At 49.1% G+C, this 288,358-nt stretch overlaps 2 protein-coding genes across 7 annotated transcripts; one reads left to right on the forward strand and one right to left on the reverse strand.

Annotated features, from left to right (window-relative positions):
- Positions 1-6,043: 6,043 nt before the first annotated feature.
- Positions 6,044-161,773, reverse strand: LOC138521742 (RING finger protein 225-like). 6 transcript variants are annotated; one of them, XR_011283110.1, is made up of 3 exons: positions 160,793-161,773; positions 7,640-10,477; positions 6,044-7,194 (listed from the first exon to the last, which is right to left on the reverse strand). XR_011283110.1 is itself a non-coding variant. In XM_069634789.1 (2 exons), exon 2 carries the CDS (start codon positions 10,452-10,454, stop codon positions 9,492-9,494), a length of 963 nt encoding a protein of 320 aa, XP_069490890.1. In that variant the 5' UTR covers positions 10,455-10,474; positions 160,793-161,773; the 3' UTR covers positions 7,157-9,491. The 6 variants fall into 6 exon arrangements, 5 of the variants coding, with proteins under 5 accessions (XP_069490890.1, XP_069490889.1, XP_069490893.1 ...); XM_069634789.1 differs by having other exon boundaries at positions 7,157-10,474; XM_069634788.1 differs by having other exon boundaries at positions 7,157-10,477.
- LOC138520498 (uncharacterized) lies at positions 75,365-77,278 on the forward strand. The gene has a single exon (XM_069632857.1). The coding sequence runs from the start codon at positions 75,365-75,367 to the stop codon at positions 77,276-77,278; it is 1,914 nt and encodes a 637-aa protein (XP_069488958.1).
- Positions 161,774-288,358: the final 126,585 nt, after the last annotated feature.

The following is a 288,358-nucleotide window of genomic DNA, read 5'->3' on the forward strand; positions in this document are numbered from 1 at the left end:
GTTCTGATGCATCTGTTCCTTTGGGGGTAACATTGGGTTTAACCCATACCCGACTCTCGAACTTAGCTCGATCAGCCTTTCTATTCTGAAGTCGGTGTTCTAACTGGACCACTAAGTCTATATATTCTGCGCAATCCTGAGGTGGGTTCACAACTTGAGCCAAAACATCTTTGAGTTCTCCCCAAAGCCCAGGATGAAATAATGTAATTCGTTTCTCCTCAGGCCATCCGGTTTCCACCACCAACCTATTGAAGGTTGCGATATAGGTTAGCAGATCCTGATTACCCTGTCGAAGGGATAAAAGTTTGTTATCCAGGGCCTGTCCCTGTGAATGTCTGGCGAACAGTCTTTCCATGCTTCTTTGAAAACCCTGAAAATCCCGAAGAAGAGGATCATGCTGGTTGACTGGTGGAATTGACCAGTCAGCTGCGCTGCCACTAAGATATGATAGTACAAAGGCTACTTTGGCTTGGTCATTTGGAAAAGCTCCAGGTCTGCATAAAAAGTGCAAGCGGCATTGATTCATAAACACTGCAAACCTTTTTGGGTCCCCAGCAAAGCATTTGGGTGGAGCTAAAGGAATAGCCCCTGGTAGGATTACTTGCACAGGATTGCTCAATGAAACAGGAGCTGGGTTTCCCCCGAGTCCAGGTAGGGGTGTTTGCCCAGCTTGATTTTGCAGCAGTTGTCTAGCAAGATCATCTGTGCGTTCCTTTGACACAATCAGTTCTCTCCCAATGGCATTAATCTCTTGGCGCGCAGAGTGCATTTCCACCCTAAATTCCCCTAATAACTGGGCTAGTTGGTCTGTTTCGGAGGTTTCCATAACGCCCGGATGGGAACTTGTAGATAGGCTTCGTGTTCTGTTACGCTCACCTGGCTCCCACAGTGGCGTCGATCGGACCCGGACAGCTGCGACCTCCTCCAACGTTAAGAGATGACAGACTGGACTGGACCGCCTAATCTCATCTGCTTGACCCGTAGAAATATTCTCCTGCAAGTGGAGAAAGGGATTTAGCCTCCCGTGGATTTTAGTAATGGCACCCCACTGTTCTCCCCACTAATCACCACCGATATTCACTTTCAGTAAGCTCACCTTATGTTTGTAAATGATGAGCTCTCCATCCTGCGTGGAATGCAGGGGCGCGTAGATACCAGTTACTTCACTGGTTTGAGGGCTTTGGAAGAGTTCCGGATGAGTATTGACTCCGAGGTTCCAGGCGAGAACCCGTAAGTATAAAGTTCAAAGAGTTCAATATGTCCGATGTTCACTCTTGTGCATTCCTTTTTTGTGTTGCAGCTGGATCCAAGGGAAGATTGACTTGTGGCAGCTGAGGGTGTTCAGGTAAGAGTCTGTATTACCCAACACTGTCAGGCAAAAGATGCGTGTGTTTAAATTGCTGGTTTCTCTCTCCTTACAGGTGCGGCGTAAGAAGTTGTGGTTTGTTACAGAAAAATGCCTCCGGTTGTTAATCAGGTAAATCTATGGTGGAGAGGTTGTATTTGTTGGCTCTCTCGGCTCACCTTATGTTTCTTTTGTCCCCTAGATGGTGGAATTCGGCTGAGAAAATGATGGAGCCTGCGCCGGATCGAAAAATGCTGTGAGTACTGGTGAGTATGGCGCGGCGCTGCAGCTGGCGATGCGACGCGTGTAGAATAATGTCCTTTTCAAGTTTGAAGACGTGATGGATCCGGAATTCAGGTAAGGATTGAAATAATATCTGTTTTCTAACCTTTCCTTTTTCTTTCTTCTATTGCTAGGAGCTCTGGATTCGAGACGGGCGTGGCTGAAGACTGGATGCTGACTGCAGGCACGGTGAGCGTTACGCTGCTGGATGCAGAATAACACGAAGCATGTGCTGCTGTTCGGGCGTGGTTTAAATAGCCTCCAAAGTAGTTCCAGGTAAGAAGTCCCTAGAACCACACCCGAGTAAAAAATAGTGCCTGTAGTAAAATAGTCCCATCCAGGCCTCACGTTGGCTTGGATTCATTTGCAGCATGGTCTGCATGAGGTAAGTAAAGTCTATGAGCCTGGCGCCTGTGGCGCCAGGACTGATTTCTATTATGAGCCTGGCACCTAAGGCGCCAGGACTGAACCCAGACAGCCCCCAGCCGGGGCTGCTGGGGTTTTATTAAATACCTGGATGCCTGCTCCCGGGGCTGATGGGCTTGATCCGGATGCCCGGGGGTAGGCATCATGACACCCGGAGGGAGTTAGAGGTAGAGGAGCGATACATACATAATACAACATAACATAACAAAGGCAGGGTTCATCACAACCTCCTTCCCATATACAGGGGCTCTCATGGCTTATATTTTGTGATCTCAGTGTGATGGCTTTTGCTCTCCTGGACATGCAGTTTTTCTCTTGAGGAGAGTGCCCTTGATCTGAGCCCCAATACCACACCACAGCATGTGCTTTTCTGCTTCAGTGAATCTCTCTCCCACCTCCTTCCTCGTGGCTTCCTCCTTCCTCGTGTCTATTCTCTGGGTTAAGGTCCTGCCTAGTTTCTTAACTTATCTGATGCCTCAGCCTGCATGTGTTTCAAAGCTTGTCATGTGTTATCTGGTTTTCATTTGAATTTACTTACAAGTCTTTTGCAAAGCCCCATCCCATTTCTTTTGTTCTTGTCTATCTACCCCCTGGCCCCATCGGTTCTTTTTGTGATGACATTGACCCTCTTCTTTCTCACATTCTCTCTACGTCTACCCCTTCAAAATTGCTGGGGGATTTCAATCGCTATCTTTCGTCTATACACTCTACTCTTTGTTTTCGTTCTATCCTGGACTCTTATTTATTTTCTCCTCTTGCTACTCTTCCATCTCATATCTCTGGTTTGTGCCTTGATCTGATCTTCATTTCATCCTTTTCAGCTTCCTCTGTGTCTTCTCTCCCAGTCTATCTCTGACCACTTTCTTCTATCTAAATCACTGTCACCCCACGTCCCTGTATGTGCTTCTGCTGTTTCTTCCATTTCCTCCTTTTCTCGAGGTGATCTACATAATTTTAACTCTTCACTCTTTATCTCCTCTTGCACTTCTGTTCTTCCTTCTCTGTCTTCTCTTACATCTGACGAGGTTACATCCTCCATCTCCTCATCTCTTTCTTCCTCTCTTGCTTTATACACTATCACCTTCTCATTCAACCTGAAAACAGTTGCAACCTTGGCTCTCCCCCATCTTTGCTCCATGCGCCATTTTCTCTGTCGCCTCAAACGATGTTGACTAAAGACTAAATCAACCTCTGATCACTCATCTCATTTTTCCTACCATGCTCTCTACGACGACTGTCTACTCTCTGTCAAACGTCTCTACTTTTCTGATCTTTTGTATACTCAGTCTGCCCAACCTAGGCGTCTTTTTCAAATTCTTGCTCGACTTCTTTCTCCTCCTACTCTCGACCACTCTGTTAATTCTACTTTATCTATTCTGACTTTGCTCAATTTTTCTCATCTAAAGTAACTTCTCTTTGTAACAATGTTAAAGCTTCCATCTCATTTGAAGTTGCAACGCCCTCTATTCTTGCTTCAGGCACCTCTATTGCTAGTTTTCAACCCATCTCGTATAATGATGTTTCCCTTCTACTAGCTAAAGCTCACCCTACAGCATCTCCCACTGACCCGATCCCTTCTGCACTTATTCTTAAGGTTTATCCTTTACTAGTACCTTATCTTACTTCTTTTTTCAACATCTGTCGCTCTATGTCTACCTTTCCCACGCCTTTCAAGCATGATTCCATTATTCCAATCCTGAAAAAACCTACTGCTGATCCAGTAATCTCAATTTTTCACCCAATTTCTCTATTACCCAAACTCTCTAAACTACTGGAACAGCTGGTTTATTCTCAAGTATCTACATGTGTCTCCAATTCTTCTATTTTCCCACAATTGCAATCTAGTTTTCATCCTCTTCATTCTACAGAAACTGCTTTTCTCTCTGCATGATATTCCAAACATTCATATTTTCTCATCCTCTTTGATCTATCTGCTGCATTTCACACTGTCGACCTCTCTCTACTATCGGCGTCACTTTCTTCTTTTGCTATTACAGTTTCTGTTCTTTCTTGGTTCCAATCATATTTATCTCAAAGGACGTTTTCGGTTTCCTGGGCTGGCAAGTCATCTAAATCTTTTCGGCTTGCTCATTTGTGCCTCATGGGTCCGTTTTGGGCCCTTTTCTATTTTCTCTCTACACTTCCCCTCTCTCTTGCAGCTGTTATTTCTTCCTTTGGTTTGGCACATCACTTTTATGCAGATGACATGCAGCTTTTTCTCTCTTTCTCCTCTTTTTCTTCTGAAATACACAACACTCTTTCCACCTGTCTAGTGGCTATCAAATCCTGAATTTCCTCTCACTTTCTTACGCTTAATGCTGGGAAAACAGAGGTTCTCTTTTACCCATGGCTAACACTCTCATCTCTCCCTCTCCCCCTTCCTCCATCTCTTTTCCTCTATCACATCTTCCAATCTCACTCAGTGTTACGCCACTTACATGGGGGTCGAGGCAATCCTTCTGCTTTCAGCGTGCCTCATCCTGGTGGATTTATCAGCGCTTTCGCCTGGGGGGGGTCCTTGGACTTCCATGGCCCCAGGAGCTTCCGGGTTTCCCGTTCGTGCAAGTCTGCGCATGTGCAGGTGGCCGTGTCCCGCCATCCGCGCATGTGCAGTGCACAGGGCACTCGGTCTGAGGCGGACTTGCGGTCCAAGCCTCACTTTGGGTATACCAACACCTGGGAACTGCATGGCTTGCGATCCAAGCCTCTCGGGTGTTGGAGGCCCTTTATAAGGGGCCAAGGCACTTGAACAAACCGCGTCTCAACACGGTTTGTTCTCAGATCGTGTCCTCGCCGGAACTCCCTGTGCTCCAGTTCCTTGCCTCCTGGCGTGCCTCCAGTTTCCCTCCTTCCTGTTACCTTCCCCTGGATGTCCTGACCTTGAGACTCTGCCTCCTTGTTCCTTGCTCCTGGGATGGAGGTCCTCCTGATCTTTTGGTTCCTATTTGCCCTGGGGTGGTCCCCCATTCCGGTTCCCTTCAGTGGGTTGGTCTTGCTTCCTCTGTTCCTGAGTTCTCCTTGCCTTGCTTTCCTTCGCCTGCCTCTTGTCCTGCCTTGGTACTCTGCCTTTTGGACTCATTGGCTCTCAAATACACATCTATTGCTTGAAGTTCTGCTGTCATTTGGATCCAGCTGTTTTCAGAGGGACTACCAACTCGAATCAGGAAACGCTTCCCCTGTCAGTGCTTTCACTGTCCTGACGTCACGTAAATCAGGGGAGAGTGCACCCGTGGCGCTGGGAGTTGGTTCACCTCCAACACGGTTCTCATTCCGGGTGGAAGTTGGACCAGTTCCCCACACCATTCATTCAATCTCCACTGGACCTCCAGACAGTCTGGCTGCTTCTCTGAGGTCATCAACTGGACAAACAGGTAGTCAGTGCCCTCGAGACACTTTTCTTAATACTCAGGGCCCAAAATCTTGGCCTCTATTTTGACTCTAGTCTTTCCTTCTCTCACCACATTTATTTAACCTTGCGCACCTGTTGCTTTCACCTACACAACATTTGTAAAGCCCGTCCATTCCTTACCTCTCGAGAGTTTAAACTTCTAATTTCTACTGTTGTACCTTGTTCTCATCTTGCACCTCTCTAATCTGTACTTAATTCTTTCATTCCTCTTGTCTTCTCTCTTTCCGAGATTCTATCTCGTCTTCTCTTGCCACTCTTGGCTGGTTACCCTTTCATACTCAAATGAAATTGTATTTTCTTTGTCTTGTTTTTAAATCCCTCTATGGACTTGCCCCGAGATATCTCTCTGCTCTGATATCTTTCTATACTCCTTTTCGTTCTCTTCGTTCTTCTTCCCAGTTTTTGCTGGTGGCACCTCGCCCTCCTTGTGGCCAATCCCGTTTTTGTTATTTTAAACTTCTAGCCCTTCTCTGCTGGAAATTCTCTTCCCTACTCTCTTTGCTCTATTGTTGTCTATTCTTTCTTATGTGGTTCTCTAACGTCTTATTTGCTGCAACACTCTTGATTGATTGCTTTCTGAATTTTTGTTTATTCATTTTTATTGGACTGCTTTAGTTCTCTGTACAGTGCTTTGGTTTAAGGCGCTTTATAAAACACAAATAAAATACAAAAATACAAATACATGTTCCTGCCATTCACCCTTGCAGATAGTTGACGAGTGTCCGACGAGGTCTACATTAAGATTGGATGGACGCAGTGGACTTAGGAGTCTCACTGAACCCGCTGCACTTTCCCTTGTGGAATCCATGCCGCTTTGCCCAATGTTCCTTGAAGATGATGGTATGTTAGTTCATTTTTATTTTTGGACAGTAGGTTATGATTAAGCGCCACCTGTAAGCCAAAACTATTGCATTTGAGTATCGCTGGGAGGGAGGTGACATGTCATGGGGGACACGCAGCTTGTGGATGGTGTTTAGTTAGTAACACCTCCATTGACTGTCCATTGCCATGCTAATCCCTATGGCCATTCCCACACGATACTGCCCCTACGCCCCCTAAACACACCCCCCCGGAACCTCTTTGAGCCATTTTTGCCAAGCACTGACATCAAGCTTTGATCTTCCGGTGTGATGTCTAAGTAGTGTGCTGAGTTTTAATGACTTAATTGCAGATGTATCTGCACTACTGCTGTAATAAAAACGTTCTTAACCAAGTGTGCCTTCAGCCACTTAATTTATATCTGTTTCTTGCACTGGAGGCCTGTTAAAATAAATCTGCGTAATCCAGCAGGTGAGGCATTGGGGTCAATTCTTCCCATGTATTTAATCCCTGCCTTCCACTGGAAGCCAACACATGAACTGCCTGCAATGGGGGTGTGTCTTGTAATAAACTTTAGTTTTAATAAATGTGTGCATTGCTACTGTTTTTCTTACCTGGGTGGAGGGGGGTCTTCTTGCGGTCTTTCAGCCAGCCTAGGTGCTTGTCGAAGGAGGAATCCACCATACGGTGGTAACTGTGTGCAGGAAACCACCACACTTGCAGCTGGGGCTCCCACTTGACCCCCTAGTCCACTCCTAGGCTTTGCTTTTACCTTAGTTTTACTTCGGTCCATTTTATTCAATTGAAGTGAAGTGGTCTCCCACCCACAGATCGCCCCTTCAGCCACACAGGGGAAACAATCAACCAACCCAGAGTTTCAGGTACATTTTTATTCCGAACAGGGGGGACTTCCCTGGTTTCCCGAGATCCCCTCCCTCCCGCCACATTCACTTTTTGCAGAGCTCACAGAAGTATTACATCCTATAGCCAGTGCCGATGTGAAGAGTCCCACACGAAGGACGGAGGGTGAGTGGGAGGAGCTATGCTATATTATGACACTTTGATACTGGGCCAAATCACTGTAGTAGTTTCAGAGGGTCTCTTTAGGCCGGCACTATGCATAGTGTGTCCCTCTTAGGCCGGTGCTATCTGGAACTGCTCCCCTGCCCCCATATCCTGCTATGCAGAGGGGGCCACTTTCTACCATATGTTGTGTTGAATGTACCAGTCTTCGTCTGCTACTAAGGCGAGTGTGACCCCCTTATGCTGATGTCACACCGCGGGATTCTCTGTGCTCTCAGGGCAATGGCGGGACCCTCCAGGAGTCCGGTGTTTAAATCCCTCCCTTCCTTACCTGCAGTTGTAGTCCATCCTTGATTGTTGCAGAATTATTAGAGGTCTGCAACCTTTGGCTCTCCAGATGTTTTGGACTACAACTACCATCAGCCCTAGCCAGCACAGTCAATGGTGACGGGAGCATCGGGAGCTGCTAGCGGGAGAATAGTCAAGATATGGAGAATGTGATGCATGGAAGGGAAGGAGTGGGTTTCCTTGAAGCCCACCGGCTGCAAGTTCAATCCTCTATAGGCTGTCGGGGAGACTTGCAGCTGTTGATTGAATTTAGGGTGAAGGTAGAATCAAAGGTGTGGCCCGACCCTAGACAAACGTGCCCAGATGAGAGACTGGGGCCCGAAACCCTTCACAACAATGCAAACTTTTAAACCACTGATTATTCAGGACCAGATATCCTCCCCAAAACATGAGCCCGTAAGTTCCTGGAGATAATACAATTACGACTTATGGTGGGGAGTTCTGCCCCGATTGCCCAAAGCCAGAGGTGCTTCGTGGACACCTGATTAGCCTCTCCAGCTTCTACGCCACTCGACAGGTCCTTGAATTCTAGTAGATGAGCCCCCACCCGCCAGAAAGAGACCTTCTTCCATGAGAGAATAATAATTTAACAGATTCTGGGACATATTCCTTAATACCGAACAATATATACTTTACCCCTACAAAGTGATCCTTTATGTCTTGTGCAAAACCTTGCATATTCTGGGGCATTACCCCTTTTACCCCATACCTACCCCAGCAAGATACATACTTGACCCCTTTTCAGATACCGACATTGCTATCATGTTAGAAGATGAGTCCTTGACACAGTGCAATAAATCTTTCACATCTTAGAATATGAGCCCTGATATCAGGATACATATCTTTCCCATCTCACAAAATAAATTCTTGGCTCCATGATACTAATCTTTTGCACATCAGAAACTGGGTCCTTGGCACAACTGCACAAATCTTGCACCCTGCAGAAGAAGCGTATTTGGCACAACATTTACATGGACATACAGATTACTCATTGACGCGGAGCTAGAAATTGTGTCCGTTCTGATGATGGGTCCTTGAAAGTGACATTCATTGTTCACATCTTGAACGATTTACTCATGAGGCTCTAATATTAGTCTTTCACATCTTAGAAAAGCAGCGCTGGGCTACAGAGGAGGATTATTTAATCAATGTTTTAAGGTTTTTTCTATTTCACTGAAAGTGAATCCTTCATTTCCGTTGAAACCATCAGTCCACAGCAATGTGCATTTCACTTCCGAGAAGATGGATCCCTTGCTTTTGAGCAGGAGATTCCCGGAGGACGGAGACTGTGGCCCTGGACATTGAATGCATGACTGATGAACACTTGTTTACCAACCCACTCAGAAGACCCAAATGTTCAGGAAGATGCACCATTGACCCGTTGAGAAATATCCAACACCTCTCTGTGGAGTAGTCCCCCGCGTACCAGAAGATGAACCATTTAACACTGGACACAAGTCTTACACCCCAAGACAATTCATTATTTATTCCCGGAGATGAGTCCATTGCTACTTGGAAAATGTACTTTGTGTGCCTTTAGAAAGTATGTTGTACATCAACACCTGATTCCGACAGAGGAATTGATTGATTTCTCTCTCGGATTACACATTCCATTATTAGGAGAGGTGGATAATGTATCACTGCAGATGAGCCCTTCACCATTCAAAAGTTGAATCCGTTTTCAAAAGACATTGATCCGGTGCCCCTTCTCACGTAGTCGTGGCCCTGGTGAGGGGGCTCCTCTTCCCTGAAGGAGAGTTAATGTTTGAACACTGATCTGTGTTCCCCACACTGTTTGTCTCTCTTCCTTCCTGCTCCGGAAGACCTGGCCCCGGCCCTTCAGCGGGTCACAGTGCGGTTGCTTGTACTTAGGGTTTGTGCAAAAACACTGTTATTGGGGGTGTTTGAGATGGGAATGGTGCTCGGAGGCCCGTTTCCTGAGGATGAGGAGTTGGAGGAGGTGGATGAGTTGGAAGGGACGATGAAGAAGATGTAGACGCCCACCATAACCACGGCCACCGTGAGCAGGATGGCGATGGCCACCGTGGCATAGAAGAGACAGCTGCCGCGTCCGAAGCTGGGCGGGACACGGACGCGGGGCGGCGGGCGGCCTACGTCCAGGCTCAGACTGACCGTACTGAGCTGCAGGGGCTTGGGCAGTGGGCTTTGCGGAGAGGGCAGATTCTTTACATAGAGTAGTCCCTTCTTACGGCTAAAACGTACAGAGCGTGTCGGTCGCAGTTCCTGGGGTAACTGCTCCAGGATGTCCTGGTTGTTATCTAGAGCCGGCAGGCCTCGGCGGGCTGGTAACCGAGTGGTGTCACGACAGATGGGGCAGTTCAGAGAGGTGACCATCTCAGAGGAGACATTGATGCGGGCCAGGCACTCCAAGCAGAACGTGTGGCCACAGCGCAGCAGCTTAGGGAGCTTAAAGACGCCATCATAAGCCGTGAAGCAGATGATACATTCGGCGTCGCCGTCATTGCTGTCCGTGTCATTGGCGGGTTGACGAGGCTGCTCCACTGCCTGTTCTTCATCTGCTGGCGGCTGCGGTTGCTCATTGGCGGGCGGTTGAGGCTGCTCCTCTGCCTCTTGAACACCCGATGATTGTTGATGCTGATGCTGCTGCTCGGCGTGTTCAATAGAGGCCTCATCAGTGTGCTGCAATGCCTGTTCATCATCATTCTGCTGCTGCTCTTGCTGCTGGTCTGCCTGATGTTCCTGCTGTGGTTCCGCAGCCTGTGGCAAGACCTCTTCTGCTGCCATGGTTTCTGCTGCTGGACATGGGTACAGAAGCACCATCTGAGGCAGTCTGTCTATCACTGCTGAAGGAAAGAGAGAGAGAGTCAGGCGGGAACATGGTTTAGACACATATGATATGATATGGCATTTATAACACGCCTGTACACAAGTGTTTCTATGCGTGACAAGACACGGAGGGGGGAACAAGGGAGGAGAAAATAACAATCTTACTAGGCCTTGTGTCATTCAGATCATGCAAGTGCAAGGAAGAGATAAGAGGAGAAGTGCCAGAGTGGAGGGGGAAGTGCAGTTAACTCACAAGTGCAGCCAGCGGGTAGCTCATAAGTGCAGAGAGAAGGGACTCTAGGGTTGCAGATACAGACCCTTAAGTGCTGGGGTGCTCAGAGGCAGTGCAAGGGCAACTGGACATGCAGTGGGTGACCAGGTGACCAGTGCGCGGAGCAGTCAGGTGCATCAGCAGGGGAGAGGAAGAGAGAAAGCGGAAGCAAAAAGGAAGGTCTTGAGTTGCTTCCGGAACCGGAAGTGGTTCTGCTCAAGTTTGAGAGAGGCAGGGAGGCTGTTCCAGAGGGAGGCCCCAGCCCAGGAGACATATCTGCCCCCAAACTCTCTGCTTGAAGAAGCATCTGACCCTCAGAGAGTTGGAGGTGGATGAGCAGAGAGCTCGAGAAGGAAGATGTTTTGGAAGAGAAAGTTAGAGGTAAAGCAGTTGCATGCCCCAGAAAGTCTTGTGGACAATGCAGAGGGTCTTGAAGTTGATCCTTGTAGCCACGGGGAGCCAGTGATGAGATTTCAGAGCTGCAGCAATACGATCCCTGGGCTTGAGGCCAAGGACAAGTCTTGCAATCCTGTTCTGGACAAGTTGTAAATGTCAAAGAGTAGAGGCAGGAAGATTTAGAAAGAGGCTGTTTCAATAGTCCAGCCTACAGAGCACCAGAGCTCTGGAAACAGTGAGCTTCTGGGGGAAAGTGAGAAAAGGAAGAATACCTCTGACGAGGTGCAGCTGATAGTTTGACTTCTTAGAGACGTCAGAGATGGGAGGAGAGAAGGAGAGGGTTTGTTATGTTATGTTAGGTGTATTTATTAAGCACACGTTCGCCAAAGGCATCATGGCGCTGAGGAGAGAGGTCAGTAAACATGACAACCATAATCCTATAACAAATACGTTTTTAATGCCTTTCTGAAGGCAAGGTGGTTTTCAAAATTTTTCAAATACATCGGCAGGCCATTCCAGCGCCGGGGTGCGGCAACAGAGAAAGCACACACAACACAGCGTGAGCGCTGAAACACAGGGATGATAAGTAAGCCAGCTGTTGCCGAACGCAGAGAACTCATCAGAAGGTAACGCGTTAATTTAGCGCACAGATATTCTGCCCCTTTGGCATGCAGAGCACGATGTGGAGTCGAAGATGACACCAAGGTTCTAAGACTCACAGGAAGGAGCAGGAAGAGGGACCAGACCCCAGTTTGACCTGAGAAGGTCAGTCGGTGAGAAAGGAGGTCAACCAGGCCAAGGCTCAATCAGTAATGCCAAGGTTTTCCCGGAGGCGAATGAGCAGGATGGCATGGTTGACCGTGTCAAAAGCAGAGGATAGATAAAGGAGAATGAGGACAGAAGGGAGATTAGAGTCAAGGTTGGAGAGCACGTCTTGACAGGTGTTCAGGAGAGCAGTTTCCATGCTTCTGGCAGCTCTGAAGCCAGACTGGTGGTCATGGAGGCAACCAACAGATTCAGTGTGAAGGTTAAACTGGGAGATGGACAGCTTTTGCAAGAGTTTGCCCAGGAAAGGAGTGGTGGAGATCAGGCGATAGTTAGCTGCAGAGGAAGGATCGGCCGAGGGCTTCTTTAGAAAGGAGTGCACAAGAGAGTGCTTAAGGGGAGGGGTAACATAGGTATATAGAGACAGATTCTCAGGCCAGAGAAGTGCATACTAATGGGGTGTGACAGTAGAACACCTTGCTCTGCCTTGAGCTAAAAGGGGGTGTTAGACTCCCGCACCCTAGGGCTGTAGTAAAGGTTTCCAAAGACCCCGACAGAGAAGGCGTCTCTGCCTATTTTATTTACCCTGCCTAAAAACCTTTACTCTAACCTAACATTTTCTTCACGTTTCAAGACTTTTTAGAGTCATTTAAGAATGTCAGAGAGTTTTGGGGTTACATTCATAAGAACATAATGGAGATGTGTCAAAATTAATTTGTATCAGGGAGACTCCTTGAGGTTCAGGGAGACCCAAATCCTGCTGCAGCCACTCAATACTGAGAAAAAGGCTACAGGTTACTGTAGCTGCTTGCGGATTTAATATTTCCTGGGATATTCCCATAGAGAACATTTAAAAAGCCCTTTTGTAGCCCCATGCTCAGCATTCTGTATGGAAACCCACTGCGATGTTTGTATTGTTTTTGTAACACAGTTCTTTTATTGAAACCCTTGAGAAAGTGCATTAATATGGCTTTCAAACTCTGCTGTAGGGGGTGAGGACATGGCCGCAGCCTGAGCCTAGATAGGCCTGTCACTCCTCTGGGAGGGCTGGGGGTTGTTACTGGCTATGCCCCCTTTATCCCCCCTCCACAGGGTGGGGGAAAGCCATTCATACCCCAGGGTTTATCCGGCATGCAAATGGTTTATTTTTTTCCCTCAGATTGCGCAGCCAATCTCCCGAGAAAAAAAGAAAAGATGTCCGCCGCCATATGGAAAGGGACTAAGTCTCTTTTTCATTTCTATTGTGTCCGGGAGCGGGAGGAGCACCGGGACTGAGGCAGGTAAGTGGGGACAGAGGAAGGGGTGCGGAAGGGGTATGGTTTGTTTGGGGGGTGGAGAGGCAACAGGCAGAGGCTCCCTGTTGCCTCCCCACATAAAAAAAACAAGATGGCGCAACCCGGAGCAGGGCGTTGGGTGGCTGGAAACTGCAGGTGGAGACTGTGTATTCTCGCCCGCTGTTCCAGCCACCTGAGCGCCCTACCCCAGGTGCGAATGCTCATTTAGGGCTTATTATCATCTCGGGCCATACTTCTATTAGCAGAAGTCTCCATCTTGGATTGCAGGTAGAGGAACCCCTTTGCAATATAGTGAAGGCTAAGATTCTGCCTACTCAAGCCTTTGGAAATTGCCTAAATAAGGGGAAACAATAAAGGCACATTGTAATAAAACCGGTACAAACCATAAGTTTATCAGTTCCCTTCAATATATTACCAAGAAGCGCAGACAATTCTAAAAGTCTCCCATGTAAATGTTATTTTATTGTTTTTGTATACTGCGCCAGTCCTCGCCATAGTGGCCTTAGAGTGGCGATGCGTGTCTGTAAAGTGGCATATTGTGCCCCTGCCGGGGGCCTCGAGACCTTCATCCAAATCAGGGGTCTGCAATATGCATTATGCAGTTCCTCAGAGGTTTTGGACTACGGAATTGAACCCTCACCATTAACAGTGCTGGCAATGGCGGATGGGAGCTGTAGTTCTAAACGTCTGGCGAGCAGTGGTAGAAGTGTACCGAATAAAGTAGTGGAACTGTGGTCTCGGCAGGCGAGAGGGGAGGCGGAAGCATAGTGCAACATGTGACAAGTGTTGCGGCCGGGGCCTTGCAATAGTCTAGCTGACTAGTAACTGAGGCTCCTATTACAACGTTACACCTGCACAGGGACATGAATGGACAAATCCTCTGTATCGAACGGTGATTATGGTCGTAAAAAGAAGAGGAATGGTAAACGGAGCAAAACAAAGTAGTGGAACACCGTTCCCGCTCACTTCAATCACTGCCAGTGGCGAGCCAAAGGTCGCCGACCCCGGAGCTAAATGAAAAGGTTCACACCTCAATCAGACAAATCGTAAACTTCAATGAAATCAACAGAACGACCGTTTTTGGAGACGGGAACTCCATGGCTAATGTGAAAATCACATGCCACAAAATGGCAACACATTATTGAAATGAGGGAAAAAGATGTGCCACTTAAGGATCTGTCCTCTGGAACTCCACCCAATTCTTTAGGCAAGGTTTTGAATCTCCGGCTCAGGAGGATGCCGAAACCCCAGCCGTCTGGCCAACGTTTCGCCGAACTTTCTCTCCCTTCTCTCCCTTCTCCAGTCCACTTGCTAGACACCAGCGAATCTTCTCAGATATCCTGCACCTTACCAAGGCCCAAAATAGAATCAAAATTAAATTAAATTCCATGGTGTAAATGGATAGCCTGAAACCGCGGAGATGATAAAAGTGCTTGGGTGTGGATTCAGATTTATAAAAGAGTGATTTCCAAAGGAAGTTCTTCCTTGGAAATGGGGCGCTCTGTTTGGCCATGGGCTTCTGTTGGGTGGCCGTTACGGAAGTGCTACAGGGATGGTAGTGGAGCTACCGACGGAGCAGGTGTTTGGCGGGTCTACCAAGGTACCCCGGATTATAAAACTGGGGGGTCGGCAGTACCCGGGGGCCACCAAGGATGAACGTTCCACCCAAGGTACTGTGCTACTGTATAAAATACCAAGCCTAATGCTGGCGCCCACCCCGCCCTGTTGTACAGCGCTCCGCTGCTCTCTCTCGCGAGCAAAGGTTGCGTTATAAGCAATCAAATGTAAAGAAATAAACATGGTTCAAGGTCTTTCTGCCGGTGTTTGAATGCGGGCAGTAAAAATACCAGCTGTGGTAGTCCCGTTTACCCTCATTCCATACAGGGGGCTTAAGGGTCAGGTGTGAGAAAGTGGAGGGAGGTGTAAAGGGGGCATTACGCTGCTGGGATAATCAGATAGACCTGGAGAAGGAACAGGAAATACTCAGCCGGCTCTTCTGCCACTGGCTTTCCAGTGCCAGCATATTAACATCCGTGAAGCTCGATCTTTCTTAACTTTTGACGCTACTTTATTTTTGATTTCTTCATACATTTTTTCTCGACTTTTCTATTGTTCGGTTTCTCTATTTGGTCTTCCTCTCTCTCATCTTGACCCATTGAAATCAATGTTCAATGCGGCCATTCGTCTTCTTTCACCACCTGATGCTATTATTCCCACACTTTCTGCTCTTGGTTCGGTCTCCTTTCATTCTCGTCTTAACATTTTCTGTGCTTGGTTTTTAAATCTCTTTACGGTCTTGCACCAATCTATATTTCTTCTCTGGTTTCTTTTTATATTCCAACTCGTTCTCTTTGATCCCAGTCTCAATTTCTACTGGTAGTACCTCGTTCTCCGTGTGCTAAATCCTGTTTCCGTTCTTTCTCTCGCTTAGCTCCCTCCCATTGGAACTCGCTTCCACTATCTGTCTGCTCCATCTCTTCATATTCTCTTTTTCGTTCCTCACCAAAGACTCATCTTCTCGAATCTGATTTACAAATCTAGTGTTTTGTCTTCATTTTACTGTACTGTTTTATAAACTATGTACAGCGCTTTGGCTTAAAGCTCTTTATAAATCCCAAATAAAATACAAAAATATTCACTTAGCTTCAGGCTGGAAATGTCTTTTTTCCAGAAACAGATGGCAACTTCCAAAAGAACACTAGTGACTTTGATAAGAGCCGAGCTGGCAATGATTGCTTCCTGTGACAACATGGCTTACTGGCTGCCCCTCCGTCGTGTGAATACGTGGAAACATCCTGCGTCCTGTGGGCGACTTCTGCAGGCTTCCCCTCTCCGATTTACTTACTGTCTTTGGACACGTTATGTGATTGCTTTTTGCCCTGAAGAATGCCTAGGCATGAAAATTGGCGGACGCATAGGCCGAAACTTAAGTCAGTGATAACTTTTACTGTGAAGTTAAAGCGCTTAATTGGTTTTGGGAGGCATTATGGGAATGCAGTAATTTCAACACGGCAATAAACACCTCAGATTAGGAATATTATTATAACTGTTAAACTAGGGGCATGTTAACTGAGTTAAGTTAGGATTATAGCGCTCCACTATGTGTCTAAAATGTTTCCTTTTTTTTTCTTCGTATTGATCATTCCACCCATTTCATTTTTTTGTGAAATATATTCCACTAGGGATTGACTGGTTTGGATAAAATTGGATTTATGGTGCTCCCTAAATTTGAATAAATATATAGCTGTCTAAACAATGTTTAATCTACTTTATTGTTAAATATGTTTTTCTAAAGCAATAAATCGTACGTATTTTTATTCATTTTTTCGATTTTAATGTTGTTTGATCACTTGCCCGATTTGGATATTTGGACAGGGTAGAGCCCGCCCCCTGCCCGAACCCCATAAACGAGGCCTTGGCGAATTTGATGGAAACCCAGCTACCTTATTTTCTGGTCTGAAAACTCTTTTCGACAATTTGGGAAGTATTGGTTATATACCGTATCCTTGGAAACAGGAATTGGAACCGCCAACGATGAACTCTATTTCTGACCCAGCTGCTGGGTACATTGTTGCTGCTCCAAAAATGTTGTTTCTTCTTGCAGCCGGCGATCTAGAAATGAAGCACCAGCGGCGGGATCTGTTCGGAGCCTGGCGTAGACAACAGTAGACAACAGTTGGCGGGAATCTGCTAATTTCATGAATTAACGTTGTTCTTTATGCTGGGATAGTAGCTACGGAATGTGAGGATTGTATAAGGAATATTAAGGTTTCTATACGTTTATTTTTGTTATGATGTCTCTATTACATAGGCGTAGCTGGGATTGTCCAACAAGTGGGGCCTGAAGCTAATGTAGTTGGGCCCACCGCAGTGCCACACCTGTAAATGCCCACACAGTGCTGCTGAGAGGGCATATATAGATTTTAGGTGGGCCTTGTCCGCTCCGGCCCCACCCTGTCTAGGCCTCTGCTCTAATATGCTTCATGTGATGGTAAAGATGAGGATTTGTTGCTTTCATCATGTCGGAGTCGGGGGGTCGGAGGGGGGACACATCCCGGCGGCCGAGACAGTGTCTTTCCGTGAAATCTGGGAGACACCAAAGTAATGAGACGAAGATTTGACTAACATTTGTACTCGTCACCCACACATACTCTGGTTTCAAGGCCTTAATTTAGAAGCTCTCGTTGCAATCTTGGAGAAAAATAAGATGAAAATATTCAAGGATCCGTTCATTTTGCACAAACTTTTTCTTACTGTTGACATTCAACGCGAATCTCTGATCGGCTCTTTGGTGCATTTCGTAACCGGCATATGATGGTTTCCGCATTTTCTGTCCCATAACGCCACCATTTTGTAACCCTCGTCTGAAGACTCCAGTTCCTCTAAATGCAGGAAAGGGGGCTTGACATAGTGGAGTGGGATCATCGTGCTGTTGATTTTGACATGAACTGGATTTGCAGAAAGACGTCCATTAGATGGAATTGTATTTCCCTATTCAACGTTCGTTACCAATTATTTGGAAAATGTGTTTGGAACCCTGAGGACTCAACGTCGGAGGGCTTTTGGGAACGTATTTTAAATGCACGTGTAAAATGCACGTGAAATGCCTGTATGTATCGCTGCTATAGATTTTTTAAAGAATTGTTTTAACAGAGTATTGCAGGGTATTTGATAATCATGTTGTATATGGTTTTGTTTTAATATGTGTGTGAAAAGTTTCTATTAACCCCTTAAGTACCAAGGACGAGTATGCTCGTCCTTTTTGCACCGACCTGCATAATAGCCTGGCACTTAACTGTGACACAATGTGCTTGTTATTCCAGATTGTCACCTTACGACTACAGTGACCAAACCCACGCTCCCTGTATGGCGCATGTTGCGTGCCCCGTGGCTGGCGTGCTGGCTCGGACTGGCCTACAGCTCAATAGGCTCATAGCCGAACCAAAAAACGCATAATGCTGGTGTGGTTGAGTTTTTGGGGTCAAGGTGGGCCCATTTTTGGACCAAATGCGGGCCACTTTGATAAGTTACTTTACTACGCGACTGGTAGTTTTGACCAGTGTTGTTGAATAAATACTGTTTAAAATGCACAATGTGCATCACATTTTATCAAAAAAAAGCTCCTCCTTGGTTATTATTCAAACAGTATCACAAAAGGAATGAATAGCCATTTACAACGGTGGGCCACTTTTTCATTGGTGCCCGAGACAGTTTTCTGGCCCAGTCCGATCCTGCTGGCGAGAACGGAGAAATGGAGATGGCGCCTCTGCATGAGCTGAACCACTTACCAGCCCCCCCCCTTTTTGCTGCAATGTCTGTTGCAGGACTACTGCCTGCTGGGATTCCCCTTGCCAGGCCCTGTGCCGGGGGAGTGGGGTCCCTCTTGAGCTCTCTGCAAAACCATTTCCCCTCAGTGGAGCAATTAGAGGGGACTGGGGGGGCCAGGGCCCCCCTGTGAAAGCCTGTGCCCCCCTTGTGCCCCCCCACCTAAGACGAGCAGTGACCATGTTCTCCCCCTACTTTTGTCTGTGCCCCCCTACTTTTGTCTTTGGCCCCCTCTGTGCCCCTCCTAAATTTGATTCCTGACGATGCCACTGGCAGGCCCACCTGCTAGTAGGGGACTGTGTACTGTGCTGGTATATACTAGCTGGTCATAGTTCCCTTTTCAGCCTGGAGGAAGGGAGTACCACCATCTGCCCATTTGTCCCTTACTACATTTATTTGGCAATTGCCCGATGGTGTCAGTGAGGGCTTAGCATCATGCTTCCACGCTACCTGACAAAGACCCCCCAATCAGGGCTTTTGGGGCTAAGGCTAGCCGTAGCCGAGCAGCGGCAGTCTCCCAAAGCTGGTTTCCAGCCAGGGCTCTGCCCCGCACCCTCACTACTGATTGACCCTGGAATCACTTTGCGCACAGGCTCTGCAAATCATCATCTGGCGAAAGCGTGGAGTGCAGCCTTTGCTTTGTTTTCCATTGTGAACAAAGTTGATCAAAAATGCGTAAGGCAACCACCAGAAAGGTTAAGACAAACCTGCAAAACTGTTCCATTCGAGAATATCGAAATCTAAGAAGAATAGCCTCTGATTCTGACGAAATTGGCAGTACCATTATAGGGGAAAAGCTCCTAGATGCTGAAAAGGAGGGGCATCAAGGGTAAAAAAAAAAATGGATAAACTATTGAGAGCCTCTTCTCAGAGTAACACGCCACTATTACTAACATGGTCTGCGCGATTATCGGAGGAGATGTCCGAGGAACGATGGTCTCATTTATGCAGTAACAGAGCCCTCACATCTCTGAATTTAGGCGAAAGAACAAGACACGTCATGAGTGTGAATAGAATCGATTGGACTCCAGAATGTCTCTTTAGGCGGGTCGCACGGATACCGATAAATTCTGGGGGTGCAGCCACAGAGCAGGTACACTGCAGCACATGCTTTGGCACTGTAGCACGGTGAGGAACTTCTGGGGTGAGCTTTTCATGACTTTTAATAGAGTCCTGAGGAATTCACACGACTATGACTTTGGGGCCTTTGTTTTGGGTGAAGATACCTTAACTCATGATCTGGCAAATGCTCAGAATACAATGGTTGCTCTGGGGGGCAATGACAGCAAAGAGGTTGAGTCTAAGGAATTGGAAGTCGATGGTTTGTCCATAAATTGATACTTGGGTGGAGGAAATGTGCAAGGTCTCACTTATGGAAAAGGGTCCTCTTGAGAAGTCAGAGAAAACATGAAAAGTTTGATGAAATTTGGGAAAGATTCATGCAAGTGTTCTAATATGTGTGATATCTTGAGAAGGCGGGCGAGTGGATACTTTGGTGGGGGGGGGGTTCTGTATGTACAATGCCATTTGTTACTTGCATCTGCCTATTTTGTACATATGTACATTTTTTTTTAATGCGTAACACGCCCAAAGGTGTGTTCGTCCCTGACTAGGGCTTGTCACAACGGAAATGAAAAATTCTTCTGAAGTAGCAGCAAAGCCAGACATAGCAAACCTCTCTCAGCCTTCAAGGTTACTCCTCTAAGCCTCCGGGAAGATCTTAATTGGGGTGCAGGGGGGTGGGGGGTACACGATGAAGAGGGCAGTGGCTTTGCTCCATGTATACATTTCTTTTCTGAGATTGAAATACCAGCTTTTCCCACTTAGTTTCATAATTAACACTTGGCCCATTGTGAAATGGTTGTGCGCACAATACCTACAGTGTACTTCCAAGCAGAGACGTCACTAGGGAGTGGGTGGGGGAGGCTATAACCCCGGGTCTTTTGGTTGTAGGCCCAGATAGAAGCTCAGGGGCTACAACCAAGAGGCTAGCTACCCCCCAGTCCCAACAGTCCCGTCATTTGCATAGCCCCGGGTCTTTTCCAGACCTAGCGACACCCCTGCCTCCAAGGCAGTGCATGGTTGCACATACTGGTACCGCAACAAATGACATTGTACTCGTTAGCAATTACATGTGGTTAGAATGATCTAACATTTATCAATTCAGACCAATAAAAAGCAAAAACACATGCTTCCTTCAGCCAGCAGACTACAGTGACATTTGCAGCCCTAATGGCAGAGGCTGAGGGAAGAAAGGGAGCAGGCACACAGGACTGCAAATGTAGCACAATCTAAAGGGCCTGCACTTGAAAGGGAACTAATACGTTGCGGTGACTGGGATGCTTGAGCGGCACGCTTTTTTGGAAAACATGGGAAGTAGTGATATTATGTTCCAACATCTTCTATTACTCTTCGACCTGGGGCTATACCAACCAATGCACAGACCTCATTCAGGGGCAGTGACTGGACAGTGAGGTTTGCTTTCACATAGCTCTCAACTCACAAGCTTTTGGCGAGTGTCACCCGCCTTGTAAACAGCTGACTTACCCGCCAAGCCTCCTGCACGCCCATTCGTTTCAATGTGCCTCTCATCCGCCAAAAATAACATCGGGTGTTTTCACCCGCCTTTGTGACACAAATGGTTGAGAGCTATCCTTTCATCCAGAAACTGGCAAACCCCGAAAAGGCAGACAAATTATCAACAGTGGCGTCGCTAGGGGAACTGGGGGGGCCAGGGCCCTCCCTGTGAAACCCTGTGCCCCCCCATGCACCCCCCTACCTAAGACGAGCAGTGACCATGTTCTCCCCTTACTTTTGTCTGTGTCCCCCTACTTTTGTCTTTGGCCCCCTCTGTGCCCCTCCTATATTTGATTCCTGGCAACGCCACTGATTATCAAGTTCTAAAATCTCCCTCTCCCCATCCCAGCTCCCTGCTTGGAACCCCTGGCCCCCTCTATACAGCGTTAATTTGCTTCCCAGCTGGGTTTCACACTTTACAAATCCCACCTATGCATACCTAGAAGTGCTCCTTTACGTTGGACGACGGAAAAGGCACCCTTGCAATCTAAAAACGGAGCCATATTCTGTAAGAGCCAGAGCCACACATGACTGTGCATTAGACGTGCACGTGGGGTACGTGCATCCTTTGCCGCACACACTTGTTTTTATTTAAGAAAGGGGAACGCGAAATGAATTGTTCTTTAAGTTTGTCCTCACAGTGTACCCGTTGATTCCTTGAGGCTGGGCGGTGTGTAACATAGGGATGCAGTTGTTCTGTTTGCTCTATAGATGGCAGCAGAGTACTGTGGATTTGTTTGCCAGACAAAGGGCGCGTTTCAATTCATGTCACGCGAACGCTTGGGGGGGCGGGGGGGGGCAGCACTGCCTGTGAAGGAGCGGAACCCATGGTAAACGCATGGTTCCTTGGCCGAGGCTGACGAGATAGAGTCGACCCGACAGGGCCGTACAAAACCGCAGCGAAGACGGAACACACGCATATAGCGGAGAAATAAAGCGAGTGATCGCGAAAGAGGCAACACGAGGCTCAAAAATCAGTTCTACGGGCTGGCTGCGTCGGACTGGGGCATACCATTGGCTAGGGCACTAATGAAAAAGAGGCCACAGTTACAAAAGGCAATTCAGTCCTTTTGTGACCGTCTGTTTGAATAGTTCCCAAGGGGGAGTTATTTGATCAAATGTAATGCAAATTGCGCAATTTAAAGAATATTTTTTCAACAACAATGGCCTAAATCACTTGCTGCACACTGAAGTATCTCATCAAAATAGCCCACACTGGCCTACTACTTTGACCCAAAAAAGTTGCCCACGCTAGCATTTTGCTTTTTTGGTTCGGGCATTGTCCTACTGCAACGGTGCACATGTCTCGTTTTCTAAGGGTGATTTTTCCACAGGCACAGCTGGTGCACCTGTTTTCTATTCCTACTGTTGTATGTCAGGCAGGTATCGTTGATTGCAGGAAATAAGTCAATATAATCGTCAGGGACGGGTGCATGCAATGAATCAGGAACGGAGGCACTGTGGTGCTAACAGGTTTCTTTATTTTTTCGAACTGCCGCCCGAGGCGGTAACCCCGCCTCTTGCACCACGTGGGGCGCAGCCCACTCAACCGTAATAGATAGAGGACTGTTCCACTGAATATGTGATAACAATGAAGGTAGGACATTACATCTCCCCCCTTCTTAAACAAACACTTCACCGGCATTCAATTGGATTCTTCAATCCATCTAATGGGTCTGCGAATGACCCTCTTGGATGGGCTGCGCACCGGTGGGGCTGATCTTACCGGTGTGCTGTCGCTTTCACTGCCACTGTCATCCGCGTCTCTTCCCTCTTCATGATATTCAGAGTCTGTGTCCGATGAGTCGTCTATCGATGCTGTTGAGGTGTTGACGGTGGTGTCAGTGCTGTTGAAAGTCTTGAAAAAGGATGAATTTCTGGTGATTGTGCCATTTGGGCTAGCGGCGGTTATCATCGACCCTTGGATGTGGGTCACTATCATGGGATCTGGCTTCAAAGCAGGCATGTCCTTCGTGACCCGCTTTTGTCGTACTAGTACTTGGTCGCCAATACAGATAGTGTTAGGTCGGGCACGTCTTCGGGCATCTGTGTATGTCTTAATCTTGTCCTTACTTTCTTGATCTTTGCTTCTGGCCTTCTTTATGTATGTGGACTCATCCTTCCTTCGCACATGGTGGGGAAGTCTTGTTTTGATGACACGCCCGAACATAAGCATTGATGGGCATTCACCAGTTGAGCTATGCGGTGTGTTCCGATACTCTCGTAGTAAGGTACAGATGGCTTGCATGAATGATCCATTTGTGATGGAGCAGATTTGTAGAGTGCGTTTGAGGTTTCCCATGAAACGTTCTACCATTCCATTTGCCTGTGGCCACAGTGGTGTGACTTTGTGGTGTTGAAAACCTAGATGTTCTGCGAACATGGCAAAATCATGGCTCGTGAAGGGAGGTCCGTTGTCCGATTTGACTCTGGATGGGATGCCATAGTCAGCAAACGTTTTGTCCAGCGCAGGTATAACGGACTGTGCACTGGTCCAGTGAACCAGATGTACTTCTGGGAATCGTGACATTTCATCAATGATCACCAGCACGTATTTACCGTTTGCCAGCGGCCCAAACATATCTACGGCCACTTCATCCCACACTTGCAGCGGCATCTCCGATGTTTTGAGTGGCTCGGGAAACGTGCGCGGTGCCACCGCCTGACATGCTAGGCATTTCCGTAGTAGCTGTTCTACCCGCTCGTCTATGGATGGGAACCATACCTTTGTTCTCAGTTGCCTCTTGGTCGACACTATTCCTCTGTGTCCTGCATGGGTGATGTCTAGTACCTGATCTTGCAGGGTTTTCGGGATGACTATTCTGTTTTCTTTTAGTAGTAGGCCTTCAGGTGATGTGGATAGAGTATGACGGACGAGTTTGAATGTGCAAAGAGGTTTTCATAATCCGGTGCCGGAGCACGAAAGTCCTGCCAGTCGTCAGTCCTTGACTCCAGGACTTCAGCCGCCTAATTTACTGCACTGGAGCCGTTCACGAAGCACGCGGCACAACATTGACTTCAAGTAAGAGGCCCTGACCCGCAAGCAGCTTTTAATGCAGACAATAAGCTGCCAACCCACGTGTTACGTGTGCCGCGTATCACACGTGGTGACCTGCTGAATGATTACGCGTATGCCGCTACGCAGCCAAAGAACCGCTATCAAGCCCAGCACGCGCGAAATCGCATCGCGCTTTACTGACATTTCGCCGCAGACCTACTTTCAAGCTCAGCACGCGCGAAGCTTCGTCGCGCTCTCCAAACCTCCACAGCAACACCAGCATCAAGGGCCAACCACGTGTGCGAACTTCACATAGCACGCGGTTCGCTGGAAACGACACGGCAAGACGCCAGGACGTTCCCCTGCGCATAATATACTTCAATCCCAATAGACTTCATTGCTGAATTGCGCTAACAGCGAACAGACAAGGCATCGCTGGCAGTAGACAGAAAGCGAACATGTCTGAAGACAACCCGTATAGTGGTATCCTAAGCCCCTCCTCCAGTTCCACGCCCCGTCAAGCCACTCACAAAGATGACTGTGGCTCAGAATCGATACAACTACTGGCTGTGCCACCATTTGACATGTCAGACACAAGCAGCCTTGCCCCCACATGGGCCAGATGGCTCAAAGAGCTGCATGTCTACATAGATGCATCAGGGGTAAGGGAGGAGCGCCGACTTAGAGGAATCCTACTCCACTCTCTAGGACCAGTAGTACGAGACATCGTCTTTGAAATGCCTGAATCTACCACAGACACTTTCCAAGGTATCATTGATGCTTTAAATGCTTATTTCGCACCTTTGCGAAATGTCGACTATGAACGACACATTTTCCACACCTCCACACAGGACAGCAGCGAAAATATGGACAGCTTTGTAATGCGTCTCAGAAAAAGAGCGAAATATTGTGATTTTGACAGATATTCAACGGAAGAAGCAATAAAGTCCCAAACCATTGCCGGCTGCGCATCTCAAGAATTCAGGAAGAAATTGTTGCAAAAAAGCAGGACATTAGAAGAGATACTACAACTCGCTCGAGCGGACGCTGCCCTCATGCAACAGACTGAATCACTGGATAACATCAAGATCACACAGTCCGCCTCCACGGCATCAATATGCCCCATCAGAACATCCAAAGAAGCACCACGTCCCACTGAACAAAAGAAATGTTATAGGTGCGGTTTCAAGTATCCACATGTCGGTCCATGTCCTGCCATAGGACACAACTGTGACAAGTGCGGAGGTGAAAACCACTTTTAATCTGTATGCAGAAACATAAATTTCTTCCAACCAACTGAAATGCACAGGGACACGAGGAGGTCAGACCGATTTTCAACAAGAGAAAGCCCGAGATCTCGCAGGAGACAGTCACCCACAGTATCCAGACACCAATCTCAAAGCTCATCCCGTGACACGCCACGGGAGGGGAGAAGGCGGGAAGAAAGAAGAGAACACGCAAGCAGGAGACATTCCAGACAGAAGATCAGACACCTAGAAAGTTCGCCCCTCAGAAGGCGAGACTCGCACTCATCCTCATCCAGTGGGGATAGGAAAAGGGGATACGTGCATGCCATTGGAAACAGCATAGCCACAGAATACAGTCCCACGTTGCTACTACAAATAAACGGGCAAAATAGAGAATTCCTGATTGACACAGGGGCAACAGTTAATGTCATAAATGATGAGACCTATAAACGACTCAACCACAAGAAGTCACTGAAGGAATCAGACACATTAATATATTCATATGGCTCCAACACGCCTCTCAATTGTCAAGGGATGTTTATGGCACACTGTCAGTACAAAGACAAGAGTCAGAAGATCAAAATATACGTCATAAAAGGGGACGTACCAGGTGGCAGCATCCTGAGTTTCAAGTCTGCGATTCAAATGGGACTCATTCAAATCATGTATCAAATAATGTCGGCTTACACGACCAGCCCCAAAGACATGATAAAACAAATGTTTCCCTCCCTGTTCAAGGGGTTGGGCAAACTAAAGGACAAACAAGTAAAATTACACATCAATCCCCAAATAACCCCGACAGCGCAACAATACAGAGGTATACCATTAAACATACAAAGACACGTGGAGGACGAGATCCAGTCATTATTACAGCAGGACATCATAGAGCTAGCATCGGGACCAACCCCCTGGGTGTCTCCCATTGTACCCGTGCCGAAGAAAGACAACAAGGACAGCATTCGCATTTGCGTGGACATGAGGGCCCCCAACGTAGCCATAGAGCGGGAACGACATTTGGCTCCAAGAATGACTGATATGATGCATCTACTGCATGGGTCCAAAGTGTATTCCAAGCTAGACTTGAATAAGGGATACCATCAGCTAGAACTACACCCTACTTCAAGATATATTACCACCTTCTCAACGCACGTAGGTCTGTTCAGATACAAAAGACTCAGCTTTGGAGTATCCTCGGCTGCCGAAATATTCCAAAATGAAATATATCAAGTGATAAAACACATTCCCAACTGTCTAAACTACTCAGACGATATTTTGATTTTCGGCATCACACAAGAGAGCCATGATGACACACTGAGGAGAGTCTGCATGGCGCTGGAGAATGCCCACCTCACACTCAACCCGGACAAATGCGAAATCAGCAAATCCACTCTCAAATTCTTTGGACACATCTTCTCAAAAGATGGCCTGAAACCAGACCCGGAAAAGGTTCAGGCACTAGTTGAGACTCCCACACCCACGTCAGTTTCAGCAGTACGCTCCTTCCTGGGAATGGCGAGCTACTGCACCCGATATATACAAGATTTCGCCTCAGTAAGCACGCCTCTTCGACTCCTAACCGGGAAACATCAAGAATTCCAGTGGTCGAATACCTGTGAAGAAGCATTTCAAGAAATCAAGAAAAGAATCGCAACAGCCTCCTGCATGGCTTATTACGACCCTGACTTCGACACGGAACTCACAGTAGATGCGAGCCCAGTTGGACTAGGAGCAATCCTGGCACAATCCAGGCGTGGTGCACCACCTGACTCGCCAAGAAGAATCGTAGCCTACGCCAGCCGCAGCCTCTCCAAGACAGAATGCTCATACTCCCAACCCGAAAAGGAGAGCTTAGCGGTAGTGTGGGCGTACGAGCACTATCATCTATTTCTGTATGGACGGCCATTCACCATAATCACGGATCACCAGGCTCTCACCACCATCTATGGGAAGCCGACTGCGAGAATGCCACCACCAATTGCCAGATGGGGTCTAAGGCTACAAGAGTACTCATTCAAGATAATACATCGACCGGGCAAAGACAACAACCCCGCCGACTTCGTATCACGTTACCCGCTCCCAGCTCAAGATGAACGCCAATCACACAAAGCAAACCAATATCTAAGATACCTGATCAGCAGTGCGCTACCCAAATACATCACCACGGCACAACTGCTGGAAGCAACCCAAAAGGACGGACTACTCCAGATAGTACAATCTTGCCTAAAATCGAACCAATGGCAGATCAGAACAAAAGGGGCATCTTCCTTGTCCACGGAAGAGGAACAACACTTTCGCACATTCAAACTCGTCCGTCATACTCTATCCACATCACCTGAACGCCTACTACTAAAAGAAAACAGAATAGTCATCCCGAAAACCCTGCAAGATCAGGTACTAGACATCGCCCATGCAGGACACAGAGGAATAGTGTCGACCAAGAGGTAACTGAGAACAAAGGTATGGTTCCCATCCATAGACGAGCGGGTAGAACAGCTACTACGGAAATGCCTAGCATGTCAGGCGGTGGCACCGCGCACGTTTCCCGAGCCACTCAAAACATCGGAGATGCCGCTGCAAGTGTGGGATGAAGTGGCCGTAGATATGTTTGGGCCGCTGGCAAACGGTAAATACGTGCTGGTGATCATTGATGAAATGTCACGATTCCCAGAAGTACATCTGGTTCACTCGACCAGTGCACAGTCCGTTATACCTGCGCTGGACAAAACGTTTGCTGACTATGGCATCCCATCCTCGTCGCCATTGTTGTATGTCAGGCAGGTATCGTTGATTGCAGGAAATAAGTCAATATAATCGTCAGGGACGGGTGCTTGCAATGAATCAGGAACGGAGGCACTGTGGTGCTAACAGGTTTCTTTATTTTTTCGAACTGCCGCCCGAGGCGGTAACCCCGCCTCTCGCACCACGTGGGGCGCAGCCCACTCAACTGTAATAGATAGAGGACTGTTCCTCTGAATATGTGATAACAATGAAGGTAGGACATTACACCTACCTCTCCATGTTCCAGTCGTTGTTGTACATGTCCAGTTGCGCGCCGTTTCATTTTCATGGACGCAGAGACATTTCGAGCGATGTAACGACGTCGGTCTCCCCACCCTCCACTGCTGAATGCCAGACCGCATTGTAGACACATTGGGACTGGTTTATAAAGCGTTTTTCAATGGGGGAAAATCGCATTTAAAAATATTTTGAGAATCAGGCCCATTGTATTGCGACATTTAAAAAAAAAACGAGTTATGATATGATAGGTTATTTACAACGCGCCCAGAGGTTTCTAAGCGTGGACCCGGGTATCGGATCTGTGGTGTTCCATGTCATCGTGCTTCCAAGGCGAGCACTTTGCCCCTGGGCTATCCTCCCGAGGCGGCGCCTAGGATTCGAAGAACGACTCAAACACTGGATCGCAGGGCAACCAATCCAGCGGTCTGGCTCTCCTGCTCTCCCGCCAGGACCAGGTCTAGGATTTCTATGGCCCTTTGTGGCAAAAGACATGTAGGCCAACTTATTTGCATATTCATTACCATCCCAGGCAGTGAAGGGAGTATTTGCTACTGCGGTGCATCTTGGGACATTACATTGCAAGAAACTGCAATGAGTAAGCCAGGAGACAAATAACTTTGTGATGTGTGGTCTGTGAATGTTTACAAGTATTATTATTATAATAATACGTGAAGCAACACTGTAGGCTATTAAACCATGAGTGAGGCTTTCTCATTGTGTTTACTGCAAACGGATGCCCGTCTAGTGACTCTCAGTTTGTGCTGATAAGGCATAGTGGGAGAAAATAGTTTTGGCCAGATCTGGCCCATTATTTCAGTGTTAAAGCCGGGATTTGAGCCCAATCTGCAATTTAGGCACTTGACCAAATAGCTTCTCAGTTGTAATTGGTGCAAGTGCGTTAATGTTTGTTTTTTATGTCCCAAAGTAATATCCAGTTTTGTAGAGATGAGTTGAAAAGTACACAAATCACAAAACAAACCAAACTGACAAATATATAATATATATATATATATATAGATATATATATGGAAAAAACAAGGAAAGGTGCGCACTCCAATTCTCTGCATGACCTTCCAGGCCACTGGTGTACTCCTCCGACCGGTTTCTGTGCCAATACACGTCATCAGGGAGGCTGGGTGGACTTGCAGCTCACCGCAGGTGCAGGTGATAAAAATCTGCTGCAAGGGCTACTGGTAGATGTAGTCATCTGGTCAGCAGAGAAAACGCTCACGCCCAATCCCACAGTGGAGAAAGGAGGGGGTGGAGCCTCAAGTGAGGCACTCCAAAGCCGGGCATATATAACCCTGGTGCGGCACCTTGGCAGGTCTTCTTGGCCTGGAAGGTCATGCAGAGAATTGGAGTGCGCACCTTTCCTTGTTTTTCCATTTTTCGCAGGACCTTGAGGGGTGGAATCCTCAGGGCCTGACAGGGTGCCGCACCAGGGTTATATATGCCCGGCTTTGGAGTGCCTCACTTGAGGCTACACTCCCCCCCTTTCTCCACTGTGGGATTGGGCGTGAGCGTTTTCTCTGCTGACCAGATGACTACATCTACCAGTAGCCCTTGCAGCAGATTTTTATCACCTGCACCTGCGGTGAGCTGCAAGTCCACCCAGCCTCCCTGACGACGTGTATTGGCACAGAAACCGGTCGGAGGAGTACACCAGTGGCCTGGAAGGTCATGCAGAGAATTGGAGTGCGCACCTTTCCTTGTTTTTCCATATATATATATATATATATATATATATATATATATATATATATATATATATATATATATATATATATATATACACAATTCTAGAAACATGTAAGTCATCAATTACCAGAAGGCAAAGGGCAAATATGAAAGCCTACAAAAAAATAATCGCCTCTGTAGTTTTCAATTGTACTTTCAAGATTCCCCATCTGCACCCTCTTCCCCATGTGTTACCAACTCCTCCTGCGTTGTATTCTGTTTCCCCCGGAAGCTACCATGTTAAAGTATCTTAACCTTTTGTTCTTAAAGGGGAACGGTGTTGTATTTGAGCAGTGAGCTAACTCTGTTTTCCTTCTACTGGCTAATAAGCCAATTGAAGATTTGGAGCTCAACCCAAATAAGGTTAAGATAGTCCATTTCGAAACAGATTGGGTCAGTAACAGAGCGAAGCTTGTGGGTTACAAGATATTCGATCACTTCACATTGGATATCCAACCATATAATGCACCTCAGCAATGTTTGAGCAGACATGCCTCCCCTTGCCTTAGAACATGTGGGTCACATCTTAAACTGAACTTGTTTCTAACCACTGATGTGGTAGGGGGCAGAACAGGCCTACCACAAGTTGAACGTATCTGCCGCTGATGTGGGGCGGAAGTCGAAACTGTGAAGCATTTATTTGTCGATTGGAAGTCTTTATCGGGGCTCCGGGAGGAGGGTTTTAAAGGTTATTTTATGACACGCCTGTTTTTATCATGGCATTATATATGGTATAATGTGTCAAACGAGCTCAACAGACTTGGCTTGGGCACAGTACAGGGGGGGTGGGCACAAGTTGGGGTGGTGGGGGTGCGGGGTGGGGGGACATGGGGAAACTGTTTTTTCTGTAAACCTGAATAAAAATTGAAGTTTAAAAAAAAAAAAAACGAGCTCAATGATATACTGTTAATCAATGCACAGCATTTCTTCAAGCTGCCTTTACCTTTGTATGATATTTCTTTGATCCACCTGTTTTTATTACGTGATGCACTGTTTTCAGAATGTGTGAAAAGTTTGATGTTAACTAAGTCACACAATAAATAAATCAAATAGATGACTCTGCTAACAACCAAGCCTTCCTCTCTGCCAGCCCAATCCTCCAAACCCTTCAGGAGATCCCAGCCACCCCTTCAACCTGCATTTCAATGGGGCCTTCACAATGGACCACAACAAGATGTACACCCTGTGTACATCATCCAGACCCAAGAGAAACCATCAACCAAGCAGATCTGCGTTCCATCCTTTAAAAGAGCGAAAGCAGGAGGCACCAGCTTCCAACACCTAGCACCTGGAACGCCCTCCCCACTGCTCTCAGAAATGAAAAATCATATACTGTCTTCCGCAAAATGCTGAAAGCTAATCTGTTCAACTAACCTGTCAATGCTCAAACGGCCTGTATGCATATTTCAACCCAATGTTCCACTGTAACCACGGAACGTGCACACCCTGTCCACATTCCTGGTATTGTTGACCAAATGATGTATGTATTAAACTGCAATCTGTAAGCCTTCTGTGACAAGCGCCACGATGCCCCAGGGCCGCTGTGCGCTATATCAATTTAAATAAATAAATAAAAAATAAATAAATAAACAAAGTGAGCCCGATTCGGTCTCCTTGTTAGCAATACATTTCCTGTGGTAATGCAAAGAATGGCAGAGCCCACAACTTGCAAACAATCGCCCAGTTAGCAAGAAACCTACCATGTAAATACCTCACGCACATCATCAGCTAACTGGACACTAGCCACACACCTTATTTCATACCAAAACACAACCACCGCTGCCCTCACACTGCACAACACAAGCTCACAGATATACTCTGCCGCTCGGACAAGTGACTGGACAGCCTTTGCACTGTCTCTTAACATAGTAATTGCTACGTCATTACGAATGCAATGCATGGTATGTTTCACTCTATGCTCTTCCGGAAACCCAATTAGGTGCAGTAATGCACTACCGCATGGACACTCATTTGTAAGTAACCACACCCATGGCAGTTTATAGCTCTACAAATACCAGCTAACACAACACTACTTAAAGGCTGACAAAAAAAGAAACTGTGTTGTAAGGTCACCTACGTATAGTTATTGTTTAACAGGCAGCTGAAGTTTGTAATTATATATGATGTGAGGGGCTGTGAAGTTCCAGATAAAAAAGCAAACGTGTCTGTCCGGGCCTAACAAACAGTCCACACTGAAATACACTAGACAGTTTAAAAACACAATGTGGGTGAGGTTATTTTCCTTTTCAGTTTAATTGTCATGAGAAAAGGCACTGTTTTGGTTAACTTTCTGTAACTGTGTGCTAGCTTTCAGATGCGCCCATCGGTTCTCATCACCCAAACATTCACACTTAAAGGGGAACTTGTCCCAGATATCGTTCACTCTAATGAACCGGCACCGAGGTGTCAACTGCTATTCACCACTAAGTACGTTATTTCCATTCCAACCGATAACAGATGCAGATGTATGTGCTAAAAAAGGTATTTCCAGGGCCCCGGTGCCGGGTGCCGGGGCAGAGGTGTCTGAGACAGAATCCGCCTCATCAGAGTTCTGGTGGTGAGCAGGTCCATGCCTTGCACCAGCCCTTTCTAATCACCCATCATTCACACCTACTAAGGGGCATGCCAAACACTAAAGCCACCCCCCACCCACCAATTTCCCATTAATAATGCTTAAACGAGGGTAGCTGCGGATGCAGAAATATGTGGCTGCGCCAAAGTTCTTTTATGTCCCAGGCAGGCTACTGAAAAAAACAACAAAAGCTGGCGTCTGTGAGATAGCTCAGCAGGATGTGACATAAGTACCTTCACTGCAGGACCCAGGTTCGATTCCCCCCTTGGAAGCAGCAGAAAACAAAAGTGCACTTTGCCCCCCGTCCAGTAACGGTACGCTGCGAGACAAAAAATATTTAAACAATGGCTTATGTTTTAAAAAAGCAGATGAATGTCTTACCCTTTAATGCCTTCCCACTTCGCTCTCTGTATGCACTGCAGGATGCGCATGAAGGATGCCGAGACAGGGCGCAGCACCAAAGTAGCAAGTCTCCCACAGTCCAACCGCACTTCCTCGGCCTGCCACTAAATTTGTGCCAGGCCCTTGCAAGCCCTCAAATCTTCCTGTAGGTCAGTGGTCGAAGTGAGCGGGAGCGGTCTGGAGCGGTGCTCCTCTACTTTTTTTAATTAAGTTTTACAGCTCCTATACTTTCATTTTAAAAAGAAAAAAGAAACCGTTCCGGAACGGTTTCGTTTTGAAACTTGCACTTTTAGTGCACTGCACTGAACATTCCCTTAAACAGCAGGCAAATGTGTTTGGGGGTTTGTATTGTGTGTGGCAGGCTAGCAGGGAACATAGTTTTACTACTTCTTTTCTTGCACTTCGACCATTGCTGTAGGTCATTAGCTGGAGGGAGCTTGTGTTTGTTTACTATTGTCAACGCAATGGCCCTCATTACGACCCTGGCGGAAAGGGCTTTACGCCGGCGTAAACCATGGCGCCCCTTTCCGCCTGAGTACGAGTTCCCGTAGCGCCATGGTGATTTTTACGCCTGCTTTTTGCAGGCGGAAAAATCCATGGCGCTACGGGACCTGTTGTTAATTACGCCACCGTAATTTACGGTGGCGTAATTAACGCCTTCCCCACTCCCATTATACCCTATGGGGCAAAAATGGGAATGGGGAAGGGTAAATGGGGATTGGGGACTTACCGCCCCGCCAAGGTCGGAATGGGGCGGTAAGTCCGCCAACCACCATGGCGGAGTTGGCAGTTTAGCGCCATGGACCATGGTGCAAATAGCACCATGGATCTCCGCCAAGGTCGTAATGAGGGCCAATGAACTTTAAAGACACACTGTAGTGCTATAACTTCCATAAGACTGATGTGTCTTCAGACTTGAGCTCTATAACTTTCATAAGACTAAGGTGTGTCTTTCACGCCAGTCTTATGAAAGTTATAACACCAAGCTTATTGGCAAGGGACTTGTGCGGTCTTGTGGTTAACTGTTTCCTCTCACAGCCATCCATGCCGTGTTTTCTGGATACCCCTCATTAATATTCATGAGATACATTTGCATACAATGTTTCTAAATCTATGCACATTTTTCCTTGTGTATATTAACGATGGATATACTGAAAACTGCTCAGGATTCTGTCCCGTGAGGCCCAGAGTTGGACAACCTAGAAGCTTGTTCCAAGATCGACACATGTTTCGGGCTTTGCCAAGGCATGTGACAATGCTGCACTGCTTTACTGAATATTAGATGAGCAAACATGCAGGGATTTAAAGAAGAAGAAACTACGTGCACATGTGTTGAACAGGTAATTGAACCATTCCTTTAAGATTTAGAAGATATAATTATGAAATCATCGACTAAAATTACACCGTGATGAACTAGAGAGAAACATAATTTAAAATATATAAATCTCCAGAAACAATGCAAAACTCAAAACATGCATATACGCAGAGGGCATGGACTGCAACCATGCATGAGCCTTTATCCACAGAAAGTGGACTGCAACCATGCCTGAGCGTATACCCAGAGGGTGTGGGCTGCAACCATGCCTGAGCGTATACCCACAGGGTGTGGGCTGCAGCCATGCCTGAGCGTATACCCAGAGGGCATGGACTGCAACCATGCCTGAGCGTATACCCACAGGGTGTGGACTGCAACCATGCATGAGCCTTTATCAACAGAAAGTGGACTGCAACCATGCCTGAGCGTATACGCATGGGGTGTGGGCTGCAACCATGCCTGAGCGTATACCCAGAGGGTGTGGGCTGCAACCATGCCTGAGCGTATACCCATAGGGTGTGGGCTGCAACCATGCCTGAGCGTATACCCACAGGATGTGGACTGCAACCATGCATGAGCCTTTATCAACAGAAAGTGGACTGCAACCATGCCTGAGCCTATACCCAGAGGGTGTGAGCTGCAACCATGCCTGAGCGTATACCCAGAGGGCATGGACTGCAACCATGCCTGAGCGTATACCCAGAGGGTGTGGGCTGCAACCATACCTGAGCGTATACCGAGAGGGCATGGACTGCAACCATGCCTGAGCGTATACCCAGAGGGTGTGGGCTGCAACCATGCCAGAGCGTATACCCACAGGGTGTGGGCTGCAACCATACCTGAGCGTATACCGAGAGGGCATGGACTGCAACCATACCTGAGCGTATACCGAGAGGGCATGGACTGCAACCATGCCTGAGCGTATACCCAGAGGGTTTGGGCTGCAACCATGCCAGAGCGTATACCCACAGGGTGTGGGCTGCAACCATGCCTGAGCGTATACCCAGAGGGCATGGACTGCAACCATGCCTGAGCGTATACCCAGAGGGTGTGGCTGCAACCATGCCTGAGCGTATACCTAGAGGGCATGGACTGCAACCATGCCTGAGCGTATACCCAGAGGGTGTGGGCTGCAACCATGCCTGAGCGTATACCCAGAGGGTGTGGGCTGCAACCATGCCTGAGCCTTTATCCACAGAAAGTGGACTGAAACCATGCCTGAGCGTATACCCACAGGGTGTGGGCTGCAACCATGCCTGAGCGTATACCCAGAGGGCATGGACTGCAACCATGCCTGAGCGTATACCCAGAGGGCATGGACTGCAACCATGCATGAGCCTTTATCCACAGAAAGTGGACTGCAACCATGCCTGAGTGTATACCCAGAGGGTGTGGGCTGCAACCATGCCTGAGCATATACCCACACGGTGTGGGCTGCAGCCATGCCTGAGCGTATACCCAGAGGGCATGGACTGCAACCATGCATGAGCCTTTATCCACAGAAAGTGGACTGCAACCATGCCTGAGCGTATACTCAGAGGGTGTGGGCTGCAACCATGCCTGAGCGTATACCCACAGGGTGTGGGCTGCAACCATGCCTGAGTGTATACCCATAGGGTGTGGGCTGCAACCATGCCTGAGCGTATACCCACAGGGTGTGGACTGCAACCATGCATGAGCCTTTATCAACAGAAAGTGGACTGCAACCATGCCTGAGCGTATACCCAGAGGGTGTGGGCTGCAACCATGCCTGAGCCTATACCCAGAGGGTGTGGACTGCAACCATGCATGAGCCTTTATCCACAGAAAGTGAACTGCAACCATGCCTGAGCGTATACCCACAGGGTGTGGGCTGCAACCATGCCTGAGCGTATACCCAGAGGGCATGGACTGCAACCATGCCTGAGCGTATACCCAGAGGGTGTGGGCTGCAACCATACCTGAGCGTATACCGAGAGGGCATGGACTGCAACCATGCCTGAGCGTATACCCAGAGGGTTTGGGCTGCAACCATGCCAGAGCGTATACCCACAGGGTGTGGGCTGCAACCATGCCTGAGCGTATACCCAGAGGGCATGGACTGCAACCATGCCTGAGCGTATACCCAGAGGGTGTGGGCTGCAACCATGCCTGAGCGTATACCCAGAGGGCATGGACTGCAACCATGCCTGAGCGTATACCCAGAGGGTGTGGGCTGCAACCATGCCTGAGCGTATACCCAGAGGGTGTGGGCTGCAACCATGCCTGAGCCTTTATCCACAGAAAGTGGACTGCAACCATGCCTGAGCGTATACCCACAAGTTGTGGGCTGCAACCATGCCTAAGCGTATACCCAGAGGGCATGGACTGCAACCATGCCTGAGCGTATACCCAGAGGGCATGGACTGCAACCATGCATGAGCCTTTATCCACAGAAAGTGGACTGCAACCATGCCTGAGCGTATACCCAGAGGGTGTGGGCTGCAACCATGCCTGAGCGTATACCCAGAGGGCATGGACTGCAACCATGCCTGAGCGTATACCCAGAGGGTGTGGGCTGCAACCATGCCTGAGCCTTTATCCACAGAAAGTGGACTGCAACCATGCCTGAGCGTATACCCACAGGGTGTGGACTGCAACCATGCATGAGCCTTTATCAACAGAAAGTGGACTGCAACCATGCCTGAGCCTATACCCAGAGGGTGTGGACTGCAACCATGCAGGAGCCTTTATCCACAGAAAGTGAACTGCAACCATGCCTGAGCGTATACCCACAGGGTGTGGGCTGCAACCATGCCTGAGCGTATACCCAGAGGGCATGGACTGCAACCATGCCTGAGCGTATACCCAGAGGGTGTGGGCTGCAACCATACCTGAGCGTATACCGAGAGGGCATGGACTGCAACCATGCCTGAGCGTATACCCAGAGGGTTTGGGCTGCAACCATGCCAGGTCGTATACCCACAGGGTGTGGGCTGCAACCATGCCTGAGCGTATACCCAGAGGGCATGGACTGCAACCATGCATGAGCGTATACCCAGAGGGTGTGGCTGCAACCATGCCTGAGCGTATACCTAGAGGGCATGGACTGCAACCATGCCTGAGCGTATACCCAGAGGGTGTGGGCTGCAACCATGCCTGAGCGTATACCCAGAGGGTGTGGGCTGCAACCATGCCTGAGCCTTTATCCACAGAAAGTGGACTGCAGCCATGCCTGAGCGTATACCCACAGGGTGTGGGCTGCAACCATGCCTGAGCGTATACCCAGAGGGCATGGACTGCAACCATGCCTGAGCGTATACCCAGAGGGCATGGACTGCAACCATGCATGAGCCTTTATCCACAGAAAGTGGACTGCAACCATGCCTGAGCGTATACCCAGAGGGTGTGGGCTGCAACCATGCCTGAGCGTATACCCACACGGTGTGGGCTGCAGCCATGCCTGAGCGTATACCCAGAGGGCATGGACTGCAACCATGCATGAGCCTTTATCCACAGAAAGTGGACTGCAACCATGCCTGAGCGTATACTCAGAGGGTGTGGGCTGCAACCATGCCTGAGCGTATACCCACAGGGTGTGGGCTGCAACCATGCCTGAGCCTTTATCCACAGGACGTGGACTGCAACCATGCCTGAGTGTATGCCCACAGGGCGTGGACTGCAACCATCTCGGAGCATATACCCACAGGGCATGGACTGCAACCATGCCTGAGTGTATACCGATAGGTTGTTGGCTGCAAACATGCCTGAGCATATACCCAAAGGGTGCGGGCCGCAACCATGTCTGAGCTTATACCCACAAGGCATGGACTGCAACCATGCCTCAGAGTATACCCACAGGGCACAGACAGCAACCACCCACAGGGCACAGACTGCAACCATGCCTGAGAGTATACCCATAGGGTACGGACTGCAATCACCCACAGGGCACGGACTGCAACCATGCCTGAGAGTATACCCACAGAGCACGGACTGCAACCACCCACAGGGCACGGACTGCAACCATGCCTGAGAGTATACCCAGAGGGCCAGACTGCAACCATGCCTGAGAGTATACTCACAGAGCACGGACTGCAACCACCCACAGGGCATGGCTGCAACCATGCCTGAGAGTATACCCACAGGACACGGACTGCAACCACCCACAGGACACGGACTGCAACCACCCACAGGGCATGGACTGCAACCATGCCTGAGAGTATACCCACAGGGTACGGACTGCAACCATGCCTGAGAGTATACCCACAGGGTACGGACTGCAACCATGCCCGAGTGTATACCCACAATGCACGGACTGCAATCATGCATGAGCGTACACCCACAGGGTGTGGGCTGCAATCATGCATGAGTGTATACCCAGAGGGTGTGGGCTGCAGCCATGCCTGAGTGTATACCCACAGGGTGTGGGCTGCAGCCATGCCTGAGTGTATACCCACAGGGTGTGGGCTGCAGCCATGCCTGAGTGTATACCCACAGGGCACGAACTGCAATCATGCCTGAGCATATACCCACAGGGCACGAACTGCAATCATGCCTGAGCGTATACCCACAGGGCACGAACTGCAACCATGCCCGAGTGTATACCCACAATGCACGGACTGCAATCATGCATGAGCGTACACCCACAGGGTGTGGGCTGCAATCATGCATGAGTGTATACCCACAGGGTGTGGGCTGCAGCCATGCCTGAGTGTATACCCACAGGGCATGGACCGCGGCCATGCCTGAGTGTATACCCACAGGGTGTGGGCTGCAGCCATGCCTGAGAGTATACCCACAGGGAATTGACTGCAGCCATGCCTGAGTGTATAGCCACAGGGTGTGGACTGCAGCCATGCCTGAGAGTATAACCACAGGGCGTGGACTGCAGCCATGCCTGAGTGTATACCCACAGGGTGTGGGCTGCAGCCATGCCTGAGAGTATACCCACAGGGCGTGGACTGCAGCCATGCCTGAGTGTATACCCACAGGGTGTGGGCTGCAGCCATGCCTGAGTGTATACCCACAGGGTGTGGGCTGCAGCCATGCCTGAGTGTATACCCACAGGGCACGAACTGCAATCATGCCTGAGCGTATACCCACAGGGCACGAACTGAAATCATGCCTTAGCGGCCATACCTGTGACACAGCACTCCTGCTGACAGCACATGGATGGCATGGCCCATGATTAATGCACCCCCCCCAACAGGGTGCTGCTCTCCACAGTCCCCAGAAGGTACCCCCGCCGGCCTGGCTTTATTAGTGCACGGAGGTTCTGGTCTGTAGCGACCCTCCCTGCCGAGCAGCCCAGCTCATAAGGCCCAGACTCATCACCTATAGTAGCTTTGATGTCCCGGGTAATGCTATATGTGAAAGATTATGGACCTCGACCAATCCTAGCATATCAAATCCGCACTATGACGGCGGTCCGAGCACGGCCCTGTCGGCGCACCCCAACATTCATTGCAGCATGGGCGGCTGGGTTTAGAGAAGGGCCCGCCCAACCTTCGCACCATTTCCGGAGGGAAGCGGAAGGACGAGCCCCCTCGGAAGAACCAATCCCAGTGCAGCTGGAGTCGCAACGGCGGCGCAGCCGCTCCTGGTACCTGGGCACTTTGCGTGCACCGTGTCCTGGGTGTCACACATCACCGAGTGAGGAGGAGCTGGCACACAGCGTGCTCCCGCTTGCGCTGCCCAGTGCCCATGACACCATTTTGTTAGTGTTACATGTGGCCCACTGTGCATTCAATGTCGTCTAGATGTGCCCTGGTGCTCCTTTACGCATATTCCCAAACACACCGTCATTGGCACATGGGTACAGTTGCATGGCACAAGCTGGCTGATTTAGGCAAAAGTAGCTCCTGGTAGTTGCTGAGGTCCAGCTAACAAAGCCTCTAGGCGCTGCATAGCTGGCAGTAATGCTGATCCCTACAGCCACTGGAACAATTTACCTAAGGGAAGTTTGTCATCGTGGTTTCAAGCCGCTGTGAATAACCACTGTTCCTACAACGCTCTTAATGTTATCAACCTCGAGAGGATAAGCGCTCGAGTCAGTCAGTCTAGCCTCAAGGCGCTATTCAGGTCCATTTCATTACAGAATGTCACACTGCAGCCGGGGGGGGGTGGTCTTAGACAACCAATGACAGGTGCATTGGCCACTGTTAAAAATCATGGGTGACGTTTGAAGCAGTGGGAACTGCATCGAGAATCGGGATGTCTATTGGAACTTAAATACTGACTGCAGTCACTCTAATGTCACAGGTCTTGCAAAGCGTGACCTGCTGTATGCGCGGCTTCTTGGCGCGACATGCCGCACGAGAAATGGAAGGGTTGGAGTTAGTGGGTTAAAGAGTGAGAGGCAAGATGCTAAGATCATGAGTTGGGCTGTAGCCCTTAAATGCGGCGGTAAACCGAGTTACCGCCGCATTTAAGGGTCCACCCAATCGCGAGTCTGGGGGTAAACATGCCGGAAAAGTGGCAATTTTTGGCACAATTGGGGACTAACAGCGCCCAACCCCTGATAAGGCAGTGTTAGGCGGAAACCTGTGCAGTTCCCTCTGGGACCACTGCAAAAGATTTAGGACTACAGGCGTTTGGCGGTGAACCCACTTGGTAGCAGTCTGTACCACACAGATTCACTTGGTAGCTGTGGCTGAGCAGTCAGACTTCCCTCAAGAAGAGTTGAGCAGTATGTGGAGTATACAAAAAAGGGCAGTTTTTCACAGCAAGGCAAGCAAACACGCAACGAGGCTTAGTGTAAAGATATTAAGGTATTTATTTATAACGAAACATCTATGGAAAACACTATGGCAAATTCACGGCAAACAAATCAAACACAATTACTCTACGAAGCAGAAAACGATCAATCCCCCTAGCAATATTTTGACAAGTCTAGGTTCTACCGGTATCACTTATTTTCAGACAGAGGTGTATACCTCAATCTAGATGACACTCTAATATTAGTTAGGACGGGCGAGAAAAAGATAGGCAGGTTATGAAATCAACACAGTTCAATCCTTCACAGATAAAATGCAAGGCACGAAGGCAAGAATCACAATAGATCGTAAAGTTCAGAGGCCAGGCCCACTCGGAGAGAGGCAAGGCGCGATGTCCCAAAAAGTCTCTAGTGGAGATGCATTCAAGTCTTTGTAGCAAATGTTATCGGCAGATTGAACCAGTTCAGAACAACAAACGAGAAAAGCTTGGAGGCGACCCAACGGAACGGAGAGGATTAAGACACCTCACTCGAACCGATCGAAAGGGAAGCCAGGCGGACACGGTACCTTGTTGTGGAGGGCGGCTACGGCGAGGGCAGTTGTTTCTGGTGGTGGATGCACGTCGGGTCTTTGCCAAGAGTAGAGATGATCTCGTCATCGAAGAAAAGCGAAGTCCGGTGCACCACCAGGGAAGAGACCAGCCACGGGGTGCTCTGTCACAAGGCACCACCTTTTGGTCGCGGTACAGGGGTAGTGGCTATCCGGTTGCCGAGGTGCTCTACACGGGCAATTCGACCACTGCGTCCTGAGGCAAATAAAAAGCAAAGGGGACTGGTTGTTCCCACCAGTCAGGGGAAGAGACTCTCCGGCAGGGAGATCTCCTCTGTCGTCGGGAAGTGGTGAGTCGGTTCCGCAGGGCTCCACCGGAGGTGTCGTCGTGCAGGTCGGCTCAGCGTTACCCTCGTCGGATTCTTAGGTGCTGTGGCGACTTCTGAAGATCCAGTCCCAAAAGCCCTGCTTTTATGCAGAAAACCCCCATTCATTCAGCCTAGCTGTCAATCAACACATACTAAGTGGTGAGCGGGGAGGCTCACCACTTGGGCCAATCACTCCAGAGTGCGACCGGAGTTGGCAAGGCAACTCGGTCCAGGGTGCCTAAACCCCCTCCACACCCCTGTGGTAACCCAGACAGAATGGCACCACTTTGGAGGGTCTCTGTACAGAGGCCCGCCAAAAGTGGAACAAAGGGCTCAACCTTTGGTTTAGGAGTCACAGAGACGAACACAGACGCCATTTTACAAACCGAGTTCTGGCAGAAAATACCATCCGATAAACTTATTTAAGACAAGTAGACCGGTGGTACGTTAGAGATTAACGAGAAAAAGTATCAATCTCCAACAATGGGACGAATCCCATAGGGTTATGTTCGGGGTCGGACATAACAAGTAGTTTCCACTGCCACCAGCCAAAACTCGACGAGGGGGGACGGGACAGTGCCCCCTCGAGTAACAGATCCAGGAGTAATCGAATTACCCCTACTAGTACGTCCACAATAAGATGGTTTGTACTAGTTCTGTTAGTAAATTTAGGTCTAGTAAAGCCAATGGTGACTTTACATGCCCGGGGAGACAGTAGTCAGTCCCCGGGTATGGAGTCCATGGTGGGGGTCCGCTAGGACGCCCCAGTGTTACGGCACGTAGGGTGCGGTGTAACACACATAGAAAAACATATGAGACCCTATGGAGTAAAAGACCCCATAGCCCATCGAACACATTGACATTTCAAAGGAATTACACACATACATGTCCAAGAGTGGGAGAAAAAGAGTCTCACTCTTGGCAGGATGGAAAAAACAAACTCCAGAAATCCAGCAAAGCTGCTGGGGGACTCACTAGGTTAGGAAATTCAGCCTAAACAGAGAATTCTCCCTAACAGGCAGTAATACCGCCGACGGGTGGGCGCTAATGCTAATAAAGTTGGGGCGGTATCCCAGTCGGAATACCGCCCAACTCATGATCAGGCCCTCATTGCGCATGAAAATCAGAAGCACCTGTGCTCTCTGTATATTACTAAAAGTCTAAGGGCCTGATTCATGGAATTTTTTTGCACGGTGCAAAGTGACTTTTCACCACTTTTGCACACATGCAAAGTTGCTTAGAACTGCAAAAAATACACTTTGCAACGGCCCTGGGTGAGTTGGGGTACGCACGTGGGTGGTGTCCCAGCGGTGGTGGTCCCCTCTGGGGGCACAGAGAAGCCGGGGAAAGTGGTGGCAAGTAGGGCGAGTAGGTGGACAACGTGCAGAGTTTGGTGGAGCTCAAGGACCGAAAGGCTAGAGCGAGCCCATGGCTTCATCCCCCACGCAACACTTTCCAATTACTACGTTTTCAATGGACAGATGTATTGTGGGAGCTGGAGCGATTGAGAAGAGAGAACAGACATTGAGGACATTGAATTAAACATACCGTTCCTTAGATTTCCAAAAGAAAAGTCCGGGTCTGGAAAAAGGATAGCGGCTAGAAGCCAGCTGTCTCCATTGGGCACCCCAATGAAGATGGCAAGTCGTCCCCGGCTGTGTATTTGCTCCTGGGCCGGTGAACGGAGCCACCTGCGTGCGACTCCTCGGGCTGCTTTCCAGGCGGCCAGTGGCGCGCAGAGGCGGAACGCCTGCGTAATGAGAGCGAGGAATGCGGCCCGGCGGGTCCGGAACCGGCTGCGCGAGGCCCGGCATCCAGGCGGGAGCGTGCAGGTCATTGATTCAGGTCGAGCGGGTGACGCCATAGCATTTATTTCAGTGACGTGCTCGCTCAGAGATGTAAACTTCGGTGCTCATGTATGTTGCAGGTCTGGCGGATTGGTGAGATATTTCGGTAAACGGGGCGGTATGCTTTTAATGACTCATGGGATTTTCCACCATTTTTTACGTCCGGTCCATTACCGCCAGCATGTTTATGCTGGAGGTAGTGCTGTGAATTCCTATGGAAAACTTGGAATTACCACTCGGTGAAAGCTGGCAGATTCTACAAGAACCTTTTGTAAATGCCTCCCGCAATTGTTAATTGCGGGTGGCATTTACACGTATCCACCAAAGCAGTGGAAAAGTGAAGTGTAAAGGCGATTTTGCCTGTGTTTTACCTGTCACTTTCCCACTTTGTTGGTGAAAATACTTTGAGCCCGATTCATGCAATAGTGCTCAGCAATCCCACAAGGCCTGCACAATGAGAATGCCTGTGCGCGCGCCTGTGCGCAGACGTTTTTCTGCGCGCTCTCCATATTCATGGAATCGTTTGCGCAAAGTAACCGTGTGCACAAGTCGCGGCCGGAACACCCCTGACACGCCCCACGCAAAGCAAAAACAGCCAGAAACACCTACCTTTGCGTGCTCCCCAGGCGCAAATACATGCACCCTCAAAACAGTGCGTGGGGTCCCCAACAAGCAGGCCTGCATCTGCGGGTTCCTGCTTGGGGTCCCCATAAGTGTTACCATCTCCCCGACAACATTAGTACGGTTTATCTTAACTCGGGTAAAACTCAGAAAATCTGTGTGCAAACCTCTGTAAACCGTTCCTGCACCTTGCTACACTGCGTACACTCACCCCTAAGTTAGATGGAAACCCCGGCTGCATACATGAACCCGTAAGCGTCTGTACGCCTGCCTTCGGGTGGCAGAGAGTATGACGGCTTTGCAGGTGATCCAAATGAATAATATAATGAGGAGGTCCCAGGATGGGAACGGGGGTGTCCGTGTGACATGGAGTCATAGCCTGTACCCCTGGGGCAGTGTGTCGGATCCAGCCTGTATCCCTGGGGCAGTGTGCCGGATCCAGCCTGTACCCCTGGGGCAGTGTGCCAGACCCAGCATGCACCCCAGGGGCAGTGTGCCAGATCCATCATGCACCCCAGGGGCAGTGTGCCGGACCAAGCATGCACCCCAGGGGAAGTGTGCAAGATCCAGCTTGTACTCCAGGGGCAGTGTGCCGGATCCATCTTGTACTCCAGGGGAAGTGTGCCAGATTCAGCCTGCACCCCAGGGGCAGTGTGCCGGATACGGTACCCCACTGTCAGTGTGTCAGTGTGCATGCACCCACTGTCAGTCTGCAAGATCCAGCTTGTACTCCAGGGGCAGTGTGCCGGATCCAGCCTGCACCTCAGAGGCAGTGTGCCAGATCCAGCCTGCACCTCTGGGGCAGTGTGCAGGATCCAGCCTGCAACCTCTGGGGCAATGTGCAGGATCCAGCCTGTACCCCTGTGGCAGTGTGCCAGATCCATCAAGCACCCCAGGGGCAGTGTGCTGGACCCAGCATGCACCCCAGTGGCAGTGGGCCAGATCCACCATGCACCCCAGGGGCAGGGGGCCGGATCCAGCCTGCACCCCAGGGCAGTGTGCCGGATACGGCACTCCACTGCCATTGTGTCAGTGTGCATGCACCCACTGTCAGTCTGCAAGATCCAGCTTGTACTCCAGGGGCAGTGTGCCGGACCCATCTTGTACTCCAGGGGCAGCGTGCCAGATCCAGCCTGCACCCAAGGGGCAGTGTGCCGGATACAGCACCCCACTGTCAGTGTGTCAGTGTGCATGCACCCACTGTCAGTCTGCAAGATCCAGCTTGTACTCCAGGGGCAGTGTGCCGGACCCATCTTGTACTCCAGGGGCAGCGTGCCAGATCCAGCCTGCACCCAAGGGGCAGTGTGCCGGATACAGCACCCCACTGTCAGTGTGTCAGTGTGCATGCACCCACTGTCAGTCTGCAAGATCCAGCTTGTACTCCAGGGGCAGTGTGCCGGATCCACTTTGACCTAAAAAAAATGGTTGCATACCACCATGTTAGGCTGCACTGTTGGCAAGAGCAAGAACCTCACCTCAGAGAGGAAAGAGCCCCTCCTATCGGTTGTATCCTGCCTGCACTGCGGAGCTTGCAACGCCCACTTGAAAGGTATCTGTGTAGCTACCGGTTTCACCACCTAGCCACCAGCTCATTGTTCCTCATTACGAGTTTGGCAGCATTAGAAGCGGTAATACCGCCGAGCGGAATGACTGTTCCCGCCAGTGGTAATCCTCTGCCTGAGTATGGGTATTTGTTACTTCCAATTCTGAAGGTGGCCGTGTGTCCAGACGGAATGCAAAGAGCCCTCCAGTGTCCCCATTCCATGCCCGGGAAAGCCACACTGTGCCAGCTGGAATTCTGGGATTCATAGTCCTGAATTTAAAATGGAAAAGACAAAACTACAAGTTCAGAGAATTCCAAGAAGGAGGGCCTTTCTCACGCATGGACTTGGGAAATTTAAAAGCTCCGAGGGCAAGGTAGGAAGTTGAAAATAAAAACCTAGCTGGAAAGTAATTACAGTTAAAAGTATGTTTTGCCAAAAATGCATCTAGTAGGGGGTTCTAGATTGAGAGGGGGTGTTCCATAGCAGTGGGCAGACGTTTTCAGGGAGACATAACCGGGCGTTCAGTTCAGCGTGACATATCCCTTGAAACCAGTGTCTCTGGGCCCTCCTTATGCTCGTGTCTATATAGAAGGTCGCCCTGATTTGGGGGTGTGGGCAGTGGGTCGAGGACAGGGGTGCAATAAAACCTACTTTTCAGTGTGAGGCCATGCTGGTGATGGGAGGGGTCATTTTAGAAAACTGGGTGGGACAAACCTGGAGGCCTGCCCCCTCTATTCAATCCCAAGGGTTGTCCTGTGTGGGGCCTAGGTAAGCGCAATGTGCCAGTGAGAACAGCCAAGTGATTGGATTTAAAGATAACATACACAATTCGTTACATGCCAATTTTTATATCTAAAGCCCAGGCATCGGATCAGGCATCCCCCCTTTAAGGAAAAGCGACCACCAGGGACAAGACGGTGGTATAATGTGTCACTACCCTTCCTTCTCCCACCCCCCTTACTCCTACCCTCTCAGGGACGTCATTTTATCAAAATTCCAAGTGTAGCGGAAGTGACATCACACGACCCTTGACCTCTGATGACATTACAGGAAGTGACATAATTTGACCACACCCTGCAGTGATATTGCAGGAAGCGATGGAACACGACCTTTCACCCCTTGACAAAACATGAAGTGGCAACACATAGCATTGTTCCTAAGTACACTACAAAAAATATGGTTACGATATCACTATAATGTGATGTACATTTCATACAAGAATGGATCACCCTATGTATCGTTAGGATCAGTGTGTATAGACCCATATTACCAAATTACTGTGAATGCATGGCAAAATGATAATGATGTGGTATTATATAGCACTTATGCTTAAGCACTTTATATAGAAAAAAATATACACCCAATATCACAGAACCTGTGTTGGTACTCATTTATCGACCTCAGAAGGATGAAAGGCTGAGTTGAGGTGTTCAAGAACAGCCTAAATCAGTGACTCACCCCCAGAAGTGTGCCTGAAATACACCTTTAATGAGTCTAGAAATTATTGTGTAGAATTCCAGAAAGACACATTATTTGGTTTCCTATTCTTTCTTATTTAGGGTCAGTGCTGAAAGTGTTAGAATTGTGGCACCCCTGTTCTTTTTTTTTCTTTTTTTTTAAAGAGGCCTGAACAAGAAAGACAGCCACTTCAGAAGTAAAGAGCCACATGGAGCTGGCCACAGCCCAGGAGCTTTAAAAAAAAGACTTTCATTTTTATCTTTTTTTTAGAGGTAGCAAGGGAGATCTCAGAGGTCGCAGTTGCGACCTCTGGCGACCCCTAAATGACGTCCCTTACCCTCTACCCGCCAAAATCCGCTCCTCAGCTGCGCATTACACACAAGCACACGCACACGCATGCACACAACTTTCACTCACGCATTGCAACATACCATTCACTCGTGCCACTATTCCCTGCGCACTCACTCGCTCACTCACACGCGCAGCCCGTGCACCATTCTTCATGCACTCCTTCACATGCACACTACATCATACACATTCCATGCACACGTGCATACATGTATATGGAGCTCACATACAACAATGCTTCCCTCCCCTCGCTGCTTGACGAAGCACAAGTGCGCACACTCAGTCCCCTCCCCTCGCATGCGGAAGAACACACATGTTGCTATATGTTTGCTCGCACCCGTGGCTTTTGATTTTTGTTAGGCAGACAGGTGAGGGAAGCCTTTCCTGCAACTACCAGCTTTTAAGTTTTGCTGCGTTTGTGAGAATCCATTTTTGTGCACGAGCACACTATTGGCCTGATTCAGAGCGTGTTTTCGAGTGGACTTTTTGCATTATAAAACGCCTCTATGAATTGGGCCCGGACATTTTAACGCCACCAGTTTCAGGAAAGACTTCCCTCCTCTTTGCTTACCAAAAAGCAAGTGCGCGCTTCAGCAGCCCCCCAACCCCTCCCATGGATGTCATGCGTTCTTTCACACGCACTTGCTAGAGGTGGGGGAAGGCTCGAAAGCCACACATTTCAGGAAAGACCTCCCTCCCCTTTCCGCATAACAAAAAGAAAGCGTGGAACCCCCGCCTCTCAACTCACATTTCGGGGGTGGGGGGCTGGTCGGGGATACCTGCCCTGCTCCTGAAGGGGGTCCGTGATTACACGCCTTGTTGCCAGAACAACCCACCCACCCAGACCGGAGGCGATTTCCCCCTCACCCCCTCGAGTGACTTCACAAGGGATACCCGGCCGAGACAGTCCAGGAAGACCCGCGAGAGACGGCAGGGTGAGGGCACCCCGAGACCAGCCAAGTGTGATGCAAAGACCTCAGACCCGTTTGGGAGCTGGTGGCGGAGAGCCGTGTGCGCGTGCCGCGCATCACACCCCAGCTCCCTAGTCCACTGCACAGGTGTGACTTGCATCACTCGCTGAGTGATGCACGGCGCTCTTATCACAGGCTATCAGTCACGTATCGAGTGCTACCGAGCCAGTCTGCAGAGGAGCACAGGAGCGCACCTGTCACTGTCGGGGCATTCCAACACACCTGTGCAATGCCCGGGTGGGGGCGGGACCCATAAGGCGAGCAGCGCCCACGGCCAATGCACTACTGACACCTGCACACAGCTCTGCCTATGCACCTCGGTTCAGAGAGCAGACAACCACTCAATGCAACGCTGGGGACAACGAGCAGCCCTGCCACTGCTGCTCAGCCCTGCCCAGCAGAAGGCCTTGCTATGCCAGTGCTGAGACCTACACACAGCTGCGCCAAAGCGCCTCAATCCTGCCCGGCAGAAGGCCTTGCTATGCCAGTGCTGAGACCTACACACAGCTGCGCCAAAGCGCCTCAATCCTGCCCAGCAGAAGGCCTTGCTATGCCAGTGCTGAGACCTACACACAGCTGCGCCAAAGCGCCTCAATCCTGAGCGGCAGAAGGCCTTGCTATGCCAGTGCTGAGACCTACACACAGCTGCGCCAAAGCGCCTCAATCCTGAGCGGCCAAAGGCCTTGCTGGACCAGTGCCGAGACCTACACACAGCTGCGCCAAGGCACCTCAATCCTGAGCGGCAGAAGGCCTTGCTATGCCAGTGCTGAGACCTACCACAGCTGCGCCAAAGAGCCTCAATCCTGAGCGGCCGAAGGCCTTGCTGCACCAGTGCCGAGATCTATCAGAGCTGCGCCAAAGCGCCTCAATCCTGAGCGGCAGAAGGCCTTGCTATGCCAGTGCCGAGACCTACACACAGCTGCGCCAAAGCGCCTCAATCCTGAGCGGCAGAAGGCCTTGCTATGCCAATGCCGAGACCTACACACAGCTGCGCCTAACAGAGCTGTGCCAAAGTGCCTCAATCCTGAGCGGCAGAAGCCTTTGCTGCACCAGTGCCGAGACCTACCACCGCTGCGCCAAAGCACCTCAATCCTGCCCTGCAGAAGCCGTTACTGCATCAATGCCGAGACCTACCACAGCTGTACCAAAGCACTTCAATCCTGAGCGGCAGAAGCCCTTGCTGCACCAGTGCCGAGACCTATCAGAGCTGCGCCAAAGCGCCTCAATCCTGAGCGGCAGAAGGCCTTGCTATGCCAATGCCGAGACCTACACACAGCTGCGCCTACCAGAGCTGTGCCAAAGTGCCTCAATCCTGAGCGGCAGAAGCCCTTGCTGCACCAGTGCCGAGACCTACCACCGCTGCGCCAAAGCGCCTCAATCCTGCCCTGCAGAAGCCGTTACTGCATCAGTGCCGAGACCTACCACAGCTGTACCAAAGCGCTTCAATCCTGAGTGGCAGAAGCCCTTGCTGCACCAGTGCCGAGACCTACCACAGCTGCGCCAAAGCGGCTCAATCCTGAGCGGCAGAAGCTCAATCCCCGAACTACAGCACCCCATGCTCTTCTACTACTGAGACCCACATACATCTCTGCCAGTGCACCCCAATCCCGAACTACAGCACCCCATGCCCTTCTACTACGGAGACCCACATACAGTTCTGTCAGTACACCCCAATCCCGAACTACAGCACCCCGTGCCCTTCTACTAATGTTATGTTATGTTAGCGGTAGTTGTATTGCGCACCGTCACCAACAGAATTGGTCCTCAGGCGCTTTGGCGGATCTGTAAACAGGAAGGGTGGGTAGGGTTAGTCCGGAAGAGGGGAGAAGGAGAGTGGGAGAAGTGGTGTGCTGTTGGCAGCTTCAGCTCGGTATACACCGAGTGCTGGCCTTTGGTGCTAGTATCGGATCGGGCGAAGGCCTCGAGTGCTGTTGGTGAAGTTTATGTGCTGTTGGTGCCGTGTGGTAAAGTGCGTGCGGATTGCTGGGAGAGAGATGGTTGTGTGGTTTTGTGTGGGTTTAAGTATGCAGAAGATTGAGGGTTGGGTTAGTGGGATCAGTATCCTGATTTAGGTACTTATGGTTCTGTCAGAGTTGTATACATGTTGGTTGGGATGTCGCTGGTTCATCGTGGGCCGACTCGCTTTGGTGGAGTTGCGCTGATCCAACTGTATCCTATTGAGTGTGATTTGGATTGGTGGGTGCGTCTGAACCTGATCTTCAGGTGTGGGACCGGGTGGGTGATATCTATTCTCAGGTGATCTAGTGTGATCTTGGTTGGTTGAGGCTTTGAATGGTTGAGGGTCGGGGTTGTGTTGATGTGTTGTCCTAGTCGATCCGTCTTGGTGAGCTTGTGTATTCAGACATTCGTATCCTTCTGTCCTGACTGGTTCTTTGGTTTCTGTGGGGTGAACATCCTCAGGACTGTTGTTTAGTTGTAGTTTGTGTGGTGGGGCATTGTTTCCTGCTTTGTATTGGTGGACCGTGTGTAGTGATGAACATTCTGTTTCTCACCCATTGCATTGGGGCCCATGGTGCAGTGCTTCCTTTCCCTCTCTATGTTTTGTCCTTAGGGCTGTTGGGGAAGGTAATAGTTAAGGTCATGGTTCTCTTGATGATTCGTTATAGTCTTTCTGTTTTAGTTTGCTATGTTTACTGTCTTTGGTCGTATTGCGACTGTCTCCCGTTTTGTCCTTTGGTATGTCGTGGCATATTTACCTCGGCTTTTCCCATTGATTGATCAGTGTGTATCGCGGTCGCTCTACGCTCATTGATGTTTTTAGTTATCTCGGTGCCCCTGTGGCCAGACTTTCTAGTTATGACGTGAAGAGCCATGTTTTGAGTAATTTCCTGAATCATAGGTGGTTTCTTTTGTTACGTATGTACTTTGGAAGGTCATTCCAGGTTTTCGGGGCTAGGTGAGAGAAGGAGGATCCTCATAGTTTTCTTTTGTTGTAGGGCTTCGGTTCCAGGCGACCCCCATACAGCTCCGTCGGTGCACCCCAAATCCGAACTACAGCACCCTGTGCCCTTCTACTACTGCGACCCACATACAGCTCTGTCAGTGCAGCCCAATCCAGAACTACAGAACCCCATGATCTTCTACTACTGAGACCCACATAGATCTCTGCCAGTGCACCCCAATCCCGAACTACAGTACCCCATGATCTTCTTCTACTGAGACCCACATGCATCTCTGCCAGTGCACCCCAATCCCAAACAACAGCACCCCATGCTCTTCTACTAATGAGACCGCCATAAAGCTCTGTCAGTGCACCCCAAAACCGAACTACAGCACCCCGTGCCCTTCTTCTACTGCGACCCACATACAGCTCTGTTAGTGCACCCCACTCCCGAACTACAGCACCCTTTGCCCTTCTACTACGGAGACCCACATCCAGCTCTGTCAATGCACCCCAGTCCTCAAGTACAGCACCCCGTGCCCTTCTACTACTGCGGCACACACACAGTTCTGTCAACGCACCCCAATTCCGAACGACAACTCCCCATTCTATTCTAGTGCTGAGGTCAACATACAGCTCTGCCAAAGCACCTCGAGTGCGAGCCGGGAACAAGCCCTTTACAGTGCTTAGGCAGACAAACTCCTCTGACATGGGACGAGTGGCATTGCCAGGAATCAAATCTAGGAGGGTCGCAGAGGGGGCAAAGACAAAAGTGGTGGGGGGGCGCTTATGAAAGAGACTGTGTAAGGTCACATGCAATCCTGCAGAGAGGCGTTTGTGCACACCAACTACCCACCCCGCACTGCACCTCGCATCCCATCAGAATGCAGGCACGAAACCATTCAGTGACTAATGGCCCATCATTGCGTCACATTCTATTTGGAGGGGCTGGTCCTGGCTGCAGAGGGAACTGAACTGTTTTGTTTGTTGTGCTTATGAGTCAAGCCGAGTGCTTATGAAGACTTATGACAGCCTCCATTCTTTCTTAAGAGGAGAGAAGGCAGCCAGGCTGCAGTCAGCAAGGTGCAGGAGTGCGCCCCCCCCCAGGCCTCCTCCCGGACCCACCCTAGCGACGTCACTGCATAGGCCCCAATCCTGACCTCTAGTATCCCATGCTTTAAGACCTTGGGGGTCATTACGACCCAGACGCTAATTGCGCCAACTTTACCACCATGGTGTAAACTACGTTTACACCATGGTGGATGGCGGATTTACCGCCCCATTCCAAGGTGAGTGGGGCGGTAAATCCCCATTTTCCCTTCCCCATTCCCATTTTTGCCCCATAGGGCATAATGGGAGTGGGGAAGGCGCTAATTACGCCACCGTAAATTACTGTGGCGTAATTAGCATCATGGCAGGTTAGCGCCATGGATTTTAACGGCTGCTAAGAGCAGCCGTTAAAATCAGAATAGGCGTTAAGGGTTAACGACGGCGTTAACCCTTAACGCCTGGGTCGTAATGAGGCCCCTTGACATTCTAAAATATTTAGGGCCTGATTTAAAAGGCATTTTTCAATGGGATTTTCCCATTCAAAAAGCCTTTTGTAAATCGGGCCCTTAATGGGAATAATGCCCGGTTTTGCTTTGCTTAATGTGCTAAAGGTGGCAAAACAGAAACCATGTCCCTAGAAACTTTGCACCTTACATGTTTCCCAATCCCCGAATCTAACCTGAAATACTACTGCCCTTTGTTGGCCCAAACTATCCATTATTTGCAATGCTCCTTCATTTTGCAAACTCATAATACACCTGCATCAAACATCGCCACAGGTGTCAGACAACTCTGAACCCCTCCTTTTGTTGAAAATTCTATGTTTTTTCTGGAAAACCATATTGCAAATGATTGCCCTGGCGCATTTTCTTAAGTTCTAAAATGTGTAATGTCCTTCGTCCTCGGAGGATCGCTCAGGGGCAACGTGCTCACCTTGGAAGTAAGACGATACGATGCAACAAAGGTTCGAACCCCAGGTCCGCGCTTAGAAACCTCTGGGTATTAAGCGTGTTATAAATAACCTCTCATAAAGCGCACTTAGGGCCTGGTTCCCAGACTCGCTTTGGAATGGCGCGATTCTCCAACTCTTGCAGAAGACGTGGGCCCCACTCGTTAAGCTGCTCAGGAAGTGCCATGGCCATCGGGCGACCCACAATGCCAGCCACTTACATTAAGCGCGCTCCTGCATTTCTGAAACCTTTATTTGGAGCAGTGGCTTGTTTGGAAACACTTTTCTGTGGCTTCACAGGTCTGCAACCTTTGGCTCTCCAGATGTTTTGGACTACAATTCCAAGGATCCTTTGCCGTTGACTATATTGCTAAGGATGATGTGGGCTGTTGTCCAAAACACCTGGAAGGCCAACGCTGGCAAATTCCTGCGTTATGTGAATAGCAAGTACCCTATCCACGTTATGGCTTTTAGTGAACTATGAATCACATCAGCAGGTGTGGTTAAGGGGTGTTTCATGAGGCGCAATCCGTGAGTTGCAACCCCACAAGTGGGCCGCTTAGAGAGACTGCACACTTGGGCCAGACTATCCTTCATTTGCACTAGTGCTAAACATCTAGCACATTCTTAGATAATACACAATTATCGCAATAATGAGCGCAGCCTATGCCCTCTCCCACTATACAGGACTGTGAAGCCGAACAACATCGAAGCATATGGTACGTATACCTCACACTACGTCTGTGGATACGGGCCGCAGGCACGGCCAAACATCCATGCACTGTAGAATGCAGCTATCGCTATGCTCATCCGGTCTAGCAGCGCATATAGCCATCCAGACTGAAACACCTCATGTGCCTCAACACCTCTGCCACTAGCATACAGCAACTACCAACAAAAAGAAATTCGGTATAGCTGGGCACACATCGACTCTCTTAACAATAGCCCTCTATCGCAAAGCACCAACCGCACCAGCGTCCACCCACATGCGGTTACCAGACATTTGGTCGAAAAAAATTGGTCGACCAGACAAATGGTCGAACCAATTTGGTCGAAAAGCAAATGGTCGAATTTTGTACTTTTTTTCTTTTCACCCCCTTTTTTTTTTGTTTGGGGGGGGGTCCCCCCAACCCCCTTTTTTTTTCTAGAAACCCCTTTTTTTTAAAAACGAAAACCCGAAAAATATATATATATAAATAAAAAAAAGAATTCAACCATTTGGTTTTCCACCAAATTGCGTCAACCAAATGTCTTTCGACCAGTTTTCATTCGACCAAATGTCTGGACACCCCCACACGCCTGACCTTTCTGGGCTACTTAGCCAGCCAACAAAGTCTTAGACCGGCAAAAATGCACACATACATCTCCTAATCTAAAACTCGTTGAACCTCCAGTACGTTGACTATGGTCACCGAGGGCGTTCCAACCACAAAGCGCATTGAGGCCATACAAATGGGTAGAGAGCGCTATATAAATAACCATATACAATACAGTACAATAATGGAGCAAGCAGGTTTGGTCACAATCTGTATTATCTAACAAAGTTTGCACTAGCGGAAAAATAAATCTGATCGTTACTTTGTGCAATGTTTGAAGAACAGTATAAAAAGAAAGTGTTTACTACAATTTTTCCTCATGTTACGCAGAAAAGTTTGCACATAAAACAGTCTGCTTCATTTTTGCCCTAGTGAAATCAGTTTCGGGCTAAACCTGCTTGCACTAGTTTGCATTTTCAAAGCAGCAAAAATGCAGCTAAATTCCTTTGCTTTATTTTTAGTGCAAACTATCCCCAAAACTAGCCAGTGACATTCCACGGCCCTGGAATTCCCAATCTGTACATTCTTCCCATTAAGCCTGATTTTATGGCGATGGGGGGGCTTGAATGCCACTTAAGAAGCCCTGCACCTGGGCACTTGTCGCACATGCCATGGTTGCAACTCTTGAAAACTATCCTGCAATGTCTGAGACCTTTTGTGGCCCAATCGCTTGTGTTGGGAGACTGGGTGAGATGGGGGAAAAGCAAAGATGGGTGCGCACGCTAAGGGCCTGATTCATCAAATGTTCAGCCCTGGTGCAAAGTGACTTTGCACTGGTGCAAAGTGACTTTGCACTGCTAACCTACACCCTGCTTCACAGAGCAGAATTGTGCGCACTTGTTTTCAACTCCCAAAACAACCTGTAACTTTCATTGTATTTGTACCTTTATGGGCTGACTTAATGCTGCTTACTATTAAGGATAATTTGGTGACTTCAATCAGGATTATGCAACTTCCAAGCACTGTAATAATCAGTGTCACTATTATTACCTTTTAGGCAGAGTTTGTATGCAGTACCCTCTGGGACCACTACACACAACTAGGACTACAGGTGTAAGCAAAACCAACCTTTGGTATAAGTCTGTAACACACCGGTTTTGGTAACGAACTGAGCAGCCAGGCTTATCTCAAGAGGGACTGTGAGCTTGTAAGGGTGTTACATAAATGTCTACAATCACATGTATTCAGATAAGACACTTAAACTCAAGGTTTCTTGGTAAAACACTTATTAATTTATTACACAATCATTTATAAAGCATTCACTATTTGAGGCACCGAATATCACACAAAGATTATACTACAGTACTGATTACTAAGCAGTTGAGGTCCCTTGAAGTAGGAGCAAAATAGCATGGAAGTAGGAGCAAAAGGGCATAAGTTTATACAGCGAACATCACAGTTACTCTAAAACAGTGCAACAGTGCAAATAGTTTGAGTTCACCAGAGGAGTTGATTCAATGCGATAGGTAGGCCAAAGTCAATGGGCTAGTGTCTTGTATAAGTAAAAAGGGTTCTGGTATTTAAAACAGAAAAGTCTTTGCCGGTGGTCGGTCGAAAAACCGAAAAAAAATATCGAATTACAAAAATCTCAAAAAAAAAAATCTTGAATTATCTATTTATTTATTTATATGTATTTGTGGGTTCAGGTAAGTATAAAAAAAGGGTAAAATAAAAAAACAATGAAAAAAAGGGGGTTGGGGGAACCCCCCATTTCGAAATAAAAACGTATTAAAAAAAAATTCTTTTTTTTCGAGATTTTCAATTCGATATTTTTTTTTTCAAGATTTTTTTATTCGGTTTTTTGACTATAAACCGTCTTTGCCACGGTTCTTAGAAGTAGTTAACGGAAGAAAGTTTTGTATGTCGGGTCACAAGCTGACTAGGTCTGCAAGTTGCCAAAGTTGTACGCACTTTCGCAGTGAGAGGTAAATTCTCTCGGTCGGGTTTTCACAGTACCTTATATTGAAGAAAAAGATGCAGCTGAAGACTTCTGTTCTTAGCAGTTCCTGCATATCTTGTTGTTCCTGAGCCTCAGTGGGGACAAGAGGGAGGACATCAGGGGACTCCTGCACTGCACTGGGACTGGACACAAAGCTAGGAAAATTGGCAAATCTTCGAATCCGTTTGCTGTTCTTCAAGCACACAAACTGGTGTCCTTCCCCCTGGTTAATCCTAACTACTCTGAGAATGGTATCCAAGTGGCTTACGAGTTGATTGGTCCTACCAACTCAAAGGAAGAAGTCGTGCTTGAAGGGCTTCTCTGTCGAGGTGAACTTGGCAATTCGGACCTGCAGCCGGGCTCCACCGGGCAAACCAACGATCCACTAGTTGCATCAGCCGTCCTCTTCCAGCTCGTCTACGGTTCTTTCGTTCCAGTGGTTGACTCTGCTTTCTAGTCCAAGAGACTTGCCTTTTAAACAGTTTTCTCCCATTCATTCCAGCCTAGCTGCCAATCACCAACCAGGGTGGCTGTCCTTGCCGGACAGTCAGCCAGCCAATCATGCTAGAGTGCATTTGGGTCTCCTAGGAGACTAAGCACAGGGAGTTTCGGGCACCTCCCTCACTTCCTGCCAACCCCAGACACTCAGGCGCCAGAGGCGGTCCTTAGTGCTGAAGCCTGCCAAAGGCGTAGAAACAAAGGGACTAAACCTAGTTTGCCGTGCAGAGAAAAACACTAGAAGTACCTTTCCAAAACGAAATGGTGAAAAAAGAAGACCGGGACCTGTTTAAACAAAGGGGTCTCAGGCGCCATCTTAAAAAAACATGGTTCCCGTGATTTTTAGCTACCGGTGTTCGCTGTCGGAAGAATCATGGTAGTTCATTGTAAAACCACTGCCACCAGCCATTTTGAAAGGAAAGGGTAGCATTTGACTGCAACATGGGTTTCTAGACATAGGGAATACTAGGTAACCCCTCCAGCACTCTATTGTAAGAAAGTATGTGCTGGGTCTAGGAATTTAAAAAGACTAGTAAAGTCAATTTAACTTTACATTCTCTGGGAAACAGTAGTTTATCCCAGAGAAGGTATTTAAACCTTGGGACAGCCTAAAAGACAACCCTGTGTCACTGCACTGAAGGTGCTGTGTAACACACATGGAAAGATGATGCCTATGGAGCTGTCTAAGACTCCATAATCAGAGAACACAAGTGTAAAAGACACATCAAAATACATGGGAGAGTGGGAAAAGGGTCTCACTCTCTCCAGGTAAAAAAATCAAGTCCTCAAAATCCAGCAAAGTTGCTGGGAGTCTCTAAGGTGAAGGGAATTAGCATATTTATGAGAATTCTCCCTAACATTACCCATTTGTGATACTTAGTTGATCAACCTGCGGAGGGGCTGATGAAGCACAGAGTCAGCGGCCTGCCATGTCGAGCCCGCGTCATATGGAATTGCATTTTCCTAAGGCAAGCATGTAACACCTGAGTTGTCTTAATGTGTCAAAAAGGGACACAATATATATATTGTGCCTAGAACCCCTATACGTTTCATGCCGTTACTGCCCCACTTACAGGGTGCCTGAGGCGCCTTAATATTATTATTACTTTTAACGTGCAGCACTCCCATCGGCCTCAATGCGTGCATAGAAGACAAACAATCCAGTGGGAGGGAGCCAGACTCCAGAATCAGGAAGCCACATGGGAAGGAGGCCTGCTAGTCCTTGGAGTTAAATATGTCTTTTTTTGTATGGCCTTCCTAAAGCTGGAGCAGCATTCCAATTGGTAATTGGTTATTTATAACACGCTTAGTACGCAGAGGTTTCTAAGCCTAGACCCAGGGATTAAAGCTGTGTTGCTCCGCGTCGTCATGCTTCCAAGGTGAGCACGTTGCCCCTGATCTATCCTCCCGAGAAATGAAATGGAGCATATAGTAGATGCAAGAGAATTCCACAAACCTGGCGCGCAAGTATCACAGCTTGTGCCTCCAAAGTTTTTCAGTTTAAACCAATGGGGAGAACATTTATTGTTGCCAATGGAGCAAAGAGTTCTTGTGGCAGGAGCCCTGTGCAGACGTTTCGATAGATAGCCAGGTGCGTTGCCATCAAGACGTTTATGAGTGAGGGAGAGAATTCTGTGTGATATCCGGCGATGGATAGGCAGCCGGTGAAGAGATCTTCTAGCCTTGGTGACATGATCAGTCCTGCTAAGTCCCCATAGAGCTCCGTTTTGGGCCACCGGCAAGATTTTCAGATTGGTTTTCGAAGTGCCCATCAATAAGCTGTTACAGTAATCGATTTTTGAATTAAGGGACATGCCACGAAAGACACATCGGTTCTAGACAAGTATGGTTTGATTTGTCTAAGCAGTTTGGTGGTGTAAGCACAAGAGGTTTTAACATGTGCAGTGTGTTTTTTTATTGTGAGACACGAGTCAAGATTGACTCATATGGTTTTCACAGATGAGGTAACTGGTATAACACAGTTGGCGATTTTAAACTGCCCATAATTAACATCAAGTTTTCTCATACGTTTGGCCGAGCCCACAATCATCAGTTCTGTTTTGTTCTTATTAAGTAAGAGGGAGTTGGTAGCCATCCAATCTTGAATCGTGCTATATATATATGGTTGATGTTGGTAGGTTCCAGACTGTGGTTCCAAGTCAACTCAAAGACCAGCTGGGTGTCGTCGGCGTAGTTGGTATATTTGACTCCGACACTGTCCAATAAATCAGAAAGGGGACGGGAGTAAATGTTAAAAAGGGTGGGGGAAAGACAGCCACCCTGGGGAACACCACAAGCCAGTAGCTTGGGTGGGTGGTGCCTTAGAGCTGCCGACAGCTACCCTTGCAGTCCGAGAGCCAAGGAAGGAGGCCATCCAGGATATGGAACACTCTGAACAATTTGCAGTCTCCTTTAACCTCTCAAGCAGCATCGAATGATCAACTAGATCGAATGCTGCCGAGAGGTGGTCAAGAAGCATAAGCATAGCAAGCTGGTCACTGTCAACAATCTCCACCAAGTTAGCCCTTAGGTTTAGCATGGCGGCCTTGGTGCCATGCAGTACACAAAACCCTGATTGTCGAGCCCTGAGCAACCAATTATTGTCGATGTATTCCTGAAGTTCGGGTATGCAGTCCAATCAAGTATTTTTAAGAGGAAAGGGACATTTGTGATAGGACGAAAAATATTACCCATAACCTCCGGCTCAAGAGTCTCCTTCTTAAGTATGATATGATATGATAGTTTATTTATATAGCGCCTATACACAATGTGTTTCAAAGCTTTTCAAGGCAAGGGAGGGAACAAGGGAAATACAACGACATTCATACAGGCCATGAACAATAAGGATGTTAAATTAACTATGGTACTCGGCCTGACAACATTTCAGATAGTGCAAGAGCTAAGACACAGAAAAGCAAGGGAGAGGGGAGGGGGAAGGAAATGGAAACAGACAGGCGACTACTGTACTAGGCCTGACGACATTTCTGGTAGAGCCGGAGGAAAACAAAAGGTGAGGGAGAGGGGTGCAGAAAGGGAGGGGAGGAACAAAACAAGCGACTATCGTACTAGGCCTGACAATGTTTCAGATAGTGCTGGAGGGAGGGGGGGCAGTAAGGGGATGGGGGACCGACAGACGAGGTTGCTATCATACTAGGTCCTGGGACAATTCTGATAAAGTAAGTGCATAGAAGAAAGTAAGCGGAGGAGGGGAGGAGATTGTACAGGAGTTATCCATACGTCCTTTAAACATGATGGAACCACCGAAGAAAGAAAGGAAGAATTAACAGTGATGGTGATAAGTGGCGCTAGGCATCCTATTGAGGCCTTGATAATATTGGCAGGGCCGGTGTTACCGGCACAAGTAGAGGGTTTCAGCCCCTGCACGATATTAATAATCTTATCTTCCGAGACTTGATGCGATTGAAATTCAGATGGTACAGAAGAATGTGAAATGGGAACATTACTATCAGGCAGGGAAGAGTAGGAAGGCCTGGCAAGCCTTTTTTTTAGAAAAAACTCAGCTTTTATTAACTTTCCTTAAACATAGACATTGATAAAAGAGACCCCAAAGGGGCCCCAGTATCACCTCATCAAATTCCCCAACCACCCCAGAACAATTGTAATGAAAACACTGCTCCTGGCAGACCCCCAACAACCAAATGAAGAAGAGGAAATAAAAACAAAGATAAGTAAGTAAAATAATGAATTAAAAAATATGGGAAAGGCATGACAAGACACAACACAAAAGGGCATAACCAAAGTAGACTCACTAGGGATGAGTCGCGCCCCGGCCCAACTCCCCCAGAGTACTCAGAAAGCCCATAGCCCTGGAAGGGGTACCTCACGTACAGGGTCGCTAGACCCCCATTACGCATCCTGGAAGCCTAGGGCCCCTGATCCGGGGTGGTATTCCCACTTACATCCTCCTGCGACCCCCGTCTGCCTCGGAATACGGCACCCCCCGTTCCCCTCTGTCTCTCGTCCTCTCCCATCCCGGTCTTTCCCCAGATCCAGTAATGAGAATAAACCCTTGCACTTCACGCTTGACTGATGTAGTCACCCAGTGATTTCAGAAATATAGTCCATAAAATGAGTGTCTCAGAGTCTTGAGTCAATCGCCAGTTTATTTTCTGGTAGTAACTTGAGCAAAGAACAGCCAACAAGTTTTTCGACTAAAAGTCTTTCTCAAGGCCAAAACGATTATTTTTGATTTATCAGAGTCAGTAATCAAAGCGTCCTGTCCACTGGTACCTCTGATGGTATTGATGCAACATAAATCCATCCGTCTCCTTAGTTGGAAATGAAGTTTTGAGAGCTGCATCTCCTCAGAGGTATTCTTCCTTTCCTCTCCTTCCCCCAGAAGCTCACTGTCTCCAGAGCTCTGGTTCTCTCTAGGCTGGACTATTGCAACAGCCTCTTTCTAAATCTGCCTGCCTCTACTCTCCGTCTTCTGCAACTCATCCAGAACAGGACTGCAAGACTTGTCCTCGGCCTAAAGCCCAGGGATCGTATCTCTCCAGGACTGAAATCTCTGCACTGGCTCCGAGTGGCTGCGAGGATTCAGTTCAAAACCATCTGCATTGTCCACAAGGCCTTCTGGGGCCTGGGGCCGCAATACCTTCAACTCTCTCTTCCTAAATATTTTCCTTCTCGAGCTCTTCGCTCATCCACCTCCAACTACCTCAGGGTCAGCCGCTTCTCCAAGCAACGAGTTGGTGGTAGATCTCTCTCCGATGCAGGGGCCTCCCTCTGGAACAGCCTTCCTGCCTCCTTGAAACTTGAGGAGAACCATCTCCGGTTCCGGAAGCACCTCAAAACCTTCCTCTTTGCTTCTGCCTTCTCTCTTCCTCTTCCTCTCCCCTGCTGATTTCCTGGCTGAATCTGATACTGCACTGGTTACCTGGCCACCTTCTGATCTCGGGCCCAAGCCCCCTCCCTGCCAGTTGCACACCTGCATTGCCTTCCTGGCAACCCCCGCACTTGGGGACTGTTTCTGTATCCCTACAGTCCCACTACCAGCACTGGACAACTGATATCTGCATTTACCCGTGCACCTGCTACCTGTAGGCCTTACTTTTACTTATTGTTATTTATTCCTTTATCCCATGTACTACACTGCCCCCCCTCGCACTTACCCACTTCCCCTTCCCATGCACTTGTGCAATCTGAATGAAACCTGGCCTAGTAGGATGGTTGTCTGTCTTCCCTCTGTTCCCTCTCCCTTGCCTCATCACGCCTTGAAACACTTGTGTATAGGTGCGTTATAAATGCCATATCATATCATATCATATCACATATCATATCATATCATAACAAAACTTCAACAAAACTTAATTTCCTAAACTCCTCCGACATGTGCTCTAGCATAACTCATAGCTTGCAGTACAAGGCACATTCCAGGAACCCAAGCCCCCATGTCTCTTGGGAAAACAGAGAGTCTCCTGCCCAGTCCTTAGCCTACCCTTCTGCCAGATGAATCTAAAACCCATAATCGCCACCTCCTTCAGAAACCGCTCTGGGGGGATGGTCAGGATCATCTGAAGAGGAAGAATAGTATCCGTGGGAGCACATTCATCTTAACCACGGTCATCCTCGCCGTCCATGACAGGGTCATATTTGACCACCGTTTCAGGTCCTTCCTCACCTCCACTATCAGTGGGTCACAGTTCAACCGGGGCAAGAGCGCCAAGTTGGAAGGAATCCCCACCCCGAAGTAGATTATCAAGCATGAAACCCTTGTAAACTCGGACCCATCCCCTCCCCTCCTGCACCCCCCCCTGACACTGAGAGGACTGGGAATAATTGATCTTCACTCCCGCCCACTTCCCGTACTCTCTGAACACCCCCAGCAATGTCATAAGTGAACCCTCCTCGTCCGCTAGATAGTGCAGGATATCATCTGCCAACAGGTATACCTTGAATTCCACCCCATCCACGTCTATACCCTTAATCCCCCCCGGACACCCTTATCGCTGCCACCAGTGGCTCAATTACAAGGGTGAAGAGGAGAGGGGAGAGCAGTCACCCCTGCCACGTTCGCCTGGATAGCGAAAACTCCTCTGATGTTACCCTGTTGACATATAACCGTACCTCTATACAAGGCCAACACCCTCTGGAGATAGCCCCACTCCACCCTGTTGAACGCTTTCTCCAAATCAAGCGAAATGAGGCACCCCGGGATATCCCCTTTTTCAGCCCAGTAAATGAGATTAAGTTACATTATCTGCCCACTGCCTGCCCCTGACAAACCCCACCTGGTCCCCGATAACCAGTGAGGGGAGGAGCCTGTCCAGTCTATTCCCCAGGAGTTTCGCCAAGATCTTCATGTCATTATTGAGCAGGGGAATGGGCCTATACGAAGCACACTTAGTAGGGTCTTTCCCTTCTTTGGGGATGACTGAGAGCACCGCCCTTGAGCATACTATTCAACACCCTAGCCGCTATTAGGGCGTAAACATCTTATAAAAGCGCATTGTAAAGCCATCCGCCTCCCAGCCCCACCGACTTATCGCTTTTCACCCCCTTAATTGTGGCTATGACCTCCCCCTTCCTCCTCTGAGATTGGGCCATCCAAGTCATTGGCTTCCGCCACCAGGAGCCCGGGCAACTCCACCCCCTTCAAGTACGACATTACCTCCTTTGGGGAGCCTTTTGTTTCCGAGCTATAGAGGGTGGCATAGAAGTCTGCAAAGTGTTGTGCTATACCCTTGTTGGTCCGGGTCACCCTCCCCTCCCGTCCCTGCATGTGCCACAATTAGATGGAATTGTGAATGATTGCATGCCCCGCTCTTGGATGAAATTGTAAATGGTAGCATGTGCCACACTTGGATAGAATTACAAACGGTATCATATGCAACACTTAGACTGAACTTCGATCGATAGCATGTCCATCACTTGGTTAGAAATATAAATGATAGCATGTGCAGCATCTAGATGGAATTATGATTGATAGCACGTCCCACTCTTAGACGGAATTGCGAATGACAGCATATCCCTCACTTAGATGTAATCCTAAATGATAATATGTGCAACACTTGGATGGATTTGGAAATGATGACATGTGCCTCACCTAGATAGAACTATGATTGGGAGCATTTCCCTCTCTTAGTTACAATTGTAAATGATTGCATGTGCCACACTTGGATGAAATTGTGAATGACAGCATGTGCCACACTTGGATGGAATTGTGAAGGATAGCATATGCCACCCATGGATATAATTATGATTGGTAGCATACCTCTGACTTAGTTAGAATTATGAATGATAGCATATCCCGCACTAGAATAGGTCAAATGAATAGAGTTAATAGAATGTATCCCCTATATATGCGGTATATATCCTATATATATTTGTTGTCAACACCTTGCGGGGGCCGGAGAGTGGGAGAGGCGTGTTACGGGTGGGGTGGATGTTACGGATGGTGCGGATGAGGCAGACGGTGCAGATGTTGCGGACGGTGCAGATGTTATGAATGGTGCAGATGTTACGGATGGTGCGGATGTTACGGACGGTGCAGATGTTACCGATGGTGCGAATATCACTGAATGTACCCCAATTGTGCCACAGTGCCGAGTTTCACAGCTTGATAGTGCCCAAATAGCATCAAGTCTAGAAGGTATTTTAACCATCACTGAGTGTGCCCTAATAGCGTCAATGTGTCTAAGTTGAATTTAGAAGGTATTCCCAGCATCATTGAGTGTGCCTGATAGCGTCACTGTGTTAAAGTTGAACTTAGAAAGTGTGCCTAATAGCGTCACTGTGTTAAATTCTGACTTTAGAAAGTGTGCCCAACAACATTGAGCAAGGGTCATCATTGAATGTACCCCAACTATTTCACTGTGCCGAGATTAACTACTAGACCGTATACCCAAATAGCATTGAGTGTACCCTATCTGTTTGACCGTGTTGAGTCTCACTTCTAGATAGTACGCCCAAAATCACTGAAGATACCCCAACTGTTTCACTGTGTTGAGGTTCACATGTTGACAGCGTGCCCAAATATCATTGAGTGAGCCCTAACTGTCTCACTGTGTTGTGTTTCGATGCTACCTAATATCTGTATGGCCTATATATGCCATGTACCAGTATCCCCTTAGGTATCTGTATCCCATATATACCACTATCCATCTTGTCGCTATATATATATGTATGTGGCTATGTTCGTCCCCACTGTCCTGCTCACTGATATCCACCATATCACACCACTATGCTTACTCTCTGCTATACACCATCATTCAACTAGAACACAGCTATACCATGATGATTCGGCCTAGCTGTTCTCATACGAACACAACCCCACAAACACCTCATCATCCTAATAAGACACAGCTAGCTGAGCACATTCCGGCTACCTAGGCATTCCTCAGGCCTAACGCAGCCAGAACCCAATCTAGGGGCCTCATTACGGGGTAGGAGGTAGCCATGGTGCTATTAGCACCATGGCTACCCTCTTACCGCATTCCGGGTCCTGGTGCCCGAAATAGGGACTTACCAGGTCATTCCAACCTTGGAGGACCCGGTAAGTCCCCATTCCGGGAACCATTCCCCATTCCCATTCGAGCCCCCATAGGGCTCAATGGGAATGGGGATGGAGCTAATAACGGTACCACAATTTGCGGTACTGTTATCAGCTCTGAAGTCCCTTAACGGGTCCCTTCCATAACGCCTGGTAAAACCAGGCGTTAAGGAAGGAACCCACAAAGGGACCTCGGAATAGGGTGGTAAGGGATTACCGGCACCAGTGTCCTTACCGGTGCCGGTTATCCCTTACCACCTACCTCGTAATGAGGCCCCTAGGTGTCCACCCACCAAACTGAACACATCCAACTGATTTCATCAGCACCACACCTATCGCTAAGAAGCAGCTATCATCCAACAACCACACCAGCTGCACACATATCCGATGCACCCACGCACCATAGAACACACTTTACTGACTTGAACTGCGGTTCCCGAGGGAGTTCAACCTACCAGCGCTTTGAGGTCATACCAATGATACATAAGGCGCTATACAAATGCCAAGTAACATAACATAACATAACATTCACCGTTCTAGGCTTTGTTTGCGCTCTCAACCTCCACACCAACGGCCTATCTGCACTTTCTCCCTTCTCATAGTAGGTTTGTTTGAGCCTTTTCAGTGCCCAATCCATCTTATAGGCTAGTAGTGCCTGCAGCTCCACTCTACATGCTTTGAGTTCTTTCAGCCTCCCTGGCCTCACCCCATTTCCACGTCCCGCCTCCGGGGCCATATCCAGTCAATTCTGTCCCGGATCTTTTTTTCTTTTTCCCCCTGTTGTTTTTTAGTTCTTAATGCCATCTCTAGTCAGACCCCTCTCAAAGTGGCTTTAACCCCCTCCCACACAATATCGGTAGGGACCTCCTCCCTATCGTTGAATTGAAGGCATTTTTTTACCTTCTGAAGTAGCACTTGACCCACCTCCTTTTCCTTGAGAAGGTAATCGTTTAGTTTAGTTTAGTTTATTATTTGTAAAGCGCACCAAACCTGAAGGCATCTGGGCGCTAGCTTACATAAATAGTTACAGGTACATACAACAAAGAACAAGGACCTGTCTTAATGACCATGTTACATATTGATCACTTGGCCTTGGTCAGATGTTACATAATGACACTGAATGATACAGGTGCATAAGGAGAGGAGAGGAAGGACATGGCTTGATGACCGGGTTACAGATTGATCAAGAAGTCACGTAGTGGTTGAAAAGAGATACAATGGAAAATACAATAATGCATAGGGGTGAGGCAGTGTTATAAAGTAGGTGGTGGCAGGTCGAGAGGTTACTGCGTAGGTGGACTGCTTGTGGAGTCTGGGCTGTGGTGTTGTCCGAGCTGGGAGAAGAGCCAGGGAAGCTGGATCCTACTGCCGTTTTTAATTTGTATTTGGGGATATTGAGGCAGTTGAGGTAGTGGGATCTCATGGGTCTGTCAGAATGGTGCCTGGTGAATTTGTCAGATAAGTATTTCAGGGCTGTGTCTGCGAGGCATTTATGAGTGATGACTAACGTGTGTAGCGTGATTCTGTCACAGATTGGTAGCCAGTGTGCGTGCTGTCTGATGGCTAAGATATGCTTGGAGCAGGGGTTGTTCATGCTGATCTAAGGGTGTTATTTTGTAGAACCTGAAGTCTGTTTTGGTCCCTTGCTGAGGTGCCCAATAGTAGGGTGTTACAGTATTCCAGCTTCGACGGTATCAGGGCTCTTGCTAGTGTGAGGCAGCTGTTAGTAGATAAGTAGGGTTTGCAGGCATTTATCAATTTGTTGATATTTGCTGTGGCTGAGGCTGTGGTGGTAGCTTGTTTTCTGTGGGCGAGGGTGGAATCTAGGTAGACACCCAGCATTTTGACCTCATTGGCAACTTTGATGATATTTCCATCAATGTTAAAGGTTTTGTAACGTGCGTCCAGATTGTTTAGCCTGGCTGGGGAGCCGGTGATCAATAGTTTGGTCTTATCGTTGTTAAGACGTAGGCTGTGGGCTGCCATCGAAGCCTGGATTTCAAGGTAAACATCATTGATCAATTTGGAATCTTTATCATAGCAGCCAGTGAGCGTGATGAGGATCTGGGTGTCATCTGCATAATTAGTTACAAAACCAACACCCCTGTCCGGACCTTCTATCCTTCACTCCCACCTCCGCTAACACCAAATCGTGGTCTGACCACATCACTGCCACCATTGCTGTCTTCTTAAGCCCAGGTGGTGTATTTACATCGACCAGTAGCCAATCAATCCTTGAGAAGGATTGGCGGCCCACCGAAAAAAAGATGACAGGTGCCTGTTTATCCATACTGCCTCCCCTCCCTGCTTCTGCTCCCCAAACATCAACCAGACCCAGGCGATCATTGCTGTCCCGAAATGTACAAGACTCCCCTTTCCCCTGACCTCCTCCCTCCCCCAGTGGACTCAACCTGTCAAGCGCAGGGTCCAAGACAATGATGAAGTCACCCCCTATCAGCCCACAGCCTCCCAAAAGGTCCCTTGCCCCGTAATGGGGCAGTAAATTGATACCAGCGTCACCTTAATACCTTGCATCAATCCCTTCACAAAAATAAATTGCCCCTTCGCGTCTCGCTCGATGTCCATCTTCTGAAATCTACACCCCCTTCCCAACAGAATAGCGACTCCTGCCCTCTTACCCTCCACCCCCGAGGAGAAATAGGATTCCATTGCTCATTCTCTCCTCCCCCCTGACAAAGTGGGTCTCTTGTACACACAGGACCCCCATTCCCTGTCTCCTAAACTCACTCATCAGCAAGGACCTCTTATAGGGTGAGTTAAGGCCCCAGAATTTTAGGGAACCCACTGTTACCACTATATTTTCACTCCCCACCCCTGAGCTTCTTGAATTTCACTCGGCCCATTCCCTCTTCACCCCAGTCTTTCTCCCCGGACCCGTGCTGGCTGCCGTACCAGGCCATCCACCAGATGACAAACGGGATGACAACAAGACAACTGCATACAGAAACAAACCCCTTCCCCTGCCCCAAAATAATCCCTGCCCACCCTTTGAACTCCCAACCTCCCACCTTACCCCCCAATGAGGCGTCTGAGTTCTCCCACCCCCCAACAGTGTAAAGAACTGAACCACCAGGAACTCCCCTCCACTTACCCCACTTCCGACTCCATAACTCCAACTAAACTAAACTGTACCTCCTGCAAGCAGAGCCCACTGCCCCCCCTTCTCCCAGCAACGTATGATTTGGGCAATTAACTCCCAATACACCTACAACCCCCCAACCATTGAGTGCACCACCTCTGCGCCCCACACTCCAACATACTGCAAAGCCCCCCCTCAACCAGTGCCTTCCAGACCTTGGCATGTTGAACTCCACATTTGAGCCCCCCTATTATAGCCAAGGTAGAACCTGGGTTGTTGGATAACCACAAGTCCCACTATTCCCTCCAACTAACCTACTCCACACACCCCAAGTCACTACCTGAGGGGGTTCAGACCTGGGAGTCTTCTTTTCCCCAGTCACCACCCCCTACCTTCCAAGAGAGAACCCCATGCCCCACTGGGGAGCATCAAGAGAGTACCAGTGAACAACCAAGAAACAGTCACAGTCCACTGGGGCCTGGCTCCCCTCAGAGCACCTTCGATCTCGGTGAAGGGTGTTCAGTCTATGGAATTTGCGGGCACCATGGACCCTCCTTTGACTACCCTGCTTCACACAGGTGTCCCCCAGAATGTTATCTTGAAGCAAATGCTCCCTCGTGGGACCCTCATTAACTTGCAGCTCCCCCATAACCCTTTGGATGTCATCCTCTGTGACAAGCTGATACTTCATCCCCTCCCACTCAAAAATAAGGCCAAAGGGATTACCCCATCTGTATCGCACCCTCTTATCCCTTAACCAACGAGTCAGGGATGCACAATTCTTGCGTCTCACCAGCGTGTAACTCGAAAGGTCCCGATATAATGCCACCTTTTATCCTTCAAAATGAAATGAGCCCATGCCTCGCGCGTTATTCAGTATCCGAGGCTCGCCGTGTAATAATGAAATTTCATCAGCACTGAGCGCAGGCCCTTACCACCTCCACCCGCTCTGTGTGCTTGATCCAGTACCACAGGGGCTCCCTCCTTTGAATACAGGACAACAGCCTGGATTGCTTGAACCTTTGCCACCAAACCGGTCGGGGATTACCCTTCCGTCTCCCTGATCCCGAAAAAGCAAAGGTTACACCTCCTCTCCCTGTTCTCAATATCATCAATTTTAAGGCACAACTCTTCCTCCCTTCGTTTCACCTCCGAGAGGTGCGTGTCCACGTGGGTATCCATGACCCCCACAGATGATTGGTAGGACTCCAGCCCCTCCAGTCTCTCCTCAATATTCTCCACCTTTCCGGAGAGTTCTGCTGCCTTGGTGCCTATGTCAGTGTGCATATCTCTTATCTCTTGCAGGGTCACCTGGATGCTACTCTTGATAGCGCTGATGTCCGTATCAGGGGCCCCCAAGGAGAGACCCCTCCCGGAGTGGCCATGGATTCCTTTCCTAAGTAATGAAGGCCTTCCAGGGCATGTGTCCAGCTCATCCAATCTTCCAGGTCTCACACTCTTCTTGTGTACTTCCTCCACTCCACCGCCGTGCCTCACTGCCACTGCCCCACTGTTCAGGACCCCGGCACTAACTGTCATCCAGCCCCATGGCACCTCCAAAGCTTGCATTCACCGCCTCAGATGGGGGCCCTCTGGCCTCTCCTCATCTCATCCGGGCTCCCCCGACTCCGCTGACGGGCCGATGGTGGTCCTCCCATAGACCCTTAGATCTTGTGGGTGGTCTCAGGAGTCATCCCTTATGGGTCCCCACAACCGTTCCTCATGGGAATAGGGGGAGAGGGCGTTCGCAGAGCTTCCCTTTCAGGCATCCATCTTGCCAGCGACCCCTGGTGGTCTCCTCCAGTTATGCCCTTTTGACGGATCTTAATAACAGCCTGATGCAGCTCAATGTTCCTTGAAAATTCTTTCTGGATGTTTACGCATCAGGAATCGCTCTTTTCTTCCAAGCCACCTACACCTTTTTTGCCCTCCAATTCTTTGAGGATGGAGTGCAATTCTCTCGGACTAGATTTAGCACAAGCTATCCTTATATTATAGTTGTTCCTTTTAGCAGAAAGAATGGCATTTCTGTAACTAGCCGCCGCAAGCCGATAGGTGGACAGGGTTTCCTGACAGGGATCTTTCATCCAAAATCTTTCACATAATCTTTTGATTTTCCTATGCTTGCTGACATCGGCAGTAAGCCGCGTCTTGCATAGAGCTTCGCTCTTGACAATTTTGACGATGAAAGTAATGTCACAAAATTGAGGGACTAAGACATTTATGTCATCGAATAAAGCCCTGTTAGAAAGCATAGGTTGAGCACGATTAGCAAAACCCTCAGGAGGGGCCGTTCTAAGGTGTATCACCCTTGATTCCAGTCTGGGATAGGTGTTAGCTTTACTGCGAATAGCAGGAAAGGGAAGAACAAAGGAGATCAAGTTATGGTCCATGGACGTGGAGTACTAACAAGGGAGGTAACGGAAAGATTATGGGTTAACACCCAGTTGAGAACAGTACCTTCTCTTTGGGTGGGGCCATCCAAAAGTTGGATAGACCCCATTGCCTGAAGAGAGGAGAAGAGTAGTGTCACGGCATCCTGGTCGGTGTTGTTGTGCGCCCAAAGATTAAAATCACCAAGTATGGTCCTATAAGTGGTTGACCTGAGGAAGTCCCCTATCAACGTCAGAAATTGCTCCGCAAAGATGGGGGCGCCCAGTGGGGGTCGATATGCAGCCAGAAGGCAGATAGTAGTGTTGTGATCAACGCTTAACGTAATCAGGGAGTGCTCACAGTTATCTATAGGGGTGCAATCGAGGACATGCACATTTAGGGAGTCTCTCAAAATGAAGGCAACACCCCCGCCTCTAGTATCAATTCGTTCGGCTCTAATAATGCTAAAACCAGTAGGCGTGGCTAACAAGGCGGCATGCTTGCTCGTGTCTGTTAGCCATGTTTCAGTAAGACAGAGTATGTCTAAGTACGGTGTGGTCATGAAATCAGCAACCTCTGTGGCATGTGCGACTAACGAGTGTGTGTTCGCAAGGGCGCATTTCAGATTGTTACCGTCAGCCCGGCCGAAATGCGGCCGGGGAGATATAGTATCCGGTTTAATAAGGTGATGTACTGGGGGTAGACGGAGCGGAGGGAGTAGGGGATTTACCTCACCGTTTCTCAATGAAAACACCCCACCGCGCATTAGCCGGAATCCTAAACCATGCACCTGGGCTCCTTGAACACATCCTGCTTCCACCTCCGCCTCCCAATCCTTCCGCTTCTGCGGGGGCCGAGTGAATACCCCTGTGGGGCAAGGGAGGGCTAATCTTGCTTAAGGCCAGATAAGTCACACAAAGTGCACGCCAGGGGCCACTAGGCCAAACGTTGCCCTGACGCAAAAACGCATTGTAAATGGATCTTTTTTGAAGTAGGGCAATTTCCATGCCAAACTGCACTTGTCATGATGCAATGGTTTTCTAATATGCCCCAGTGTTTGTAAAAATAGGGCAAACGTTGCACTAGTGCTAATACCGTGCAAACTTACACTTGCAGCGGTGCAAAGTTTCTGTAGTCTGGCCCCTGGTGTTTCAAAGCCGTTAAAGAAATCCTAAAAGCACTCCTTCTTTTAGTGACGCCACCTGCACAATATTTCCCCTGAGCACTGGGTGCTCAGTGTGCCCAAGGATGCCAACCCGTAAAGCAATAAGGGTACTCAGGAGCTCTGGTTCTCATCACACCTCTATCTCTGTGCTTAGCCTGGGGTCTTTCTCCTTGCCTGAGAGATACTGAGACAGGGTTCTGCCACTCAGGGACCACCCTAATGTAAGAATCTGGGATTGTAATCTGGCTGGCTCTGATTCAAGCAGCCTCTTCGTCACCAGATTCTGAAATGCTCTGAGTTTTGTTCCTGGAAATCAGTGAGGCTTCCTCTAGCCAAGGACTAGGTGCATGCCCACAGCCTCACTTTGTGCCCTGGTTCTGTGGCAGTGCAGGTGTGTGTGGTGTGCAGAGTATCACAGGAAATGGTTCTAGTCGTTCAAAGAACAGCAGCCAACAGAGGGGGGCTGGAAACCTAAATGAACACGTGAGAAAAGCCTCTGAACTTTCCTGGTCAGTCACACAATAGCCCCCTAAAATTGTGGAGGCCTCTTTCCGTGGACTGCCTGCAGCACCGCTGGTTATTTCAGCACTAGCGCCAACACCCACTGGCTTTCCCTCAAGTGTGAGATTGCTTGTCCGATTCTTGGAGGAATGGGAGCTTTGCCCCCCTGGAGGGGATGTTGGGGGCCAGGGACGGTGTCGGGGCATTTCCACCTCCTCACATGAAAGGGTCCTCGAGCCTCAGCGGGGCCCCCAGCAACTGCCCCCATATTGCCAGTCAGCAGTCTAATAACACATCAATATAGTCCTTATGTTCTGGGGCTTACAGTGTGAGCTTTGCAGCACTCACCTTACAAGCTGCGTTTGCTGGAGCGCATTCGGCCGGTCACTTCCATTGGGGAAAACAGAAGTGTTATCACCTAGTTGCCTTGCAACACAGTTTCCTCCACATCAGTCACTTGCTTACAAAGAAGAATTCATAGCTATTCAGCTGGCTTTCCATGTTTCAGCTCCCTGCTGGCCGCCGTCTGGTGATAATTGGCGGCTATTAACCTTATCTTTATCTCCATTATAATGTATGCCCCGCATGGGTGCCTCAGACTGCTTTCCACTCTAAGCAAGGGGAGGCCCCCAACATCATGTTGAAACAGACCCCCTACACATATTCAGCCTGGCCTGTTTGGGGCACACAGATTACCCAACGGAGCCACGGACTGCTGCAGTGTGGTAAATGGTAGTACGGGCAGCCGCAATGCCCAGAATCTGCAGTCATGGCAGAGTGACCCTAAAGCGATGTCTTCTTTAGGGTCTGCACTTTTCCTGCTGCTACCCCCCTACCGGTGGTCTCTCGCACTGCCCTGCCTCTTTTGAGGGTCTGCTTTGCTGGGCTCAGTCTTGCACTGGCATCCGGGGATATGCACGTTGGGGTCCTGTGTGGGCTTGTGTATTCCCCAGCTCCATCTCTTGGGCCCTGTCCGCCAGGCGCTGCCCTCATGACTAGTTTTGGATGTTCAACTCGGGGACCCTCGTAAAACCCCCCTTGGTTTTCTTTACATTCTTTTTACCCAGAGCCGCTGTCTTCTAGTTTCTGTATTTTTCATGTTCCTTTCCTTACATTCGTACCCCCTTCTGTGTCATATTGCTTTTTCAGCTCCGGGGAAAAACAAGCATTGGCAATGGCAACAGTTTGGGCTTTTGTGTAGGCATGGAAAGGGCATTTGCCAGGCACTGCCGTAGTGGTATTAACTGGCCATCAATGGTAGAAGCTGCAAAATGGTGACATATAATAGCAGTACCTGGCAAATGCCTAAAACGTATGCACAAGTCAAAACTCTTGGTCTTTGCCAATGCTTGCTTTTAACACGACTTCCCTGAAGGATACACTTGGTGCTTATAAATGGAGTGGCTGAAGGCAGACCTGGTCAATATTTATATTACACCAGTAACAGAGTTTACAGCTTCAATTAAGTCATTAACTCTCAGAAGACTGCTCTGAAAATACACTGGCAGGTGCTTCCAGCCAAAGTTTGATGGTAATGACATGATATGATGAGTCATTTCTAACGCACCTGTACACACGTGTTTCTAGATGGCAAAAGACAATGGAGGGAAGACAGAGGGAGGACAAAACAAACTATCTTGCTAGGCCTTGTGTCATTCAGATTGTGCAAGTGCAGTAACACAAAGTGCAGGGGGGAGGGAGATGAGGGAAGTCCAAGGGAGAGGGAAGGGGGAAGTGCAAGCAGGGCAGCGTGTCTCTGAGAACCTGCATGGAGGCAGGGGATTGAAGGGTTACAGTTACAGCCCCTAAGTGCGCGGTAGGCCGGAGGCAGTGCAGGGGCGACTGGTCATGGAGGAGCCAGGTACCCAGTGGGACTCTGAGGGTAGCCAGACAACCAGTCAGCGCAGCAGGCAGGGAGGTCAGCAGGGGCGATTGGTCATGGAGGAGCCAGGTACCCAGTGGGACTCTGAGGGTAGCCAGACAACCAGTCAGCGCAGCAGGCAGGGAGGTCAGCAGGGGCGATTGGTCATGAAGGAGCCAGGTACCCAGTGGGACTCTGAGGGTAGCCAGACAACCAGTCAGCGCAGCAGGCAGGGAGGTCAGCAGGGGCGATTGGTCATTGAGGAGCCAGGTACCCAGTGGGACTCTGAGGGTAGCCAGACAACCAGTCAGCGCAGCAGGCAGGGAGGTCAGCAGGGGCGATTGGTCATGGAGGAGCCAGGTACCCAGTGGGACTCTGAGGGTAGCCAGACAACCAGTCAGCGCAGCAGGCAGGGAGGTCAGCAGGGGGGATTGGTCATGGAGGAGCCAGGTACCCAGTGGGACTCTGAGGGTAGTCAGACAACCAGTCAGCGCAGCAGGCAGGGAGGTCAGCAGGGGCGATTGGTCATTGAGGAGCCAGGTACCCAGTGGGACTCTGAGGGTTTCCCGGCCACCGATCAGCACAGCAGGCAGGGAGGTCAGCAGGGGCGATTGGTCATTGAGGAGCCAGGTACCCAGTGGGACTCTGAGGGTAGCCAGACAACCAGTCAGCGCAGCAGGCAGGGAGGTCAGCAGGGGCGATCGGCCATTGAGGAGCCAAGTACCCAGTGGGACTCTGAGGGTAGCCAGACAACCAGTCAGCGCAGCAGGCAGGGAGGTCAGCAGGGGCGATTAGCCATTGAGGAGCCAGGTACCCAGTGGGACTCTGAGGGTAGCCAGACAACCAGTCAGCGCAGCAGGCAGGGAGGTCAGCAGGGGCGATTGGCCATTGAGGAGCCAGGTACCCAGTGGGACTCTGAGGGTAGCCAGACAACCAGTCAGCGCAGCAGGCAGGGAGGTCAGCAGGGGCGATTGGCCATTGAGGAGCCAGGTACCCAGTGGGACTCTGAGGGTAGCCAGACAACCAGTCAGCGCAGCAGACAGGGAGGTCAGCAGGGGCGATTGGTCATTGAGGAGCCAGGTACCCAGTGGGACTCTGAGGGTAGCCAGACAACCAGTCAGCGCAGCAGGCAGGGAGGTCAGCAGGGGCGATTGGCCATTGAGGAGCCAGGTACCCAGTGGGACTCTGAGGGTAGCCAGACAACCAGTCAGCGCAGCAGGCAGGGAGGTCAGCAGGGGCGATTGGCCATTGAGGAGCCAGGTACCCAGTGGGACTCTGAGGGTAGCCAGACAACCAGTCAGCGCAGCAGGCAGGGAGGTCAGCAGGGGCGATTGGTCATTGAGGAGCCAGGTACCCAGTGGGACTCTGAGGGTAGCCAGACAACCAGTCAGCGCAGCAGGCAGGGAGGTCAGCAGGGGCGATTGGTCATTGAGGAGCCAGGTACCCAGTGGGACTCTGAGGGTAGCCAGACAACCAGTCAGCGCAGCAGGCAGGGAGGTCAGCAGGGGCGATTGGTCATTGAGGAGCCAGGTACCCAGTGGGACTCTGAGGGTAGCCAGACAACCAGTCAGCGCAGCAGGCAGGGAGGTCAGCAGGGGCGACTGGTCATTGAGGAGCCAGGTACCCAGTGGGACTCTGAGGGTAGCCAGGCAACCAGTCAGCGCAGCAGGCAGGGAGGTCAGCAGGGGCGACAGGTCATTGAGGAGCCAGGTACCCAGTGGGACTCTGAGGGTAGCCAGACAACCAGTCAGCGCAGCAGGCAGGGAGGTCAGCAGGGGCGATTGGTCATTGAGGAGCCAGGTACCCAGTGGGACTCTGAGGGTAGCCAGACAACCAGTCAGCGCAGCAGGCAGGGAGGTCAGCAGGTGCGATTGGTCATTGAGGAGCCAGGTACCCAGTGGGACTCTGAGGGTAGCCAGACAACCAGTCAGCGCAGCAGGCAGGGAGGTCAGCAGGGGCGACTGGTCATTGAGGAGCCAGGTACCCAGTGGGACTCTGAGGGTAGCCAGACAACCAGTCAGCGCAGCAGGCAGGGAGGTCAGCAGGGGCGACTGGTCATTGAGGAGCCAGGTACCCAGTGGGACTCTGAGGGTAGCCAGACAACCAGTCAGCGCAGCAGGCAGGGAGGTCAGCAGGGGCGACTGGTCATTGAGGAGCCAGGTACCCAGTGGGACTCTGAGGGTAGCCAGACAACCAGTCAGCGCAGCAGGCAGGGAGGTCAGCAGGGGCGACTGGTCATTGAGGAGCCAGGTACCCAGTGGGACTCTGAGGGTAGCCAGACAACCAGTCAGCGCAGCAGGCAGGGAGGTCAGCAGGGGCGACTGGTCATTGAGGAGCCTGATACACAGTGAGACTCTGAGGGTTTCCCGGCCACCGATCAGCAGAGGAGATAGAGAGAGAAAGTAGAGGAGGAAATGGAAGGTCTTGAGCTGCTTCCAGAACTGCAGATGGTCCGGCTCAAATCTGAGAGGGGCCGGGAGGCCATTCCAAAGTGAGGCACCTGCAGGGGAGAGAGATCTACCCCCACTCTATGCCTGGAGAAGCGTCTGACTCTCAGAGTTTGAGGGTGGCTGAGCGAAGGGCTTGAGAAGGAAGGTGTTTAGGAAGAGAAAGTTGGATGTAGTGCGGGCCCCGGCCCCAGAAGGCCTTGTGGTCTATGCAGAGGTTCTTGAAGTTAATCCTTACAGCCACTGGGAGCCAGTGCAGAGATTTCAGGCTGGAAAGATACGGTCCTTGGGCATGAGGCCAAGGACAAGTCTTGCATTCCTGTTCTGGATTAGTTGCCGAGGGTGGAGAGTAGAGGAAGGCAGATTGAGAAAGAGGATGTTGCAGTAGTCCAGTCTAGAGAGAACCAGGGCTCTGGAGACAGTGAGCTTCTGGGGGAAAGTGAGGAAAGGTAGAATACCTCTGAGAAGGTGCAGCTGGAAGTGTGACTTCTTGGCAACGTCTGTGATGTGAGGAGAGAAGGAGAGAGTGGAGTCGAAAATGATACTAAGGTTTTTTTGCCTCACAGGAAGGTGAAGGAAGAGGGCCCAAGGAGGGTGGCTAGAGTGAGAGAGGGAAAGAGGGAGCAGGGGTCCCAATGAGAAGGATCTCAGTCTTACTGGCATTAGGGCAGAGATCGTTGGAGGCACACCATTCCTGAATATCGGATATACAGTCAGAAATGAGCTAGAGAGGAGAAGAGGCTGAGGGGAGCCTGGAGGAAAGCAGAGTGTCATCCGCATAACACTGTAAGTTAGAGGAGAAGGTAGAGATTAGGTGGGCCAAAGAGGCCAAGTAGAGATTGAAGAGCCCGGGTGAGAGGTAATGCTTGATAAAGCTAGCTTAAAGAGACCCAAGTAAAAGGTGTTTTGGGTCAGGAAGTGGGTGGCAATGGCCATGGGCAGTCAATGGGTGGGCAAATAACTAAACAACACCTTCAAGCTGTGCTTCTCTCCTCCTGTGCCATTTCTCCCTAGCTGTACTCTCACGCAATAGTTTAAAGGAGGCCCCAGAAAATAGCTCAAACTGATGGAATTAAAATACATACAAAGGTCATGAATGTGCTCTCCCAGTACTGAAACCCATGCCAGCTCCACCAATGCACCTCACTCCGGCGCACCCTCTTTGATGCACGCGCTTGGCCTACAACACAGCTCTGCCAATGCGCCTCAACGCAGTGCACCAGCAACCCCAGAAGGGGATGGTGAGTGCGGTAAAGGAGATCTATCCATAGTACCATTCCAGTGCTGGGAGCCTCCAGAATCCTGGCCTGCAGACCACTCAGCAATTTATTTATTTTTAAAGCGCTCACACAGCCCGTGGGCATCGAGGCGCTGTTACAGGAATTGTTCGTTTTTTTTTGTTGTCTTAGTTGCTTATTTATAACGCACTTAAACACCCAGAGGTTTCTAAGCGCGGACCTTAGATCGAACCTGTGTTGCTTCGTGTTGTCTTGCTTCCAAGGCGCGCACTTTGCCGCTAAGCTATCCTTCCGGGACCAATTCACATCTGTCTACCCCCAGGTCCCCCCTCTGGCTTCTTAGCCCTACCAAACAACCTCACCGCCAAACCCCAGACCTCAGGTGTGTTGCTAGGCCGATAAAAGATCTGGCGATCCCTTGCACTACAAGAGAGAGAGACAGCCATCAGCGCCAAGAAGCCGTGCACAGCACAGGGACTTAGTAACATTGAATAATGGGTCCCAGTTGCTTCAACAAAGTCAATTACATCGCGGTAATTTTCTTCGTTGCAAACACTTCGAATTACTTCGAAATGTGTACATGCTTTTAAGGGGTAGAACGGAGGTTTGGGGGCGTGGGGTGAGGGTTGGATTGAAGGAGAAAGGGGAAGGGGGGAGGAAACACCCAAATAAAAAAAAATCGAAAAAAAACATTCGAAAGGATTTCAACGAAGTCAATTACCGCGACATAATGGACTTGTTGTAATAAAGCAGAACCACAGCAGCCCAGAGAAGAACCCCTGTGTCCACTGAACCTGCCGGACTGTGACCCTCCCAGAGCCTTAGGGCGCTCCACTCCCACCACCAGATCGCCCAGGATGCAACCGTGTAGCCACCCCTCTCAAAATGTGGCACTCAACACTTATCTCGCGTTTCTCTTGAAGCTCTAAATGAAGAAATGAACACACGTGGAATTGCAGTGCAGGGACCCACGTACAGCTCTGCCAATGCACCTCCATCCTGGCCAACAGCGCCCCTTCTATTGAGAGAATCAGACCTTGGCACAGCCCTGAACGTGTCCCTTAAGCCTTACCTGAAGCCAACGCTGCCAGCCCCTTTATTACCCGTGGTTATCCTGTCAATGCACCCCGATTGCGACCGGAGCAGATCACCTCCCGCCGCCGGCTGCTTCGTCCCACTCCCGGCCCGAGTGACTCGCATCTGAGGCAGTGTCAGCACCAGTGGCTCCCTCCCAGGGCCTTGCCTCTCCCCCCGCAGCTCTGTACACAATGGCACCTTCCCCGAGCCAGGGAGTGCCAGGGGGCGATGCCGCCTCAAGGTACCTCTGCCATTGACTTAAAACCATGTCACCTTCCAGGAAAGGGGCGGGAGGGGGGAGAGCAGTGGAGGGAAGTGCAATAGGAGGGCAGAGGGAAGAGCAGCACAGCGGGTCCGACATCTCCAGGTCGGCAGAGCGGGATCTGCAGAATGGCGACAAAATACCGAAAGCACGGCATCAAAACATCGCCAGCCGGGCGGAACGACCAGGAAACATTGACGGAACGTCGAGAGAACATGGACAGATCAGCAGCTGCAGAATGACGAAACGTGGCGAGTATGACGACAAAACACCGAATGCACCGCAGCAAAACACCGCCAGCCGCTGACAAAACACCGAATGCACCGCAGCAAAACACCGCCAGCCACCGACAAAACACTGAATGCACCGCAGCAAAACCCCCCCAACCACTGCCAAAACACCAAATGCACCGCAGCAAAACACCGCCGGCCGCTGGAAAAACACTGAATACACCGCAGCAAAACACCACCAGCTGCTGGCAAAACACTGAATGCACCGCAGCAAAACACCGCCAGCCACCGACAAAACACTGAATGCACCGCAGCAAAACCCCCCCAACCACTGCCAAAACACCAAATGCACCGCAGCAAAACACCGCCGGCCGCTGGAAAAACACTGAATACACCGCAGCAAAACACCGCCAGCTGCTGACAAAACACCGAATGCACCGCAGCAAAACACCGCCAGCCACCGACAAAACACTGAATGCACCGCAGCAAAACCCCCCCAGCCACTGCAAAAACACCAAATGCACCGCAGCAAAACACCGCCGGCCGCTGGAAAAACACTGAATACACCGCAGCAAAACACCGCCAGCTGCTGGCAAAACACTGAATGCGCCGCAGCAAAACATCGCCAGCTGCCTACAAAACACTGAATGCGCCGCAGTGAAACATCGCCAGCCGCCTACAAAACACTGATGCGCCGCAGTGAAACATCGCCAGCTGCCTACAAAACACTGAATGCGCCGCAGTGAAACATCGCCAGCCGCCTACAAAACACTGATGCGCCGCAGTGAAACATCGCCAGCCGCCTACAAAACACTGAATGCGCCGCTGTGAAACATCGCCAGCTGCCTACAAAACACTGATGCGCCGCAGTGAAACATCGCCAGCCGCCTACAAAACACTGAATGCGCCGCAGTGAAACATCGCCAGCCGCCTACAAAACACTGAATGCGCCGCAGTGAAACATCGCCAGCCGCCTACAAAACACTGAATGCGCCGCAGTGAAACATCGCCAGCCGCCTACAAAACACTGAATGCGCCGCAGTGAAACATCGCCAGCCGCCTACAAAACACTGAATGCGCCGCAGTGAAACATCGCCAGCCGCCTACAAAACACTGAATGCGCCGCAGTGAAACATCGCCAGCCGCCTACAAAACACTGAATGCGCCGCAGTGAAACATCGCCAGCCGCCTACAAAACACTGAATGCGCCGCAGTGAAACATCGCCAGCCGCCTACAAAACACTGAATGCGCCGCAGTGAAACATCGCCAGCCGCCTACAAAACACTGATGCGCCGCAGTGAAACATCGCCAGCCGCCTACAAAACACTGAATGCGCCGCAGTGAAACATCGCCAGCCGCCTACAAAACACTGAATGCGCCGCAGTGAAACACCGCCAGCGGCTGGCAAAACACTGAATGCGCCGCAGTGAAACATCGCCAGCCGCCTACAAAACACTGATGCGCCGCAGTGAAACACCGCCAGCGGCCTACAAAACACTGAATGCGCCGCAGTGAAACATCGCCAGCCGCCTACAAAACACTGATGCGCCGCAGTGAAACACCGCCAGCGGCCTACAAAACACTGAATGCGCCGCAGTGAAACATCGCCAGCCGCCTACAAAACACTGATGCGCCGCAGTGAAACACCGCCAGCGGCCTACAAAACACTGAATGCGCCGCAGTGAAACATCGCCAGCCGCCTACAAAACACTGAATGCGCCGCAGTGAAACATCGCCAGCCGCCTACAAAACACTGATGCGCCGCAGTGAAACATCGCCAGCCGCCTACAAAACACTGATGCGCCGCAGTGAAACACCGCCAGCCGCCTACAAAACACTGATGCGCCGCAGTGAAACACCGCCAGCGGCCTACAAAACACTGAATGCGCCGCAGTGAAACATCGCCAGCCGCCTACAAAACACTGAATGCGCCGCAGTGAAACATCGCCAGCCGCCTACAAAACACTGATGCGCCGCAGTGAAACATCGCCAGCCGCCTACAAAACACTGATGCGCCGCAGTGAAACATCGCCAGCCGCCTACAAAACACTGATGCGCCGCAGTGAAACATCGCCAGCCGCCTACAAAACACTGATGCGCCGCAGTGAAACACCGCCAGCGGCTGGCAAAACACTGAATGCGCCGCAGTGAAACATCGCCAGCCGCCTACAAAACACTGAATGCGCCGCAGTGAAACATCGCCAGCCGCCTACAAAACACTGATGCGCCGCAGTGAAACACCGCCAGCGGCTGGCAAAACACTGATGCGCCGCAGTGAAACACCGCCAGCGGCCTACAAAACACTGATGCGCCGCAGTGAAACACCGCCAGCGGCTGGCAAAACACTGAATGCGCCGCAGTGAAACATCGCCAGCCGCCTACAAAACACTGAATGCGCCGCAGTGAAACATCGCCAGCCGCCTACAAAACACTGATGCGCCGCAGTGAAACATCGCCAGCCGCCTACAAAACACTGATGCGCCGCAGTGAAACATCGCCAGCCGCCTACAAAACACTGATGCGCCGCAGTGAAACATCGCCAGCCGCCTACAAAACACTGATGCGCCGCAGTGAAACACCGCCAGCGGCTGGCAAAACACTGAATGCGCCGCAGTGAAACATCGCCAGCCGCCTACAAAACACTGAATGCGCCGCAGTGAAACATCGCCAGCCGCCTACAAAACACTGATGCGCCGCAGTGAAACATCGCCAGCCGCCTACAAAACACTGATGCGCCGCAGTGAAACACCGCCAGCGGCTGGCAAAACACTGAATGCGCCGCAGTGAAACATCGCCAGCCGCCTACAAAACACTGAATGCGCCGCAGTGAAACATCGCCAGCCGCCTACAAAACACTGATGCGCCGCAGTGAAACATCGCCAGCCGCCTACAAAACACTGAATACACCGCAGCAAAACACCACCAGCGGCTGGCAAAACATTGAATGCACCGCAGTGAAACATCGCCAGCCGCCTACAAAACACTGATGCGCCAGCCGGGCTGGACGGCCATGAAACATTGACAGAAAGTTGATGATCGTGTAAAGAACGTCGAGAAAACATGGACAGAGCAGCAGCTGCAGAATTACGAAACGGGGAAACTATGGCGTCAAAACATCGAACGAGGCGCATTAGACAGGACGAGGACTGTGAAAACACTGCCAGCAGGGCCGACCCTAGGATTTCCACAACCCCCTCGCTTGCATCTAAAGTGACCTCGCAGATAATGACATCACAGAATACATCTTTGATGCTCGTGGGGTTATGAATAAGCCAAGGTATAAACGCACGTTCAATTGTCCAATTTATGTCCAATATATGAGCGCTCACTGCCGCTAAATACGGGCCAATATCATGAGTGAGGCCTTCTTTGGAGTAGTGGGAAGTTTGAGTTGAATCACGTGCAGGGCCTTCTAATGCTGGAGGTAAGGTATAGTGAGATAAACTGATTTGCCCAGGATCACACACTTTGATTAAGTGAAAAAGCTGGGATTTGAGACCCGTCTGGAACTCAGACACTTGAACATATCTTCCCAGCTGTAGTTGGTAGAAATACTGTTTGGAAATAACACATGACTGTGTGATGCATCGAAAATAACTTGTGCTTGTGTTTTCCTAACTGAAGTAAACTGCTGTTTTTGGTTGATTTTTATAGTGTACATATTATCCAAACTAGCAATGAGCTTTCAGTTCAGAAGCTACAGATGAGGATTGCATTGACTGTCTGAAGAAATGGATCTCCAAATGTTTATTTTTTATTTTAAACTATGAGTTACATACCTAAAGAGTGGTCTGTGCTGTGACTGCAGGTTCTAACGACCTAGTGGCCGGGGGTTGGTTGTGCTCGAGGGCAGACAGAGGAAAATGCGCCTACGGTGACCTACCACTGGATTACCTATAATGCGATTGAAGCGGAACAAATGTACCCGGGTGGTCTTGAGGCAGCGAGCGTAAGCAATTTCGGAGGTCTTAAATGGGAACAAAACCAACACATGGCCAGGACCGAGAAAACAACCTCTCCAGTCTCCAGGTCAGAAACCTCTCCTTCCACATCCCTGGAGCTGGATGTTCCATGCTATAATATCCCCGCAAAAATATCGCCATATTTTTTGCAGCGATATTGAGTCATGGACCCTGCGGGGGACACCCCCGCCTTATTTTTAAATGTGCGGGGGACACCCCCACAACCCCTGCTCCCACAAATGATCCCCCCCAAAATATTGCCTATGGCGAGACAAACAACCATATGTACGGCAATATTTTTGGCTGGGATAATATGTAGGGATACCGACCTGGAAAATCATCCTGACCCACTTGCCCTCTCATCCTTTCCCCTTCTTAACCCCCACGTTTGTCTTTCACCAATACACTATTTTTTAGACATGACTTGAAAAGTACATGTCATGATGAATTACTTAAGCAAGTACATAAATCCTTAGAGCAATGCGTTAAGCAAAAAGGGTGCGTACAATGGACACAGTATTTTCTTCCACCTTGAATGGAAGACTACAAATACCAGCATGCAATTCATCCTGGGCCTAAAAAATATGTCTTACTTATCTGAGGTAGCCCCACAAATCATTAGCCAACTGGGATCATGAGGAAACAAAACTATAACACAAAAAGAAGATCCTAAGGACCCAATTAATGGAAAAGTGCACAGAGATCCCGCAAAGGCTGTGCGCCGAGAGCACCTCTGCGCACCCACGCAAAGCAAAAAGAGCCAGATACAACTAGCTTTGTGTGCCCCTCAGACACAAACAGATGCACCCTTGAAACAGAGTGTGGGGTCCACCACAACCAGGTCAGCACCCTGGGGACATTGCGCAGACTCCCTCGTAACTATTACTGGCACCCCGACAACATGCGTGCACATATCCGTAACCCTGGTAAAACTCAGATAAATCTGTGTGCAAACCCCTGTAAACTGTTCATGCACCGCGCTACACTGTATACGCTCACGGCTACGTTAGTTCCGAACTCCATATCCGTGCACGCACCTCTAAATCCAACATGCGATCTCAAGCGCAGAGGTGATTCCTATGCGCAAGTGTCTGTATGCCTGCCTTTGCGTGGCGGATAGATTGAGGGCTTGGAGTGGGCCTTTCCACCAACGAGAGCTCTTATTGTCAGGTCCATGTATACACTTTGTTCCATGCATTTGTGGGCATGCGTTGGACTGCCTGTGGCCCGTCCCTCGTAATGCCCACATTTTCCCATGTTGTTCCCCATTTTCCGTGTTCCGCCCCCTACTCTGGCCTCTGCCCGGGGCATGCCCATGCTCTACGAGGTGTCTCGCGCAGGGCGATCGACTGCTCGCAGGGACATGCCGAGCTTGCGCGAAGTCCCTGCAAAGTATGAACAATATTCCATGAATCGTCCCTAAATCTTAGTCGTGCTAATATTGATAACCATTTGAAATACATTTATCATGAATGGCGTCTATTAAATATATTTATAAATCAATTAGAATGTATTATTATTTTTTGTTTCCTGGGAAAATCGTTAAAGTGCAAGTGTCCAAAAAGAGTTAACAAACATTACATCTCAATACAAAACAATTCATATATTCATATATATATCTCCAGTGACATAATCCATAGAAAAACCCACACACCATACAAAAAAACATTAACAATACATATTGAAAAATATCACATATGGTCTACAGATCAATGTAAACTGGACACAGATGAATTCTATAAGATGTGTCCATCCCAATTGAAAATGGCAGAGAAAAGAAATGTCTCTGTGTGTTTGTGTGCACATAACAAATGTTGCTGTGAGTTACATTCTTGAATTCGTTATCTTCCAACTCGAGTTTCGGCTATGAGGAATCCACATTTTCTATGCCTAGCCTTCCTCAGGGCAAATCATACAAGGTCACATGGAAGCATGTTCGGAACAGATCTGGTCATCAGTAAGATACTTTTTAGTGACGAAGCGTCTTTAATATGGATTGAACTGTCCCCACAGGGGAATTTCCCTGGACCGGCGCCAATAGCTTGTCTTAGGCAACAACAGGTAGGGGAGTGGGCATTAGACACCTCAACCTGCTTGTGAGTGCCAGGCCCAAATATTGGTGGAAATCACTGGGACACCAGCGGTTCTGTTCCGATGATCCAGGAACATGCCAGCATTTCGGCTCTGAGTCGAAAATAAAGAGCCTGTTGGTTTTGTAAATGTGGTTTCAAGACATAAAAACTCACAACAAAAGATGGTGTTGGACAAGACAACCTGGTCGTTTTTCATGCTTTGACAAAGGCATACTTCGAATACAAAAAAACGAAAACTTTTTGCTGTTCCAAATAACCATTTATGAAAATAAGGGTGATGGTGTAAAACTTGTTTTGTGAGACAAATTTCAATTGTCTTGAAAGAAGGCACAGATTTGGGTAGAATAAAATGCCATTAGGGGAGTTCTTATCACAAAAGGTTAAAACTGCAGGCCTTGTCGAAAACAATGGCAGCTCAGCCTAACCATCACTTTCAAATAGCTTCCTCTTTCAATGCTCAGCCTTAACACAGTGAGTGTTCAGTAGTGTAGTATTTGAAAGGCCCCAGTGGGAGCTGCTGCACCATTTGCGGGGTACCAAGGAGGTGAAGGGGATTTGTCCCCAGAACCACACTGGGGACGGGTGGGGGTCAGTGGCTAAAACCACTGCCCCAGGGACAGGCAGGAAAAAGGCTCATATCAGGAAACAGCACAGCCCTTCCGGAAACACTCTGTACTAGTTGGTAGCCCTGTGCATGTTGGTGCTTGAGGGGCCCACATGAGCGCGGGTCCTTGGGTGAAGACACAGACCACCCATGCCAAGGGGCCGAACCTGATTCACAGAACGACAAAAGATCGACAGAGCAATGATAAAATATCCATGAGTGACCCTGATGGAGCATAATGACGAAAGGTTGATGGCGCGATGCAGAGCCGTCATTACGGGGGCTGGGAGGGCAATAGCGCCAGATCTTTTGGTTGTAGATGAAGCTCAGGGGCTAAAACCAGAAGGCTAGCTGGCCCCGAGTCTCGACAGTCCTGACATTAGCGTAGCCCCGGATAGAAGCTCAGGGGCTACAACCAGAAGGCTAACTAGCCCCGAGTCCCGACAGTCCCGACATTAGCGTAGCCCCGGATAGAAGCTCAGGGGCTACAACCAGAAGGCTAGCTAGCCCCGAGTCCCGACAGTCCCGACATTAGCGTAGCCCCGGATAGAAGCTCAGGGGCTACAACCAAAAGGCTAGCTAGCCCCGAGTCTCGACAGTCCCGACATTAGCGTAGCCCCGGATAGAAGCTCAGGGGCTACAACCAAAAGGCTAGCTAGCCCCGAGTCTCGACAGTCCCGACATTAGCGTAGCCCCGGATAGAAGCTCAGGGGCTACAACCAAAAGGCTAGCTAGCCCCGAGTCTCGACAGTCCCGACATTAGCGTAGCCCAGATAGAAGCTCAGGGGCTACAACCAAAAGGCTAGCTAGCCCCGAGTCTCGACAGTCCCGACATTAGCGTAGCCCCGGATAGAAGCTCAGGGGCTACAACCAGAAGGCTAGCTAGCCCCGAGTCTCGACAGTCCCGACATTAGCGTAGCCCCGGATAGAAGCTCAGGGGCTACAACCAAAAGGCTAGCTAGCCCCGAGTCTTGACAGTCGCAACATCAGTGTAGCCGCAGGTCTTTTCCAGATTTAGCAACACAGCTGGTGTGATAACAATGGCCGAAATGTACCGAAAAAAAGTAGTGGAACTGTGACCCCGGTGGGGGACGCGGTAGGCAGGAGGGGTGAAACGTGCAACACATTTTTCAAGGGTGGCAGTGGTCATGGCGTGGACGTGACACTCCAGCCCCACCGCATCGTTAGGTGGGATGTCCCGCGTTGGGGCCGCATCCCAAGGGGAAGTGACGTTGGGTATAGGGAGGTGGGCACAGGGTCGAGGGCAGTTCCTGTTTGAACGTTGAATAAAGAAGACATATTTATCTGACTTCCCAGACTGCCGTGTATTTTTGGTGTGGTCACGACTGTGATCGCCACTGTGCTTGGTGGTGTCAGGTGTTGGGCAGTCCCCACACGCCTGGCTTCGACATAGGCGACAAAGGGTTCCAAAGTCACGTGCATTGTGGCACACGCACGCCTGCTTGCAGGCCGCAAGTGGATGCCATGGGGCATGACCACCCACCGCGCACCTCCTCGCTATAAGCCCATTTTCCCCTCCGGCACAGGGAGGACAGCATCCAGGCCCCGAGAACCGGCAAGGAGATAAGGGAAGCACCCCTCGTCCCCCCGCAATTCCAGAGGCCGCACTAGGCCCGCAGAGGTCGGCGGAGGCATGCCAGCCTCCTCAGAAGGGGAGAGGAGCAACATTTTTCCCCCGCCACACGTGGAGAGCAGCACGTGGGCCCCCAACAATGCTCCATGAGAGGTGTACTGCACAGTGTGCCAAGTGAAGTGCAACATTTCGATGCAGCCTCATCCCCAGGAAAGGGGACGCACAACTCGAGGCAGAGACTGACCACAAGCGTCATACAACGGCGCAGGGCCCTGGTACAAGGACAAAGTTTGGGGCAGCCAGAAGGACGTCGGAACCTACACAGTGAGTAAGCGAACACGAAGGACAAAAAGACCACACACCACAGACCAGAGAGGGGTCATGTGCACTGCACACCATGTCGGATCAGGAGGTTTCCTCCGCTTGGCCGACGGCGCGCCGGGTGGTGCTGCGGGACACCCAAACACATCTGGAGGCGTTGCACAAGTGCTACATCTTCCCCACACTTTTGACCTGCGGGATACCAGCAACTTGGGGCCTCAATGGGCAACATGGCTGAGAGACTTCAAATTCTATGTGGGAGCCATTGGACTCACGGACGACACACAACTAAAGAACATGCTGTCCATGGCAGTGGGACCTGCGGTGTGGGACATCGCCGGGGAACTACTCGACCTGGACCTAGCATCATACTGCAACCTGCAGGGCAAACTATTGGAATACTTCGCCCCCCACACACACATAGACTGTGAGAGGCACATCTTTCATACAACACGTCAGGAGAAAGGGGAGTCCCTCAACAACTAAGTCATGAGGCTTCACATCAAGCTAAAGTACAGCGAATTCCACCGATACTCGAACGAAGAGGCCTTGCGGTCGCAAGTGATCGCAGGCTGCGAGTCGCAAGCATTCAGAAAGCAGCTACTGCAGAAGCAGCACTACGTAGAAGACATCCTAGCGTTGGTTCGGATGGAAGCGGCTGTAGAGCCCCAGCTGGACAGCCTAGGGAACATCACTATACAACACAAACCGGCAGATGCAGACGCGGTTAACAAGCTGTCCACGACGCCGAATCAAACAGGCAGATGGTCAGAAGCCACTTGCTTCTGCTGCAGCTATGAGTATCCTCATACGGGCGAGTGCCCTGCCCTGGGGCAACAGGGCACCGCATGCGGGGAGATGACCACTTCTGGGCAGTCTGCAAAAACGCCCTGTCCAACACGCCTGGTAGACAGAGACTCCAGGAATGAAGGAGAAGCTCCAGGGCAAGCCCTCCAGGCAGTCGGCCAGAAGGGGAGCCAAGGAGCCAGAGGAGAGAAGAACGTGAACGCCGCACTACGTACACCCAAGAAGACTGCCAAGCTCCTGAGGGGTGTAGGCGCACTGGCAGAAGAAGATTCGTCTGAATCATAGAAAAGAGATCCCCGTCAAGCAGTGAATCCCTGTCATTGGGAGACCACCACCGCAAGAAAGGCTACATGTGGGCTCTAAATAACAGCACTGCCACGCAACACAGCCCCATACTCATGCTGTACATCAACAACACCCTGTTGGAGTTCCTCATCGACAAAGGGGCAATGGTCAATATCACTAGTGAAGAGGCATATAATGCCCTCGCCTAGCCTCCAAAACTCAAACAGGCGATGATTGACATTTACCCACATGGGTGGACTAAGCCACTACCCTGCAAGGGCATGATAACTGCCTGGTGCACTCACAAGATGTACGCTGAAAAGATACCACTGCACATTCTAAAGACGGAGGCCAAGAGTGGCTGCATACTCAGCTTCAGGATGGCGGTCCACACGGGGCTGATGCACATCTTATACCAGCTGATGGCACACAAGTGCTTTACCATCTCAAACGATGTAGAGGTGGCATTCCCCAAGTTGTTCAAAAGACTGGGAAAACTAAAACACAGGAAGATACAACTGCAAATCAATACTGAAGTCCGGCCAGTGGCCCAACACTACTGGGGCATACCCGTGAATATTCATAGGCAGGTGGAAGAGGAGCTGGATAAACTCCTACAACAACAGGTAATCGAGCCATTCACCAGTTCTACCCTGTGGGTATCGCCCATAGTCCCAGTGCCCAAGAAGTCACCAGATGGATCTATAGGTTTGTGCATGGACATGCGGAGAGCCAAAAAAGCAATTGAGTGGGAACGCCATCAAGCACCAAGGATCACTGATATGATCCACCTGTTCCACAGAGCGAAGGTATTTTCCAAGCTGGACCTCACGAAAGGGTATTTCCAGAATCTCGGTACATCACTACCTTCCAATACAAAAGACTCAGTTTCGGCATTTCCTCAGCTGCTGAAATATTTCAGGAGGAGATCCACAAAGTCATAAGACATGTGCCCAACTGCCTCAACTATTCAGATGGCGTGCTGGTGTTCGGAAAATCTTAAGAAGACCACGATGTGGCCCTGCACAGAGTGTGCGCAGCGCTCGAGGCCGCTGGCCTCACCCTCAACAAGTCCAAGTGCGAATTTGGCAAAGGGTCGCTTCGGTTCTTCGGGCATATCTTTTCAGAAAAGGTCATGCGTCCTGACCCAGACAAAGTGGCGGCTCTCAACACAGCCCAACCCCCTCAGAACACGTCCGAGCTACGTTCATTTCTGGGTCTGGCGAGCTATTGCTCCAGATATCTGAGGACTATGCCAGAGTAAGCCATCCGCTTCGACTACTTACCCAAAAAGACCAGCCGTTCGAGTGGTCCAGCGACTGTCAGAGTCCGTTCGAGACAAGTCATAACAATATCATCCGGGCCAAAGACATGGTATATTTCGACACACAGAGGAAGACGGAAGTAATCGTAGATGCCAACCTGGTGGGGCTCGGTGCAATCTTGACGCAGAAAGACCCCACCGACCCGTCCAGCATATTCATCGTCGCCTACGACAGCAGGGGCCTCACAGCCACGGAGGCAAAGGCGTACTCTCAGGCAGAGAAGGAGGGCTTGGCTGTGGTGTGGGCCTGCAAATACTTCCACCTCTTCCTCTACGGAAAAACATTTACGGATGTCACAGACCATCAAGCCCTCCTGACAATTTATGGGTACCCCAAGGCCCGGATGCCTCCCAGGATCACCAGATGGGGTTTGTGTCTATAAGACTACAAATTCGACATTCAACACCGTCCAGGCAAGAAGGACAATCTGGCTGATTACCTCTCCCACTACCCAACAGGCCCGGCTTTCATTGGATCCTCCATCGCGGATGCCTACATTAACTATGTGGTGCACCACCTGCAACCGCTCCCTGTAGACTGGGCCGACCTAATAGCCGCATCTGGACAGGACAAGGCTCTCAGCATCGTCACACACTGCATGAAATCGGAAAAGCCTGCTTTCCTCAAACATCAAGCCAGGAATGAGGCAGAGGCCGTGAGAGATGACATCTGGTGTCTGGACCTGGTGAAGGACACTGCATGAAATCGGAAAAGCCTGCTTTCCTCAAACATCGAGCCAGGAATGAGACAGAGGCCATGAGAGTTGACATCTGGTGTCTGAACCTGGTGAAGGACAAGCTGCCCATCGTGGATGATCACATTGTCCTCAAAAGCTGCAAGGTAGTCATCCCAGAGGCCCTATGGGAGAAGATAATTGGGCTGGCACATGAAGGTCACCTGGGGTGGTGTCAATGTAGCGCCTTCTTTGGCAAAAAGTGTTGTTCCCCAAGATGCACACCATGGTGGAGGAAATAGTAGGGGGATGTCCCACCTGCGCACAAGTAGCACACCGCCACCACACCCGAATCTGCTACAAATGACTCCACTCCCTGCAATCATCTGGGACGAGCTAGCAGTGGATTTCTTAGGCCCTCTTCAAATGGCACCTACGTTCTCGTGGTAATAGATGAACACTCTCGCTTCCCAGGAGCCCCAGCTGGTTGAGAGCACATCGGCTACATGCGTGATCCCAGCGCTGGATCGCATGCTATCAGCTGATGGAATTCCACAAGTTATCAAGTCAGACAACGGCCCGCCATTCACTAGCCAAGATTTTCAAAACTTTGCGAAGTACATGGGGTTTCAGCATAGGAAGGTGACCATGCAATGGCCGCAAGCCAACGGCACTGTTGAGACGTTCGTGGCAAGCATCAAGAGGACTCTGCAAATAGCCTACATCATTAACAAACTTTTCGAACAAGCCCTCTATCAGCTGCTAAAGGAATAGCGTCACACACCTCATAGTATGACAGGAGTTTGTCTGGCGGACCTAATGTTTCGGCGTCCCATCAAAACGAGGTTATCAGAAGGACCCACCCAGACCTCGCCTACATCACTTGAACAGCAAGCAAGAGACAGAGATCAGGTAGAGAAAAGCAAGATGAAGGACAGAGCAGATACCCGCAGGCGGGCTCAGGACTGCACGATTGAACTGGGAGAGCATGTGCTTGTATGTTAAACAAAGGGTCAAAAGGAGGACGCCACTTCCGCCCTTGGCCAACTGGTGGTGACGCAGAAGCAAGGCACCATGATCACAGCCGGTGGGGAGGGACTAACATCTGTGACCAGAAACTTGTCTCACTTCAAGAAAGTTGGGACTTCCCCGGCCCTCAGATACGAAGGGGCAAATGACAGCATTGAGGAAAGACATTCCGACGAGCCTTATATCAGAGATGGGGAGTCATCAGAAGAGGATGCCAGCGGTGAAGGAGAGGACCCACCCCGCCGGTAATTCACCGGACTCCAAGATCTCAGAGATGTTGCATGTAGCCCCCGAGGCTGATTGAGGAAATGGGCTGATAAGGGGGTACGACCTATCGTCTTAAAAAGGGGCAAGATGTCATGGCGTGGACGTGACACTCCATCTCCACCGCATCGTTAGGTGGAATGGCCTGTGTTGGGGCTGCATCCCAGGGGGAAGTGACGTTGGGGCTAGGGAGGTGGGCGGAGGGCACAACGGCAGTTGCTGTTTGAACCTCGAATAAAGAAGACGTGTTTATCTGACTTCCCCGACTGCCGTGCCTTTTTGGTGCGGTCACGACTGTGTGTGGTCACGACTGTGACCTCCATTGTGTTTGGTGGTGCCAGGTTTTGGGCAGTCCCCACACAACAGGGCTTCGACAGCAGCCATGCTGGTTGACAGCCAATTCGAGTTGAAAAAGCTTTCAGTTCAGATGTAAGAACTATTGGGTGGTAAAATAGAAAAGCATGCTTTAACTTCAAATAGAACAGTTCTGGATAGGCTAAAATGGTTGCAAAAAGTAGTGGAACTGTTAACAGTAAAAAATAAAAGTGGCGGTACTCCGCTCCCAACCATTCCCGCTCACTTCGACCACTGGATGAGAACGCATTGGTAGAGAGACAACGAAATATCGACAGTGTGACAATAAAGTACAGGTAGACTGCAGGTGCAATATTGATAGGAAAAATTAGAATCAAGGACAGAATGACGTGTAGAAAAAGAGTGTGACAGGAGAGGAACGTGACCAACAGAAGGAAATTGACATGGCGATGACATGAAATCAACAGCGCATCATTCACATAACAATAGACAGTCCCACCAGATGAACAGAACCACAGAGCATAGACACAGTGTAGACGCACTGTCCTCAACAGAATGATTGAGCCACCGCCTCAGAAAAACACACATTTCTACTGAACAACATCAACTATCACGCTGCCAAATCCATGTATACTTTGATATCCACAGAGCCGTATTATTCATAGTGCCACGTCGATATCCACCGAGCCCCGTCGAAATCCACGGGGCCACACCAATATCCAAAGGTCCACATAAACATTTATAGGGTCACATCACCATCCACGAGGATCCCAATATCTGCTTAGCCACATCAATGACCACAGGGTCACTTTGGTCTCCACTGGACTACATTCCATGTTCGCAGGGATGCCTCAATAGCCACAGAGCCACATCACCGTCCACTGGGCCACATCATTATCCAGAGTGCAGTATCATTATCCGTTGAGCCACATTTACATCCACTGTGCCACAACTATATCCACAGAGCCACGTTGACATCCATGGGGCCATATTAATCTCCACTGGACCACATCAGTATCCAGGGTGCAGTATCAGTATCCACCAAGCCACAGCAGCATCCATAGAGCCAGCCAAATATCCGCCGAAACACGGCAACAGCCATATTGCCACATTGATATCAACACAGCCAAATGAACACCCATAGGGCTACATCAATATCCACAGAGACACATTAGCATCCATAGCTCTACATCAAAATCCACCAGGCCACATCAACATCCACATCTATAGTGCCCAGTGCTTTAAGTGGGCCGGGGCTAGCTGGGGCCAAAAACAGATGCTGAGCTGGGGCCCTGCCGGGTGTCAACCCTGACTAGCCCCAGCCATGCCGACCCCATATGCAGCTCATTTAACTGAGCAGTTCTGCATGGTTAAAGGGCTGCCTGCAGGTGTCAGCACTATGGATTAGAAAAAGAAAGGCATTGCTCTTTATCAAATCTGAAGTGCTGGCACTTGCAGTCAGCCCTTTAACCACACAGTGTTGCTCGGTTAAAGGGATTCCTGTTGGGTCTTTACTAAGAAACAAAAGAAGGAGCCGGGCAACCCAGCCCCCTCCTGTTTCTGAGTTAAGAGCTGACACGCAGCAGGCAACCCTTTCACTCAAGGAGCTGCATGTTTACAGGGTTGCCTGTGGGGTGTTGGAGGCACAGAAGGAGCGCTGGGACACATTCAGCTCAGGAAATGGGGCAGCACAAGATGGAGCAGTGCTCTAGCAAGACTTTTCTTGGCAGAGCGCTGGCGTGTCCCTAGACCCAAGGGCCTGCCAATGACACTCACGGATCTGCTCTGAAGCTGTGCTATCGCACAGACATGCAACCCACGCTTCAACAAGCACAGAGCTTTCAGAAGACTCTGCAGCGCTGCCAAGTCTTCTGTAAGCAGTCCAGTGGTTGAAGTGTACAGAAAGAAGTAGTGGAACTATGTACCCTGCTGGCCTGGCCCCGCTTCCCACAAATCGCATCACCACGACCCCTCCCACATGCAATACAAACCCCCAAACACACCTGTTGTTTAAGGGAATGTTCAGCACAGTGCACTGAAATGAAAGTTTAAACTTCTTCCTATACTTGTATTAGAAAAGAAAACCATTCCGGAATGGTTTCTATTTAAATGTAAAGTATCGGAACAGTAAAATATTGTGTTTAAATTAGAAGACCACGGCTTCCACCCACTGCAGCTGTCTGCGTGTTGAAGTGCGGGTTGCTCTTGCATGTGATAACCCGGCTTTAGGACAGGTTACACGCAGCAGCAACTCAACGTTTCAACAAGCAGACACTATCAGTATACTCAGCATGGGAAACTGAATACAGAAACAGCCAAAGCGATACATACTAGTACTTCTGTCCAAACTAGTAGATATGCCCTGCAAAGTACAGCCGTTTTTTCTTAGGTTGAGTAGTATGACCAATCAAAACTGCAGAGCTTAACTTCCATTATTCGTGTTTCTTACTGAATCATTATAAGACATGTTTCAAATTTAAAATTGTGGACATTCTTATGTTCCCATAATGTTTTTTGCTCTTATGCAAATCACCAGGATTGGGTTATATGAAAAGATACTGTATAGCATGACCTGACCTGGAACTACACCCCTCAGCCCTGCTCGCTCCACCCCATGACCCCGCCCCTCCAATGGTGAGAGGGGTTCTCCCAGTACATTTTTGTCAATAACCAGCACTTGTGCGCACTGGTGTCACACTTCTGGTGCACCCAGCCTCTCCTTTGGTTTCTTCATCACAGGCTCAGAGCCCATGATTTGGCACAAAACGGAGGGACTGGGCACACTAAAGGTAATAATGCCAGTGCACCCAGCACTCCTATTCTTAACAGCCCCCCCTTAGAAGAAGGGGGGCTCTCATTAGGGGGCAAGGCCTAAGTACACCTGTGCATAGACCATTCCCCCTAACAAGGGGCCCCCTCGATTTAGCATCCCACTTAAAGCACTGATAGTGCCACGTCAATGTCCACTAAGCCCCACTACATCAATATCCATCGAGCCACATCAACATCTATTGGGCCGCAGCATTAGCCACTGAGCCACATCAATATCATTCATAGTGCCAGATTGATATCCACAGAGGCACATACAAATCCATGGGGCCACATTTGTATCTACAGAGGCACATTTACAGTGGCATATCAATATCTATTGAGACACATCAACATCCATAGTGCACATGATATCCACCAAGCCACATCGATATCCATAGTGCACATGATATCCACCAAGACACATCAATATCCATAGTGCACATGATATCCACCAAGCCACATCGATATCCATAGTGCACATGATATCCATAGTGCACATGATATCCACCAACCACATCGATATCCATAGTGCACATGATATCCACCAAGCACACATTGATATCCATAGTGCACATGATATCCACCAAGCCACATCGATATCCATAGTGCACATGATATCCTCCAAACACACATCAATATCCATAGTGCACATGATATCCAGCAAGCCACATCGATATCCATGGGGCCACATCTATAACCACCAACCTACTCTCACAAATATGCAGTCACAATTTGCATCTCTTCCATATTATTGTCAACACTCTTCTGACTCTTAAGGATATTTGTATATCCTTGCATCACGCACAGAGAGGACCCGCAAAAAATCCTTCTCTTGTCACGCACCCACCCTATGGAACATGATCCCAGTATCGTCCCAGAAAGCCCTCACAATTCTCGAAGTTTGGAAATCTTTCAAAACGTGGCTTTTCAACAGCACCTGGCCCAGCCCTAATTCCAATGGACGCACAGATTGATGCACAGACCGCTACTCGCAGTACTGCAGAGATTCCAGCCCAAAAGCCAGTACCAGTGTCTCACAAACACATAAGCCTGACATCAGACTTGTCCCCATGCTCCTACAATTCAGAAAAGAACTCAAGACCCACCTCTTCAAGGAATCTCGCCTCCTCATAGGCCATCACGTCACCCCTCACACCACCTGACTCGCTAGACGCCCTCTGTCCCTCTCCTCCCCGCCAGCCTGAACAGCTGTACCCCTCCTCTGTGTCCCTCTATATCCTACCCCCGCTGTATATCTGTTCTGTTGTTACCACTGAAAAACTCTCTGTTATGCATCTGTAGTGTTGTACACCTCTGTAAAGCGCTCTGTTGTGTATCTGTATCATTGTATACCTCAGTAAAGTGCTCCGTTGCTTCTTGAAGCTAGATACGCGCTCAATAAATACTATAATAATATCATATGATTGGCTATTTAAACCAGAGGTTTCTAAGCGCAGACCCAGGGATCAAACCTGTGGTGCTCCGTATTGTCTTACTTCCAAGGCAAGCATGTTGCCCCCAAGCTATCCTCCCCAGAGGGATAATAATAACGCATCAGGAAAAGCACTAATGTGCGACTGATGGTGGCAGGTAACAGATTGCATTAGATGGTTTCCTATTGGAATGCAGCCGGGTGGGAAAGACGTGTGGCTGTGTATGTTAAAGCTGTATTAAGGCACTTGAACTTATTAAAGCAGTGGGCTGTTTCCAGCCACACTGCATGTGGAAGGATGCATTATCCTCAAAGAATGCAAAAAAGAAGGGGGTGGGCTGTAGTGTGGAACACTCCCAACGCTTTGCTCTAATGTATGATGAATTGGTTGTTTAGCAGCAAGGTCGCGTTTAGTTGGAGGTTGTGCCCTAACTTCCCTTTGTAAAGAGTAAAAGGCAGAGTCCCTAATCCATGCGCTTCTTTAGGAAGAATGAATACTCACACAGTTTGGGTGATAACCACTTTTTTTTAAAAACATTTTTATTTTTGTAAATCAGACATGTGGTCCTATGTGGTCAGCCGACACCTGTGTCGACCTCTAGGGTCCTTTTCAAGGCTAGGTTTTCAGAACAATGTGAGCCCACTCTGAGCAGCATACGTGGACCGACAGAGCACAATTAGCCCATCAGGACTTCAAATCAGCCCAGACCCACACAGGGCTACTAATTAAGATCACACACTACAACCTATACAGAACTGGACAGGCCAGGACTCATCAGGCATTATTCTGAAAACACTATCAATCAAACACCTAATAGATATCTGCAACACTGCACCCCTTATGGATATAACTAACCAGTGCACATGACCATAACCCCACAGTAACCTCATACGACCCACACACCCAACATAAAACACTAGCACACATCCGAGGCACTGAGTCCTACCCTTACAGTTACAACAAGCAGGGTCTCTTAAGGAACTCCCACATGCAAGACAACACACACAGATGCCAGTTTCTCCTGGTTATGAACATAGCCTATCATCCTATCCTTACTAACGCACCCTGCCCTCTTCTCTTGCAGAGCCACGTGAGTGCCTGCAGACTGCCCTTGGGTGGTAGCGGTGCGTGGTATAAATCAACATAACATAACATTAGATGGAGAAATAACAGCAAATACGGAAAGAGAGAATAATTGAAGAAAGCGCAATAGTAAATGGCCAACAACAGACCCACGTGGCCACCAAAGCAAGAAGATCTGGAATTGGATGAGCCTTCGGCCCAGGAAATGGAGTAAGACAGGAGACATGGCAACCCTGAACCGCCAAGAGAAGATTTAGAGTTGCAAGGATTTTTACCAGCAAGTTCTCGAGAACTATTGTACTCAGCCAAGGGAAGTATCCTATGGAAGCATCGAATAACTGCTCTGTAACAATTGCTTTACCTATAGCCACAGAAACTGCAACTCTAACAGGAACTGCGGTGCCTAGCTGATAGCTTTTGCTGACACTTTGACCTGTTTTGAAGAAAAGCTTCTGTGCAAGCCTCTAAGTGCTAAAATCAGTTAAAGCACTGCTAGCTAATAGACGCTCCCACACAACTCACCTGCGAGTCCCTGCTCTGCTGACTCTGGGGCTCCGAGTTGTACAGTTGCTCAGGCAAACGCCAGCTGCTTTGCAGCGTGTGTTAAACTACTCTTTAATACAGCTCACGTGAGTAGAAGGCTGTTTCAGCCTCTGCCATTGGCTGAAAGACATATTGGGACTTCAACTCCCAGAAGCACCAACATCCCTCTTAAAGGAACGCCAGGCGCTTCAGCGCCAGCGCTTCTGGGCCAAGCCGGTCTTGCGCCGGTCCTCGCCGTCCACGGCGTCCGGTGCACACCACGCTGCCCAGGAACCACAGCTAATTAAAAACAACCATGGGGCAACTATCCTTTGATATAACTGCTACCATCTTGCGCAACTACCAAAACACAAAGCTCGCCAAAGCCGCCTGTGACTCAATCCTCGAAAGAATTAGTCCTGACAAGAATATTACTGCCACAGAATCGCTGGCAATTAAGAGACATGAAAAAAGAACATCACAGACCTTCATCAATAAGAAAGTGCCCTCCCATCCTCCCCCAGATCTAAAGATCTGTCTTCTCAATACATGCTCCCTCAACAAACACGCCATCAGCGTTCATGATAAGATATCTGTGGAAAATATCGATATCATGTGTATCACCGAAACCTGGCTAAAAGAGCCGTTGGCCCCACCGGTGACCTAGCGGTCCCCGATGGCTACACCATATACTACACCAACATAGAATCAGGACAAGGGGGTGGTGTGGCAGTTATTGCCAAAGACACCATTCAACTGTTCCCGACTAAAATACAATGCAATGGTACTGAAACCCTCCACCTTAAACACCTCCAAACCAATAATAGTAGCCTCAACTTAATTGTTGTTTACAGACCACCTACCTCCATGCCCAACTTTAATGAAGAAATAATACACCAACTCAACATGATCAAAGGACCCAACACCGCCACTCTACTCCTAGGAGATCTCAATCGGTGGCGGGGAGACCCCAAAGACAAAGAGGCCATTAAACTGGAGAAACTCTTGAATAACATAGACTATCAAGTGATGAACACCGATCCCACCATGGACAATAGTCATCTACTAGATTGGGTTGTTACCAACAACCTTTTATCCCAAGAATATAAAACTGACCCTTGTATATGGTCGGACCACTACAGTGTGACCTTCCATATCCCCCCACTCAAAAACCCAAACTTCCCAACCTCCCTGTTAAAAAAACACTGCGGAATTATTAAAAACATCAGCAAGCAGCACCTGATGCAATGTCTAGACACATTTGAAACACAGGGAAATAATGAAGACACATGCAAGGCCACCCTCTCCAATTTACTTAGCCACCTACAGGCCCTAGTGGACCTAAAAGCTCCACTCCTAACCAAAACCTCTAGGCCCAAGGACAAAAAACATGAGTGGTTCACAGAGGAACTCCTCGAACAGAAAAAACTCAAAAGAAAAAGGGAAAGTGAGTGGAAAAAAGAACCCACATTGGACAAGAAAACGCTTTGGAAAATCAATGAGAAAACCTATAAAGAAATGATAATTGAGGCAAAAAAGAGCTACTATGACAAACAGATCTCAGTGGCAGCCAACTCCACCAGCAAACTCTTCAATATATTGAAATCTATTGATAAACCAAAAGGCATCACCCCCACCTTCTCGCCCACCCAAGAAGAATGTGACGCAGATAGAATTTTTGAACAAAATTGATAAGGCCAGGAATATTATAGCCAAATCCCAAGCAGCTACCAAGTCACCCACTCAAGACTTACCAGAGGAACTTACTCACCAGACGACCCAATTTAGGTTCAAGCCCATTACTGCCAACGACATGATAAAAGCCCTGGCATCCATGAAACCCACCACTTGCACCGAAAACATACTCCCGGCCAGCATCATCTTAGACCACCCTGACATCTTTGCACCAGCCTTAACCAAAGTGATAAACTCATCTTTCCGCGATCAAATTGTGCCTAAAAGTATAAAAATGGTAACAGTCACACCCCCTTGTTAAAAAAACGAATCTAGACCAAAGGGACCCAAACAACCTAAGGCCCATAACCAATTGCAACTTTATACTTAAAATAATGGACAAGATTGCCACCACACAGCTCCAAGAACACGTAGAAAGCTAAGAACTCCTCCGCCACCAACAGTCTGGCTTTCAACCAGTGCATAGCACAGAAACGGCTATGCTGGATCTACAGACCAAGATGCTCAACATCATTAATCGGGGGAAAGCCAGCTTGCTCGTACTCTTGGACCTGAGTGCTGCCTTCGACCTATTAGATCACAACTTACTTAAGACAGTTCTAAAAAAAAAACAGCAAACTGCTCATATGAAGCAATAAGCTGGGTCATGTCTTTCCTACAAAACAGAACATCTAGAGTTCACTGGGCAAATCTATTCTCTATAGAAAAAGAAATCGCCGGTGGAGTCCCACAAGGTGCCAGCATGTCCCCAATCCTGTTTAACCTCTACCTTAGGTTTCTATGCATAGTCCTCGACAACATCAACACGTTCTTTACCAATTACGCTGACGACACTCAGCTGGTAATTGAACTAAGTGGAGACCATCAAAAGGACAACAAAAAGCTAAGCCTAGTTTACAACGCGGTAGAGCAATGGATGGACCAAAATTGGATGTGCCTAAACGGCAACAAAACAGAGCTTATGGTCTTTGGCTGCAATCTTGTCAGATCTAAGCTCCATCCTGCATACAACACCTTCACCATCAAAAACACCTAAATTAAGGTCCTAAACAAGGTTAAAATCTTGGGGATGACGCTAGAAGCATCCCTTGGATCAGATGCCCAAACCCTTTACGTTAAAAAAACGTGCTCATACCACCTGCGCCTACTAAAAGCCATAAGACCCTACTTATCTGAGGAAAATAGCGCCACGGTCGCAAGAGCTACCATCTTATCTCGCATAGACTATGGCAATGCCCTAATTCTAGGAGCTAATAAAAACTGCTACCACAGCTATCAAGTTCTGCAAAACAATGCAGTGAGAATCATTGAGCAAAAACCTAGGAATCAGCACATCAGGAAAGCCAGGAAGGAACTTCACTGGCTAAAAATTGAAGAGAGAGTCCAATTTAAATCCTTCACGCTCACGCATAGATGTATTTTTGGCAAAGCCCCTGCATACCTGAAAACCAAAATCATTCCATACAAACCTACGAGAGAGCTAAGATCAGCCGAACAAGGTCTGATAGTGGTAGCTCCCTTCAGACTTAAAAACGGGGCAGGTAAATCCTTCCCTATAACCGCAGCAGGCCTTTGGACCAACATCCCTGGCCAGTTAAGGATGGAAGCCAATTACCAACGCTTTCGCAAACAACTGAAAACCCACATCTTCAAGTAATACATATACTACAACCTGCCCACCTACCTATGCAGCCCTAATGTCTCGTGTTACATGTTTTATTGTCTTACTTTTTGTATTTGTGTTCTTGTCTGTGCGCCTCTGCGCCCCGAAGCTCGAGAGCTACCGGCGCAATACAAATAAATAAATAAATAAATAAATAAATAAATAATAGGACATGCGGGTCTAGGAAAAATATCTGTTTGTCTAATCAACATTCTACAGTGTATGCTACGATGACAAGAAAGAAAAGTAGTATTGCTTTAGCAGATAAACTCACAGCTTAGTAGGCCTCTACATAATCACAATTCCTGCACCCAGAGTACCCTAGCAGACCCTTTCCCTGAAACCAGAGCTCTGCTCTCTATTTTCACCGTAGGTAGTGAAAAGGCATTCCATCTAGTCGATTGGTCAGCCTTACGTTGTGGATTACAGCAGTTTCCACCACTGCCCGACTGATTCACATGAAAGTCCTTTCCACCCCATCTCAAAGCATGATAAAAGTATGCCGGCAAGGTGACTCAGTTGCTTAAGCTCCCGTTACAGCGATGTCTGTTCCAGCTGAATGCCCCAGATATGTATCATGGCAGGAAAATAGAAAGTGGAGCTTTGGTTTCAGGGAAAAAATCTGGCTGGGTACTGCGGGTGCAGGCATTGTGATTTTGGATACTCAGCCGTCCATCCAACTGATGGTCATCAAACGAGCACGTCTGGGTGATGACACCGATTGCTAACGCTCCAGGAGGAAATTTCCGTTTGCCGTTTGCAACATTGAACTTGACAAGTGTATTACCAAGTCAAGATAGTTCCTCATAGTTGAGCATCTCATTTGGCACTAGATACGGAATCCCACTTTCAATGCTACCACTTCCGCTATATCTATTTGAACCAATCTCCGGACATCTACACTAAAAATAATAAAATACAATACTGTCTGTATAAAGGACTGTGTATTAAAGTAGCTCTGTGTGCAGGGGCTAGGTGGACCAGTTCCACACATCCAGGAGCAATAAGCAATACCGCTGGTAGAATCCAGCTATATTTTCACACACAAACAGCAGAGGCAAATTGCACTTAATGACTCAAGGCTGAAGCCCTCACCAATGCAGGCGGGCTGAGAGGGAGGTTTTAAATCCTGTGAAAGACAAGGTGATCACTGCCTGGTGGTTTTGGAAGTAAGATGTGTGCATCATCTGGAAGAGATGGTTTACAAAATGTGGAGAAATCTCTTCAGCTGTCGAGGGATCATCGATTAGACCAGCTCTGAAAAAGTGTAATCTCTGTCTCTTAGTAAGATCTATTGCTGTAAATCAGTGGAGAATCTGGTTGCACTGGGTTTGTACCTCTCCCCCAACAGGGTGCATTTTCTGTCCCACACCTTATGCAGTCAGCTTCCATTCAGGCTTTCGGACGAAGCTATCGCTGCTGCCTGCGTGGCACCGAGTGAGTCCTTGTTTGGTGTGTCTGCACTTTGCGTCACTGTGAACCAGACCTGAGCTTTAGTTGGGGCAGAGCTCCCTGGGGCACAGCTCCGTTTGGGCCCTATAATTGCCCTTGTGCCAGGGCACTGGCGGGATCCATGGCCTGATCTCTCTGCATGTTAAAAGTCCATGAAAAATAGTGGCAATACCGCTCTTTGCCAGTAGATGTCAATATCGCTATATGGTTAGCAACACATTAGCAGTTTCATAAATTATGAGTTAGATTCATATATTTTTAGGTGTCAGCAGCATGATGTTAAGCCTTATGTGATGATCAGCGCTATGCATATTGCGAATATCAAATACCTTCCTCACAATCGATTCAATGGTAAAATCAAAGTCACTATTTGATCCTGTGGGTGGAGAGATACCATTAATTATTACTTTTACAGAAGTCCCGAGCTAAGGAGATCTTCCAAAAGGTGCTGCTTGCGCCCATAGAGGTAAGTGGAGGGGAAGGCGCGATTTAGCTCCATTATTTTTGTCTGTAAAAACATAGCTTGGTACTTACCGGCTTGTGGTTAAGGGGAAGTAGACCCCAAGAGTTCTGGGGTTTGAGCCAGGGCTCCCTCAGATGCTAGGAAACTCGTGTTAGTTGACAATTGCAGACACACCGATCGACTTATAAGCTGTGAGGGGAATGCATTTAGAAAGCACCTTCATAGCTTTGAATATTCTGGTTTATAATTAATGGGGCAGTGAAAGCAAGTACAGGGTTTTAAGGGGGCAGAGGCTAGCCGAACTCCGGAAGTTTCCCCAAAAACTTCTGCTGAGCTTGGGCTACCCCACTACCTGCTAATAAGCAGCCAACGCTGTCCATGTGTCAGGGACTCTTGCTAATTGATAAATGCACCACCGTGCATTCACAAACTGCGAGAGCAGCGCATTTGGAGAAATTAGAAGTTGTCTTCTGCTGAGGCAGAACACCCAAGCCTCACCGAGAAAGGCTTGTGCTATCCAACTTAGGGCCTGATTCATAGAAAGTGCGCATAGACCCCGCAATGTTCACGCAGCGAGAAGGACTTTGAGTGCTCCCTCGCGCACGAGGCCCCTTTGCCCGATCCGCGTATTCATGGAATCCTTCCTGCTAAGAAACCGTATGCACAAGTTGCGGCCGGAATGCCCTTGACACGCCTCCTGCAAAGCAAATGTGCCGTCCTGGGGCGCAAACTCATGCTCACCGGTAATCCTGCGTGGGGTCCCCCATAACTAATCCAACACCCCGGCTAAACTGCGTATGGTCCCGCGCAACTGTTCACAGCACCCCAACAACATGCGCACCATCATCTGTAATGTAAGTAATTTCCTGGTCAATCTGAGTGCAAACCCCCGTAAACCGCGCCTGCACCACTCTAATCTGCGTACACAAACCCCTGACTGCAATCAGCACCCCGGCAGCATGCACGCGCCCCTAACTTCCTGATCAGACCTTACCTCTGCGCAGCGATTCCTTTGCGCATGGGGCCTTGCGCACAGGAGCTTTGCGTGCTGATTCCCCCAATGAGAAGTTGCGTGGTCAGATCCATGAATACTCTTGGTTTCTCATAGTGCTGGACATGCAATCTACGTGCGCGGGCTGTTCGCTCGATACACCCACGTTACGTCTTCTTCCTCATTCTGCCTGGATTATGAGTATTGTAAATTTATTATGCATGCTCCACCTCCAATTTAATTCTCTGCGCAGGCCCGTCGCACACTCTGTGAGGAGTCTCGCACCAGGCGCTCGACTGCTCACAGAGGCGTGCCAGACCTGTGCGAAGTCCCTGCAAAGTACGAAAAGTCCTGCAAAGTCTATTCCATGAATCGACGGAGGGGGTTTCGTGTACGGTGTGGCACAGACAGTCCCTATTTACCACAAAAATAATTCCATGAATCAGACAATTAGTATATATTGTTCGTGGTCCAACTTACTATATATTGTTCATGGTTTCCAGGCATTTTACTGTTATGGTGAGTGCTGTTACAAATTAAATGTGCACCAAGCCCATTGTGCAGTACTTGCTCAGAACGTTTCCATGCTTCAGTAGCAATCGCAAGCAATATCAAATAGAAACGATCTGTGGTCATTCTTATGCTCCTAAAATGCTATTTGTGTTTATGCAAAGCAGCTAGCAACCCGTATTGGTGCTGTTTGCTCTCATCCCCTTCCTTATGGATGATCTATTTACAGAATGAACTGAATCGTTTATATGCTCAATGAGACAGTGATTTATAGACGCCTATTTATTTACAAACTAAGCCAAAAAGAGATGAATTTACAGTATGCAGACTTTATACAAATAAGTCTGCATTAGAGGCAATTACTGTCATGTTGGGGAAAGGCCCTTATAGGTGTGTCCTTACAGGAGCAAATGTTGGCATTTTGGGGAAAAACTATCGCATATGTGTCTTTAAAATGTCAAATTCTGGCATTTTGGGGGCAAAACCATCTCAGTTGCCCTTACAGGGGCAAATGCTGGCAATATTTGGGCAACAGTATCATGAGTGTGTTTTTACAGTGGCAATAGTGGGATTATTTATGGTCTACACTCTATATCGATAAACTATTCCAAACAAGAGGGTAACATCTAGTCATTTGCCTGCATGCGTATTTCCTTTTTATTTCTGTGCGTAGTTGCTGGTTTCTATATTCCCTCTTTTTTTGCGCTGACATACCCTCCGGTGTTAGACAGGGTCCGATTCATGGAAAAGTGCCAGAGATCCCGCAAAGCCCACACGCCTATAACGAATCGGCACGAGCCTGCACGCAAATGTTTTTCTGCGTGCTGTGCATATTCATGGAATTATTTGTGCAATGTAAACGTAGTGCTGTGCATATTCATGGAATTATTTGTGCAATGTAAACGTACACGCAAGTCGCGGCCAGAATTCCCCCGCCACGTCCCCACCCAAAGCAAAAACAGCCAGAACAGCTACCTTTGCCTGCTCCTGCCTGCTGAATTCCGCCCCCTACCTGTTCTCTGTGCAAGCCACACCCACGCTCTGCATGGTTTCTCACGCAAGGCATTCGTCCTCTCGCAGTGACGGGCCGAACCTGCGTGAAGTCCCCACAAAGTACGAAAAAGTACCACGCAGTCGAGTCCATGAATTGACTAGCGGGATCTCGCGTGTGTTTTGGCACGCAAAGTCCCTATTTTCTGTGCAGATATTTCCATCACTCGGGCCCTTAGCCCTACCAACGCCGAATGATAATAAATACCTAGCAATTAAAAAAGAAAACTATGGTTTAAAGAACTTATTAAGCATACTAGTGGCATTGCCCCTTTTATTTAATACCCTGAAAGGAAAATATAGAGAGTACATTGTTTTATTTAAAAAACAAAAATTATTACACTGGAGTCTTGCCATTGAAATTATTGGATAAAATTAACTGGTACAGGAGAGTACTGGATTTCCTCCAAAACAGCCAAAGTATTTGAACCTGTCTGACCCTATTTTGATTTTATTAGGCTTTTATATTTAAATATTTTCTTCGATGTTTTGGCTGCTGATTAATTGCATTAAATGTAAGATACCTTTTTGACGTCGATTCTGCTCCCTTTCAAGCCTGGTGCAAAAATTCCTCGGTGCCGGTTAGGCGACTCCTTTGGATGCACAAGTCGCGTCTTTGTACATTTTGCTTGGCTACTTGCGATTCTTCGGCTGCGGCCAGTGGCCGAAGTGAGCGGGAACGGTCGGGAGCGGAGTTCCACTACTTTACTGTTAACAGCTCCCCTACTTTCCGCAACCATTTTCACCATTCCAGAACTGTTCTTTGGGGAGTTAAATGCCACTTCTCCACTTTACCATCGGAGTCCAGCAGAGTCCCTGTTTGCCCAGAGACTCTCCGTGTGTGTATCCTGTGAGGAGCTGCAGCGACCCATGTGGAGTCCGCTTTCTAGCTCCAGTGTTCTCATTCAAATATACCTTTGCCGCGCGGAGCGCGGCGCGGAGTCCGGCAGAGTCCCAGTTTGCCCAGTTCGCCTGGGGGCGATCGGGGGCGAGCGCTGGAGATGGTCGCCACTCCGAAGGCCTGCCTTTCGAGTGGGCCGCAGACGCGCCATAAGACGCTGCAGCAGCGTCGGATGTTAAATCCATGGACTGCCCTGCCGGTAACTTCTGCTGCTGTTGCTGTTGCAAGTCAAAAGCCACAAGGTAAGCTTGATGTCTGCGCGAAGTCTGTGGGGACCTCTGGCTAGGGCTACGCCTCAAACCACCGCCCAAGTGCACCATGACGACTCCATCGTTCACCTTGAGCCTACTGTTACGCCAGGTCGAGCTGACATTTTTGATCCTATTCCTGTTTCTATCACTAATCCAGCAGGCACGACACCCTCCCAATCTACACCAAGACCGCTGGTTTTGCTATCCTTTACTGACCTTGCACCGATTCAGACACCGCCAGATGACTGTGTAGTGGCGGATGTTCCGTATGCTGCGAAATTCCCTCCTCCTGAATTCTATTTCTCCCCCTTTGATCTTACGGACGCAGAAATCATAAGCGCCACAGCGGCTACTCAGGAAAAAACCAACGAAGTAGGAACACCGTTGGTACTTCCTATCCTCTTAACCGACCAGGGGGGTGTTGATGCTTGCGCACGCTCAGCGATACATGCAAATGATGAGCCGGATAGTTCTATTACCGCAGCTGACTCAAGTAACGCGCCGGCCGCGCAGCTTGTTTCCAGTAATGGCGCGACAGATCAGATCTCCCTCTTTTCAAGCAATAGAACGCTTGATTCCCAAAAAAACTTGCTGCCGACAACAAGGCCAGTGGAAAACGACGACTTGTTCGAGGCACCAAAGGACTCGAAATTACCAGCATGGAAGTCCAGTGAATTAAGCACTACTATCAAAGCGCACAAGATGCAGTGTGCTGTAGCCTCAGCTTTGCCTTCTCAGAGCCTTGGTTGCATGCCTGAGAAGGCAGTATTGGCCCTTTCTGCGTCCAAAGTTGATAAGCACGTCCAACATCGGCCATAAACCGGGCCACTTGATGAGATTTCAGTCCAACAGCACTTGCTTAATGATCGACCGAATTCTAATCCTCGGACGCCGTAGATGGGCCAGAAACATTTAGCGCATCCGATTACAACCTTGTTGGCTACATCCACATTGATACCTCAAACAACGCCGTGCTCTGGCCTTCAAGAAAAAGGCAAACCTCTGTACTCATCGTGTACAGCGAAACAGCGAGAAGGTAGTAGCTCTTTACAAAGCTCAAATTTTTCAGCATTAACAACCACTCCATCAAAAGCTTCCACGTCCAGCTTCGAGCCCTCAACTGCTCCAACTCCAGTTAAAGATGGTCAGAAAACACCAAATTCAAAAATCAATCTATCTGTGGGTGCTGCAATACAGCTGCACAATAATGTGCTAGCGGCGTCATCACAAGCCATGATCCCGTTTGTCAAGCTGTATGAGTCGTTGAATGAAACAATCAGAGATCAAGGGGCTATGCTACTGAATCTTTCATCTAAACTGGACCAAATTGATTCTTTTACCTAGTTCATCCAGCAAGATGTGCAAGCAGGAAAAGACGCAAGCCCACACTGGCATTCTCGTCTAAACGACCTTGTCACCTTACAACAAGAGAGACATGACCTCCAGCTAAAATGTCTTTTGGAGGTCCTGACTGAGATTGCGCCCCTACTCAACTCAGGTCATAGTTCAACCCAGTCTAAAGCTGACAAGCACAGCCTTGTCCCACCGTTGAACGCTTTCTCTAGGTCGCAGGCAGAGAAGCAAGGTGGTGCTTCTTCTGTCTCAGTGACATCTCAAAACGATTGCACTATTGTCCCGCTGGTGGCAAGTCAAAACGATTGCCACTCAGCTGCAGTCAGTGCACCCCACAGCTTGGTTGGGGCTGACCAGCATGTTTCGTCGAACGCTATGTCAGCAGTAGCGGTTGCAGAACCGCCATCTGAAGCTACATGGAGATCATCAACTGCCGCAACACAAGCTGATATTCAGGCAAGTGCTCCACCCATAGCTGGCATCTTCATAGGACCTGCAAAGAATGACATAGCTGGCTGCTCTACACAATCAAATGCTGCTAGCACAAAATCCAAGCTCATAGTTCAAGCCAAAACTGTGAGGCAAACTACTATGACTAAAAAAGTAAAACCGGCAGCTCACACATCCACGAAAAGGTTCATCAGAAACTTGACTACTCCCCCGCGGTTGGGGCTTTTCAAGCGCAACATTGAGGATGTGAATGGTCCTATAGTAACTCAAACCAGTGCATTGATGCCGCCCCTGAAACAAGGTGCCAAGCGTCGTCGTTTAAACTCAGACGACAGTTCCTCAGTCATATCAGTGAAATCGGACTTGCTGGATTTATGCGATCTGTCTACTTATTCAAACTCTAACGATGATGAAATATCGCATGGTGCCAGTGAAGAAAATCTGTCCGAGAGGCAGAGGTTTCCGAAAGCTACTCATTTAAGACAATGTCGCTCACCACATTGTCGCTCGCAAGCAGTGCATAGTCGCCGTCCAATCATTTCTCACAAGGATGACTCAAACTCCATGGCTGCTACATCTAGTCTAAATCCAACTTACCACAAATCAACGCAACCAGCAAACTCGTCCCACATGGAGGTCTCAAGCTCCACACTTACAGCGACAAAACAACTATAAGTGCAAATTGAGACTACAAAACATCCACAAAGAAGAAAATGAGCTGAACTTGAATCGAGCAAACGTTTTACGCTTATTTAAACATATTCCACCTCTGCGGCTGATAAACTCGGATGACATTAAAATCATTGAATATGTGAATGAACGTTGCTCTGATGCTGTGCTGTTACACATCGACGCTGCAGGAGTACGAAATACGCTACTTAAAGCAGCCGAGGATCTATTGCTGTTTGTTTTCGATATTTCGGTTGAACCAGAAAAGCAATCCTGGAGCACCAATTCCAATCAGCCGGCTTCTAGTTCGGCCGACTTTAACCCAGCAGAGGTGAGAACTCTACGTCACAGTATGGTCTCTGAGGGGAAATCAGGTGACTCAAGTGCCCGAAAGAAAAAAAAAGCTAGTCACCAGAGAAATCAGAATCAGGACTAGCCATGACTATGCCACCAGGACGCCACCTCTTCCATCATCTCGTGGAATACTCGAGGGTTCCATCATCTGTTCCAGGAGTTCGAGGTCCCCTTGGATGAAGTTTTCGCTATTTGTCTGCAAGAGACCTGGTTGAGCGATGCACCAATGAGAGACGGCTTTGCTACACTGATTAATCCTGCCATCAAAAACAAACAAGGGCGCCCGAGTGCAGGACTAATCACCATGATACGGCTGTCTCAAAACTGGTCTAGTCCAAGTTGCTCCAACCCAAACCCATATGTCCAAGGATCTATCATGCACTCACCGACTGAAAACTCAAATATCGTTTATTCCCTGTTATTGATAAATTGTTATTGGAACCCAGCGAAAATACAGGAATCTGTCTTCATCTCTGCAATTAGTGCTCTAATGGATGATGCAATGCTGAAATATCACAATCTGTCAATCATCTACTGTGGAGACTTAAACGGGTCTTGGTTTAAGTGTGATCCACATTCTAACATCTACTGCCAACTTGCTCATGATGAACTAGGTGCGAAAGAGCATTGTTGGTCAAATCTAATGGAGACGCATAACTGTGTGATGTTGAATGGTAGGGTGCGAGGTGACATGCCGGCTCAACGGACATGGCATCGCAATTCAATGCACAGTATCATTGATTACTTCTGGGTGTCCAGGAATTTTGAAGAAAAGACCAGCTCTCTTCATTCCATAATTTCGACAAAGAGCGATCACAGGGTACTAAAACTAGATTGCCTACTCCCAGCGCCCAAATCTGCACTCTGATACTCGGCGCCAGTAGAGGCACACCCAAGTGGCAATCGTTTAAGATTGAAAATTAAGAAGATATGCTCCTTAACGGAAAATCTGATAAACCTGCCAATTGGTGTCGATTATACGCCGCTCTTATCAATACATAAAACAACAAACAACGTGGTACCCAGCCAGCTTACAAATCACAATCATTGGTTCAGGAAAGTGATGGATGTAAAAAAAAAGAGCTAAGAAGCGTCATCCGCAGTCTAAAAAAACAAAAAAGTCTCCTGGAAAATCGTGCGCGATGAAGTCAAAACACGAAGAGCAATCTATAGAAATTGGATTAGATCCCAGAGACTCATCGTCGAGCAGGATTGTGCTGAACTCATGATGAAGCTGTTGGTCACCAAGAATACATGAGATACCTGGAAAATCCTGAATATGGGTCCGTCAATAAGTACAAACTTAACGCAAAATACGATCCCTGGTGACATCTGGTGTAAGCACTTCACGGCAGTCTTTAACAGTCAGTTTAAGGTGCAGATGTTACCTCCTGAAGTAAACCAAGTGCCGTGGGATGTAGAAATGTCGCATATTGAAATTGTGGATGCCATCAAGACGCTCAAAAACTCGCGTGCTGCTGGTCCAGATATGATTAGCAATGTGATGCTAAAAAAAAATCCACAAATCTGGGCCCCTTTCATTGAGCTCCTTTTTCAAAACATTGCCAGTGCACACAGAGTGCCTGAGTCTTGGCTCACTGCAATTGTGATTCCGATTCACAAGAAGGGCAGTTGGGATGCTTCTGAAAACTATAGGCCCATTGCCCTCTTAGACTGCATTGGCAAACTTTTTGGATCCAATCTGAGAGTGAAACTGGCATCTTGGGTGAAAAAAGCAGGAATTCTTGATGTCCGCCAAACAGGGTTCTCCAAGGGTACAGGAGTGGACGTAAATCTCTCTATATTAACAGCTCTGAAACTCGAAGGCCCTAAAACAAAAAACCAAATTGCATCTAGCCTTCATTGACATGAAGCAAGCGTTTGATGGCATTAATCGTGAACTGCTTTGGACAAAATTAATCAAATGGAATTGTCCTGAAAATATTCTCACCCCAATTATGGCTCTTCACGCGAACACTTCATTTCACGTTCGCCTTAGCAAGAACGGAGCTTTATCTGACAGCATCTCCACTACAAGAGGAGTGAAGCAAGGTTGTCCGCTTGCCGCCGACTTGTTCAAATTATTTTTGGCAGATCTCCCGAATCATCTCGAACAGGCGCACTGTTTTCCCCCGAGAGTAAATATGTCTCCTGTGCGCTATATTGCATATGCAGATGATCTGGTATTGATCGACAAAACACAGATCGGCCTACAACGGCTCTTAAACTGTCTTTCTGATTACCTAACTATTAATGAACTAGTAATCAATCCAGACAAAACGAAAATCCTATCAATAGGTTCTAAAACCAGCAAAAAAGATTGTGCATTTATTTGGGCCGTTGGCGGCCAGCGACTAACTTCAATCAATTCGATCCGTTATCTGGGTGTCCAGTTTAACAATTCACTCTGTGAAGAGCAGTGGCTAAATGTTCTAAAACTGAAAGCAGCAAGATTGGCGCTCCAAGCGGCAAAGCTTAATAATAACTTTGGAAAATGTTCCCTAACTCCAGTACTAACGTTCTACCTTCAAAAGGTAGTTCCTATTCTAACATTCGGCGCAGAAGCCGGTTGGAACATTAGTGAGCAAAAATGGAACCAACTAGAGGGGCTTTTCTGGAGACGTGTTCTGAATCTTCCGGACTGTGTTTCAATCATTCTGATACGCCACGAACTATCGTTAAACTCTCTCTTCACCCATATGATCTGGAAGTCCATACTGCTGTGGCGGAAAATAAAAAACGTGAGTGGGGCGCCAGCCTATAAAATATTTACTCTTACTGGTGATTTAAACACCAGTTGCATGTTAGACCAATGGCACAAAAAAGTTCAAGACTGGATCGTGGCCGCAGAAATTAATAACTTTGATCTATTTTCTCGTCCCAAACTTGAAAAAAGAAAATTTGAAGCATGGTCATGGATCGTCAATGTTGAAAAACGGACAACAATGGCAACCTCTCAATGGCTAGGCAATGTACAAAAAAAACTCAACTGCCAAGCCCAATATCTGACTCAATGCTATACCCGCCTCTATCGTGAACAATTCCTACGTTTCCGTTTAAACACCTTGGACTCGAAGGAAATTCTATATCAAAGGAAACATCCCACTGTAAATAATAATCTATGTCGCTTCTGTGCTGCTGCAGTGGAATCACTGAAGCATTTAATTCTAAATTGCTCAGCGTTATGTGACCATCACTCTGCCTACCTAGGCGAATTTGCCTCTTTGGATGGGGATATGGCGACATGGTGGCTCCTGATTTCCTCTGGACAAAACAACAAACACGTTTGCGCCATTGTAAACCGTCTAACAGCGCTTCTAAAGTTTCCATTCGACTACAAAGATAATCCCATCGTGTAGTCTCAGTAGCCCATAGAGATGCCGGTAATCTATGGTGCCTGCTGTATAGAAATGATGTGACAATGCTCTGAAACAAAAGTTTTTTCTGTTTGTTAAAACTGTAGTTTTTCAATAAAAAAAAAAATGAAAATAAAAGATGTCAGTTTCAACTGAACTGAGATCTGTCTGAACTCAATTGGCTGCCAGCTGGCATGACTGCAACCCTTGAATAATGTGTAGCACACTGCTCCTTTCCTTCCTGCTCTATCCCCCCCAGAATCACAGTTCCACTACTTTTTGCGACTCTTCTATCACTGGCTGCGACTACTTGGTCTCTCCCCCTGAATATTGCTGTGTGACTATCTAGGACCACGCCCACTTAAAGCACTGGACCAGACACTGCTCCTCTGGCATTGGAGGAGCCTTATAGCAACATCAGGAGGGCCACATGACGAGTAACCTCAAGGGTCGCTCCTTCCCCTCTGTTGGTCATTCATGGCCTTGCTCTCACCACTATCACTGCTTCTACTTGTGTGCTATGTTGCGATGTAACTAGGGTCTATACCGCGTGCCGCTGCCCTTTCCATGGTCTCCAGGCGCTCTGGCGGATCCGAAAGAGAGAGAAGAGTGGGTTAGGTGAGTGGCGATGGCACTCAATCTCACCTGTGCGGTGCTTGGGAGAGGGATCCATTCTCTACCGGGCAAAGGGTCTGCTGGCTTTAACGAGGCAGGCGCACCCCAAGAGCCTTCACCACATAACTGCTGGAGTGGGCGGAGCCTACAATGATTCCTTATGGAAATTCAAGACATTCTCACCCTTAGCACTTAAGGGGTTAAATACCTGCTGGCACAGCAATTAAATACATTCGCTTTGCATTTACTCTGAGGGTAAAAATTCCTATAAGAGGAATAATAAAGACCTGGGATGGATTCTTGGACTCTGCACTGGGGTTGGATGCTCAAGTGGCGCTGTTGCCAAGCCCTCACAGTCGCCTCCACTGACGTGTCTTTGTCCTTTCCAAGGCATAACCTGGGGACGTTGCTGCTGAAACAATGCAATCCCATACATACAATCACATAGTAAAGCAGCCTGGCTGGAACAGCTCATTGAGGAAGGATTGGCTATTTAATGAAGCCACCATCCCACCCCAAATGGTTTCAAAAGCACCCCCCTCTGCTCTATGTTTGGCACTACTCCCCTATGTTCATCGGTGAACGACCAGAGTACACGGCTGCCAAACCCCCACTCACGAGCCCCGTACAGGCCACCACCATTATGAAATGCATCTCCTTTTGTTCTTGGCAATAATTTATTATGAAAAATGAAATTTCATTTTATGAACTACTAGTGCATTTTCAGACAAACTAGAAACCACTGGCGAACTTCGTTTTAGTTTAGATAACTAGTTGTCGCTGGCCCGCTGATCCAAAAATTGGATCTACCCATTACTGGTTGAAAATGGATTTTAGAAGAAAAGAGCAACACTTTGGCCGCCAAATGTAATGTCCATGTGTCAGTGGTTGGACAAGAAAGATCTATTCATCGAGTCACTTGTTTTTGGTGAAAGTTAATTTATTTGAGTATATTCACAATAAAAAAGAGTCATTGAAAGAATAATTGGTAGTGAATGGTCCTAGATTGCTTGATCCTCTACACGTGTGTCTCCAGCAATGTTAATGCTGGTTCATCAGGAAGAGTTTGAAGGACAGTTTTTATGCTTTAACTGCAGTATCAATTGTGCTTGATTGCAAGTTTCATTTTGATTCTGGGTTTTTCAAATTTAAAACTTAAAGTTGATGAAAAAACAACAAAAGGGGAAAAAAGAGAAAACAGGTGAAACTCAGTAAGGGAAAAAAGTGTGGATTAAAAAAAAAACAGACATGGAGGATGGGATTATAATTATAAAACCATGAGTGCTGTACAGGGTGAGTTTAACCCAACTTTACATTATTGTTCCAAAGAAAACGCATTGCCTATAAAAACTGCAATAAGCCTTAAAGCGGTCAATCCCTTTTTCCTTAATCCAACTTCTTTATGCATCATTATGAAGGACCTCATACCAGCACTGGTATGTTTTAATAACGGCTTTGTGTAAAAACACGCATTGGACACTCAGACGGCACCAAGCCTCATTGCTTTTAAATTCGGGAACGTTTCAGGTATAGTCATCAAGTACCTAACATTAGCACTGAATGTCGCAACAATGCTTTGTGCAAATATGCCTATACATGCACCATTGCCATCATATGTACAGCATTTCCTGTACTATTTTTATCATCTCATGTGCCATGTCTTTTTTCACATATCATATGAAATAACAATGTCACCATATGTACAGCACTCATTGTTTTATTATTAGAATCCCATCTTCCATGTCTGTTTTATTTTGTTTTTTAAAAATCCACATTCATTTATTTTAGTAGCTGCACAAATAAAGACAGAACTGTGGCGATCGGGTGTTTTGGCCATTAGCACCCCGGGTTACCAAATCAGCAACCCAAGGTAAAAACGTTTTCCTTCCTTCAACAGGACACTGCTTGCATCCCGTTGAACGAAGGAAAATCCTTTCCCAAGATGGCCGCCGTGGAAAGGAAAAGCGGGTCTCTGTACAGAGCCCCTCTTCCTTTTTCATGGCGGCCATCCACAGCGCCCAGGACAGAGGGGAGCAGCTGCAGACAGCGGGAAGTGCCGCCGCTGCCAAAAGGTAAGTGGAGGGAGGAGGGGGGTATCTTTTTTTTTTTTTAAATGGCAGATTGCAGTATGGCTGCAGCCTGCGTGTTCCGTAGAACGCGGACTGAGATCAGAGATTTCAGCCCATATTCTGCAGAATCTGATTAGCTGCGCCCCGAACCCGTGTACTAATGTGCAATTTTATACTCCCCTAATTAGTAGATCACAACCATCCCATAGTAGTATAAGAGGGTATCTGTGACATCACAATGGACAGTTTCTTTAATCCTGTCCTTGCTACATACCTGAGGCCTAATAGGTCCCAATGCCCATTCCTGCCATGCAGCCTATATCTCCTGGAGGCCCATTCCCTGTAAGGCCCATTCCTAGCCTGAGGCCCATATCTGCCCTTGTCCCGCCCAGGCGCAGAAGCAAACTAGCCTTGATGCCTGCCCTGCCTTGGGGCCTATCCCTGCTGCAAGTCCCATCCCTGTTCCATGACCTAGATGCATACCTATTCTGATACCCAGCCTTGTTAAAAGGCCCATTTTGATTCTGAGTTGCAACCGTATTCCATGGCCCATCCTGTCCGAGGCCTATCCCTTCACCTCACTATGGGCGAAGGTAGAGATCTATGTAAAATTCTACTCCATCTGCAACTTTACATTTGAATTCATTTTCAATATATCGCCATTTTGTTTAACCCCTTAAATACTGAGCTATATGCATTTCTATGCAAATAGGACACGCATACTCGTTCTTAGCACTAAACAGCAAGCATGTGTACATTTTTCACTTTTCTTTGTTCCATTATTAAAGGGACTAACATACCCTCAAAAAGTGCCTCATACGTATATGAAGTCACCTTTGAATTGTTTCACCTGCGTAAAGCTTTTAAACTGGGCTTGTGCTTTATATGGAACTGAACTGCTCGGTGACGTTTAACATCTTTGAATGTTCTGTTGGATGTACACTGTCCAGCAGGGTAGGAAACCGGTGATGTTTGTCTTGCTGAGTATCAATCGTCCCCTAGGCCCAAACACCCCAGAGTGAGGCTATCCCAGCAGTCCCCCAGAAGCGCTTCAGAGACTCGCACACGCGAGACTGTGTCGGCAGCGCAAAGTCACTTTTCAGCAGTGCAAAGAATTCCATGAATCTGGCCCTAAAAGTTTCACTTACTATGAACTCCTTGCAGAAGCAGCCCAAGCCTCACATCCCATGGGAAAGCTGGCCAAATGCTCTGATTTACGGACATTTCTCTGTTAGGGTGATTATTGAGACAAGAGAAAAGAGCGGAGAGGCCGATTTGCATGACTTGCTCGGAAGGGTTTCACGCTGAGGCACTATCCCAGACATATTTCAAATGTAAAATATGCTCATTCTTTTGTTCCCAAAATGCTCTTTGCTTTTATGCAAATCACAAAGCCTGGGTTCCTTGAAGAAAGAGGGTGCTGTTCGCCTTGAGCAGCAGCTCAGTCCCTCAGACCCCTATGTGGCACACACATTTCTGGTTGGATTTTTGTCATTTCAGTTGTTGAGCAAAGCACTTTAATCTACAGCGATTTAGAAAGCTGTCTTTCATGCTTACCTCAGTCTGTAACCCCATTGCAGAAGGCGGACGATACTCAGTTGTACATGAGAGTAAAAAGCTGCAGGACAGCAGCCGTGTCTGCGATTACCTAGATATCATCCTGTCGCGGAGGTCGATTGCCTACTTCAAACTTAACCCATTCAAGACAGAATTCGTCCGCATCAGTTCCCCGCTAAACAAATTGCCCAATAGTGGCTCAATGATATGGGCCTAGAAGGATTTGATCCACAGCTCTCTGACTCAGCAAAGTCGTTAGGCTTCGCCATTGACAGCAGTCTGTTCTTCCAGAAACACATAGCTAAGAAGGCCTGGCTCCAAATCTCCACCCTTCGCAAAACCAAACCCTTCATGCCGCCACAGGACTTCCCGACAGTAGCGCATGCCCTTGTAGTCTTAGACATTGATGGTGGAAATGCCCCCTTGATGGGGCTCCCAGCTGCTCACTTGGCTCGCCGAAAATCCATGCACCCCGATGCAGCACATCTCATTATGGGTGCATGGAAATTGGACACAATCACCTCCGTCCTATGCAAACTACATTGGCTTTCTCTCCAGGCCACAATACGGTTTGAGACTGCATGAATCATCTACAAAGCAGTCACGAGAAGCACACCATAGTTCAGGGGCAATGCGCTCGCCTTGGAAGCAAGACACCACGGAGCAACACCGGTTGGATCCCTGGGCCCGCACTTAGAATCCTCTGGGTATTACGCGCGTTATAAGTAACCTATTACACCATCGTACCTGGAAGCTTAGCTCCACATATCTGCTGGCACAAGCTCCTTGCGTAGTATATCGACCAACCGGCGTGATTCACAACACACCTTGAAAGAGAGGACCCGCAAAATAATCCTTCTCTTGTCACGCACCCACCCGCTGGAACTCGATCACGACATCGGCTCGGAATGCCCCCACAATTTTCCAATTTCACTAATCCCTCAAAACGTGGATTTTTCAATAACACCTGCCCATGCCTTGTCCTGGTGACACCTTCCAAATCTCTTCACACCAGCCACAGCACACACACTGTCCTCCCTCCTTGCTGGCAGTCTGGCACATTGGAATAACAATTCTGGCACCTGGCCCAGCTAAACATTTGTTGGGGCTCGTGGGGGCCCATTTTATTATAAAAGGGCCCCCCTTATTACAGGTGTGGTGGGGTGGACACAGTGTGCAGCACCTGTGGGTTCCTTAAATAAGAATGCTCTTTGATCTCAAGGGGCAGGCAGCCAGAGTGGAGCTGAAACACTAAACTGCCACTAAAAAGTTAGTCATTGCTCTGTCAGCGAGGTGCTAAGCAGATGAAACCAGAGTAAAAGAGGGGAGAACACTGCTGGGTGCTATCAAAAACCAGTCTGTAACCTCTTGCAAAGTGCACTTTTGAAGACTTCAGTTAAGGTGACAGCAGCCAGCAAAGAACAGCCTTTAACATGCACACAAGGCAAAGTGCACATCTAATGTAATGAAGGTAAGAACTATGCTGCTGTGTAGTAGCCAAAACAGGGGCAGCTGCTTGCCGCCCCATCAGGCTTTTGAACACAAACACAGATGTAATCACAACACTGTGGGACTATTGGCATAAAAGGCACTGATATGTTCTAATGGTGATATGTGATTTCATCGCTGGGAAAAAAACATCGAGGGGTGCTCGATATTTTTCTTAACTCACTAAACACCCTTCCAAACATATTTTAGGATTGCTGCAATTATGTAAACAAGCTCCAGTCTGCAGTCCCAGAATATTTGGGGAAAGTGTTGGATGGTGGGTAAAAAAAAATATTGCGTGCCCCCCCATTTTTTTTTCAGCGATGAAATCACTGGGTACCATTCTAATTTCTTCTGGACCTGTCCAGCAAAATATGCAGAACCCTAATTTTCACGATATGGATTGACATGATCAGAAGCGACATCAGAGTACATAACATTACAAGCAGTGGCATCAGTCTTCAGTACTCTAGGACACCAATGGTAAAGACATTAAACTAAGTTTTCAAGTGTAAGCCAAGAGAATAATCTGCTGTGCAATATATAAATATTCACTATTAATAATATGCACCATCTCAATAGATTAGTAGCCCAGGAGAGTTTTTCTTCTTAGGAAAAATTGCAAACTAAATCACTTGCAGCGACACCTGTCAGATAATCAAGCACAGTGAGATTAAATGATTTGCCCAAGATTACACATTTCGTTAATGTTGTGAAATCAGTATCTGCACCCCGGCTGTTATGTAAGCACTTGGCTACATATCTTCCCATTGATAGGTCACACATATGTTTTAAGGTTGGGTTTCCAATAACAAAATAATTTGTATTTCTATCAATGCCTTGAAAAGTACACAAATCTCATAAGAAACCAACCTGACATTATATACATTGTTGTAGAAATAGGTCAAGCAAAAAGACATGTATAACTTTATATTTGCCACCCTGCATACACGATTGCAGTAGAAACCTGCAAAGGAATGTGGACCTGAAAACAATATCATTTGGTTTTTAAAAAGATATTCACAGTGAAAGAGAATTCAATATAAGGTAATCTGTTTGAGCCATCACTTTACAGAGCATCCAACATTATACTCCCCTTCCATTTATTATCACCCACCAATTGTACCTTCTAAGGGACATCAGTCCTTACCCAGGCACCCCTGTGTCTGGAGCATCAAACCCTAATCGGTTTATTGAAACGAGGTTGACGCAAAGCTGAACCTGGGGGGCAGTGGGAAAGACGCCGTGCTTCCCTGCACTTTTATCACATGAAAAGTGTCTTTGGATAGCTGATCCTGCTTCAGAGGAGAAAAGTCAGGCCTTATTCCTGTCCCGAGGTGGCTGTGTGTGAGTCACGGGACACGGCCCATGAAATTGGGACAGTCCAGCAGAATGCTAGATGGTTGGCCACCTTACAGACACACCCAACCCTGTTCCCTGAACTTGGGTTTCACCTGGGCTTGTTTAGGTGCCAGATTGGAATAAGGTGAACACAGAGGACTCGCACAAAAGGGATTTTCTTCAACCATGTTGTCATGACCCATAGAACTTGCCCTTTCTGGACCTCCTGGTCCTTATCGCGCCTGTGCTTGTATTCCTTGTTACTCCCAACATGGCCCCAACAAGCGACTAGCCTCACACCAGCATTCACGACGCACATGACACGTCCTATAAATTGGCCATGCCCCCACGGCCCCGCGCGTCTCAACGCTATCATTAGGTAGTGACTTGACGTGTGTGTGCTGTTCGACGAATCTTCTATCCAAGATCCTGGTTCCCTTCCTCCTTCCTTCTTCCTTTCCCTCTATTCGACTCCTGGAATCCCCATTCTTAGCGACCGCTACCTACTTCCCTGGACATCCTGGAACAGCGGCCTTCCCGGAACTCTGAACGCGCTCTGCTGCGGGACGAGACTCGAGCGAGTCTATACAAGACCCGATCCGTCCACAAGAGGAATCCTCCCATGGAACAGAGCAAGAAGCGATCCCAGGTGAGACGGGGGGAGATTTATGACAGTTCGAGACGCCAAACGACCGACACTGATACTGCTATGGATAAAGCAGTCCAGGACCTTATGCGTGGCATGCAAAAGCCCACAACTGAAGTACAGAACTTAAAGGCTGAGAATGCTGCGCTAAAGCAGCTGGTTTTGTCTCGCGACCCCGCTAACAAGGACAGTGTGTTACTTGGTGGAGTGGTGGACAAATATAATGGATCGGCAAAATCCTTACGTGGATTCCTGGATTCCTGCTTGGTGCATTTTATCTTTAAGCCCTATTATTTTTCAACTTCTAGGGCGAAGGTGGACTTCAGTATCTCGCACCTCACAGGGAACGCGTTAACCTGGGCTACGCCCTTAGTCAACTCAGGGGATGCCCTGCTGGATGATTATGATGGATTCATTCAGGCACTCAAGAGTATGTTCGACCGCCCAGAACAGGTTTTTAGTGCTCAAGAACGCTTACTTGATTTTTGACAGGGTACCCAGGATATGTTAACATACGTTACTAGATTCAAACAACTGGTCAAGGAAGCGGATTGGTCCCCGGAAGCAAGTTTCACTCTATTTTGCAGGGGTCCAAACGAGGACATTAAGGATGAATTAGCCTGGGTGGCTCGTCCTAGTTCCTTCCAGGCTCTTAAGGATCTAGCCCTGCAGATAGACTTTCGAATCCAGGAAAGAAAGGCTGAAAGAAGAAAGACCAAGACACCTTTTCAAAAGAATTCCCTTGAGACCTCTGTTAAAACCGATTCTGACCCAACCCCTGACACAGATCCGGAAGTCATGCAAATCGGAGCCTTCCGTGGGCCTATTTCCCCTCAAGAAAGGATGAGAAGGATCCACACAGGCCTGTGCATGTATTGTGCCTCGGATAAACATCTTGTTAGAGAATGCCCTCTAGCCCCTCCACGGCGTTCAGGAAATGCCAGCTCCCGATCCTAGATGGAGCGAGGTGTCGGGAGAAAGATGTTTGCTCCACATCAATTCCATCCTTGAACTCTCCTGGACAAAATAGTTTGGTGATACTACAGGCCTTCCTCTCGCCCTCCAAAGACAAGACCTATCCCATTCTGGCCTTGGTGGACTGCGGAGCTATGGGAATTTTCATTGATCAAGACTGGGTAGTTAGTCATCAAATTTCGTACGAGACACGAAACACCATGCAGCCGGTGGAAGCAATTGACGGAAGACCCCTCTCTTCAGGACCCATAAGCCTGCAGACTAAAGAGATCCAACTTTCCATAAATCATCAAGAGCGGATTACATTCGACATCATTAAGTCAGCCCATTACCCCATGGTTTTGGGTATACCCTGGTTACAAAAACACAATCTGTATATCAATTGGACAGCAGGATCATTATTCCTGGGCTCAGAGTTCTGTATGTCCCACTGTCTATCCCTGGACCCTTCCTTGATAACTCCTAAACAACCTCCAAGAGACCAAGAAACACCACTCATGGTTTCCAATATCATACAAGTTCCAGAGTCCTATCAGGAGTATGCTGATGTATTTTCTACCGCCATAGTCCAAGCATTACCCCCTCACAGGCCTGAAGACTGTGCCATAGATACAGATCCCTCAGCTGTAATTCCCTTCGGCCGAATGTTCATCCTTTCCGAACCTGAGAAAAAGGCCCTTTGGGAATACCTCGACACCAATCTTGAAAACGGCACCATAAGACCCTCGAAATCTCCAGCGGGTGCTTTGTTGTTCTTCGTTCCCAAGAAGGACACCAAGGAACTCAGACCTTGCCTCGACTATCGAGGCTTAAACCAATGCACCCTCAAAGATCGATACCCACTGCCCCTGATTTCGGATATCCAAGAAGCTGTGAGAGGAGCCATAATTTTCACGAAGCTGGATCTCCGGGGTGCCTACCATTTAATTGGAATCCGGGAAGGGGACGAATGGAAGACAGCCTATGGAACACCCTTTGGTCACTTTGAATACCTAGTCATGCCTTTTGGACTAGCCAATGCTCCCGCAGTCTTTCAGCGTTTTATGGACAGGGTGTTCTCTGATATGTTGTTCCTCTTCGTCAAAGTCTATCTGGATGACATATTGATTTTTTCCAAAGATCCTCTAAAACATGAACAACACGTAAAGGCAGTACTACAAAGACTTTGTGAAAACAAACTGTTAGCCAAACCCGAAAAATGCTTGTTCCACGTTACTTCTGTTCACTACCTAGGATTCATCCTTAGCCCAGAAGGAATTGGCATGGACCCTTCGAAGGTAAAGGTCATACTGGCTTGGCCCGGTCCCACTTCTGTGAAACAAGTGAAATCCTTCCTGGGGCTCGCCAACTTCTACCGGAAGTTTATTTCTACCTTTTCCGAGATTGTTCAGCCGATCGTAGCTCTATTGAAGAAGGACACCCCCTTTATCTGGTCTACATCACAAGATAAGGCATTCCAACGATTGAAGACAGAGTTCACGCAAGCCCCCATCCTGACCCAACCCGACACAAATCGCCCATTTCTAGTGGAAATGGATGCCTCTAACTACGCCATAGGGGCGGTCTTGAAACAGGAACTTGAGGATGGACTGGAACACCCCATTGCTTACCTTTCACGAACCCTGACCCCCAGTGAGACTCACTATTCCATCCTGGAAAAGGAACTCTTGGCCATCCGCCAAGCCTTCACTGAATGGCGACACCTACTTCTGGGTGCTAGATATCCAGTTCAGGTCCGCACAGATCATCGGAATCTCCAAATCCTACAGTCTTTGGAGTGCAGGAACAGTCTTCAGGCCCGTTGGGCCTACTTCTTTGCCCAATACCAGTCTCAAATCACTCACGTTCCCGTATCACAAAACATGATTGCTGACGCCTTATCTCGACGTCCAGACTACGCAGCCACTGAGGACAAGGCCTATCCTAAGATGTTTCTCCAAACTATCTTTGTAGCTCAGGCAATTAACCTCCTGGAAGAAATCCGAGCTCAAACCCAGTCCTCTGACTTCTGGAAGGAAATTTCAAGGAAGAATCCATAGAATCTAAGAGTCAAGGAAGAATATCTATTCAAGGACAATGCACTGGTCATTCCTATGCAGACATTACAACACAAGGTAATAAACCTCTGCCATGATACCCCTCACTCCGGACATCGTGGTATAACTAACACCCTCCGTCTTATACAAAGACAGTCTTGGTGGCCTCAAATGAAGACCAATGTACAACAGTACGTCAAGGCTTGTACTGTCTGCAGTCAAAACAAACATGATAACAAGAGACCGGCCGGTCTTCTACTGCATCCATCGCTGCCAACAAGACCATGGGAGTTTATTGCTACAGACTTCATTGTGGGGTTACCACCTTCCCGAGGGTACACGACCATGATGGTAACCATAGATTTGTTCACCCATATGGCTCATTTCACACCTTTGTATAAGCTACCATCCTCCTCAGAACTTGCTGGAATCTTCCTGGAACATATTTTCCATCTCCATGGACTTCCTTCCAAGATCATATCGGACCGAGGACCTCAATATGTCTCACGATTCTGGAAACATCTCTGTCGTATTCTAGGGATCCAACGCGCTCTCTCATCAGGTTATCACCCACAAACCAACGGAGCCACGGAACATGTAAATCAAACTCTGGAGCAATATCTTTGTTGTTTTGCCACCAAGGTTCAGGATGACTGGTCTCTCCTCATACCCCTGGCCGAGTTTGCCTACAATTCCGATCACTCAGCACTCAAGGTCAGCCCTTTCTATTGCAGTCAAGGTTTTCACCCGTCTGTTTTACCTTCTGTTATTCCACATCCCACTCTAGTACCTACTCTCGACTCTTGGATACAGACTCTCATCAACATTCACAAGGAAGTCAAGGAACATTTGAAAGAGGCCCAAACACACACTAAGCTCTATGCGGATTCCAAGAGAAGACCAGCGCCCTCTTATTCTGTTGGTGATCATGTCTGGTTGTCCTCGAAACTATTACCCTGACATCTACGGCCAAACAAATTGGCTCCCCAGTACTATGGACCATTTTCCATAAAGGAGGTCGTCAATCCTGTCTCATTCCGACTCAAGCTACCCGATTCCTGGAAGAAAGTACACCCAGTTTTTCACACCTCCCTATTGAAACCTTACATTGAATCCTCCCGAAAATCCTGCAGACCCAGTCCTGTTGTTGTGAATGATCATCTAGAATATGAAGTGTCCCGAATATGCGATTCCAGGTATAAACGGGGTCAACTTCAATACCTGGTTGAATGGAAAGGATACCCTCCAAGCAAGAGAACCTGGGAAACAGTTTCTAACTTAAATACCCCTCAACTGCTTAGAAGATTCCATCTCATACACCCGGGCAAACCTGGTGGAACAGGTTTTAGGAGGAGGCATGCTGTCATGACCCATAGAACTTGCCCTTTCTGGACCTCCTGGTCCTTATCGCGCCGGGGCTTGTATTCCTTGTTACTCCCAACATGGCCGCAACAAGCGACTAGCCTCACACCAGCTTTCACGACGCACACGGCACGTCCTATGAATTGGCCATGCCCCCGCGGCCCCACGCGTCTCAACGCTATCATTAGGTAGTGACTTGATGTGTGTGTGCTGTTCGGCGAATCTTCTATCCAAGATCCTGGTTCCCTTCCTCCTTCCTTCTTCCTTTCCCTCAATTTGATGCCTGGAATCCCCATTCTTAGCGACCGCCACCTACTTCCCTGGACATCCTGGAACAGCGGCCTTCCCGGAACTCTGAACGCGCTCTGCAGCCGGACGAGACCTCGAGCGAGTCCACAAGAGGAATCCTCCCGCGGAACAGAGCAAGAAGCGATCCCAGGTGAGACGGGGGGAGATTTATGACACATGTAGACCTTTTTGTCCCATTTCAATATAACCTCATCTAAGTGGTTGCACTTTGTTTCCCTGTTCATTGATCTATTGCGGCTGTGAGTGCTTATAGGTGGGCAGCTTGGGCAAGCAGCTGCCCACCTCGTATCACAAATATGCTCCCCTTTTACTCCTCCCCCTCCTGCTTCCATTTTCTCCGATAGAGCAGTCTTTTTGCCCCCCTCTTTTTTCCTAATCAGCAATTCCTCTCTACTATCTTACTCTTTCCTGCTCTTTTTGAACACTGTCATCCTCTGTTCTTGCCTCATTCCCTTAACCCTTCCTGCCCTTTGCTGTCTCTATTTCTGCCAATGGCTCTTTGTTATAAAGATCCTGCTGCCTTTCTAATGTTACACTATTCGCATACTCACCTGCCCTCCTTCCCTCAATGTTTCCCTCCCTCACTTACCCACGCCACACACCATTAGCCTTTGCATTGCTGCCCCTCCACTCTCCTTCCCTCACTCCCTTTCCTCCCTTCTCGCCCTTTCTGCTGCCCTCCCTCACTCGTCGCTTCTCCCAGACTCTTTAGACCTCCATTATTCCCCATTCTCCTCACACTCCTGATCCCCCTGCTCTCTAGTTCCCCTCCTTTTAATCCTCTTTACTCTGCCTTTCCCATGCTCTTGTGCCTCATTAACTATTGCCCTCATTCATTCTCTGTAGCCATTCACCCTCCTACCCTCACCTGCCTTCCCTCATTCCCAATCTCTCAGGCTTCTGCCCTCCTTCATTCTCCTCTCTCCTGTCCCCTCAGCGCTCATGTTACCTGCCCCTTCTCTGCTTTTCTCACTCACTATTCTGCCCCATTCCCTCTCCGTTGCAGCAGGGCCCTGTGGAGCTGAAGGAGATATGGAGGAGGTGGGTTGGCGTTAAGAGGTCTTTCAAGTAGTACAAGCACGGGACATGCACAAAATGGTTCTGCATGCTGTAGGAATTGTCCGGGATGTCACTTCCTGTGATGTCCCTTCCCAGTGCCTTGAACCCTATTGTTTCCAACATTAGCTTCAAGTTTGATCATTCAATATATTACCACCATTGAATTGAATTGATATTGATATTTTATTTCTATCGTGCTCGTACACAAGTGTTTCAGAGCGCGACAAGGCAAGGGAGGGGAATAGGGTAGAACAAAACAACAACCGTACTAGGCCCAGTGACAGTGAGAACACGCAAGTGCATGGGGCAGGGCGAGGGAAAAAGTGCATGGAAGGGGGAGAAGTGGGAAGTGCGGAGCAAAGGAGAAACAGATCAATTATAATAAATAAATTAATAAATAATAAAGGCAACAAACAGTGGTAGAGCAGCCAGCAAGTGGCAAGTGCTGGTTTTAAGGCAGCAGACAGGGTAGGTCTGATAAGTGCAGGAAGAAAAAAGGGGGTGGCCTGTTTGGGTACAGATACAGACCCCAGTGCAATGGGTGGCCCGGAGGCAGTGTGGGAGGGTGGCAGAGTGAGCAGGTACCTGGGCCTGGAGGACAGAGGGTGGCCAGTTGCGCAGTGCCGAGAGAGAAGGGATCAGTGGAGGAGAGGGGGGGGTGAAGTCAGAAGCAAAGAGGAAGGTCTTGAGGTGATTCCGGAACTGGAGATGGTTCTCCTCAAGTTTTAGAGTGGCAGGGAGGCTGTTGCAGAGGGAGGCCCCATCCGAAGACAGAGATCTACCCCCAGCTCGTTTCTTTGAAAAACGACTGACCCTGAGGGAGTTAGAGGTAGAGGAGCGGAGTGCTCGAGATGGGAGGTATTTGTGGAGGGATAGCTGAAGGTATTTTGGACCCAGGCCCCAGAAAGCCTTGTGGACAATGCAGAGGGTTTTGAATGTAATCCTTGCATCCACTGGGAGCCACTGGAGGGATTTCAGACCTGGAGAGATACGATTCTAGGGATCCTCGGAGGCCCAGCTGTCTCTAGCTAGAGCCAGACACACAAACACAGAAAACTAAAAAAACACAAACTTAAAAGCACGTGTCCCTAAAGTTCACCATTGTGCAACTCCGCCCACTCTAGGCCCCGCCTCCATGACCCGCCCACCTGCAGCGCTCTGGCATGGGGCTGGGGCAGAGTCAGTTTCACGTCCGGCAACTAAGGCACACAACTGGTACTCATCCAGCCCTGCTGGCGTTTCAGAAGCAGAAGCTTAAGGTGCTCGACTGACTTGCTGCCAACCCTCCCAGCTTTCTAGAGGCACAAGCCGTAGGGCAGACGCCCTTACCAGCCCTTCAGATGCTCAGACCTATGCGGAAATCGCCCCCATAGGCCTGACGTTTCAGGTTCTAGGTCCATTAATGCCCAGTGGCTTATCACCTAGCAAGAGAAGAAAGGGGAAGGTGAGGAGAGGTGGAAAGTGGGAAGTTGAGGGCTAGGCAGGTGGCAACGATCGAGGGCACTCGACAGGCACTGATTGGGATCAGCAAACAGGACGTGCAAGTGGCGAAACGCGGGTGACGTCGTCGGCGCCGAGGGAGCGAAACCAGAAATCTCCGCCGGGAGTTCCTCCTTTTACCAGTCAGTCACCCTCAAGGCAGCGAGGGTTCATGGCAGGTAACTTCAGGGGAGGCAACGAGTGAGGTTTCTAGAGCAGCGCCTTAGTGCTGCACCTCTAGCCGCTGGGAGGAATGTGTGATGCTGATTCGTGCAGGTGGAAGTCGTGGGGTTACCAGAGGCCTCCAAGCCACCGAGGATCCAAAACTCCAGTCCTTGGCTGTCATTTCTCAGTGCGTTTCATTCTGGGAGTTGTAGTCCTGGGTAGAGAGTGCCCAGTAAGGTAGGGGTTTTCAAATCCTGTGCAGGACTGGGATCTCACTAGCGAACCCCAAGCCTGCGCAGGAGAGTACAGACTTCATGCCCATGCAATCCTTGGCCCCGCCACTGAGACCGCCAACAGAGGGGCCAGTTCGTGCTTTTGGGCAAATAGTGTGAGCGCGCAGTGGCGCAGGAGGCACGCTCTCTGCCCTGCTAGCCCCTGCCTTAATACCCTCCATCGGTGGGTGCCACCCCATCTCTACCAGGCCCTCCCCAGCAAGGGGGGCCCTGATCAAAATATGAATTCATTAATGGTGCAAAACAGACGCCTTAAACAGTAAAGGCGCTTTGAAACAGTGTTTACTTCCTGTATAAGCGCTTAACAAGCAAACGATAAATCAAATCAAAGGGTTATTTGGACCGGGAAACAATCACCATGGTGATACTTTTTTTTCTTCAGAAACCTCGCAGTGGGGGATATTGTGTATCTGTAAATCTCACAACAGGGTATTTGATGCACGTTTCATGACGAGGGTGTCACAAGTCTCAAAGGCTCGGCCTCTCGCGCTCTCTTTTCCTCTCTCTCTTTCACTCTCTTCTCCTTTACCTGCCCTCGATCCTCATACTCTTCCTTCAGGAAGGCCGGCCCGGCTGTTCATGTTTAGTTCATCTCGCATCAGCGCTGGGAATTCTGGTTCTTGTAGTTGCAATATTCAGGAGTTGGGGGGAGGAAGCAACACTCCCTCATTGCTTTAGAAGCGGAACCTCAGTCGGGAGGAGGGGCTTCCAACAGTACAACATGCAGTGCCTTAAGTGGCACTACAAAATGAGCCAGGGCTCATCAAGGGGGCGTGGCCTAACGGTGGGGGTCCTGCTGGCTCATTAGCCACACACCCCTGAGGTGCCCCGGCTCAATGGGCTCCTGGCACCCCTGCCAGGCAGCCTTTTGTAGAGATCAGCACCCTCTCCCCTTGGGGAGAGGGTGCTGATCTCTGCATTTATTTTCTATAGGCTTGCCTGGCAGGGGGCAGTGCCTCACCTATTCCTTAACGGTGGCGCTGCCCCCTGCCAGCTGAGGAGGGACAGCGTCACCATTGAGGCTGAAAGGGTGAGGCCACAGGAAGCAGAGGCCTTTTTCCTAAAGACTGAAACTCCCGGGAATCCGCAGGAGTTTCAGTATTTAGAAAGCAAGGCCACTGCTTCCAGCAGTCTCATGTTTTCTCCATAATGGTGGCGCCGGCCCACGGGCTTCTCTTGCTTAAAGGGATGCCTCGTAGGTGCAGCGCCACCATTATGGCTGAAAGGCATTTTTTTCTGAAGCACTCGCACACGAGCGAGAGCTTCAGGCTGTAGAAAAAAAAGCCATTTCGTGTAGTGGCTGGGGTTTCCGGGGGAGATTAGTGGGCCCCGGCAGGGCCCCGCCTCAAAACGAAATTTCGGAGCCTGCCAGGGCCCAGCCCCGTCAGGCCCCGGCCCACTTACAGCCCTGACAACATGCCTAATTGGGGCAGAGTGGCCCTGCTGCTGCCCCTCAAGTCTGGTTCCCCCCAAAAGAATTGCAACACAAAGACTTAAGCGCGCACTCAAGTTCCTAGCAGTGTATCTGGCAACTCTAGCGGTGTTCTCCTGACGCTTTCGAGCTCGATCCCTCTTCGGGAAGGCAGTCTCACTTGTCTCCACAACACCAGCGTCTACCTCCCTGAAGAGAGTGCGAGGACCGCTCGAAAGTGCTAGAAAGAGAACACTGCTAGTGTTTCCAGGTATGAGAACACATCTAGAGTTTCCAGGTATGAGAACACAGCTAGAGTTGCCAGGTATGAGAACACCGCTAGAGTTGCCAGGTATGAGAACGACGCTAGAGTTGCCAGGTATGTGAACAACGCTAGAGTTGCCAGGTATGAGAACACTGCTAGAGTTGCCAGGCATGAGAACACTGCTAGAGTTGCCAGGTATGAGAACACTGCTAGAGTTGCCAGCTATGAGAACTCGAACACTGCTAGAGTTGCCAGGTATGAGAACACTGCTAGAGTTGCCAGGTATGAGAACACTGCTAGAGTTGCCAGGTATGAGAACACCTCTAGAGTTGCTAGGTATGAGAACACCTCTAGAGTTGCCAGGTATGAGAACACCGCTAGAGTTGCCAGGTATGAGAACACAGCTAAAGTTGCCAGGTAGTCGAACACTGCTAGAGTTGCCAGGCATGAGAACGCCACTGGAGTTGCCAGGAATGAGAACACCGCTGGAATTGCCAGGTGTGAGAACAACGCTAGAGTTGCCAGGTATGCTGTTGGGAACTCGAGTGCGCCCCTCAGTCTTTGTGTCCCAATATATATGATGATAGTGTGTACATACAAGGCCCAAGACTCCCAAAGGAGCGTTTCCTACCCGAAGACTTCATTGTGGAGCGGGTTTGCACCTGGAAATCTCACACTGTGGATATAACATGCCAGGAGGCAGCAGAGTGGAGATATTGCGTGCCAGGAGGAGCAGAGTGGAGATATTCTGGCACTAAATCCACACGTGGGGGAATATTGCGTGGCTAAGGCATGTGCAGTAGGAATAGCTGTGTGCCAGGTGAATGTGCTGTTCCTGAAAAGCACGCAGTGCAGATAGCGTGTGCCAGAACACCGCACTGCAGCGGGATTCTTCACATGACAACCTCACAATGGGGACAGTTTGTGCCTGAAAATCTCTCAATGGGAACATTGTGTGCCCAAAGTTTCACACTGGCAATCCTTGTCTTGTAAGAACGCATGCCCTTCCCAATCCCACCTAATGCGGTAAACTAACGTACCACTGAGCAATACCATTCTCAGGGGCTGCTCTCATGAAAGCCCACCCAAACCTGGCAAATGGCGTGGAACGGAAATAGAGTGGTGGGTGTTATGTACGCGTCACGTCACCGCGCACAGCCGGACGTGACGTGTTAATCAAGAACCTGGACAGCCGGAACACCGGCAGTTCGGGGCTGAGAGTGAACCTGGCGTGACGTCTCATTTACGCTGCTCGACCAGGCAACGGCCTACAGCTATGGCGCAGCGCAGACCCACTCACTGCAGGTTGTTGGGGGTCGCCGGCCATGTCCATCCGGCAGGCGACCCCCGGGGTGCTGCTTCCTCACAGCACCCAAACAGGCCCAGCGCCTGTGGGAGTCGGGGGCCTGCCATGGCAGGCCCCGCGGCGCTATGGGACACCAGCGCCATCGGGGTGGGGGCACAGCCTGCCAGGCTCCTGACCATGCGGACCTCGGCCACCGTCCTGGCACGAGAGTCCCATGGCAACAGGACCTGCAGGCCTGTACTTCCCACAGGTAGGCCTGCGGCCTACATCATTAATGAGACACGGACTCAGACCAACCTTCCACGGAGTCTGCAGCCGTTCTGTCTCACGTGCCTGCAGGGGCTCCTTTTATTAGCTTGGGCCATGACACAGTCATGGCCCATCTTAAAGGGGCCATACACGTGAGGAAAACACATCCCCTTAAAGGGGCAACGCACACACAGGAGGGTCCCACCTAACACAGGTGAACACAACACTGGCGACGAGGCGCGACATGAGCCACACATGCTAGCACAATTTTCTCAGTGTGAGAAAGATGTTATGCACATTTTTGCAACACGCGCTGTGTCCTGCAGCATTTTCAATGGCACTAGCATGCGCAGGCAAGTGCACCAACCTGTCTGAACAGGGAAAACCACCACAGTTCAGCTGGATCACATCTCGCAAGACTGGAACTCACCTCTGGCACACAGCACTACCACGGCTTCCTACCAGGTGAGAGGGAGTGACCCCATCTAGCGCAGGGCAACACCATAGCAGGGGATAATCACTTAAGGAAACACGGCCACGGGTTTCTCAGTGCCCAGATCAGGCACACCATCGAGAATAGCAGCGTCACGACCCTCACCTGCCCCGACTCCACGTAATCATGGTGGTGCCACAGCAGCACTGGGACAGTTTGATCCATGCACAGACCCCTCACCAGTGGGACCGAGATGGATTATCTGGATGCAGAAATTTGAAACGGCAATGGAATGTAAGGACATAATGACACTGAGGAAAATGAGGTCTCATCTACTGCTGCATGCCAGGGATGATGTGCTGTCCATTTTCAACTCCCTGGCCGGGAGGGATGGCACAGACGTATACCAGTCCGCTAAAGACGCGCTCACAGCACATTTTATGCCATAACTAAATGCAGACTACGAGACAACTGTCCAGACAGAGGAGAACAACCCTCGATGCCTACCACACTAGGCTCTGGCGATTGGTGTTATCCTGTGAATTTGACGACATAGAGAAGGAAATTCTGAAAAACTCTGACAGAGAGTACTGAGCGAGAAGGGGGCTTCCCTACCAAGAATACTGGAATATGGACGCCAGAGGGAGCTGTCGCATGCCATAGCTGCTCAGAGGGGCACCACACTGTAGAAGCTACAACTTGCCCCACCTACCACAGTGGCACAAATCACCAACCGGCCAGCGGACTGGTATGCTCTGCGTGACCACGAGAACAATGAACCCCACACAACCCCTCGATGGCAACCAAGGATACCTGGGCCTACCGAACATGAGTGGTGTGGAGGTGTGCGCCATGATGGAAAGAGAAACTGCCCTGCCCAGGGCACCATGTGTGGCGCATGCGGGCGCCGCGATCACTACGCACGCATAGGTCGATCATCGGGACCACTCCAACGTGCATGACCACCCCAACGTGCGCAATCTGAAACAGCTCAACCTCAACCACTAGAAGCATACCACAAGAAGAAGAAACAAGTGAACACACGGCTAGTGGTGACGGGAGACAACCCCGCCATGGATGAAGCCGGGGATGAACACAATGGGGTAGCGGCAGCAGTGGAGACGGGACACGCAAAGAAGAAAAGCAAGATTCACCTTATTTCGACCTTAGACCCCAGCAGCAATACACCCAGAAAGAAAAGGAGACCAAAGTTCAACATAGAAATACATGGTCAGGAAATCATGATAACGATCAACACTGTGGCATCCGTAAATGTCATGATAGTCAAAACATTTTAAACTATTGCACCCACAGCCGGAACTCAAACCCACAGACACTTTGTTGGTCTCATATGGGTGCAAAACACTGTTACCAGTTGTGGGACGATTTCGAACAACACTTAGCAGAGGGGACAAAGTAATCAGGTCTAAAATATACGTTGTGAATGCAGGCGTTGAGTGGCTACTCAGCTGGGAGTCAGTAGAAGAATCGGGACTAATCAAATTCATCTGCGACATCTCCGACTCCACAGACATCAGCGATTTACTCACAAAACACCACAGGCTTCTACAGGGCATAGGGTGCCTGAAAGGTAAACTCATCAAGTTACATATTGACCCCACAGTGCAACCCAGAGCGGTGCAGTACAGAAGGACACTGTTCCAGATGTGAGACTTAGTCGCCAAGGAGCTACGCGAACTGGAGAAGGCAGACATCATAGAGCCAGTATCCGCACCAACACCATGGGTGTCCCCCATGGTTGTCACAAAAAAAACAAAGTAACGTGGGAAAGTGTTAATCTGTATTGACATGTGCCTACCGAATGCAGCCATCAGTAAAGAACAGCACACCACCCCCCAGGTTGTACAAAATTCTGACAGACCTCACAGGGTCCTGGTTCTTCTTACAACTGGACCTCAATGCTGGATATCACCAGTTGAAGCTACACCGTGATTCAAGGTATATCACAACGTTTTCGACAAACCTAGGCCTAAGACGGTATAAAAAATTGAGCTTTGGATATCCTCTGCATTGGAAGTATTCCAGCGAGCAATCCAAGAAGTCATCCAAGGGATACCCAGAGTACTAAACATCAGTGACGACATCCTCGTACATGCCAGCAACAAAGAACACCTACGCAGACTGGAAATGGTACTCGACAGATTGGAAATGGCGGGACTTACCATCCACAGAAAAATGTGTGAATTCCTGAAGGAAGAAATTACTTTTTTTGGTTATGTATTCAACTGCAGTGGCGTGTCCGCTGACCCTCTCAAGGTGGCGGACATCAAAGGAGTCTCTCCTCCCAGCATGCTGATGGAGGTGCGCAGCTTTCTATGCATGGCAACGTACTGCGGCAGGTTTTTATCTCGAATCTGGCAACAATTTTGGAACCATTGAGGGAACTGATCAAGGCCAACACTAAGTGGAACTGGAACACCCGCTGTCAAGACGCCTTAGAACAAGTCAAGACCTCACTGTCGGCTGACACTAACATGGCATACTATGACACCACGCTACAGACAGAACTTTATGTGGTTGCCAGCTCTGTCGGACTGGGAGCCAGTCTGGTCCAGCCGTCGCACCCAGGAGAAATCTTTTGGATGCTTTTCAGCACAGCCATCTTACCTATGTATGCTTTGCAGAATGGCTATTTTACAGAGAGCCTAGTAAAAGATTAATATTGATGCCACGAACATCCAACGGTGACACTGACCATGGGATGGCCCCACCTTACTTGGCTTTATCAGACAGTTTAGTGATTGCTTGTCTCGGTGAGCACTCAGCAAAAACCCTTCCAAAACCATCAGAAAATAGGCATTTGCAATGCCAACAGGTTGGCCTTTTTTGCAGAAAAGAGAAAGGCATTTTCCAGGCACTTGCGTTGTGGTATTAACTGGCCATTCATGGTAGCAGGTGCAACAGGGTGTGAGTACCTGGGCTTCTAAAAGCAATGCCTGACAAATGCCTAATTCTTGCATACAAGCCAAAACTGTTGGCTTTGCCAATGCTTGTTTTAATAGAATTTCAGTGTAGGACACGCATGGTGCTTATAAATCGAGTGACTGAAGGCAGACCTGGTTAAGACATTTTTATTACAACAGTAGCGTGTTTACAACACCAATTAAGTCACTAACTCGGGCAAAGTTTGATGGTAAGGTTTGAATAAAGTGACCTCAAAGATTTCCCATGACGAGGTGTTTTGGACAGGCAAGGGCAAGAACAGGGCAGCGATGGCCATGGGAATCACCATTTCCATGGGCAGTCAATGGGTGGGCAAATAACCAAACACCTTCAAGCTTTGTGTCTCTCCTCATGTGCCATTTTTCCCTTTCCGTACTCTAATGCAATAGTTTTGGATTATAGGTAGCGTAAGTGCCACCTAACAGCCCAAACAACAAAAAAAGTGTCCAGGGTTACTCTGGCAGTTTAGGGAACAATGTGGACATTCTAGGTACCTTCTAGCCTTTGGGGTACTTAAGATGTTTACAAAGGAAATGTGGAACAGTGTTTACTGGTGGATTTCGGAAAACTCTCTTGTTTATCAAGGAGTTTTGGCTAAAATGTAATGGTAATCATGGTGATGGCTGATAAATGGAATGTTTCTTGTGGAGATCTGGGGTTTAAATAAAAACAATTTTTATCAGGGATATTTATGTTTATGCAAGAAATTGGGATTTCTTTTGAGAGTCATTTCAATATTCGTGAAGGGATATTTATTAGGTAGGCTGGATTTGGGAAAAGTGTAAATATTCGTAACATGCTATTTATTAGGTAGGCTGGATTTGGGATAAGTGTAAATATTCGTAAAGGGATATTTATTAGGTAGTCTGTATTTGGGATGAGTGTAAATATTCGTAAAGGGCTATTTATTAGGTAGGCTGGATTTGGGAAAAGTGTAATTATTCGTAAAGTGCTATTTATTAGGTAGGCTGGATTTGGGATAAGTGTAAATATTCGTAAAGTGCTATTTATTAGGTAGGCTGGATTTGGGATAAGTGTAAATATTCGTAAAGGGCTATTTATTAGGTAGGCTGTATTTGGGATAAGTGTAAATATTCGTAAAAGGGCTATTTATTAGGTAGGCTGTATTTGGGATAAGTATAAATATTCGTAAAGGGCTATTTATTAGGTAGGCTGTATTTGGGATAAGTATAAATATTCGTAAAGGGCTATTTATTAGGTAGGCTGTATTTGGGATAAGTGTAAATATTCGTAAAAGGGATATTTATTAGGTAGTCTGTAATTTGGGATAAGTGTAAATATTCATGAAGGGCTATTTATTAGGTAGTCTGTAATTTGGGATAAGTGTAAATATTCATGAAGGGCTATTTATTAGGTAGGCTGTATTTGGGATAAGTGTAAATATTCGTAAAGGGATATTTATTAGGTAGGCTGGATTTGGGATAAGTGTAAATATTCGTAAAGGGCTATTTATTAGGTAGGCTGTATTTGGGATAAGTGTAAATATTCGTAAAGGGCTATTTATTAGGTAGGCTGTATTTGGGATAAGTGTAAATATTCGTAAAGGGATATTTATTAGGTAGTCTGTATTTGGGATAAGTGTAAATATTCGTAAAGGGATATTTATTAGGTAGTCTGTATTTGGGATAAGTGTAAATATTCGTAAAGGGCTATTTATTAGGTAGGCTGGATTTGGGATAAGTGTAAATATTCGTAAAGGGCTATTTATTAGGTAGGCTGTATTTGGGATAAGTGTAAATATTCGTAAAGGGATATTTATTAGGTAGTCTGTATTTGGGATAAGTGTAAATATTCGTAAAGGGATATTTATTAGGTAGTCTGTATTTGGGATAAGTGTAAATATTCGTAAAGTGCTATTTATTAGGTAGGCTGGATTTGCGGTAAGTGTAAATATTCGTAAAGGGCTATTTATTAGGTAGGCTGGATTTGGGATACGTGTAAATATTCATAAAGGGATATTTATTAGGTAGGCTGGATTTGGGATAAGTGTAAATATTCATAAAGGGATATTTATTAGGTAGTCTGTATTTGGGATAAGTGTAAATATTCATAAAGGGATATTTATTAGGTAGGCTGTATTTGGGATAAGTGTAAATATTCGTAAAGTGCTATTTATTAGGTAGTCTGTATTTGGGATAAGTGTAAATATTCGTAAAGGGCTATTTATTAGGTAGGCTGGATTTGGGATAAGTGTAAATATTTGTAAAGGCTATTTATTAGGTAGGCTGGAATTGGGATAAGTGTAAATATTCGTAAAGGGCTATTTATTAGGTAGGCTGGAATTGGGATAAGTGTAAATATTCGTAAAGGGCTATTTATTAGGTAGGCTGGAATTGGGATAAGTGTAAATATTCGTAAAGGGCTATTTATTAGGTAGGCTGGATTTGGGATAAGTGTAATATGTATCTAGGATATCTTAGCTGTTATTTTAGCAATACCACCGTGGTGGAATGCTGGATCAGCCAATGGAGTGCCTTAACGCTGGGCCCTGGTGCTGTTACCAGCTGATCTAGCACGCTGCCGTGGGCATTCATGCTGTAAGCACCTTCGGGCTAAGCCTCGAGGAGCTAGTGGCAACGTATTCTTTTTTTTTTAATGGTACTGCAGCGTGCGTGCTGATTACAGTTAAGGCGGTCATGGAAATGGAAGATGTTCCCAACGCGTAGCCTGTCTTCCATTTCCATGACTGGCTAGAGGAGGAGCGCAGAGAAGGGGGGACTGGAGGTGGTGGAGAAGGTAAATGCGGGGGCATGTGGAAGGAGGGAGGAAATGTTTAGGCAGGAGCAGGTGGCGAGGGACGTCGCTGGAGCATACTGGGGGAAACTCAGTCTCTGGCATGAAGGTGGCATCTAAAGGATGGAACACAGGCTTAAATAAGAAGATTCAGCTGGCGTTCCTCACAATCTGATTGGCCGGTGCCTTCTGCCCGGGTGCTAATGATTGTTTTGGACTAATTTTGTGTTTATAAGAGGGTTTGGGTCATCGTCATGTTTATGAGGGAGAGTTAGCCTAGCTAATTGTTTGTTTGTTTGTTTTTTTATAATGCGCACCAGACCCAAGGGTATCAGGGCGCAAACAGTACAGAATATGCAAGGCGACGGGGTTACATGTTACATAGCAATATAGGACAGGTATATATACATAACAACCATGAGACAGGGAAATACTACATATAGAAGAGCATGCATGTTAATCAGGAGACAGGTGTGGCCCACGTAAGGTAACTCAGGGAGAGTTATTTACACTTAGGTAGGGCTAAATATCCTCAGATTTCAACCAGCTTATATAGTTAGCTCTAAATTTGAGGTAGGGCTGGTCTAATATTTATAAGGAACAGTTTGGAGGTTCTTTTTAGTTTATTGGGGAGCCCTAATGTGAATGTTTGTTCATAATGGATTGGGCTATTTTAATATTGATACGGTGTATTTGTGATTCTCACACGGTAGATCAGTGTTAGATTTAGGCTTATCGGGTGGTTTGTGGTGATGATGGAGCTTGGGGGACATATTGATTTCAGAGGGGCGTGGCTAGACTATTATTGGAAGATTGCTGACCATTCACAGCGACTCTACATTTCTGCATGAAATCAGTTTGGGGGACATGCATGTACCTCCACCTCAGAAGGCATACGGGGTGAGCTTCTTGCTTCATGATCTCGGAGGCACTGGACTGAGTTCTCTGGTGGTCCCCCCCCCAAGCCCCTCCTATGTCCGATGACTTCAAGGAATGTTGTCAGGTCTCTGTGGTCTTTCGGGGTGAATAATTGGTATGTTATCAGTGGGGCTCTCCAGATGTTAACGGGTATCTGCTGTATGTTGGCATTGAGATCGGTGATATGGAATCTTATGTCACAGGATCGTTATGGTTCTGCATAGGATATGTTCTGTCTAGGGCATGTGGTGTGAGTTATATGGTCTGTGTTCTTTGAGGGTTTTAGGGCAATCTTACTCGGCTTCTTGTCTTGGGAGAGAAGATTATCATTATCGGGTATCTGTATCCCCGGGGGAGTTTGGAGGGAGTTATATGCTATTTATCTCTGGAGAATCTGGGGGTAAGGTATCTTCTCTGTGAGATCTTTTAGGTAAGTAAAATTATATTTTGATGCTTGGGGACTTTTGCAGTAAGTTGTCTATTATTTTATCCCTGGGGCTTTTGGAGTAGGTTATTCAGTATGTTATGACAGGGCCTTTTGGGGGTATGTTATCTGATATCTTATCTCTGGTGGCTTTGGGGTAAGTTACCTGGTATTTTATCTCTGGTGGCTTTGGGGTAAATTACCTGGTATCTTATCTCTGGTGGCTTTGGGGTAAGTTACCTGGTATCTTATCTCTGGTGGCTTTGGGGTAAGCTATCTGATATCTCATCTCTGGTGGCTTTGGGGTAAGTTACCTGGTATTTTATCTCTGATGGCTTTGGGGTAAGCTATCTGATATCTTATCTCTGGTGGCATTGGGGTAAGTTACCTGGTATCTTATCTCTGGTGGCTTTGGGGTAAGTTATCTGATATTTTATCTCTGATGGCCTTGGGGTAAGTTACCTGGTATCTTATCCCTGGGAGCTTTTCAGACACATTTCATGTTAACTTGCCACACAAGACCCTATAGGTAGGCTATCTGGTACACTACCTATAGGAGTGTTTAGGGTAAGCTATATAGTATCTGCAATGCACGTCTGCAAGTGCGGCGACAAGTGCACGCCAGTCAGGTTGAAGGACTCGTTTCCCCGAGGATTACTGGCTGTGTCAACTAGTTTGGGCTGTTCACTCGGCAATCTGATTAGAGATTTACAAATACTGAAGCGCTGCACGTAACACGCGCGTATGACACCAATGTTTGAAAGCACGGAGACAAGTGCAAGCCAGCCAGGCAGTCTGTGGCTCTGTGGCAAGAAGGCGAGGAGTCTCTTGTTCTGAAGGAACTTCACGTTGCTAATGTAAAGGAGGTGTGAAGTAAGTACGTATCACTCATTGCTCACTGCGTATTGGGTCAGCCCCTAAATTGCTGAGCAGACGGAAAAATAAGATGGATGTTACAACCTAGCTCTAGGAAAGGCACGGAAGTGGGCAGTAAAGTAAGCAAGCACAAGCCCGATAGGGCCGACGATGTAAATACGGAGCCCTCAGTGGGGAACATGCAGGTGACAAAACCCAAAGGGAAGATCACTAATTTCTTTGGGCCTCAGTGAAATTGCTCTACAAACTCATGTTGAACCACCGCTGGAAGAGTCCAATGGTATAACGCTCACCTTGTATTCACAGGGATGCCTCTGGACCGGTCTGGGATACCTCTGGCCTCTCTGCACCTTCCACGGACTTCGTTCTGCCAGGAATCAGTTCTAGAAGATAGGGGGGGGTTAGCGACTTCTCCTGCTTTGCCATACTTGACTCCAGGTCGATATGTGATTAAAAAATCGTACTCTGCAAAAAAAGGGCCCAACGTAGTTGCCGAGATGACTTGCTTTCGCATCCTTCAAATATTGGAGATTTCGGTGATCTGTTATCACAGTGATGGTATGTCTGGCTCCCAATAGGTAATGTCGCCAAGCCTTGAATGCGGCCTTAATATCCAGTAGCTCCTTATCGGTGATGGCATGGTTGAGCTCCGGCGGCGTGAACTTCTGTGACCAAAAAGCCACTGGATGCAGTTGTCCCGTGTGCGTGTCCTTCTGCGACAGCACTGCGCCCATCGCCATACTGGATGCGTCTGATTCTACAATATAGGGAAGGTCAGGACGTGGATGCCGCAGGATCGGGGCAGTAGTAAACTTCGCCTTGAGTTCTTGGAAAGCCTTGTCCGCCTCCTCTGTCCAGTGAAAGGTCTTGTTGCATTTCCGTAAGAGTGAAGTAATCGGGTGCACAATTTGGGAGAACCCGGGAATGAAGCGGCGGTAGAAGTTCGCAAAACCCAGCATACTCTGGGCACCCTTGATGGAACCTGACGCTGGCCAGTTGAGGACCGCGTCAACCTTATGAGCGTCCATGCGTATTCCCCTAGGCGAAAGGACAAAACCCAGAAACTCCACCTCCGTAACATGGAAAAAGCATTTCTCCAGCTTGGTGTAGAGGCGGTGTTGTTGAAGCTTGGTCAGGACTGTCCGTACATGTCCTACATGTTCTTGCTCTGATCTTGAGTACACTAGGATGTCATCAATGTACACTAGGGCACAAACGTCAATGAGTTCTTTAAGCACATCATTCATGAAGTATTGGAATGCGGCTGGGGCATTGCACAGACCAAATGGCATTACTTGATATTTGTATAGGCCGTACTTGGTGCGGAATGCCGTTTTCCACTCGTCCCCTTCTTTAATGCGCACTATATGGTAGGCCCCTCTAAGGTCTAATTTAGTATAGATCTGGGCTTCTTTGACCTGGTCTAGTAACTCTGGGATCAGCGGCAGAGTATAACGGTTTTTGATGGTAATTTGGTTCAGGGCGCGGTAATCGATTCACGTTCTTAAATCCCCTTCTTTTTTCGGTATGAAGAATAACGGAGCCGCAGCCGATGACTTGGACAGGTGGATGAAACCGTTGGCCAGGTATTGCTTTAAATAGGTTTTCAAGAGTTGGTTTTGTAATTCTAGGAGTGCATAGGTATGCCCACACGGAATCTGGGCTCCAGACAGCAGATCGATCTGGCAATTGTAGGGTCTGTGAGAGGGGAGAGTATTTGCTTGCTCTTTCTGAAAAACATCCTGAAAGTCTTGATAGTGTACTGGCAGCATAGCGACCCCTCCCAGGATGCTCACTGCACCTTCATGCACTGGAGAACTGGCGTGCTTCCCCTTCCGACCTTTTGCGTAGCAAGCGTGCGTGCAACTATGGACGAAAACCAGTTCACGGGCACGCCAGTTGATTTGCGGGTTGTGTGCGACTAGCCATGGCATTCCCATGATTAACCGGAACTGTGGTGCGTTGATCAAATCGAAGGTGATAATTTCACGATGTCCATCCTCACACAAGAGGGTGAGTTCTGTGGTGCATTCAGACACAGGTCCCGAGGCGATCTCGGTGCCATCAACGGTTGTGACCGTCTTGGTGGTTGATTTAGGGCAGAGTGGTAGCCCCATCTTTGCTGCGATGTCCTGATCAATATAGTTCCCCACTGCTCCACTGTCGATATAAGCTTCTATTGAATGCATGACTGATGGGTGCTGGTGAGTGATTAAGGTTACAGGCAGAGCAAAATGGGAGGTCTGTAGATGAATCTCCTCGCTCGACAATTGGACCCCTACAATTGCCGGGCTTGGCAGTTTTCCGACTCCTCACCGGGATTCTCCTTGTCTGTAGCCCCGACGGTCCTTCTGGGCGGTTTGACAGGACACTCTCTTAGGAAGTGGCCAGCCTTGCCACAATACAAGCACAACTGCAACTCTCTCCTTTTTTCCCATTCGGCTTTGGTTAAAAGAGGTCTGACTCCTCCTATTTGCATGGGTTCGATGGCACATTTAGACCCTCGAGGAGCTTGGTCTTTGGGTCGTACAAATACTGGGCAGGCATCTGGCTTACCACGTTCGCCTTTTCGGTCTTGCAATCGATCTAGTTGCACTACGAGGCTAATGAATTCAGCACAATCCTGAGGTGGGTCCACCAGTTGAGCAAACACATCCTTCAGCTCTCCTCGCAGACCCCGATGGAACAGGGTAGTCCGTTTGTCGTCAGGCCAATCTGCCTCTACCCCCAGTCTATTGAACGTGGCGATATATATGTCAGCAAGTCCTGGTTCCCTTGTCGAAGGGACAAATGTTTGTTATCTAACACCTGTCCAGGGTGGCGTCGGGCGAAAAGCTTTTCCAGCTCCTGTAGAAACCTTCCAAAGTCCTGCAATAGGGGATCATCCCGACTGATGAATGGCACCGACCAATCAGCAGTACTCCCACTGAGGTAGGAAAGGATGAAGGCCACTCGCGACTGGTCGGTTGGGAATGCCCCGGGCCTGCACAGAAAATGGAGGCGACACTGGTTCATAAAAGTCGCATATCGTCGGGGATCTCCAAAGAATCTCTCCAGAGGGGCTAATGGTACGGTTCCAGGTAGGTTGATCTGGACCGGATTGTTCACTGGAGTTGGTGTAGAAGGGGCGATCCCTGGCAACTGGGCTTGCCCCACTTATGATTGAAGAAGTTGTCTACTAAGGTCGTCCGTCCTTTCCTTGGTCATAATTAGCTCTCTCCTCAAGGCGTTGGTTTCCTGCTGCGACGAGTGGACCTCTGCGCGCAACTGCCCCAACAAATGGGCCAATTTATCCGTCTCTGAAGTTTCCATACCGGGCGCCCAGGTGGATTATTAAGTACGGCTTCGCTTTCCGTACCGCTCACCTTGTATCAACAGGAATGCCTCTGGACTGGTCTGGGACACCTGGCCTCTCGCACCTTCCCCGGACTTCGTTCTGCCAGGAATCCGTTCTAGAAGATAGGAGGGGGGTTAGCAACTTCTCCTTCTCTCCCGCAGCTCGCCTCCCAGTTTTCCCTTGTGGTTTCCCCTTGGAACTTCGCTCACCTTGATTTTTGTAATGCCGCACTCTCTGTCCTGCCGTATTAGGCAGGGCCGCGTCGTTGTTGGCTTGATCCGCAGAGTTACTTCACTGGCATTTGCCTGGAGTCCAGACCGGCTGCGACTCCACCTTTCAGGTAAGTCTTTAGTGTTTTTTGATTAAAGTCTATATTGATGAATGTCCAAGTAACCTTCTTCTCTTGTCTTGCAGAGGCTGATGGAGATTTCCGAGGCCGACAACTGAGTTCGAGAAGGTAAGGATGCGCTAGATGCGGCGCTGAAAACGTCCTTGCAAGTTGACTGACCTGTGCTTTGTTTCTCCGCAGGTCGCAGAGAATTCCTGGAAGCGACGATGTATTGGGACAGAACGCCAAATGTGATGTTCGGAACGGCGGAGGCCTTCCAGGTGAGATGGTAAGTAGCTTCTAATTCTTGCCTCTTTTGTCCTGAAGATGTAGCTGGGGACCGATGGAAAAGTCCTCAAAGGCTCCTACTGGATGGAAGAGCTGGAGCTGAGCGGGTAAGGATAGCAATGTTCTTCCAAGTTGTTTGCCCGAGCAGGCCAGGATACAGAGCAGGACCCGGTGAACGACACGCTGCAAAAGCAGAATAACATGAAGCGCGTGCTTTGGGTCGGGCGTGGTTTAAATACCCAGCAGGTATCTGATAATCAACCAAATATTCAGGCGCTAGAGGTAGCACATAAAGGGAAAGATGAAATTGATCAAATCTTAATAATAAAAGTTTATGATCCTCTATGGGGTGAGCTAACTAGTGGAATACACGCTACTTTAGGAGAAATGTTGGGGGATTGGCCAAAGATAAATGGGGATAGAGCGGTGAGAATTGGAGGAGACTTGAATCTGTGTAGATGATCAGACTGTCGTTGAGGCAGCAAATATCAGAGCACAGTGCACTATGATACAGAATAATACAAATGTGCAGGGTCGGCATTGGTGCAATTTATGAGGGAGTGGGGTTTGTGTATGTTGAAAGGTAGACTCAAGAGGGACAACCCGGGTAAATATACTTGGAGAGCAGGGCATATAATGGCAGCACTCGTCTATTTTTTTGATTAATAATGAAAACATAATGCAAGCCGTCTGTCTGAATGTAGATTTTAATGAATCCAGCGTCCATGCCATCCTCACGCTGCAGTTCAGAATGAAAAGGGAAACGGGTTGTGAGACCAAAATCAGTGATTTCGATATCAACACCGGTACAAGATAACATGGAGAGAAAGGAACCTCAAAGCTTTAGATGCTCAGATTATGGGGATGGAGGACGACAACATTTGTAACATATTAGCAATGTCATCTAACAAAATCATGCTTTGGTTGAGGCAACTCGCCCCAAATATAGTCTTATCAGGCAGCATATATGTGGTCAAGAAGGGGGCGCAGCATAAGGGGGTATATATGACCCTGAAATAAGAGACGTTAAGCGTTGGCTTAAAAGAAATATTAGACAGATCTGAAGAGTCTTGACATATCCATGATAGAGGCACTATCACGGATATAGAAAATCAAGTCTGACTATACAAATTGGGGTAAGAAAAGGCATTTTTCGATCAAGAATGCCCAGTAGCAGACCATGATAGAGATCTTAAAAAAGGGTGATTCCAAAAGGTTCTGGAGTGCATTTAAAAACATCACTGGTGCAGGGACGTCCATTCACCATTGCGAGGGGTAGTGGACGTGACATCACAGACCTGATGACATCACAGGAAGTGATATCACTTGATCTTTGACCCAGATGGCATCAGTTCCTCTTTGACCCTGGTGACATTACCAAAAATGGCTTGCCGGAGTAAAAAGCACATAAATATAAAAATATATTACAACATAGACGAAGCAATATTGGTTTCACCATCGGGTTCGCCATTTGAAGATTTGAATATATCTTTAAGCAATAATTACGACAAAACATTGATCAATTTTGAGGAGTACTGTGACCCGATTCTTGCTGAAGTGGACTAAGACAAGCTCACATTAATGGAAAGCCCGGTGAAGATGTTCAACAAATTAAAAACTGCAAAATGGTGAAAGATATACAGAGATTGTCATCGTATAAACTACAGACTGACCTAACCATACACCTGAGGACATAAGGAGATGCAGTCCTCCGTGATGAGATTCCCAGGGCCAAAATATTCTCACATTTATATGTGCTTTCGTCTTAACTTACTGGGCTCCCCACAAAGGTGGGGTCTCATAAGAGGGATCAGTTGGCAAGAAAGAAATTGTCGGCTCTGTAAAAAGTCGGGGTAGGCAAAAACGCTAAAACGTTGGCTGTAGGGCTACACTAGGGACGAGGATTTAGATAGTGAAGTCAAGTGGCCTAGGCTCTTATATGGATACTCTATCTCAATGACCATTGCTTTAGTGAATATTTTAATAGGGATACACAAAAAGTTGGGGGGAAATGTTTTTCTCAATTAGTCCACCATAATTAAGTAAGGAAACGAGTAATTTGACAGATAGGTGGAAAATGTAATCTTGGGGTTAGAAAGGGAGGCCTCGATAGGTATATTGTATATGATATTATATTGTATTGTATTGTGTTGAATGAATTCATGTTTTTTTATCTTTGTTTAAGAATGAGTTGTGAAGTACATGATTAACAATTTGTTAAAGTTTTTAATCTATATTAATAAAAGTTCAAGTTTGTGGATTGGCGAAGCGTTGTTCCTAATACAGTTCCACACCGTTTTACCAATCTGCACCAAATTTTGCCTCATGTTACAAAGGGCATAGGCAATGAATGCATGTAAAAACGGTTCGAACATCAATTTACATAGTGCGCCTCATGTTACAAGGGGCATAGGCAATTAATGCATGTAAAAACAGTGGGAACATCAACTCACAGAGCCGCGCCTCATATTACAGGGGGTTTAGGCAATTAATGGAGGTCAATCAGGTAGAAACATCAACTTACATAGCCGCACCTCATGTTACAGGGGGCATAGGCAGTTAATGCATGTAAAAACGGTGGCAACATCAATTTACATAGCCGCGCCTCATGTTACAGGGGGCTTAGGCAATTAATGGAGGTCAATCTGGTAGAACCATCAACTTACATAGCCGCGCCTCATGTTACAAGGGGCATAGGCAATTAATGGTGGTCAATCAGGTAGAAACATCAACTTACATAGCCGCGCCTCATGTTACAGGGGCATAGGCAGTTAATGCATGTTAAAACGGTGGGAAAATCAACTTACAGAGCCGCGCCTCATGTTGCACGGGGCATAGGCAGTTAATGCATGTAAAAACGGTGGGAACATCAACTCACAGAGCCGCGCCTCATGTTACAGGGGGTTTAGGCAATTAATGGAGGTCAATCAGGTAGAAACATCAACTCACAGAGCCGCGCCTCATGTTACAGGGGGCATAGGCAATTAATGCATGTAAAAATGGTGGGGACATCAACTCACAGAGCCACGCCTCATGTTACAGGGTGCATAGGCATTTCTTGCATGTAAAAAAGGTGGGAACATCAACTTACATAGGCGCGCCTCATGTTACAGGGGGTTTAGGCAATTAATGGAGGTCAATCAGGTAGAAACATCAACTCACAGAGCCGCGCCTCATGTTACAGGGGGCATAGACAATTAATGCATGTAAAAATGGTGGGGACATCAACTCACAGAGCCACGCCTCATGTTACAGGGTGCATAGGCATTTCTTGCATGTAAAAAAGGTGGGAACATCAACTTACATAGGCGCGCCTCATGTTACAGGGGGTTTAGGCAATTAATGGAGGTCAATCAGGTAGAAACATCAACTTACATAGCCGCGCCTCATGTTACAGGGGGCATAGGCAATTAATGGAGTTCAATTAGGTAGACAGATCAATTTACACCTCATGTTACAGGGGCATAGGCAGTTAATGCATCATTGTGTAATTAGGTGACTAAGTGGGTGGGCAACAGCTGGGACAACCCTGGTGTGGGGCTGAAAGAGTTAAGCAGGCTTCGTAGGGACATCGTAGATAGAACATTGTCAGGATCATTGTACCAACAGTTGCTAAGCACAATAACAAATAAAATAGCTTAGAACATTTTAAGAAAAGACGACGTCTAAGTAAACAGGGAGGGTAACGCAGTTAGATAAGATGACAGGTTGCAACTTACATTTTAAAGTAAAGGATAGGGTGTTACTAGGCAACCTCGGTCTCCTCGTACATAGACACTTGGGCAGTAACAGTGTTAGGGACTTGCCTCTGCACAGTGGTACAAACGGATGCGAATAGCAGCTGATCGCGATTGCATGTAATAGGAGGAAGGGGGAGTGCCGGCAAGAAGCAAATAGTCGTAGGTGTGGACCAGGTTTTGTTTGTTGTTCCTTAAACAATTCCACACCGTTTTACCAATCTGCACCAAATTTTGCATAGTTACCTGTTAGGCCCCTCTGGGCATTACTGGCTGCACGGCATTTCGACACCCCACCCATGCGCCCAGATTTCAGCACCTTCAAACTTAAGACTGTTGCCTGAAATCAGCCAAACATGAATCTGGTCTTTGAAGGACCGTTCTCGACACGGGCAACAAAACTCGAGGTCCCAGTGGGACCTCGGAAACCACGTTGTAAGAACCTAGGTTTCGGATATATTTGCACCACAATGCACCACAACGAACTGCACCACGCCAGGGTGAGACGACAGGCGTGGAGCGAGCACAGAAGGTCCCAGGATGCACTAGCACACCAACTCACACCTCCCCCCAAGGTCGGCTCCGGGGTAATTCAGCCAGCCACACGCACCCATTCTCAGTGCAGTTTACTTCAGAGTGCAAAGCACATCAAGCAATAAGCGAATTGGAACAGCGACCTATGGGATCATTGATTTTCAACAATTGACGAGTGTTATCAAGTCTGTCTACAGAACCCGTTCAGGGAATGGGTACTTTTTGCTAGTAAACTATAAACACGACAAAACTAAAATAGGCAGAGGCAGTGTCAGGCATATGTCACTTAAGCATTGTATGGCCAATTACTTCCATATTATGGCAATTATAGCTGCATGACAAGCATTGTCATTATATGAAAAGTAGAGCCCCTAGATTGCCAATTGCTGCGATAATACAGTACCCTAAAATCCAAGTCACTTTCAGTGCACAAGAACATTAATGCTGATACATTTCTGTACATAGCTCACATTTACATACAATTTTCATCACAACCAAAGTTGGTCCTCCTTTATCAATCTCGGAAGAATGATAGGCTGAGTTGGCCTTACCAGGATTTGAACCTGTAACCTGCAGATCACACACAGATCAAAGCAGCGAGTGCTCAACCCGCTGAGCTATCTTACCACTTTACTATTAGAAATACAATGCCTCCATAAGAAAGCATGTCAAAACTGACTTTAGAATGTAGGCCAGACACGTAATAACATGCATCATGTTTTACTGTAGACTTGATGATGCACAGTAAAAAAAGAGCATACCACAATAAGCCATATCTAGACTGGCAGCACCAAAATGCCAATCTAACCACATAATAACACCCATCATGCTTACCTTATCATAGCTGCCCAGGCAAATATACAATGCCACAATAAGGACTGGTTGCACCCAAATGCCAGTCTAGCCAGGTGAATGCAGTTATCATGATTGCTTTATCAGAGATGCCCGGTACAAAATGTCAAGCCACAGTAAGACATGGCAAATTTAGCTGCAGCAAAATGCTAGTCAAGACACGTAATAACACTTATAATGCCTACTTCATTATAGATGCACAGAAAATGATGACATGATGCAGTAAGAAATGGCTAGGCTGGCTGCACCCAAATACCAGTCTTGACAGTAATAACACTTATCATGCTTACTTTATTAGAGATGCCCTGTAACAATGTTATACCACATTAAGAAATGACTAGACTCGTTGTACCAACATGCATGTCTAGACACTAATAACATATATCATGCCTGCTTTATCATGGATGCCCATTACGTGATAGCACAAACCCCACCTGCCCCACCATCCTGAAGTGTCCCCTATCCCTCCAACCCCAAATTCAGCAATTGGCCCAGCATTACCCCCACGTCCCTCTTCCTCATCCCAGTACTTACGTATGAGGCAAGGTGCTTCATAGGCAAGTACTGACAGTAGGAAGCGTAAGACTAGGAGTAATGAAGATTACAGGTAAGCAATCTAGGTATTGAACAAGCACACCATTCATATGCTCATTTACACTGCACCCATCCACCATTCACTCACACACCCAGCCACCTATACCTCATGCACTCACTCACTCACTCACTCACTCACTCACTCACTCACTCACTCACTCCTCACTCACTCACTCACTCACTCACTCACTCACTCACTCTCTCACTCACTCCCATTACATAATATCCATACACATGCACCCTTTCATGCATACACGCACACACATTTACAACAAAAAAACACGTTCTTACCTTTTTCCAAATCCAATGCTGCTCCAAGGAACTCCTCTGCGGGCAGGTCTCTCTCCCATGCGCCATGCATGCAAGGAACCAGCTCTGGTTCCTGGCATGCGCAAAGCAGGGGAGAAAGAACCTTCCATGTCCTGTGGGGATGGGAGGAGAGGGTTCTTTTTGGAGTCAGTCTGACTTAAAAAAGAAATGAATGTGAAGAGGGCTCTCTTGTGAGAGCCCTCTTTACTTTTGGTTTCTCTCTGCATCTGCAGGGGTCGCAGAGGCAGAGCCAGGGGTCGCACAGGAGTTGCCAGGGACCTCAGTTGCGACCCCTTGTAATCCCCAATTGACGTCTCTGCACTGGTGCAAAGGCCGTAACCATCACTAACCCCATTGACGAGGATACCTGGACCAATTATATACTAAACGCATACGGTGGTTATGACGAACACCACAACCCAAAATATGGTAAGGACAAGGTCCCATTTAAAATGGAACTTGATACAGAAAGTATCTGTGTTTTGATAAGCAGACTAAAACAATCTAGGCCGCCGGGGCCAGATGGACTTGCCAGTATGGTTTTGCTTAGTAACACAGAGGTGCGGGCCAAGATACTGTTAATATTATTCAACTGACTTTGGGAGGAGGGATGCTTCCCGGATCCTTGGAAATAGGCGGTGCTAATTCCAATACATAAAAAGAATTTGAGCACAGGGCTGGCTAATTACAGGCTTTTATCACTGCCAGATGTGCCAGGCAAGATATTTACCTCTGTCATATTAAAGAGGTAAAATACTGGGTGGATGACCAAAAATGATTACACCCCTTCCAAACAGGCTTCTATTCATTAATCCTCCATTGTACATACTGTATGTGGATTTCAAAGCCGCCTTTGACGCTTTGGGATAAACTGCTCCGATGGAAGATCCCGGATAGATTACTTAGGATCCAGATACAATTTGATCAGGATACCAGTGTGCAGGTCGGGTTGAGCAGCATGGCCGCTTGCACGGGGAAACACCCTTACATTTAAAGGGTTAAAACAGGCCTGGGTGCTCACGCCAATGCTCTTCGACCTGTACCCAGCAGACTTGCCCGGACGATTGACTGAGACTAGATGCGGTCCTCCAAGAATAGGCCAGACCCAGGTACGATGGTTGTCCTACGCGGACGATAGAATATTGGTGGACCACACTTTGGTAGACCCAACTAGACTGCCAAGTGCGTCGAATACGTACGCCAAAGAAAATGGGCTGAAAAGAAATGATGAAAAGACAAAGTACGTGTACTATGGACACACCCGGCGGGCCTCTGGCCCTTTGTATCCACCTGAGGGATTCATCGAAGAGATTTTTGCATAGAAATGCCAGGTGTTGACTATCCACAAGGGTGAAAAGCAAACAGAAATGATCAGGGATAAATGTAAGAAGGCACTGGCACTGACTGCTATTACAAGGAAATGTGCGGAGCGAACGGCGGGACACAGCCTGAAGGCGGGGATAATTGTATTCAAAGAAAGCATTTTTTTGGCCATTATATATGGATTGGAAGTGATGTTTTTGACTAGCAAGCAATGGTTGAAAGTAATAGGGGTTACCACGATGTGTGCCCACAGAGGCAATAAGAAGGGAGCTGGGGCCAACCTCATTGATGGGATATTTCTTGCAGAGACGTGGTATTTTATTTATAAAGGCGGCGAAGGAACCCACTTACCCACTGCTCTCGCTGCTGGCGAAGAATATGGTGGAATCAGAGGTTGAAGCGTTGGTGGAGTTCAAAAAACGAAATATAGAACTACTCCCTAAGATCGGATGGGCACCAGATTGGGTGAAAGATCTCCAGCACTTTAAAAAAAAACATTTGAAAATAAACTAAAAGAGTGCGATTGGAACTGGAACTATGAACATTCGGTTACGTTAAAAACACAAAGGGATTATGAAAAGGGGCCGCTGACTTTTTTGCGTCCAGAAAAATATTTGGGATTGACTCCCTCGACTGCACTGAGGAGATTTGCCCTGTTAATGCGGCTAGACCAGCTGCCTTCACTGGGGATCATCGGACCGCGATGGGGACGCCCTGAAAATAAAAGAAGTTGCCCTGAAAATAAAAGAAAGACATTGACCTGAAAATAAAAGAAAGATATTGACCTGAAAATAAAAGAAGTTGCCCTGAAAATAAAAGAAAGAAGGTGACCTGAAAATAAAAGAAAGAAGGTGACCTGAAAATAAAAGAATGATATTGACCTGAAAATAAAAGAAGTTGCCCTGAAAATAAAAGAAAGAAAGTGACCTGAAAATAAAAGAAAGAAGGTGACCTGAAAATAAAAGAAGTTGCCCTGAAAATAAAAGAAAGAAAGTGACCTGAAAATAAAAGAAAGAAGGTGACCTGAAAATAAAAGAATGACATTGACCTGAAAATAAAAGAAGTTGCCCTGAAAATAAAAGAAAGAAGGTGACCTGAAAATAAAAGAATGATATTGACCTGAAAATAAAAGAAGTTGCCCTGAAAATAAAAGAAAGAAGGTGACCTGAAAATAAAAGAATGATATTGACCTGAAAATAAAAGAAGTTGCCCTGAAAATAAAAGAAAGACATTGATCTGAAAATAAAAGAAAGATATTGACCTGAAAATAAAAGAAGTTGCCCTGAAAATAAAAGAAAGAAAGTGACCTGAAAATAAAAGAAAGAAGGTGACCTGAAAATAAAAGAATGATATTGACCTGAAAATAAAAGAAGTTGCCCTGAAAATAAAAGAAAGAAGGTGACCTGAAAATAAAAGAATGATATTGACCTGAAAATAAAAGAATGATATTGACCTGAAAATAAAAGAAGTTGCCCTGAAAATAAAAGAAAGAAAGTGACCTGAAAATAAAAGAAAGATATTGACCTGAAAATAAAAGAAGTTGCCCTGAAAATAAAAGAAAGAAGGTGACCTGAAAATAAAAGAATGATATTGACCTGAAAATAAAAGAATGATATTGACCTGAAAATAAAAGAAGTTACCCTGAAAATAAAAGAAAGAAAGTGACCTGAAAATAAAAGAAAGATATTGACCTGAAAATAAAAGAAGTTGCCCTGAAAATAAAAGAAAGAAATTGACCTGAAAATAAAACAGATGTTGCTCTGAAAATAAAAGAAGTTGCAGGCTGTGCAAATGTAATCACCTACGGGAAACTAATAGACACATTATCATGGGTGTAATTTTAAGGGGGCACGGGTGTTTGCTCCCCCCAAACTTGTGTGGCACAGCATTTGGTCCCCCTCATTTGGCAGGGGCCCCTTTCATTCAGATGTCCTATCCGCCCCAGCATTTTAACAAAGCGACCCCACTGCCCATTCTGACTCGATGCCAAACTCTGGGGCCTGTCGAGGTGACTTGTTTAGGTGACTGTGTACATGAGCAGGAATGGATTAAATCCCTCGCGTTTTGGAATCCACGTGTGACGGGGAAGAGCCTCGCACTAAAGACTGCACTATTTATTTTTAGTAAAGCCCTAGCTGGTGTGATGCATGCTAACACTGCACTCATAATTAAGGTGCGTTGTGTTCTGGAGATTCAACTTTTACTATGTATGGTATGAATAGGTTACGCAATGAAATGTTCAGTATTCAAGAACTAATTAGAAAAAAGTTCTCTTTTTATCAGGGAAGTTATTTGTTTTTTTTTTTAGAAAATCGCAACTGCTGTGCAAGTCTATGGAGATTAAAGAAAAAGGAATAAAACATATAGATTAAGTATATTTGTATATAGTATAATTGCAATGGTTTGATTGATGTGAAACGTTCTATGAACTAAAACAAATAAATCATTTTAAAAAATGGGATCTTGTCGCTAAGAGCCTCTGGGGTAAGTTCTCTGGTTTCTTCTCTCTGAGGAATTTAGGAGGAGTTGCTGGTGTCCGCCTGGTCTCAACCGGCTTTTGGGTTGTCTCTTAATGTGTTCATTGGCTGGTGTGACCTTTGACAGTCAGGTTTGATCTTCAACCTCTGGGGTTTTAGGATGACCCCAGGGGTCAGGAAATGGTGTTCCTTTCTGTCTGACTGTGTGGAACCAATGAGCGCAGCAGGTCTGTGACATGAGGCTGTCCTTTAGCAGGTGACCCACGGGGTCGCTTTTGACTCCCACCTGTCACGTGTTGTGCCCAAAATGTAAGGTACTTGCCAATATGTGGTGCAGGACTGGAAAATGTGGCCTAGGATGTCATAGAGTCCGTCCCCTTCATTGTGCCCTGGCAGGGCCAGGGGCAGAATCCTGCACAGGAATTGCTAGGGGAGTCTGTGAGGGGCTTGGGGGGTCGGGCTAGCGCCGAGTCCCGACATTAGCGTCGCCCCGGATCTTTACCAGACCTAGCAACACCCCCGATCCTGGGTCATGCGCTGCATCTGTTCGCAGTCAGAACGCTGATTTTGGGCTGGCTACTGTCAGGGGTCTGACCCGCGGATTTAGCCTAGCTGCTAGGGGTAAGCATCCCCTATTGTGCCAGGATAGCCTGGCGACTCTTCTCCCATGTCCTGTCCATGGGGCAGGTTTTGAGAAAGGCCACCACATGACACGCTGCTGCCATTGGCATGCCAACTAGGAGGGGGCCGACGGGGCAGCTTGCCGCAGCACAGGCTAGACTTTCAGAAGCAGTTGGGGTCTTTTACCCAGCCGAGCCTCTGGGAGAGGTTTCACCTGGGCACCAGCAGGTGTGAGAAAGTGTTCAAAGCTCTCCTCCTGTAGGCCATCGCAGTTCCAGAATCTTTTATGAAAAGGATCTCTGTGTTTCCAGAAATGCGCTTCTAATGGCCAGCGGTTTACTTAATGGCGGCCACATACACCACAAATAGTGTAGGAGTGGCTGTTTTCTCTGCTCCTGTTAAGTGTTAGTGTTGGCAGTATACTGTGCGCGTTATGCATAATAAGATGCACACCTGCGTCTAACAGTAATTACAAGGGGGTGGCTGCATTGCAAAGGCTCTCGTGGGGTGTGTCTAAGTCTTGAAAGTAGTGAGACCATTCAGACAGTTTGCAGAGATCTCACGTTGCCCAATGCCAGCTGGGAAAGAATCCACCATTCCTGGCTTTCAGGAGTATATCCTAGTGCATTCTGGTACTTGTCCTACGTGTATAATGTGTACAGGAATGCAAAATGACATGCGCTAAAAAGACCAAGGCCTACCAAACATGACTTTGGAGCTCTGCTTGAGCACATTTCTAAGAAGAAAGAATGTGAGGGAAGTAGCGATGCTAGGTGAGAAAAGTGTGCAGTGCTTAATGCACGCTACTTGCTTTGACCGGCTTTAGAAGGCTCTCGTTGCGCAGTTACTTTGCTGGTCCATCGCTCTTGTGCACCGAAAGCCGGTGAAGTGGGGCCATTCCATGGTGCCAGGGGCACATACGTGCACATCTTGTTCCTTCTACATGCCCACAAGGCCTAGGAGGTCCGCCTCCATCTTGCATTGTTGTAGTTGTTCTTCACTCCCATGTCACCTCCCTGTTGCCCTGTGGATGCTTTGAAACCCCAATTTACTTGATGTATAAGCGCCTTACACATGCACCATAAATAAATAAATAAATAAATGCATCCCTGGAGGTCGATGTGCCTTTATCCATTAATATATCGAATACTTATGGATACCTTTAACTATTTGGAATCGGGTTGCATGTCTTTTTACCGAAATCTTTTATAAAGAATGAACATACAGCAAATATTTAATAACAACATTTATTATGTTACGTTATGTTATTTTGCATTTATATAGCACCTTCTGTAGAGTATGCACTTTTTTGGGGGGGTGGGTGTTCCCCCACAAACCCCTGTTTCCCGTCCCTAAAAACCTCTCAGACCGTTTGCCAAAAATATTTAATCCTTTACCCCGCCCCTAAATGCATTTTCTATAAAATGTTTCCTTATGAAATATTCGATATATGTTCATTCTATATAAAAGATTTGATATAAACACTGTATACCAGTAATGGTTATACTAAGTACTATTTTGTTGGCTAATAGTAACAGCTGTTATTTACAATATCATAAGGCTACCGGGCCTCCTCTGTTTTCTAATGCCCCCCTGGATGCCCGTCTCTAGCCGGGCCCCCACCCGCGCGGCCATCGCGCAGAGATTGGTGGCTTGGCGCCATCGCCGCACGCGGAACCCAAGTGTTTGTAAAGTTGCTACACGCTGCCAAGGTCTGTCTGTGGTGGTGGGCAATGGAGGAGTTATTTAAGGTTAATGTGCTGTAAGCCAAGAGCTGACATACTCTGAAGATTATAAAGTAAACACCGGGACCGGTAGGTTTTCCCGGGACAGCCAACGAACATGGGATCGTGGAAGTCTCACTACACGCTAGGGCAACGCGCGCTAGGAGACTATGATCATGAGATAATGGCCAAATTGCCTAATGCGTCCGATCATTACTTACTGCGCTGTGCTCCATACGTTGGATCCAAATAGTAGGTGAAATGAGTAGGAGCTAGACGCAACCTCAGGGTATCTGGCCTTACCTAGCACGCAGAAGCTACCTCTGGCACTGGTGCATGGCGTGCTTCACCCATCATCGTCCAGGTGTCTCCTGGCACCCCGGATAGTCTACTAATGTCATGTAGGCCGGTTGCGGGCCTACAGGTGTGGCACAGGGATATGATATGATATGTCATTTATAACCCGCTTAATACCCACACGTTTCTAAGCGTGGACCCGGGAATTGAAACCCGTGTTGCTCCGTGTCGTCTTGCTTCCAAGGCGAGCACGTTGCCCCTGAGCTATCCTCCCGAGACAATTGGGAGTGATAACTACACCGGGATAGCGGGAGGGATTTGGCGATCTCGGATCTTCTGTGTTGCACGCAGAAGCTCCCTCTGGCACTGGTGCATGGCGTGCTTCACCCATCATCGTCTAGGTGTCTCCTGAAACCCCGCATACTCTACTAAGCTGTTTAATAAGGCTGCATTGGTGCACCACGTATCCACGACATACACCACCGTACACATTTGGCAAACTTGTGCAAAGTGGAGGGACAGGAACACTGTTCCAATAGGGAAAGAAGGTGGTGTTGGCTTGTCGACAAGATGCTCAGTGGGGCAAGGGACCAAGCCAACAGTGAGCAGAAAAGGGGGGCTAGGCCGCACTCCATCAGGCCCAGATAATGAAGAACGCATTGGGCCAGTATTTTTGGCTGCAGCACAAGGGCGTGGGTGCAAAGCTATCTTAAAGTAGAACATTGGCAGCTGGTGATGTCTTTAATTGGAAAGGCGTAAAGGTTTCTCATAAATATGCAGGAGTGACAGGGCGTAGTAAGGGAGCCCAAACCAACCAAGGAGAGTTTGGGGGTGTTCTCTCCTTGACCAAAAAAATGTAAATGATAGATTAAAATTGTGCTTTTTACAGCACACTTATAAAACAAAGAAAGCCAAACTGTTTGCATTTGGTTTTGTAGGATAACTCACAAAGAAATGCAATAGATTCAAGTCACAAACAGTGGAGAGAGTCATTTCACAAAGCATTTTCATTGTGCCTGTCCCACATTATATGCCAATATAAAAAAAAAACATGCTGGCTCTGTCCATACATTTCCATGGTGGCTGCACCAATATCTGCCAGCTTTCGCATGTCTGAACCTACTCAAGTTTGCGTTGCGCATAATGCTATAAATGATACTATAGGAAAATATATCCATGCTGAATCTCCCATTATGTGCTAGTATCCCCTGTAAGAATACACTCCTACTGGCTGTGCCAGTAAAAATGTCATGCCATAATAAGAAAACATGTCAAGACTGGTTGCGCCAATATGGACCAGTCTGGCCATGTAAGATCACTCATCATACTAGCTTTACCCTCGATACCAGTTACAAAATGCAATGCCACGTCTGAAAATGTATCCAGACTGAATGCGCCAAAAAGGCCAGTCTAACATATAATAACACCTAGGCCAGTCTAGCAACGTAATCACACTTATCATGCTTGCTTTACACATGATGCTCATTAAAACATGCCATGTCACAGTAAAAAAAAAATATCTTGACTGGCTCATCAACATAGGCCACAGGGCTTGCAAATTCTTAACAATCTCACTAGACCTGCAGGGTGAGTTCTTTTGTTTATATACTCGATTTAAGAGAAATGCACTTGCCCCAAGGTGACTGGTGACAAAATATTTACCTATGCTTTTTGTAACATGGTGCTGTCGCCATAAGCACACTTCATATTTACTGCAATACTGTCAAGCATGCACAGTGAAACTTGTGTTTGCCATTTACTGCAAACAACGTGTGTTTGCAGTAAAAGAAAAATATGTTTCTAATATCCCCATGCTTGCAAGCAAGGTCGAGTATCATACCTTGCAGGTCTGTCCCTCTGGTGCTGGCTTGGGTGATGAACTGTGAATGGTGAAGTTACAGTGACTGACAGAAGTGCCAGCCAGCCAGCCACAGCATCACACAAACTGTACGTTTGAGCGACGCTGTGGCTGACCGGCACTTCTGTCAGCTTGCCTGACTAGAAAATGGCAGGAACATCTCCCGTCCCTGCTGCGGCTGTGGTGGGATAATGTGTCCCGCCGTGGTGGGACCGGGGGGCTCTGGCTCAGCCTCGCTTTTTAGAGACTCCCGGGACCTGGCCCCCCAGCCGGCCCCAGCACACTTAAAGTGCTGCCCATATTTACGGGAAAGTGCGAGAGTGCTCCTTAGGCACATTTTGTCCTGCAACTCTTCAGCCCACATCCCCAATGGGTCATGCAAAGCTGGGGAAACAAAACAGCCTTGCATGAAGTGAAGATCTTTGAGAAGAATCTGAAATGCCTGATGTGTGCCTAGGGGTATGCAGAGAGGATTGTCCTGGTAGTTGGTGGGGGTACCGCTGAGCCAGGCGGCTTTAAGCGGTAGGCAGCTGTAGTGGTACCAGTTGAGCACATGGTGACACCAACTTCCCCGGAGATGGTAGGCTTTTATTTAGACAGTTACTATGGTCTGCCCATTGAGCTACCAGACCCAAGAGGTGAAGTAACACTAGCGTCCGGCATTTGTAAACTCTTACCATGGTCCGCTCTTTGCAGCAGGCAGCCTCTAAGCTAACATGGTGTTGCCCGAGGGGGGCGCGGGAGAGCAGGTGGATGGCTGAATCGGTCCTGCGCATTGGGAGTCCCACATTCACCCACCAAAGCAGGGATTTTTGGCTCAGCCCCATGCCATGCTGGGCGCCCTGAATGAGGAGCAGAGCCCAATCAACCCGCGAGGTTCTCTCCGTGTTCTCGGCCTCCCATCTCCTCCCTCATCTTCCTAACGCTCCGTGCACCTCTCTCTCGATTTCCTTTTTCTTTTACAGATTTTTCATCCCCCAGCGACCTCCCTCCCCCCACCACCAGCAGCAGCAGGCCCAGTCTCTCCCCCTGGGGTCAGGTGGCTACGGGACTCTTACCTCTGGGTCGTAGTGCAGGCCGGTGCTCGCTTGGCCTATCTCCGGCCTCAGGTCCAGCGACTTCGAGCCACGGCGGGGGGCCCCATCTCCAGTGAGATTGTTACTGCGTCACCTCTGCCTGCCCCCTGTAATGTCAGCCCTGCCTGCTTGCCGACTGGTGCATTCTCATGTAGTCTGACTTCTTTTATACAGACCTCCCTCTACTGCGCCCAGACCTCTGTCCTGTAGTATGGGCCCTCTCCTACCACCCAGGGTCACTCCGGTTGTTTGGTCCTCTTCCCTGCCACCCAGACGTCTCTCCTGTTGTTTGATCCACGTCCCTGCCACCCAGGACTCACTCCTTTTGTTTGCCCCCCTCTACTGCAGCCCAGACCTCTGCCCTGCCAACCAGGACTCACTCCTTGTGTTTGCCCTCCTCTACTGCAGCCCCGACCTTTGCCCTGTTGTTTGGGCCCTCCCCTACCAACCAGGTCTCACTCCTTTTGTTTGCCCCCCTCTACTGCAGCCCAGACATTTTCCCTGTTGTTTGGGCCCTCCCCTGCCACCCAGGACTCACTCCTTTTCGATGGTCCCCTCTACTGCCACTCAGGGTCACTCCAGTTGTTTGGTCCTCTTCCTTGCCACCCAGACCTCTCTCCTGTTGTTTGGTACCCTCTCCTGACCCCTATCCTTCCCTCTGTCCCCCAGATCCCTCCTATCGCCCAAAGGCTTCCCTGGTCTTCTTGACACCCTCCACCTGTTGCCCATAGACCTCGCCCGTGTCCCAGTGCCTTCTCCTTCCCACTGGTGCTGTTTCCTGTGGCCCGGTCCCCTCTCCGCTGGCCCGGTCCCCTCTCCTCTGATCCCGGTCCCTTCTCCGCTGGCCCGGTCCCCTCTCCTCTGATCCCGTCCCCTAGCTGTCCTCTGGCCCGGTCCCCTCTCAAGCTCCTCGCCAGGCTCTGCTTCTCCGGCTCTTTGAGGTTCTGCCTCTCAGTTTGGCTGCCTTCCTCTGACCCAACATGCAGTGCGGCGGGGCTGCCAGCCCTACCTGTCAGGTGAGGCCGATTGCCTGCAGGCCGCTGAGGAATCCTAGCCAACCGGCCTGACAGGTTAACTTGAGGAGGCTGGGGCTGGCACCCGGCAGGCACCTGCTGGAGGCCGTGGGGGAACAGTCAGGCACAGGTGGATCAGGATAGGCAGTAGGTGAGGAGTCGCACATTGGACCAGCAATGCTTCAGTTTAGTACATTTATTTAGTATTTCTTTTTTTTGTAACTCTAAAAATAGGAGCCAGGAAGAGTTCCATAGATTGCACTGTTTTTAAGATGCGAGCTCCTGTGGTGGGGCATCAGAAATATTCCGGCTTGCTGAGTTTTTTGTGATTTTATTGGAACGTCTCCCGGTAATCACCCTCCACCCCCACTGACACCCGCCACGCCCGCTCCAGGTGGCAACATTGGGACTTCGTGTTTTCTTCTCAGGGTTTAAAAACAGACATTTTGTTAATTGCCTTCTTACCTTTCTATTGTCTTCCGTTTCAGTCCTTTTTGGGCCTGGAATTTTATGACTGTGACGAATCAACTTCCGGGGCACCAGAGGTCCAGGGATAAATATCAGTGTCTAAACCATCAATCAGCCCCACACCTTTAGTGCACCACAAGGGATCCGAACAGATTGGAAACACAAGCAAAATTATAAACCTCCTTGTCCAATTTTGGTAACGTGGATGGAACGGCAGGCTTATCTGCACAAGATCGTGGATCGTTGGTTAGTTGCGACACAGCGAAAATACAATTATTATCCATCGATAAAAGGGACTGCCCAGTCAAGGTTGTATTAAAATATCTAATGTATTATTATTACAACAGACAGTTCTAGCACACTACAAAATACAACCCACCCTGTAAAAGAGCACAGAGGACAGACAGTTTCACAAAGTAAAGGGATGCACTCTGGATACTGACAGGAGGATAGTAGGTAAAGCAATCAGTCGTAACTGCTGAAGGTGATTTGTGTAGCCCATGGCCCCGCGGGGCTACATTCTGGCCCTCTGACGGAACACACAGAAAGAAAAGACACAGACAACAAGGTAATAATAAATAAAAGGTTTTATTGAAGGGTAGTGAGTGTTTGTTTATATGTTTTGTGTGTGTGTTTTTGGAAGAATCCATCCAGCCCATCATGGGGCTGGATGGAATGTTTGAAGTAAAGGACAGAGCAATAGAAAAGAACTCCCCTGCCCAAGAATGGGGTGGGCAGGCGAGAGAAGAAAATAATCCAGCAGGATTTAAAAATAAGACAGTTGGAAAAAGGACAGTTGAAGAGAGGGAGAAGAAAAGAGAGAGACTTACCCGGGGGTCGCTGCATTGAGTGGCCCCCTAGGGCCTTAATCCTTTGAAAAACACTGTGCCGCGCAATGGGGAACCCCTGCAGAGACTGTGAGCAGGGGGGCTGACCTGCTATGTGAGGGGCAGCTCGGCTGCCCCATGCCCGTGGAACCTATCAGCCCATCCGGGGGCCAGACCGGACAGGCCCCAGAGACATTTGAGGCCCAGGCAGCATGGCAGTGGCTGCCTGGGCCCATTAAGAACATCCCGGCCAGGACCGAGTGTGGGGTGCGGCCCCGACCGGGTGGCCCGGTCATGCCCCCAAAGGCCCGCCTCGTGGCCAGCGAGACAGGCCTGTCATTGTAAAAAATCCTCCCGGGCTTGTGAATGGTAGGAGCAGCCTGGGAGGTAAGGCAAAGACCCGCAGCAGAAGCCCACTCCACACCAGAGGGTGGAGCGGTGAAGATGTAAATCTTGAGTAGGTCTCAGAGGCCCACCTGGGTGAAGAGGCGGTGGTGAAGTCCATTGAGCGGCCCGGGTGAAGAAAGCCCTGAGCTGTCCAGTGGAGCGGCCCGGGTTAAGACGTTGCCCACCCCTGCTTTGCAACAATGCCTTGCTGAGGGGGCAGGCCTGGAGGAGGCCTCAGTGCACGCCGGCATCCCCCTAGGAACAGGGATGCCACCTGAGGTGAAGATGGTGCCCGGGCCGTGCAGTGATCTTTGGTGGGCCCCCTAGCCAACGAGGTCCACCCTTAAAAAATAATAATTTAGGCCACGGGTCGCGGCAGTAATGTCGGGTGTGCTCCCCAGCCAACAGGGCCCACCATAAAAAAAAATGTGGGCCGCGGGTCGCAGCAGTGATACCAGGTGGGCCCCACAGCCAACGGGGCCCACCCTAAATAAAGATATATACCGCAAGTTGCAGCGGTGTGTGTGGGCGGGCCCCATATGCATAGGGGGCCACCCAGAACAGTGTCCAGAGTGCAGGCAGTGGGGTGACCCCATATGGTGGACAGGGTCACCGTCGGAGAGGACAAGGAGTCAGGGCCCGTTATATTAACAGAGGGCCATCCAGAGGGGGTCACCAGCATCATCAGTGAACAGGCCCCCAGCCTGCAACCAACCATTCAAAGTTCTTCACGCAAGCCAGCGCCAGAGGGACAGACCTGCAAGGGACTGTGAAGGGGTGACTGATTGCAGCAGTCACCCCATTGTGATATAGTGTTTCATGTTGTATCTATGCTGTAAGTCTATGCATATATGCATGAGTAGTTATGTGTATATGTGATTCATGTTATGTAGGGTAAATGTTAAGTAGGGGGAAGTAGAGAGTTTGTGTATTAGGGGAATGTTAAATAGGCTAATTGTTAAGTAGGAATAGATCACATGGCCATTAGTTTAAATAGGGGGTAGAGGGGAGGTACCGTGGCGTGAGGTGGTGGAATAGGTTGGCAACCTGCCCAAGGCTGGCTTGCAAGATAGGACCACCCACAGGGGACATCCTATGGCCTCACTCTCCATGTGGGTGGTACCTGAGTTTAGGAAGGGGACTGGTTGCGGCAAGCTCATCTTTAGGGTCGCTGGGACCCCTCCAAGGAAGGGTGAGCTGACGTAGATGGTCCACGCTTAGACGGAGCTCACGCCAAGGAAATCCTAGGGTCTCGGTGTTAAAAATAAGGGTGTGTTTAATGAAGAGGGGCCCTGTTGGGGTCTCTATAAAAATTCACTCTAGTGTCTATGTGTTAATCATCAAAGAACTCAGGGTGTAGCCTATCTACTGTTTACAGCAATTTTATTTGGCAGGTGCAGCGTCCCTCCTTACCCAGCGGGCTGGGGGTTGTATTCATGGGAACTGTGTCTGCTCCGGGGAAGGGAGGAGTACACCCTTGCATGGACCAGGACAAGGACACAAGGGATTGCAGTTGGTTGTCTGCACAAGTGGAGCAAGGGGTCGTAAAATGTCACAAGGGGCCTTCGGAGGAGGACAAGGAAAGAGAACCGCAATGTATGTGGTGCTTGCAATGTTTTCGATGCTCGATAGGGTCGAGTCGGTTCCCGGACGCTTTTCAGCTCTTGCAATAGAGTTCAAGACAGGAGACAGCTGCGGGTATGAGGTGGCAGGCAGTTCGGCAAGTGAGGCTGGACGGACGGCTGCAGGCTGCCTACACGGCATCTCAGGTACATGATTTCTTGTCTCTGTGCTGGTTGGCAGATCTGGAACACTGGTCTCAGCGTCTCAGGTGGCTTTAGTGACTGCACCGTGAAAACAGTCAGTGATGCAGCCGGTCACTGTTTGTGGGCTCGACCGTCTCAAAAATGTCCTTAAAAGATGGATGCTGGCTAATGCTTGGTGTACCACTCCTCCTACTTCTTCGCTGGGCTCATGTCGTCCTTTAAGGGCGACGGTCCAAAGCTGAGGAGAGTGTTTGCAGGCAACGGCCTTGTCCTTAGTTCAGATACTCTCTGGCACTTCCCACCTAGGAAGCCTGTTGGCAGAACCTAGCAGGGCACGCTGTGTGCTGGTTGGGTACTAGTTCTGGAGCTGCTGGACAGGTCCTCAGAGTTCGGTATCACCCTCTGTTCCCTGAGAGATGTTTAGGGGAGGGATCTTGCTTCCCTCTTGAAAATCCTGGCCTTCCTACACTGGCAGAAGCTGTAAGCCAGACTGTACCTTCAGCCAGGGTCCAAATTAGTCCTTCTTCTTACTCCCTTCAAAGTCGTTGGATGAATTGCTTAAATAGGGGATCAGCACTCTTTTAAAGCCAAATGGGCCCCAGTGATTGGTCCATACTAAGCCTACCTTAATGAACCAATTCTGGGTCCCCACCAACAATCTTCTGTTATGCGTGAGGTCATAACCAGAGTGCTTTGCAACAGGAAAGGTAAAGGGGTGAAAACATGTACTACTAAGTCCCACCCATCTTCCTGTCTGTTATGGATCAAAGTGTCTCCCTGGTTAATGGAGCTCTCTGTGGTTCCTGAGCAAAGCGCAGGGCTCCCTTGAATTTGTGGCGAGAACAGACGTTCTGTCTCCTTCAAATCACATACTTCTACCTTCTGAAAGGGGTTCCCCCTGCGGGTGTTGCCTGCTGTAAACAGTTGTCTCAGACATGACAGTTCACTACCCTGAAACTAAGGGGCGGGAGCTGACTTCAAGTTGACACAGATGCATATCAAAAAGGTGTTGGATTTCCTGTCCCCTTTTCAGCTCTGCAACTAGGCCTCTTGCAGGCCTGCTTCAATTAACTCTCATCAGTATGCACTGACACCAGCAGAACTGACAATGGGTTTTGCCCTCCCCTTTTTGAGATACCTTCATGAGCTCCTGGGTGTTACATTCCTACTAAATGTGACAGGGAGGACTGCGCCTGTAGGGTGTCCCTTAGAGTACACAGGTCTATGGGTTTGTTTTGCGGTGAACATAGGAAAATGTGTGCGCATTAAGCCCACACATTTTCCAAGGCTGATTAAAAAAGCCATGGCGAGTACACACCCACCGTGCAGAGGTTGAATTCCTCACAATGACTTTCTCTTCTTAATAGTTAACTGAGGAGCTGGGTGCTTGAGTCGAGCATAGGCTCCACCCGCCCCCCCCCAGCTCGGGAAGTACCCAACAACACTAGGCATAGTGTGGGATGTCGAATACCAGGCTTTGAGGGACACAAACATGGCAGGCTTTCAGGCGATCCTCTCTATTCATATAAATGGGATCAATTTGCACGCATTTAGAATCATTGTGTGTACATTTATCTCATGAAAATGACTGAGGGATAACCTGAAAAATCAACATGTTTTCAGCTCTTGAGCCCCATGGAGTTTAATACCCCTCAGTTTGGGCGTTCTAACTCACCAGCACTCATACTTGGCCCTTTGTGAGCATGGCCCTTCGCCGGTATTCAAGCCCTCATTCCATTTCTTCTACTGTCTGGTGTTCATGGTCAAGTGATGCAAGAGCAAGCCCCGAGGCAGGAAACTGGATAAATAACCTTTGAAGTGACGTACAGTCCCGGGGAACACATATCAGTTCATTTCAATGTCAACAGAAGAGCGGTGTCATCAAGTTTGCAAGTCGGCCATTTTGTATTCATGATACCATCACCCAGGAGCCTGCCCTTCTCTCTGCAATGTTACCAACACAGCCACTGTTGATCAGCAAAATCTGATATAGAGAACCCCAAATATACCCCCTAAGCAGAACGTAGTGAGTCACTAGGGAGGTAAGTAGCCATTCATAGGAGCAAGGCCGCAGGCCGAGGGACTGCACCACAAGGCCTCACAAGTCTGAGGTAACTCATCTAGCCAGCGCCACAGTGTCAAGGTAAATCATAACAAATCACCACCTAGAGGCCTACACAAGATGGCTGCCATTTGATGGTGTGAACATCTCTATGAGTAGTTTGGGAATTCTGTAATGGCTAGGCCAGCCTGTGGAAGAACGCAAGCTTTGCACCACGCTGGCACCCACCTCTTCAAACGTGGAATTTTGGTGGACTGTACAATCAAATGTTTGCACTTTTCCAGGTACTTTCTAGCAAGTTTATTCTGTGCAGATGTCCATGGAAAGAAAACCATATCATCATTACTATTTGCATTATTATTATTCACATTTATGGAAAAATCAGTTGAAATGTGTACAATAAACCCCATAGATCTTTCTGTGGAAATGACCCCAAAAATTATACAAAATGTCAGAATCTGGCGAAATACCAATGCAGTGTGTTGCATGGTAACCCCTCCTGGGAGCATGGTAGCTCCCAGGATGTTGTAATGGGTCACGTGGCTGTAGCCACGTGACCAACACAATAAAAGTAACGAGCCACTTCCGGCTCGGCAGTCACACTTCCATCTGGCTCCGGTGTTGTCCTTTGTGTGCCTGCCTGGCACAACACCGCGTGGTGTAGGCACAGGGACCGGGCCCACCACAAGGCCGGCGCCCCTGCTGGGCAACGCCGACCTCCACTTCGTGCGGGCCATGTGATCATGGCTATTGGGGACGACCCCGGCCTGGGTGCTCCCAGAGCCGGGGGAGCGTCGTGTGCTGGGTGCTCCCAGCCCAGTGTGGGCTCCAGTGACCTGGAGCACAGTGGGGTGACCCCCACTGCATTATCCGCGGCGTGATCGCCGCACAATGGAACCCCGTCGGGTGCCCCCGACATGAGTATGGGGCCTGCCCGGTGACCCAGAACAGGCCCCCAACAATGGCGACGAGGATACGGCCGAAGATGACACAGTGAGGCGGGCCCATCTACATCTGGGCCCGCAAAGAAGGAAGTTTGGCGAGCTGCCCTCCCTGCCCCCGCGGGAGACGGGACGGGTTGGCGGCTGCGCCACGTGGATGGTAACATGTGGCCCTGGGTGAAAGAAGGTGTGCGGCGTTGGCTGGGATGAGGAGGGTGGCTAGCCCCAGCCGCGCAGGAAGGAGCGGCATGTGCGGGGAGCTGCCCCCCCCCCAACTACGTGAGAAGGGGGGTTGCTCCGCGGCCTCAGCCGCAATGGAAGAAGCAGAGCATGCCCGCGAGGGAGAGGTGTGCGGCCAGCCCCGCAGTGAGGGGGCTACTGCCCCTCCCCCACCGGGAGATACCAGGCGGCCCCTCCAGCCGCAAGAAGAACGCAGGTCGCAGTTCGGTATAATTTTTCCTGGATATGTAGTCTGCCTGTCCCTGATGACATGTCTTCCCTCACAGGTGAATCAGAGTGACGCAGGTCCCTGCTCTAGGGCGGGATACAGGCCCGCCCATAGCACACTTCTGAGAAGGCCCATAGGAACGTTCTTGGAATGCCTCAAGTGGCTTCCGTTTCAGATGTAGGGCAGCATCGCCTTCTAAAGCCAGGCATTGCTCACGGGGAAACCCGCAAACTTCCCCACACTTCCGCCGGTTGCTCTCCATCTTTTGTCCTAATATGTGATTTCCTGTTTATCATGCTTTCTGTTGTAAGTTGGTCATTCTTTGCTTCTTGTATCGAGCCCTAAGAACCTCTTTAAAAGCGGACGCGCGCTCTATAAAAAGCAATACAGAAACATGAGCCTTCTGGCCATTGTGTTTGATTCTGGGTTTTCCTTCCGTAACTCAATTCAGCAGACCCCCATTCCACACAGCAAGGCAGCTCAGTGGGTTAGTGTGTCCCCTCCCCAACCTGTACCACTTGCCTGTAACCCTCTTTATCCACAATCTCTCTCCCTGTCCTTCCTAGCGTACTCATAATAGTCTATCCGTTGAATTGTGTACACATTATTGTACCCTGTTACTGGAAATGTAGGTTACAATGCTACGTGGTAACGCCAGCATCCCTCAATCCTGGCGATATCCTACCTGCTTGCCTTTACTGGCCAAGGCCTCTTAGCCGCTGTTGCTCCCTCTTTGGTGCTCCTTGCTTTGGAGGAGAAGCAGAGGGTGCACCCCTCTTTTGTGGCCCCCCACACTCACCTCTCCCTATTCCGCCTCTCCCCGCAGACACCCTGCCCCAGCCACACACTTACCCTTCCAGTGCCACACCCCTCCGCACTGTTGTCCATGGCAACGGCATCCCGGCAGCGTTTCGTCCCCTTGCGGCATTAGGCATGCCAACATGCCTACACTGGATTTCATGCCCGCCATTGTGTAGCCACCGGCATGCATGCGCCTCACGATAACTGTACGCTCTTATTCTGCATTGTTTTTGTTGCTTCCCAGCTAAGTTTGTGCTTTACAAAACTCTGCACCTACACATACACACAAGGGACTGCACGCTCCACCTGCCCAACCACAAAACACAGCTTGTCATCGTTCTATTATCACCTGCTGGCCGGCTGCAACCTGCTCTATTCAGGCCTCCCAAAACACGGCAATGCAAGTACAGAGAGCGCTAAGCCAGCCCACGATGATGAGCCCACACCTAAAAACGTAGCTCACTGCGTCAACCCGTAGTCCGCTAGCCAGAATGCACCATCTATTATGGTCACATAACGGTTTCGCACTGAAACACCCGACTTGCCTCAACACCTCTGCCATTAGAATACAGCGACAACCTATGACAAAATTTGTTCTAGCTTGGTACATATTGAGTCTCCTGCACTAGCGCTTTGTTGTAACCTCCCGCAGCACCCGCCCAGATGCTTGACCTCTTGGATTGCTTACTGGAGCCTAGCCAGCCCCCTAAGTGCTAATCTTGGCCAAATGCACACACGCATATTAACCCTTCACTTTCCCATACCTGGACTTCGGTCCCCAAAGGCGTTCCAAACACAAAGTGCATTGAGGCCATACAAATGGGGAAATGGCACTATATAAATGACGACTACAATATTAGGTATGAAAGCACTGGGGCGGATCCCGTCCGACACAGGTCTCTTCAACCCGTAATACTGTTCTTCCTCACACAAGATGTGAAACCACCCCCTCCCCCAAAGCTGCAGAGGCCCACAGGCACACCTCTCCTGAACCACTCAAAGGCATAACTGGACCTCTACCCCACCTCTACTTCCTTCTAGAGCCACTTCTTCCCTATATATAGTCTGCCAATCAGATACACGAGACAAACCATTGCTATGTCGCGATAAATGGTAAGTATTGGGTAAGTTATTGGGTCCTTTCCAATGATCTCCCAACACACAAGAATGGGTTGAAATAAAGATCTGATGAGCAGGAGCTAAAAGCATCTCCTGGGTTATCAGACCACACCCAGTAAGAAGGAGCTGCCTCTGGGATCGAGGAGCTAGTACGTAATGGGCCTCAATTCTAGCTTCTAAAGAGCAAGAGCAAGAGCATTTCAGTGTGAGCACAACACATATTTCAAATCATTCAAATTCATTGATTATAAAACCTCTACAAAAATGATCAGTAAGTGAATTTTGAAATATAATTTTTGGTAATTTTTTTATTGAGTGTCTTATGGCCGAAATTAATAGGCCTTTACCCAGTATATTACGTAGATTCAATTCAATTGATACAAATTTAAGAACAACATATCAAAAGACAATCCACTTACAATTCCAATTTTCGTAGAAAGCAATACTAAGCAATCACTAATGATCTTGACCATTGATATGTGTTAAAAACGCTCCCAGAGAGAATCCCAGGGCTGTAATCTGATACTTTGAATGAAATTGCCAAAGATATAATTCCCGAGAGAAATATTATTTTTGCAGGTGAAACATTTGGGATTGACTCCTGAAGAAGGATTGGTGATCCAAAACGTGTAGAGACTCAATTTTCGAATCTCAAATTTAAATGTAATGAAGTCTTATATCCAGCGCTCCAGATGAGATTTTAAAGTGGGGGTATATTTGGGAGTAAAATTATTTTTAGGGAGTAAAAATGCAAGACCATTTCCCAAAGTGAGTATTTTATAAGCAAGTAAAAATATGGTTTAACTGGGAAACGGAAATGTTTTTGTAATAATTATTTCTTTGCACCTAGCTATGCACACAGATAAAAAGATACATGTTTACTTTTCTGATCAGGCAGTAATTATAGCAGTTTCTTCCTGTGGTACTACGTGCACTGCTGGTCCAAAAATATCCATGGAGCTGTGTGTGTGAAAGCAGATGAACAGAAGGTTCCTAGAATACCCTTCCTTGCCCCCATGAACATGACGGCTTGTAGAGTCAAAAATGCAGGACGTCACTCACTATAAGGCCGAGGGCCAGTGACTGACACGTACGCAGAAAGAAATTCTCTCAGACAGCCCTGCAAACCTTATCCAGTGAATGTCTTTATGGATTCAGATGCTTCAATATTGGTCATGGACCCAAATGCCTCGATGGATGATGTTGACTAATGCTGAGAAACCACTGTGCTGACGTCATTAGTGACACCACGACATAGCCACGTTAGTCATGAAGTACACTCACAACCATGCACATCGTTACACAACTACACACTTGCATACACGAAGAACATGCTTACACAGTTCTGTAGATAGAGGACAGATACATATACATACTGCCGAAAGCTTTTATTATTTTTCTCATTTGCTAAGTGCAGAAACGCTGAATGCAGGGCAACGAAGCGATGCAGAGCAAGCCTGCAGATGTTTATGGCAACTAACCCTATGGAACTACAGGACCACATAAGGAGCGTGGCAGGAACAAATACGACTAACCTATAGGAAACATAGCATGATAAAGATGTGTAGAAATCATAGCTTGAGTATAACAAGGGTCACTCGCATAAGGCCACAAGCCGCAGGACGAGAGACGAGGGGAAGCAGAATCGAGCTGCACAGAACAGGAAGTCCAGGGCTCACAGCCAAGGTCAGAGATAAGCAACGCATGCCAAACCTAAAATGACTAGTCGTCATCTGCAGAAAAACAGAATAAATCCTCATAAATTGCAGACGAGAAGAGCTCGATTTCGTGGTCCTCGACCATGTGATGCGGCCTAGCTAGACAGTGGTTATTCACCCGCGTTGGGAAGACAAACAGTTCTCAGCGCCACAGACATGAAGTGAAACATAAACAAGTTAACAACGTTGCAACATGGAGGGCACTCTTACAGGCAAATGTGATACTGCTAACAGATCCACTGGGAACACATAGTCATTCTGATCACCTTGAAGAGGTGCACAGAGTACTGAGAACAGAGCTGGGTCCCAGGCCTGGGGAGACCAGTTCCAGCCAATAAGGGGACAGAAATCCATGGGTGGATGGCAGAGGGCAAGGGCCAATGGTAATCCTGCGACCCTGCAGCAATCTAATAGTTTCTTAGGGAAGGGGCAGGCCAGCCATCTGACATGAGAGGGCCAATTAACTAAGATTCATATGGGGCAATCTATACTGTATACCACTCTGATCAGCCAACCAGAAAGTGGGATAGGTTTTTCGGGGAAGGGCCCATGTTTTGACCATACTCAGCAACAAAAAGGCTTGACACCGGTTTGGGAGCGGTGACTGAAAATGTTTGAATGTCCTGTATGATCCCTGTCAGCGTTTGTAATAAACAACAGTTTAACTTGCCCTTGGCTGTGTCCTCTGTTGGTTCTGGTGGAAGGATTGTTGGGCCCTGGAAGCTGACCGGGTAAGCTTGTAGTAACTCCCAGACCTCTGGCATAACAGACCTCACCAACACAGGGGCACAAGGTCCAATGTGGCTGTTTCCCATTTTTGTTGGAGTATTTTTACTCCGTATTTTTACTTTGAGGGAGCATTTGCCTATTTTTACGGACAAGTGGCCGATACACCCCTTATCTGTTTACGAGGACCAAGTAAATTCAGAACTTGATTATAATTATTTATGATTTTTATACCAATATGAACTATTATGTAATTACTTCTCATAGGTGGCATTTATGCATGATCAACCTGTTATGAATTCTTATTGTACTACATTATTCTGAGATAACGTTTTTCTTATTTTACAAAAACTGTCCAAAATGTCCATAAAACCTATAATACATATATACTGAGTTTTTGAGTAGTCCTATATATTTGTTATTTCTTTTGTCATTTATAGAGCGCGTTAAACCCTTAGGTATCAAGGCGCTGGTCACAGAGAAAAACAGGTACACCATATGAACACGATAATACTTGAAATTGGGTTGATACCAGAGGTCTTGTCATACATTTGATGACAGCCTTACTAGGGAATGTCTACAGTGTCACGATCTTGTGAGAAGAGCTAAGATGGACACCGTACTCTGCAGGAGTGCATGGGAAGTGGCCTGGGGAGTTTGTTCTAAGGAAACCTTTATTTAGCAAATCTAACTTCCACGTAAGCGGCAAAGTCACACTTTTTGTCCATCGTCTACAACTCAGTTTGTTTAAAATGTCTTCTAGATGTATTTGGTTGGTCCTTTACATACATTCCTATTCTCAGAGTTAATGACACACACTTATGCTGGTAGGCCACCAGTGGGCAAAGGGAGCCAAATGTACCACCTTGTTGGTGGCAAGATAACCAGCCTCTTTTAGGCTCCAACCCTGCACCAGAAAGACTGCTTAGGGAAGGGAAGTACCGTGGTCGCCCGCTGCTGCCCGGCTGTATCTTCTACACCCTGTACAAGTGGCCAATCCCTTTAAAGCCACTCATGGCCCAAACCCCATTCAAGGAAAGCAAAAGTAGCATCGGGCTCTTTAAAAAAAAACTTGAAAATACAATAAACTACAAATAAAGCCTGCATTGAAGTCCATAGATCTATTCTTGGTCCGACAGAGGAACATCAAGGCAACTTCAGCACCAAAAAAGGACTTTTCTGTCAAAGGGTGGCTATCTACACAATTAAAGTGTCAGTCTCTCATATGAAGGTAGCCTGCGTTTCGTAAGTTCGATACCCCACCATAGGACCAAACTAGCCTTTCATCCTTTGAGGTCAATACATCGAGTTCCTTGTAGATAGGGTCATAACAGCTGTGGGGAGTGAGGAAGGTGAACATAGTGAGGGGGGGGACTGGGTGCTGTGCTGTGGGTGCGTGCCCACCGGGAAGGGTATATTGCGATCTCCCTCTAGTCTATGAGGAGGCTCAGATCGTGGGCAATGCAATGAGGAATAGCGTGCCTTCCAAGCTTCCTGATTGGCCCGTAGGCCCCATGACACCCCTGTCCAGGTGCTAAGTGATTTACAGTTTGGACATTCTGTTGGTGTAGTGTCTTCATTGGCCCTGCCCTGTGGGACACACAGTGGAGTAACTTTGAATGTTGTGGGGGGACATGACATCTGAAGAAAAGGTGCCCCAGCCAAATGAATGGGGACAAAATGGTGTGCCGTGAAAGTTGGAGGGGGGGGACAAACACTCCTGTCCCCCCTAAAATTACGTCCACGGGGACACAAGTCTTTCTTAAACAATCGTTAACTGTTGCTCGTCTCGGGAGGATAGCTCAAGGGCAGCGTGCTCACTGACACGGAGCAACGCAGGTTCGATCCCCGGGTCCACGCTTAGAAACCTCTGGGTATTAAGCGTGTTATAAATAACCTATCATATCACAGCAGAGAGTGTAGAACTTGGGGGTGGGAGGGTGATCATGAGAGCTCCGGGGTTTGCGGGTCTGTTTGTGTTCAACAGTTCAATGGTGATTGTTGATGACCTTCCTGAGAGTGTAACTGTGGCAATTAAAAGACAACTGTATAGTACATTCTAAATCTGCAACACTCTTGGAGTGGACCCTCGGGAAGGATGGGCATTATTGTGTGTAGCGCCTTGCTGTTGTGTTGTTGCATAACGTGATGGAGCACATCCCTACTGACTTGTATACAGGGACGTCATTTCACCAAAATGCCAGGGGTAGCGGAAGTGATATCACAGAGCCACGCCCCCAAGAGTGACATCACAGGAAGTGATATCATTTGACCACACCCCCACAGGAAGTGATGGCATTAGACCACACCCCACGGGAAGTGATGTCATTTGACCACACCCCCACCATGACATCACAGAAGTGGCCTCATAAAGCATTATCCCTCAGTGCACTAAGAAAAAAATGGTTACGATATCAGTGTATTGTGACATTTTATACAAGAATGGATCATCATATGTAGCAGTGTCAAGGTCCATGTTGCCACGAGAAGTGTATGAACCCCAATCCCCTCTTTAAGTGGATCTGCCCTGTTATTTCAACAGGACTACATAGCAAAATCACATTCTGGGGGGACAGGGAGGGATAGGCGGGCATGGGGATAGGGGAAAACCAGGATAAAAGGGGAGAGGGAGAATATTTCACCAGAAAACATGTATGGCATCCTCAGTTTTTAATGATTCTTCTTCTTGTGTTATTTTGGCTGCCAAAAGATTAGTTCAAAATGTGTTCAAGGCATACAGTGCATTACTGAGTGATACAAACTTCAGTACCAAAAGCCTCATCAGTCCTGTCCCCATATTTTATGGGGGAAAAAATCCTAGCTGCATTTTGCATTACTCCCACACTCACCACTGGGAGAGCAGTTTTGAAAGCTGGTCGTGAGTGGGGTCATTAAACCCATTGTGCCCAGGAGGATGAATAGCTCTTATGCCTTGCTTTGTCCCATTAGGTGCATCTTTCACTTTAACCTCAACTCAGCATGGGCCCATCCAAAATTGTGTAACAAGTGGGGCCTGTAGCTAATGTAGTAGGGCTCACCCTAAGGGCAGCCCGAAGAGGGAACTGGGCTTGTTCTGCCCGCGGCCGAATCCGTAGGGGCTACTGAGCGTAGCGAGAAAGAGCAAACCCACCGAGCTGGGATTGCCCCCCTCAGCCCCTGAGGAAAATGTGTAAATGAGGGGTTAAAATAGTGAATTTTACAGTACACTTTTTGATAAATTGACTTGACTTGTGTGGACTCGGTAGCACCCAAAGATGGTCAACAGGTTTTACAGGAACCCTGGTTCAGATGGAGAGCTATTATTTAGACGGGCAATGTTAAACGTAATCCAGGCTTCAAGAAGTACCCACTAAAGCTCTGTTAGGTGTGCAGTGCACTGATCATATATTCTGGATCCAGTGGTTAGGCTGGCAACCACACCAGAGCATTGCCCATATGTTACAAATTAGTTTGTAGTGTACTTTCCCTCTGACATACCCAACAAAACCCAACAATGAAAGGTTTGGCGTCCATGTTAATATATTGTTGACTTTCTAAACAAGCTATTTTAATGTATACTTTCTTGTGGATAGCTTTTATTGTGCCTAGAAGCTGCCTTATAGACATATTACGTAGCCTAAGTTAGCAAGATTTTGCTACCTAAGCAATGTGCTCATGTAATCCTTAACGGATGGGACCCCCATGTATGTACACACACATAATAAACTAGCACTGCAGAAAGAGCACAAATAATCTAATAGCAATAGCTGCTTTAGGCCATACGATTATCTTGCATGCTAGTATTTGTGTTCCCATTTCCTCTGAAAGCTGTGGATAACCTACATCAGATGGTCCCATAGCACAGTGAGTAGAGCGCTCGATTTGACATCTGTGCAGACCCTGCTGACGCAATCCGAGGTCGATAAATGAGTACCACACCCTTTGGGTAATAACAAGCATCGCTCGGGTAATAACAAGCATCGCTCAGAAGCCTGAGGGTTCGTAGCACTATATAAATGATACATTATTATTATTGCATCATGAAACCCTGCTCTCCCTCCTCATAGAAACCTCCATGCAGGCCCTTCACTAGCTTTCCTGCCAAGTGTCCCTTTACTTACAGGGCAGATGAGATAGAAACGGGCTCTTTTGGACCTGGACCTTTTCCAGGATTGGCTTACTAAGGCTGCCCTTAAAGGGAGTTCCTGTTTGTGCCCCTGTGGTCGGTGAGTGGCCAACTCCTTCTGCCCACCCATGTGGGATGCACCGCATGCCAGCAGCTGTGCGTGCACATTCAAAGGGAACGTCTCCCATTTTCAAGAAACAAAGGGATACACTTTCCAGCCTCTAGGGTGCTCATGATTTTGTCTTTTCCCACATTATCATTGTGTGTGTTGTGCATCAATGTAAAAGGTCAAGAGTAGCCACACAATAGAGGGTCACTGTGCAGAGGCCCACGGGGACAGTTGCAGACATATATGTAGGCCACTCTACCAACCAGTGCACCCAACTGTGTACTCCAGGTAGCCGCATGGTGTGGCAGTGATTCCACCATGTTACATACATTGGGTTTGCTCCATCCCACTTCACTGCTTGAGTGGAATTACTCAATGCAACAACGTTAATAAAATGAATTTGCTGCTGCGCAGCTGCCGTCAGCTGAGGCACCAAATTCATTTTACTAACATTGCAAATATGTGCCGCCGGCACCAGCTTAACAAGCCGCCGCCGGCCCGGCACATATTTGCAACGTTAGTAAAATGAATTTGGTGCTGCAGCTGCCGTCGGCTGCGGCACCAAATTAATTTTACTAACATTGCAAATATGTGCTGCCGGCGCCAGCTTAACAAGCCGCCGCCGGCCCGGCACATATTTCCAACGTTAGTAAAATGAATTTGGTGCTGCCGTCGGAGTGGACGGCTGCGGCACCAAATTCATTTTACTAATGTTGCAAATATGTGCCGCTGCCGGCTTGCAAATGGTTAAGCTGCCGCCGGTGGCACACATTTGTAACTTCTTTAGTAAAAATGAATTTGGCGCTGCAGCAGCCGTGACCGGCCTCGACCACAGCGCGTCGGTCAACTCACTCACCTGCCTAAAATGAGCCTCGACTCAACCTCGACGGTCGAAGTAGTCACTGGCCTGCGCCTGCCGTGGTGGATGCCTGCAGCGCCTGGACACAAACTGTGAGGAGCAGGCAGCATGACTCGAGGAGAAGCACGCAGACAAAATGGAGGTCCTGGACAAGCGTTGCAGCGCCAGCATGCTGTGGCCACGCCCCCCTCCTCTGATTGGTCAGTAGCCAGAGGTCGCAAGAGATTGACAGGGGTCGCTGGCCAATCACCAGCGGTCACTCTTGCGACCTCTGGCGACCCCCAAATGACGTCCCTGCTTGTATATATTGTGCCATTAGTTTACTTTTCCTACTACAATTGAAGTTGCACTCAGAGACTGGGGCATGTCCCGTCTTTTTAATGGGGGGAAAGTGGGGGTTACTCGCAAGGACCCTTCAGTGCAGTTGAGGCCGATCATTCCCTAACTGTGACCTCAACACATGGCACAGCGGAGGGTGTGGCACATCAGCAGGGCAATTAAGTTATAATCCCATAATTGTGTCATGAAAAACCGGCAGATCCGATTACAATCCTGCACTTGGGAACACCCCAAGCAGGTGTTTATATTACTAGGAGTAGATCACCGCCGTATTCCCCAAATCCCCGCGCTCCGTCAGAAAGAGGCACGGAAGATCAGCCTTCTCCAAGCATCATGGCTAGACTCCAGCAGTCTTTTCCAAAGGGCATTCAAACAGTCCCTTGGTTTTCAACACACCTTAACCAACCAAGACACCCCACCATTCTCAAAATGGACCACGCACCAAAAAACAACCCTGCATTGGGATTCGCTCCTAGGTGCCCAATCAGATTGCTGACCATTGTGATTCGCTCCTAGGTGCGCAATCAGATTGCTGACCATTGTGATTCGCTCCTAGGTGCCCAATCAGATTGCTGACCATTGTGATTTGCTCCTAGGTGCGCAATCAGATTGCTAACCATTGTGATTCGCTCCTAGGTGCGCAATCAGATTGCTGAACATTGTGATTCGCTCCTAGGCGCCCAATCAGATTGCTGACCATTGTGATTCGCTCCTAGGTGCGCAATCAGATTGCTGACCATTGTGATTCGCTCCTAGGCGCCCAATCAGATTGCTGACCATTATGATTCGCTCCTAGGTGCGCAATCAGATTGCTGACCATTGTGATTCGCTCCTAGGCGCCCAATCAGATTGCTGACCATTGTGATTCGCTCCTAGGTGCGCAATCAGATTGCTGACCATTGTGATTCGCTCCTAGGTGCCCAATCAGATTGCTGACCATTGGGTTCACTCCATGGTGCCCAATATAACTAATGCCATCTGGTGATGTTTCTGCCAGGTACCTTAAGTAATGTGATTTGGTTTGGTGTTCCCCCATGGTGCCCGATACAGTTGGCACCCTATCATGATTTGCTCCTCGCGGCCCATTCAATGCATGTGAATCACCTCCTCGCGGCGTCCCCCAGTCTCCTTCAGGACCAGTCACGGCACGCTGTCCACCGCCAGTTACCAGCCCACACCACGGTGCCACAGGACGTTCGCCACGCAAGTACCTTGCCTGAACCTCACCAGTACTGAGATGCCGATGAGGGGGCAACGCTACCGGAGCATCACCACAGAGACACATGCGATGGACGCCCCAAATCGCCCCCGCTGTGCCTTCCACTAACCGGCCTGCACTAACATTCTCAACTTCCACACTCAGACTGTACGCATCTAGGCTAGGTCACTACCACACACAACTATCTTACTATCCCTCCTAGCGGACATCAAACACAATAAAGTATACATATACTAGTACAAAATGTGTAGAATTCTGGCCAAGCTACATACCACATCCCCGGCCGACACACCCAAGCGCCACGGGCCACAACACTGCTCTCTTGACACAAGGGCTCTTTAAATATAACACCTACACACAGACCTCAAGTACACGCATCAACACAGCAGCAAAGCTATCTTGCGTTTCCCATCTCTCTCTCTCCACTCCTAAATCCCCGGCCTCACACCCGTTCCGATCCCCCGGAGCACCTGGAGACCGTGCAACTGGCGGCGGAGTGTGCTATAAAACCCAGCAACAACTTAGATATCACAACAGACGGCCGATAGCTCAAGAGCGACATGCTCGTCCTGGGAACAGCACAACGCTGTGTGACATGATTACAACACCAAGGTTAGGGCTGACTAAGCCCTCCCCCCTCGCAAGTTTGAGTATCACAAGTGTGTAATAACGGAGACATTGTTTTTCACAGCACCTAGAAACTGGAAGAATCTGGCATGAAGCACTACATACATCACCACATTGTAATCGTTATAGTAGTGCAGCTGTAACGTTACACGTGGGTGATTATATTGCTGTCCTTTCATTGTGACATCACTCTCGGTGGATTATATTACAGTCCTCAAGTTGTGTTACCTCGAGTGGGCAGTTTTTTTTTTTACAGTGCTCTGACTGTGATATTGCAACTGACCGGTTATGTCACCGTCCTCTAGTTGTGTCATCTCAAGCAATCAATTCAATTGTTCTCCGTCAGCTGTGGCACTGCGACGCACTGTTTACATTGTGATCCTGCGGTTGCAGCACCACACGTGGCCACCGGATCATCCTTTCTTTCTGACATCCCGACAGGCGCATTGTATTCAAATCCCGCAGTTGCGACACTGCGAGTGGGCGATTTACATGAATGGTGCACTAGGTGACACTTGCGGAAATGAAGCCATGCTTATGCGAGTCCGCCATCTTTGATGCCCCATTCTCTGCTGCTTGGCAGAGGCGCGGCCAGGATGGTCCAACAAGTCGGCCTGAAGCTAATGTAGTTGGCCCCACCACAGGGACAGTCCCACCGGTAAATGCCCGCACAGTGCTGCTGAGTGGGAATTTACCGATTGTGGGTGGGCCATGCCCGCTCATGCCCTACACTGTCTATGCCGCTGCTGCTTGGTACAATTATTTGCGGAAATGTGCACTTTCCAAAATCGAAAGACAGTTCTTTTAAGCACTAGAGCACTTCCTCCGTTCAAGACGTACATTGGCTGCTTCAAAAGAACAGACCTCATTTTGATTTGCTATGGAATAATGTCCCCCTCATGTTTATTTATCCGTGAGATGCAGCAACTCCTTTCCTGGATGTTCTGTTATGGTATAAACTTACAAACGTCAAAATAAATAAATAAATAAAGGTCTGGCGACGCCACCTGGATCTCCCCCCGTGGCTGTACCACCACTGGTGCCCCTCCAAACCAACCTCTCTACCTTTCGCCACTCCCTACGTCTTGCAAATAAAGGTGGAGGTGATGGTGGTCTAATGACATCCTCAGCTTTAAAAGAAATCCACAAAGCCATATAGCCTGGATGCCAGGCAAAGGGAACCACATGTAGTCCCTTCTCCCTTTCCATGTTGACCATTGCCGCAGAAGGGAAGGGGCAGGACATAGCTCGGTAGGATAGCTCAGGGGCGATGTGCTCGCATTGGAAGCAAGACGACATGGAGCAACACAGGTTCGATCCCCGGGTCTGCGCTTAGAAACCTCTGGGTATTAAGCACGTTATAAACAACCTATCATATCATACCCCTGACATTCCTCCCTCTTCTCCTCAGTCCTACTCTCCTCAGTATCCTACTTGCCTACCACCCACCTGGCACTGTCTCTTCTCCTGTAATCCTAAACCTTCTACTTGTCTCTCTCCCACCAATGCCCCTTCCGTCATCAGGGGCGACCTCAATCCCACAAGCCTGACCAAGGCCCATGGACCTTACCTACGTGCCCCTCTCTGGTGAGTTTGCACACCTTCCTACCCACATGCATTCATCTTACTATCCTACTCGCTTCACTCCTCTCGTCTTTCTGTGGAGGCCTCCCCTTCTGAGCACTTCCTCATTCACTTCCCCATCTGCATCCCCTGCACTCTCACTTCCCCCTTCCTCACCCGTCATCAAACCAACATTTAATTCTGGTCCTTGGCCACCGGCTTGGATGGAGTCAGGGCCTTCTTCCAAGATCTCTGGCCGCAACCAACATACTTGCTCACGCTATCGAACTTGCCTTTGTACTGTTCAACGCAGCTGTACCCACCCCCTTGTACATCCGCTTCGCAGTCCGGTCTTTTACTTCCTTTTGCCCCCGTCCTCAACCACAGTCTCCACGGCCAACCAACAGTTGAGGCCAATCCTGCATCTTCACCTGTGTCTTTGGCGAGGAACTCGCTCCGCTGCTGTCCTCGCTGCTATAGAAGGACTCTCTCCTTGTCTTCACCATTGCTCTTGACTCTGCCAAATCTTCTGATTATGTAGATATCTCAAATACTGGCAAACAGTAGACGATCCTCCAGGCAATGGCCCATGTTCTCCGCTCTCGTCTCGGAGGACCTTGCCTTCTTCTCCTTGAAAATCAAAAAAACAACTCCTCACCCACCCTTCGTTCTTACCCCTTCCCTCCACCTTTCTCGCACCCCCACCTTCTCCTCACTTTCACACTTCCCACCTAATTCCACAGATGGGCCATACCCTTCCTCCTGCACCCTGGAGATTTTGGAGGAATGGTGTGAAACAGACACACACACCCTTTGCACCCAGAGGATCAAAGAGCTCACACTTCGCACCGGCCGTCACCTCCCCTCCTTCTTCAACCTCCCTCTGTCCAGTGGCAACCCCACCAGACTACTACGAGGCGCCCCCTGTCTACGACGAGGGGCCCATGCTTATAACTATCAGGAAAATGAGGACCCAGAAGGTGAAGTAATGTCACCTCCCAGTCAAGAAGCTCAGAAGGCGAACGTGGTCTCATGGTCGCCTTCTGAGCCTCCCAAGAAGCGGGAGGCCACCATCTTTCTTCCGGGGTGAAAGCCTTTGTTCACCCACGGCCATCCTCAAGACTACCCCATTTCCCACGTGATCCATGCCCACAGTACCCCATTCTCTAGTTACTTGAGAATGCCTTGCCCGTCGCCTGCTCTCCGCCTCTCCTGCTGTCCCGCCCTACCCTTCTGCGGCAATGGCCAACATGGAAAGGGAGAAGGGACTACATGTTGCTTGCCTTTGCCTGGCATCCAAGCCATATGGTTTTGTGGGTTTCTTTTAAAGCTGAGAAGCGGCAACGGCACCATATCTCAACTTTAAAGGCTATTTGCCCCCCATATCATTCTGGGGGGCTACTAGCTATAAACCCGTCAGTGTGTGGGCATTACCAGTCAGGTAATGGTGCTGAGGCCTGGTTAAGGCCCTTGCTTCACTCAGGCCTGTAACTCGAGCACAGGGCTATGACCTGACGGGTAATGCCCGTCCCACCTCAGGCTTATTGCTTAAATAAAGCATAGTTGACCCCCAACAGTCACCCCTTCTACAGACCTGTTTTTATTCTGCGCGAAAACACAAAAATCATAGAGCATGTTGTCTTCCAACCCATTGCCAACCATCTGGAGGCAAACACTCTGTGTACCCCCCTTAAACTGGGATTCTGTGCACCCCTCACATCTCTTCTAAGTCCCCTTTCGACTCGAGCTTTGTCACCTTTCACACTGCATCAGCCCCCCACCCTACCACCCCCCGGTTTCAAGGACATCCTATGGAAATGAGTGGCCTCTACCTCTCCGGCCACTCCTTCTCCATCTCATGGATCTCTACAATTCCTTCCGCACTCCCTTTCTGGTGACTGCCCAAGAGCAACCAGTCCCTAGCCCACTCCTTTTCACACTTCACACCTCTTCTCTTGGTTAAAATCCTCTCATCCTTTAGCTTCTATTTCCACATCTCAGACCCCATCACCAACTTCCTTTGTGCCAATCGTGCCTGGATGGCACTGCCTTGCCCGATATTGATTTACTCTAAAATGCAAGTCATCTTTCTCACACCCTCCAATGCCAACCCCGTTCTCCCATCCCCTATCTTCTTTCCTCCCGATGCCAACACTCAGGGCATGCAAGTGTGGGATGCTAACCCTCCAGCCCTTCACCATTGGCCCTCAGGAAACTTGATTACTACTCCAGCCTATGCTTGCCTCCCACCCTTTTCATGTTTCAAAGCCCTCAACAAAGTGATCAACTTTGCCACAGTAGGCCTAGATCCCGGCTACCTCGCGGAATCCATCTTCCCCTACCCACCTTCCAGGTTGCCACTCTTTTCCCTAGTTAAGGAGCCCTCCAGCCTCTTTTCCTTTGCAGATGGGGAGCATGTGCAAGTGGATCTAGGTCACCCGGCCTAAGCTCCACCCACCTGGTGCCTTCCAGGTTGCCGCTCTTTTCCCCATTTAGCAAGCTCCGCCCACCTGGTGCCTTCCTGGTTGCTGCTCTTTTTCCCTACTTAAGGAATCCTCCAGCCTCTTTTCCTTTGCAGATGGGGACCAGATGCAAGTGGCTATAGGTCACCTGGCCTAAACCCTGCCAACCTGGTCCCTTCCTGGTTGCCGCTCTTTTGCACATCTAGCAAGCCCTGCCCACCTGGAGTCTTCCTGGTTGCCGCTCTTTTCCCTATTTAAGGAGCCCTCCAGCCTCCTTTCCTTTGCAGATGGGGAGCAGGTGCAAGTGGATCTAGGTCACCCAGCCTAAGCTCCTCCCACCTGGCACCTTGTAGGTTGCCGCTCTCTTCCCCACTTAGCAAGCCCCGCCCACCTGGTGCCTTCCTGGTTGCCGCTCTTTTTCCTTACTTAAGGAGCCCTCCAGCCTCTTTTCCTTTGCAGAGGGGCAGCAGGTGCAAGTGGATCTAGGCCACCTGGCCTAACCCCGCCTTCCTTCATATCCCTGCCTCTTCCTTCCTGCTCTTAACTCTTAGATGAAGGGCGTCTCTCGCCTGGACGTCTGAAGCGAACGGCAGACGAAGAAAAGGGCAATCCCTGTTTGGACCTAGAGGACCCAGGCCCGACCCCATGCTCAGGCAGCAGGTAAGCATGCACCAACATGTGTTTACTCCCTCTGTCCCCTTGTACCCCCACCCTTCTCGCACACATGTGTTGCCTGTTTTGCTTTATTCTTCTACCCTGCTCCCCCTCCCCCTCCAGCCTACTTCTGCAGGAGTCTGTCCTGATACATACTGGTTTCACCATCACTGTCTTGTGGCCAATGCAGGATTTCACTTTTATGGACATCATTGTTTCGCGGTACGTCACCCTTTCTCAACTTTCATGCTGGACTTCCTTTGCATCGTTTACTCATGGTGGCCCTGAATCATGCTGTTCCCATCTTCATCTCATATCCTGGCTGCAACACTGTGGGCCTCATTACGAGGTTTCCTCGCGGGACCCGCTAAGGATGCCTGAATTTACCAGGAGTCCTTAGCGGCACCCGTAAGCAGACCAGGAAGCAAACAACAGACCCATCATTAACACGCCCGTTGTTTGCATCCTCCCCATTCCCATTGAGCCCTATGGGGCTGGAATGGGGATGTACCGGGTCTGGGTTCCCGGGAAGGGGAATTACCGGGCCCTCCAAGGTCGGAATGGCCCGGTACTTCCCCATTTCGGGAACCCGGGCCCGTTACCCGGTATGGGGTAGCCATGCTGCTAATAGAGGCATGGCTACCTCCATACTTGTACTGAGGCCCTATGTGTTACTACTGACTTATGCAATTGTATTCGCTCTCCTCTCTTGCTTCTCCACTCTTTTTGATTGCTTACTCTCTGTTCTCTCCTCCTCTCCCTTTCTCCCTTTTCCTATCTCCTCCCCTCCTCCACTTACTTTATTCTATGCACTTACTCTATCAGAATTGTCCCTGGACCTAGTATGATAGCAACCTCGTCTGTCTCCTCGTCTGTCTCCTTACTTGTCCACCCCCCCCTCCAGCACTATCTAAAATGTTGTCAGGCGTAGTATGATAGTCACTTGTTTTGTTCCTCCCCTCCCTTTCTGCACTCTTTTCCCTCACCTTTTGTTTCCCCCCGGCTCTACCAGAAATGTCATCAGGCCTAGTACGGTAGTCGCCTGTCTGTTTTCATTTCCTTCCCACTCTCCCCCTCCCTTCCTTATCTATGTCTTAGCTCTTGCACTATCTGAAATGTCGTCAGGCCGAGTACAATAGTTAAAGGGATAGTCCAGTAAAAAATGTTATTTAATAAAAAATAGATAGGCAACATTAAAAAAAAAATACTAGCACTTTTTTTTTTTAAACTTCCTATGTAAAATTTTGAGCTATTCAAGCTCAAAATTCGCAAAAGCAAGCACATGGGTGCATCCATTTTGTGAAATGGATACCCGCCTGTGCTGGCTTTTGCTTTTGCGGCACTAATGAAGGAAAAGCCAGCCAGCTGTAGTAAACAAAAGCTACCGCTGGGTGGCTTTTCCTTCATTGGTGCTGTACGCGGAGGACGGGGACCGGAGACCAGAGCAGGAAAGCTGCAGCTGAATCTCGGTAAGTGCTATTTATTTTTTTTTAAAAATAAGCACTAGCTGCGCTTTTTTTTTCTAAGTTTTCCAGGCTCCCCTGGGGGAGCACCGGAGACCCAAAGTGATAGCCACAGCAGGCAGAAACACAACGCGGTTGTGTTAGAAAACGCTGCATTTTTTCTTTCTGAGTTTCTCAGGCTCCTCCGAGCCGGAGGAGCCTGAGAAACTTGGAAAGAAAAAACGCAGCGTTTTCAAACACAACGTTGTATTTATGTTTGCGGCAGCTTCAAAAGCGACCGCAAACATAAATACAACGTTTTTAAAGCTGCAGTTTTATTTCTAGGTTTTCCAGGCTCCTCCAGCCCAGAAAACTTGAAAAAAAAACCGCAGCTAGTGCTTATTTAAAAAAAAAAATAAATAGCACTTACCGAGATTCAGCTGCAGCTTTCCTGCTCTGGTCTCCGGTCCGCATCCTCCGAGTCCCGGCACCAATGAAGGAAAAGCCACCTAGCGGTAGCTTTTGTTTACTACAGCTGGCTGGCTTTTCCTTCATTAGTGCCGCAAAAGCAAAAGCCAGCACAGGCGGGCATCCATTTCACAAAATGGATGCGCCCATGTGCTTGCTTTTGCGAATTTTGAGCTTGAATAGCTCAAAATTTTACATAGGAAGTTTAAAAAAAAAAGTGCTAGTATTTTTTTTTTTAATGTTGCCTATCTATTTTTTAAATACATTTTTTTACTGGACTATCCCTTTAATTTCACATCCTTACTGTTCATGGCCTGTAAGAATGTAATTGTATTTTCCTTTGCCTTGCCTTGAAGCGCTTTGAAACACAGTGTGTATAGGCGCTATATAATTAAACTATAACATCATATCATATCGCCAGCTCAGGCCCTCTGCTCGTCAACCCCCAGTACCATCTTGGTTTGTAAACCACCCATCCCCTCTGTACTCTTTCTTTTCCTGATTTCTCTACTGCCCTTTCAACTTTAGGATGTTCCAACCTTGCTAGCAAAGGGGTCACTTTTTGGAAGTTATTTATGACCAGTGTCAAGCTCCAACTGCTAGGCAGAAAAGCAAGGGACAAACTGAACCCACGCCCCAGACACCCTCCCCATAACCCTTTACAACCACAAATCCGATGACAACAAACCGTAATTTGTAATGATGTAATCATTAAGTCATGTATCCACTGGCACTGGGCCTGAATGTACTGTACACTGCTGTATTACCCTTTGTCCCCTTTCTATGTCTCCATGCACTAGGCCTGCATTACCTTGTTCACCGCTACCCACATATTCAACGAAAACGATGCTGTGGCGCTCTAGAATGGGACTGAATCCGCTATATGTCTGACCTATGTATAGCACTTCTGGTTTAAGTGCCAACCTTTGTGTCCGTTAAAATCACTGGCTACCGGAAATGCCTCCAATCGTCCACAGTACTGTGTCCCGTTGTGGAGGCCACGACAAGAGTATTGTGTCCTGTCATGAAGGCCACGACAAGAGTATTGTGTCCCGTTGTGGAGGCCACGACAAGAGTATTCTGTCCCATCATGGAGGCCACGACAAGAGTATTGTGTCCCGTCATGGAGGCCACGACTTGAGTATTGTGACCCATCGTGGAGGCCACAACAAGAGTATTGTGTTCCGTCGTGGCGGCTACGACAAGAGTATTGTGTCCCGTTGTGCAGGCTACGACAAGAGTATTGTGTCCCGTCATGGAGGCCACAACAAGAGTATTGTGTCCCATCGTGGAGGCCACGACAAGAGTATTGTGTCCTGTCATGGAGGCCACGACAAGAGTATTGTGTCCCGTTGTGGAGGCCACGACAAGAGTATTGTGTTCCGTCGTGGCGGCTACGACAAGAGTATTGTGTCCCGTTGTGCAGGCTACGACAAGAGTATTGTGTCCAGTTGTGGGGGCCACGACAAGAGTATTGTGTCCTGTCATGGAGGCCACAACAAGAGTATTGTGTTCCGTCATGTAGGCCACGACAAGAGTATTGTGTCCCGTCATGGAGGCCATAACAAGAGTATTGTGTCCCATCGTGGAGGCCACGACAAGAATATTGTGTTCTGTCATGGAGGCTACGACAAGAGTATTGTGTCCCGTTGTGCAGGCTACGACAAGAGTATTGTGTCCCGTCGTGCAGGCCACAACAAGAGTATTGTGTTCCATCATGGAGGCCACAACAAGAGTATTGTGTCCCGTTGTGCAGGATACGACAAGAGTATTGTGTCCCGTCGTGGAGGCCACGACAAGAGTATTGTGTCCCGTCGTGGAGGCCGCCACAATAAGAGTATTGTGTCCTGTTGTGCAGGCTACGACAAGGGTACTGTGTCCCGTCATGGAGGCCACGACAAGAGTATTGTGTTCCGTCATGGAGGCCACGACAAGAGTATTGTGTCCCGTTGTGCAGGCTACGACAAGAGTATTGTGTCCTGTCGTGGAGGCCACGACAAGAGTATTGTGTCCCGTCGTGGAGGCCGCCACAACAAGAGTATTGTGTCCCGTCGTGGAGGCCACAACAAGAGTATTGTGTTCCATCATGGAGGCCACACCAAGAGTATTGTGTCCTGTTGTGCAGGCTACGACAAGAGTACTGTGTCCCGTCATGGAGGCCACGACAAGAGTATTGTGTCCCGTTGTGCAGGCTACGACAAGAGTATTGTTTCCCATCGTGGAGGCCACGACAAGAGTATTGTGTCCCGTCGTGGAGGCCGCCACAACAAGAGTATTGTGTCCTGTTGTGCAGGCAACGACAAGAGTACTGTGTCCCATCGTGGAGGCCACGACAAGAGTATTGTGTCCCATTGTGGAGGCCACAACAGGAGTATTGTGTCCCATCGTGGAGGCCACGACAAGAGTATTGTGTCCCGTTGTGGAGGCCACAACAAGAGTATTGTGTCTCATTGTGGAGGCCATGACAAGAGTATTGTGTCCTGTCGTGGAGGCCACGACAAGAGTATTGTGTCCAGTTGTGCAGGCTACGACAACAGGATTGTGTCCTGTTCTGCAGGCCATGGCAAGAGTATTGTGTCCTGTTGTCGAAGCCTCGTCTGAGCTATTGCGCTGAGTTCTGGAGACCTTACCTTATGCAGTAGCGAGGTATTAATATAATTAGGACATTGTTACTGCAACAGAATGCCATCTGTGAAAGAACACTAGCCCGAGCTTTTTGTGGATTTTTGTAACTTAAAATGATGCAGGTAATTCTACTTATGAAAGTGAGCTCTGCAAATCAGACTCACTTTCATAACGCATGCTGCAAAGTATAGTGCAAACATGTCACTCCACTGAGCCTAGCTACTGATGCCCCTCAGCAGCTGCCTGATAGTTTGGCAGTGTGGCAGTAACGAAGTAGCATGCACATTCTTGCAAACACCCTGATGCAACACACGTTCCCACAACCAGTGACTGCCTTTAACCCTGGGAAGCCCTGATCGAAATGATATAATTGTGTGCACCCAGGCTCTGGTGGCAGACTAATAAAAACGTGTAAGCTATGTTAAGTTTTGACATGGTGGACCTCTGGGAATCTACAATTATACTGTCCGAAATTGGTGTAATTTTATTACCTTGGTTTCTAGTGACTAGTTCTTTCAGGGCCTTCTGTGTGTTTACTATGTGGGACTGAATTTCACCCAAAACAGACCAAGACCATTTGGACTTAGTGTAAAGACTGGTAGGGGGTGTCTGTACTTCTGCTGTCTATATGGTAGAGGAGAGGCACAGAAGACCCCAGCCAAGATTCTCTATTACGGTAGCAATGGACGAGCAATCAAGGCCTAGCTTCTCAGGAGGTGATGCAGGCTGGTTCTTAAGTACAGTGTAGTCCCCAAGCCCCCACAAAGGAATGTCCACACACTGTATTGGTTAGAACACAGTCTTTATATAATCAATATTCAAGGTTATGTACATTTATCATAATAACTCACTTTGTACTCAGGAAAATCAACAATGGCAAATATATACAATTCTAAAGTGGTACCACCCTTTGTATTAGATCTCATTCAAGTGCATCAACAATACTGTAACAATGTCACACAGATCAATAGAGTGAAACCAGCAATAGAGAGAGGAGGGAAAACAAGATGGTTGAGCAATAGGCAGAATACTGGCCCCTACCACTAGGCACAGCTCTGTGTGGAGATCCCCCCACCTGGGCAACCTGTGAAATAAAGATATAGCCCTAGCCCAGTCCATATATTGCTCTGCAGGTCTTATTCCCTCCTATAATGTTTTTACCCCCCCAATGTACCTGGTGGAGTCGAGTTCTCCGAAGCGGCGTCGACAGATCCTTCTTGAGCGACCCCCCTTTCAAGCGGGAGTCACGGATCGTCGAGAGGCGTCGAGAAAACATCGAGGAACTCGGTGTTCGGCGACGGGGAATCGACGGCCCTTCTTGAATGCCTTCCCTTTCAAGCGGGAGGCACGGGGCGTCGAACGTCCGTCGACAAACGAGGTAGAACGATGTCGATGAGGCGGCAGCTTCGTCCGAGCGGTGCTCGTCGGCGTCGGAGCGTCGGCGTCCTGCAAGGCGGAGGCGTGCGGGGCACCTCGGTGACAATAGTTCTGGACCGCAAAGATTGTAGAGACGGAGGCCCAGCAAGGGCGTCGAGTCGTTCGAGTCTTTGTGGTCTTCGGGTGGCGGGAAACCCACCGGCAGGTTTCTCCTCAGCGCGTTGGTCGTCCTCGACCTTCTCCGGCTGGATAAAGCGGTCGACGGTGCGGACGAGGGAGTCCTTCGATTCGAATGTTCTTAGGCAAAGGAGCGGGCGGCTCCGGTCGTCGGCGGCACGGCGTCAAGTGGTTCCCACGGCTGGGCAACACAACTTCGACGGGCCTCCAGTGGTTACACAAACCTGCGAACCCTGGTCGACGGCAATGGACTTCGACGGCGGCGATGTCCGGGTGCTTCACTTCGATCTCCTCGGCGGTCCCGTCTCGGGTCGGCAGCCTTTCGAGGGTCTGTCTTCCAGGGCGCTTCGGCAAAGATGGGGCGGTGCTCGATGGTCCCTCGGAGCACGGGAAGAGGGCGCCTTACCAGGTCCTCTCTCGGGTCAGTCTTCGACGATTTCGACAGCCTTCGGATCGGTCGAAGCAAATGCCACAGCAAGTCTTCTTCTTCCAGCTGGACGTCGAGGATCAGCAGTTCCAGTTACTCTTAGAGTGGAGACTCAGCTCCAGGATGCTTCTGAACGTTCCTGAACGTTCCTGAACCTCCTGAACAGTGGTGAGAGGTCCCCAGATATACTATCCAGTCTCTTATCCACACTGCTGGCACACACTCAGCAGCCAATCACACAGCAGTGCATTCATGCAGTCAGTCAGCCAATCAGGCACACAGTGCATTCAGGCCACACTCCTCCCTTCCAGACACTCACAACAAGAAATGTGGATTGGGACAAGTACCCAGCCATTCAACACTACACACTGCATTCAGGCCAGTTTCGGGCAGGGCTGTCTCAGTCTTTGTCTCTCATGCCAGAAACCAGACAACCACAACAAGAAGTGTATATTGGTCACACACTCCATTCACCCAGGTCCCACCCACAGGAGGTACCCACAACATACAGTCACTGGGAAGGCTCCATCCAGTCTAGCTGGGCCTTCACAACAACACCATATATGGAACTTCCACCCAACAGCCAGTCAGGGGGAAGGGACAGAGGCAGGGCTTCCCAGGACTTTGGGAAAACAAGATAACAGGCAATAGAAAGCAAGAGGCCACAGGGGCCATCTTGTTTTCTATCAGGAATCAACTGATCCCAATGGCAGGGCCTGGGTATCCCAAAATGGAGGACACCCAGAGCACCTGTCAAATTCAGCATGGAGCTGCCACCAGCCCATACCCTGCTCTGTGGGCCACCCACAGGTGCCCAAAAACATACACTAGGGGCACAGGGTTGTACCCCTACCCATGGGTGCCATAAGGGTATCCCATGGGTCTGTTCTCCAAACCAAAAGAGAGAGCTGCACCGCCAGGAGTCCCACATGGACTCCTGGGCAGAAAACATGACAGAACACACGGTAAAAACAGAAAAAGGACAAGGATTCAGAGGCCCTGTCCCCCAGATGCATTTCCAGCATCACAGTCGCCCCCCCCAGACTGAGGTGGAGGGTGTCTAATCTCCCACGGGATAGACACCCTCATCCAGACGGTCAACATACCTTCTGGAAAGGCCATCTGCATTATCGTGACTCTTCCCTGGTCTGTGCTCTATGGTGAAGTCTAGCCCTTGCAGGCTAATGGACCACCTGAGCAATTTCGGATTCTCCCCCTTCATCTGCATAAGCCACTTCAGGGGCTTATGATCTGTTTGGACCTTGAAGGTAGACCCCGTAAGGTAGGGCCTAAAACGCCTAAGGCTCCAAACTATACTAAAACACTCCTTTTCAACAGTAGCCCACCTAAGTTCTCTACCCTTGAGTTGTCTACTGATGAATATGATAGGGTGTTCTCTCCCTTTGTCATCTAACTGGGACAAGACAGCTCCAATTCCGGTGTCGCAGGCATCCGTCTGGACGATAAAGGGTCGGCTGTAGTCAGGCGCACTCAACACAGGTGCCCTACACAGACTTTCTTTCAAGCCATCAAAGGCCCTCTGACAGTCTTCGGTCCAAGTAACCTTCCTAGGTTGCTTGGGTGACGTTAGAGCTGTCAGAGGTGCAGCTATGGTTCCATAGTCTGCCATGAAATTGCGATAGTACCCAGTGAGGCCCAAAAAGGCTCTCACCTGGGTTTGAGTAGTGGGAGTCTCCCAGTTCTGTACATCCTGCACTTTACTGGCGAGAGGTTGGATTTGACCCCCTCCTACCTCATGACCAAGATAGGTAACTTTCCCCTGAGCTATCTGGCACTTGGTGGCCTTGATAGTGAGGTTAGCCCTTTTTAAGGCCTGCAACACCTTATCCAGATGTGTCAAATGCTCTTCCCAGGTGGAACTGTAGACGGCAATGTCGTCTAAGTAAGCCACACAAAAGGCTTCCAGCCCACTGAGCGCATGGTTGACCAATCTCTGGAAGGTGGCAGGGGCATTCTTCAACCCAAAAGGCATGACCCTAAACTGGTAGAGTCCCTCAGGTGTTGAGAAGGCCGTCTTTTCCTTGGCATGGTCCGTCAGAGCTATTTGCCAATAGCCTGAGGTAAGGTCAAAGGTGCTCACAAATTTGGCAGCACCTATGGTGTCCACGAGCTCATCAGCCCTGGGCAATGGGTGCGCGTCAGTTTTGGTGACGGCATTGACTCCTCGGTAGTCCACACAGAACCTCCAATCCTTGGTGCCCGCCTGGGAACTTGCCTTAGGGACAAGGACCACTGGACTGGACCAGGGACTGGTTGAGGGTTCAATAACACCCAGATCCAACATCTTGGCGACCTCAGCCTGGATGTGGTTCTTGACGGTATCTGACATACGGTAGCACCTGCTTTTGACAGGCACACTGTCACCAGTGTCAATTTCATGCTTACACCACGTTGTAAGGCCTGGCTTCAGTGAAAACAGAGAGGCGTACTGTTGGAGCAAAGCCCTACAGGCCCTCTGTTGCTCTGTTGTCAAATCTGGAGAGAGATGTACTCCCTCCACTGAGCCATCCTGAGGGTTGCTATGCAGCAAATCAGGAAGGGGCTCACTCTCATCCTCTTCTTGCCCAGAAGCTAACAAGAGACATGAGACTTCCGCTCGCCGGTGGAAAGGCTTGAGCCTGTTGACATGGAATATCTGAGGGGCTACCCCAGAGGCTCCCATGTCAACCAGATAATTGACTTCGCCCATCTTGGAGATGATCCTGAAGGGTCCAGTCCACTTGTCTGCCAAAGCTCTAGGCTTGGTAGGCTCCATCACAAGGATTTCCTGTCCCGGAGTCCAATCCACTTGCGAGGCTTTAAGGTCATGCCAGTACTTATTCAATTCCTGGCTGGCCTTGAGATTTGCTGTTGCCTGGCCCATCATCTGTGTCATCCTCCGTCTGAGGCCTAACACATAGTCCCCCACTTGCTTGGCGGGACCTAGAGGGGTGGCTTCCAAGCCTTCTCTGATCAAGGGGAGGGGCCCCCTCACGGGATGTCCAAAGAGTAACTCAAAGGGGCTGAAACCAACACCCTCTTGCGGTACCTCTCTGTAAGCAAACAGCAGGCATGGTAGGAGGAGATCCCATTTCCTCCTTAGGGGTTCTTCCAAAGCCCCTAGCATGCCCTTGAGAGTTTTATTAAATCTCTCAACCAGACCATTGGTCTGGGGGTGGTAAGAGGTGGAGAACTTGTAGGTTACCCCGCACTCTTTCCACATGGTTTTCATGTAACTAGACATGAAGTTGGATCCTCTGTCAGAGACAACCTCCTTGGGGAATCCAACACGGGTAAAAATGCCTAGGAGAGCCCGGGCAACCACCTTGGCAGTAACAGTCCGAAGGGGTATCGCCTCAGGGTACCTGGTGGCATGATCTACCAAGACCAGGATGAACCGATGTCCACCTGAAGTGGGAGGGTCAAGGGGACCGACGATGTCGATGCCCACCCTCTCAAATGGGGTGCCAACCACTGGCAACGGCTGCAGTGGGGCAATGACACTGCCTCCAGTCTTGCCAGACAACTGGCAAGTTGGGCAGGTCCTGCAGGGGGACTCCACCTCTACTCCCATCCGTGGCCAGTAGAAATGGGCAGAGAGCCTCTGCTTAGTCTTCTTGGTCCCAAGATGACCAGCCAAGGGCACCTCATGCGCCAACTGCAGTAGGAAGGGCCTGTAAACCTGGGGTACCACCAACCTCTTGCGGGCACCAGGTTCAGGCTTAGTGGGCTCACTAACAAGGAGCTCACCCTCCCAATAAATCCGGAAGTTCCTAGGCACCTTTCCTTGTGCCTGGGCCAGGGCCTGTTTCCTCAGTCCCTCGAGAGAGTGGCACTCTCTCTGTCCCTTACAGAAGTCAGCCCGGGAGGGTCCCCCTTCAGCTAACAAGCATTGAAGGTCGGGATGATCCTCCGGGTTGAGAACCTCTCCCACAGGAGAGTCTTCTGTCTCTTCTCCCACAGGAGTTGAGTTTGGGTTTTCCACTGGACCCAGTCCGCCCGGAGCATGGATCCCAATGGGTGCTGTCGGAACAGCAGGAAGAGAAGGTGTCCCCTCCACAGAGGTGGCCTTCTTGGTCTTCCTCCTTCTTGCCTTAGGCCTCGCCTCTGGCTCGGGTACCTGACCCACAGCCAGACCCGGTGTCACCTGTGACCTAGTGACTGCAGCAGCAGTCATGGGAAGACCATCCGAGATCAACCCCAACTCTACTAGATCATTTCCTAACAGAATGTTAGCAGGGACATTGTCCTGAACCAGGACAGGAAGCTTTGCTGTCTTGTCTCCAATCATGAGTGTGACTAAGGCTACAGGTGATAATTTGGGAGGCCCACCAGCTAACCTGGTGGTTTGCAGAGGAGCACCTTCATAGTCCTCTGGCTTGAGCAGGGTCCTGTCTACCACTGTCATGCTTGCCCCAGTGTCTCTCAAACCAGTAGAAGGCTGGCCATTCAAGAGGACACTTCTCAAAAACCTACGGGTGTTCTGTGGGATAGTCGCCAGTACTTCTGCATACTGGTCCCAGGCCCCAAGGGACACTAAGGAAATCTCTACCGGAGCACCAAAGGTGATCCCGGTAGAGGAGGGGAGGACAGTGGCCTCCACCTCAGACACGGGGTAAGGGTAGGTCAGGCTGACAGCCTGTACTCCAAGTGCCTTACCTTTACACTTGGGGTCACCCCTTTTGTGATCCAGAGCCCCACAGTCCCAACAAGCGCCAGGAGTGTGGGGTACGGTACTGGAACCGCTGGGAGCCTGCTTTGCAGCAGGTGGACCACTACTCTTATTCCCACCCCCAGATGACTTATCCCCACTAGATTTTTGGGTCTTAGGAGAGGAAGGTTTTGGTTTACCCGACTGTGACTGCTTGGGGGACTCCTCAGCTTTCTGAGAGGCCCCCTTTTCTTTGTCCTTGTCCTTCCCACTGGAGTCCTTAGGGGACACCCGGTGGGAGACCCACTTGTCAGCCAACCTAGCCAGCTTAAAGGGGTCCAGAATGTTCTGGTCAGCCACATACTGACGCAGCTCTGGTGAACAGGCTTCAGAAAAATGCTCAAAAAACAAGAGGTGGGACAATTCAACAAAAGTCTTAACCTTGTATCCATCGATCCACCCCATCATGTTCATGTGCGCAGCACTCACCCAGTCAACCCAAGACATATTCTCCTTTTTCTTAAAATCCCTGAACCTTCTAAGGTATTGGGTAGGTGTCTTGCCGAACTTGGCAATTAAAGCAGACTTCATACACTCGTACTGACCCCTTTCTTCCACACTCAGCTTCAGAATACAGTCATACCCGGTTTGAGGCACTCTGCTTAACAAACACTTCGCCCAATCTCTTTTATCCACATCATGAATCTCACAAGCCATTTCAAATGCTTCAATCCATTGGAGGATATCCGAACCCTCCACAAATACACCCACCAAATCTTTCATAAACTTGGTGGCTGGGGACCTGACACTCTCACTGGATCTAGCTGAAGTCTCCACTCTAGCTTTCTCTAGCTGGATCCTCTGACATTCAGTGTCCTGGCTCTTGAGTTCAAGATCCCTATTCTTGAGCTCCACTTGTTGAGCCAACTCCTCTTTCTTAAGTTCAGCATCTATTTCCAGCTTGCGGTATTCAAAGGCCAATTTCATCCTTAATAACTCAAGCTCCAAGGAATTGCTGGGGTTTGGAACAGAGGCAGCAGGAAGGGCGGCATTCCCAGAAACAGATTCAGCAGAAACCCCAGGGGCAGAGTCCTCATTGGTTGCATTCCCCCCCTCATCAAGAGTTTCACTATCAGTCTGGTAGTCCACCAGGGCAGCTATCAGCTCAGCCCTAGACTTATCCACAAAGTCTAACTCCCTGGCTTCACAAGCACTCTGGAGAGCCTCCAAGCTCATCCGAGTTAATTTGCCATTCGCAATAGACTCCATTGTTTGTAATGCAGTTACCTTGTACACAACTAAACCTTAATTTAATAAAGGGCAAATATCCTTTGTAAGTGGCACGGTTATACACTGATTCTTAAAACCATAAGCATCCCACCGCTTGCCACCAGCTGTAAAGACTGGTAGGGGGTGTCTGTACTTCTGCTCTCTATATGGTAGAGGAGAGGCACAGAAGACCCCAGCCAAGATTCTCTATTACGGTAGCAATGGACGAGCAATCAAGGCCTAGCTTCTCAGGAGGTGATGCAGGCTGGTTCTTAAGTACAATGTAGTCCCCAAGCCCCCACAAAGGAATGTCCACACACTGTATTGGTTAGAACACAGTCTTTATATAATCAATATTCAAGGTTATGTACATTTATCATAATAACTCACTTTGTACTCAGGAAAATCAACAATGGCAAATATATACAATTCTAAAGTGGTACCACCCTTTGTATTAGATCTCATTCAAGTGCATCAACAATACTGTAACAATGTCACACAGATCAATAGAGTGAAACCAGCAATAGAGAGAGGAGGGAAAACAAGATGGTTGAGCAATAGGCAGAATACTGGCCCCTACCACTAGGCACAGCTCTGTGTGGAGATCCCCCCACCTGGGCAACCTGTGAAATAAAGATATAGCCCTAGCCCAGTCCATATATTGCTCTGCAGGTCTTATTCCCTCCTATAATGTTTTTACCCCCCCAATGTACCTGGTGGAGTCGAGTTCTCCGAAGCGGCGTCGACAGATCCTTCTTGAGCGACCCCCCTTTCAAGCGGGAGTCACGGATCGTCGAGAGGCGTCGAGAAAACGTCGAGGAACTCGGTGTTCGGCGACAGGGAATCGACGGCCCTTCTTGAATGCCTTCCCTTTCAAGCGGGAGGCACGGGGCGTCGAACGTCCGTCGACAAACGAGCTAGAACGATGTCGATGAGGCGGCAGCTTCGTCCGAGCGGTGCTCGTCGGCGTCGGAGCGTCGGCGTCCTGCAAGGCGGAGGCGTGCGGGGCACCTCGGTGACAATAGTTCTGGACCGCAAAGATTGTAGAGACGGAGGCCCAGCAAGGGCGTCGAGTCGTTCGAGTCTTTGTGGTCTTCGGGTGGCGGGAAACCCACCGGCAGGTTTCTCCTCGGCGCGTTGGTCGTCCTCGACCTTCTCCGGCCGGATAAAGCGGTCGACGGTGCGGACGAGGGAGTCCTTCGATTCGAATGTTCTTAGGCAAAGGAGCGGGCGGCTCCGGTCGTCGGCGGCACGGCGTCAAGTGGTTCCCACGGCTGGGCAACACAACTTCGACGGGCCTCCAGTGGTTACACAAACCTGCAAACCCTGGTCGACGGCAATGGACTTCGACGGCGGCGATGTCCGGGTGCTTCACTTCGATCTCCTCGGCGGTCCCGTCTCGGGTCGGCAGCCTTTCGAGGGTCTGTCTTCCAGGGCGCTTCGGCGAAGATGGGGCGGTGCTCGATTTATTTATTTATTTATTTTTATTTATTTAGATTTATATAGCGCGCAAGCAGCCCACGGGCATTGAGGCGCTGTTACTTGTGAGAGCTTAGTTACAGAGGTACAGGAATGGTAGCAGTTGTTGGTACATTATAAGTATTACAGACATAATACAATACTTACAGCTTCTGCGATTGGTCATTACATTCCAGCTTATGCAGTGGGTCAAAATGTATAGTATTCATGCTGATGTGAGGGACCTTATGTGAAGAGGATGGTTTTCATAGCTTTACGGAAGGCGATGAGGGAGGCCTCACCTCCGATAGTGGGAGGTAGGGCATTCCAGTGTGTGGGTGCAAGATATGGGAAGCTGGAACCCCCCGCTCTGGCTCTTTTTACTAGTGGCACATAGAGCATGTTGGTATAGGGTGATCTGGTTGGCCTTGTGGAGGAGACAGGGTGGATCCTTTCGGAGAGGTAAGCGGGAGCAGTGAGGTGAATGCACTTGTGGGTCAGTGTAAGAGCTTTGAAGACGATTCTTTCCTTAATTGGGAGCCAGTGGGCTAGTTTTCTGGCCTCCGAGATGTGTTCTCTTTTAGCAATGCCTTGGGCTGCACGGAGAGCACTGTTCTGTATGACTTGTAACCTTTCCAGATTTTTGTTGGAGGTTCCTAGGAAGAGTACGTTGCAGTAGTCTAGCCTGGAGCCAGTGATGGCTCTGGCTATGTTTGTGCAGTTCTCTTTGGAGAGAAAGGGCCTGACTGCGTTGATTAGTTTAGCGTGATATGCAGCTGAGGAGGCTATTGCATTGACTTGTCTCTCCATGGATAGGTTGGAATCCAAATAGACTCCAAGGGTTTTGACTGAGTCAGAGACAGGTATTTTGATGGTGTCGATGGTGAAGTGACTGAATTGGGAGTCTAGATTTCTTAGTGTGTCGGTGGAGCCTACCAGGAGGAGTTCAGTCTTATCGGAATTGAGGCATAGTCCATTGTCTGCCATCCAGGCTTGAATGGTGTTGTAGAGGTTGTTAAGGGTCAAGGAGTCAGTGTCGTAGTTGCCAGTGAGGGTAAGGAGGATCTGGGTATCGTCAGCATAGTTAGTGTATGAGATACCCATAGCGTCGAGGATGAGGAAGAGGGGCCGTGTGAAGATGTTGTACAGGGTGGGAGAAAGGCAGGAGCCTTGGGGCACACCGCAGAGTATGAAGGAGGGTGAGGCGGAGGCTAGGTCAGAGAATACTTGCATGGTTCTGTCTTGTAGGAAGGAAGTGATCCATGCAGTGGCGTCAGGGGAGAACTTGGCAGTGGAGGAGAGGTGGTGGCAAAGGACGTCGTGATCAACAAGATCGAAAGCCGCGGATAAGTCAAGAAGTAGGAGAAGTGTTGGTTTGCCCATGTCTCTGGCATCGTCCATCTGGTTTTTCAGGTCAAGTAAGGCGGTTTCCGTCCCGTGTCTGGGGCGGAAGCCAGATTGACGGCGTCCCAGGAGTTTGTTCGATGGTCCCTAGGAGCACGGGAAGAGGGCGCCTTACCAGGTCCTCTCTCGGGTCAGTCTTCGACGATTTCGACAGCCTTCGGATCGGTCGAAGCAAATGCCACAGCAAGTCTTCTTCTTCCAGCTGGAAGTCGAGGATCAGCAGTTCCAGTTACTCTTAGAGTGGAGACTCAGCTCCAGGATGCTTCTGAACGTTCCTGAACGTTCCTGAACCTCCTGAACAGTGGTGAGAGGTCCCCAGATATACTATCCAGTCTCTTATCCACACTGCTGGCACACACTCAGCAGCCAATCACACAGCAGGGCATTCATGCAGTCAGTCAGCCAATCAGGCACACAGTGCATTCAGGCCACACTCCTCCCTTCCAGACACTCACAACAAGAAATGTGGATTGGGACAAGTACCCAGCCATTCAACACTACACACTGCATTCAGGCCAGTTTCTGGCAGGGCTGTCTCAGTCTTTGTCTCTCATGCCAGAAACCAGACAACCACAACAAGAAGTGTATATTGGTCACACACTCCATTCACCCAGGTCCCACCCACAGGAGGTACCCACAACATACAGTCACTGGGAAGGCTCCATCCAGTCTAGCTGGGCCTTCACAACAACACCATATATGGAACTTCCACCCAACAGCCAGTCAGGGGGAAGGGACAGAGGCAGGGCTTCCCAGGACTTTGGGAAAACAAGATAACAGGCAATAGAAAGGAAGAGGCCACAGGGGCCATCTTGTTTTCTATCAGGAATCAACTGATCCCAATGGCAGGGCCTGGGTATCACAAAATGGAGGACACCCAGAGCACCTGTCAAATTCAGCATGGAGCTGCCACCAGCCCATACCCTGCTCTGTGGGCCACCCACAGGTGCCCAAAAACATACACTAGGGCACAGGGTTGTACCCCTACCCATGGGTGCCATAAGGGTATCCCATGGGTCTGTTCTCCAAACCAAAAGAGAGAGCTGCACCGCCAGGAGTCCCACATGGACTCCTGGGCAGAAAACATGACAGAACACACGGTAAAAACCGAAAAAGGACAAGGATTCAGAGGCCCTGTCCCCCAGATGCATTTCCAGCATCACACTTAGCCCCAGCAAAAGCCCTTGCTCTCTCTGGGAAAGACTTGCACGATCTGCCTCCCAGGGGACAGGGAGAGGGCCAGTGCTTCAAAAGACAGGCTCTGCCAGCAAGAGGGAAGTCACCCCAGGGCAGGCAGGAGAGAGCACAGAGTTGGAGTTGCCAGGTGAGGAGTTGCAGCCCAGAGAACGGTCCCAGCATCTTCGATTCTCCCATGGCTTTCACACTTCCTATGCCCCCCTCCCCACTTTCTATAAACAACGTACTCTGGGACTGACATCACCAGGAAAAGATGCTGACCACAGCAGAATGGATTAGACCTTCACAGAAGGCTTGAAATGGACTACCCGCAGTGACAGATTAGCTGTAAAAAGGGTTGAGACCCCCATTTAAAACAAATCAGCTTTGGACATCAGAAGAAGGATTTCACATGGACCTCTATCGTGGTTTAGTCTTCACAAGACCCTCTGTCATAGGACTCAAGATAAAGGCTCCAAGATGGGAGAAGACTCTTCCCTCATGGATCCCACAAAAGCCTTTGGAGTGAACATCTGTGTGCACGAGGCCTGTCTGTTGCCTGAACGTTGGAACCAGGAATCTACACACTGGAGGTTACGGCTTCTGCAGGGGCTCTCTGGCAGTCTTCCTGGCTGGGAAGGAAAGACCGAGGACTCCCATATCCCTGGACGGTGCCACCCAGCAATCAAGAAGTAAAGGAACAGCCTTTGGCTCTGTCTCCTGCCTCAACCTGCTCTAGGAGCGGAGGCAACTGGGCTTTTGAGCTAGCACAAGATCCCTAAAGATGGCTTTACTACATGCATTTAGAAGTGTAAACTGATCTTTGATCAGTCTCAAGGTTGACTTTACCCACTGGAAGCAATCAATTTGCCTGTCCCGAACGCTGACCGAACCCTGTGGAAACGATCTTCTCGCCCGTCTCAATCGCCTGCTCGACCCACTGGAAGCCATCGTCTTGCTCGCTGACTCGACCCATTGGGAAGCCCAACTTGGCCGACCCATATGCTGTCAAGAACTGTGGAAAAGTGCCTTGATGCCTTTCGCAAAGCTGCCAAGCCACAAGAACAAGCCTAAAAGGCTTTTGTAGTGGTTCCGCCCCCCTGGCCTAGCTTCAAAAGCCCTAGTCACATTTTAAGATCACACGCATTACCATTTTAATAACATTATCATTGAACTTCAACATTGCTGCTGAAAATATTGCCTGTCCCTCCCTTGTCTTCAGACTCGGAGTGCCTATGGTCTGCACCTTCTATGCCGCCTCTTACAGGGGTGACTTATAGTGTTTTGATTATTTTTAGTTGCAGTAAAGTCTCCTATTTATATGGAACCTTGCTTGGACAGTCTTTGATTGTGGTCCCCCGGTACTATTGTTGTTTGGGCGCTTCCTGTCTAGCTCACGCCTCATCCTGCAGAGTACAGCCTGCCTTCGGCCCGCGTTACCACAAGCGGTGCAGGTTATACCTGACCGGCTGCGCCTATTTCACCTTTATGATTCGGATCTGTAACCTGCATAGGAGTTTCTTAGGCCCCACATCCAAGTGCCCATCAGAGCAGTGGTCAATTTGTCACAGTTACTTGATTGGAAAGTGTTCTTCCTGGGGCAACGGCGCGGGTCTTGGAAGCAAAACCACACAGAGCAACAGAGGCCTCTTTGCAGTTATTAGTTGTTTTATCCATGATTTCCTACGTGCCCTTCTCAGTTCTATTCAGGTTCACATTCATTCAGGTTTTCCGGCACTCTTTTGTGGGTCTAGGTTCTTTTTAAACTTCTCAATGCACCCTTAGGCTCTCCGCACCTTCCGCTGCCCCTGCACCACAGAGTTAAGGAATTGCACGGTGAAATCTTCCTGGAAGCTCAGAGGGGGGCTTTGTAGTTTTAAGTTTATCAGGTGGCCCCTATAAAGCAAACTATATTGGCATAGGAGGGAGATGGGATATGAGGAGGGCCACACAGCCAGTAGGTGCTTGACTTCTCTTCCACCATTAACCCCCAAGGCCATGCTAATCCCTGTGCCAATTCCCACGCACTCCCTGTCCCCCCTCCACTGAAGACCCCTGAAAGGCAATTGCTTACTTGCAGTTGTAAATCAGCTCCTGGTATAGTAAAAATACTTTTTAGCCACTTGATTTTGACAATATGTGTATCCTTGCATCTGTTCCTTTCATTGAATTCCTGTGAACAATAAACATTGACGTGCTATAGCTGTTTTATATGTTGTTGACGGGCACTGCTATCGTATGCCTCGGTACTCATACCATTTGCAAGCTGTTGCCATTTTATGGCCAGGTAGTACCATTATGCCAATGCCTAAAAATGTCTATCCCACACCGACCCAAAAGCCAAAACTGTTTGCTTTGCCAAAGCTAATTTCCCCATCTGGAAAAGCATCTACCAAACGTGTGTGTGTCCGTTTCGTGTCATTCCCCCATTTCCACCTTCCTGTTTCTCCCGTCTCTACATGACTAAATGCAACTTTTCTGGGTTCTTCCATTCCGCTGCTTTCTTCCGGGTCCTTTCTTCTTGAGTTGGCGTCCCATTTCTCCAGCCCTGTGGATCCACCACATTGCTGGTGGAGTTTGGCTGCTGCCTGTGTTCTGCAAACTGTGGCTCTCCAGATGTTCTGGACTACGGCTTCCATGATCCCTCACCAAGGAGTTTGGTGGCTAGAGATGATGGTGATTGTAGTCCAAAACCTCTGGAGACACCACGTTTGCAGGCCCCTGATCTAGGCCTCCCTGGATTGCATGCTTTCTCTGTATATATATATATATTTAGCTTTGAACAGCCAGTAAACAGAGCCCTGGGTGATTATTTGCAGTTAGGTTTCCGCATAGTCAAGGGTCTTGGTCTTTCTTCCTTATTCCGGCTAGCCGTCATTAGTTTGGTAAGCTCATTCAAGGCCACCCTTAACACATTCCGCTGTGCGTTCCCCTGAGTGCTCTGCAGTTCATACCAGTCAATTCTAAGTTGTCATTTCTGGCTGCTGTTCTCAGCTTCCTGCTGCTTCTTACGCAACTCCACGTGTTAGTTCCCAGGGTAGGACTGGGCCATAAAACTGTCTCGGGCTCCAATGAAAAAGAGGCCAATAGTTTCAAATGCCTATTCATTCCTTTTGTGACACTGTTGGAATAGTACCCAAGGGGGAGTTTTTGATAAAATGGGATGCAAATTGTGCATTTTAAAGAATATTTATTCAGCAACACTGGTCAAAACAATTAGCCGCAAAGTAAAGTAACTCATCAAACTGGCCCACATTGGCCAAAAATGTGGCCCACTTTGACCAGAAAAACAGGCCCACACCAGCATTTTGTGTTTTTGGTTCAACCATGGGTCTATTGCCATATAGGCCAGTCTGAGCCTGAATACTACTTGCCACTATTTTATGATGGGAAACAACGTTCTATTAATATATACAAGTATAACAATGTGGCATGAAATTAAACATCTACTTTACCTGTCCGGCACACACCAAACCAGAAGATGCGCGCATAGGATGAGCCGATGAGGCCCTGTACGTGACGGGGAGTGATATTATAACTATTACCACTAACAGGAATACCGGATTGGTTATATAACCAGCGGAATAGTGTCATGTATATTTGACATTTTATCTCTTTATACATAACTAGTGTAGAAGCCCGTGTACACAGGCCAAAGTGCAGGTTTTCGTTAACCTAGTAGGACCGCTATATATCGTAAGGCAACAGCTCCCTCTAGCGGTGACCACAGGCGAAGCTATGAGTGCATCGGACAAACATACATCTGGCTTTTTGTTATATTGTTAGATTAGATGTGAAAATTGATATACATGAGTATTAAAAGTCATGTTTTCATGGCCGATAAAAACTACGAATAAAAAAAACGACTTTTCCTTTAAAAATCGGCAGTTTTATTACATAGTAATCTGCTAATTTGGCGGTTGGCGACTGAGCGAAAAACAGCAGTAATTCACTTACAACCAAAAAAGTGACGGTAACGGAATTACTGCCACTTTTTTCCTGCACCGTCAAACTTGGAGCAAGGCCCACATTCTGCACGCCTTCTTTCGGGTTGTCGGCGTGGTGACCGCCTTTTTGTGGATCACACTGAATCTGGAATGGTTTTGCCACTATAGCCGTCTTTTGAAGTGCTCTTAATTTGCACACTGCCTGCCAGCAGGATTTGTATGATGTCACTGATGGTGTCTTGCTGGAGTGCTAAGGATGAGCTGCTACCTCAAGGGTGGGCTTTTTGAACTTTTAGGTTTTGTGTCACAACTTTACAATGTCAGTGAGGTTTTCTCGTGGGACTTATTTATATCACTAAAGAAGGGCGGTCCTTCTTGGCAGGGAATCGTCACATCCTACTACACTTTCCATTGCCTCACATCTTCTGGCTGCATACGAATGTTCACTTCCGAGTGCTTAGAACATGCTGGCCTGGAGCAGCAAGGGGCACATGCCACTCTGTAAAGAGCTATGTGTCACATTTCAAGGGTCTTGCCTGCAGCTCCTATGAATTCACCTGGGTAAGATGACAGTTCACAGCATAGCCTGCTAACGCCAAGATGCAAGACAGAGGGAAGCTGACAGACTGCAGGGCAAGCAGGGGCGGACTGGGAACCAAAAATGGCCCAGGACTTGTTTTTCAAAGTGGCCCCAAATTCCACTGTGTGAAGAAGCCCAAACAATGGTCGAGGTGTATGAAAAGAAGTAGTGGAACTAAGCTCCCTGCTTGCCTGCCCCACCCCCAACAAACCCCATTGCCACGCCCCCTCCCACGCAAGATAGAAACCCCCAAACACATGCACCTGCTGTTTAAGGGAACGTTCAGTGCAGGGCACTCAAGTGCAAGTTTCAATTGTTAAAACGAAACCATTCCGGAACGGTTTGTTATTAAAATAAAAGTATAGGAACAGTAAAACCTGCATAAAAAAAGTAGAGGAGCACCGCTGCCAAGCGATCCCGCCCGCTTCGACCACTGAGCCAAACCCCTTTTAAGAAGGGTTTGGGGTGTTCTCCCACAAGTACATTTTTTGGGGGAAAACGGGTAACCACACAAAAGAGGCCCAAAGTGTGGAAGGCCCACCAGGGAATCTCCAGAGTTCCACCTCTGGACACAAGCCACGCAGGGCAGTATGCCAAAGTGTGCTTTGGGCTGAGTTCAGGGGCTGAGTGAGAAGCCATGGGGGCCACGTGGCCACCTGCTTTGTGCCATAGGCCAGGGAAGAAGATATGGGTGGGTCCCCTGGGTTTCCCAGCCAATTGGCAGCCAGGGACATGATATGCTGACCTCAAAACTTAGGGGACTCGAAGACCCAAACTATAAAAGGCTGGATAACTATGGACACCTGGGCTGAAGGACTGGGGCCAAGACCTGGGAGTTCCAGCCAGAAAAAAGGGGATTCTGTACTTGGCCCAAAGCCAAGGATGAAGCTTCTGTGGAGCGAGAGTCTTAGTACCAGCCGCGAGTCCGCTTTTTTACCCAACAGAACCAAGGAGGCATGGTTTGTCCCACCTTTCAGCCGCCCCTTGAAACTTATGACTGACCAGGCATGTTAAAATGTGTCCCCCAAAACTCGCATTGATGGACAAAATCCCGGATTATCAGCATACCCGCGATGAGAAGCACCCTGGTTTGCATTGGTGCACTGTGTGTGCAGCGGTGGAGCCTGTAACACAGTGCATAGCCTTGTGGCAGCAGGGCCTGCGAGGAAGCCTGCGAAGGTGGCATCCTGGTGCCTACAGTTCCCAAATGCTGCACAATGGCTTCACGCGACAAAAACAGTAGCTCATGGTCGCGGGGAAGGGCTGGGGCCAGACACGGGTGGTATTTTCTGAAATCTGTTCAGCCATTTTATCATGCACAACGGAAGTGATGTAAACAGTAAGGATTTTTTAAGGAGTTTTTTTTAATTTATAAATGTGCACATTCACTTGTCCCTTTTTGAGCTAATGGAATATTATGTATTTTGCACTTGGGAGACTCAAGTTTCTTGAGCAAAACCTGTTGGAGCATGCAGGAGGAAGAGGAGGAACAGGGCATGAGGCCATGAAGTTGGGGTACGGGGGGTTAGGGGAGAGCGGGAATAGCTGAGGACATCATTTGGCAGGGCAGTGGAGAGAGAAAAAAAGCCAGGGAAGAGCTTGGTTCTAGGATGTTTGCTCGAGAAAATTTGCATGAGGCCCCTTTGTTCCCCATTTTGTTTTACGCATTTCCTTGAAAAATAAATGCAGTAGGTCTCCCCACATCCCCCACCATAATTAAATACCTAAATCCAACCTCCCCATCTATATGTGCGAGGGAAGGAGCTCTTAAGACGTCTTCACTGGCTTCCAGTGGGGTCAGGGATAGATTTTAAGACGCTCTGCGTCACTCATCGTGCTATGCATAATTCTGGCCCGAATACCTCAAGAGAAGATTCAATGTTATTGCCCTAACAGACATTTGCGATCTGCACCCCAGTGGCTTTTAAAAGTCCGAAGGTTTCAGCGGGCCTGTCTTGGGGGCCAGTCATTTTCTGTTTTGGCACCCAGATTCTGGAATTCCCCCTCCCCTAACCCCCACGTTACGAGTCATTGAGGAGTATTTTCCTTTTCGCAGGGCACTAAACACCTATTTTTTGTGACTCTCCAATGTGATCATTTCTGATGTGTAGAGGTCTCTTTTGTTGGATTAGCTGCCACCCTTGCAGCGCCTAGACACTTTTCAGCCTTAGTCTGCGCTATACAAATTTGAAATAAATAATAAATAAGTAGAACAAATGGGCTTCGAGCAAATGGGCCTGCGAGCAATGGGGATAGATCGGAAGAGCTTGACGCGCGGGAGGAGGAGTAGAAGAGTAATATACGTTTGCTGGGGAGAAAACGAAGTGGAGCGAGGGGAGCGATAATAGCAGAGAGACCAAGTTGGGCGGGGGGATAGAAAAGACCACGGAGGCAGCACACTAGAGGAGGGAAGAAGAAAGTGAAGAGGAGGCGACGAAACCCAAGGAAGGATACAGAGAGAGCTAAAGAGTAGAAGGCAGAACCTTCACAAGAAAGACCTCAGCACAAATAAAGGTCAAGGCTCGGAAGAGAAGGCGAGATTCCAGAAGGGTGAAGAGTCTGAAGACGAGCAAGGAGGAGAGGTGAAGAGGGAAGAGGGACGGATCACTGCAGGTTGTGGTGGATTAGAAAGGAGTAAGGGACCTTTAAGAAGTGGACAAGTTATGGGGGAGGGCACGTGGGAGTGAGCAGGAAGGGGAGGGACAGGGAAAAGGGAAAGTTACTTGGTTTTGGAGTTACGAATAAAGAGGTTAATAGACGACTGAGGCTCTGTGTCATCCTTCATGTTTATGAGGCATTAGCCAGAACAACTGGCAATGAGGCGATCCCTGCGCGGTGATCGGGAAGTGCCCATTCACACGGAGCAGCGATACAACACAGTGGAGTGTGAGGGTGGCACAAGCTCTCGCTCCGACTGGGCGGGGCCAACATACTCAGTAACGCCAGAGCCGCCAAGACCTGGAGAGCTTGGCTGCAAGTGGCCCTGTGCACATGAAGCGGGCTGCGAGGCCACTCGGAGAGCAGCAAACATGCCTGCATGCGGTTCAGAGGAAGGAAAAGCGTTCCGCACACACGGGACATGCAGCGAATGCTAAATAATGCTACTCGTAGCCGAAGAGGGGTACAGGAACAAAAAGGCGGCGACAGGAAGACTACCTACACAGGCATAGAAGGTGAGTACATGTACAGGGTACATTTAAAGAAAAGAGGATTATTAGGCCATACATGGAAATAAGGCACAATAACCATATACCCAATGACACGTCAGTCGTGAGGTTCAATTTCCAAACAAGTCTGGTTTTATTCAAAGTATCTCAGTCGGCCGACTGGGTCTCAACGCCTCATGACGTGTGTTCCCAGACACCATGAGATGCGAGAGAGAGCGGGCAGCGCTCAAGCAGTTATATATATATATATATATATATACATACATAATACATCATCAATTGTTAATGCGGTTTGTCCCGCCCTTATACATGCCATCAAGGCTAGGGTTCGGTAATTGACAGTTATGACACATCTTCATTTAGTCTGAACATTAGTTATTCTAGCAAAGGCTGCAGAGACACTTTTCTGTTATGAGGAACATGGAGCACTGGCACAGGAAGGATATCTTGTTCTTAGCAGAGAAACATTCCATACAACGTTATCTGTTTGCCCCGGCTCGTGAGCTAAGGGTCAGACAGTTCTGAGGCAGAAATACCATCCTTTGTGAAGGAGCACCACTAGTTGCATATAATTCATGTTTAACTACCTTTTACAAGAGCGCTTGCAAGACAAACCAGCACTTGCACTACTGATTAGGTGTGGCTTCTGCACAGCTTCAAGCCCTCAGTGAGAGGGGACACAATGTATTTCTGCATGGCTCTACATTCCTACCTACGTTAGTATTTCAGAGTTCAAGCTGTGGCCTCGCACCGTGTGTGAGTCTAAAGCATATAATATATTTAGCAAAGCGTGTACAAAAAGAAAAACAAAATGGCCGACATTTTCAAAATGGACTCCCTGTGGTCACATTCAGGTTTCTTGGTTTGCGAAGTTCGTCACATGATGCGATTCGCTTATGGCCAAAAACTATTCATATCATTTGGGCTATGAGATTACTTTTCTGGTATAACAAACCCTCCTTTTGGCCTTAAGCCAATAGCATCATTATCCAAACATTGTGTCCTCATCAGACCAGGTGTCAATTTCTGAACTACCCATGTCACTATCATCATCAGAAATATTGATTGCCATAAATTCCTGAATAATTTCATTTTCGTGTTTTGGACCATCAATTATCATTCTGGGAAGAGGCTTCACAATCGTACTAATTGTTTGTACACATTCATTCGAAGTTATGGAACAAATGGCAGGCAAGCATTGTATGCAACAACAGCAGAACATGAGGATACCGAATATCATGACCAAAATTGCAATTAGTTTCCATCCCCAGGATCGTAACCGTTCCCAGAACCATGAAACAGTTCCCAGAACCATGAACCTATGTTTAGATTCCAGCCACCTGCGGGAACATGAATTTCAGAACTTAGGACATGTAATTTCTTAATTGCTTCAAATATTGTAGTGGAGGGGTCACTTACAAATACACAGCACGCTGACCCCACTAATTTGCATTCCCCTCCACAGTCAGCCAAAATAATATCAAGAACCATTCCATTCTGAAGGGCAACTAGTCTGATTGCTTTTTGTTCCAATGTCATATTGTAAAGTATGTCCGTGGTTCCTGTATTGTTTTCTCTAATACCCTGGATAATTTTCTTATATTCCATGAGTTTATTGCTTGCCCCCAGAAAGGTATAAACGATTTTGCTATGTCCTCAAAAATGTGCCCAGCAGTATCATCTCATTGTGGCCGAGATCTAGATATTTTTGCTATTTCAGATGTTTTAGGAAGGAACACACCAGTTAAGAGTATCCCTAAATAACAGGTACCTTCCCGATTTATAGGTAACCATGGATGAGCTTGGTCTCCACACACAAAATAGACAGAACCTCCGATATATAACAGTTTCTCTTCTTGCTCAAGTACAGCAGTATTCATACACCTAGTAAATGTTCCCACCGGGTCGGAGTCTTTTTTACGCAAGCAAAATGGAACAGAATGTGGACTATGATTAATAGTATAGGAGGGAGGCATGGCATCCTTGTTTCCAACCGCAGCCATTTTGAAAGTAATCAGGGACTGGTAAAGCATAGACAGTCTATATATAGGACTATTCGATGCAGTGTTCATTTTGCTTTGGTTTGTGAACACAGAACAACGTAGCGGGGTTAATATCAGTCTTTTGAATTAATTTATGTTTGTTCCATCAAAGTTTCCAGTGACACTATCATTCAATTTTCCAAAAAATAGAGCTCTTAATGATGCATAAAAGGCAGTATTAAGCGCTAGAGGATGTATATACCAACCCATTCCTCTTTTCCCGTGCTGGGGCAAATGTGAACAAACCCAACAAATGGATCTATTTAAAATAGCATGAGTCTTATTCATAATCAGTAATAAAGTGCTATTGTCATAACCTTTTCTGTGTTTCACATCTCGTGACGGAAGAGTGTAAGAAAGCACATGAGCTGGGCTAAATGTAGTGGGAGCATTTACAGTTGGCAATATAGTGTTCATAGGATGCATAATTTCCAAGTACAAAAACATTGGGGTCAATGTAACTAGTATACAGATGGGTATGGTAATCAGGAGCAAGTTAGTCTTTGTAGACCAAGTCTTTCTTGAGGCAGGCTTAATGTCAATGTCTGTATGTCTTTCAATGGCAACATCAGTGCAGGTGGCAGCAGGAGCGAATACAGGCATGATCAAGGAAAGTTTCTCAGCATCCGTTGGAAAAGTTCTCCACGGCAACACATGTTGGCAGCAAAGTTCACACAAGTTTGGTTCAGCCTGCTTATGATGGCAGCAAGCTGGTGTTTACCTTGACAGCTCCAAAAAGGCAGGAGCAAGCATCAATCTCAATTTTATAGTGTCAGTACCTTTTGCCCCCGCTTGTTCACGCTAGTTGTAAAGGCCTTCACTTTCAATGGTAACACCGGGAAACCGCGTGTCAGAGCTCTCATCCGATACAGCACATACGCTCCCTTTTCCTAGCCCTCTGTTCCCAGCTCTGTCCGTGAGCTATAAACAAAGGCAAAACAAAAGCTGCTGATTACGTCTGATTTCATGAACGCAGATTGTACCTTACAGCTCCAGGTACGGTATAATCAATGAACAATGCACTGTCGTTGTTTGCAGCAGATGCAAAAACAGTGCCAGTCGGTGATGCAATTCGTGACAATGAGGCAGCAGTCGAACAATGTTGAGGTAAGACTGATGTTTCAGTTTTCGTTGCAATCTCCCCAGGCCCCTTCTCGGGCTTAGGAAGGACCTCTCGGCGAAATTCTGCGATGTCTTTGTGATCGATCATGGCTGTCTTACTTTCGACGTCAGGATTATCGATCTCTTTCTCATGTGGCAAAGGAAATGGGATTCTTTTCATGTGTGTTGCATGGATCCAATGCTTTCGACCATTCACTCGGACGGCAGTCTGCATAGCCAGTAACACCTGGTAGGGACCCTTCCAGCGCGGTGCAAGCAAAGATTTTCTTTCAAGGTTCTTAACCAGGGTCCAGTCTCCCAGTTGCAGACAATGTCCTGGGCCTGTATATCTGACAGGAAGAGCCTCCTGCACCTGCTGATGAATCAAACGCAAGTTTTGAGTCAACTGTTTACAATAGTCAATGAGCAATGGGTATTCAACATCCCTCAATCTTTTTGGACGTGGCACATTCCAGACATTCGCTGGTCTCCCCATTATTATTTCATATGGGGAGAGGCCGGTCCTGGCCTGCACAGATGTGCGCATACACAGTAAGTCTAGTGGCAATGCATCTGGCCATTTCGAATTGCTTTCTGCGCAAATCTTAGCTATTTTGTTTTTCGAAATACCGTTTTGGCATTCTACCAAACTGGCACTCATCGGGTGTCTGGCTGAATGGAATTGCTTATTGATTTGGAGGCCTACACAGATTTGTAATATCACGGGCGCTATAAAATGCGGGCCATTGTCGGACCATATTACACGGGGCAGCCTGAATTGGGGAAAATATTCTTTTAACATGGATTTCGCTGTTGACATGGCTGAACATTCTTTCAGGGGATAGGCCTCCACCCATTTGCTAAACACACACACCACTACGAGGACATATTTATAGTTCTGGCATCTCTCCATTTCTATGAAGTCAAAATGGATGACCTCAAAAGGCATAGAGGGGGGGGCAAAACATCCTACTGGTGTTGCTGTTCCTTTTCCAATGTTATGTTGTAAACAAGTCATGCAATTCTGAACCAATCTCACTGCAGTTTTCTTAATGTTTCCATTACACCATACAGAACTGAGGTGCTGTGACATCTTTTTCGCACATATATGTGTTGGACTATGGGCCATGGTAACCATTGGCATAACATATGCATTTGGCAACATCCATCTATTATTCTCTTTGTCCACCCAACAACCTTCAGGATCTAATTCTGATGGACCCTCGGACCATTGTTTTATTTCATCTGGAGTGGCTTCTGCTTGTATCTCTCTGACTGTCTCAATTCCATCCTCTATCACGCAGGAGACTTTCTCTGCTGTTTTGACATACATTTTTGTGTTTAAATCAATGGCAGTTTGTTTCGTAATTCAGTCTGCAAATGCATTTCCCTTTCCTATATTACACGTTATTTTCTTATGTGCATCACATTTCATTATTGCTAACCGCTTGGGAAGTGCAAGTGCTGACAAGAGTCTCACTATCAAAGTGCCATGTTGAATCTTAGTTCCATGTGACGTCAGGAAGCCCCTTTCAGCCCATAGTTGGCCAAAATTGTGGACCACCCCGAAAGCATACTAGCTGTCAGTATAGATGCTTACAGTAAGGTTTGCAGAAATTTCACAGGCTCTAGCTAACGCTATTATTTCTGCAGCTTGTGCTGAATTGTATGGGATTCGTTTGCTCTTCACAATAGTTTTCCCTGTAGTAATGGCATAAGCAGCAGTTGATGTGCATTTGGTAATTTAAAACAAGAACTGTCACAAAACAGTTCTCCATCTGGCTCTTTCAGGGGGTATCAGTTAAACAAATTGTTCCTTTTGTCTCTTGCTCAATAGTGATTAAGCAATCATGTGATACTTGGTTCTCACTCCCTTTTTCCCTGGAAGAGGGAAATAACTCAGCCGGATTTAAAGGGCAACATCTCTTAATTTGAATATGCATTGCAAATAGGACAATTTCATATCTCATTAGTCGGGCGGATGTGAAATGTTGCGTTTACGTTCTATTTAAAAGAACGTCTACTGAACGGGGTACCATCACGGTTAAAGCGTGACCTAAAACCATCCCCTCAGTTTGTTTTACTGACGCTGCAGCTGCAGCAACAGCTCACAAGCAACGTGGCAAAGCACATGCAACAGGATCCAGCGTGGAGGAGAAATAACCGCATGGTCTATTTCTGCCCCCGTGTTCCTGAGTCAAAACAGCCAAAGCACATCCATCCTTTTCATGCACAAATAACATAAAAGCCTTCTCATAATTTGGCATGCCCAAAACTGGAGCTGAACATAACGCAGCTCTGAGCAGGTCAAAAGCTTCTTGGCACTCCATGTTCCATGGCAAAGGTAAAGTAACATCCTTCCTTTTCAGCACCACCATGGGTTTCACAATCATTGAGAAATTAGCTATCCACTGCCTGCAATACAAAGCCATGCCAATGAAAGCCCTGACTTCCTTCTGCGTGTTTGGAATAGGCATATCAGAGATGCTACTATACGTACTGGCGCAAATCTTCTTCCCTCCTTCGATAGGAGGTAGCCGAGATAGGCCACCTCCTCTCGACAATACTGGGATTTCTTTAATGAAGCCTTGTGACTGTGTGCCGCCAAATGTGTCAATAATGCGACGGTTCCTTTTTTACAAATGTCCTCTGAGTGTGCTGCTACAAGCAGGTCATCAATGTATTGTAACAATATACATCCTGATGGTAATTCAAGCATGTCCCGTTGTTCTTTTAATGCTCTACTATAAATACTTGGACTTTCAGTGTAGCCTTGTGGAATACGTGTAAATGTAAATGAGTGCCGTCCTAATGTAAAAGCAAACAAATATCTGCTCTCTGGATGTACTGGAATGCTGAAAAACGCGTTTTTCAAGTCAATTACACTGAAGTGCGATGAGGAAGCAGGAATCATAGTCAAAATCGTGGTTACATCGGGAACTAACGGGAATTGGGGATCAACTACTATGTAACTGTGCGTAAATCAATTATAAAATGGTAAGGGATATCATTACCTCCTTTCTTACAAACTGGAAGAATCGGGCTATTACAAACACTACCAGAAATGTCTTCATTTACATTTTCAGCAATTGAGTCTGGCACAATATATTTCAATGCCTTTTCACCTTCACTCGAAATTTTGTATTGCAGAATACGCTGTAATATAATTCCTTCTTTCAGAACAATTTTTACGGGTTCTACTTTCAAACATCCAGCATCATTATCGTTCACTGCCCGTATACAAGCTGGTACTTCACACAATTCAGTCGGCAATGGCATGGATACAAATTACGATACAGTAGGTTTTTATGGCGAAATCGTCAAGTACACTCCATCAGGAGAACAATAAATTACTGCATTCAACTTTTTCAATCCCAACAAATTTTTGATGCAATTTGACGTCAAAAGAAACAGGCAAGATTCAGTAAATGGACCTAGTGTAATTGGCACTGGTTGTGAAACTGGAGTAATCACTGGTGTATCTGAGAATCCTGCTGAGACATTCTTATACCCTGACAGTGGTATGTTTGGAACCCGTTGATGATCAATCGAACATTTTTGTGCACCTGTGTCCACTAGAAAAATGTGCTCCCTATTCCCAACCTTCATTTCTACGTAGGGCCCTTTCTGGTCAACGGGAATAGGAACTGGTTCCAACCCCTGTTTCGGGCTGTCCTAATGGAACAGTACATCATCAGATGTAAAGTCTCCAGAGTAATATGCATTGGAGGGATAATCAAAAACCTTTCCACCATTCATGGTGTTCCGTTGTTGATTTTGATTAACCTTATTATCCTGAAATTGTGGCTTCATCTGATTTCTATTCGGACCTGCTATTCCTGGCCGACCTCTAAATGGTCTTCTTGAAATAGTCCCATTTCTATTCTGCAAGTACGGGCATTGTGCTCGCCAATGGCCTTCTTGTCTACAATAGGCACATTGATTTATACCTATTGGACCCCCTTGCATGTTGGATGTTAAGGCAAATTGAACTCTAGATGGTGTGTTCCCGCCACCTCTACTATTGTTTGCTACCTGTTGCAGTAACACTCTGGTTTTCAAATCTCCGTTTTCCCTTATTTTCTTATCCTTCTTTGAATTTACCCGATTCTCATAATATTGGGCCATATGTAATACTTCGCTTTGTGATTTTGCTTGCCATGCACTTTCAGATGTCATTATTAATGTTGGAATTTTCGGTAACAATCCTCGTACAAACTTATCAACAAACAATCTCTTCCCAGGTTCAGTACTTAGATCTTCACCACTAAAATCTGCAAATACATCTTCAAATTGGTTAAAAGAATCTGTCTCTCCTTCTGATTTGCCTTGTAAGCAAGCAGTCAATTTATCCCAAACTATTCTCTTCTCAGGCACCAAAGTTTTCAATTTCTCCACTATCCGTAAAAGCAAAGTCAAAATTACTTCCGGAGGCTTCTCCCCAGCCTTCCTTTTGCAATCAATTCTAATCAGTTTCTCCCATGTATCGCCTAACATCGGCGCATCATTTATACTTCTAATCAGCTTCCATATGTCCGCAGGAAGGAACACAGGGAACAATAAATCAATGTCACTTAGCGTAAAAACAGATGAATTTAAAACAGATTCAATTTCTTTATAGAATCCCGCCGGAATTTTCCTAATGTCAGGGACGGTCTGCTTTGTCGTATTCCCTTCTTGCCTAGAAAAGGGAACATGTACAAACTGCACAATATAATGGGCTTCTATCGTTCACGCTGCAATCGCTCCATCAGCGCCAACCTCTACTTTCGGGACAAACGTCGGAGGCACCTCCCTCATGGGTAATTGCAGAGTAGGGGATTTTACCTCTGTTCTTCTATTAAGCCGCAAAGCCAAATCAAGAGAAAAAGCAGTTGTTCCAGTGTCAGGCAAAAATGCTGTTTTATAAATCGTCATTAAATCAGTAGGACAACATACCTTTTTCTTCATACATTCATCCTGCAAATACTCCACCATAACTTGTAACACCTTTCTCTGCATCTCTGGTGTATACTCACTAAACGTATCATGCACTTCAATCGGGGAAATGGCGGCATCCGTAATCCATCTAAGCGCGTCTCGCGTACAAATTTGCATCTCTTCACTGAAAGGTTTCAACGGCGGGAGAAACCGTTGTTGAACATATGACATATGAGGTTCACCTTTACTCATTATCTCTTTATGCAATCAATCAAGTTCTCGCTTAAACACAAATGTTCACCCTACATGTTCTCGTATTTTCGCTGCATTATCTTGCAAATTGGAAAGGACAATCAAATCACGCAACTCTTGCGGTACCACTGTATTAGTCAAATCACTCCATATTTTAACAAGATAATCTCCCATACATTCTAACAGTACCTGTTGTTCACCAGGGCCTCTATGCTCAAATATGGAACTTTGCACAGCCACTTCATCGCCATTATCAATATAGGCCTCAGGCCACTGTTTCATTTCGTCTTTCCGTCCCTTGCTAATTGTATTTTGAGTCAGTCTAACACTTCCTCTTTCGGGCCCCATTGATGCAGAACTACCAGCTAAACCGTATAACTCATGCTCTGAAGGAGGTGGAGGAAATGATGTCACGGGTGCAGATGGGACGGCGATTGCAGGTGCAGATGGGATTGTGAGAATAGCAACAGAAGGGGCTACATAAGGAGGTGGTGTAACTGGGTCAGTGCTTGAATGTTCATTCCTTCGCTCATTTAATATCTTATTTGTCAGTTTGTATGATGTATGCAAATCTTGTGAAGGATATATTTTCTGTACATCTAATTGGAAGACCCTATCCATGTTCCTAATAGCTTCTATATGCTTCTGCTGATCATGCTCTAGCGCTTTTTCTGTATTTGATTTATGTCTATGTGCATGTTTTTCTCTACTTTTCAAGTGCAGATTCTCTTCCTTTCTCCAGTCTCTTACAACCTCTAATGCTGCAGGTCTGGCCTTTTTCCATAGCAAAATAGATTCTAAATGTTCAATACGCGCTAATTCAAAACTCCCATTATTCGGCCACTGAAGATCTGATACACGTCTGGTCTGCCTATGCCAAACCGCATTAAACACTATTGCCCCAATTCCGTATTTTATGTACATATCATGTGCCGGTGACCCCTCGCGTGGCACGACCTGACCAGTTTCCAAAGATTGTCTACCGCAGTGAAAAAAAAATCTCACTAAACAGAAAGACAATTTCCCAGGCATGGTTAACATTTACCCTTTTCTTACCCTAGGCGTTGTACTTGCAAGTCCAACTCTCGACGAATATCAGGACATTTAAGAATTGGGGCACGACTCACCTGATCAACGAATTCGTCTCGCAGGACGCAATTCGCCCGTGTACAGGCGCAACCAAGAATCGTCACGACCGCGTGTCTGGCTCAATTTGCCTCGCTTCCAGGACCCTCGCCTCGATGCTCTCTGGCCGCCGCTCGTCGATCAGGGATCGGCTGTGTATAGATCTGCGGAGGACTCTCTAATCACTACTGCAGGGGCACCCCGAACACCTTCCGATCCCGGTCCGACAGCTTCGTCCTCGACCTTGTCACTGCCTTCAACGTATGTGATGGAGCATCAGAGAGAGGGTCCCTATTCGGGCACCATCTTTGTTGGGCCATACATGGAAATAAGGCACAATAACCATATACCCAATGACACGTCAGTCGTGAGGTACGATTTCCAAACAAGTCTAGTTTCATTCAAAGTATCTCAGTCGGCCGACTGGGTCTCAACGCCTCATGACGTGTGTTCCCAGACACCATGAGATGCGAGAGAGAGCGGGCAGCGCTCAAGCAGTCATATATATATATATATACATAATACATCATCATTTGTTAATGCAGTTCGTCCCGACCTTATACATGTCTTATAGGCTAGGGTTTGGTAATTGACAGTTATGACATGACATCATTTAGTCTAAACATTAGTTATTCTAGCAAAGGCTGCAGAGACACTTTTCTGTTATGAGGGCTGGCACAGGAAGGATATCTTGTTCTTAGCAGAGAAACATTCCATACAACGTTATCTGTTTGCCGCGGCTCGTGAGCTAAGGGTCAGACAGTTCTGAGGCAGAAATACCATCCTTCGTGAAGAAGCACCACTAATTGCATATAATTCATGTTTAACTGCCTTTTACAACAGCGCTTGCAAGACAAACCGGCACCTGGACTACTGATTAGGCACGGCTTCTGCACAGCTTCAAGGTCTCAGTGAGAGGGAAAACAATATATTTCTGCATGGCTCTACATTCCTGCCTACGTTAGTATTTCAGAGTTCAAGCTGTGGCCTCGCACCGTGTGTGAGTCTAAGCTTATAATATATTTAGCAAAGCGTGTACAAAAAGAAAAACAAAATGGCCGGCATTTACAAAATGGACTCCCTGTGGTCACATTCAAGTTTCTTGGTTTGCGAAGTTTGTCACATGATGCCATTCGCTTATGGCCAACATACTATTCATATCATTTGGGCTATGTGATTACTTTTCTGGTATAACAGGGACACCAGAAATAAATAAATAAATAAAAGGACCCCATAGGCAGGAGCGGTGGAACGATTGACAAACAAAAGGGGATACAAGAAAATGGACAAGAAGAGGGTCACCAGAAAAAGAAAGCCAACAGGAAGGCAAAGGGAAGAGCCAGGACAGTGTGCTACGCTCGTAGGAAAGTGGTAACGATAAGGAAAGGAACACTGATAACCACAGTGACATCATAAAGACAGTAGTCACGACGCCAGGAACAAACTCACAAAATACCAAGAACATTGACTCGGCTGAAAGAGGGCCCAGTCCTGTGCGGTGGGTCACTCCGGAAGGAGAAGGTAAAGTGCTGTACAATCCCAGCCCACTGCCTAAAAAGGAAATACTAGGACTCCAGGAAGCACCGTGAAAGTAAAGGGCCCAAGGAGACAGTACAAGGTACGGCAGGAGAGGGCCCTGGCCAGAGAGCAGGACCCAGATGGGCTGGAAGCCAGACACAAGTAGAAGGGAAAGGCTGTTCCACCACGTACACCGGCAGAAACAGGTACCAGTCCACAAAGGGAGATGATGGATAATGCACAAGCAGTCACTGTCCCGGAGGCCCAGATGGGGACAGGGGTCCCATCAGGCATGTCATCGAGAGCAACATTCTTACGGAAACCAGGACCCTTTTCTCTACGACCTCAACATGACCAGGGCCAGAGGTGGGATGAATGGATGGAGGAATGTAATGACTTTATAAGGGTGTTGGGTGACCAAGACTCACCTAACGTGTCGGACATATTCACCAACCTGGCAGGAAAAGAAATAAAAGGCATCATAAAGACGATCCCACCCCAGGAGAAAACCATGTACACAATGCTGCCAACCAAGACTTTGAAAAGTACTAATTTAGTCAATGTGCCCAACTGCCCAAAGAGAAAATAGGGGGATTTGTCTTCTGGCTCCAACGGAAAATAACCCACTGTGACTACACATTTCTCAGACGATGAGGCGATCTGCCTCAGAATTATACAAGGGTACACATCATCTGTATTTCAAAAGCACTTACTAAAAAACTGCATCGCTACCAGAAATCTTAGACTTGGCCACAGTGTACAAGAGGGTAGACATACAAGCTGCCATCATAGAAAACCCCAGGAAATCAGACAGCGTGACGGCCATACAGAATATGCAGGTGACAGGCTTCCGGAATCAAGGAAGTCTGTTCAGGTCAGGACAAAGTTGCCCGTACCAGAGACCCCAGGGAGAAAAACAGTGTTACAGATGTGGCCTTGAATTTCCCCCATCAAGGATAGTGCCCAGCCCTAGGACAGATGTGCATGAGGTGTGGCTGGGAAAACCACTTTCAGGCGATGTGCAAGGAGAAATTCCCAGCCCTCCCAAGCTATACAACCCCAATGCCGACAAGATCAACTGGGTGCCAAGACCCAACCCATGGGTGTACCCCGAGCAGAACTTTCAACTACCACCTTGTGGAAGGCATGTAGCACCGTTTCAACCACAAGTCAGATTCATCAGAGTGATGGAGGACCTCACCCTGCAAACACTGCCACAGTACCATGAGGAGTGCACTTACTTACAGAACCAAGCAGAACTCTATGCAGGACACCCGGAAAGGTATGAGACTGACTACGTGAGAGACCTGTACGAGAATCCACCCACTGATCGAGAGGAAGTTACATACACTCAGGAGAGCTACACTGAACATGACCGATATAGCAAGGAGTATGTGCGGTTGATCAGTGCAGAGAATGATGATGGCACAGCCCCAATGGTGACCAACCAGATAGGAGGAGGATTGAACCACCAATGTATTGCTGACACAGGGGCCACAGTCAATGTGATGAAAGTGAACCTCTACCAGGTGATAAGAGTCCTCTACCCATCAACCCCTTCCCAGGTGAGAATATTCCAGTAGGGCACAGCCCACACGCTCCAGTCAGCACGAGCCCTAGCCCTCATTGACATTCAGTACAACCAATCGGAGGTGGTGCAGGGGCACCCAGCAGGAGCAAAGGAGGTGAACTTGGTGATGAAACCAGGAGAGGACACTTCAGATGATTACAACTACATTCCCACTGTTTGAGGGAGGGGGCATGCTCAAAGACTCAGTCATCACTCTCCATGTAGACCCGACAGTGACCCTGGTGCCCCAACAGCCACACAGAGGAGGTTTCCACTTGTAAGCACAGGTGCCCCGAGAGCTGTAGCTACTCCTTGGCAATTACATAATTGAGAGGGTGAGTGGCTCGAAGCTGTGGGTATTGCTGCTGGTGGTGGTGCCGAAAGAGAACAGACCACTGCGACTCTATGTCGACATGCACATACCCAACACTGCGATCCAGTGAGAGAGTGAGATCCTGGTCCGAGCATACAGGACATGATTATTAGATTAAATCAGGCCAAGCGGTTCTCAAAGCTCAACTTCAACAAGGGTTATCATCAGCTCGTTATTCACTCTGACTCTAGGCCAATCACTACTTTTGCGACCCACAAGGGGCTCTTCCGTTACAAATAGTTTAATTTTGGAATATTGTCTGCAGCTAAGATATTCCAGGAAACCATCCGCCGTCTGATCTCACATGTAATGGCTGCCTTTAACTACAGCAATGATATCTTGGTGCTCGGCATGTCCCAGGATCAACACAGCAGAGCGCTTCTACAGGTATGCAAAATCCTACACATAGCAGGCATCACCCTCAATTGGGCCAAATGCAGAATTAACAAGCCCAGCCTTAAATTCTTTGGGCGCATCTTTTCAGGACAAGGTATGACGGCCGACCCGGATAAGATAAGTGCAATTGTGAACCGAGCCTTGCTGACAGACGTGTCAGAGCTCAGAATATTCCTGGGCATGGCCAAATACTATGCCCGGTACCTTCCCAACTATGCCATGCTTACCGACCCCTTCTGGGAGCTGCTAAAGAAGGATGTAATATTTGAGTGGGGGCAGCGAATGCAGTGAAGCATTTCGAACCATTAAAGATGCACTCATCACCAGCCACAGACTGGCATACTTTGATCCCGAATTGGACATGGAAATAACGGTGGGTGCCAGCCCCGTTGGGCTGGGAGCGGTCTTGGCCCAGAGTGAATCAGTGCAACAGCCCAGACAACGCATATTCGCCTACGCCAGCAAGGGCCTATCAACCATTGAGAGGGCACATTCACAGGCCGAGAGGGAAAGTTTGGCAGCAGTGAGACCCTGTGAAAAGTTCCACCATTTTGTCATCAGGCGGCGATTTACCCTTGTGATGGCCCACCAGGCGATGATATCCCTGTTTGGAAACTCAAAGACCATGATGCCCCCACGCATCGACAGATGGGACATCAGACTTCAGACTCCAGGAGTATGACTTCCGCATTGGTCCACAAACCGGGGGGGCAGGTGGGCAAATCCTGCGGACTACCTTTCCAGACACCCGGTAGGACAAACGAAGGAGAGAGAGGCTGTGCACTGCATCCAATACTTACCGGAGAATGTGCTGCCCCCTCGAGAATCACACTGTCAACATTCACCGACTAGAGCAGACACAATCCCACCATCAAGACCGCTGGACAGCTCACCAATACAAATGGAAGAACCATCGAAAGAAGGTGAAGAAGAGCAAAGAGGTGAACGTGAAGGAAATAAAATGGATGGCCAAAGTACAAGGAGAGCTAGCCACCACGGAACAAGGGATTCTTCTGAGAGGGAGTCATTTGTTAGTACCCAAAGCCCTGAGAAAGACAGTTGTCAACCTGGCACACGAGGGCCACTGAGGACTGACAAGATATTGCATAATCAAATATGGTTCTCCTACATCGTCGCAGTAGGAGATGACATACTGACACACTACGAGGCCTGCCTGAGGGCAGCAGCGACCACGCCCACATGCCCCCTGCGTATTGTGCCACTGTCGAAGGTTCCCTGGCAGCGAGTGGCAATGGACGGACCCCTGGAAGACGGGGGACATCTACTGGTGGCCATTGGTGAATATTCACGGTTCCCAGTGGTGAAACTAGTACAGTACACAGCATTCCACAGCTTGTGGGGGTCATAGATGAAATTGTCATAGATGAGTTGGGGGGGTGTACCAAACATAGTGAAAAGAAACAATGGACCCCCATTCCAAGGACAAAACTTCAGGAATTGTGCAGCCCATCTCGGTTTCCAGCACCAGAAGATCACAACACTCTGGGCCCAAACCAACGGGATGGTGAAACGATTTATGTCCACTATCAAGAGAACCCGGCAGAAAGCCCTCGTTGATCAAGTGCCGTTCTCCCAAGCCGTGTGCCAAATACTGAGGAGCTACAGGAATAACCCTCCTGAGGCCACCGTGCAGACTCTAATGGAAATAATTATTAGATACTTTATTTATTTATTTGCATTTATAGCAGCGCACAAAGCACTTAGGCATCTAGGCACTAGTTACACTAAGTGCAGTGCAGGTAAGTAAAATGTTATTTCAACAAGGTGTTGCAAAGTCGAAATCAGGTAGCTTACAGCTCACATCCAGTTACAGGTTAAGGTACATTAGCAGTAAAAAGCTGCAGAATCGAAATCATTAAGTTACTGGTCATATCAAGTTACAGGTTAAGGTACATTAGCAGTAAAAATCTGCAGAATCGAAACCAGTAAGTTACTGGTGATATCCAGTTACAGGCTAAGGTACATTAGAGAAGTTACTGGTCATATCCAGTTACAGGTTAAGGTACATTAGCAGTAAAAAGCTGCAGAATCGAAATCGGTGAGTTACAGGTCACATCCAAGTACAGGTACATTAGCAGCAAAATGCTGCAGAGTCGAAATCAGTAAGTTACAGGTCACATGCAGGTACAGGCTACGGTACATAAGCAGCAAAAAGCTGCAGAGTCAAAATCAGTAAATTACAGGTCACATCCAGTTACAGGTTACGGTACATAAGCAGCAAAATGCTGCAGAGTCGAAATCAGTAAGTTACAGGTCACATCCAGGTACAGGTTACGGTACATAAGCAGCAAAAAGCTGCAGAGTCGAAATCAGTAAGTTACAGGTCACATCCAGGTACAGGTTACGGTACATAAGCAGTAAAATGCTGCAGAGTCAAAATCGGGGGATAAAATACATTTGCAAGGCTGCACCTTGTGGCAACGGGACTCAAGCGGGAATAAAGGTAAGCCTAGCATGTTTTGTTAGCGAAGTGTTCGCGGAGACAAGCCAGAGGGTTACGGTCCCATCCGGGTACAGCAGTTGCTGCAAAATTCAAATTGGGACATGAATCTTGTTACCAGTTAAGTACTAGTTTAGGAGACGGAGTTGAGATGGATTTTGGAAGGATTCGGCGTGGCACGTAGCCTAGAGAAATGTTAGGAGAGAGTCTGATCCGTAAAGGACATTTGCGTTTCAGGTTGTGCACTTCGTTGAGGACATGATAAAGTGTAGGGGACCCTGAACCCGCCTTCTGCAATTTGAAGACTACACAGAGGACCAGGACGCTGAGATCAGAGAAAGAGATGCCGAGGAAAAGAGGAAGGCAAAGATATGGGCCGACCACCGATGAGGAGTGCGAGAGCCACAGCTGCCTGTCGGAGAACAGAGCCTGGTCCGCCAGAGGCAGCAGAGGAAGATCGACAGTCGCTACCCCCCATACCCTTTTCAAGTGAGAGAGGTAAAAGGGTCCATGGTTACAGCAGCAAGGGAGGGGCGTGACATACCCTGAAATGCCTCCTTCTTCCATCGATTGCACACACCGGACACCAAAACCATAAAGCCACCAAAAAGAGACAAAGAACGAATGGAGAAAAGAGAGAGAATGCCAGAGGAAGGTCCCGTGGAACAACCTGTGGAGGATCGGGCAGAAACGGACAAAGAGGGATCCGGAGAAACTCAGAATCCCCAGGGTGACCCCGCTGAGTCATTCAGGAACTCTCGCAGCAAATTGAACAGATGTGAACCTGATACGCTTCATGATAAGTAGGGGGGAAATGTTGCGGAGGGTAGAAAGGAGTATGGGTGCTTTAAGAAGCGGAGACGTGATGAGGGAGGGCACGTGGGAGTGGAGAGGAAGGGGAGGCACAGGGAAAAGGGAAAGTTAGTTGGATTTGGAGTTACGAATAAAGAGGATAAGAGACGACAGAGGCTCTGTGTCATCATTCATGTATAGGAGGCATTAGCCTGAACACAGGTGTCGATGAGGAAGAAGAGCTGAGAGGAGAGGTGAAGAGGGATAGATCACTTCAGGTGTCGATGAGGAAGAGGAGCTAGGTGAAAAGGTGAAGAGGGATGGATCAGTGCAGGTCTCGATGAGCAAGTTGAGCAAGGAAGGGAGGTGGAGAGGGACGGATCACTGCAGGTGTCGATACGGAAGATGAGCTAGGAGGTGAGGTGAAGAGGGACGGATCACTTCAGGTGTCGATGAGGAAGAGGAGCTAGGTGAAAAGGTGGAGAGGGACGGATCACTGCAGGTGTCGATACGGAAGATGAGCAAGGAGGTGAGGTGAAGAGGGACGGATCACTGCAGGTGTTGATGAGGAAGATGAGAAGGTAGGGGAGATGAAGAGGGACAGATCACAGCAGTTGTTGATGAGGAAGTCGAGCTAGGAGGAGAGGTGATGGGGACGGATCACTGCAGGTGTCGATGAGGAAGACGAGCTAGGAGGAGAGATCAAAAGGGGTCAGTCACTGCAGGTGTAGATGAGGAAGACAAGCAAGGAGGAGAGGTAAAGAGGGATAGATCACTGCAGGTGCCGATGAGGAAGACGAGCAAGGAGGAGAGATGAAGAGGGATGGATCACTGCAGGTGTAGATGAGTAAGACAAGCAAGGAGGGGAGGTAAAGAGGGAGAGATCACTGCAGGTGTCGATGAGGAAGATGAACTAGGAGGAGAGGTGAAGAGGGACGGATCACTGCAGTTATCGATGAGGAAGATGAGCAAGGAGGAGAAGTGATGGGGACAAATCGCTGCAGGTGTTGATGAGGAAGACGAGCTAGGAGGAGAGGTGAAGAGTGGTGGATCACTGCAGGTGTTGATGAGGAAGACAAGCAAGGAAGAGAGGTGAAGAGGGATGGATCACTGCAGGTGTTGATGAGGAAGATGAGAAGGTAGGGGAGATGAAGAGGGACAGATCACAGCAGTTGTTGATGAGGAAGTCGAGCTAGGAGGAGAGGTGATGGGGACGGATCACTGCAGGTGTCGATGAGGAAGACGAGCTAGGAGGAGAGATCAAAAGGGGTCAGTCACTGCAGGTGTAGATGAGGAAGACAAGCAAGGAGGAGAGGTAAAGAGGGATAGATCACTGCAGGTATTGATGAGGAAGAGGAGCTAGGAGGAGAGGTGATGGGGACGGATCACTGCAGGTGCCGATGAGGAAGACGAGCAAGGAGGAGAGATGAAGAGGGATGGATCACTGCAGGTGTAGATGAGTAAGACAAGCAAGGAGGGGCGGTAAAGAGGGAGAGATCACTGCAGGTATCGATGAGGAAGATGAACTAGGAGGAGAGGTGAAGAGGGACGGATCACTGCAGTTATCGATGAGGAAGATGAGCAAGGAGGAGAAGTGATGGGGACAAATCGCTGCAGGTGTTGATGAGGAAGACGAGCTAGGAGGAGAGGTGAAGAGTGGTGGATCACTGCAGGTGTTGATGAGGAAGACAAGCAAGGAAGAGAGGTGAAGAGGGATGGATCACTGCAGGTGTCGATGAGGAAGACAAGCAAGGAGGGGAGGCGAAGAGGGATGGATCACTGCGGGTGTCGATGAAGAAGACAAGCTAGGAATGAGGAGAGGTGAAGAGGGGCTGGTCACTTCAGGTGTCGATGACGAAGACGAGCAAGGAGGAGAGCTGAGATGGGGTGGATCACTGCAGATGTCAATTAGGAAGACGAGCTAGGAGGAGAGGTGAAGAGGGATGGATCACTGCAGGTGTTGATGAAGAAGACAAGCTAGGAAGGAGGAGAGGTGAAGAGGGGCAGATCACTGCAGGTGTCGATGAGAAAGACAAGCAAGGTGGAGAGGTGAAGAAGGATGGATCACTGCAGGTGTCTATTAGGAAGACGAGCTAGGAGGAGAGGTGAAGAGGGACGGATCACTGCAGGTGTCGATGAGGAAGACGAGCTAAGAGGAGAGGTGAAGAGGGATGTACCACTGCAGGTGTCGATGAGGAAGATGAGCAAGGAGGAGAGGTGAAGAGGGATGGATCACTGCAGGTGTCGATGAGGAAGATGGGAAGGGAGGGGAGGTGAAGAGGGATGGATCACTGCACATGTTGATCAGGAAGACAAGCAAGGACGGGAGGTGAAGAGGGATGGATCACTGAAGGTGTCGATGAGGAAGATGAGCAAGGAGGAGAGGTGATGGGGACAGATCACTGCAGATGTCGATGAGGAAGACGAGCTAGGAGGAGAGGTGAAGAGGGGTGGATCACTCAAGGTGTCGATGAGGAAGATGAGCGAGTAGGAGAGGTGATGGGGACAGATCACTGCAGGTGTCCATGAGGAAGATGAGCTAGGAGGAGAGGTGAAGATGGGTGGATCACTGCAGGTGTCGATGAGGAAGACGAGCTAAGAGGAGAGGTGAAGAGGGATGGACCAGTGCAGGTGTCAATGAGGAAGACGAGCAAGGAGGAGCGGTGAAGAGGGATGGATCACTGCAGGTGTCGATAAGGAAGACGAGCTAGGAGGAGAGGTGAAAATGTGTGGATCACTGCAGGTGTCGATGAGGAAGACGAGCTAAGAGGAGAGGTGAAGAGGGATGGACCACTGCAGGTGTCGATGAGGAAGACGAGCAAGGAGGGGAGGTGAAGAGGGGTGGATCACTGCAGGTGTCGATGAGGAAGACAAGCAAGGAGGAGAGGTGAAGAGGGATGGATCACTGCGCGGGTCGATGAGGAAGACAAGCTAGGAGGAGAGGTGAAGAGGGACAGATCACTGCAGGTGTCGATGAGGAAGATGAGCAAGGAGGAGAGGTGATAGGGACGGATCACTGCAGGTGTTGATGAGGAAGACAAGCTAGGAGGAGTGATGAAGAGAGGTGGATCACTCCAGGTGTCGATGAGGATGAAAAAGTAGGAGAGGTGATGGGGACAGATCAATGCAGGTGTCCATGAGGAAGACGAGCTAAGAGGAGAGGTGAAGATGGGTGGATCACTGCAGGTGTTAATGAGGAAGATGTGCTAGGAGGAGAGATGAAGAGGGACGGATCAGTGCAAATGTTGATGAGGAAGACGAGCAAGGAGCAGAGGTGATGGGGACTGATCACTGCAGGTGTCGATGAGGAAGACGAGCTAGGAGAGGTTAAGAGGGATGGATCACTGCAGGTGTCGATGAGGAAGATGAGCTAGGAGAGGTGAAGAGGAATGGATCACTGCAGGTGTTCATAAGGAAGATGAGCAAGGAGCAGAGGTGAAGAGGGACGGATCACTGCAGGTGCTGATGAGGAAGATAAGCAAGGAGCAGAGGTGAAGAGGTGAAGAGGGACAGATCACTGCAGGTGTCGATGAGGAAGACGAGCTAGGAGCAGAGGTGAAGAGGGATGGATCACTGCAGGTGTCGATGAGGAAGATGAGAAGGGAGGGGAGGTGAAGAGGGGCGGATCACTGCAGGTGTCGGCGAGGAAGACGAGCAAGGAGGAGAGCTGAGATGGGGTGGATCACTGCAGGTGCTGATGAGGAAGACAAGCAAAGAGCAAAGGTGACGAGGGACGGATCATTGCAGGTGTCGATCAGGAAGATGAGCAAGGCGGAGAGGTGATGGGGACGAATCACTGCAGGTGTCGATGAGGAAGATGAGCTAGGAGGAGAGGCGAAGAGGGGTGGATCACTCCAGGTGTCGATGTGGAAGAAAAGCAAGGAGGAGAGGTGAAGAGGGATGGCTCACTGCAGGTGTCGATGAGGAAGATGAGCAAAGAGGTGAGGTGATGGGGACGAATCACTGGAAGTGTCGATGAGGATGAGGAGCTAGGAGGAGAGGGGAAGAGTGGTGGATCACTCCCGGTGTCGATGAGGAAGATGAGCAAGGAGGAGAGGTGATGGGGACAGATCACTGCAGGTGTCGATGAGGAAGACAAGCAAGGAAGAGAGGTGAAGAGGGATGGATAACTGTAAGTGTTGATTAGGAAGATGAGCAAGGAGGAGAGGTGAAGAGGGACGGATCACTGCAGGTATCAATGAGGAAGATGAGAAGGGAGGGGAGGTGAAGAGGGGCAGATCACTGCAGGTGTTGATGCGAAAAATGAGCAAGGAGGAGAAGTGAAGAGGGAGGGATCGCTGCAGGTGTTGATGAAGAAGACGACCAAGGAGGAGAGGCGATGGGGATGGATCACTGCAGGTATCGAAAAGACGAGCAAGGAGGAGAGGTGAAGAGGAATGGATCACTGCAGATGATGAGGAAGATGAGCAAGGAGGAGAGGTGAAGAGGGACGGATCACTGCAGGTGTTGATGAGGAATTCGAGAAAGGTGGAGGGTGTTGGGGACAGATCACTGCAGGTGTCAATAAGGAAGATGAGCAAGGAAGAGAGCTGTGGAGGGGTGGATTGCGGTTGGTGTCGATGAGGACGACTTACTAGGAGGAGAAGTGAAGAGGGGTGGATCACTGCAGGCGTAGATGAGGAAGACAAGCAAGGAGGAGAGGTGAAGAGGGATGGATCACTGCAGGTGTCGATGTGGAAGAAAAGCAAGGAGGAGAGGTGAAGAGGGATGGATCACTGCAGGTGTCGATTAATAAGACGAGCTAGGAGAAGAAGTGAAGAGGGACAGATCACTGCAGTTGTCAATGAGGAAGACAAGCTAAGAGGAGAGGTGAAGAGGGATGGACAACTGCAGGTGTCGATGAGGAAGACGAGCAAGGAGGGGAGGTGAAGAGGGATGGATCACTACAGGTGTCGATGAGGAAGACGAGCAAGGAGGAGAGCTGAGATGGGGTGGATCACTGCAGGTGTCAATTAGGAAGACGAGCTAGGAGGAGAGGCGAAGAGGGATGGATCACTGCAGGTGTTGATGAGGAAGACAAGCTAGGAAGGAGGAGAGGTGAAGAGGGGCAGATCACTGCAGGTGTCGATGAGAAAGACAAGCAAGGAGGAGAGGTGAAGAAGGATGGATCACTGCAGGTGTCTATTAGGAAGATGAGCTAGGAGGAGAGGTGAAGAGGGACGGATCACTGCAGGTGTCGATGAGGAAGACGAGCTAAGAGGAGAGGTGAAGAGGGATGGACCACTGCAGTTTTGATGAGGAAGACGAGCAAGGAGGAGAGGTGAAGAGGGATGGATCAGTGCAGGTGTCGATGAGGAAGATGGGAAGGGAGGGGAGGTGAAGAGGGATGGATCACTGCACATGTTGATCTGGAAGACAAGCGAGGAGGAGAGGTGAAGAGAGATGGATCACTAAAGGTGTCGATGAGGACGATGAGCAAGGAGGAGAGGTGAAGGGGACAGATCGCTGCAGATGTCGATGAGGAAGACGAGCTAGGAGGAGAGGTGAAGAGGGATGGATCACTCCAGGTGTCGACGAGGAAGATGAGCGAGTAGGAGAGGTGATGGGGACAGATCACTGCAGGTGTCCATGAGGAGGACGAGCTAGGAGGAGAGGTGAAGATGGGTGGATCACTGCAGGTGTCGATGAGGAAGACGAGCTAAGAGGAGAGGTGAAGAGGGATGGACCACTGCAGGTGTCAATGAGGAAAACGAGCAAGGAGGAGCGGTGAAGAGGGATGGATCACTGCAGGTGTCGATGAGGAAGACGAGCTAGGAGGAGAGGTGAAGATGGGTGGATCACTGCAGGTGCCGATAAGGAAGACGAGCTAAGAGGAGAGGTGAAGAGGGATGGACTACTGCAGGTGTCAATGAGGAAGACAAGCAAGGAGGGGAGGTGAAGAGGGGTGGATCACTGCAGGTGTCGATTAGGAAGACAAGCAAGGAGGAGAGGTGAATAGGGTTGGATCACTGTGCATGTCGATGAGGAAGACAAGCTAGGAGGAGAGGTGAAGAGGGACGGATCACTGCAGGTGTTGATGAGGAAGACGAGCTAGGAGGAGCGGTGAAGAGGGGTGGATCACTCCAGGTGTTGATGAGGAAGGTGAACAAGTAGGAGAGGTGATGGGGACAGATCAATGCAGGTGTCCATGAGGAAGACGAGCTAGGAGGAGAGGTGAAGATGGGTGGATCACTGCAGGTGTTAATGAGGAAGATGTGCTAGGAGGAGAGATGAAGAGGGATGGATCAGTGCAAATATTGATGGGGAAGACGAGCAAGGAGCAGTGGGGATGGGGACTGATCACTGCAGGTGTCGATGAGGAAGACGAGCTAGGAGAGGTGAAGAGGGATGGATCACTGCAGGTGTTCATGAGGAAGATGAGCAAGGAGCAGAGGTGAAGAGGGACGGATAAATGCAGGTGCTGATGATGAAGATGAGCAAGGAGCCTAGGTGAAGAGGTGAAGAGGGACAGATCACTGCAGGTGTCGATGAGGAAGACGAGCTAGGAGGAGAGTTGAAGAGGGATGGATCACTGCAGGTGTCGATGAAGAAGATGAGAAGGGAGGGGAGGTGAAGAGGGGCGGATCACTGCAGGTGTCGATGAGGAAGACGAGCAAGGAGGAGAGCTGAGATGGGGTGGATCACTGCAGGTGTTGATGAGGAAGACAAGCAAAGAGCAAAGGTGAAGAGGGATGGATCATTGCAGGTGTCGATGAGGAAGATGAGCAAGGTGGAGAGGTGATGGGGATGAATCACTGCAGGTGTCGATGAGGAAGATGAGCTAGGAGGAGAGGTGAAGAGGGGTGGATCAGTCCAGGTGTCGATGAGGAAGATGAGCAAGGAGGAGAGGTGATCGGGACAGATCACTGCAGGTGTCGATGAGGAAGACAAGCAAGGAGGAGAGGTGAAGAGGGATGGATAACTGTAGGTTTTGATTAGGAAGATGAGCAAGGAGGAGAGGTGAAGAGGGACCGATCACTGCAGGAGTCGAAGAGGAAGATGAGAAGGGTGGGGAGGTGAAGAGGGGCAGATCACTGCAGGTGTCGATGTGGAAAATGAGCAAGGAGGAGAGGTGAAGAGGGACGGATCGCTGCAGGTGTCAATGAGGAAGATGTGCAAGGAGGAGAGGTGAAGAGGGACGGATCACTGTAGGTGTCGATGAGGAATTCGAGTAAGGTAGAGAGGAGATGGGGACAGATCACTGCAGGTGTCAATAAGGAAGATGAGCAAGTAGGAGAGGGGATGGGTTGGATCACTGCAGCTGTCGCTGAGGAAGACGCGCAAGGAGGAGAGATGAAGATGGGTGGATCACTGCAGGTGTAGATGTGGAAGATGAGCATGGAGTAGAGGTGATCGGGACAGATCACTGCAGGTGTCGATGCAAAAGATGAGCTAGGAGGAGAGATGAAGAGGGGTGGATCAATGCAGGTGTTGATGAGGAAGACAAGCAAAGAGGAGATGTGAGGAGGGGGGGATCAATGCAGGTGTCGATGACGAAGACAAGCAAGGAGGAGAGGTGAAGAGGGGTGTATGACTGCAGGTGTCGATAAGGAAGATGAGCAAGGATGAGAGGTGATGGGGAAGGATCAGTGCAGGTGTCAATGAGGAAGACGAGCTAGGAGGAGGGATGAAGAGCGGTGGATCACTGCAGGTGTCGATGAGTAAGACGAGCTAGGAGGAGAGGTGATGGGGAAAGATCACTGCAGGTGTCAATGAGGAAGATGAGCAAGGAGGAGAGGTGATGGGGACAGATCACTGCAAGTGCCAATGAGGAAGACGAGCTAGGAGGAGCAATGAAGAGGGGTAGATCACTGCAGGTGTAGATGATGAAGAAAAGCAAGGAGGAGAGGTGAAGAGGGACGGATCACTGCAGTTGTCGATGAGGAAGATGAGCAAGGAGGAGAGGTGATGGGGACAGATCACTGCAGGTGTCGATGAGGAAGACAAGCATGGAAGAGAGGTGAAGAGGGATGGATAACTATAGGTGTTCATTAGGAAGATGAGCAAGGAGGAGAGGTGAAGAGGGACGGATCACTGCAGGTATCAATGAGGAAGATGAGAAGGGAGGGGAGGTGAAGAGGGGCAGATCACTGCAGGTGTCGATGCGAAAAATGAGCAAGGAGGAGAGGTGAAGAGGGAGGGATCGTTGCAGGTGTTGATGAGGAAGATGAGCAAGGAGGAGAGGTGAAGAGGGACGGATCACTGCAGGTGTTGATGAGGAATTCGAGAAAGGTGGAGAGGTGATGGGGACAGATCACTGCAGGTGTCAATAAGGAAGATGAGCAAGGAAGAGAGCTGTGGAGGTGTGGATTGCGGCTGGTGTCGATGAGGAAGACTTACTAGGAGGAGATGTGAAGAGGGATGGATCACTGCAGGTGTCGATGTGGAAGAAAAGCAAGGAGGAGAGGTGAGGAGGGATGGATCACTGCAGATGTTGATGAGGAAGATGAGCCAGGAGGAGAGGTGAAGAGGGACGGATCACCGCAGGTGTTGATGAGGAATTCGAGAAAGGTGGAGAGGTGATGGGGACAGATCACTGCAGGTGTCAATAAGGAAGATTAGCAAGGAAGAGAGCTGAGGAGGCGTGGATTGCGGCTGGTGTCGATGAGGAAGACTTACTAGGAGGAGAGGTGAAGAGGGATGGATCACTGCAGGTGTCGATGTGGAAGAAAAGCAAGGAGGAGAGGTGAAGAGGGATGGATCACTGCAGTTGTCGATGAGGAAGGTGAGCAAGGAGTAGAGGTGATGGGGAGAGATCACTGCAGGTGTCGAAGAGGAAGACAAGCAAGGAAGAGAGCTGTGGAGGGGTGGATTGCGGCAGGTGTCGATGAGGAAGACGAACTAGGAGAAGTGAAGAGGGGTGGATCACTGCAGGTGTCGATGAGGAAGACAAGCAAGGAGGAGCGGTAAAGAGGAACGGATCACTCCAGGTGTCGATGAGGAAGACGAGCTAGGAGGAGAGGTGAAGAGGGGCGGATCAATGCAGGTGTCGATGATGAAGACAAGCAAGGAGGAGAGGTGAAGAGGGGTGTATCACTGCAGGTGTCGATAAGGAAGATGAGGAAGGAGGAGAGGTGAGGAGGACGGATCACTGCAGGTGTCAATGAGGAAGATATGCTAGGAGGAGCGATGAAGAGCGGTGGATCACTGCAGGTGTCGATAAGGAAGACGAGCTAGGAGGCGATGTGATGGGGAAAGATCACTGCAGGTGTCAATGGGAAGATGAGCAATAAGGAGAGGTGATGGGGACAGGTCACCGCAGTTGTCGATGAGGAAGACAAGCTAGGAGGAGTGATGAAGAGGGGTGGATCACTGCAGGTGTAAATGATGAAGAAAAGCAAGGAGGAGAGGTGAAGAGGTATGGATCACTGCAGGTGTCGATGAGGAAGATGAGCGAGTAGGAGAGGTGATGGGGACAGATCACTGCAGGTGCCCATGAGGAGGACGAGCTAGGAGGAGAGGTGAAGATGGGTGGATCACTGCAGGTGTCGATGAGGAAGACGAGCTAAGAGGGGGGATGAAGAGGGATGGACCACTGCAGGTGTCAATGAGGAAAACGAGCAAGGAGGAGCGGTGAAGAGGGATGGATCACTGCAGGTGTCGATGAGGAAGACGAGCTAGAAGGAGAGGTGAAGATGGGTGGATCACTGCAGGTGCCAATAAGGAAGACGAGCTAAGAGGCGAGGTGAAGAGGGATGGACTACTGCAGGTGTCAATGAGGAAGACAAGCAAGGAGGGGAGGTGAAGAGGGGTGGATCACTGCAGGTGTCGATTAGGAAGACAAGCAAGGAGGAGAGGTGAAGAGGGATGGATCACTGTGCATGTCGATGAGGAAGACAAGCTAGGAGGAGAGGTGAAGAGGGACGGATCACTGCAGGTGTTGCTGAGGAAGACGAGCTAGGAGGAGCAGTGAAGAGGGGTGGATCACTCCAGGTGTTGATGAGGAAGGTGAACAAGTAGGAGAGGTGATGGGGACAGATCAATGCAGGTGTCCATGAGGAAGACGAGCTAGGAGGAGAGGTGAAGATGGGTGGATCATTGCAGGTGTTAATGAGGAAGATGTGCTAGGAGGAGAGATGAAGAGGGATGGATCAGTGCAAATATTGATGGGGAAGACGAGCAAGGAGCAGTGGGGATGGGGACTGATCACTGCAGGTGTCGATGAGGAAGACGAGCTAGGAGAGGTGAAGAGGGATGGATCACTGCAGGTGTTCATGAGGAAGATGAGCAAGGAGCAGAGGTGAAGAGGGACGGATAAATGCAGGTGCTGATGATGAAGATGAGCAAGGAGCCTAGGTGAAGAGGTGAAGAGGGACAGATCACTGCCGGTGTTGATGAGGAAGACGAGCTAGGAGGAGAGTTGAAGAGGGATGGATCACTGCAGGTGTCGATGAAGAAGATGAGAAGGGAGGGGAGGTGAAGAGGGGCGGATCACTGCAGGTGTCCATGAGGAAGACGAGCAAGGAGGAGAGCTGAGATGGGGTGGATCACTGCAGGTGTTGATGAGGAAGACAAGCAAAGAGCAAAGGTGAAGAGGGATGGATCATTGCAGGTGTCGATGAGGAAGATGAGCAAGGCGGAGAGGTGATGGGGATGAATCACTGCAGGTGTCGATGAGGAAGATGAGCTAGGAGGAGAGGTGAAGAGGGGTGGATCAGTCCAGGTGTCGATGAGGAAGATGAGCAAGGAGGAGAGGTGATCGGGACAGATCACTGCAGGTGTCGATGAGGAAGACAAGCAAGGAGGAGAGGTGAAGAGGGATGGATAACTGTAGGTTTTGATTAGGAAGACGAGCAAGGAGGAGAGGTGAAGAGGGACCGATCACTGCAGGAGTCGAAGAGGAAGATGAGAAGGGTGGGGAGGTGAAGAGGGGCAGATCACTGCAGGTGTCGATGTGGAAAATGAGCAAGGAGGAGAGGTGAAGAGGGACGGATCGCTGCAGGTGTCAATGAGGAAGATGAGCAAGGAGGAGAGGTGAAGAGGGACGGATCACTGTAGGTGTCGATGAGGAATTCGAGTAAGGTAGAGAGGAGATGGGGACAGATCACAGCAGGTGTCAATAAGGAAGATGGGCAAGTAGGAAGGGGATGGGTTGGATCACTGCAGCTGTCGCTGAGGAAGACGCGCAAGGAGGAGAGATGAAGATGGGTGGATCACTGCAGGTGTAGATGTGGAAGATGAGCATGGAGTAGAGGTGATCGGGACAGATCACTGCAGGTGTCGATGCAAAAGATGAGCTAGGAGGAGAGATGAAGAGGGGTGGATCAATGCAGGTGTTGATGAGGAAGACAAGCAAAGAGGAGATGTGAGGAGGGGCGGATCACTGCAGGTGTCGATGAGGAAGACGAGCTAGAAGGAGAGGTGAAGATGGGTGGATCACTGCAGGTGCCGATAAGGAAGACGAGCTAAGAGGCGAGGTGAAGAGGGATGGACTACTGCAGGTGTCAATGAGGAAGACAAGCAAGGAGGGGAGGTGAAGAGGGGTGGATCACTGCAGGTGTCGATTAGGAAGACAAGCAAGGAGGAGAGGTGAAGAGGGATGGATCACTGTGCATGTCGATGAGGAAGACAAGCTAGGAGGAGAGGTGAAGAGGGACGGATCACTGCAGGTGTTGCTGAGGAAGACGAGCTAGGAGGAGCGGTGAAGAGGGGTGGATCACTCCAGGTGTTGATGAGGAAGGTGAACAAGTAGGAGAGGTGATGGGGACAGATCAATGCAGGTGTCCATGAGGAAGACGAGCTAGGAGGAGAGGTGAAGATGGGTGGATCATTGCAGGTGTTAATGAGGAAGATGTGCTAGGAGGAGAGATGAAGAGGGATGGATCAGTGCAAATATTGATGGGGAAGATGAGCAAGGAGCAGTGGGGATGGGGACTGATCACTGCAGGTGTCGATGAGGAAGACGAGCTAGGAGAGGTGAAGAGGGATGGATCACTGCAGGTGTTCATGAGGAAGATGAGCAAGGAGCAGAGGTGAAGAGGGACGGATAAATGCAGGTGCTGATGATGAAGATGAGCAAGGAGCCTAGGTGAAGAGGTGAAGAGGGACAGATCACTGCAGGTGTTGATGAGGAAGACGAGCTAGGAGGAGAGTTGAAGAGGGATGGATCACTGCAGGTGTCGATGAAGAAGATGAGAAGGGAGGGGAGGTGAAGAGGGGCGGATCACTGCAGGTGTCCATGAGGAAGACGAGCAAGGAGGAGAGCTGAGATGGGGTGGATCACTGCAGGTGTTGATGAGGAAGACAAGCAAAGAGCAAAGGTGAAGAGGGATGGATCATTGCAGGTGTCGATGAGGAAGATGAGCAAGGCGGAGAGGTGATGGGGATGAATCACTGCAGGTGTCGATGAGGAAGATGAGCTAGGAGGAGAGGTGAAGAGGGGTGGATCAGTCCAGGTGTCGATGAGGAAGATGAGCAAGGAGGAGAGGTGATCGGGACAGATCACTGCAGGTGTCGATGAGGAAGACAAGCAAGGAGGAGAGGTGAAGAGGGATGGATAACTGTAGGTTTTGATTAGGAAGACGAGCAAGGAGGAGAGGTGAAGAGGGACCGATCACTGCAGGAGTCGAAGAGGAAGATGAGAAGGGTGGGGAGGTGAAGAGGGGCAGATCACTGCAGGTGTCGATGTGGAAAATGAGCAAGGAGGAGAGGTGAAGAGGGACGGATCGCTGCAGGTGTCAATGAGGAAGATGAGCAAGGAGGAGAGGTGAAGAGGGACGGATCACTGTAGGTGTCGATGAGGAATTCGAGTAAGGTAGAGAGGAGATGGGGACAGATCACAGCAGGTGTCAATAAGGAAGATGAGCAAGTAGGAAGGGGATGGGTTGGATCACTGCAGCTGTCGCTGAGGAAGACACGCAAGGAGGAGAGATGAAGATGGGTGGATCACTGCAGGTGTAGATGTGGAAGATGAGCATGGAGTAGAGGTGATCGGGACAGATCACTGCAGGTGTCGATGCAAAAGATGAGCTAGGAGGAGAGATGAAGAGGGGTGGATCAATGCAGGTGTTGATGAGGAAGACAAGCAAAGAGGAGATGTGAGGAGGGGCGGATCAATGCAGGTGTCGATGACGAAGACAAGCAAGGAGGAGAGGTGAAGAGGGGTGTATGACTGCAGGTGTCGATAAGGAAGACGAGCAAGGATGAGAGGTGATGGGGAAGGATCAGTGCAGGTGTCAATGAGGAAGACGAGCTAGGAGGAGGGATGAAGAACGGTGGATCACTGCAGGTGTCGATGAGTAAGACGAGCTAGGAGGAGAGGTGATGGGGAAAGATCACTGCAGGTGTCAATGAGGAAGATGAGCAAGGAGGAGAGGTGATGGGGACAGATCACTGCAAGTGCCAATGAGGAAGACGAGCTAGGAGGAGCAATGAAGAGGGGTAGATCACTGCAGGTGTAGATGATGAAGAAAAGCAAGGAGGGGAGGTGAAGAGGGACGGATCACTGCAGTTGTCGATGAGGAAGATGAGCAAGGAAGAGAGGTGAAGAGGGATGGATAACTATAGGTGTTCATTAGGAAGATGAGCAAGGAGGAGAGGTGAAGAGGGACGGATCACTGCAGGTATCAATGAGGAAGATGAGAAGGGAGGGGAGGTGAAGAGGGGCAGATCACTGCAGGTGTCGATGCGAAAAATGAGCAAGGAGGAGAGGTGAAGAGGGAGGGATCGTTGCAGGTGTTGATGAGGAAGATGAGCAAGGAGGAGAGGTGAAGAGGGACGGATCACTGCAGGTGTTGATGAGGAATTCGAGAAAGGTGGAGAGGTGATGGGGACAGATCACTGCAGGTGTCAATAAGGAAGATGAGCAAGGAAGAGAGCTGTGGAGGTGTGGATTGCGGCTGGTGTCGATGAGGAAGACTTTCTAGGAGGAGATGTGAAGAGGGATGGATCACTGCAGGTGTCGATGTGGAAGAAAAGCAAGGAGGAGAGGTGAAGAGGGATGGATCACTGCAGATGATGATGAGGAAGATGAGCCAGGAGGAGAGGTGAAGAGGGACGGATCACCGCAGGTGTTGATGAGGAATTCGAGAAAGGTGGAGAGGTGATGGGGACAGATCACTGCAGGTGTCAATAAGGAAGATGAGCAAGGAAGAGAGCTGAGGAGGCGTGGATTGCGGCTGGTGTCGATGAGGAAGACTTACTAGGAGGAGAGGTGAAGAGGGATGGATCACTGCAGGTGTCGATGTGGAAGAAAAGCAAGGAGGAGAGGTGAAGAGGGATGGATCACTGCAGTTGTCGATGAGGAAGGTGAGCAAGGAGTAGAGGTGATGGGGAGAGATCACTGCAGGTGTCGAAGAGGAAGACAAGCAAGGAAGAGAGCTGTGGAGGGGTGGATTGCAGCAGGTGTCGATGAGGAAGACGAACTAGGAGAAGTGAAGAGGAGTGGATCACTGCAGGTGTCGATGAGGAAGACAAGCAAGGAGGAGCGGTAAAGAGGAACGGATCACTCCAGGTGTCGATGAGGAAGACGAGCTAGGAGGCGACGTGAAGCGGGATGGATCACTGCAGGTGTTGATGTGGAAGACAAGCAAAGAGGAGAGGTGAAGAGGGGCGGATCAATGCAGGTGTCGATGATGAAGACAAGCAAGGAGGAGAGGTGAAGAGGGGTGTATCACTGCAGGTGTCGATAAGGAAGATGAGGAAGGAGGAGAGGTGAGGGGGACGGATCACTGCAGGTGTCAATGAGGAAGATATGCTAGGAGGAGCGATGAAGAGCGGTGGATCACTGCAGGTGTCGATAAGGAAGACGAGCTAGGAGGCGATGTGATGGGGAAAGATCACTGCAGGTGTCAATGGGAAGATGAGCAAGAAGGAGAGGTGATGGGGACAGGTCACTGCAGTTGTCGATGAGGAAGACAAGCTAGGAGGAGTGATGAAGAGGGGTGGATCACTGCAGGTGTAAATGATGAAGAAAAGCAAGGAGGAGAGGTGAAGCGGTATGGATCACTGCAGGTGTCGATGAGGAAGATGAGCGAGTAGGAGAGGTGATGGGGACAGATCACTGCAGGTGTCCATGAGGAGGACGAGCTAGGAGGAGAGGTGAAGATGGGTGGATCACTGCAGGTGTCGATGAGGAAGACGAGCTAAGAGGAGAGGTGAAGAGGGATGGACCACTGCAGGTGTCAATGAGGAAAACGAGCAAGGAGGAGCGGTGAAGAGGGATGGATCACTGCAGGTGTCGATGAGGAAGACGAGCTAGGAGGAGAGGTGAAGATGGGTGGATCACTGCAGGTGCCGATAAGGAAGACGAGCTAAGAGGAGAGGTGAAGAGGGATGGACTACTGCAGGTGTCAATGAGGAAGACAAGCAAGGAGGGGAGGTGAAGAGGGGTGGATCACTGCAGGTGTCGATTAGGAAGACAAGCAAGGAGGAGAGGTGAAGAGGGATGGATCACTGTGCATGTCGATGAGGAAGACAAGCTAGGAGGAGAGGTGAAGAGGGACGGATCACTGCAGGTGTTGATGAGGAAGACGAGCTAGGAGGAGCGGTGAAGAGGGGTGGATCACTCCAGGTGTTGATGAGGAAGGTGAACAAGTAGGAGAGGTGATGGGGACAGATCAATGCAGGTGTCCATGAGGAAGACGAGCTAGGAGGAGAGGTGAAGATGGGTGGATCACTGCAGGTGTTAATGAGGAAGATGTGCTAGGAGGAGAGATGAAGAGGGATGGATCAGTGCAAATATTGATGGGGAAGACGAGCAAGGAGCAGTGGGGATGGGGACTGATCACTGCAGGTGTCGATGAGGAAGACGAGCTAGGAGAGGTGAAGAGGGATGGATCACTGCAGGTGTTCATGAGGAAGATGAGCAAGGAGCAGAGGTGAAGAGGGACGGATAAATGCAGGTGCTGATGATGAAGATGAGCAAGGAGCCTAGGTGAAGAGGTGAAGAGGGACAGATCACTGCAGGTGTCGATGAGGAAGACGAGCTAGGAGGAGAGTTGAAGAGGGATGGATCACTGCAGGTGTCGATGAAGAAGATGAGAAGGGAGGGGAGGTGAAGAGGGGCGGATCACTGCAGGTGTCGATGAGGAAGACGAGCAAGGAGGAGAGCTGAGATGGGGTGGATCACTGCAGGTGTTGATGAGGAAGACAAGCAAAGAGCAAAGGTGAAGAGGGATGGATCATTGCAGGTGTCGATGAGGAAGATGAGCAAGGCGGAGAGGTGATGGGGATGAATCACTGCAGGTGTCGATGAGGAAGATGTGCTAGGAGGAGAGGTGAAGAGGGGTGGATCAGTCCAGGTGTCGATGAGGAAGATGAGCAAGGAGGAGAGGTGATCGGGACAGATCACTGCAGGAGTCGAAGAGGAAGATGAGAAGGGTGGGGAGGTGAAGAGGGGCAGGTCACTGCAGGAGTCGAAGAGGAAGATGAGAAGGGTGGGGAGGTGAAGAGGGGCAGGTCACTGCAGGTGTCGATGTGGAAAATGAGCAAGGAGGAGAGGTGAATAGGGACGGATCGCTGCAGGTGTCAATGAGGAAGATGAGCAAGGAGGAGAGGTGAAGAGGGACGGATCACTGCAGGTGTCGATGAGGAATTCTAGTAAGGTAGAGAGGAGATGGGGACAGATCACTGCAGGTGTCAATAAGGAAGATGAGCAAGTAGGAGAGGGGATGGGTTGGATCACTGCAGCTGTCGCTGAGGAAGACGTGCAAGGAGGAGAGATGAAGATGGGTGTATCACTGCAGGTGTAGATGTGGAAGATGAGCATGGAGTAGAGGTGATCGGGACAGATCACTGCAGGTGTCGATGCAAAAGATGAGCTAGGAGGAGAGATGAAGAGAGGTGGATCAATGCAGGTGTTGATGAGGAAGACAAGCAAAGAGGAGATGTGAGGAGGGGCGGATCAATGCAGGTGTCGATGACGAAGACAAGCAAGGAGGAGAGGTGAAGAGGGGTGTATGACTGCAGGTGTCGATAAGGAAGACGAGCAAGGATGAGAGGTGATGGGGAAGGATCAGTGCAGGTGTCAATGAGGAAGACAAGCTAGGAGGAGGGATGAAGAGCGGTGGATCACTGCAGCTGTCGATGAGTAAGACGAGCTAGGTGGAGAGGTGATGGGGAAAGATCACTGCAGGTGTCGAAGAGGAAGACAAGCAAGGAGGAGAGGTGATGGGGACAGATCACTGCAAGTGCCAATGATGAAGACGAGCTAGGAGGAGCAATGAAGAGGGGTAGATCACTGCAGGTGTAGATGATGAAGAAAAGCAAGGAGGAGAGGTGAAGAGGGACGGATCACTGCAGTTGTCGATGAGGAAGATGAGCAAGGAGGAGAGGTGATGGGGACAGATCACTGCAGGTGTCGATGAGGAAGACAAGCAAGGAAGAGAGGTGAAGAGGGATGGATAACTATAGGTGTTCATTAGGAAGATGAGCAAGGAGGAGAGGTGAAGAGGGACGGATCACTGCAGGTATCAATGAGGAAGATGAGAAGGGAGGGGAGGTGAAGAGGGGCAGATCACTGCAGGTGTCGATGCGAAAAATGAGCAAGGAGGAGAGGTGAAGAGGGAGGGATCGTTGCAGGTGTTGATGAGGAAGATGAGCAAGGAGGAGAGGTGAAGAGGGACGGATCACTGCAGGTGTTGATGAGGAATTCGAGAAAGGTGGAGAGGTGATGGGGACAGATCACTGCAGGTGTCAATAAGGAAGATGAGCAAGGAAGAGAGCTGTGGAGGTGTGGATTGCGGCTGGTGTCGATGAGGAAGACTTACTAGGAGGAGATGTGAAGAGGGATGGATCACTGCAGGTGTCGATGTGGAAGAAAAGCAAGGAGGAGAGGTGAAGAGGGATGGATCACTGCAGATGATGATGAGGAAGATGAGCCAGGAGGAGAGGTGAAGAGGGACGGATCACCGCAGGTGTTGATGAGGAATTCGAGAAAGGTGGAGAGGTGATGGGGACAGATCACTGCAGGTGTCAATAAGGAAGATGAGCAAGGAAGAGAGCTGAGGAGGCGTGGATTGCGGCTGGTGTCGATGAGGAAGACTTACTAGGAGGAGAGGTGAAGAGGGATGGATCACTGCAGGTGTCGATGTGGAAGAAAAGCAAGGAGGAGAGGTGAAGAGGGATGGATCACTGCAGTTGTCGATGAGGAAGGTGAACAAGGAGTAGAGGTGATGGGGAGAGATCACTGCAGGTGTCGAAGAGGAAGACAAGCAAGGAAGAGAGCTGTGGAGGGGTGGATTGCGGCAGGTGTCGATGAGGAAGACGAACTAGGAGAAGTGAAGAGGGGTGGATCACTGCAGGTGTCGATGAGGAAGACAAGCAAGGAGGAGCGGTAAAGAGGAACGGATCACTCCAGGTGTCGATGAGGAAGACGAGCTAGGAGGCGACGTGAAGCGGGATGGATCACTGCAGGTGTTGATGTGGAAGACAAGCAAAGAGGAGAGGTGAAGAGGGGCGGATCAATGCAGGTGTCGATGATGAAGACAAGCAAGGAGGAGAGGTGAAGAGGGGTGTATCACTGCAGGTGTCGATAAGGAAGATGAGGAAGGAGGAGAGGTGAGGGGGACGGATCACTGCAGGGGTCAATGAGGAAGATATGCTAGGAGGAGCGATGAAGAGCGGTGGATCACTGCAGGTGTCGAAAAGGAAGACGAGCTAGGAGGCGATGTGATGGGGAAAGATCACTGCAGGTGTCAATGGGAAGATGAGGAAGGAGGAGAGGTGAGGGGGGCGGATCAATGCAGGTGTCGATGATGAAGACAAGCAAAGAGGAGAGGTGAAGAGGGGCGGATCAATGCAGTTGTCGATGAGGAAGACAAGCTAGGAGGAGTTATGAAGAGGGGTGGATCACTGCAGGTGTAAATGATGAAGAAAAGCAAGGAGGAGAGGTGAAGAGGTATGGATCACTGCAGGTGTCGATGAGGAAGATGAGCAAGGAGGAGAGGTGATGGGGACGAATCACTGCAGGTGTCGATGAGGAAGATGAGCGAGGAGGAGAAATGAAGAGGGGTGGATCACTCCAGGTGTCGATAAGGAAGACGAGCAAGAAGGAGAGGTGATGGGGACGGATCACTGCAGGTGTCAATGAGGAAGATGAGCAAGGAGGAGCGATGAAGAGGGGTGGATCACTGCAGGTGTAGATGATGAAGACAAGGAAGGAGGAGAGGTAAAGACGGACTGATCGCTGCAGGTGTCGATGAGGAAGACAAGCTAAGAGGAGATGTGAAGAGGGGCGGATCACTGCAGGTGTGGATGAAAAAGATGAGGTAGGAGTAGAGGTGATGGGGACAGATCACTGCAGGTGTCAATGAGGAAGATGAGCAAGGAGGAGAGGTGATGGGGATAGATCAATGCAGGTGTCCATGAGGAAGACTAGCTAGGAGGAGAGGTGAAGAGGGGTGTATCACTGCAGGTGTTGATGAGGAAGACAAGCAAGGAAGAGAGCTGTGGAGGGGTGGATCACTGCAGATGTCGATGAGGAAGACAAGCAAGGAGGAGAGGTGTAGAGGGGTGGATCACTGCAGGTGTCGATGAGGAAGACAAGCAAGGAGGAGAGGTGAAGAGGAACGGATCACTGCAGTTGTTGATTAGGAAGATGAGCAAGGAGGAGAGGTGATGGGGACAGATCACTGCATGTGTCGATGAGGAAGACGAGCTAGGAGGAGAGGTGAAGAGGGGTGGATAACTGCAGGTGTTGATGAGGAAGACATGCAAGGAAGAGAGCTGTGGAGGGGTGGATCACTGCAGGTGTCGATGAGGAGGACAAGCAAGGAGGAGAGGTGAAGGGAGGTAGATCACTGCAGTTGTTGATGAGGAAGACAAGCAAGGAGGAGAGTTGAAGAGGGATGGATCACTGCAGGTGTCGATGTGGAAGATGAGCAAGGGGTATAGGTGACGGGGACAGATCAATGCAGGTGTCGATGAGGAAGATGAGCTAGTAGGAGAGGTGAAGAGGGCCGGATCAATGCAGGTGTCAATGATGAAGACAAGCCAGGAGAAGCAATGAAGAGGGGTGGATCACTGCAGGTGTAGAGGATGAAGACAAGCAAGAAGGAGAGGTAAAGAGGGATGGATCACTGCAGGTGTAGATGATGAAGACAAGCGAGGAGAGGTAAAGAGGGACGGATCTCTGCGGGTGTCGATGAGGAAGACAAGCTAAGAGGAGATGTGAAGAGGGGTGGATCACTGCAGGTGTCAATGAGGAAGACGAGCTAGGTTGAGAGGTGAGGGGGACAGATCACTGCAGGTGTAAATGAGGAAGATGAGCAAGGAGGAGAGGTGATGGGGACAGATCACTGCAGGTGTCGATGAGGAAGACGAGCTAGGAGGAGAGGTGAAGAGGGGGGGATCACTGCAGGTGTTGATGAGGAAGAAAAGCAAAGAAGAGAGCTGTGGAGGTGTGGAACACTGCAGGTGTCGATGAGGAAGACAAGCAAGGAGGATAGGTGAAGAGGGATGGATCACTGCAGTTGTCAATGAGGAAGATGAGCAAGGAGGGGAGTTGATGGGGACAATCACTGCAGGTGTCAATGAGGAAGACCAGCTAGGAGGAGAGGTGAAGATCGTTGGATCACTGCAGGTGTTGAGAAAGACAAGCAAGGAAGAGAGCTGTGGAGGGGTGGATCACTGCAGCTGTCGATGAGGAAGACAAGCAAGGAGGAGAGGTGAATAGGGGTGGATCACTGCAGGTGTCGATGATGAAGACAAGCAAGGAGGAGAGGGACGGATCACTGCAGTTGTCAATGAGGAAGATGAGCAAGGAGGAGAGGTGAAGAGGGGTGGATCACTGCAGGTGTCGATGAGGAAGACAAGCAAGGAGGAGAGGTGAAGAGGGAGAGATCACTGCAGGTGTCGATGAGGAAGATGAGCAAGGAGGAGAGGTGAAGAGGGGTGGATCACTGCAGGTGTCAATAAGGAAGGCGAGCTAGGTGGAGAGGTGAAGAGGGACAGATCACTGCAGGTGTTGATGAGGAAGACGAGCTAGGAGGAGAGGTGAAGAGGGGTGGATCACCACCGGTGTCGATTAGGAAGACAAGCTAAGAGGAGATGTGAAGAGGGGCGGATCCCAGCAGGTGTCGAGGAAGAAAAGCAAGGAGGTGAGGTGAAGAGGGATGATCACTGTAGGTGTCGATGAGGAAGATGAGCAAGGAGGAGAGGTAAAGAGGGGTGGATCACTGCAGTTGTTGATTAGGAAGATGAGCAAGGAGGAGAGGTGATGGGGACAGATCACTGCATGTGTCGATGAGGAAGACGAGCAAGGAGGATAGGTGAAGAGGGATGGATCACTGCAGTTGTCAATGAGGAAGATGAGCAAGTAGGGGAGTTGATGGGGACAATCACTGCAGGTGTCAATGAGGAAGACGAGCTAGGAGGAGAGGTGAAGAGGGGTGGAGCACTGCAGGTGTCAATAAGGAAGATGAGCTAGGTGGAGAGGTGAAGAGGGACAGATCACTGCAGGTGTCGATGAGGAAGACAAACAAGGAGGAGAGGGACGGACCACTGCAGTTGTCAATGAGGAAGATGAGCAAGGAGGAGAGGTGATGGGGACAGATCACTGGAAGTGTCAATGAGGAAGACGAGCTAGGAGGAGAGGTGAAGAGGGGTGGATCACTGCAGTTGTTGATGAGGAAGACAAGCAAGGAAGAGAGCTGTGGAGGGGTGGATCAGTGCAGGTGTCAATGAGGAAGTTAAGCAAGGAGGAGAGGTGAAGAGGGGTGGATCACAGCAGGTGTCGAGGAAGAAAAGCAAGGAGGTGAGGTGAAGAGGGATGGATCACTGTAGGTGTCGATGAGGAAGACGAGCTAGGAGGTGAGGTAAAGAGGGACAGATCACTGCAGGTGTCGATGAGGAGGACAAGCTAGGAGGGGAGGTGAAGAGGGATGGATCACTGCAGGTGTCGATGAGGAAGACAAGCTAAGAGGAGATGTGAAGAGGGGCGGATCCCAGCAGGTGTCAATGAGGAAGATGAGCAAGGAGGAGAGGTGAAGAGGGGTGGACCACTGCAGGTGTTGAGGAAAACAAGCAAGGAAGAGAGCTGTGGAGGGGTGGATCACTGCAGCTGTCAATGAGTTAGACAAGCAAGGAGGAGAGGTGAAGAGGGGTGGATCACTGCAGTTGTCGATGAGGAAGATGAGCAAGGAGGGGAGGTGATGGGGACAATCACTGCAGGTGTCGATGAAGAAGACGAGCTAGGAGGAGAGGTGAAGAGGGGTGGATCACTGCAGGTGTTGAGGAAGACAAGCAAGGAAGAGAGCTGTGGAGGGGTGGATCACTGCAGCTGTCGATGAGAAAGACAAGCAAGGAGGAGAGGTGAAGAGGGGTGGATCACTGCAGGTGTCGATGAGGAAGACAAGCAAGGAGGAGAGGGACGGATCACTGCAGTTGTCAATGAGGAAGATGAGCAAGGAGGAGAGGTGATGGGGACAGATCACTGTAAGTGTCAATGAGGAAGACGAGCTAGGAGGAGAGGTGAAAAGCGGTGGATCACTGCAGGTGTCGATGAGGAAGACAAGCAAGGAGGAGAGGTGAAGAGGGATGGATCACTGTAGGTGTCGATGAGGAAGACGAGCTAGGAGGAGAGGTGAAGAGGGACAGATCACTGCAGGTGTCGATGAGGAAGACAAGCTAGGAGGAGAGGTGAAGAGGGATGGATCATCACATGTGTTGATGAGGAAGATGAGCAAGAAGGAGAGGCGAAGAGGGACAGATCACTGCAGGTGTCGATGAGGAAGACGAGCTAGGAGGAGAGGTGAAGAGGGACGGATCACTGCAGTTGTCAATGAGGAAGATGAGCAAGGAGGAGAGGTGATGGGGAAAATCACTGCAGGTGTCAATGAGGAAGACGAGCTAGGAGGAGAGGTGAAGAGGGGTGTATTACTGCAGGTGTTGAGGAAGACAAGCAAGGATAGAGCTGTGGAGGGGTGGATCACTGCAGCTGTCGATGAGGAAGACAAGCAAGGAGGAGAGGTGAAGAGGGGTGCATCACTGCAGGTGTCGATGAGGAAGACAAACAAGGAGGAGAGGCCGGACCACTGCAGTTGTCAATGACGAAGATGAGCAAGGAGAAGAGGTGATGGGGACAGATCACTGTAAGTGTCAATGAGGAAGACGAGCTAGGAGGAGAGGTGAAGAGGGGTGGGTCACTGCAGTTGTTGATGAGGAAGACAAGCAAGGAAGAGAGCTGTGGTGGGGTGGATCACTGCAGGTGTCTTTGAGGAAGTGAAGCAAGGAGGAGAGGTGAAGAGGGTTGGATCACTGCAGGTGTCGATGAGGAAGAAAAGCAAGGAGGTGAGGTGAAGAGGTACAGATCACTGCAGGTGTTGATGAGGAAGACGAGCTAGGAGGGGAGGTGAAGAGGGATGGATCACTGCAGGTGTCGATGAGGAAGACAAGCTAAGAGGAGATGTGAAGAGGGGCGGATCCCAGCAGGTGTCAATGAGGAAGATGAGCAAGGAGGGGAGGTGATGGGGACAATCACTACAGATGTCGATGAGGAAGATGAGCTAGGAGGAGAGATGAAGAGGGGTGGATCACTGCAGGTGTTGAGGAAGACAAGCAAGGAAGAGAGCTGTGGAGGGGTGGATCACTGCAGCTGTCGATGAGTTAGACAAGCAAGGAGGAGAGGTGAAGAGGGGTGGATCACTGCAGTTGTCGATGAGGAAGATGAGCAAGGAGGGGAGGTGATGGGGACAATCACTGCAGGTGTCGATGAGGAAGACGAGCTAGGAGGGGAGGTGAAGAGGGGTGGATCACTGCAGGTTTTGAGGAAGACAAGCAAGGAAGAGAGCTGTGGAGGGGTGGATCACTGCAGCTGTTGATGAGGAAGACAAGCAAGGAGGAGAGGTGAAGAGAGGTGGATCACTGCAGGTGTCGATGAGGAAGACAAGCAAGGAGGAGAGGGATGGATCACTGCAGTTGTCAATGAGGAAGATGAGCAAGGAGGAGAGGTGATGGGGACAGATACCTGCAAGTGTCAATGAGGAAGACGAGCTAGGAGGAGAGGTGAAGAGCGGTGGATCACTGCAGGTGTCGGTGTGGAAGACGAGCTAGGAGGAGAGGTGATGGGGAAAGATCACTGCAGGTGTCAATGGGAAGATGAGCAAGAAGGAGAGGTGATGGGGATAGGTCACTGCAGTTGTCGATGAAGAAGACAAGCTAGGAGGAGTGATGAAGAGGGGTGGATCACTGCAGGTGTAAATGATGAAGAAAAGCAAGGAGGAGAGGTGAAGAGGTACGGATCACTGCAGGTGTCGATGAGGAAGATGAGCAAGGAGGAGAGGTGATGGGGACGAATTACTGCAGGTGTAGATGAGGAAGATGAGCTAGGAGGAGACATGAAGAGGGGTGGATCACTCCAGGTGTCGATAAGGAAGACGAGCAAGGAGGAGAGGTGATGGGGACAGATCACTGAAGGTGTCGAAGAGGAAGACAAGCTAGGAGGAGCGATGAAGAGGGATGGATCACTGTAGGTATAGATGATAAAGACAAGGAAGGAGGAGAGGTAAAGAGGGACTGATTGCTGCAGGTGTCGATGAGGAAGACAAGCTAAGAGGAGATGTGAAGAGGGGCAGATATTTGCAGGTGTGGATGAAAAAGATGAGCTAGGGGTAGAGGTGATGGGGACAGATCACTGCAGGTGTCAATGAGGAAGATGAGCAAGGAGGAGAGGTGATGGGGATAGATCACTGCAGGTGTCCATGAGGAAGACTAGCTAGGAGGAGTGATGAAGAGGGGAAGATCACTGGAGGTGTAGATGGTGAAGACAAGCAAGGAGGAGAGGCAAAGAGGGAGGGATCACTGCAGGTGTCGATGAGGAAGACAAGCTAAGAGATGATGTGAAGAGGGGCGGATCACTGCAGGTGACGATGAGGAAGACGAGCTAGGAGGAGAGGTGATGGGGACAGATCACTGAAGGTGTCAATGAGGAAGATGAGCAAGGAGGAGAGGTGATGGGGACAGATCACAGCAGGTGTCGATGAGGAAGACGAGCTGGGAGGAGAGGTGAAGAGGGGTGTATCACTGCAGGTGTTGATGAGGAAGACAAGCAAGGAAGAGAGCTGTGGAGGGGTGGTTCACTGCAGATGTCGATGAGGAAGACAAGCAAGGAGGAGAGGTGAAGATGGGTGGATCACTGCAGGTGTCGATGAGGAAGACAAGCAAGGAGTAGAGGTGAAGAGGAACGGATCACTGCAGTTGTTTATTAGGAGGATGAGCAAGGAGGAGAGGTGATGAGGACAGATCACTGCACTTGTCGATGAGGAAGACGAGCTAGGAGGAGAGGTGAAGAGTGGTGGATAACTGCAGGTGTTGATGAGGAAGACATGCAAGGAAGAGAGCTGTGGAGGGGTGGATCACTGCAGGTGTCGATGAGGAGGACAAGCAAGGAGGAGAGGTGAAGGGAGGTAGATCACTGCAGTTGTTGATGAGGAAGACAAGCAAGGAGGAGAGGTGAAGAGAGATGGATCACTGCAGGTGTCAATGTGGAAGATGAGCAAGGGGTAGAGGTGACGGGGACAGATCACTGCAGGTGTCGATGAGGAAGATGAGCTTGTAGGAGAGGTGAAGAGGGCCGGATCAATGCAGGTGTCGATGAAGAAGACAAGCCAGGAGGAGAGGTGAAGAGGGGTGTATCACTGCAGGTGTCGATAAGGAAAATGAGCAAGGAGGAGAGGTGATGGGGACGGATCACTGCAGGTGTCGATGAGGAAGACGAGCTAGGAGGAGTGATGAAGAGGGGTGGATCACTGCAGGTGTAGAGGATGAAGACAAACAAGAAGGAGAGGTAAAGAGGGATGGATCGCTGCAGGTGTAGATGATGAAGACAAGCAAGGAGGAGAGGTAAAGAGGGACGGATCGCTGCAGGTGTCGATGAGGAAGACGAGCTAGGATGAGAGGTGATGGGGACAGATCACTGCAGGTGTAAATGAGGAAGATGAGCGAGGAGGAGAGGTGATGGGGACAGATCACTGCAGGTGTCGATGAGGAAGACGAGCTAGGAGGAGAGGTGAAGAGGGGTGGATCACTGCAGGTGTTGATGAGGAAGAAAAGCAAGGAAGAGAGCTGTGGAGGTGTGGAACACTGCAGGTGTCGATGAGGAAGACAAGCAAGGAGGATAGGTGAAGAGGGACGGATCACTGCAGTTGTCAATGAGGAAGATGAGCAAGGAGGGGAGGTGATGGGGACAATCACTGCAGGTGTCAATGAGGAAGACGAGCTAGGAGGAGAGGTGAAGAGGGGTGGATCACTGCAGGTGTTGAGAAAGACAAGCAAGGAAGAGAGCTGTGGAGGGGTGGATCACTGCAGCTGTCGATGAGGAAGACAAGCAAGGAGGAGAGGTGAAGAGGGGTGGGTCACTGCAGGTGTCGATGATGAAGACAAGCAAGGAGGAGAGTGACGGATCACTGCAGTTGTCAATGAGGAAGATGAGCAAGGAGGAGAGGTGAAGAGGGGTGGAACACTGCAGGTGTCGATGAGGAAGACAAGCAAGGAGGAGAGGTGAAGAGGGACAGATCACTGCAGGTGTCGATGAGGAAGATGAGCAAGGAGGAGACGTGAAGAGGGGTGGATCACTGCAGGTGTCAATAAGGAAGACGAGCTAGGTGGAGAGGTGAAGAGGGACAGATCACTGCAGGTGTCGATGAGGAAGACGAGCTAGGATGAGAGGTGAAGAGGGATGGATCACCACAGGTGTCGATGAGGAAGATGAGCAAGGAGGAGAGGCGAAGAGGGACAGATCACTGCAGGTGTCGATGAGGAAGACAAACAAGGAGGAGAGGGACGGACCACTGCAGTTGTCAATGAGGAAGATGAGCAAGGAGGAGAGGTGATGGGGACAGATCACTGGAAGTGTCAATGAGGAAGATGAGCTAGGAGGAGAGGTGAAGAGTGGTGGATCACTGCAGTTGTTGATGAGGAAGACAAGCAAGGAAGAGAGCTGTGGAGGGGTGGATCAGTGCATGTGTCGATGAGGAAGTTAAGCAAGGAGGAGAGGTGAAGAGGGGTGGATCACTGCAGGTGTCGAGGAAGAAAAGCAAGGAGGTGAGGTGAAGATGGATGGATCACTGTAGGTGTCGATGAGGAAGACGAGCTAGGAGGAGAGGTAAAGAGGGACAGATCACTGCAGGTGTCGATGAGGAAGACGAGCTAGGAGGGGAGGTGAAGAGGGATGGATCACTGCAGGTGTCGATGAGAAAGACAAGCTAAGAGGAGATGTGAAGAGGGGCGGATCCCAGCAGGTGTCAATGAGGAAGATGAGCAAGGAGGAGAGGTGATTGGGACAGATCACTGCAGGTGTCGATGAGGAAGACGAGCTAGGAGGAGAGGTGAAGAGGGGTGGATCACTACAGGTGTCAATGAGGAAGATGAGCAAGGAGGGGAGGTGATGGGGACAATCATGCATTTGTTGATGAGGAAGATGAGCTAGGAGGAGAGATGAAGAGGGGTGGATCACTGCAGGTGTTGAGGAAGACAAGCAAGGAAGAGAGCAAGGAGGGGTGGATCACTGCAGCTGTCGATGAGTTAGACAAGCAAAGAGGAGAGGTGAAGAGGGGTGGATCACTGCAGTTGTCGATGAGGAAGATGAGCAAGGAGGGGAGGTGATGGGGACAATCACTGCAAGTGTCGATGAGGAAGACGAGCTAGGAGAAGAGGTGAAGAGGGGTGGATCAATGCAGGTGTTGAGGAAGACAAGCAAGGAAGAGAGCTGTGGAGGGGTGGATCAATGCAGCTGTCGATGAGAAGACAAGCAAGGAGGAGAGGTGAAGAGGGGTGGATCACTGCAGGTGTCGATGAGGAAGACAAGCAAGGAGGAGAGGGACGGATCACTGCAGTTGTCAATGAGGAAGATAAGCAAGGAGGAGAGGTGATGGGGACAGATCACTGCAAGTGTCAATGAGGAAGACGAGCTAGGAGGAGAGGTGAAGAGCGGTGGATCACTGCAGGTGTCGATGAGGAAGACAAGCAAGGAGGAGAGATGAAGAGGGATGGATCACTGTAGGTGTCGATGAGGAAGACGAGCTAGGAGGAGAGGTGAGGAGGGACAGATCATTGCAGGTGTCGATGAGGAAGACAAGCTCGGAGGAGAGGTGAAGAGGGATGGATCATCACATGTGTCGATGAGGAAGATGAGCAAGGAGGAGAGGCGAAGAGGGACAGATCACTGCAGGTGTCGATGAGGAAAACGAGCTAGGGGGAGAGGTGAAGAGGGACGGATCACTGCAGTTGTCAATGAGGAAGATGAGCAAGGAGGAGAGGTGATGGGGAAAATCACTGCAGGTGTCGATGAGGAAGACGAGCTAGGAGGAGAGGTGAAGAGGGGTGCATTACTGCAGGTGTTGAGTAAGACAAGCAAGCAAGAGAGCTGTGGAGGGGTGGATCACTGCAGCTGTTGATGAGGAAGACAAGCAAGGAGGAGAGGTGAAGAGGGGTGGATCAGTGCAGGTGTCGATGAGGAACACAAACAAGGAGGAGAGGGGACCACTGCAGTTGTCAATGACGAAGATGAGCAAGGAGAAGAGGTGATGGGGACAGATCACTGCAAGTGTCAATGAGGAAGACGAGCTAGGAGGAGAGGTGAAGAGGGGTGGGTCACTGCAGTTGTTGATGAGGAAGACAAGCAAGGAAGAGAGCTGTGGATGGGTGGATCACTGCAGGTGTCGATGAGGAAGTGAAGCAAGGAGGAGAGGTGAAGAGGGGTGGATCACTGCAGGTGTCGATGAGGAAGAAAAGCAAGGAGGTGAGGTGAAGAGGGATGGATCACTGCAGGTGTCGATGAGGAAGACAAGCTAAGAGGAGATGTGAAGAGGGGCGGATCCCAGCAGGTGTCAATGAGGAAGATGAGCAAGGAGGAGAGGTGATTGGGACAGATCACTGCAGGTGTCGATGAGGAAGACGAGCTAGGAGTAGAGGTGAAGAGGGGTGGATCACTACAGGTGTCAATGAGGAAGATGAGCAAGGAGGGGAGGTGATGGGGACAATCACTGCAGGTGTAGATGAGGAAGATGAGCTAGGAGGAGAGATGAAGAGGGGTGGATCACTGCAGGTGTTGAGGAAGACAAGCAAGGAAGAGAGCTGTGGAGGGGTGGATCACTGCAGCTTTTGATGAGTTAGACAAGCAAGGAGGAGAGGTGAAGAGGGGTGGATCACTGCAGTTGTCGATGAGGAAGATGAGCAAGGAGGGGAGGTGATGGGGACAATCACTGCAGGTGTTGATGAGGAAGACGAGCTAGGAGGAGAGGTGAAGAGGGGTGGATCACTGCAGGTGTTGAGGAAGACAAGCAAGGAAGAGAGCTGTGGAGGGGTGGATCACTGCAGCTGTCGATGAGGAAGACAAGCAAGGAGGAGAGGTGAAGAGGGGTGGATCACTGCAGGTGTCGATGAGGAAGATGAGCAAGGAGGAGAGGTGATTGGGACAGATCACTGCAGGTGTCGATGAGGAAGACGAGCTAGGAGGAGAGGTGAAGAGGGATGGATCACTGTAGGTGTCGATGAGGAAGACGAGCTAGGAGGAGAGGTGACGAGGGACAGATCACTGCAGGTGTCAATGAGGAAGACGAGCTAGGAGGAGAGGTGAAGAGGGATGGATCACCACATGTGTCGATGAGGAAGATGAGCAAGGAGGAGAGGCGAAGAGGGACAGATCACTGCAGGTGTCGATGAGGAAGACGAGCTAGGAGGAGAGGTGAAGAGGGACGGATCACTGCAGTTGTCAATGAGGAAGATGAGCAAGGAGGAGAGGTGATGGGGAAAATCACTGCAGGTGTCAATGAGGAAGACAAGCTAGGAGGAGAGGTGAAGAGGGGTGCATTACTGCAGGTGTTGAGGAAGACAAGCAAGAAAGAGAGCTGTGGAGGGGTGGATCACTGCAGCTGTCGATGAGGAAGACAAGCAAGGAGGAGAGGTGAAGAGGGGTGGATCACTGCAGGTGTCGATGAGGAAGACAAACAAGGAGGAGAGGGACGGACCACTGCAGTTGTCAATGACGAAGATGAGCAAGGAGAAGAGGTGATGGGGACAGATCACTGCAAGTGTCAACGAGGAAGAAGAGCTAGGAGGAGAGGTGAAGAGGGGTGGATCACTGCAGTTGTTGATGAGGAAGACAAGCAAGGAAGAGAGCTGTGGAGGGGTGGATCACTGCATGTGTCGATGAGGAAGTGAAGCAAGGAGGAGAGGTGAAGAGGGATGGATCACTGCAGGTTTCGATGAGGAAGAAAAGCAATGAGGTGAGGTGAAGAGGGACAGATCACTGCAGGTGTCGATGAGGAAGACGAGCTAGGAGGGGAGGTGAAGAGGGATGGATCATTGCAGGTGTCCATGAGGAAGACAAGCTAAGAGGAGATTTGAAGAGGGGCGGATCCCAGAGCAGGTGTCAATGAGGAAGATGAGCAAGGAGGAGAGGTGATTGGGACAGATCCCTGCAGGTGTCAATGAGGAAGACGAGCTAGGAGTAGAGGTGAAGAGGGGTGGATCACTACAGGTGTCAATGAGGAAGATTAGCAAGGAGGAGAGGTGAAGGGGACAGATCACTGCAGTTGTTGATGAGGAAGATCAGCTAGGAGTCGAGGTGTAGAGGGTGGATCACTGCAGGTGTTGATGAGGAAGTTGAGCAAGGAGGAGAGGTGATGGGGACGGATCACTGCAGGTGTCGATGAGGAAGATGAGCTAGGAGGAGAGGTGAAGAGGGATGGATCACTGCAGGTGTCGATGAGGAAGACAAGCAAGAAGGAGAAGTGAAGAGGGACGGATCACTGTAGGTTTCGATGAGGAAGATGAGCTAGGAGGAGAGGTGAAGAGGGGTGGATCACTGCAGCTGTTGATGAGGAAGAAGAGCTAGGAGGAGAGGTGAAGCGGGACAGATCACTGCAGGTGCCGATGAGGAAGAGAAGCAAGGAGGAGAGGTGAAGAGCGGTGGATCACTGCAGGTGTCGACGATGAAGACAAGCAAGGAGAAGAGGGACGGATCACTGCAGTTGTCAATGAGGAAGATGAGCAAGGAGGAGAGGTGATGGGGAAAATCACTGCAGGTGTCAATGAGCAAGACGGGCTAGAAGGAGAGGTGAAGAGGGGTGCATTACTGCAGGTGTTGAGGATGACAAGCAAGGAAGAGAGCTGTGGAGGGGTGGATCACTGCAGCTGTCGATGAGGAAGACCAGCAAGGAGGAGAGGTGAAGAGGGGTGGATCACTGCAGGTGTCGATGAGGAAGACAAACAAGGAGGAGAGGGACGGACCACTGCAGTTGTCAATGACGAAGATGAGCAAGGAGAAGAGGTGATGGGGACAGATCACTGCAAGTGTCAATGAGGAAGACGAGCTAGGAGGAGAGGTGAAGAGGGGTGGGTCACTGCAGTTGTTGATGAGGAAGACAAGCAAGGAAGAGAGCTGTGGAGAGGTGGATCACTGCAGGTGTCGATGAGGAAGTGAAGCAAGGAGGAGAGGTGAAGAGGGGTGGATCACTGCAGGTGTCGATGAGGAAGAAAAGCAAGGAGGTGAGGTGAAGAGGGACAGATCACTGCAGGTGTCGAAGGAGAAGACGAGCTAGGAGGGGAGGTGAAGAGGGATGGATCACTGCAGGTGTCGATGAGGAAGACACGCTAAGAGGAGATGTGAAGAGGGGCGGATCCCAGCAGGTGTCAATGAGGAAGATGAGCAAGGAGGAGAGCTGATTGGGACAGATCACTGCAGGCGTCGATGAGGAAGACGAACTAGGAGGAGAGGTGAAGAGGGGTGGATCACTACAGGTGTCAATGAGGAAGATGAGCAAGGAGGGGAGGTGATGGGGACAATCACTGCAGGTGTCGATGAGGAAGATGAGCTAGGAGTAGAGATGAAGAGGGGTGGATCACTGCAGGTGTTGAGGAAGACAATCAAGGAAGAGAGCTGTGGAGGCGTGGATCACTGCAGCTGTCGATGAGTTAGACAAGCAAGGAGGAGAGGTGAAGAGGGGTGGATCACTGCAGTTGTCGATTAGGAAGATGAGCAAGGAGGGGAGGTGATGGGGACAATCACTGCAGGTGTAGATGAGGAAGACGAGCTAGGAGGAGAGGTGAAGAGGGGTGGATCACTGCAGGTGTTGAGGAAGACAAGCAAGGAAGAGAGCTGTGGAGGGGTGGATCACTGCAGCTGTTGATGAGAAAGACAAGCAAGGAGGAGAGGTGAAGAGAGGTGGATCACTGCAGGTGTCGATGAGGAAGACAAGCAAGGAGGAGAGGGACGGATCACTGCAGTTGTCAATGAGGAAGATGAGCAAGGAGGAGAGGTGATGGGGACAGATACCTGCAAGTGACAATGAGGAAGACGAGCTAGGAGGAGAGGTGAAGAGCGGTGGATCACTGCAGGTGTCGGTGAGGAAGACGAGCTAGGAGGAGAGGTGATGGGGAAAGATCACTGCAGGTGTCAATGGGAAGATGGGCAAGAAGGAGAGGTGATGGGGACAGGTTACTGCAGTTGTCGTTGAGGAAGACAAGCTAGGAGGAGTGATGAAGAGGGGTGGATCACTGCAGGTGTAAATGATGAAGAAAAGCAAGGAGGAGAGGTGAAGAGGTACGGATCACTGCAGGTGTCGATGAGGAAGATGAGCAAGGAGGAGAGCTGATGGGGACGAATCACTGCAGGTGTTGATGAGGAAGATTAGCTAGGAGGAGAAATGAAGAGGGGTGGATCACTCCAGGTGTCGATAAGGAAGACGAGCAAGGAGGAGAGGTGATGGGGACGGATTACTGCAGGTGTCGAAGAGGAAGACAAGCTAGGAGGAGCGATGAAGAGGGATGGATCACTGTAGGTGTAGATGATGAAGACAAGGAAGGAGGAGAGGTAAAGAGGGACTGATTGCTGCAGGTGTCGATGAGGAAGACAAGCTAAGAGGAGATGTGAAGAGGGGCGGATCACTGCAGGTGTGGATGAAAAAGATGAGCTAGGAGTAGAGGTAATGGGGATAGAACACTGCAGGTGTCCATGAGGAAGACTAGCTAGGAGGAGTGATGAAGAGGGGAAGATCACTGGAACTGTAGATGGTGAAGACAAGCAAGGAGGAGAGGTAAAGAGGGAGGGATCACTGCAGGTGTCGATGAGGAAGACAAGCTAAGAGGTGATGTGAAGAGGGGCGGATCACTGCAGGTGACGATGAGGAAGACGAACTAGGAGGAGAGGTAATGGGGATAGATCACTGAAGGTGTCAATGAGGAAGATGAGCAAGGAGGAGAGGTGATGGGGACAGATCAAAGCAGGTGTCGATGAGGAAGACGAGCTAGGAGGAGAGGTGAAGAGGGGTGGATAACTGCAGGTGTTGATGAGGAACGCAAGGAAGGAAGAGAGCTGTGGAGGGGTGGATCACTGCAGATGTCGATGAGGAAGACAAGCAAGAAGGAGAGGTGAAGAGGGGTGGATAACTGCAGGTGTCGATGAGAAAGACAAGCAAGGAGGAGAGGTGAAGAGGAACGGATCACTGCAGTTGTTGATTAGGAAGATGAGCAAGGAGGAGAGGTGAAGAGGGGTGGATAACTGCAGGTGTTGCTGACGAAGACATGCAAGGAAGAGAGCTGTGGAGGGGTGGATCACTGCAGGTGTCGATGAGGAGGACAAGCAAGGAGGAGAGGTGAAGGGAGGTAGATCACTGCAGTTGTTGATGAGGAAGACAAGCAAGGAGGACAGGTGAAGAGGGATGGATCACTGCAGGTGTCGATGAGGAAGATGAGCAAGGGGTAGAGGTGACGGGGACAGATCAATGCAGGTGTCGATGAGGAAGATGAGCTTGTAGGAGAGGTGAAGAGGGCCGGATCAATGCAGGTGTCGATGATGAAGACAAGCCAGGAGGAGAGGTGAAGAGGGGTGCATCACTGCAGGTGTCAATAAGGAAGATGAGCAAGGAGGAGAGGTGATGGGACGGATCACTGCAGGAGTCGATGAAGAAGACGAGCTAGGAGGAGCGATGAAGAGGGGTGGATCACTGCAGGTGTAGAGGATGAAGACAAGCAAGAAGGAGAGGTAAAGCGGGATGGATCGCTGCAGGTGTAGATGATGAAGACAAGCAAGGAGGAGAGGTAAAGAGGGACGGATCGCTGTAGGTGTCGATGAGGAAGACAAGCTAAGAGGAGATGTGAAGAGGGGTGGATCACTGCAGGTGTCGATGAGGAAGACAAGCTAGGATGAGAGGTGATGGGGACAGATCACTGCAGGTGTAAATGAGGAAGATGAGCAAGGAGGAGAGGTGATGGGGACAGATCACTGCAGGTGTCGATGAGGAAGACGAGCTAGGAGGAGAGGTGAAGAGGGGTGGATCACTGCAGGTGTTGATGAGGAAGAAAAGCAAGGAAGGGAGCTGTGGAGGTGTGGAACACTGCAGGTGTCGATGAGGAAGACAAGCCAGGAGGATAGGTGAAGAGGGACGGATCACTGCAGTTGTCTATGAGGAAGATGAGCAAGGAGGGGAGGTGATGGGGCCAATCACTGCAGGTGTCAATGAGGAAGACGAGCTAGGAGGAGAGGTGAAGAGGGGTGGATCACTGCAGGTGTCGATGATGAAGACAAGCAAGGAGGAGAGGGACGGATCACTGGAGTTGTCAATGAGGAAGATGAGCAAGGAGGAGAGGTGAATAGGGGTGGAACACTGCAGGTGTCGATGAGGAAGACAAGCAAGGAAGAGAGCTGTGGAGGGGTGGATCACTGCAGGTGTCGATGAAGAAGACAAGCAAGGAGGATAGGTGAAGAGGGACGGATCACTGCACTTGTCAATGAGGAAGATGAGCAAGGAGGGGAGGTGATGGGGACAATCACTGCAGGTGTCAATGAGGAAGACGAGCTAGGAGGAGAGGTGAAGAGGGGTGGATCACTGCAGGTGTCGATGATGAAGACAAGCAAGGAGGAGAGGGACGGATCACTGGAGTTGTCAATGAGGAAGACAAGCAAGGAGGAGAGGTGAAGAGGGGTGGATCACTGCAGGTGTCGATGATGAAGACAAGCAAGGAGGAGAGGGACGGATCACTGCAGTTGTGAATGAGGAAGATGAGCAAGGAGGAGAGGTGAAGAGGGGTGGAACACTGCAGGTGTCGATGAGGAAGACAAGCAAGGAGGAGAGGTGAAGAGGGACAGATCACTGCAGGTGTCGATGAGGAAGATGAGCAAGGAGGAGAGGTGAAAAGGGGTGGATCACTGCAGGTGTCAATAAGGAAGACGAGCAAGGTGGAGAGGTGAAGAGGGACAGATCACTGCAGGTGTCGATGAGGAAGACGAGCTAGGAGGAGAGGTGAAGAGGGATGGATCACCACAGGTGTCGATGAGGAAGATGACCAAGGAAGAGAGACGAAGAGGGACAGATCACTGCAGGTGTCGATGTGGAAGACGAGCTAGGAGTAGAGGTGAAGAGGGACGGATCACTGTAGTTGTCAATGAGGAAGATGAGCAAGGAGGAGAGGTGATGGGGAAAATCACTGCAGGTGTCGATGAGGAAGAAGAGCTAGGAGGAGAGGTGAAGAGGGGTGGATCACTGCAGGTTTTGAGGAAGACAAGCAAGGAAGAGAGCTGTGGAGGAGTGGATCACTGCAGCTGTCGATCAGGAAGACAAGCAAGGAGGAGAGGTAAAGAGGGGTGGATCACTGCAGGTGTCGATGAGGAAGACAAACAAGGAGGAGAGGGAGGGACCACTGCAGTTGTCAATGAGGAAGATGAGCAAGGAGGAGAGGTGATGGGGACAGATCACTGGAAGCGTCAATGAGGAAGACGAGCTAGGAGGAGAGGTGAAGAGGGGTGGCTCACTGCAGTTGTTGATGAGGAAGACACGCAAGGAAGAGAGCTGTGGAGGGGTGGATCAGTGCAGGTGTCGATGAGGAAGTTAAGCAAGGAGGAGAGGTGAAGAGGGGTGGATCACTGCAGGTGTCGAGGAAGAAAAGCAAGGAGGTGAGGTGAAGAGGGATGGATCACTGTAGGTGTCGATGAGGAAGACGAGCTAGGAGGAGAGGTAAAGAGGGACAGATCACTGCAGGTGTCGATGAGGAAGACGAGCTAGGAGGGGAGGTGAAGAGGGATGGATCACTGCAGGTGTCGATGAGGAAGACAAGCTAAGAGAAGATGTGAAGAGGGGCAGATCCCAGCAGGTGTCAATGAGGAAGATGAGCAAGGAGGAGAGGTGATTGGGACAGATCACTGCAGGTGTCGATGAGGAAGACGAGCTAGGAGGAGAGGTGAAGAGGGGTGGATCACTACAGGTGTCAATGAGGAAGATGAGCAAGGAGGGGAGGTGATGGGGACAATCACTGCAGGTGTCGATGAGGAAGATGAGCTAGGAGGAGAGATGAAGAGGGGTGGATCACTGCAGGTGTTGAGGAAGACAAGCAAGGAAGAGAGCTGTGGAGGGGTGGATCACTGCAGCTGTCGATGAGTTAGACAAGCAAAGAGGAGAAGTGAAGAGGGGTGGATCACTGCAGTTGTCGATGAGGAAGATGAGCAAGGAGGGGATGTGATGGGGACAATCACTGCAGGTGTCGATGAGGAAGACGAGCTAGGAGGAGAGGTGAAGAGGGGTGGATCACTGCAGGTGTTGAGGAAGACAAGCAAGGAAGAGAGCTGTGGAGGGGTGGATCACTGCAGCTGTCGATGAGGAGGACAAGCAAGGAGGAGAGGTGAAGAGGGGTGGATCACTGCAGGTGTCGATGAGGAAGACAAACAGGGAGGAGAGGGACGGACCACTGCAGTTGTCAATGACGAAGATGAGCAAGGAGAAGAGGTGATGGGGACAGATCACTGCAAGTGTCAATGAGGAAGACGAGCTAGGAGGAGAAGGGAAGAGGGGTGGATCACTGCCGTTGTTGATGAGGAAGACAAGCAAGGAAGGGAGCTGTGGAGGGGTGGATCACTGCATGTGTCGATGAGGAAGTGAAGCAAGGAGGAGAGGTGAAGAGGGGTGGATCACTGCAGGTTTCGATGAGGAAGAAAAGCAAGGAGGTGAGGTGAAGAGGGATGGGTCACTGTAGGTGTCGATGAGGAAGACGAGCTAGGAGGAGAGGTAAAGAGGGACAGATCACTGTAGGTGTCGATGAGGAAGACGAGCTAGGAGGGGAGGTGAAGAGGGATGGATCATTGAAGGTGTCGATGAGGAAGATGAGCTAGGAGGAGAGGCGAAGAAGGGTGGATCACTGCAGGTGTTGATGAGGAAGTTGAGCAAGGAGGAGAGGTGATGGGGATGGATCACTGCAGGTGTCGATGAGGAAGATGAGCTAGGAGGAGAGGTGAAGAGGGATGGATCACTGCAGGTGTCGATGAGGAAGACAAGCAAGGAGGAGAAGTGAAGAGGGACGGATCACTGTAGGTTTCGATGAGGAAGATGAGCTAGGAGGAGAGGCAAAGAGGGGTGGATCACTGCAGCTGTTGATGAGGAAGATGAGCTAGGAGGAGAGGTGAAGCGGGACAGATCACTGCAGGTGTCGATGAGGAAGACAAGCAAGGAGGAGAGGTGAAGAGCGCTGGATCACTGCAGGTGTTGAGGAAGACAAGCAAGGAAGAGAGCTGTGGAGGGGTGGATCACTGCAGCTGTCGATGAGGAAGACCAGCAAGGAGGAGAGGTGAAGTGAGGTGGATCACTGCAGGTGTCGATGAGGAAGACAAACAAGGAGGAGAGGGACGGACCACTGCAGTTGTCAATGACGAAGATGAGCAAGGAGGAGAGGTGATGGGGAAAATCACTGCAGGTGTCAATGAGGAAGACGAGCTAGAAGGGGAGGTGAAGAGGGGTGCATTACTGCAGGTGTTGAGGAAGACAAGCAAGGAAGAGAGCTGTGGAGGGGTGGATCACTGCAGCTGTCGATGAGGAAGACCAGCAAGGAGGAGAGGTGAAGTGAGGTGGATCACTGCAGGTGTCGATGAGGAAGACAAACAAGGAGGAGAGGGACGGACCACTGCAGTTGTCAATGACGAAGATGAGCAAGGAGAAGAGGTGATGGGGACAGATCACTGCAAGTGTCAATGAGGAAGACGAGCTAGGAGGAGAGATGAAGAGGGGTGGGTCACTGCAGTTGTTGATGAGGAAGACAAGCAAGGAAGAGAGCTGTGGAGAGGTGGATCGCTGCAGGTGTCGATGAGGAAGACAAGCTAGGAGGAGAGGTGAAGAGGGACGGATCACTGCAGGTGTCGAAGAGGAAGACGAGATAGGAGGAGAGTTGAAGAGGGGCGGATCACTGCAGGTGTCGATGAGGAAGACGAGCAAGGAGGAGAGTTTAAGAGGAATGGATCACTGCAGGTGTCGATGATGAAGATGAGCAAGGAGCAGAGGTGATGGGGATAGATCACTGCAGGTGTCGATGAGGAAGACGATCAAGGAGGAGAGGTGAAGAGGGATGGATCACTGCAGGTGTTGATGAGGAAGATGAGCTAGGAGTAGAGGTGAAAAGGGGTGGATCACTGCAGGTGTCGATGAGGAAGACAAGCAAGGAGGAGAGGTGAAGAGGGACGGATCGCTGCAGGTGCTGATGAGGAAGACATGCAATGAGGAGAAGTGAAGAGGGATGTATCACTGCAAGTGTCGATGAGGAAGACGAGCTAGGAGGAGAGGTGAAGAGGGGTGGATCACTGCAGATGTAGATGAGGAAGATGAGAAGGGAGGGGAGGTGAAGAGGGGTCGATCACTACAGGTGTCCATGACGAGCAAGGAGGAGAGCTGAGATGGGGTGGATCACTGCAGGTGTCGATGAGGAAGACAAGCAAGGAGGAGAGGTGAAGAGGGGTGGATCATTGCAGGTGTCGATGAGGAAGACAAGCAAGAGGAGAGGTGAAGAGGGATAGATCACTGCAGGTGTCGATGAGGAAGACAAGCAAGGAGGAGAGGTGAAGAGGGACGGATCGCTGCAGGTGCTGATGAGGAAGACATGCAATGAGGAGAAGTGAAGAGGGATGGATCACTGCAAGTGTCGATGAGGAAGACGAGCTAGGAGGAGAGGTGAAGAGGGGTGGATCACTGCAGATGTAGATGAGGAAGATGAGAAGGGAGGGGAGGTGAAGAGGGGCCGATCACTACAGGTGTCCATGACGAGCAAGGAGGAGAGCTGAGATGGGGTGGATCACTGCAGGTGTCGATGAGGAAGACAAGCAAGGAGGAGAGGTGAAGAGGGGTGGATCATTGCAGGTGTCGATGAGGAAGACAAGCAAGAGGAGAGGTGAAGAGGGATAGATCACTGCAGGTGTCGATGAGGAAGACAAGCTAGGAGGAGAGGTGAAGAGGGATGGATCACTGTAGTTGTCAATGAGGAAGACAAGCAAGAAGAAGAGGTGAAGAGGGACGGATCACTGCAGGTGTCAATGAGGAAGACAAGCAAGGAGGAGAGGTGAAGAGGGACGAATCACTGCAGGTGTCGATGAGGAAGATTAGCTAGGAGTAGAGGTGAAAAGGGGTGGATCACTGCAGGTGTCGATGAGGAAGACAAGCAAGGAGGAGAGGTGAAGAGGGACAGATCACTGCAGGTGTCCATGAGGAAGACGAGCAAGGAGGAGAGGTAAAGAGGGACGGATCACTGCAGGTGTTGATGAGGAAGATGCGCAAGGAGGAGAGGTGAAGAGGGATGTATAACTGCAGGTGTCGATGAGGAAGACAAGCAAGGAGCAGAGGTGAAGAGGTTTGGAACGCTGTTGGTATCCAACACGAATAGGAGAAATGAGATGGAGGAGAAAGGGAATTGGTGCAGGAAGTTGAGAAGAGGCATAGAGAGGTCTTGCAAAAGAAGCACCTGTTCTACCTGCGCTGGCAACGGCTGGGCGAGTCGCTTACCAGTTTGCCAGGGTGCACCTCTAAAGCTCCATGGGTGCAGTGGAGCTGGAGGAACATGAGCCAAGCATGGAAAACCTGAAGCAGGTCCGCACCCTTAGGTGACCAACAGGTAAGTAGGACTCCGGAAAGAGAGCTCATCATCCTGTCTAAAGTGCATCAGCAGAAGGACCCAAGCCAAGCACAAAAGATGTGGAGGGGACTCTTAAAATGCCATCGACTGAGTGATTTGTTTGACCATCAGGAGGTGGAGTCCCAGGGAAGTGAGGGACTGATGGACTACGCTCCTTTAAAAACCTTGAACTGTCAGGATTTACTTTGAAAGTCTCCTAGTCTTCTATCTAGTACCTCCTATTCTCTGGGACCATTTGTGTTATGCAATAAACATGATTAAATAAGACTTAGTGAGCCCTGAGTTCTCTGGCCCTCCTTTTGCCATGACAGTAGATCATCGCTGGGCAGGGCAACCTTCGGCTCTCCAGATGTTTCGGCCTAGGACTCCCATGATCTCTTCACATTGACTATGCTGGCTAGGGTTGATAGAAGGTGTAGTCGAAACATCTGGAGATACAGAGTCAACGAACTGTGCCTGTGCTCTGAAGACGGGAACCTGCCCTACCTCAATGTCCAGGGATGTTTCTGGCGCTCATGACAGAGAAATGCGCAAGACAACTTTGTGAATAAGGTAGTCTGCATTTTTCTTAGAATCTCTAAATTAAGAAAGGGCATCCTTTCTACTTTTTTGTTCAGGTGATTCGTTGATAATTAAGCCATAACATACGACTAAACAACATCGAGAGGAATACCCATAATGCAGGAATCGTGCCATATATAAGCAAGCTTGGCAGGGCACAGCCTTTAAGTTATGATGACCCTGTGAACATGATATCATATGATATGGCATTTATAACGTGCCTATACACAAGTGTTTCAAGGTGCGACGAGGCAAGGGAGGGGGAACAAGGGAAAAACAGACAACGATCTTACTAGGTGATGTATCATTCAGAATGCGCAAGTGCATGGGAAGGGGGAAAGGGAAAAGTGCGAGGGGTAAAGGATAGGGGAAAAGTGCAGTACATAGGATCGTAGAATAAATAATAAAAACGGCCAGCAAGTGGCAAGTGCAAGGTAAGTGCAGAGATAGGTGCAGGTAGGAGGGCTGCAGGAATACAGAAAACAGTCACAAAGTGCAGGGGTTGCCAGGGAGGCAGTGGAGATGGGCATCTGCCAGGGCCAGGGCCCGGGATGGAAAGAGTGACCAGGTGACCAGTGCAGTTACTGTCAAGAACTCAGCAAGGGAGCGGGGGAGAGAAAGCAGAAGCAAAGAGGAAGGTCTTGATGTGCTTCCGGAACTGGAGATGGTTGTCCTCAAGTTTCAGGGAGGCAGGAAGGCTGTTCCAGAGGGAGGCCCCTGCCGAGGAGAGAGATCTGCCACCAACTCGTTGCTTGGAGAAGCGACTGACCCTGAGGGAGTTAGAGGCAGATGAGCGAAGCGCTCGAGAGGGAAGATATTTAGGAAGAGAGAGTTGAAGGTATTGCGGCCCCAGGCCCCAGAAGGCCTTGTGGACAATGCAGAGGGTTTTGAACTTAATCCTCGCAGCCACTGGGAGCCAGTGCAGAGATTTCAGTCCTGGAGAGATATGATCCCTGGGCTTGAGTCCAAGGATAAGTCTTGCAGTTCTGTTCTGGATAAGTTGCAGAGGGCGGAGAGTAGAGGCAGGCAGATTTACGTAGAGGATGTTACAATAGTCCAGCCTATAGAGAACCAGGGCTCAGGAGACAGTGAGATTCTGGGGGAAAGAGAGGAAAGGAAGAATACCTTTGAGGAGGTGCAGCTGGTAGTATGACTTCTTAGAGACGTCAGAGATGTGAGGAGAGAAGGAGAGTGTGGAGTCGAAGAAGACCCCAAAGTTTTTGGCCTTGCAGGTGGGAGTAGGAAGAGGGCCAAGAGAGGCCGGCCAGAGTGATGCAGGGAAGGAGGGGGAAGGTGTGCCGATGAGTAGAATCGCAGTCTTACTGGCATTAAGGCAGAGGTCATTGGCGGCACAACACTCCTGGATGGCAGACAGGCAGTCAGAGATGAGGGAAGGAGAGGAGGAGGCAGAGAGCAGCCTGAAAATGAGCATGATGCAGTGGGCTGGCAGGCCCCATCCTGGTGCTAACTAGAAGGGGTACATTTAAACAAGCCTCTGCAGAACTCCAGCCCTCATCCCAGCCTCGTAAAGCCATGGGAATCCCCAGTGGTATTCTCTGGCTAAATGTTGATGGGTTTTAGAAGTGCAGCAGAAAGGGGACTCTGGACCGACTGAGGCCTTCCTGTTTATTTAAGGCCCGTGCAGGAAGTGTGTCTCGATGATGGAGATGTGCTCCAGAGAAATGACATCCTCCGTTCCATACCTGTGCTTCACAACATGTGACTGGGAAACACAATGTAATTATATATGCAGGGGAGGACCGGTCTAAAGGGAAATCTGGAGATTTCCCGGCCGGCCTTTGTGCCCTGGGCCTCTTCTGTGCGGGGAGGGAGGGGCGGTCTGGCCTATAGGGAATTCTGGAGGTTTACCAGTAGGCCTCTGCGCCCTGTGCCTCTTCTGTGTGGGACGACAGGGGTGGGCTGGGCTATACGGAACTCTGGAGGTTTCCCAGTAGGCCTCTGCACACTGGGCCTCTTCTATGCGGGGTGGGACGGGTGTTCTGGCCTAAAGGGAACTCTGGAGATTTCCTGGCCGGCCTCTGCACCCTGGGCCTCTTCTGTGCGGGGCGGTAGGCGTGGACCGACCTATCGGGAACTCTGAAGGTTTCTCGGTAGGCCTCTGCGCCCTGGGTCTCTTCTGTGAGGGGCGGGACGGGTTGTCTGGCCTATACGGAATTCTGGAGGTTTCTCAGTAGGGCTCTGCACACTGGGCCTCTTCTGTGTGGGCGGGACGGGTGGTCTGGCCTAAAGGGAACTCTGGAGGTTTCCCAGTAGGCCTCTGCACACTGGGCCTCTTCTGTGCAGGCGGGACGGGTGGTCTGGCCGATACGGAATTCTGGAGGTTTCTCAGTAGGGCTCTGCACACTGGGCCTCTTCTGTGTGGGCGGGACGGGTGGTCGGGCCGAAAGGGAACTCTGGAGATTTCCCGGCCGGCCTCTGAACACTGGGCCTTTCCTGTGCGGGCAGGACGGATGGTCTTGCCTATAGGGAACTCTGGAGGTTTCCCGGTAGGCCTCTGCGCCCTGGGACTCTTCTGTGCGGGGCAGGAGGGGGGGTCTGGCCAATAGGGAACTCTGGAGGTTTCCCAGTAGGCCTCTGCACCCTGGGACTCTTCTGTGCGGGCGGGACAGGTGGTCTGGCCTATAGGAAACTCTGGAGGTTTCCCGGCCGGCTTCTGTGCCCTGGGCCTCTTCTGTGCGGGCGGGACGGGTGGTCTGGCCTAAAGGGAACTCTGGAGATTTCCCGGCCAGCCTCTGCACACTGGGCCTCTCCTGTGTGGGTGGGACGGATGGTCTCGCCTATAGGGAACTCTGGAGGTTTCCCGGTAGGCTTCTGCGCCCTGGGACTCTTCTGTGCGGGGCAGGAGGGGTGGTCTGGCTGATAGGGAACTCTGGAGGTTTCCCGGTAGGCCTCTGCACCCTGGGACTCTTCTGTGCGGGTGGGACAGGTGGTCTGGCCTATAGGAAACTCTGGAGGTTTCCCGGCCGGCCTCTGTGCCCTGGGCCTCTTCTGTGCGGGCGGGATGGGTGGTCTGGCCTAAAGGGAACTCTGGAGATTTCCCAGCCGGCCTCTGCACAATGGGCCTCTCCTGTGCGGGTGGGACGGATGGTCTCGCCTCTAGGGAACTCTGGAGGTTTCCCGGTAGGCTTCTGCGCCCTGGGACTCTTCTGTGCGGGCGGTCTGGCCTTTAGGGAACTCTGGAGGTTTCCCAGTAGGCCTCTGCACACTGGGCGTCTCCTGTGCGGGGCGGGACGGGTGCTCTGGCCTATATGGAACTCAGGAGATTTATCTGTAGTCCTCTGTGCACTCGGCCTCTTGTGTGGTAACCTACTTTATTTCCGAATGTTCTCATAGGGAAACGGGTGGGCTTGCTGAACATTTTTATATGGTCCCACTTTGAAAACTATTTCCAGGGCCTCTTGTGGGTCCCAGTCAACCGCTGTATGTATCCTCTATTTTACAGACCTTCCATCAAATGGCCGCGAGACCCTGCTTCCCGGCTGCACGTGGCATCCAGCCAACCATGTCCATGTTTCCAGGGCTGGACTGGCCTATGGGTAACTCTTGGAGATTTCCGGGTAGGCCCCTGCACCCCGGCCCTCTTTTGTGTGGTAACCTATTTTTTCCCCAGATGTTCTCATAGGACAAGGGTTGGGCTTGTGACACCCTGCATGTTTCTGTTTTATGTCCAATCTATAAGGCAGCCCACCAATGTCCTTCCGGTGTGGAGGCCTCTGTGCTAGAACAGGAAGTGGTGACCAATGTTAGGGGCGTGGCTTATGAGGCACTGCTGATAGGCTCCCCAGGTGGTTGCCTTCTGTTCATAGGACACACATCTGTCTTGCTAAGGGTAGGGCACGTGCTACTTGTTAATCAAATCGGACCCCCAGGCCCATCACAGTGGGATATACAAAAAGGTGTCCATATGTCTCCGTCTGAAAGCCGGCATTAGACGTGTTTATCTAGAGCTTTAATGCAGTGGTGGAGCTTGCCTCTGGCTTGGGAGCAGTGGTGGAAATGGAAAAAAATGGGTTGGGGATTCCACAAGGGCCGGGTGGGGGTGGAGTTTGGGGGGCGGTGCCAGAGGAGGAAGGGTTAAGGGGGCAGAGCTGGCAGTTGACCTCCGATCAAAGGAAATATTCAAAATAATAGTTTAAAGCGGCGCTATTCCTTTCACGCTGCTTCTTTTCCAAACTATATATCAATTCCACTTTAAACCACTTCCATGGCACCGGTGATGAGTTACTTCACTATGTGGAAAATAGTTTTGACCAGTGTTCCTGAGTAAATATTCTTTAAAATGCACAATGTGCAACCCATTTTATTTTAAAAAAAACTTCCCCTTGGGTACTATTCAAACACTGATTTCTGTTCACCTTAAGCAACGTTTTCCTTTGCTTGAACCCCACACGGCACAGCTTCTGCAGCTCCCCTCTGAAAGATCTTCCTTAAATCTGTCTCCTTGACTCATAAATGTCTCCACCAATCTGCCCCTCAATACCTCACTACGAGATTCACTAGACAAGTATCATGCTGTCCTTCCAGAAAGGCCAACTCCAACCTCTTACTGGTGCCAACCTTTAAACGTACTATGACAGGGGGGAATAGCTTTCCTGTCAAAGCAGCACAACACTGGAACTCCCTAGCACCTGCCCTAAGGGAAGACCTTCCCTACCTACATTTTAGATCTAATGTTATCCTGTGGATTAAGGAACATAACAATTCATTCATATACTGCTGATCTTCTGCTCCCTGTACATATTAGGCCATAGCATAAAATTGTAAATCTTGCATATTGTATGTAAATATGACTTATTGTATTCTGTTTAACGCTGATGATGTGGCCAGCACTGTAACCATAGCTGTACTATACCTATAATGTCTTAGGTAACTTAAGCTATACAATCCTCTTGTTGCTCTTGCACCCTGCTACCTCTGGGTTAGGTGCGCATTACAAATAATAAAACAAACAAACAAACAAAGCAGTTGGGTGGCTGCATCGTATGTGTTGTTAATAGGGGTATTTATTTATGCAATGTTTGTCGGATACCCATGTATCGGACAAACATTGCATAAATAAATAAACCTGGTCGTGGCTGAGGTCCGGGTCGTGACTGAGGACTGTAACTTCCTCTTATGACCTCTTGCATGGGGTCACCAGAGGAAGTTACAGTTTGCTCGCGGGTGCTTTTTTCTTTTTCTTTTCCCTTCTCCCCAGCACAGAGCACGGGTTTGGGGCGGCTGACTCTGGCCGGATCCCGAGATCCGGCTACACACCTGGTGCCGGATCTCGGATCCGGCGAGAGCCGGCCCGATGACCAGCGCTGCTTGGGAGGGCTTAAGCACTGCTACATTTGTGGAAGGGGAAGGCAGCCCTCTGTACTGTCACTCAGTTGCCCTCTGCAGTGTCACTCAGTTTGTGATGGCGATCGAAACGGTACTATAAAACGAGCCTGTCAGGCTGGGTACCTGGGCGAACAGAGTGTTTAAGTGTAAAGATTCATTAACAGGCAGCAGCAAACATATTGTGGTGGAGGAGAGAACCTTGGCCTGCCTATATCAATGCACCCCGACCCATGGAAGGGCATTGGGCATTGTCACGTATGGCACCACTCGTGACCTGCTTTTTAAAACTGTCCCTCAGCCCACCAGAAATTTGAGGCAGGCTCCACTCTTGCTGTTATGGTTCGCCCAGTCTCCTCATCTCGCAAAAGTACCAGACCTTCAAAGGGAATGGCCGAGGGGCTGGCAGTCACATTTCTTGCAAAATACCTCAGGGTTCACCTAGTCGGGGTAGGCAGGCAGTTCTCCCTCTCACTTGTTACCGTCAAGGCTATTTTCCCTTGCCACACGTGGCTGGGCCTCTCTCTCTGGGAATGTTCTACGGAACACAGCCAACCAGGTCTGTCTTACATAGACATGACTAATCGAAACGGATCCCTTCAACCCTGGGGTCTCTTTATGCCCGCCCCTGCTGCGTGTCAGCAATCAGTGGCAAGCAGCTCAGTACACTATAATCTGCAACAGGTCTGGTCAGCCCAGCCCAGGCCCTCCATTTATTACCGCAGAGAGAGAGCTCTAGGCTACATCTAGGGACATTTCAAATCACTCTACCCAAGCAGGAAAGAGAAGCACCTTGACAGGCATCAACAGGCCAAGAGAAGCACCTTGACAGGCATCAACAGGCCCAGAGAAAAACCTTGACAGGCATCAACAGACCCAGCGAAGCACCTTGGCAGGCATCAACAGGCCCATCGACGCACCTTGCCAGGCATCAACAGGCCCAGCGACGCACCTTGGCAGGCATCAACAGGCCCATAGAAGCAACTTAGCAGGCATCAACAGACCCAGTGGCGCACCTTGGCAGGCCTTCACAGACCCAGCGAAGCACCTTGGCAGGCATCAACAGGCCTAGAGAAGCACCTTGACAGGCATCGACAGACCCAGAGAAGTACCTTGGCAGGCATCAACAGACCCAGTGAAGCACCTTGGCAGGCATCAACAGAGCCAACAAAGCACCTTGACAGGCATCAACAGACCCAGCGACACACCTTGGCAGGTATCAACAGACCCAGCGAAGCACCTTGGCAGGCATCAACAGACCCAGCAAAGCACCTTGACAGACATCAACAGACCCAGCAAAGCACCTTGGCAGGTATCAACAGGCCCAGCGACGCACCTTGGCAGGCATCAACAGGCCCAGAGAAGCAGCTTGGCAGGCATCAACAGGGCCAGAGAAGCACCTTAGCGGGCATCAACAGACCCAGCAAAGCACCTTGACAGACATCAACAGACCCAGCGAAGCACCTTGGCAGGCATCAACAGGCCCAGCGACTCACCTTGGCAGGCATCAACAGGCCCAGAGAAGCACCTTGGCAGACATCAACAGACCCAGCGAAGCACCTTGGCAGGCATCAACAGGCCCAGCGACGCACCTTGGCACGCATCAACAGGCCCAGAGAAGCACCTTGGCAGGCATCAACAGACCCAGAGAAGCACCTTGGCAGGCATCTACAGACCCAGCGGAGCACCTTGGCAGGCATCAACAGGGCCAGAGAAGCACCTTGGCAGGCATCAACAGACCGTGGCAGGCATCAACAGGCCCAGCAAATCACCTTGGCAGGCATCCACAGACCCAGCGAAGCACCTTGGCAGGCATCAACAGGCCCAGAGAAGCACCTTGACAGGCATTAACAGACCCAGCGAAGTACCTTGGCAGGCATCAACAGACCCAGTGAAGCATCTTGGCAGGCATTAACAGAGCCAACGTAACACCTTGGCAGCCATCAACATGCCCGGGAAAGCACCTTGGCAGGCATCAACAGACCCAGTGACGCACCTTGGCAGGCATCAACAGACCCAGCGAAGCACCTTGGCAGGCATCAAGAGGCCCAGAGAAGTAACTTGGCAGGCATCAACAGACCCAGTGAAGCACCTTGGCAGGCATAAATAGAGCCAACGAAGCACCTTGGCAGCCATCAACATGCCCAGCGAAGCACTTTGGCAGGCATCAACAGGGCCAGAGAGGCCCCTTAGCAGGCATCAACAGACCCAGCGAAGCACCTTAGCAGGCATCAACAGGCCCAGCGACGCACCTTGGCAGGCATCAACAGGGCCAGAGAAGCACCTTAGCAGGCATCAACAGACCCAGCGAAGCACCATGGCAGGCATCAACAGGCCCAGCAAATCACCTTGACAGGCATCAACAGGCCCAGAGAATCACCTTGGTAGGCATCAACAGACCCAGCGAAGCACCTTGACAGGCATCAACAGGCCCAGTGATGCACCTTGGCAGGTATCAACAGACCCAGATAATCACCTTGATAGACAACAACAGACCCAGTGAAGCACCTTGGCAGGCATCAACAGACCCAGAGAAGCACCTTGGTAGACATCAACAGACCCAGCGAAGCACCTTGGCAGGCATCAACAGACCCAGAGAAGCACCTTGGCAGGCATCAACAGGGCCAGAGAGGCACCTTAGCAGGCATCAACAGACCCAGCGAAGCACCTTGGCAGGCATCAACAGACCCAGAGAAGCACCTTAGCAGGCATCAACAGACCCAGCAAAGCACCTTGACAGACTTCAACAGACCCAACAAAGCACCTTGGCAGGCATCAACAGTGCCCAGAGAAGCACCTTGGCAGGCATCAATAGACCCAGCTAAGCACCTTAACAGGCATCAACAGACCCAGTGACACACCTTGGCAGGCATCAACAGACCCAGTGACACACCTTGGCAGGCATCAACAGACCCAGTGAAGCACCTTAACAGGCATCAACAGACCCAGTGACGCACCTTGGCAGGCATCAACAGACCCAGAGAAGCACCTTAGCAGGCATCAACAGACCCAGCAAAGCACCTGACAGACATCAACAGACCCAACAAAGCACCTTGGCAGGCATCAACAGACCCAGTGAAACACCTTAACAGGCATCAACAGGCCCAGTGACGCACCTTGGCAGGCATCAACAGACCCAGAGAAGCACCTTAGCAGGCATCAACAGACCCAGCAAAGCACCTGACAGACATCAACAGACCCAACAAAGCACCTTGGCAGGCATCAACAGACCCAGAGAAGCACCATGGCAGGCATCAACAGACCCATTGAAGCACCTTGGCAGGCATCAACAGACCCATTGAAGCACCTTAAAAGGCATCAACAGACCCAGTGATGCACCTTGGCAGGCATCAACAGACCCAGCGAAGCACCTTGGCAGGGATCAACAGGGGCAGAGACACACCTTAGCAGCCATCAACAGACCCAGCGAAGCACAGTGGCAGGCATCAACAGGCCCAGCAACGCACCTTGGCAGGCATCAACCGACCCAGAGAAGCACCTTGACAGGTATCAACAGACCCAGCAAAGCACCTTGACAGACATCAACAGACCCAACAAAGCACCTTGGCAGGCATCAACAGACCCAGAGAAGCACCTTAGCAGGCATCAACAGACCCAGCAAAGCACCTTGACAGACATCAACAGACCCAGCAAAGCACCTTGACAGACATCAACAGACCCAACAAAGCAGCTTGGCAGGCATCAACAGACCCAGTGACGCACCTTGGCAGGCATCAACAGACCCAGTGACGCACCTTGGCAGGCATCAACAGACCCAGTGACGCACCTTGGCAGGCCTCAACAGGCCCAGTGAGGCACCTTGGCAGGCATCAACAGGCCCAGTGACGCACCTTGGCAGGCATTAACCAAGCCAGGGAAGCATCAGGAGCACACTGGAAGAATCCCCTTGACCCTCACATTGGTAGTGAACTTCAATAACACTAACATAGCCCTATTATTCCCTCCCAAGACCAAGTACAGGACAATGAATCTTGCTTTAGCCCTGGCCCCTTACCCCCAACACCACTCTGACTCCATACTGTGGGGTTTTGACCCACGGTGGGATGTAGAAAAAAAACCTGAACACACCCTTATCAGTGCACTGGTCTCAAAAGTGTAGACACCAATTATTTTAAGAAATGGAGGTGATTATGGTATTGGCCATTATGGCTGCCCTTCTCCACAGGTATCACTAGTGCCAGATGCATGGGATGAGGAGGGCAGCCCTGTTAGCCCCTTTCCTGTTTCCTGGGGTATCAACCACCAGCCTTTTATTGCTGGTCCCAGGGCTCCCAGCTCATCCTATCCTGCATCTGTGATGACAGCCATTAACACGGACTAGGGCCCTCAGCTTGCTGACCCCATCCCACTTCCCTTGGGCTACGGCACTAGACCCTCGACTATTCCTTTTCCTTGTGGGTGCTGCGTCCCTCTGATTAGGCCACTCCACTCGTTTGCATCTTCATTTGTTGCATCGTGAACCCATTGGATGACCCCCTCCTCTTTCCTTGCGGATATAGTCCTACTTTCCTCCACCATGGGTTACGCCACCCTTCTAGTTGACGCACCGCACTTCCTTTGGTACACCAAACTGTCCAAAGGCCACAACAGCAAAACAACAAAGGAAACTTCTGAGCCTCCCCTTCCCATAGGGGTATTTGCCAACCTCTGCAGAAGAAGTCCCTTCACAAACCCAGGCAACATCGCCTGAGAGAGACACCTGAATAGTGGTCTTCTTTCTAAGAACCCCCCTGACATCGGACGGGCTATCTAAGAACACCCCGTTACCTAGGAAATGCGACAGCTGATGTGTAATGTTGCCATCATGCTCCTTATGGAGCGATACTTCAACTGGATGATTGGGTGGGACACAGGGGCACTAGTATCCCCTTATCCTTTGCACCGTTGCCCAGAGTGAATGACAGTCCACCCACACTCCTGGATCCCGCATAAAAGGCCCAAACATGGAGGGGATCTGGGCTTCCTCTGGCAAAGGTGGAAGCTCCAAACTCTAGCTCCTCCTGGCCACCTTTGTCCCCGCCTAACACATTTCTCCTCTCTTCTTCTCTGGGATAATAAACTACAGACACACAGGATTAATTGTGGCATTGATGTTCAAGCTCAGATTCAGTGTCCCCTACCAAAAAAACGGTTCTTGATGGGCGATATTCCCTATTAGTGGGGAGTCCTAGTAGAGTTCTTGGTGTGACCAAGATGGAGCCGTCGGCCATAATTACCTTCAAACGTTTCCCTCTTTCCAGAGAAACCCTGCTCCTCATTTCTGAGTTCCCGCCACATCTTTCTAGCCCCCTGCTTTCCGCCTGCGCACCCTTCTGCCCCTCAATGTCAGGCAAGCTCAAAATCACTGCTATGGCAGTTCTACTCATGACCCATAATTCCTTTGGCCTCCCTTTCCAGCGCTGTACTTGCCACTATTTGTATTTATTTCCGCACATTTTGTATAAATTGAGGATAAGCCACCATATCTGCTCCTTTTTTTTACCTATGTGGTTTTCCCTTTATTACCCTGGTATTGCTTCCTCCCTGAAAAAGAGCAAAATGTAAGCAAAGGCCCTCATCAACAAGCAGGTCGATGTAAGTGCAGCCATGCAAAGACATGTCACCCCCACCCGGTTTGTTCTTAGCACCCCTGATTCACCTCCTTGTGCAAACTGATATGTAGGTGTACCAACTTCTGGCCTTCGCCCGAGCCCACTTGCCGCTATTTGTCACCACCTGTAATGTAATACAACCCCTGCTTGAAAAGTGATTCTCCTACCATTTTTGTCCGTCCCAATCCTCTGTTGGCGAATCCACGGGCCCACTCCATCTCTTATTTTCTCTATTGTCCATTTATAGTGTTTCCTTCAAAAAGGTTACTTATCAAAGTGAAATTTGCACATTTCATTAAATTGGCTCTGCATAACCAACCAAATTGCACAGGACAATTGGCATTTGCCTTTCACAAAATCAACACACAGACACAAAACCAAGAGAGGACACATTCTTCTAATAGTGTTTTTTGAAAACGTGAAAAGGTGTCCATGTTTTAAACTCCAAGAACCAATACACTTTTTCCCCTGGAACGTGCAGTACTGAAATGCGACATTACACCTTTAGTTGTACAGTATTTCTCATCAGGTTACATAGTGCAGTGGTGAGATGTTCAGCCTGCAAACCCCATGACTGGCTTTAATTCATAAATTCAAAGTGGACCTTCAATGTTTCTCGTTTTATCTGGGGGGGGGAATGAGTCCACCCTCTGAAAAAAGTGGGTGGACTCCGTCCCCACGTGTGGTCCCTCAACTTGAGCCCTGGAAGGGAATCGTTTATGCAATCTTTTTTTCTCGGGGAAGGAGTGGAGGGGGTATGGTATGGCCCCCACCACCCACCTTTCAGTTACGGCAGTAAGCCCGCTGACCCCCCCATCTTCTCCTGCTGGAGGGGTCTTCTTCGTCATTACTTTCCCAGGTGGTCTCGCTGCACTGCAAGGGAAAGCTTGAAGCTGGGTCACCCCTTACCAGTCCTCTATGGTCACCACCTATCTGATTATGCTACTCACGAGATCCGTTGACCCTATCCGTCTATCCCGGGGCTACCCCCTCCCCCTCCCCCTACTCTTTCCTGTGGATGGCACAACCACCCTCCCTGCTCAGTGTTATGTTATGCTTCCCGGCCCTCGTTGTTGCCTTGAGGGCTGTGACAGCTAAGCACGCCTGCCTAGGCCTCGCTCCTATCACGCACAAAACACACAGGGCTCTCCAGCTCAGTTGTGCGCTTGTTCTTATTCTTGCTGATAGATTTGTATCCATCAGCAGTGATTTTTTGGATACCGAGGCTTGAGCCTCATTACTCCATCTTCTCGGGTTGAGTGTGTAGTGGTGGGTTTGGATTCTTCTTGGTCTGTGTGGTCTTGTCCCAGTAGGGCTGGTTTCACAGGGTCTTCACAGTGAGGACGTCCTTCCATTCGATCTTTTATTCCAGCCCACTGTCACGTGTTTCGGGTCTCCCCTCGATCACGTGACTGGTCTCAACCTGGTGGCAACACCACCGTTAGGTAACACACAGCACCAGTCCTGATGCCCCATCTCTCCCCTTTAGACGCACCAGTACAGCATCACTTCTGCTGACTCTACGGCCCTAGTAGCGCCTACATTGTTGTACCCGCATCTTTGATGTGCTCCTGTGCCCTGAACAGTGGGAGTACTCTGAAGCATCGGCCATAAGGCTTTGTTGGCTGGGCATGAAATGAGCTCAAGGCGAGGTTCAGCTGAGAGCTTTCTCCACTAGCCGGCACTAGCCGTGACTTAACCTATCGAATGGGGACCTGACAGCCCGATCCATGGACGCTGGCACCTCGCAGCAGCCGCCTGGCCCATGTTTCGATGCCAGAGAATCCAGGCTAATCAAACACTGGCCCGTGTCCTCCACGGGGCCCCAGCCGCCGGCCCGGCGGGCGTTTCCCCCAGATACTCGGTGTACACAGCGATGGCACGCAGCCCTTTCGCCACACGCCCTGACAAACTGGGATAAGGTTCACCCGAGTTGCCACCGAGGGCGCTTACTGTGCCTTGAGAGACACGGTGCCTCCTGCGCCTCAATCAGTGGATGGGGGATAGGGTGGGGGGGGGGGTATAATGCACCCACGCCCCCCAGAGGGTTCTAATCTCTGATACTTTGCTCTCGAGAGCCTTGCCACAATAGGGACTGTGCACATTACTTCACAGAAGCTCCTTCTCCAATTATCTCAGCACCTAATTAATATCAGATCTTCACAGATCATACTGTGTATCTGGGCAACCGGGAAGATGGCTCGAGTATGGCGGTAGTCATCGCCGATGTTGGACCCAGAGCCGTCACTGGGTGGGGGCTGAGAGGACTATAGTCCCGGGTCTTTTGGTTGAAGCCCCGGATAGAAGCTCAAGGGCTACAACCAAAAGGCTAGCTAGCCCCCAGTCCCAAGAGTCCCAGAATTAGCATAGCCCAGGATCTTTTCCAGACCTAGCAATACCCCTGGTTGGACCAACGCATCAAGGTTTTCAGGCCAGGGGTCTGTTCTGCAACACTTCCCCTACTTTGGACCAATCTGCTACCCTGTTCCCCATTATTCTACCATGGAGAGAATGGAGGTAGCAACCAACAACCTTCTGTGGTATAACACCCACATGGTGGCTGGTACACCATAGAAGAGAACAGAAGAAGCAACCAACGACCCTCGGTGGTATAAGAGGTCACCTCCAACCCGTGGGTGCCTCACATCTGGAGCCCCACTGGCCTTCCTAACTTGGGGGCTTCACATCTGGAGCCTCACTGGCCTTCTTAACTTGGGGGTTCACATCTGGAGCCCCGCTGGCCTTCCTAACTTGGGGGCTTCACATCTGGAGCCCCGCTGGCCTTCCGAACTTGGGGGCTTCACTCAAGTCAAAATGTGGGATTGTGCGTTGGGAGAAGCCATGGACTCTCTATGGCCCTCTAGTTTCGAGGGTCAGAAGTATCACCCGTCATGGCGGCTGGTACACCATACAAGAGAACATAAGAAGAAACCAACGACCTTTGGTGGGCTAAGAGGACATCTCTGACCCACGGGTGCCTCGCATCTGTAGCCATGGTGGCCTTCCTAACTCGGAGGGCCTTGGCATTGTGTGCTAGGAGAAGCCGTAGATTCTCTCTGGAGCTCTGTCTTCGAGGGACAGAAGTAACACCCATCATGACGGCTGGTACACCATAGAACTGCAAGCTATGAAAATGAAAGGTGGGAGGCGGCAAGCTAAATGGCTGAAAGCACCCTTGGAACCGAATGGAGAAGTCCGCTGTGTGCCATTGGCTGTACTAAGAAGCCATCTGCCCAAAATAAACGGTGGTACCGTGCCAAGGCGCAAAGCTTCTTGAAGTAGCCTTTGATGACTTACTGATTTGATGTTTAATCCACTTTTAGGAAAAAAAAACCTATGTTCTAACCTTGCTAGCTTCTTCTGTCAAATGATGGAAGCTATGAAAGGGGGTTCGGAGACTCGTAAAGCCAGGCACTCGCCAAATGGGCTGTGCTCTGTCATCAACTTCTGAAGTTCTCCCGAGGAGGCGTACAGGAACCACCCTAATCTATCCAATGAAATGGGGCGCATGGGCAACTTTGCAGAAGCAGCCATGGAGGAGATCCCCTGTAGACCCCGCTCTAGCCGGGCAACTCAAGCATAATCCCCTGCTCCATCCTGATCCAGGGGAGTCCATCACAGCTGTTCAGGTCATTCCACTGCTGAACCGTGCAACTACAGGCCGCTAGCTGACACCCGCTGGTGGCCAAACCACATCTCCACAACTGCAGAAGCCTTATGAGGGTACTCACCCCCTGCATCCTGCACAGGCAGTGGCATGAGTGGAAGGGCAGGCCAGAGATCCATTAGCCCAGCAAGGTTCCCATCCACTCTTACTTTCTGCCAACAGGTTTCCATGCCCAGCAATCCTGCACCACCAGTACTAGGTGTGCTAGCATTAGTGTTGCCAATAGCAGTAAATATACCACTACAACAACGACATGTGTTTAAGTAGCACCAGCAGTAGTAGGTGTGCTAGCATTAGTGTTGCCAACAGCAGTAAATATACCACTACAACAACTGCATGTGTGTAAGTAGCACAAACAGTACTAGGTGTACTAGCATTAGTGTTGCCAATAGCAGTAAATATACCACTACAACAACTGCATGTGTGTAAGTAGCACCAGCAGTAGTAGGTGTGCTAGCATTAGTGTTGCCAATAGCAGTTAAGATACCACTACAACAACTACATGTGTGTAAGTAGCACCAGCAGTAGTAGGTGTGCTAGCATTAGTGTTGCCAATAGCAGTAAATATACCACTACAACAACTCCATGTGTGTACGTAGCACCAGCAGTAGTAGGTGTGCTAGCATTAGTGTTGCCAATAGCAGTAAATATACCATTACAACAACTACATATGTGTAAGTAGCACCAGCAGTAGTAGGTGTGCTAGCATTAGTTTTGCCAATAGCAGTAAATATACCACTACAACAACTACATGTGTTTAAGTAGCACCAGCAGTAGTAGGTGTGCTAGCATTAGTGTTGCCAATAGCAGTAAATATACCACTACAACAACTACATGTGTGTAAGTAGCACCAGCAGTAGTAGGTGTGCTAGCATTAGTGTTGCCAATAGCAGTAAATATACCACTACAACAACTACATGTGTGTAAGTAGCACCAGCAGTAGTAGGTGTGCTAGTATTAGTATTGCCAATAGCAGTAAATATACCACTACAACAACTACATGTGTGTAAGTAGCACCAGCAGTAGTAGGTGTGCTAGCATTAGTGTTGCCAATAGCAGTAAATATACCACTACAACAACTACATGTGTTTAAGTAGCACCAGCAGTAGTAGGTGTGCTAGCAGTAGTGGTGCCAATAGCAGTAAATATACCACTACAACAACTGCATGTGTGTAAGTAGCACCAGCAGTAGTAGGTGTGCTAGCATTAGTGTTGCCAATAGCAGTACATATACCACTACAACAACTGCATGTGTGTAAGTAGCACCAGCAGTAGTAGGTGTGCTAGCATTAGTGTTGCCAATAGCAGTAAATATACCACTACAACAACTACATGTGTGTAAGTAGCAGCACCAGTACTAGGTGTGCTAGCATTAGTGTTGCCAATAGCAGTAAATATACCACTACAACAACTACATGTGTGTAAGTAGCACCAGCAGTAGTAGGTGTGCTAGCATTAGTGTTGCCAATAGCAGTAAATATACCACTACAACAACTACATGTGTGTAAGTAGCAGCACCAGTACTAGGTGTACTAGCATTAGTGTTGCCAATAGCAGTAAATATACCACTACAACAACTACATGTGCGTAAGTAGCACCAGCAGTAGTAGGTGTGCTAGCATTAGTGTTGCCAATAGCAGTAAATATACCACTACAACAACTACATGTGCGTAAGTAGCACCAGCAGTAGTAGGTGTGCTAGCATTAGTGTTGCCAATAGCAGTAAATATACCACTACAACAACTACATGTGTGTAAGTAGCACCAGCAGTAGTAGGTGTGCTAGCATTAGTGTTGCCAATAGCAGTAAATATACCACTACAACAACTACATGTGTGTAATTAGCACCAGCAGTAGTAGGTGTGCTAGCATTAGTGTTGCCAATAGCAGTAAATATACCACTACAACAACTACATGTGTGTAAGTAGCACCAGCAGTAGTAGGTGTGCTAGCATTAGTGTTGCCAATAGCAGTAAATATACCACTACAACAACTACATGTGTTTAAGTAGCACCAGCAGTAGTAGGTGTGCTAGCATTAGTGTTGCCAATAGCAGTAAATATACCACTACAACAACTACATGTGTGTAAGTAGCACCAGCAGTAGTAGGTGTGCTAGCATTAGTTTTGCCAATAGCAGTAAATATACCACTACAACAACTACATATGTGTAAGTAGCACCAGCAGTAGTAGGTGTGCTAGCATTAGTGTTGCCAATAGCTGTAAATATACCATTACAACAACTACATATGTGTAAGTAGCACCAGCAGTAGTAGGTGTGCTAGCATTAGTTTTGCCAATAGCAGTAAATATACCACTACAACAACTACATGTGTTTAAGTAGCACCAGCAGTAGTAGGTGTGCTAGCATTAGTGTTGCCAATAGCAGTAAATATACCACTACAACAACTACATGTGTGTAAGTAGCACCAGCAGTAGTAGGTGTGCTAGTATTAGTGTTGCCAATAGCAGTAAATATACCACTACAACAACTACATGTGTGTAAGTAGCACCAGCAGTAGTAGGTGTGCTAGCATTAGTGTTGCCAATAGCAGTAAATATACCACTACAACAACTGCATGTGTGTAAGTAGCACCAGCAGTAGTAGGTGTGCTAGCATTAGTGTTGCCAATAGCAGTACATATACCACTACAACAACTGCATGTGTGTAAGTAGCACCAGCAGTAGTAGGTGTGCTAGCATTAGTGTTGCCAATAGCAGTAAATATACCACTACAACAACTACATGTGTGTAAGTAGCACCAGCAGTAGTAGGTGTGCTAGCATTAGTGTTGCCAATAGCAGTAAATATACCACTACAACAACTACATGTGTGTACGTAGCACCAGCAGTAGTAGGTGTGCTAGCATTAGTGTTGCCAATAGCAGTAAATATACCACTACAACAACTACATGTGTGTAAGTAGCACCAGCAGTAGTAGGTGTGCTAGCATTAGTGTTGCCAATAGCAGTAAATATACCACTACAACAACTACATGTGTGTAAGTAGCACCAGCAGTAGTAGGTGTGCTAGCATTAGTGTTGCCAATAGCAGTAAATATACCACTACAACAACTACATGTGTGTAAGTAGCACCAGCAGTAGTAGGTGTGCTAGCATTAGTGTTGCCAATAGCAGTAAATATACCACTACAACAACTACATGTGTGTAAGTAGCCCCAGCAGTAGTAGGTGTGCTAGCATTAGTTTTGCCAATAGCAGTAAATATACCACTACAACAACTACATGTGTGTAAGTAGCACCAGCAGTAGTAGTACCAGTATGCCTAGCAGTAGTGCCTGGCCTGGTGAAGTAGCAGCAGCAGCAATACTATCAGTAGTAGACGTTCTATGGCTATTGCCAGTACACGTTAGTCTCTAGCCAGTAGCAGTACTATGACTATTAACAGTATACATCATTAACCAGTAACAGAAGTAGAAGATGTAGTACCATCAGTAATAGTACAATTATAAAGTACAAAAAATATAAATGTACAATTACTACTAACAGCATAGGCAAGTCTCTAACCAGTAGCAGCACTGATAAAGTAGCATAGGAAGTGGCACCATCAGTAGTAGAAGTCCAATTACTATTAGCAGCATAGGTACGTCTATAACCAGTAGCAGCACTGATAACAGTAGCAGAGGAAGTAGTTCCAACAGTAGTAGAAGTACAATTACTATTAACAGCACAGGTGAGTGTGTAACCAGGTGCACCAGTAATAACAGTAGCAGAAGAAGTGGTACCATCAGTAGTAGAAGTATTATTATGATTAACATCACAGGTACGTCTGTAACCAGTAACAGTACTAATAACAGCAGCAAAAGAAGTGGCAACATCAGTAGTAGAAGTCCAATTACTGTTAACAGCACAGGTAAGTCTCTAGCCAGTAGCAGCACTGATAACAGTAGCAGAAGAACAATAACTATTAACAGCACAGGTAAGCCTCTAGCCAGTAGAAGCACTGATAACAGTAGCAGAAGAAGTGGCTCCATCAGTAGTAGAAGTACAATTACTATTAACAGCACAGGTACATCTATAACCAGTAGCAGCACTGATAACAGTAGTGGAAGAAGTGGCACCCCCAGTAGTAGAAGTACAATTACTATTAACAGCACAGGTACGTCTTTAACCAGTAGCAGCACTGATAACAGTGGAAGAAGTGGCACCACCAGTAGTAGAAGTACAATTACTATTAACAGCATAGGTAAGTCTATAACCAGAAGCACAGTGACATAGCTCAGTGTCTTCATGCCCCTCCTGCCAAGGTCTATGTGTAAACTGCAGGTCACAGATTAGATTTTAGTTACTGCTACACAGCTGAGTAGCTTAATGCCCCTCTTGTAGAGGCCTATCTGTAACCCGCAGGTCAGACATTATAGTCACACCTACATAGTCAGTGGCGTCATGCCCCACATTCAGGGGCCTATGTGTAACTCGCAGGTCAGAGAATATAGTCACTGCAATATAGTGCAGTAGCTTCATGCCCCGCTTGCAGAGGCCTATGTGTAACCTACAGGTTACAGATTATACTCACTGCGACATAGCTCAGTGGCTTCATGCCCCTCCTGCAGAGTCCTGTTTGTAATTTGCATGCCACAGATTGTAGTCATGGCTATGTACAGGAGGAGCCAAGTGCCTCTACCAGAAGACCCACCCCCATATTACCGGAAAATGCAGCATGCACAACACCAATAATGGTCCCTATACCGCGAAGAGTCCTCGAAACAAGGTATCCATTGAGAAAGCCCTGTATGATGTAGCCATGGAGAAATGACAGGCTTTTAAAGAAGTTTCTGGATGAAGCCTGAAGATGAATAAAAGAGAAGACTGGTGATGTCACATGAAGCAGAAATGATATACCCAGAAGAGATGCCAATGAAGAGAATATATAGACCGTATAGAATCTGATGGTGAAGTAAAGAATTGAGCAACATTTCACAAGTGAAATGGAGATTTCACGTGCAGAAAGCACTGAAGAAAATGCAAAGCATTTTATAATTTTACAGATGCTGAAACACAAGTAGACTAAGTAATCATAAGGCTGGCTATACATAGTGAATAGACTACAGGCGGGGCCGCCATTATATATATGTGTATAGAATCTGGATGTTCCACGACGCATTTTAGCAAACTAGGACCCCATGAACAGAAAGGCTGAAAGTGTGACGCAGTTGACAAAAACAGATGACGACGATGGAAGATTCGAGAAGGGGTGTCTGGCCTGTTGTCAAGGGTTGGGGCAGCCAAGAAACTGGTTATCTATTCGAGAAGATACAATGAACGTGAGCAGCAAGGTGAGCTTCTGTTGAAGTGTAATGGAAAAACATCTGAAGTGCCAGGTTTTATTAATTTAATAGCAAGCTACACCAAGACTTGAAGATAAGGCCATACTCACACTCCCTTCTATTCTCAGGCACAGTGATACTTGCAAGGCCGAGTTCAAAGACTAATTGAATGGCAGACAGCAGGAGTGATGATGGATGTTGGGCTAATTGGATGGGGAGGCATGGCCAAGCCCAACCCTCCAGCACCTGAGTTGCCAGCTTGCGTGCTGCTATTGAGTGGAATATTCCAGAAGGGTACAAGCGTGCCAACCAATTGTAGGGGGCACATAGCTGTCCACCTGACCTTAGAGATCCAATCACAATGATACCCCCATAGAAAGTATACTTAGATGATCCCTTTATACCAATCCCGACCCTTAGTAGGTTTTTCTTATTTTGACATGTAGTATGACGTCATGTATGATGAATTCTTGGTATAAAAGCAATGTTTTTTATGAAATGTGTTGAGACTTTTGCTGTGAGCCTTCCGTTGATGCCTGTTGTACTCCCCGTTTTAGACAATCGAAATTAAAAACAGTTCTGTTTTGCCAATTTCCTGAGTCAGTCTTATTATTGGTGTAAGAGTAAGATCTGCATCCCCATCCAACCCATAGAGCGCTACAGGGCTTAAAGGGACTATGGGTTCACGTGGTAGCAGAGGGAGGATAGTTCAATAAGATCCATGGATTAGTAAGTCTCAAGATTTTCAGAAATTCAAATACCCTCCGCCGTTTAGCCAGAGGATTGCAAAGTTTCCTGTGGAGAACGGCCGATATAGAATTCTTGCAAGAAAATCGATACAGGTGGGACAGGTCTGTCTTTGACGAAATCCCTACTGGTTTCCACAGGCGCTGAACGGAACAAAGGCGATGGAGGTCGATTGGAGGAGGTGAGACGATACCGAAGGCCTAGAGCTGAAGAGCAAATGGTGAGTTGACTAAGGGGAATAGCACAATAAGGGGATGGGATTGTGGTAACATAGAAAAATAATGGGGGTTGTTTAGTATATAACGAGTAGCGTTAGAGATATATAACGATGATCGTCAGAAAGCCGGGTTTCCTACCTCACGGCAGGTCCATAAGGAGTCATTTCAAAACCCCAAGGGGCTCATTAGGCGGCACATAAACAGGTTTGTGATAGTGAATGACTCAAACTCCAATCTGGGTATTTTAGGGGCTAGGAGAAAAGGCGGACCATTGTGAATATGTCTAAAGTGAACTAGTTTGTATATTTTGTAATTGAAAAGAGCTGTCGAAGAGCGACGAGAAGTAAACTGTGAGGTTAAAGAAGAGACAAAAAGTTGTTATCTATTCTAGGTCATTGTCGGTGCCGACTGAATAGATATATTGAGATAATTGAGTAGTAGAGGCTTTGACCGACAAGGTTGGAGCATGCTCATATTTGTTGTTTTTCTGAAATGTATTTGTGTAACTAACATTCGGTATTGACACTCAATTCAGACTTGTCACAATGGGGGATGTTACTCCACTGTTGCATCTGTGCAAGACGCTGCCAAAACATGCGCCTAAGCTCCGACAGTATAGTGCAGAGTCAGTAAAGGGCACAGCAGATAAAATGTTCACGCTATGGCCACAAGGGGTTTCGCTGTCAAAGGCGGTTTTGCAACACAGGACCACATACTTGCACGCTGCTTACAAAGGGAAGACATTGGAGAAGAGATTAGCTATTTTAGAGCTCTGGAAAATATACCTGGAGGAACAGGAAGATCCGCCTCCTGAGGATTGGATGCTTAATCAGTGTAGGGAGGAAGGTGTTTAGCCTTCTGCTCTCCTTACCGCACCCAAAGTAAACAGCAATAGTCCAGAAGATTTAGGATTGTATCCCTTAAAGGAATTGAAAGTGGTGACAGGATATAGTAATCTGATATATGAACCACCTGCTTATAACAGTGATGATAGTCCAGAAGAGACTAAAAGAAAGGAGGAGTTCTTTAAGGTCTTACAAGACAAGGAGGAGAAAAGTGAATGACCAAATATATCTGCAGACATAGAACGCAAGATTAAGAGATGCAAAGGAGAAAATGATGAAGCTAATGAGTTAACACTCGTATAGAACGAATGAATGGGTGGACAGATATTGCTCAAGCTTGATGGGAAAAGTATTGAGGAAGTTAGGCAAAAGAAAGATCAAGATGAGCAGGATAGAAAAGACAAGAAACGAGAGAAAAGATTGAAAGAAGATGAGCACAAGAGAAAGAATAGATAAAAATGAAAACAGATGTATCAGGAGGAACAGCAAAGATAGGAAGAAAGGGCAGAGGAGCAACAGAAGTATGAC

The sequence above is a fragment of the Ambystoma mexicanum genome, chromosome 13, assembly GCF_040938575.1.
Source record: "Ambystoma mexicanum isolate Mex_15411 chromosome 13, UKY_AmexF1_1, whole genome shotgun sequence".
In the NCBI taxonomy this organism is placed as follows: domain Eukaryota; kingdom Metazoa; phylum Chordata; class Amphibia; order Caudata; family Ambystomatidae; genus Ambystoma; species Ambystoma mexicanum.

What these genes read in the sequence shown, in the direction of transcription:
- LOC138521742 (XM_069634789.1), bottom strand. Translation starts at nt 10,454, where the DNA reads ATGGTGCTTCTGTACCCATGTCCAGCAGCAGAAACCATGGCAGCAGAA.
- LOC138520498 (XM_069632857.1), top strand. Translation starts at nt 75,365, where the DNA reads ATGGAGGAGCCAGGTACCCAGTGGGACTCTGAGGGTAGTCAGACAACC.